The sequence below is a fragment of the Photinus pyralis genome, unplaced genomic scaffold, assembly GCF_008802855.1.
Source record: "Photinus pyralis isolate 1611_PpyrPB1 unplaced genomic scaffold, Ppyr1.3 Ppyr1.4_LG4, whole genome shotgun sequence".
In the NCBI taxonomy this organism is placed as follows: Eukaryota; Metazoa; Arthropoda; class Insecta; order Coleoptera; family Lampyridae; genus Photinus; species Photinus pyralis.
In genome coordinates this window covers 21,407,846-21,696,046 of record NW_022170511.1, presented here as the reverse complement: position 1 = coordinate 21,696,046, position 288,201 = coordinate 21,407,846, and the positions used below count along the sequence as shown (strand labels likewise).

At 36.0% G+C, this 288,201-nt stretch overlaps 15 protein-coding genes, 1 long non-coding RNA gene and 1 other non-coding gene across 23 annotated transcripts; 10 read left to right on the top strand and 7 right to left on the bottom strand.

Annotated features, from left to right (window-relative positions):
- Positions 1-54,627: 54,627 nt before the first annotated feature.
- LOC116170012 lies at positions 54,628-54,746 on the bottom strand. Its single transcript, XR_004145145.1, has one exon. It is a non-coding gene; the product is annotated as a 5S ribosomal RNA (ribosomal RNA).
- A 45,033-nt stretch (positions 54,747-99,779) lies between these two features.
- LOC116167875 lies at positions 99,780-101,389 on the bottom strand. Its single transcript, XM_031483473.1, has one exon. The coding sequence runs from the start codon at positions 101,309-101,311 to the stop codon at positions 100,082-100,084; it is 1,230 nt and encodes a 409-aa protein (XP_031339333.1). The 5' UTR covers positions 101,312-101,389; the 3' UTR covers positions 99,780-100,081.
- Positions 101,390-113,577: 12,188 nt separating this feature from the next.
- On the top strand, positions 113,578-115,900 carry LOC116169003 (prothoracicostatic peptide). The gene is made up of 3 exons (XM_031485034.1): positions 113,578-113,586; positions 114,127-114,282; positions 115,673-115,900. Exons 1-3 carry the CDS (start codon positions 113,578-113,580, stop codon positions 115,898-115,900), a joined length of 393 nt encoding a protein of 130 aa, XP_031340894.1.
- A 684-nt stretch (positions 115,901-116,584) lies between these two features.
- Positions 116,585-117,532, top strand: LOC116167890. The gene is made up of 2 exons (XR_004144667.1): positions 116,585-117,038; positions 117,096-117,532. It is a non-coding gene; the product is annotated as an uncharacterized LOC116167890 (long non-coding RNA).
- Positions 117,533-129,516: 11,984 nt separating this feature from the next.
- LOC116167823 (calpain-D-like) lies at positions 129,517-155,339 on the top strand. The gene is made up of 13 exons (XM_031483366.1): positions 129,517-129,857; positions 129,934-130,639; positions 137,750-138,177; positions 138,226-138,414; positions 145,713-145,801; positions 145,851-146,222; positions 148,106-148,507; positions 148,562-148,764; positions 148,818-149,020; positions 149,124-149,299; positions 149,347-149,627; positions 149,674-149,909; positions 154,475-155,339. The coding sequence occupies exons 1-13, from the start codon at positions 129,631-129,633 to the stop codon at positions 154,950-154,952; spliced, it is 3,990 nt and encodes a 1,329-aa protein (XP_031339226.1). The 5' UTR covers positions 129,517-129,630; the 3' UTR covers positions 154,953-155,339.
- A 3,732-nt stretch (positions 155,340-159,071) lies between these two features.
- On the bottom strand, positions 159,072-161,163 carry LOC116167824 (heat shock protein 70 A1-like). Its single transcript, XM_031483367.1, has one exon. The coding sequence runs from the start codon at positions 161,073-161,075 to the stop codon at positions 159,147-159,149; it is 1,929 nt and encodes a 642-aa protein (XP_031339227.1). The 5' UTR covers positions 161,076-161,163; the 3' UTR covers positions 159,072-159,146.
- Positions 161,164-162,028: 865 nt separating this feature from the next.
- LOC116167825 (heat shock protein 70 A1-like) lies at positions 162,029-164,109 on the top strand. The gene has a single exon (XM_031483368.1). It carries the CDS (start codon positions 162,118-162,120, stop codon positions 164,035-164,037), a length of 1,920 nt encoding a protein of 639 aa, XP_031339228.1. The 5' UTR covers positions 162,029-162,117; the 3' UTR covers positions 164,038-164,109.
- Positions 164,110-164,714: 605 nt separating this feature from the next.
- On the top strand, positions 164,715-167,803 carry LOC116167826 (zinc finger protein 99-like). 2 transcript variants are annotated; one of them, XM_031483370.1, is made up of 4 exons: positions 164,719-164,825; positions 164,886-165,469; positions 165,535-165,668; positions 165,724-167,803. In XM_031483370.1, exon 4 carries the CDS (start codon positions 165,854-165,856, stop codon positions 167,351-167,353), a length of 1,500 nt encoding a protein of 499 aa, XP_031339230.1. In that variant the 5' UTR covers positions 164,719-164,825; positions 164,886-165,469; positions 165,535-165,668; positions 165,724-165,853; the 3' UTR covers positions 167,354-167,803. The 2 variants fall into 2 exon arrangements, with proteins under 2 accessions (XP_031339229.1, XP_031339230.1); XM_031483369.1 differs by having other exon boundaries at positions 164,715-165,469.
- A 5,299-nt stretch (positions 167,804-173,102) lies between these two features.
- Positions 173,103-180,578, top strand: LOC116168558 (probable ATP-dependent RNA helicase DDX49). Its single transcript, XM_031484462.1, has 4 exons — positions 173,103-173,263; positions 173,324-174,029; positions 179,842-180,197; positions 180,247-180,578. The coding sequence occupies exons 1-4, from the start codon at positions 173,197-173,199 to the stop codon at positions 180,501-180,503; spliced, it is 1,386 nt and encodes a 461-aa protein (XP_031340322.1). The 5' UTR covers positions 173,103-173,196; the 3' UTR covers positions 180,504-180,578.
- Positions 180,579-182,487: 1,909 nt separating this feature from the next.
- On the bottom strand, positions 182,488-184,589 carry LOC116168642 (probable cytochrome P450 301a1, mitochondrial). Its single transcript, XM_031484574.1, has 5 exons — positions 184,420-184,589; positions 184,139-184,369; positions 183,533-184,090; positions 182,821-183,482; positions 182,488-182,766 (listed from the first exon to the last, which is right to left on the bottom strand). The coding sequence occupies exons 1-5, from the start codon at positions 184,541-184,543 to the stop codon at positions 182,656-182,658; spliced, it is 1,686 nt and encodes a 561-aa protein (XP_031340434.1). The 5' UTR covers positions 184,544-184,589; the 3' UTR covers positions 182,488-182,655.
- Positions 184,590-186,290: 1,701 nt separating this feature from the next.
- On the top strand, positions 186,291-187,761 carry LOC116168640 (THAP domain-containing protein 1 A-like). Its single transcript, XM_031484571.1, has 3 exons — positions 186,291-186,450; positions 186,677-186,863; positions 187,244-187,761. Exons 1-3 carry the CDS (start codon positions 186,308-186,310, stop codon positions 187,592-187,594), a joined length of 681 nt encoding a protein of 226 aa, XP_031340431.1. The 5' UTR covers positions 186,291-186,307; the 3' UTR covers positions 187,595-187,761.
- Positions 187,762-188,944: 1,183 nt separating this feature from the next.
- Positions 188,945-191,854, bottom strand: LOC116168638 (ankyrin-1-like). Of its 2 annotated transcripts, none has more exons than XM_031484569.1 (3): positions 191,695-191,854; positions 191,535-191,630; positions 188,945-191,483 (listed from the first exon to the last, which is right to left on the bottom strand). In XM_031484569.1, the coding sequence occupies exon 3, from the start codon at positions 191,443-191,445 to the stop codon at positions 189,328-189,330; it is 2,118 nt and encodes a 705-aa protein (XP_031340429.1). In that variant the 5' UTR covers positions 191,446-191,483; positions 191,535-191,630; positions 191,695-191,854; the 3' UTR covers positions 188,945-189,327. The 2 variants fall into 2 exon arrangements, with proteins under 2 accessions (XP_031340429.1, XP_031340430.1); XM_031484570.1 differs by having other exon boundaries at positions 188,945-191,419.
- A 4,399-nt stretch (positions 191,855-196,253) lies between these two features.
- LOC116169472 (general transcription factor IIH subunit 1) lies at positions 196,254-199,478 on the bottom strand. Of its 2 annotated transcripts, XM_031485576.1 has the most exons (9): positions 199,205-199,478; positions 198,976-199,148; positions 198,766-198,931; positions 198,513-198,714; positions 197,860-198,091; positions 197,581-197,811; positions 196,811-197,036; positions 196,586-196,761; positions 196,254-196,536 (listed from the first exon to the last, which is right to left on the bottom strand). In XM_031485576.1, the coding sequence occupies exons 1-9, from the start codon at positions 199,356-199,358 to the stop codon at positions 196,414-196,416; spliced, it is 1,683 nt and encodes a 560-aa protein (XP_031341436.1). In that variant the 5' UTR covers positions 199,359-199,478; the 3' UTR covers positions 196,254-196,413. The 2 variants fall into 2 exon arrangements, with proteins under 2 accessions (XP_031341436.1, XP_031341437.1); XM_031485577.1 differs by lacking the exon at positions 196,254-196,536 and having other exon boundaries at positions 196,600-196,778; positions 196,835-197,036.
- A 1,724-nt stretch (positions 199,479-201,202) lies between these two features.
- On the top strand, positions 201,203-203,111 carry LOC116168552 (KICSTOR complex protein C12orf66 homolog). Its single transcript, XM_031484458.1, has 8 exons — positions 201,203-201,338; positions 201,395-201,547; positions 201,596-201,738; positions 201,988-202,264; positions 202,314-202,495; positions 202,603-202,720; positions 202,768-202,866; positions 202,921-203,111. The coding sequence occupies exons 1-8, from the start codon at positions 201,258-201,260 to the stop codon at positions 203,089-203,091; spliced, it is 1,224 nt and encodes a 407-aa protein (XP_031340318.1). The 5' UTR covers positions 201,203-201,257; the 3' UTR covers positions 203,092-203,111.
- Positions 203,112-205,266: 2,155 nt separating this feature from the next.
- LOC116167921 (40S ribosomal protein S19-like) lies at positions 205,267-206,142 on the top strand. 2 transcript variants are annotated; one of them, XM_031483533.1, is made up of 3 exons: positions 205,267-205,413; positions 205,591-205,664; positions 205,712-206,142. In XM_031483533.1, the coding sequence occupies exons 2-3, from the start codon at positions 205,594-205,596 to the stop codon at positions 206,103-206,105; spliced, it is 465 nt and encodes a 154-aa protein (XP_031339393.1). In that variant the 5' UTR covers positions 205,267-205,413; positions 205,591-205,593; the 3' UTR covers positions 206,106-206,142. The 2 variants fall into 2 exon arrangements, with proteins under 2 accessions (XP_031339393.1, XP_031339394.1); XM_031483534.1 differs by having other exon boundaries at positions 205,336-205,401.
- Positions 206,143-206,173: 31 nt separating this feature from the next.
- Positions 206,174-234,780, bottom strand: LOC116167920 (kinesin-related protein 4). Of its 3 annotated transcripts, XM_031483531.1 has the most exons (8): positions 234,634-234,780; positions 234,387-234,498; positions 228,176-229,541; positions 227,811-228,127; positions 218,767-219,370; positions 213,717-214,062; positions 213,380-213,668; positions 206,174-206,316 (listed from the first exon to the last, which is right to left on the bottom strand). In XM_031483531.1, the coding sequence occupies exons 1-7, from the start codon at positions 234,701-234,703 to the stop codon at positions 213,394-213,396; spliced, it is 3,090 nt and encodes a 1,029-aa protein (XP_031339391.1). In that variant the 5' UTR covers positions 234,704-234,780; the 3' UTR covers positions 206,174-206,316; positions 213,380-213,393. The 3 variants fall into 3 exon arrangements, with proteins under 3 accessions (XP_031339391.1, XP_031339389.1, XP_031339392.1); XM_031483529.1 differs by lacking the exon at positions 206,174-206,316 and having other exon boundaries at positions 212,972-213,668; XM_031483532.1 differs by lacking the exons at positions 206,174-206,316; positions 213,380-213,668 and having other exon boundaries at positions 213,763-213,943; positions 213,997-214,062.
- Positions 234,781-282,158: 47,378 nt separating this feature from the next.
- LOC116169002 lies at positions 282,159-287,291 on the top strand. The gene has a single exon (XM_031485033.1). It carries the CDS (start codon positions 282,159-282,161, stop codon positions 287,289-287,291), a length of 5,133 nt encoding a protein of 1,710 aa, XP_031340893.1.
- Positions 287,292-288,201: the final 910 nt, after the last annotated feature.

The window sequence follows — 288,201 nt, the reverse complement described above, 5'->3', positions numbered from 1 at the left end:
CCCTATGTGCGAACTGTGAGGTTAATTTAACACTAGAGCACATACTTTGTAACTGTCCACGATACAAAGATATACGGGACAACTTCGGGATATGCCCGATATGGGAAAGTAACTTTAACAGCGATGAACGGGTGTCGAAGGGTGATAGGATTTTTCCAAAGTGTGGAAATGTTGCACAAACTGTGATATAATGGCTGTCTATTTAATTGTTATTTATTGTTGTCTGTCAGTTACCAACTTTGTCACATCGAAAATATTGTATTGTATGTGAGTCGACCTACCTGTATGTAATATTCTATTAGAACGAAGTCTGTGATATTTTGAGGAAATAGGCAAATGGCCATAGAAGCCGAAGCCTTAGGTGGGGTTTTAGTGGGTATACCCGAGTAAGGGAGAGCCCCACACTACTCCAGACCTTTCAACCTGGAGTGTGCATAAGGAGCATTTCCCCCCCTACCAAAAAAAAAAAAAAATATATATAATAACAGCCGTAATTTGTAAATTATTCTGCTGTGTTTACATTCAGAAAGTGCAGTTTTGTGAATTTGTAATCTTTTCTAAAATTTCTAACCAAGAAGTATTTAATATACTGGTGGCGATGGTTCGTGGTCGGTTCGGATAACGCAAATAGAAGATGCGGGCAGCGATGGTCGCATTTTGAAAATACTTAAAATATATCGCCAGCATATTAAATGCTTCTTGCTTAAAAATCGGCATTTTAGAAAAGATTACAATTCAAAAAACTGCACTTTCTGAATGTAAACACAGCAGAATAGTTTACAAATTACGGCTGTTATTATTTTATAATGCATCGTGTTTCATTTGTTTAAATTTCCAAGGCCTGCCTAAAAGTGTAGGGAGCTTTTCTTTCGCGCCATCGAAAAATACCGGAAATACGTAAAAAGTAAATTTAAGATACAAGTTAAACAATTTAATTAATTAATTAGTTAATCTCATTTTCCCAATATTTGAGGTTAGGAACGAAATTTCGAAAAACGGGTTTCATTGGCCTCTTTGGTAATTTGGCTACTTTTTCATAAAGAAAAAGTCATATCATTCCATTTGATTTTTTTAGGATTTTGGGTCATAGTGTGAAAACTAGCCCCTGGCGGAGATGGATTCAACTAAATTAACTATATTCTCATTGCCCAAGGAATGCTCTTTTCAACCATACCAAATTTATTAAAATCGGTCAAACGGTTAAGAAGTTAAAGCAGATTATTGCAAAAACAATTGAACGCCCCACACCATCTTTGTTTTTGAAATAACTGAGTCTTTGTTTTTACAAAAAAATGTTAGATAAACTGGTTCTCTTTAAAAATACGAAAAAAATTTTTTAGTTTATTATGCGAAATTTACAGAAAATGCAATTTTAAAATTTAAGGTGGCGGTTACGCCCTCTGTTGGTCATTTTTAGAACTTGAAAATGTTTTCCAGCGATTCTTCATGGCTGATTTACCCAATAACTTTTTTTTACCCCTAAGTCATATGACGAACGGTTCTCGAGATATGGCCGAGGGACAGCTTTATTTGGGTCACCCGGTACTTATCATAGGCATCGTGAATCCTTCTGCTTGCTTATTGGGCGTTCAACCTAGGACACAAGGTATATTATAAGTGAGATGATCGAGGGTTGAAACGTGAACTTTAAAAATTGACTCTTAGATGTCAAACATTGAGTTTTGAATTTGGACTCAGGCACATTCTGAATATTGGTGCTTGGCTCTTGAAGCTTTAATCTTGTAGTTTTGACCTTGACCAATCTTGGAGCTTGGATTTTGACGTGGACCTTGGTACTTAAATCATAAGTTAGTATCGTGAAGCTCAGGACGTAAACCTTATTTCTAGATTCTTAATACAGTTTGGGTTTTGATTCTTGATACTTCAAATGTAAAACTTGGAATTTCTATATACTGAAGTTGGTGTCTTGAAAGTTAAATCATGAAGTTTAATACTTGAAGATTCCACCTTGCGACTGGAATTTTGAATATCAAATATTGAAGTTTAGGGCTTTGAGCTTGAGTCTTGGACCTTGAAATTTAAACATTGTAGCGTTGGTATTGATGCTTGAAGTTTTAATTTTGTACTTTGAATCTTAAATTGAACCACTCACACTCACACTCAAAACTCATGAGTGAATTCTTAAGCATAAGTCATGAAGAATCATGAATTTTGAAGATTGAATCTTGTACAGGTATGATCCTTTAACGGCCAATCTCGCAATTGGTTCCGGAAAAAGTCTTGATTAAATTATCAAACACACACTATACAGAGTAAAATGAGCTGTAGAATCCAAAAAAGTAAAAATATACAGGGTGGACCGTTTAAATTTTGAAATGCATGCTCAATGTCAGAAATCGCAAATTTCCAAAATCTCAATGTCCCCAAATTCCCTAGGACCCGAAATTCATACCAAACTCCAAAAACCCCGTAATGCCAATTTTACAAACCTGCAGAATATCAAACTACTAACATTTTATAAATCTCGAATTCACAGAACACTAATCTCAAAATATTCCAATCCCAAAATCGCAAAATGCTAAAATCTTAAAATTGGAAAATCTTAAAATCATAACCCAAAATCTTAGAATATCGAAAACCTTAAAATTGCGAAATTCCCTTTGCTTCAAATTACAAAATGGTGCATTCCGAAGTTCCCATTTCCCAATATTCTAATTTCCCAAGGCATTCTAAATTCTCTCATCTCAAAATTTTTGAATTACAACAATTGCAAAATACAAAAAAGTGTAAATAAAGCTTCCAAGAACCGCATAACACCGCCCTATCACCCCCTATACCCCGCTGGAGAAACATAATTCTCGACCAACATTCTTTCTAGAGAATATGCTACAAAAGCAAATAGGTGTGTATTCCGTTTTAATAATACATGATCTGTCTTTCTCTTGGTCATAGTTTCATCAATTTGTGCGACTTTTTTTTTAATAACTTTGAATATAAGTATTTTAAAGACCTTATTTTTTGTCTACAAAAATTGTGCCAGGTTTTATTACAAAAAAAAACGGAGAAAAAAATGTCCAAGTAAACTAAATATTTTTTTTCTTTGGTAAAATCGTTATTTTCATTTCGTAACAGTTTTGGCAGTGTACATTAAGAAGTAGGTACAGTAAGAAAGTCAAAAACGTTTTTTTATATAATATCTGTTTTGAGTCCGGAAGCTGTTCTGCAACACCCTGTATATTTTAACGTCAATTTTTTGATTTTTCTTCCTGACCCAACCTACATTTTATTTATATTATATTACATCATATATTATGTTATATTTTTCAAAAATTTCAAGGGGCATGTTTCTACCGTCATTCCACTTCAAACATTTTTTACGTCACTTTTCGTTTTCGCTCTGTATTTCAGAAAAAAACGTATTAGCTAGATTGATTCCCTTTGTGGTATTAAAAGTTTCACACTCGGTTTCACAACAAAAATAGCAAACAGTCGCGAAAACCGCAAGTATCTATCTTTAAAAATAGCTGAGATACACTACGGTCTCAACCAAAATAGGACACACTGTACATATGATCTTGTGGGAGTGTTTTACAATCAAACCAAATACGTAATAAATGCTAATGTGAGATTGAACTGCATACAATGTACACAGAAATAAATTACAAAAACGACCTGAATTACAAACGAAATTGATTGCCGATTGAAAAGTTCGGGTAATTTTCAAAATAATGCAACTAATTTCAATCTCCGGAATACACAGGCCTAATGATATTTGACATGTATGTAATAGAGTTTTGGCAAGTACATAATATAGTATTACATATTGCATGAACACACGGCATATTATTCAAAAATTAAATTAAAATAATAATCGTAATTGGTCGATTATTAAATGCGTTCTATATTTAAAATCATGTCAAATATTTACTACTCTATCTAAATTGTGGTGCCTATCGTTTCCGATATGGTTTGCATAATTCTTTTTAAATTTTTATTTTAGTCACAATTGCAAATGATCTTTTGAATGAGGAGAAGGCTTTACTCTATATTCTCTAAATTACTTACACGATCAAAATGAATCAAACTCCACATTTTCTCGATACGGTTTTTGAAATAAAAGCAATGATTTATAAAGCAATTTTATCGAAATTTTTGTGGTAGGGTTCTCTAAACAAGTTGAATGTGCTAAACAAAACTCCGATTTGCTTATAAGCAAACAACAATCTTGCTAGAATTTTTTCTTGGGTGTTCCCAAATGTTCTAGAACAAACACGTCATATTTCCCGGAATGAATGCGTCACATCCACCTTAGTCTCTTATCACCGATGACTAATCTTTCAGGGCGCCTCGATGTCTATCGGGATTTCTAGACGGAATCAACTCATGCTATGTTACTACAGACTAATTCAAACAGCTATTCATTTCAGACATGGTGATGCTATACAAAAGTTAAAATACAAAATTGTTTGCTGTTCGATTGATTTGTACGTACGTGGTGTTCTATAAATGTGGTATGAGATCCAATTTCGTTATTTTAAATGTATATCCAATAATTGATCTTGCATTTAAGAGCACAAAATTTAGTTCCTGTGCATCAAGGCAATATGTTCTCGTACGAAACTGCCGAATGAATGAATATCTATATATATTCCCCTACCGACTTAAGCAAATGGAAGAGTCCAAAGTTTCTAGTATTCAGATATATCGTCTAAACGTCTTTTGCGGTCAGATAAAATTTGTAGCAGCCGTCGTGAAATCCTTACAGATCTTTGCGTTGTCTTCTAATTTCGAGCGGAGATTCCATTACAAACGGATTGCGCGGCACTGGGGGAATAAAAAGCGCTAACCGCGCAACTTTTCCGAATTTTCAATTGCGTCTGAATTTATCGAAAACGTCGACATTGTCACAAAGGCATTCTTTTCTGTTTTCTGTGGAAGCGACTTCGCGGAAAAATAAATACCCCCTCCCCGAAGTGTCCTAATTTGAAAATTTAAAACAGTTTTAATTAATTCGGTCGCGATCTTTTGTCGTTATGGAGATGCGATGCCAAAGGAGGAAGTTTTAACTCAAATTAAATTAGCTGCACATTGTGCGCATAAATCTTACGGTTTGGTTTCTATTTAATTATTCCCTTGTTTGTTCACTTTTGAGTTTTATTTTCGGGTTGCTAATTAATAGGTACAATTTTCATTCTTCCTTTTTTAATAAAACAGTTCCCAGTTGCGGTTTCGTTGTTTATTAAGTCTGATATTGAAACTCGATTGCAACGTGAGTATTTTCCCTCTAGGAATTATCATCATTGTATTCAAAATAAGGTATTAAGCACATATTATACAGGGCTTTTATTTCAAAACGATCCACCGATTGTAATTTATAGTTTTTATTTTTAAAAAAAGTTTTACTTTAATTTTAGTATTTATATCGCCCAACTACTCCTACTTTAAAAGTATAATCCTCGTCAAATTTGTACGGTTTGGCAATGAATTCATTTTAATTAACCAAAATAACGTTTTGATTGCTTGTTATATTTGGAAATCACCTACACAGTTATATGAATTATCCTAAAAAATAGTGATAGACCTTCTAATGACACAATCTTACCTTTTACTCACAAGCGGCACTTTCGAATTTGGGTAGCAGTCGGTGTTAAAACTGGTGGTTCTTTTTTACACAAATGGGAAAGGAAACTGAATAAAACTTAAATTTGTCCGTAAAATATATTACGCGGACAACCAGGCGATGTCAGAGAAACCTTCTACGGGACAAAAACCCTGGCATAGCCCACACAAATACACGAACTAAATTAACAAAGGTAACAAAAGCAAAAGAAAATCCGCAAAACGTTTCAAATTGTGGAACAATAAAAATCAGGTCACGAATTTCAAAACTCTAGGAACGTCATATTTTTTTCCAAAAATATCAACGTGCATCATTTCAGCTGGTTGTTGAACGTCGAAAGGGCAATCAACTTTAGTCCAATTTGTTCGCTGTTTGCCGATCCTGTTTTCTTGGTGGTAAAAATCGAACCACAGCCTTTTTGCCGAACACGAGTTTCTTTCAGATCTTCTCATGAACCACAGGCACCGTTCACCAGCCATTCCGTTGATTTCAAATCTTGAAGTTGCATTTACATGATCATTCCGACGACACCAGTTTGAAAACAAACGGAGAAGAAACAACTGAAAAATCGCCACGTTAGTAAACCACGCTCGGGGATGGCACCCAGATGTCGCCGACCCCACATCTCGTAGCCCGGTTTCTAAAGTTGTAAATTACACGGCCTTTAAAATGCCATCTTTGGGTCAAAACGGTGGTTCAAAATTTGTTTTGATTACGCCACTGGATCCTACGTAAAAATATATAAAATAGCCAATAGCGAGCTCTACTTTTTTCTGTTTTACATGGGTAATAAGATATGATAACATCCCAAAAGTCAAACTTTTTGTTTTCACCCTGTGTCTCAAAAACAAACGTGGCTAGGTTGATTCTATTTGTGGTATTAAAAGTTTCATAAAAAGTGGCATGGGGGCGTGAAAACCGCAAGTCTCTATCTTTAAAAGCAGCTGAGATACACAGCAGTCTCAAGCAAAATAGGACACACGGTACAATTACTGCTACTCAATAAGGACGACTGCGAAACATTTGAACAATATCGCTAGATGTTCACAAAATTCGAAGAAAATGAATAATTTTAAGAATTTGAAAGATCTGCTATAATTGAATTAAAAATCTTTAAACTGAAATATTAAAGAACTGGAAACATTTGGAGAATTTGAAGCATCTGAACATTCTGAATAACCGGAAGCGTATTAATAATTTTGACAGAATATTCGAAACAGTCCAAACAATATCAAGGGTCAATAATTTTAAGAATTTTACGAATTTAAATTTGAACGAAGAATTGGAGATTTTTTAGATCTAACTTTTTTATAAATTTTGTAAATGACTTACGATAGTACCGTTACGGAAATTTGTCCCTCCCTAGACTTTCATGAAAATTGACTTCAGACATTGATTCTTATTGGTAATTTCCAATATAAATTTCAAAATCACTAGATCAACTTTATGGCCACGATTTTCTGCAAATTTCCTTTAATTTGAATTCAAAGGTAATACACAGAATGATTTTTATGTACAATTTACCTATAAATAGTCACGATGAACCCATGAATTTGGAGGTTTTTTACTTTGAACTTTAAACGAGAAACTGTTTTTTTTTTATCAAATTCAATTTTCATGGGTACACGATAAAATACTTACATCACAAACGGCTTCCAATTAGCCTAACGGTCGATGTTTCCAAGAGATCATAGATCCAAATGTGTGTTTAACTTTAGTCAATCATAAATTATGAAGATTTTTTGGCATAAATAAATGGTTATTACTGTACCTCGTTGACGAATGATCTTGTAACTAATGCTGGTCGGAACGTCCTCCTTACAATGATACTGAAAAAATACATCCTGAAGCCGCATATTGAACCATTCCAGCGGTATAAAATCATTCAGCGAAATCAAAAGGTATAGGGTGTAGTTATTTTAGGATTAAATTAAATATTAAACTTATACTCATTTCTGAGTTACGTATGCCAACAATCAAGTTTAATCTCCTTTTGTTCACTAACGACGACACAGCTCAATTTTTTGTAGCGAAAAATAACCCAGTGCGGTTAATTAATCTGTCCTTGACCGAACACGACTCCAATTTATGCTGTGAAAGCGCGTGTATTTCATAAGGAATTTTTAACGTCCTTTGGTTGCAGAATAATTCCCTTTGTGGTGTAATAATAAATGACAAAGTCCATTAATCTCCTTCTAGATATCGATTCTACTGTACTTGCGTTCAATTTAATATGCGTTCGAATTTTATGTTATACCGGAAAAACAACAACGACTTTCGCTCCAGTGAACCAGTGAAATGACCTCATGCCGAATTCGCAGTTGTAATTAAATGACCCTAGATAACTGAATATGATCAAAATCCCCGACATCTCGTCTCTAGACATCGGGCATCCAAGAAAACAATGCTCCTTATCCTTAAACCTAAAACCTTAAAATATATAAAAGGGTAAATTTTCCATCTCATCGAATGCTCGCTTATTTATTCTTACAAATCCACTAGTCACTCAGAATTCCGACACCCTGTTCATGTTTTGTGATATCTAATGTATAACCCTCTTTAACCCTTGAAATCTCAAAAACTATAAAACTTTTGGTCAATTCTTGAGCTTTGAGCGACATTCTCTTTTTTTGGTGCTTCACTGAACCTGCCAGCTAAAAATATATCTCAATTTTATGTTATCAAATTGCTTTGAATAAAGCGTAAATAAGACGAAACATTTCCCTACACGCGGAAGTAATTTCGTTTGAAGTTAAGTAAAAACGATTTCATTTGCAAACTTAAGGAGAGAGACTTTTGAGATCGTAATTGCGATTTAGTAGCTCTGCCTTTCAAGCAACCTACTTTCTACATATTAGACGCGAAGTTCTTGATAAGTCAAACGTCTTTAAGGTGTAATTAAACTGAACTTTCTGAAGTGCGCAGACTTGGGCGAAAAAATATTAGATAAGTTTCGTCGGGTTTCAATTCCGTCCATTACAGCTAGTTTGCGTTCTACTGAAAGGTATATTAAGCCAATTAAGCTCTAATTTAATTACAGCCGGTTTCGGATTTTTTACATTAAATCGCTTTGCATTGGAATGGATTCGGAAGACCTTCGCGTGCCGTAAAGCTTTCCATTAAGGCTCTGCTGCAGTGAAAATTATCATTCAAATTTTCGAAAAAAACAAGTCGCATACGATGTGGAGACAATAAGTGATACTGGAAAAAATAAGTAAAAAAATCGAGGTAGCTTCATTCGGCCTTAAAAAATTTTTGTATGCTAAAGTAATCAAATCGTTCTTAGCGCATAACTTTGGATCCAGTAAAAATATTGGGGTCAAAATTTTGGAATAGACTTTCCTTAACTAACCACATGCCTCTGTGTCTCCAATTTTATAAAATTTTATCTGCGTTCCGAAAAATTGCTTTGCAAACTTTCGTGTAATTGCAGAATTTATTACCACACAGTAGTAAAGTAAAAAGCGAAACTCGACACGGTAAGGCATAGGCAATTGTAGAGAGAATGTTGGACAATTTTTCCTTTTATTAAATTTTTATAAACAAAGCAGATCTGAGCAAATTAATAAAATCAACACGCCCCTCAAGAAAACCCACCTCTAGTGTTGATAAAAGTATTCAATACAGCCAATCGGGGAATTTTAACGATAATTTATACCAACACCATTTTATATTTACATTAAAATTATATATTCGTATAACAGCATCAAATAGTTACTCTTAAATTGTAAATAAACACAATCTCAATTTCTAAAGATATTTTTTTATTTATATTTACCTACCTCACATTATCAATATAGATAATGCGGTGCGATTAAATGTATGACTATACCTATGGCACAGATTAAAATCTGCACCTATGGGTACTTTCATCCAACACAAATAAATAGACTTATAGAACAAATCTTTTCCTCATATGTACCTATAGTAATTCAACACTGTTGGCATGTAATGTAATCTAACAATTTACAATTGTTAATTAGGCACGTTGCTATAAAACTACGGGCCACCTTTTTTTAGCGCATTTTCGTAAAAATACAAAAATGTCTGGTCACTTTGTTCGCCAGTCTGTCCGTTTGTCTGTCCGCCCGCCCGTCTGTCTGTCTGCCCTTACGGCTGTATCGCTACTATATGATTATCTTAAGTTCTACTTTTTAGCGTTATTGTAAAAAAACCAACAAACCGTTTTTTACATGTTCCATAATTTTACACTTTTGCCGTTCATTAACTATCCTTGATATCGTTAAAATTTTGTATTGCTGTCTGTCGTCTGCAGTGGTCGAAGTGAGGCGGTATGCGGCGGTATGGCATACCGATAGATTTTTAGTTTTTGTGAAACATACCGGTAATAAATTTATCCACATAGGCATAACGGATAAAGTTTTTTCATGATAATATACGCATACATACAATACTAAGATTTTATCAGTTCAGCCATACCGGTAAAAAATATTTGCCACTTCGACCACTGGTCGTCTGTCTGTTGGTCTGTCTGTTGGTCTGTCTGTCTGTTCCTTTGTCTGTCCCTCTATCTGCCCGCGTGAACGATAACTTTGTTTAGAAATGTCCGATCGCTTTTACATCTCCATTAGTTATTACCTGAATTGCATGAAATTCAATATGGGCATAGCTTTAGCCCTATAATACGCAATGCCAAAAGTTAAGTCGAATCGATTCAAAATTCACAGTGCCATTTTCGCATCTCGACCATTTATAAACCGAATGGCAAACTTTATTATTTATAAAAGTATTTGAATGAAATGTGATAGGTACATAGGTACTTGGAGTAAATGAAAATCTAACGCCAATTTCAAAATTTGGTTTTGCGCATGCGCAGTGCCAATTTTTTTATTTATGGAATAATTTAAACGAAAATTGATATATAGGCACTTGGAATAAAGGAAAATCAAGCGCCAGTTTCAAAATTTGCTTTTTTAGGCTATCATCACAAAAACGTTGATTTTGTGGTCGCTTTTGCGGCCATAAAGTTTCACTTTATTGTACGCTTCTGTCAAACTTTACTTTATTGTACACATCTGTCAAACTGTACTTATTTGAAACTGATGTGTGAGAAACAGTAATCTGTTTGATACAAAGCGTCTATCTGGTCTAGCCCCATCAAGGATAGGGCCATCCACGTGTGTTTTTTTCATTTTCGGACTTGTAGGAATGTTTCACACTATTTTGCATAATCACAATGTTCACATTTAAAATTATAGTTTGACGTTTCAATCTTTGCTGCTTGCAGACCTTTTTGAAGTGTAGAACCAAAACATGAGGAAGATGTTATTGCTTACATTATTATACGAAGAATCACCAGCAATTAACTGAGAACACAAGTAGCTACCTATACCTACCATCAAAGTAGGTAATCAGGTTTCTAATAATTGTACAGCATGTTAACTATAAGGTCTTGGAAGCCACAGTTACGAAGGACCTATTGCATTTGACATTATTAAAATCTTGTGCAACGGAGGAAGTTGTGATTGTACTTTTACTCTCAAACGCCTGCTCTTATATCGTACCTATATGACTTAGGGTCGCAACGCTTGCAGCTTCCAAAATTTCATTTGGGGTATCTGAACTGTCGCTATCGCCCATTTTGATACGCACAAAACACACGCAAAGATGCTAATTATAATTACATATGACAGGAAATGCTTTGTTTTTAATTGTCTAAGATAACTATGATTTTCAGAAAAAATATGTTTATGAGCAAATTTTTGAATTCTTTTTTGATGATCGCCTAAAAAATGTTGTGTGCACCTTGGCCAAAAGTGATTTGTTAGGCCTCATCGGAATTGCGGCCTCGGCTACCGCCTCGGCCGCAAACAGCAGCTTCGGCCAAAAAAGATCACTTTTACGGCCTTGGTACACAAATAACTATTGCGCATGCGCAGTGTCAACTTTTTTATTTATGGAAGTATTTAAATGAAATTTGATACATAGGCCCTTGGAACGAAGGAAACTCTAACATTAGTTTCAAAATTTAGGTTTGCGCATGCGCAGTTCTAACTTTTTTATTTAGAAAAGCATTGAAATTAAATTCTTCTTATAAACAGAAATTGAAGTAGCACGTCAAAAATGGATTGCCCATGTGCAACGCTATCTTTCATATTATTGTTGCCGGATTTTTACGATTTTAACAGAAGTTGCATCTTACAAATTGGAAATGCGCTTTATGTAAATCGTTTACGATTACTTTTTAACTTGTTCGATATTTGGGTCGTTATGATGTCAAGACTTGCACCAAGGAAGGAATGTTTCTACGTTTATTACTAAAAAGTCATAGGTAATAAAAAATCAATTTTTTTCATGTAGGTACCATAATTTTACTCTTTTACCATTTATTGTAGGTACATAATATAAATTCGATATTCTAAGGCTACCAAATGCTTAGAAAATGAAATTGAAATGACGTGACGTGTCAAAGAATAAATTGTGCATGTGCAACTTTCTTATTTGTGGACGAATTTTTCTGAAATTTTAAAAGATCTATATATTGGCCCGTATGAATAAAAGTAAGCAAATGCTTATACTTGCAAAATTCATAGTAAATACTCGTAAGTGCTCCTTCACACTGGACGACTTAGCAGCGCTATAAGCAGAAGGACAGGACGCAGTGCAGCGCTGCTAAACCGCATGCTAAACAGACCAGCATGAAGGGGCAGTTACGAGTATTTACTTTGAATGTTGTAAGTATAAGCATTTGCTTACTTTTATTCATACGGGCCATTGTTCCTTATTTATTTATGTCCAAAAATTTTATATATTTGCATGTCCATGTTTATAGATTTTAATGTGTGTTTTTACTTTTTATAATTTGTAACCATTTGACACATTTTTGCGTACGTATTGCTATAATGTGTATATACATAGTGCACTTTTTGAGAATTAGCAAAACGTGCTATTGTTTGCGTTTTGTCCGTCCGTCCGTCGGGACCCACTTCTACCGTTTTGAACTACTTCTAGGGGAATGGTCCTAGAGTCCTGGAATTTTTTGCAGTAGGTATACCTTGAAGGTGTGTCAGACGACCATCAAATTTCGCTGTTTCACTCTGTTGTGACGTTACGAAACGTCCATGTAATGTGCCTTTCTTACTGGATAGTTTTATCCTTCATGGTACTCTAATGAATGGTCTCAACGAAAGGAATTAATTTCTACCAACTATAGCCCTCCTCGACTTCTTACCGTGATATCGGATTGTCGGAAGAGGGTACTCACAAAGGGAGATTGAGATGTCTGCAAGAAATATATCCATTGGTGATGTCAAAACAAAAGCTATTTCGGTTAAAAAAATGTGCTTTATCTGCACAAGAGTTGTGCACAATTTACACTTGTTTTCATTATTTGCAATTTAGATTGGATTTTTTTGTAGTAGGACATTCCTGTCCTTTGTTGTTCTGGGTGCATTTTGTTTCAAAATGTGGGCGGATTTTCCCGAAACTAAAAAATCAATTGGGTTACCTGTGCTATTTTTTTCGCAAAAAAGACTGCTAACGTGGAAATGAGCCTTTTATTGTAGACGATTCTGATAATAAAGTGGAGTTTTACCTGCGCATTGTTATTACATAAAATTCAGATGCCTATCAAACTTGCACCACGCAACGAATACCTTCTTTAGTTACTGAATGTGCAATCATTTATTTTTTTTATCGGTTACTTCTTGTGCAATTAGGTAGTCATTTCCAATAATTTGGGTTTGATGAGAAATTTAACCGTAAAAAGGTAAGATAAGGAGCTTCATATGTTCTATCTAACAAGTATTATTTAAAAAAACCTTTTTGTTGGAGGTATTTGCAGTTTTGGAGCTACGACTTTTTGATCTGGTCTCCTACGTGCCTGAAAAACGGTCACAACCTTTCTTTTATCCTCAGGAACATAACCAATTTTCAAAGCGACTGGACGTTTCTAAACAAAGTTATCGCGCACACAGACAGACGAACAGACAGGCAGCAATATAAAATTATAAATTATAAACGATCGCGACGATAGTTAATCTAAAACGACGACGGAATCTAAGACATTATGTAAAATTGCCGTAATTAGCAGATATCATTTATAGCGAAAAATTGGTTTATTTTCATATGGATAGCAAATGTTATCCTTATAGCAATGCCACTAAATACACAATATGCTTTTTTCGCTTCTTTAATATTTGTGCGTTACGCAATACACATCCAATAATTAATTTCGTTCAAGTAATGTAAGAATTTACATAAGTATAAAATATAAGTGTGGCCGAACTAAAAGCTAACCAAGGAAATATTCTTTATTTCGAATAGAATACGAGGAGATAAGATTAGCAGAGAATTGTAACGTTGAAATATCTGTGCAGTAAAATATCTGCCTTTGAGAGTGGGACAAATGGGTGGAGCTATAATTATTCGTATCTATATTTTAAAAGTAGCGACATCTGAGCGGACTCACTTGTCATAACTGGCGTATGCAGAACCTTAACGCCTGTATATCGAATTACCGCGAAATCGCATCTACAAGATTAGGCCATTGTAGGGCTGTCTCGTTTTAATTAATGGCACGTTACTGTGCGATTTACACCAAAACACAATAAAATAGAGAGCGGCATTTACGCGAATGTTTTGCTATGTTAGTAAATATGTTCTTGTCTAATACGTCGACGAGTACACAATGAAAATGTTTGCATTAACTTAGTCAAATGTCACATGTCTTCACTATTTTGTTAAATGTCACAGGACATTGTCGCCATTGACAAAACGGAGACATTCTAAAGTTTAATACAGGAATAGTTGAAAACGTTCTCACAAGCTGAGAATTGTTTTACATGAGCTTTGTATGAATCTGAACATTCGGGATTCCTTGTTCCATAGTAAATTGCATCCGTTTTTACATCATGGCCCGATCGTCAAAATATTGTTCTGATTTGTGTGGCAATTATGCACTGGAAAATGGAAATTTACATTTACAGGGATTAATTAGTAACCCCTCTTGTAGAAAATGAATTTTATTCTCTACGGCACTGGTAACAATTTTACTCTAACAATTAATTTTTTTGTAATGAAAAAAATATTACCACGGCTAGCTCAGCAATAACTATATTATCGATAACTCTTCAGTTTAAAGATCTCGTGATCACGTCCGAATCTAATTACTTAGTTACCTAGATTTTTGATAGTCGTGACTAATTAAATACCTGGTACAAAATTACACTCAAAATAGATTTACACGCCTCTGGATGCTAAATAAAATTTAACCCACATTACTGAACTTAAAATTCAATTTCACAATTAATGAGAATATCTTTGGTTTGGGTTCACTTATCTTCATAAAAAATACACAAATTGGTTCACGGGATAAATTCCCGTAAATCGACCTTTGGAAAGGTAGCAGCAAGTTGGAAAAATAACTTATTTATTAGTTCGAATTTAGTTTATTTAGTGAAAAGTTCCCCAGTATGGAAATGTCCAAAATTACCCTTATAACTTAGCCAACAAAAGCACGAATTAATTGACTTTAACTTTTTACCGGTTGCCATTTTTATTTATAATACTATTAGCACTCGTATAAACAAATTAGGTGCAAAACTTTCATTAATAAACTGATTTTTTAATGTAACTTGCCACCCAAAATATAGCGCAACGAAATGATTTGCACTTTGGAACCCCAACGCTTTCATGGCAACAATTTAATTAAACACAAATGTTCGCTTACGTATTAATACGGTAACGCTTCACAATATTCCCGGCTACTACGACGAAGCCACTTTATATTGGTTAACTCGTAATGGAGACTCGTAACTTATTTAAAATGCTCCCAGCAATAAATATTGTCGAACTTGCGGCTCAGTTTTCACTTGAAATTTTGCGACGAACTTTGTCGGAAAATTCAACGGTTGCTTTAAAGTAATTTTAAAAAAATTAAAAAAACGTTTTCGCTGTAAGGCATAAATATTTTTATAAATAAAGTCTGAGCATGCACACACCTGATACTTAAAATATGCGATATGTTTGCCTTTACGAGAAGAATCTGTGGTAAAAATTTAAAAAATATCTCTATACATAAGTGAGTTGTCGTTGCGCAGTTGCGCACGTTCGCATGCGATATGCTTGTCTTTACTACAAGCATCTGTTGTTAAAATTTCAAAGACATCTCCATAAATAAGCAAGTTGACATTGTGTAGTATGCGCATGCGCACATCTGATTTTTTACAATATGCAATGTGTTTGTCTTTACTAGCAGCATCTGTGGTTAAAATGTCGAAAATTATTTAGATAACTAAGAAAGTTGACATTGTGCAGTCTGCACGTGCGATGCGCACATCTGATTTTTACAATATGCGATATGCTTGACTTTACTAGAACCATCTGCGGATAAAATTTCAAAGAAATATCTCCATAAATAAGAAAGTTGATATTGCTACTATATCTTGAAAACTGTAGTAGTTATGCCTCGGACAGACGGACGGAGAAAGCGGACATAATAGCACCTTCCAACATGAGTTGGGTTGGAAAATGCGTTAAAAATGAATACGGGATTTAAAAAAACGAAATTTAATTAGATAGAGATAGAGATCGAAGATAGAGATCGGGGATAGAGATCGGAGATAGAGATCGGAGATAGAGATCGGAGATAGAGATCGGAGATAGAGATCGAAGATAGAGATCGGAGATAGAGATAGAGATCAGGGATAGAGATCAGGGATAGAGATCAGAGATAGACATCAGAGATAGAGATCAGAGATAGAGATCAGAGATAGAGACCAGAGATAGAGATCAGAGATAGAGAGATAGAGATAGAAAGGACCGTCATTAGAAACGGGATTTTTTCAGCATACAGCACATTGCAATTGAGTGGTTCTTGTCCGAATAAAGTAAAATGGGTTCTTGTCCTAGCTTCGTTTGCGAGTTTACCTACCTAATTATTACCGTGTAAATTTCTCCAGGCGCTTTCGAAAATACAAAGTTATAACTTAAATGAGTGACCTTGTTTTGTACTGCAGCTTCGATTCTAATTAATCTTTTTTATCAAGCTATAACATTTTACAAGTTCTGAAACGTATTTTAAAATATTCCTAAACTTAAAACCTAAAACTGACGAGTTTTATGTAGTACATATGCATGTTTCATATAGAACTTTTTGCTTAATATCGATGTGTTAATGGCGACAGGATTCATTAAACATTACCAATGTGACAGGTGAGGAGGTAGGAAAATAAAACAGGGAAAGTGTTATTGCCACTGGCATGACGGAATGGAACTTTGCGCTTCTAATTTTACGCTGTCGTCCGTAGTCGCAACAATATTCTCTATTTCGCAAATCAACTTTATTTAAGGTCGCACAATTTTAAGTTTTGGCGTTTAAAATTTCCACTATTGTTCCCATTCAACGTAATAGTTTCTAACCCCTTGAAATTGATGTCGCCAAAACTTTAATTCAGACTTTAAACCACACTCCACGGTAATATACAGGTGGTTGACTTACTTCGCTTGCGGTCAACGCCAATGTTCTTTTTCACAAATAAAACACCCTGATTTCACCGTAACATATATAGACATAACAGATATAAATTAAGACAGATGCACTTTCCAATGCGAAAGACAGACAGACAGACATTAATAGTTGCCTGATTTTAATCCTTGTCAATAGTTAACCTAGAGCCGAGTTCTAACAAGAAACAATAACCAGAATAATATGAATAATAATATATAAATTAAAAATCGAAGACCCGTTAGGTTAGAGCATACAAATTAAAGACGTTTGAAATTCACGTAGGTGGGCCGACGAACTACAACTGTTGCCATCTTTAACTACATCTACTAACTACAATTTATTACAATGAGAGAAGCTATAAAATTACCTCCCTGATTACTTTAGCAGTATTCGGTGATATCGTCTGTCTAAGATATTGTATCAAAGACACTCTGAACTGTTGTTATGTGGAAAGTCCACTTAGATACTAAAAGAACATGGTGGCAAAAGTAATGGTATCAACGCAATGATGGCAACATGAAAAGTATACGTGAATACGTCAATTTGTAATGGCACTTTATTACATAAAGAAACACATACTGAAACCTTTGTTAACTTCGCTTTCGTGTGTCTTTTTTGTATGCTGTATTACTGAAAAGAGAATGGGCCCGATTTGTTCGTTTGCAATAGACAGCAGTTTGATCATTTTGATTCAGTTTTTTTTAATAAAATGTGTATTATCTAGAAGTCGCGTGGAGCTGAAACTAAACGTAAGCTCCAAGCTGTTTATGTTTACCCGTTTTCATATAAAAAGATAATCCACGTTCTTTATGGCACTCAGATTTATATACACAAGGGATTTCGTTGCGGAGTAACAGCCATTTGTTGCGCTTCAATAAAATAACGGAAGCCGGTCAAATGTTTCGATAAAAACTGGGATCAAATCGTACCAAACTTCCGTTGTGAATTATTCAAAATCACGGAAGATTTCATTAACCGACCAACTTAGTAAAAAAAAAACGACAGACGACATGCTCCTTTTTGTGTCATGTGTATGTTGTTTGGTTGGACGCATGACTCCAGTATAGTTACATTTCTAGTTCACGACTTTCTATTATTAAAAACATAGGAAGTCCGGCGAACTCTCTAAGGACGCACATTGTTTGAAACTCGAATTTGATATGCATCAAAGGGAAAAGAAAATTACTATTATCAGATAGATATAGATTAAGTAATCATATAGATAGTTATAGGATAATCTAATATTTATAATTCTTGGAGGTGGGTTATCCACGGCCATTACTGAGGTCTTCTCCAACACTAATAATTCATACACAAATATCCTTTATTATTCCACGAAAATGCTACTTTCATAATACTGTTAATGGCTTCCATCCTGCGAAACGCTTTACTCGGGGAAATGTTTTCAATTTGTCGCGAACTGCATTAGTGTCGCGAACTATATTTTGTAAGGGATCTTCTTAAGGTTAAAAGTCCGAACACTGGAAATTTCTACTTGAAAAACGAGACATTGAAGCAATTTCGTTGTTATTTCTCGCGTGGTGATAATGAAAAACGAAGCCAAATCCTTTTGCGAAGTGAAAATTAAATTATAGCATTTATAACGAAAACTTTTTGGCTCTAATAAAATTTCCTCCCAAAGTAGTGGTAGGTACTTTTTTTCAATAATTGTGTCAACAAAAAGCAAAACTTATGAAACAATAAATGGGACAAAAAAACTATACTCGCTTGTAAGTGTGTTAGTTACAACGTATTATATAAGTTTTACAACCGCCTTAGAAAGCTTAATGTTGTGAATTGTATGTAAGGTAATACTGAGAAAAATATTTGTACTTTATTTTTTAAATCCAATGTAACCCCTATTAGTTTTAGTATTATTTTGTTCAAGCTAACACAATAGATGTTGTTTATAAAGTACTTAATAAAGTTTGTATAAAAATGGGTAAAAGATGAAACTTTCCAATGGTATAACTTTCAGTTCAAATAAAAAATAATTTATATCCGAAAAAATGTGGGAACCTTATTTTGTACACAATCCTCGTAGATACCGTTTTCAGTATACAGGGTGTTCTTAAATATGATGTCAATACGGAAGGGGCTAATTCTTGGGCTATTTTATGACTAAAAGTTCATACAAACATAGGTCCGCAAACAGTTCATTAGTGATCTACAGGGTGCTAAAATTTCAAGAATTTTTAATTTTTTATAAATCGTCCTGGCTTGACTTGGGTAATCTTAATTGGGCGAAAGCCTGTTGAGGGCCCATATAACAAGAGAGTGACAATAAATAAATCTCTTGTTTTTATTAGTTTTGATAGTTCGCATTTGATATTGTATCTGGTGTTTGCATATGATTATAGATTAAAGATTTAAATATTGTAAAGTGCACAGTGAAGTTTTAACAATCTGTAGATCAGTAACGAAGTGTTTGTGTAGTGTACCCATATTTATATGAACTTTTAGTCATAAAGTAAGCCAAAGAATTAGCACCTTCCGTATTTACATCATATTTAGAAACACCCTGTATATTGTACTAGAAATGAACACATTAAGTATAAATAATGTTCTAACCTCTTTTGAAAACCAATATAGGTACTCACCTACGTTGAGTACCTGTATCAGATGATCCCGAATCGATTCCTGTTGTCGCCAAGGACAAGAACTCCTTCATTCTGAACTACTAACATGAAAACGTATATTTTAGCTATCACTAGATATCAATAGAAAAACCAAGAAGAAGGGATGAAAAATACCATTTACTTTTTGTGAACTTGACCAAAAGATCAAAAGACAATGTGTGCAAAAAGTGAATATAACAAAATGATAGAATCTTCTAAACAATATTGTCTACGTAATTAATGTAGTGCAGTCACAGATAATACTCTAATGGGGTGAACTAAGAATGATGCTCTACGTTATAGATGTTTTAAATGGAGGTTTATAAAACTTGATACATAATTACCTATAGTCCTATACTCATTTCGTAATTAATTTCTATTCACTTTAAACACACCAAACCAAGCCTATTTAGAACCGAATATCCACATTGCACCGTTTTTATTCACAGAATTTCGAAGGAACACACAAAAAAAGTGTAAACTCCTATACCAAAGTATAGCAATTTAGCTCCAATATGGCGACCGGAACCAACGACCAAAGAAGGAGATACCCGGTTGCCGCCACTTTTCTAACTTGACTCACTGTACAGAGAGGTACAGTGACAATACAAGACAGTGGCGCCATTTTTTGTCTCATTTTTTGTCTCATTTTTTATTGGTTGATGAATCACGTGGTACGCGGCATCCATTTGTGGCAAACTTTCAAATTATTTACTTATGTCATGTCATGTTATGCCATGTCATGTAGCGGGTGTCCTATTTTGGTTGAGACTGCAGTGTATCTCAGTTGTTTTTAATGATAGAGATTTGCAGTTTTCGCGACACTGTGCTACTTTTTTGTGAAACTTTTAATACCGCAAACAGAATTACGTTTGTTTCGGAGATACAGGGGGAAAACAAAAAGTTTGACTTTTCTGGACGTTATCTTATCTTATTACCCATGTAAGATAGAAAAAAGGATAAACCCGATTTGTTTTAGATATATTTACGTAGAATCCATTGGAGTAGTAAAAAAATTGTTGTCTACCGTTTCTGAGATTTGACCCAAAGCTTGTATTTTTTAAATGCAACACCTTGTATATCATAACGTAAATTTTTTTTATTACATTGATGTATCAACCTATATTTTTCGAAATTTTAGCCATGAACCAAAAATAAAAACCTTATTTTCTATGGTTTTTAAATAGTAGGCTATGGATTTATGGAGATTTTGTTTTATTTATTGTATCCACGGTAACCGATACCAATCAATAAAAATGGTTGACGGACGACGGTAGAAACATGCCACTTCAAAATTTTGAAAAATATGATATAATATATAATTATCTACATAAATAACAAAATATAGGTACATATTGATACATCAATGTAACCAGAAAAACGAATGCAAAAAATTCACTGTTAGATATATAGGGTGTTTCATTTAAAAAATACCAACATTGGGCCAAATCTTAGATCTGGTAGTCCAAAATATTTTTTTAACTACGCCACTGGATTCTACGTAAAATTTAGCAAAATAAAGCGTTTTTACCTTTTTTTCTATCTTGCATGAGTAATAAGATATTATAGCTTCTATCAATATCATTAGTTATGCACGCGGTATACAGTACCTATAATCAAGATTTCTATGTATGATTTTGCCACAACATGGCGGACGGGCACTAAATGGAACATAAAAATTTAAAAACAAACGTTGCACAATGGCCCATATGAATAATAGGAAGCATATGCTTATATACTTGCAAAATTTAAAGTAAATACTCGTAAGAGCTCTTTACCAATTTAGGTAAGCAATTTTCCAGAAGAACTGGTCGAAAATTTTATTATTTGTTTTTTCACTCTAATTGTTTAAATAATGAAAATACAGAAAAATGTTAAAATCAAAAATTATAGCCCACGCATTTACCTACAAAATTTGTCTGAAAAGTTTTCTGATATCTTCATTAGTTTTTGAAATATACCAAATTTTCCTAATATAATATAATATAATATAATATAATATAATATTATGGATAGTGGACATTTTAAGCAGAGTGTATAAACACTTTGAAAAATTAATTGTCCTGATTTGTTATCAACCTTACAAACGTTTTATTTCGCAGGAAATTCAACCTGTCATCGATTATATGATCAGATCATGATCACCCAGTGTATAAACTGTAAATGTATGCAAAACCATTAAAAATTATGTGATTGAGAAAAATGGGGAATTATTTTAGAATTTATGTCCTATTCCCGCGCGGTTTCAGTCATAATTTTACTTTCTGATGGCTTCTTATGAATTTGTATTTTCATTCAACGATGCAATTATTTTCAAATTTCCAACTCGCGATACTACGCTCATATTTAAAATTGCTTTTTGTTTGTCTTGGGAAAACTTGTCCTACTATCGCAGATTGCTTAATAAATGGGATATTGGCATCGCTGCGCAATGCAAGTGTGAAAGGAAGCGGAAGCATGCTGAAATAATAATACCACGACGCGGTAGCAGTGTAGTAAGGAAATTGCAATTACAACAATTACATCGACAAATTTGGAATTGGTTTTTTTCGGTAATTGCATTTTAATACATTTTACAGTGGCCAATAGCCGCCCAATCCATCACTGACCGTTCATTCTCGCTTCGTTCTCAAGGAACGTCTCGAGGGGTTACGTGCAATATTGTTCGCAATACTGTACCCATACGACCATTCTTAACAATTATGTCTAAAAGTCTACAAATGCACGTTCATTTTTATTACCAGAGCAACACCCAGCGGAAATAATTCGCTTGCAGAGCAATTCTGTAATAACCATCAGTATATAGGGACGTACCTACAGGATATTGACGCTCAAAGAGTACAAATTTACAAAATAGGACAGTTATCTTAGCTTGGAACAAAGATCAATTTCTTTGCCATCTCTCTCTCTCTCTTTCTTTCTTGCTGTCTGTACCTACCTACCTAAGCAAACATTCCAATAAATGTTTTTGGTATATTTGTAAAGGTAAAGTACAATGTTTTCAGTGAAAACTTGCGTACTCTTATACGTGGATCGTAATTTGGCCTCGATTAAACACACAGCTGATCATGCACATGCGACACGTTTTATTCGACAAAAATCAATCATTAACGCTTTAAGAAAGAAAGGCACTCAGAGCCTGAGGACAAACCACCGCGCACATGCGATCGATTTAAATAAATTAAATTTAAAGAAAAATTTTAATTACCTTAAAGACGTTAGTAATCCGGACATAACCGCGATTTTCTTTAATTGGCGCACAAAACACAAACGCCAACCGATGCTACTTCGGAAACTTCACTCCCTTACTTTCGCTTGGTTCTTGATTTAAACGAAACTGGTATTGATATAATTTCAAATGTAAAAGTGGCTTTTTGGTGGTGGATAATTTCACTTTAATTGGTACTTATTCTTATAGAAAGGTTGCACTGATGTGATTACTGCACGATAGACACACACTCAGACTACTCTGTATTCCTGAGAAAACGCTTGAACTTGAACTAGAAAATTCACTTTTATAATGACGAATTAAAAATCCATTAGAACACAATATAGACTTTCTTTTGCAAGAACTTTACAAACGCACAGACTGACTGTCTGCCCACCAAAAAAACGCCCTGTTTAACGTCTGCTTCACCTATTAAAAAAATCTTCATATTTGAACCTACGTCTATATCGTTTTTTTCAACGTTCGCTTTTTGCCAACAGGAAAATTTCGAAAGAAAGGCCTCCGACGCACGGAAAATAAAATGTGCCTTCGGCAAAGTAACACCTGCGGTTACTTCAGCGAACACCTGCTTATATTCGAATTAATTAGTTTTTACCAAGCGAGAGTAACTATGACCCTCTTTGTATATTTGAACAGTAACGTGAGGCGATTGAACCAGAGAGTTTACGTGAAGGTCCTATCGTAGTGGTGCACACGATAAGGTTAGCACGAGTTTATAGTTTAGAGCAGCTGCCACCCTGTGGTGACACAAAATACAACAGCCAGTAGGAAACCGCTGGTCCTGTCACGTACTTGCTATCACTGCTACATGGGTGTTACATGTGAGTGCGGGAAGACTTTTGAGAGCCGAACGCAAGACGGGATTTAGATTAGATAAACACTTAACGCATTTATTTTCAGTCCCTTTTCTTAAATGTAGTCTCACATTAGCATAAATCAAAACAAACAAATTCAAGGCGAATATTTAAACCAAATTAAACGTCTAAAATTCTAATACAAATCAACATTGAGTTCAAATTCAAATGATATAATCGAAATTATGTTCAATCTAAATTAGCGACCACATTTAACCTTGAAAAAAATTAAAATTTATACAGGGTGACCCATCCTTTCTATAGGTGCTGATGCCGATAAAAACGTCCGTATGACGTAGTTTACATAACAATGTGTATAATTATATTATTGTACATACCAATAGTAGTATGACATACATTCACCCCTTATATTATATTATATATTATGCTTAAACTACAACAAAGTCGTGGAGTTCTGGGTAACGCTGCAAAGAAAATTTCTACAACTTTTACATCACACAGTTATCTACAAAAATATTAAAACATTATAATATGCCATATCATTGGAAATGGCACATAACTTCTCTATTTCTTCTGCGTGTTGTAAATGGGTAGTTACAAGCTCAGGGTTGCAATTGTCTGAACGTGGCTGGTAAGAAGTAGTGAAATTAACTTCAAGGAAAATGGACTTCACTTTTCTTTCACAGAAAGTGGTTATTTACTGTTTAAACGTCAAAATTCCGACCCGTCGAAATACTTAAAGGAAATCACACTTTACATTAGTTAAACACCGACTACAACTACCCTTTGAGTCGTCCAACCTTGGAATACACTGCCACTTTCGATTAGGTCTCATGGAATGGTACCGAATATGGTTAATGCTGAATTCTGGCTTATAATGATCGATGTTACGTAATCCAAATGTCAGATTTAATTTTCTGAATACGTATTATCTGTGTACGAAGTTGTTTACAGCAGATGAGTAACACTGACGTCACTTAACTGAACAGGTCGACATTACCGTTGTAAGCTGTGTCAGTATTAAATTCTCGCGTCTGACTTCCGCTATTGTTCGTATTACGCAATATTTTTAGCGCATTTTTTAAGAATTAAAAAAAATGTGCTATTGTTTGCGTTTTGTCCATCCGTCCGTCCGTCCGGACTCACTTCCACCGTTTTGAACTACTTCCAGGGGAATGGTCCTAGAGTCCTGGAATTTTTTGCAGTAGGTATCCTATACCTTGAATGTGTGCCAGACGGCCATTAAATTTCGCTGTCTAAAAGGGGGGCCCCCCCCCCGAATTATTTCCTGAGATGCTGTTTATGAAAGTAAAACGCCTTTAATGGTGCCAAGTTAAACTTTAGAAAATGGGGGGAGGGGGGTAAACACATGTTCTACCCTTCATGGTATTGTAATGAAAGGCATCATCGAAATAAATTGGTTTGTACAAACTATAACGTTCCCGTGCTCTTTTTCGAGATCAGTGAGCGACGGGGCCTGAGAGGGGGGGGGGGGGTTAAAAATTAATGTTATCTCTCATTGTATTCTAATTAAAGGTCTCAACGAAAGGAACCGTTTTCTACCAACTACTGCCCTTCTTTCTGTCCTCTTATCAAAGTGCGGGGTGGAGGGGGAGGGGGGAATGGAACTAGTTTTATCCTTGGTATGGTACTCTAATGAAAGGTCTCAACAAAAGGAATTAATTTCTACCAACCATAGCCCTCCTCCTCGGCCTCTTATCGTGATCGAGTATATTCCCTTATACCTCAAGAGCGGATTGTCGGAAGAAGGTACTCACAAAGGGCGATTGCAACGTCTGCAAGAAATATATCCATTGGTGATGTCAAAACAAACAAACAACAAAAGCTATTTCGGTTAAAAAAATGCCCTTTATCTGCACAAGATCTGTGCACAATTTATACTTGTTTAACTCGCAACCTTCATTTGATGGCCATTGAAGTTCATATTTACCACCTTACGCGTTTATTATTACTCCCAATGAAAATATCCTTTTGCAAACCGAAAAATTCTTCTTTAAATGAAAGTCTGTACTGGTTACACGCGCGATCTCTCAAATTTCATTTATCTTCTTTACCCGTCATGGGGGGGGGGGGGGGGGGGGGTGATAATTTTTTTTTTAAACCGTCATAATTTTTACATGCGACAACCAATTGGTCTGAGATTTTGCATACATGCCCTTAGTGGTGCCAAGGGCTTATGAAGATGGGGTCGGGGGCCACCACACGTTCTACCCATCATAATATTCTAATGACAGATCTCAACGAAATGAATTGGTTTGGAGAAACTATAACTTCCCCGCGCGACTTCTTTTGGAGCTTTTCTACTGAATTTTATAACACATAATTTAATTAATAATCCTCCTCCTCGACCCCTTATCGCGATCGAATATAACTTCTTCGATATGTTTCATCTTCTATATAAGAAGACTTTTTTTTAAATAGCTTTTTTTGGTCTGTTTTTTTTAATGAAATTCTTTGATCATAAAATGAGAGATGTACCTAATGTACCTAATCAAATTCCCCATTAATTAGGAAAATAACTGAGACGTAGGTAGCTTTTCCACCGCGGATAAATGAAATCTAATTAAATTTCTGCCACACGACATCTTTGGTAACATTCAAATGCATTCCGTATCTGTATAGGTATTAGAAATATTAGTTTGTAATTTGGGTAGCTTCAAGCAGTAATTGTACAATGGAGTTGCATTTATGTAATTGCTTCGTTTGTTCGTATAGATTAAATTGAGTACACTAATGGACAAACTTATTGTTTCTTTGGCCAATGGTCGGTGTATAAAGTTAGTACATAGCGTCCTCAATGTCTACGAGTGCATTTCAACCTCCTAAGTTCTAAAGGGTTATTCTCGACGTTATAATCCGGTCTACATTTACACTAATCTCACCTACCCTTTTAAATGAAACGAACTGTTTGTATTCGTTGTCAGTTGGGATCGCATAAACGACATTTTCACAGTATAGGTGATCCCCATAAATTACATCTTACATCACCCTTAATCCCACATAGCAAATTAGTACCGCGCGAAAAATTACATTACCGCAATAAACAATGTATTAGGGGCCGTTTTGCTTTACAACCCATTTCGTTTTAGAGTCTACGCCCTTTCATGATAATAAATGTGTACGGTTGGTATACCAAACATAATTAGTTCTAAATAATAATGTGCTACTTTTCCAAGTGTAATCGAAAACCAAAAAGGAGGCTTGTTTTAATCGTATACTGCTACAAAGCTTTTATTAGCGCCTAACCACTTTAAGCCCATTTTCCACGTTTAAAGTGAATATTTGCGACAAGGACATTTCGTAATTTGTAATTACGGTTACCCGCTTCCTAAGCTAATGATTCACTATGCACCGGGATTATTAAGCTTTCACCTTCAAAATTACTACATATTTTTTCCTTCGTAATGCTCTTCAAGAAAGCGAAACAGTAGAGGAAGATTTGAGACGCGTTTTTTCCTAGATACCTATGTGTGACATGTATCATTTTATAAGGTTAAACGGTAATAAAATCTCAGTTTAATACACAGAGAATGCAAAATGCAATGTTACGATCGTACGAAGTATGTACAGTGTATGACGGTTGATGGAGTTAGTGCTACGTTTCCTCAAACTAACTCAGGGTTAAACAATAAAATACAAGCTTGAGATCTGTCATAGCGGTAGTTCGTTTTGGCATCTGATTTTCGTCCTTCTTTGCACTTACCAATAGTTGAGCGCCACTCAATTTCTCAATTAACTTTCCCCGTATGAAATTGAGAAGATACGAGTGTAGTAATAACAGTAAAAATCAGTTTAGAAACCACAAGAAATACTGGATTATTCAAACAAATGGCAAAAATAAAAGTCGAACCGGAACTTGAACCCTAAAAGAAATCAAAGATAACCCTCTTCGTTGATGTTATAAAATGTACATAATTTTAAATAAGAGGACTAATTGTAACTGAAGCACCAATTTTATTTTCGATGGAAAAATTGTTATACACAAATTACAGCCGAACCTAAAGAAGTGTACACTTCAATTACGGAAAATGCAAATGGCGGTACTTACGATAAGACAGCAAAACGCAATTATATCCTCAGTATTGGAGTTTTTAGGTGAATCCGTCCTAACAATATTTCCGGAATCCCCAAACTATGAATCCAATCGCCAGACATTAATAAATATGGATGATGGATGGATTCCATACGTTCTAACTAACGCCTCAGTTGTTTGTTCAAACGAAGTGGACTTTGTTACGGCTCACAAAAGAAAGAGGGAAATGAAAGTGGACAATCTACAATCACTGTGCGGTAAACTTGCGTTGCTAAATTCCAATAATAGAGGGAGTCATATATTTAAAAGTTACGAGGATCTTTAAACAACTAAATATACCGTGAACAATAATAATGCTTTGTAAAGGAGAAAATAAGTCGTTACAAATGTTATACAATATACAGGGTGTCAAATTTGTTTACGCACCATAGATACTTCAATAATTCCTTTATATTGAAATATTTTACTCCCCTAATCAATCAGCAAAGTTGTAAATCAATTTTACCCGAAAACCATGGTTTGTACAACCAAACCAATTCATTTCGATTAGGCCTATCATTAGAATACAATGAAGACCTATTGGTTGTCGCATGTAAAAGTTATGAACGTTTCAGTTTCAAAAACTGCACTTCAGCAAATAATTCATGGGAGGACCCTCCCTTAAGACAACTAAATGACCGACTGGCATACCTTCAAGATATACTCTACAGGAACCTTTTCCTTAAAAGTAGTTCAACACGGCAGAAATGGGTCGAGACAGACGGATGAACGGACTGGCGGTCAAAACGCAAAGAATACCACATTTTTTATAATTTTTAAAAAATGCACTAAAATATAGGACATTCGGCGAAGATCAATCAAAAATTTTATTTTTTTTTAAGTACCTAAAAAAATTATGTGACAGTGGAAGCGTCTGTCACACAATTGAAAACCTAGCCGCCGCGCCGGCGCGTTAGGTTTCTTACTTTTCGAGTACCTCCAAAATCTGCAATAAAATATGTGGTGTTTCATTAAAAAAAATTTGATACGCCACTGGAATACAGCCCACCACTGGTGAGCAGAACTATTTTGGAAACATGACGACGGTAATTGTGCACAGCTTCGCTTCAAGATTTTTTTTATGCCTTTTATTGTAAAGAAATTATGATCCGAGGGGTCTTCTCTGTATAGTTAGTATTTACCTTAGACTATATGAAAGAAAGGAGACTCATAATATCCTATCAAGGGTAATGCTGCGCGTTGAAGCCTGGGATGGCCATATTTTCGGAGCCAAAGTTTGTTTAATTTTTCATTTTCATGATTATACGATCCTTAAGTCTCGAAATGTGCGATTAAAACCATTATTGGACAATCGTACATTGTAGTGCACGGAAGTGATAGCCAAAAAACACACGAAAGTACACTGAGTTTTTTTTAAATGCGAACATAGGAGTTTGTATGCAATATTGCAATGTAATTTTTCTATTAGTTACAATGAGAATTTTTTCTATTTCGGTGTCACAATGATGATTTTGTACAACTGTTTTCGGCCGAAAACAGTTGTACAAAGACAGTGATTATAGTCGTTTTTTTTGGTAACTCATTTCTTAAGTTGGCAGTTACTAGTTAGTACAAGTAGGTACTTCGTTGGGTACTTCCATGTTTGAACTTCAAAATGTCAGTCTTACTACGCTGCCAACCTAAAACTTAACGGCATAAAAAGTGTTCCCAACATAAAACATGTTAGTTCTAATGTTCCCTATAGTTTCTGATAATGATTTTTTTTAATTAAATTAAAGCACCGAAATAGAAAAAATAGTATGAAAAACGCGTGTTACAATGCTTTATTGTAATACTCCTATCTTGCGGACACTCGTGGCTACGCTTCGCGTCGCCACTCGTGCCACAAGATAGTCGTATTACAATAGGTCGCATTGTAACACATGTCTTTCAATATTCTATTGTGCAACTGTTTTCGGCAGTGTTTCAATGAGTTCCATTGTAACATTGTTTTTGGTAACTTTTCATCTCTAAGTTGGCAGTTCGCCAAGACGTCAACGTCAAATCATCAGATGTGAAATCAAATTACGTAAAATTTATGTGTTTTCCTTGATTTTTGGTACACGAAGAACTTAATACATTCCAAATCAGCAGTTTACACGTCCACCATAAATAAATTTATCTACGAATAAAAAATTACACATTCACGGAATTTAAAGTTTCCAAATGTCAGTGTTGGGTTTATCTACGCTGATGCCAGTTTAAAATTTGTCAACGTAAATGGTGTTGCCAACTTAAGACATATTAATTCTAAAGTTTCCTGTAGTTTTTCATAATTACTTTTTAATTAAATTAAAGCCCCGAAATAGATAAAATAGTATGAAAAACACGTGTTCCAATGCTTTATTGTAATACTCCTATCTTGTGAACACTCGTGGCTCCGCTTCGCTACGCCACTCGTGTCACAAGATAGTCGTATTACAATAAGTCGCATTGTAACACTTGTCTTTCAATATACTACCTATGTTCGATTAAAAAAAACACATCAATCTGAGGTGTGCGCGGTTCACATTCCCAAAACCCGCAACTTGTGTGACGATGAACGATGAACAGCAACTCTATAGTCTTTATGATGAAGAGCACTCGGTAAGATTTCTTTAAAGAAGCCATATGAGACCATAGCAACTTTAGAATAAATTTTTCTTAAACTTACGATAACTTGACCTCACAGGCCACGCATTGACACCACAACTCATTGTGAACCAACCTTCAATTATTTGTAGGTCATGTGCACCTGGTATTCTACTAATTTGATCTATTCAATACATAAATGAAGAAAATAAGAAAATGGTACAATAAATGTTCGAAGTGTCCTCCTTGACATTCTAAAGCAATAACCTAACCGATTTCGTAATTAAATTGGACGGCGGTATTTTTAAAAATGTGCCAGCTGTCAATTGTATCTACTACTCATTCGAACTACTCAATAGATTGATGTGTTTTTTTTAAAAATCGAAGGGAAATAACATTGCATGCAAAACTCATATGTTCCCATTTTAAAAAAAATTCACTGTAAGTATATCGTTTCACAGGTATAAATTATAGGTTAGTTTTCGGTGAAATAACAAACAATTAATGTGGGCTTCACTTTACGATCCTTATTATGTATCACTCCTCACAAGGTATTTAGAGTAGAGTACCAAATTTTAGATGTACATTAACACTAACCTCTAACCATGGTTAACTTCAAGAACGGCATGTATCCATGTATGCCTTTGTATGTAATTCATTTTTATCGTCGATTGCGTTACTTCATTTAGATCGAGAAGCCAGTTTACGTTTACTTAGCTTTTTTTGTCTTAAAATACTTAACTAGATTCTCGGTTTCATTTAAATTAATATGAATATAAAGTGACTGGAAGGAAATCAACTACTACTCATTATATCTGACAGCCACAATCGGATTACTAAATGAAAATTGTTTGATGTTCGGTCGGCGTGCAGTGACATACACCCTTTTAGCACCAAAACGATGACTTCGTGTATCAGGGAATCAGAACTACCAGTTGGTGTAGTATTTCATTAACTAACGCTACCGCTACGATGTGTCACGTACGTCCTGTACTAAAAGTGTGATGGCACCGTATTCTGTCGCCCTAATAATTGAAATGATCAATTTTTGTAGTAAGAACACAGAGAAACGTATTATAAAAAACAACCTCCCTTACCTCGTGCATTGAATATCCAACTCCTCTCAATGCCTCGTGCGTGTCTCAAAACTAAAATGATTTTCTAAGAAATTCTTGTATATAGTAGTAGTAGACGTAAATTGCTTCTCTAACGGTGTATGTTCTCCTAATATTAGAAATCGTCAGTTCGGTTTTAAAAGGACTTCAGTCGAGTGATTTTGACCATCATGCCACCGAAGTTTTAAAATTTGAAATGAAGGTGATTGTGCGGAGAATAAAATGATTACGTTAAATGAAAATGTATACCTAAAAGGAGCGAAAGTGATAACATTTGTTTGGTTGCGTGAAAATAATCTTTACTTAGTTAGGTACTTCATTACTCTATGGTTACATTTAATTTAATTATGTACATCAAATAAAGGAGAATGGTGTCAATCTGAATTTCAATGTGTCTGTTCGTACACGTTTATGATTTCCTGCTAGATAAGAGGTTAGTGGTCTACGATTTGTGTGTAGGGGAGCATGTTTAGACTAACCAAATTTTAGATGGCAAACGGTCTCCGGTCTCTATGATACGATTGAAATTCACACATTGACCCATACAACCTTCGGTATGATCGAAGCATACAACATAGGTAATATTTTGTGGCAAAGTTACATCTAAAATAGTGACATTTTTCATACATAACTACAGTATAGTTAGCGGTTTTAAGACCTAATAGCAAGTAACACAGACCATCAACGGCAAGAATCGTAGAGATAGTTCGTATCTCGTCTTGCATTTGGCGCGAATTTTAAAAACGCTATTTATCTGCATTCTTGGAGTGGCGCGTCCTGTATATATTTCAGATACAAGTGCACATTTTTTAAGCTCGCTTTGATACCTATTCACTGTTGCCGCATAGGGTTGGATGCTCGCATACTGGACATGATAAACTGTGTAACTCTGTGTAATGTTCTTTAGTACATATATGGGAACTAGTAATAAAATGGTTATATCACACTGCGCACCATAATGATGTATATATGATTTGCGGCAGTATTTACGTTCTAATATTCTGAGAGTCTTGAATAAATTCTTACAAACCGAATACGTTTTCTCTGCTCTTTTTAGCGTATTTTCTTCAAAGTGAAAAATCGCAATTGGCTGCACTTTGTCGTCCGTCGGTCCGTCCGTCCGTCCGGTCACACGTACTCCTTCTTTCTAAACCACTGAACCGATTTTGGCGATATAGGGCTCATTTGAAAGGGCTTGGTCCAAGGATGCCGTGCATATTTTTTGGTTTTGCGCATGCGTTGTGTCATAAATTGGGATTAACGCATGTGCAATACTAATTTATTTATGAAGATATTTAAATGAAACTTTATATGTAAACACTACGAATATAAGTAAAATTAACAGCGTTTTCAAAATGTTGTTTTGCGCATGCGCAATGCTAACTTTCTTATTTATGAAAGCATTTAAATGAAATTTTATACATAGGCATTTTGAATAAAGACAAATCTCTCATTTCTACTAACTTTACGATTGAGTTTCGTTGACTGAAAGCCCCACGCTTAGGAGTCCTCAAACCGGCACTGCAACCTCGACTAACCAACCCTATTATGCAAGTTGGCAACTCTAGAGAAAATAGTATAAACGGAGCCATCTAACTTGCATGTTAAAATTAAGGACGTTCCGCACCACATGCAAACCTCGGTACCCAACTCCTCGGAGTGGATGGCGCAAATAGTCCCCTACGTATTTTTGAGGTTTTTGTATGTGCTGAAATCAATGGAAATACACAAATCCAACGTCTCAAATCGACAATAAAAATCAGGTAATCGGATCCGATGCAGTTGAACAAGTTAATAAAACGAGATACATGTAGCATAAATCGAGTACAATAACAAAATGCAAAAGAGAAATATACAAATAAAACACAAGAACATCATAAATGCAAATGGAAAACACGATAAATAAATTTTAGTACAAAAGCGCATAAAAACACATCTATGATTCAATTTAGGCAAAACAACAACCCGCAAAATGATAAACTGCATGTATGTACACAAAAAAAACATCCAAAAAGGACATCGGCTACCATTAATTTCGCATGCACAGTACACGTAGGAATGCCAGCGGTAAGTATTCATGTAAAACTCGATAATCTCACATCCAGGCCCCACATACTAAACCGAAGAAATTTAATTAGAGGGGACTCCCTCTTCTTGTATCGCTAATAACCCAGAGATGCAATCCGCATGAGGTGAGGAAGTAACATATACACCGAAGAATCGGAAATGTATTAGGTACTCCCTCCACCGAGAAAACGATTAGTCGAACATACAGGGCAACATCATGCAAATACCAGACCTCTACGTAAATAAACACGATTCAGTTAACGGTGCACAACAAACAAAAGCTTGGAAAATAAATAAAATAAATAAAATAAATAAAATAAATAAAATAAATAAAATAAATAAAATAAATAAAATAAATAAAATAAATAAAATAAATAAAATAAATAAAACAAATAAAATAAATAAAATAAATAAAATAAATAAAATAAATAAAATAAATAAAATAAATTTTTAAATAAATAAAAAAATAAAAATTCTAATTCTAATTCCCTTCCATCCACCATTTTATTTTCATCTTTGTTTATCAATTGGGCTACTTCATCCAAATTCAAATTAGATGTTGCTGATCTCAAAATATTTGAATTGCTGCTTTATCTGCCCCCTATCAAATTAATTACGCCATAATCTATCGCAGACCACACCCATTATCTCAGAAATCAGGGTAATTTCCCGATTGCGGTCCAAATGAAATCTCATAATCCAGCATCAATTCTGAACATCAATTTAATTGAACTTGACTGACTCCTGGAATTAAATAAATCCACGAATAAAATCCAAGATGGCCGAAAAAGTGCCAGTGTTCTACTGTCAACATGTCTTGCATCGCACATGAGTCGAATTAGTTTTTTGTTTTTGTGCTACTTCATCATTATTGTTTCTTTTGTAGCTGCTGTTTTGCTTTTTATTTTATGTTGACTTTCAGAGATTAGAACAAAGTCAAATTCCAAATTTTGAGTGAAATCTGTCAATAGCTGCTAGGTATTTAGTTAGTTCTCTAATTGGATGATTTGATCCATTCTATGGAATATGTACCTATTCTCTGCATCAATTCCATCCATATAGCGATACGTAACAGTACTAGATAGATTTGTTTTCGTTAATTAATGTATCAAATGCCAAACTATGTAAATTATAAAATGCAGAGGATATCGCTTCTGATTAACTTTATAGGTCGATGCTATATGAACCGTAAACCAATTTATAATAGAGATAAAACTCTCATTCAGGGTTTAATTGACGTTTTCCTCTTTGGAAAACAATTGCAAATAATGTATCTCCTGAATTTTATTACCGGTAAGTGTACAACTTGTGTTGTGAAGCAGAATCATAAGGATATTGCATTTTAAAGCAATGTCGCTTTAGAATAGCCCGAATTCCTGCGAATGCTAATTTTATCCCTACTGTCTATTTACCATAAACACTTGAATTAGCGCACCGATGTCCTGCATTGCTTAATGTTACAAACGACGCCACATTTGTATAATTATGTAAACGGCCGCAGATAAAATAAATGGAGATTGAGCCGGAGATGATATTGAAAATGCATAACGCCTATTCTATTGAAGAAATGGAAACGTGCTTACGTACAAGATGGGAAATCGAATTACGATAACGATCTTAACACTGAATTTTATTTTCGTTTTTAACTCGGTTTTTAACTAATACAATTTGGACTTTATGGTGGATTTACCGTCTTTTTGGTAAAGGATTTATTAGTCGATTAGATCGCGCTTACTGTGCTAGATCCTTTTAGTCTATTTTGAAAGAAAAATTTTCCAATTAGAAAGAATTTGTGAAGACAAGCGAAAAAGGAAAGTCGTGACGACGACGTCGGTTATTTAAGATCAGTGCTGATAAAGTGAGCCTCTTAATTACACCGACTATCACTTACAATGTTAATGAAAATGTACTCACTTTGACAAAACATTAAATCTTCCTGATTGTTTCCGTGGGTCTTCTTTTACGGAATTAAGATAGACGGGTAATAGAGCTTACTCGTTTAGAAATTGTGCATTTATTGTACTTGCATGAAAAAATTTCAAACCTGACAGAACCCTGGGGAAACTTTTTGTGACTAACCCGTAACCGACACATTTAGCTAATTTATAAAAGTTTTGTACTACTAACTTTGTAAATCCATCTAATGAGAGCATTTTTTCGCAATTATGACTTATGGGATGGTCAAAAGTTACCGATAAATCTCATGAGAGTTTTTCGACATTTATTTTTAATTGCTGCAATAGGCTTTGCATATAAATATAAATCCCTTTTTGAATTAAAATGGAGATTTTATTGTGACGTGGAAATTTGTTATAAATCTGAAATTTTGAAGTTTGCTTGCCAAATTAAACACCATATTTCCGAAATTTGCCTTACACATAAACGAGACACGGACCCATTAATTTAGGCAATTAAAATTAATTGGGACATAAAAACACACGCAATAAAATTAATTCCAATGTCTCTTGAGGTTAAATCTCTTTAAGAACCCACAAATTTAGACTTGATAACTTTTAAAAGGTCAATGAATTCCTAATTCTTGATAAAGCATTATTTAATTTTATAGATCATGCATACTACAGTACCTCATAAACAGACTATTGTCGTAACTAATGTTGATAATACAATAATAACGCCGGAACCCTCCTTACATCGCCATGGTATCGAAGATTAAATAATTGAAACCTTCCGTCGGATAGTTTTTCTTCTATTAAACGATGTCTATATCGCAAGCAAAACGAATTTTTTATGTGTTGTAGTGTTAATGAGGTTTATGGGTGAAAAACTTAGGTACTTATTGCCTTTACAGAAAAAGAGAAAATTGTTTACGACGCCACATGATTTCCTTCTGTTTTTAGCGCATTTCCACAAAAATAAAAAAAAATGCGCTATTGTGGCCACTTTGTCCGTCCGCCCGTCCGTCCGTCCGTCCGTCCGTCCGTCCGCTAACTTTGCGACGCTACTAGTTTTTTATCGCTACTAGCTTTTTTATCTTAAGAGCTATTGTTCTACTTTTTTCGCTATTTGGTTCGTTATGGTGTCGAGTCTTGTACCAAGGAAGGAATTTTTTCTGTACCGCTTACAAAAAAAGTTATTGTAAAAAAAACAAAAAACCTTTTTTTACATGTTCCATAATTTTACACTTTTGCCGTTTATTAACGATCCTAGAGATCGTTTATAATTTTGCATTGCTATCTGTCGCTGCCGGTTGGTCTCTCCGTCTGTTCCTTTGTCTGTCTGTCCATCTATCTGTCCGTGTGAACGATAACTTTGTTTAGAAATGTTCGATCGCTTTTACATCTCCGTTAGTTATGAACTGAATTGCATGAAATTCAATATGGGCATAGATTTAGCCATATAATACGGCAATGCCAAAAGTTGGATCGAATCGATTCAAAATTCACAGTGCCCTTTTCGCATCTCGACCATTTATAAACCGAATTGCAAACTTTTTTACTTATAAAAGTATTTGAATGAAATTTAGGCACTTGAAATAAAGGAAAATCAAACGCCAATTTCAAAATTTGGTTTTGCGCATGCGCAGTGCCAACATTTTTATTTATGGAAGAATTTAAATGAAATGTGATACATAGGCACTTGGAATAAAGGAAAATCTAGCGCCAGTTTCAAATTTTTATTTTGCGCATGCGCCGTGCCAACTTTTTTATCTATGGAACTATTTAAGTGAAATTTGATACTTAGGCGCTTGGAACAAAGAAAAATCTTAGTTTATTAGTTAGTTATAGTAAATTAGTTTTAAAATTTAGGTTTGCGCATGCGCAGTTCCAACTTTCTTATTTAGAAAAGCATTGAAATGAAATTCTTCGCATAAACTGAAATTGAAGTAGCACGTCAACAATGGATTGCTCATGTGCAACGCTATATTTGTGGCCGGATTTTTACGATTTTAACAGAAGTTGCATCTTACAAATGGGAAATGAATGCAAGTGGAAATGCGCTTTATGTAAATCGTTTACGATTACTTTTTAACTTGTTTCTAATTGCACTGATACCACTGTAGAGGTACTTATTCCAAACGCGGAGTTCAAATTTCGCTCACGGTACAGTAATATAATACGAAACCACGACCAGATGTGTTTTACTTAAATCATCTTATCTAAATTGAATAAATGGCAAAAGCGATCCAATTAAAGAAATATTATGCAGTTTGAAACAATTCTAAAAGCCAAAACAACACTGAGATACAAATTCAAATAACAATAAGCCAACTTTATGCTTATAATACGTAGATAATCCTATAAATTTACACTTAATAAATTAAAATATATTGTCATATACAGGGTACCCCGTCACTAATTTTGGTGTTTAGACCGAAATAACGTCTACATGACGTTGTTTACACAACAATATATATCACGAAATGTATAGTGATTCTTCAAATACTCTTCAACGTTTGTTCAAAGTTTAGTTAGAGATTCTTCGAGTCCTTTTCGAGACGTCAACGTCAACATTTCGGAAGAATTTCTACAAATAACTCAGTTATGTCGAAAAGTCTTAGGAGTGCCCAACAAATTTTCTGAAAAAACTTCGAAAAGTTTCTGAAACGTCGTTGAATAATCTCTAAAGAACTTTTGACGGATCTCCTAATGGTCTCTCAAGAACTTCCGAAGTAGCTCAGAAGGGTTAACGATGAATCTGTGAGAAAGTTTACTGGAAAATCTGGTAATCAATAAACATTTTATCAATGATTTCTAAATTTTGTAATCTAAGAACGTACAACATTGCCATTCCCGAACTGGCATCCGCACTTAACGCCCTCTTGGTCAAATCCCAAGATCCAATTGCATTAAATACATAACTGTTCTTTAGTGGAGCACATGATGTACAGGGTGAGTCAACGATTGCGCGGAGTAACTTAATGCCTTGAAGATAAGATTTTTCGATAGAGTGCTTTTGTATTATGATATGGGTGAATATTCTCCACATTTTAAAAATATTTGGAATTATACAGGGTGCGCCCACAAAGTAGGCCGCCAAAATGGTACATTTTTTTAAATAGAACCCTCTGTATTTGAATGAATTTTTTAATTATACGTGTAATTGTACGTCTATTTTATTATATGGTAATATCCGAAAAACTAGTAGTTTTAAAGATAATTCGATTTGTAAGAAAAATTGGGCATTTGCAAGCGTCAGTGTATTGTGAAAATCATTACTTAAATTTTGATTCCAGGTTTTATATCTTTTATCCTGTGTTAAGTAAAAGTCAAATAAATACATCTACTGTGAAACATTTAAAAAATAACTTACAGAGTGTTTTTTTTTGTAGATCCAAAGTTACAAAACTTTATATTAAAAAATCTCACTTTTTTAAATGGAACACCCTGTATATTTTTCATCTTTTAGCTCCTCCAAAAACCTTCAACTTTTGATAATAATGTCCTATACCTATCTCTGCTAGTTTTCGAAATATCTTGGTTTTTCTGATTTTTATATTCTAATCTTAAATAAGTTATATGTAATTTACATAATAGTGAGATGTCCATGCAAAAAAGGCAATTTTTTTCTATCTCGTGCAAAACGAAAATCATATCGATTAATTTATTTTTCAAACAATTTATTTTAAGTCCAAAAACTGGAGAATAAGTAAAAACATTTGACTACAAAGCAAATTTAATTTAACTCCTAATATCATCCAGTTAGTGATATTAGTTTCATTTTTTTTCATATTCACCTCGTTATTATGTAAATTAGAACTTATTTCAGATTAAAATCGAAAAACTAGCAAAACCAAGATATTTAGTTTATGTTTTTACTATCAGATTTATTCTCCAGTTTTTAGACTTAAATGAATTATTCGAAAAATGAATTAATAAATATGATTTTAGCTTTGGACGAGGCAGATAAAAATTGCCTTTTTTTGCATGGTCACCACTATTATGTAAATTACACATAACTTATTTAAGATTAGAATATAAAAACCAGGAAAACAAAGATATTTCGAAAACTATCAGATAGGTATAGGACATTATTATCAAAAGTTGAAGGTTTTTGGAGGAACTAAAAGATGAAAAATATACAGGGTGTTCCATTTAAAAAACTGAGATTTTTTAATATGAAGTTTTGTAACTTTGGATCTACAAAAAAACACTCTGTAAGCTATTTTTTTAATGTTTGACAGTAGATGTATTTATTTGACTTTTACTTAACTTAGGATAAAAGATATAAAACCTGGAATCAAAATTTAAGTAATAATTTTGACAATATACTGACGCTTGCAAATGCCCAATTTTTCTTACAAATCGAATTATCTTTAAAACTACTAGTTTTTCGGATATTACCATATGATAAAATAGCCGTACAATTACAGGTAAAATTCAAAAATGCATTCAAATACAGCTATTTAAAAAAATGTACCATTTTGGCGCCCTACTTTGTGGGCGCACCATGTATAATTCCAAATATTTTTAAAATGTGGAGAAATTCAACCATATCATAATACAAAAGCACTCTATCGAAAAATCTTATCTTCAAGGCATTAAGTTACTCCGCGCAATCGTTGACTCACCCTGTACATTACTAAAGCGTAAAAATGGAGGTAGGTACATAGGTAGTATTAAATATGCCACACTAGAGGCGCAGTCGACCTCAAGACCAAAAGTTTTTCGGATAATCCGCACCTATTTAAAAACCCTCCGATGTTCTCTAACGAATCTACGCTCAATTTGCTATCGCTCGCGAGATGTTGGGTCCCAGTATTCACATCAATTAACTCGGAAGTCCAAACGACACAAACTCAGAACAACGTTCCTATACAGCGCCAGTTATTGTGCTGATAAAAGTTTGTGTTAGTGAAAATTTTTCCTTTAACTTTTACGGAACTAAAAGGCAAAAATACTAAACAAAAGCGACCGTTTTAAATGGTAACTTTTAAAGCACAAATAACCCACTAAAAATGGCGAATTTTATACGTGTTGTGCGTTTTGTCAACAACTGGCACAAACCTGGCACTAATCTCCGCACAAAATGTAAGTGTGTGTGTGTGTGCCGATGTAATAATTTCAGACACATGAGCATGATACCAAATTGTTAACGTGCCTACTCCTCGCAATTACTTCAATCTATACCCGACTGACTGAAATTCGCCAAAAATAATACCGTATGAAAATATTTCACTCAAATTTATGATAAGATATGGAATAAATGATCACTGACGAGTGAAAATTGCGTATTGAGTGACGATTATACAAATTTACACTCAGACGCATGTATTTTACGCTCTAACACATCCAGCGCTTTTGATCGTGTTAGAAATATTTTATCAATGATGGGCGATTAGGTACTGACTGATTTTTCCTGACAGAATTTCCGTTCTTTAGGCTTAGTTGGCTTTGACATAGATTGTTATTAATTGGTTACAGTTATCTGCTTAAGGATTCGGTTTAATTACTGGGTGTTGCAAATTACCTTCATCTCACGTATTTACCGTTAGTGGCTATCTAGCATAATTGCATCCAAACTAATGCTGTTTTCGAATTTATCTCAGTGATCTACTCTGCAAACTTCAATGCCAGTTTAGTGCAGTTCTTTATGCTGGCACGCCTCCGGTTTCGAATAATATTGAGTTTCTAATTTACTAACTTTCATAGCATCATTAGGTAATAGTTACGAATTTACGATGTCGTAATTATGAAGGAATGAATTTTGTTAGCTTCAAGCTGGTGCATACTTAAATCAAATCTACAGCTAATTTGCTACAATCTAAATGGCTTGATTAGTCTGCTGCTGAAGTTCTCCCCATAAAAATAGCCATTCATTTTTATTTCTCATTTCTTCTATTTCATATATGTATAACTCTCGCCAGGAAAGATTGCTGGTCACAGCACACCTTGTGTTGATCTGCAATCTATGTTTTTTTTTAAGATACGAGCGACTTCCGGAATAGGATCGTGCCAATGTTGAACGAAAAGTCGTTTTGTTCAACACTGACATCCCGGAAATCGCTCACATCTTTAGAAAAACATAGATTGTAGACCAAGATCAAGTATTCTGTGACCGGTAATCTGTCCTGGCGAGAGGTTTATATAAAATATAATACGTACCGCTTCATAACAATAATAATATGTTCCTTGACGACAACGTGGCACGGCTAAAATGTGTGGGCCTGGAGATAATACACGCGAATCGCGAGTATTGCGTTGGTTCCGTTACGATTTTTCTACGGGGCTATACATTACTTTAAAGTAGAAGTTCGTGACTGGTTGAAAGGCACGGCGAGAACTATCGAAGCCCTGAGATCGGAAACGAGCCTTCCAGTTTAGTCGGGGCCGTAACGAGTTTTTTAACGTGACAACATATCTAGCGAAGTAAGAAATCAAAATGGGAAATGCACTAAGCAGCCGTAATTGCGTGTAGGTCATCCGCTAACAATGCGGTTACGAGTATCAAGGGGGCAGGTATAACATTTTTTAAGATGGACTAGACGAATCACGGAGTTCTTAACAAATTTATATTTTAATAATTAATTTAATTTTTTAATATATATTTTGAACAATACTCCAACACTGTCAACTTCATATGCCACGAATACGAACTTCAACCTAGGGGAATTGACAACTCCCGCACTTACCGCTCTACCCCATATTTCCGAGCCGTCCAAAATTCAATTAGGGCAATGCTCTAGATCTGGCTCTTGCTTGCACTTGGCCACCGATGTACTTCAGAATCCCTTACATCTTTTCTGTCATTAGCCCTGTTTCTGTTTCAGGGTTCTTCAGATGTCTTTAAAGGAAGGACAACTGTCGATTGTGACCCCTAATATGTGAATTGAGCTTCTCCCTTTTAACCGCGGAGGGCATCTTTGGTTCTCTTTCTCTTAGTAAAACATCCTGGTTGGGATAGATGTCATTTAGTTCACCCAAATTCACCACGACAACCCGCTTGAGCAATTTCCCAAGGTTGCTTAACAGGATTACCGGTTTGAATGGGCATTTCTGTTTCTTTGGGATCGGGACCCCGGTTGCTTTCTTTCGACTCGTGAGGTACTCTCCCTCGATCATGACTAGCCCAAATACTCCAGAGAAAACGTTTAGTGAGTGCCTGATCGCTTGTACCACCAGTTCGGGTGGAATCCCTACAGTTTTCTTCTTGGGCATTTTCTGACCGCCTCCATCGCCTCGGCGTTAGTGATTGGTATAGGTGTTGAGATAATAGCAAAATAACTGCTTTTTACTCTAGATCATTAAATGCAGCTGGAAAAGAGGCTTTAAATATCTCCGCGGTGGCGGACAAAATTTCAGATATACTCAGGGATATACTTGAAGTGTAAAAAATTTGGTGTTTGAGACAGATTACAAACCCTTAGTGCCAATTTTACAAACGGAGAGCTTATAAGTAGAACACCGGCCTTTCGTCATCTTGGAGTTCGGGGCCGAGATCGTGGCTTTGGGACTTTTTCGGTTACGTCACAAAGTGGTGGCCTTGAGATTTCTCCGACCATGAACTTGGATAAGGGGAATTCCCGGTTGCGTAACTAAGTATTGACTTTGTTTATGGACCAAGGTCGTGGCCTTGTTTTTATGGTACACTATTATTGCAATTTATGAGATGAGTGCGAACAAAGCGTTCAGTAAATAAATGAGATGTATTGCAAAGCATAAGCTACTCTTAAAAAATGACAAATTATGCATTTCAAATTTACCATATCGCAAATTTGACCGACATCGGATGAATACGTTAGTACCTAGATAGCCAAAAGGAGTTTCTGCACATGGAATCTTGACCCAATCCTGATAGCAATTAACCATATTTCAAATTTTATTAAAATCGGATGAGTAATTTAGAAGGTAAGGTCAATTATTTGCTGCAGTTTCGTGGATTTAATTAGATTAACTGAGTATAAAAAAAGGCTGAAGTATTTATTTATTTTCTTTAGCTATCGATTTCGAGGGTTACCTCCCCATCATCAGACTTAGCTGAAAGGTATTTTACAGCCTGATGATGGGGAAGCAACCCCCAAAATCGATAGCTAAAGAAAAATATAAAGATACTTCCGCCTTGTTTTCTTTTTATACTCAATACTGACAGACTGATATTGAGACATACATGAATTATATTAATTTAACTGCTTTTTTTTAAATTAGGCTTTGATTTTGATCAAATTGGTAATGCTGCTGCGAGATTCAAAGGGGGAATAGAGAAAAGAGGGAGAGATAGATGCCAAATTGTAAAACCTAAGCTACTCTGAAAAAATGACAAATTATGCATTTTTAATTATACGAGTACAACGTGGTTTTTTCCAAACGTATTAGGAAAACAAAAGAACTTTGTATATATCAATCTCAAAATACACAAATGAGCGATAAAGAAGATGATTGTTATAGAATAGTTTCTTAACTTTATTACCAAAAATGTATGTAATAAAGTGTAGATACCCATAAATGCCTCGGGTATAGAAACAATCCGTCGGGACCTTGTGATGTAACCGGCCAAATCCCAAAGTCATGACCTTGACCCAAAAGTCAACGCCATGACTTGATTCAGGACCCAAGGTCATGACCTTGGGCCAATATTCAAGGTTGCGACTTTGTGACGCTACCGGAAAAATCCCAAGTCCATGACCGTATAACCTAACCGAAGAAATCCCAAGGTGGCCTTGGCCCCAAAATCCAAGATGCCGGCAGGTGCCTGTGTTCTACTGCGAGATAGTCTAAAACACGCATTTACGAAACAAATAATTGAATAATAATCGATGTCCAAAGTTCTAAGTGGTTTAGTGAAAACTTCTTAAGTCAGAAATTGGTATCCCAAAAAAGAATCCTACGTTTGAATTATGCCAAAGGACAGAGAAATTGTAATAATAACTAAATTTAAAGGACTGTTTCTACGTCTGGGTATTCCTGAAATAGTTCGACCTAATAATGGACCACAATTTGACACTCAATTTAATAAATTTGCGCAAGCGTATGATTTTACTCATATTACATATTAATTTGGAAACTTACAAGGTGGTTAAATCGTTGATTTAGGTTAAATATGGTTAAACGTCAAAAGTTTACTTTAAGGTTATGTTTTAGTATTGGTGCACCAGGCCTGTTGCGGCAAATGATTACTAACGTCATAATTTATTGAAGCGGCGCAGCAACTCAATATTGATCGCACTGTATAAGTAGTCCGTATTATCCTCAGAGCACTGGTTCGGTGGAACAACCGACCAGACCAAGCGACTGTTAAGAAAAAAAGGGATGAAATAGATTTAGCATTACTTGTTTACAGAACTACTGCTTTTGAATTGGGTTTCCCACCTGTCGAGCTGCTTATGTGAATGAAAATAAGAACGTTGGCACCCGAATGTGTCCAGTAATTTCAATAAGGTAGTGACATCTTTAGCCGTATTTTGAAAGAGAATAAAATCAAAAGAGGAAAGAACAAAATTATAAATCCAGGCACCGATCGAGGATTTCTCAGATTTAAAAATTGGCGATCCAATGTGCATATTTGACTTGAAATATATACATATATATGCATATACATACATTGTTGAAACTCACATCTGGAAATTTAGAAAAGTATGTTTGGATATTGTTGTAGTTTTCTAGCGTCAACGGGCGTGATGAAGAGAAAATCTAATGTAAGAAGAATCACCTCATGAATCTTTTCGAAAGAAGGACAATTTAAATAGAATATTTCCGACCTTTTTTAGTGTACGCAACAAGTTACTTATTCATCGAGACAGCATGGCATTGTTCGAAACACAATTTTCTAGGAATTGTTTCCACCCTTTGGAGCTCTTTGCCGTCACCTACGAATTTGATCATAAAATAACCGCATGTTCAACAATCAACACCTTTTGAAAGACTATGCTCCAGATGTGACTTTTAGATCGATTTCATATACCTTTAACTATTTAGTTTGTTTGATTAATTTTGTTTGTAAGTAAGCGTTTGAATTCAGAAAATCTATAAATTCAATGGATATACCCACGGGACTGAAGAGGTATTTCGCTTTCGCTGATGCTGTTTCTCGTAATTGTTATAAGTACCATTTGAATTGACATAATTTTTTGTTCGCGGCATACAAATGCCATTTTCGCTTTAACCACCATATGTGTGTAATGGATCTCCCGTTGTTTGAGCTTTTGTTAATGCTCTCCGCCGGGCGTTCAAGGTTAAATGTAATAGCTATTCGATAATGCCACATAACATGTGTTTCCATTTGGTAAGTTACTTGTATGCAGTTCAAAATGTAAAAATACTCGCTTGACAAGACTGCATCGGCTATGGATTTACATTTGCTTTATTTATTTATGCGACTGGCGACGTTTGTATAAAAATATATTCGCTGTGGGAATTAAATCAGATTGAGCGACTGTCGTCGTTAGAAGTTGCCATTCAATTTAGAAACATGAATGTCAATATTTTGTCAACCAATGCACACTGAAATCAATTTCGGTGATTGGTTTTGTAGTTTGTTTAGGTGAAATACGTACTTAACTTGTTGATCAAAGAAAAGTGATATCTACGTCTTGTATTCTCCCTCTTTATTTAAAGAATTCACATAGTGTTAGCTTATTCTTATATACCTAGTACACGATTATGTGTTGCTAATATTTTGAAAGGACGAAGACGACTGCTATTTCATTTTTGTTAACAGAAAAGGAGTGAAGATCAAATTATGTAATGTCCTACCTACTGCGATTATAATAATTATTGTAACTGTTAACAAATAGAAAATGCAATTATTGCATGTTTATTCAATTGTGGCAAATAGGTAATTGAATTCCATTACCGCATCACTACGCGGTTTAAATTGCAATTGTTCTATAGTTCATAGCCCGAATGTGTGAAAGGGTGTGTGTGTGTGTGTGAAGTAAGCCCTCTATTAGCCCAGTCAGAATAGGAAAAATAAAGGAACTAATTCCTGTACCTATTACCAGTTCCTTCGGAATGGTGTAAGGGACGTTTCCCTAATCAACGTAAAGTAAAGTCCCCCCGACTAACGGCTGTGCTAAAGGGGGGAAGGGAGCGAGAGTGACTCTGAAGGTCACATTTTATAGTTTTTTGCTTACACCGTGAAAAAAGTACGCTATAGCAAAAAATTTTGTACATAAAAATGAAAGCTTATTAAATTTGCTATAACTTTGAGTATATACACAATTATGAAAAAAACGCATCGTTTTTATGTTTTTGACTATCCAAGGTTGAATATTTTCATTATGTGGAGTAGATCTATATATATATCAGTCTAGTATATGACCAATACCTACATCATGATTTCCTTTGGTTTTTCCCTCTAAGAAACCTCATCGTAACTGCATAAAGGAGAGGTAGTACTCGTAATTCGAAAGTGGATCGTGCTTTATACAATGTGTAACAGATATTAACAGTACCTTCTAAGTGAATGTGTCGATGTTGTCTTCTTCATCGCCGTCCTAGAGGACCGGTGACTCTTTCACATCCACAAGTTGAAGTGCAGTTGATGCCCGTCTTACGACCCCCACATCTCGGGCCGCATCCAGTTCTAGTAGTTCAGCGGCAGAAGATGGAACTTAGGACATTGGCCGGTGCTGGCGGGTCGCTAGTCTTGATACCCTATCAGCATTCGATCCCCTCTTCTCATCTAACCCCATCGCTGTGGAGGGTAAATCCGGCTATGCGGATCGAGTTGGCTAGTACGGTCATGTGTATAATCCACATATTCAATTTTGGTGGATCAAAAACTTAAAAACGGTGGGTTTTTTAAGACAGTGTATAGAATCAAAGTTGTAGCAAATTTAATGAGCTTGTATTTATGAAACCAATTTTTTTCTAGGACGCACCGTTTTCGAATTGTAAGAAAAAACTATAACATGTGACCAACAAAACCACGGTCTCCCCCCTCGCCCCTCTAGCACACGCGGTAGTCGGGGGGACTATATTATATGTTGATCAGAGAACCTTCTGCTACACATTTCCGAAGGAATTAGTAATACATGATTTAGTTCCCCTATTTGCCATTTTTTGATCTATTCTTACTGGACTATATAGCAGGTACGCATTTGAAAAGAAACATTTTACCTGATTATTTGATCTGTATTGTGATAATCCACCCTTATGGTTAGGCAACACACCTTTACATCTGAAACAAAAATACGATATACTCTGTATATAACCAATCGACTGTTTTGCGCAGATGCCGAAGACTAGGGGATTTTCATAACGAAGCTAGGGGAAAAAAGAACGTGGCGGAAGGAATGAGATGGCGACGGGGTCGATGGAGGGCTTCTCGCTTTCCTGGGGTTTTCTTCTTGATTATTTAGTTTGGTGTGTTTTGAAGGTGTATTTACAGGTAGTAACCATTTTATTCTTTCATGTACTATCATTTTATTTCTTGTCACAATTTGATATTATTAACACAAGATTTACCTACACTTTGCTGATTTTGCATAAAATGCCGATATGTAAATATGGCGTACTCCATGCTTTTGTTTTTCTTAATCATGTTTATTGTTTGTTATACTGTGAAGGGGTGCGTTCAGAAATTACGCTCGGAGGACGGAGTGAAAAGAGCGTATACATTTTACTCCATTGGCGTTCAGAAAAAGAAAATAAACGCCCTTTTTACTCTACTTGATGCGTTCAGAAATTGATACAGGAGTAGTTAGAGCAACGCTCTAACTATACCTGAAAAAAGTGAGTACAAAAGGGTAATTCTGTCATTTGTATAATCTAATATAAATGTATGTTAGTTTGAGGTTAGGTCGCTTGACTGCATTTGTGAACAAGGAAAGCAATTTTTTACTGTAAATCTTAAGATGGATGATGGAAGTGAAGTAAATTAATAAAAATGTTAATAATAGACTTTTTAATGTATTTCATTCGTTTCATTAGGTATAAGTGCAATATAAATGTGGCCTGTGTGGTTGGGCAATCGATGCATATTGTGAAATTTATGTGGAGCACCAGTGTTTTTCTAATTATAACCCGGTAAACCAACAACCTGGTGGTGGATGAAAACTTTTTTATTCGTGGCGCTGCAGTTCTTGTGCGTAAGCTATACGAAAAGGGGGGTTCTCTTATTTGATGTTTCTATGTAGATAGATAGATAGATAGAACTTTATTGCTCTTGAAGTACAAAGTATACTTATAGCAACTGAGTGTATGAGTGGTTCACCCTGTCTCCGTGGAGTAGGTAGGTACCTAATACAGTTCGAGCGTCACACTGAACTGGTTCTAATGATGTGGATTGTAAAATAACGATTTGTAGTTATTATATAGTCCATCCGCTATTTTATTACTATTCCGACATGTAATTAGCCCCACTAAATGCAGCGTTAACTTTTTTTTACTTCACGTCGTCGATTTAATATAAATAATTTCTCAAACAAACTGCAACGCGTTATTGTTGACGTGCAGAATAAGAATGAACAAAGTAACCGCAACGGTTAAGCGATTCTAGCTCGTATCGCTTACGTTAAAGAATGTTTATTGAAGTGAATTTCACTTGCATGGCATGGCATCAAGTAGGCGTAAACAACATTGCTGTAAACAAAAAGTGGATGCAAGCGAAATTCAGTTCAATTAATATTATTTGACGTAAGCAATACGATCTAGAATCGATTAACCGTTTCGGAACCGTACTTCCGTTCATTCTTATTCTGCACGTCAACAATAGCGCGTTGCAGTTTGTTTAAGAGAATTAATTATATTAAATCGACGACGTGAAGTAAAAAAAGTTAACGCTGCATTCAGTGGGGTTAATTACATATCGGAACAGTAATAACAAATGGACTATACATAAAAAACGGTTATATTACGCGTAACTTACAAGAGGTCGGTTTTTTTATGAAATTTATGGCTTTTATGAAATTTACGTAACTTACGTTTTTTATTTAAAAAACCGCAATTTTTGTCAGGTTACATAAATGTAATACCTATTTGATACATTTTGATCGGTACTACCACAGACCATCAACGGTACTACCAACGTAAACGATTCACGAAAACATAAATTACTGGTAATTTTACTGTAAAATTACGCTTTTTTTTTAAATGGTAAGTTACATAAATTACATAAAATACCATAAAAAACATAAACAATTGGTAATTTTACACGTAATATTACGCACTTAAAAAAACGTGCCATTTTACTGATTCATAGTGTGGCATTACAAAGACGAAGCTGAGCTGTTATATAGTGAGGCATCAACTAAGACTACGTAAGCTCCCGCGAATCATGTAGATATTCGCCTGTACCGAACAAATGCAGCCCGCTTCCGTCGATACCGCCACGAGACCTGGTGCTACGCTAATCGTGTAGTTATTCGTCTGCAACCAGCAACTCTGATTTGTGCTTTCAGAATGTTTTCAAAATAAAATAACGGAGGAAATAATATTAAAAGTTAAATAAGTAACTAAAATTTTTTTTGCCAAACTTAATTAATTCTAATTAGGAATTAGTTGCGGCTCCGTTAACTTAGCACCACCATTTCAAATTTCTGACTAAAGACAGATTGCGCTAGAATCTCTATGGCTAGCGCCAGCTAGCGCCACTTTGAGTTCAGCTAGCGCCATTATAGATTTTGCAGAAAAGCCCTTGACTTTCGGGGGGGTGCTATGTTAACGCTAGCACCACCATTGCGTCCGATCACTTCCAAAAGCAAGCGCTGTGTTCGTCAGACCTAGCGCCAGCTAGCGCCACAAATTGTAAAGCTAGCGCCACCCCCCAATAGTGAGGGTAGCAATTTTTCCTAGCACCACCATTTTGTCTTTTTATGTAAAATTTTGACGTTTTGTGTTCTGCTGACCTAGCGCCAGCTAGCGCCACTTTGAGTTCAACTCGTGCCATTATAGGTTTTGCAAAAAAGCCTTTGACTTTCGGGGGGTGCTATATTAACGCTAGCACCACCATTGCGTACGATCATTTCCAAAAGCAAGCGCTGTGTTCGTCAGACCTAGCGCCACCCCCCAATAGGGTGAGGGGCAATTTTTCCTAGCACCACCATTTTGTCTTTTCGGGTAAAATTTTTACGTTTGGTGCTCTGCTGACCTAGCGCCGGCTAGCGCCACTTATTTTAGAGCTAGTTTTATAATTTTGCGGTGTCTGTCCGTTAGCACGATATCTCGATAACGAATTGACAGATTACGATGAAATGGATGGATTCTTTATCAAATTTGTAGATCGGAGTTGGTGAATTGGCAATATAGCCCAAAAAATAAGGAAGGTTCTTTTGACGTCTCTGTGAGTTATGAACCGAATTGTATGAAATTCAATATGCGTATAGCTTTAGCCATATAAAACGCAATTTCAAAAGTTGAGCCTAATCGATCAACATTCACAGTGCCCTTTTCGCATCTCGACCATTTACAAACTGGAATGAAAACTTTCTTATTTATGGAAGCATTTAAAAGAAATTTGATACATAGCAACTTGGAATAAAAGCAAATTTAACGCCAGTTTCAAAATTTGGTTTTGTGCATGATGTGCGGTGCCAATTTTCTTATTTATGGAAGCAATTAAATGAAATTTCATACATATACACTTTAAATAAAAGCAAAACTACCACCAAGTTCAAAATTTGGTTTTGCACATGCTGTAGCCAGGAGCTCGTTTTCTATATTTATTTACACGTCGATGCGAAAAGGGCACTGTGACTGTTGATAGATTAGACACAACTTTTGGAATTGCGTGTTATATAGCTACATATACGCATATTGAATTTCATGCAATTCGGTTCAAAACTCACGCAGATGTCAAAAGGGCCTTCCTTATTTTTTGCGCTATATTGCCAATTCACGAACTTCGATCTACAAATTTGATAAAGAATCCAACTACAACATTTCATCGTAATCGATCCATTCGTTATCGGGATATTGTGGTAACGGACAGACGGACAGACACCGCATCTGGGATGGTCAAACTCTTCACCATTTTTAAACCCGAATGTGCAAATCTGTCCCTCTTAGGATCGGAAATAATAAACAAATTATTTTAATTTGAAATCCTTTACTTTTTGGATTGATCATTCTGTTTAAAGTACAAAAGTTCCAATAAAAATACTAAAATTTGTATGTAAAGTAGCAAGATTGTAAATATGAACATCCCTTCATTTCAAAGTAAACAGACGGTGAGGTATGCAGGTACAAACTTACTTAAACCCTTTATGAATGCGCAAAAGTTGTAAATTATTTGTCACATCAAGGGTTTACAGGCGCGTCAATTGTGTAAAGTTTTGTATATCTGTATTGTTAAAAACAACACTTTAGATAGTAGTCGACGCGACGTACATAGGTATATAATTTATCGGGAGCAAATATACAAGAGCTTGATTTTTAATCGGATAATTTTATTCTTACACGAAAGTTTTGTTGCCACTGAAAAAACTCGAGACCAAAAGTGTGATAAAATCGCGACAGTTTTAGCTGGAGCGATTTTATTAATATTATCCTTTTCGAGAGTTTTTTCCAGGAGGCAACAAAATTTGAGTGAATTAAAAATAAAATTATCCTGACTTAAAATCAAGATCGAGTGTATTTTAGGAAGATTAATAAAAGACAGTAAATTTTACAACCACTACATATTTTACGCATTCCTACACGCATTTTTATCGCTGGTTAAAAGCTACGTGGCGTTTAATCACATTAAAAATCATCTGATTGGTTAGAATTTGAAACAATCACCAAGCTGATTGGTCGTATATTAATGGAGTGTATTAATCATATAAAATACATATGCCTTATGGTTATTATTTGCACATTACACATAAGTATATAAGAATCTGCTTCTTTGTTTTTTAGCAGAATTAACAAATAAATATGCTGGTTGATGTGAATACTTTCAAAAATATTCTAACGCTACCAAAGATATTCGAATACTATAAAAAGTATTTGAACACTTGTCACTCAAATACATTAAAAATTTAAAATAGTATACTAGATAAAAGCCTTAATAATACTTAAAAAATGTGAAGTTATACTTTGTATAGAGGCAACATGGAAGAACAGCGTTTTATGCATTGAATGTAGTCCCTTTCCCTGAGCGGAGGTTAGCTTTTTTTATATTTCTATTGTTATATACAAATTTAAGTAAAAGCGTATTATTGTTATTATATTATTATATAGGAGGTACCAGGACCTGTCTTATATCAGTTATACCCTTAAGAATACGTGTACCAGTTTTCAAAGCGATCGTACGTCGTGCACATGATACGTACACCTTTCTGAAATTAATTCTAGCGATTTTGAAACAGATCCTTTTTTGTCCGTCCGTCTGTCCGTGTGTATCAGGTCAAAAAGTTTGCTCGTTCGGTATTCATGTTGTATCGGATTTTTATATTTGATTTTGTGCTAACGGAACCTTCCCCTAAAAATTTCTAAATAGTTGTCAAATATTTGAATAACTTAAAAGTATTCAAATACTTGAAGTATTCGAATACTTCTCAAAGTATTCAAATACCTTGCGAAGTAGTATTCAAATACTTTGCTAAGCATTCGAATACTAAAAATTTGCAAAAGTATTTGAGTTACAAATACAAATACTGCTTCCATAAAAGTATTTCATTACAAAGTATTTGAATACTAAATCGAATACTGCCTAGCTCTGGTTATGAGTAGGTACGTTCGTTGAAATTTTCAAATTTTGCACTGCGCTGTGTTCTAAACGATTTAGCTCGCAATATTGTGGTAGTGAAATTAATACTGTGATTTACAAAAAGAATTGTGTAGTGAGTAGAGCACAAAACGGAAAAATTTCACAAGAAACCGTAATACCTTTTTTTTAAAATTAAAAATTCATAATAAATGATAATTTTCTTCCACGGGGATCGTAGTCCCCATTACACTGACTGGTCGCGTTATCTGCACGTTGTATGGCAATACTTAAATTTGTCGTAAGTAAGTGGTAGCTCGGGGTTCCCCAGTAATATTGGTAATGCGTTTTCCCAGGTTCCATTGTCTCTACTGCGAAAGGTATAAAAATGTGGTTCTGTTCTATAATTGAACTGTATTTCCTTATTTTTATACTTACCGCAGATTCAGCTACTGCACCACTCGTTTTACTCGAAAATGAATCCAAAATACTACTTGGGTGTGGCGCCAACTCCTAAGATTTTGACTCTATCTGGGAGATATGTCAGCAAAACACAAAATAGCAAAAATGTTGGGGATTGGGCGCCAGCTCTGCAATTTGTGGCGCTAGCTGGCGCTACGTTTAAAGAACACAGCGCAGCGCTTGCTGTTGGTAGTCATCGAACACAATGGTGGTGTTAGCGTTAATATAGCACCCCCAAAAGTTAAAGGCTCTTTGCAAAATCTATAATTGCACTAGGTTATCTTGAGCGCTAGGTCTACAAAACAGAATACATAAAATTTTTACCCGAAAAGACAAAATGGTGGTGCCCCCTCCCCCACACACTATTGGAGGGTGATGGAAGCTCTAAAATTGTGGCGCCAGCTGGCGCTAGGTCAGCAGAACACAAAACGTCACAATTTTACCCGAAAAAACAAAATGGTGGTGCTAGGAAAAAGTCTCCCCCGCACTATTGGGGGGTGGCGCTAGCTATAAAATTTGTGGCGCTAGCTGGCGCTAGGTTCGATGAACACAGCGCTTGCTTTTGGAAATGATCGGACGCAATGGTGGTGCTAGCGTTAACATAGCACCCCCCGAAAGTCAAGGACTTTTTTGCAAAGTCTATAATGGCACGAGCTGAATTCAAAGTGGCGCTAGCTGGCGCTAGGTCAACAGAACACAAAACGTCAAAATTTTACATGAAAAGACAAAATGGTGGTGCTAGGAAAAATTGCTCCCCTCACTATTGGGGGGTGGCGCTAGCTCTAAAATTTGTGGCGCTAGCTGGCGCTAGGTCTGACAAACACAGCGCTTGCTTTCGGAAGTGATCGGACGCAATGGTGGTGCTAGCGTTAACATAGCACCCCCCGAAAGTCAAGGGCTTTTCTGCAAAATCTATAATGGCGCTAGCTGAACTCAAAGTGGCGCTAGCTGGCGCTAGCCATAGAGATTCTAGCGCAATCTGTCTTTAGTCAGAAATTTGAAATGGTGGTGAGTTGCCTTGTGACATTAAATTAAATCTAAAATCAACAGACAAAATGAGCAAAAATTAAAAAAAAAAAAAGAGACAACGGCACGCGGTGTTCCCAAGCGGTCACCCATCCAAGTACTGACCGCGCCCGACGTTGCTTAACTTCGGTGATCGGACGAGAACCGGTGTTTTCAACGTGGTATGGCCGTTGTCGAGAATATTATCATTCTAAAGGAAACAAGTGGACATTAAAAAGAGAACACACGAAACGGCCGCTAACACCGCGAATTTAGCGATGTCAACGATGTCGTGCTTTTGAGCACTTTTTAAATGGTCGTTAAACGATTTTCACAAAGTGGCGGAAAAAGCGTCAAGATCGCAAAGGTAAAATGAGAAATAATATCCTACAATTTGCAAACGATTCAGCTAAATTGGTCAAGTTGCGGCGTTGTGCTTCTTTACTATTTCCCCAATTCTATTTCTCACTCAACGATTCGTCAGCTAGACTGGCATGTGGTTTTGAGTTGATAAAATCATATCATGTTAGGCTAGTTCTGCAGCGCGGCCCTCTTCTTTAGTTTAAAATTTTCGAAGCCCGAAGGGGTGCTTATAAAGAAATTATTTTTCGCGTTCCTCACTAGAGTACAGAGGAAAATCACATTTTCTTCACCCTTTTCAGTGACGAAACTAATAACACCTGTCAATGCTCAATGCCCAATGGACAAAATGAAACAAGTCGTCAATCCATTAAAAAGAGCGGCGCGGATGCCACAACGCTGTGTATATCGCGAAAATTAGTGTTTTGATATTAGTGTATCAGCAAGTGAAAGAGGTCGTAGCTGTATAATGCGACTACAACCAATCTAACTAATATCAATAAGAACAAAAGGCAAAAGTAAAGAAATAGATTTATCTTTCGTGTTATTAATATTATTACAATTTACAATAAATTAAATACGTAGTATCATTGAATAAGGATTATATTTTGTATAAAGGATTATTGAATGATGTTTTTGTTGTTGGATTAAAAGAAATACGATTTTCCGGGTTTTCGATAGCGTTTTGCAATTTTGTATTACATGGGAGGTACTTTTTATTCAGTATCAGTAAGTACTTGCTACCGCTATAACTTAGGTCGTCGGCTACTTTATAATATTGTATTGGATAACGTCAAACCTCAAACCTCTTATGCTTTCTGGCCTCCTGTTACGAAATCGTCAATTTCTGAAATATGTGGACATAAATGGAACCAACATGGTTGTAGTCGGATATACCGTTGACTGAAGGCTTACCTTCACCTTCACTCAAAGGCTACTACCAATTGCGCTACTAACATTAACAACGAAGAGTAATATTAATTATTATTATGTATTCTTTGCTGCGTTACCTACCCTTAAGTACCTAGCGTAGGATTTAATAGTGAGCACTTCATTTTTCAGGCTAGATATATCATTTTTATCACAACGGAACCAATTTCCCAAACCAGTTGTGATTGTCCGCAATGTAATGTCAAATGTGTACCTACCTAACTTGCACGATGACCACCCTGCAACCATTGTTTAAATAAGTATTTAAACCGTACTTCAAAAATGGAACTCGAATACCATTTATAGTTTCAAACTACCCTAATAATAAACTGCACGAGCGACAAAGTCACTTCCGGTTGACGAATATTGATGAAAATTAAATAATTTAATCGATATTGATATAACAGACACTGCTTCTTTGAAAATTGATCGAATTTCAAATGGTTATTTTATATTCAGAACTTTAGTCATATGTATTGTTTAAGTGTGGACGCCACAAACTTGTGTATATCCCGAAAATGAGTGTGCAGCTATTAGTATATCATAAAAGACGAGATGTTCTTTTAATAAAGACGTAAGTATTGTAGGTACTATTATTATACGAATTAAACGCATTGAATGACGAATGACAATAATTTCTTTTAAAACGTTTAGTGGTAAATGTACAAAGAACTGTCATTCTTGACGAGCGTCAGTTAGAAAGATATGGAAAACCTTTGAAAATTAAGCTAAACTGATAAGTCCTTTAAGGGTTTTGGCAGATGATGAATTGAACTAAAATATTTTCAAAATGGCGCCACTTCCGGAAATACCGGAAGTAGCCATCAACTTTGTTATTTTAAATAGGGGCCCCCTATTTTTTCTACATTTTCGGATTCTACGTCGAATTTGGAGTACAACGATACCCCCATAGTTGACCATTTGCTCCAAGGGCTTCGCCGATATTCAAGTCTTTGTGTCAAAAATTCAATTTGCAGGGGTAATTTTAAAAATTTATTATTCGAAAACGGTGAGAGATATTGCAAAACAATTTTCAATGCTTTATTAAGGAAAGATCGAATTTTCTTATGGTATGCGTAACAGTCTAAAAAAGTGAGATTACGTCACTTTTTCAAAGCTCTCAACTTTTAAACTTTTAAATATCCGTAACTCCATTTTTTCAAATGGCACCCCTCATTTTGTTCTACACCCTTGTTTTCCTTTTTCCCAGACCTTTAATTTGATGCAAAATGTCAAAAGCTGCTTCAAACGGTTTCCGAGATATTCCATGTTTTAGTTGCTTCTTGTGGAAAATTGATAAAAAAAATTAAGTCGCTTGATGTTATTCTTTTGTTTTTATTCGCAATTCGCAAATTACTACAACATTTCACGAATAACGGTATCTTTCAAACAAAAATACAAAAAAAGGAAGCCTGTGGTAGACTCTGAAGAACAGGAAATAACTGTACTGGTGTATTTTGCTGCAAATTCAACTACATCGCTTAATGATATCCAAAGAGAAATTGACATATCAGACACGAGTGCACAAAGAATGGCGCCACTTCCGCAAATACCGGAAGTAGCCATCAACTATGTTATTCAAACATACAAACGGACCTCCTATTTTTTTAATTTTTCGGATTCTACGTCGAATTTGGAGTACATTTTGAAAATATTTTATACTCTGTTTTTTAACTAGGAAGACGGATTTAAACGTTCCCGCAAAATTCCTTAGTTTCTATTGGCTCCCGCTGAGCCTGTTTTACACCCAGGTAAAATTGCTATTGACATGATTTAACTGTCAAATTTAATCGCGATTCTCGTCCGTAACTGTTGTACTTATTTTTGAGTTTTTGCGTGTTCCGACTCCATTTGCATAAATTTTAACAAAAAAAACAGTTCTTTTAAGAACAAAAGTTGATATTTCGCGTCCTAAGTATACTGGTATTAGTGATGGATTCAACTCCAAGTACCAGTAAAGCAAGCTTGTCTCCTTTGAAAAAACGTAATCGCTTAATAACTTGGGTCATTTTATCAGTCTTCGAGAAGCAGTTTATTATAAACAAATGTTGTCTGATATTCCGGATATGAATTTTGCTACCCTTGTGTTGAAGATTGCATCTACCACAGGTAACGTAAACGGAGTTGGACTGGGTCAAGCATAGAGTGACCCAGTGACCCGGTGACCCAGTTAGTTTACTGACCCAGTGACCCGGTGACCCAGTGACCCGGTGACCCAGTTGACCCGGTGACCCAGTTTGACCCGGTGACCGAGCTTGACCCGGTGACCCTGCTTGACCCAGTTTGACCCAGTGACCCAGCTTGACCCAGTTTGACCCGGTGACCCAGCTTGACCCAGCTTGACCCAGTGACCCAGCTTGACCCGGTGGCCCAGCTTGACCCAGTTTGACCCGGTGACCCAGCTTGACCCGGTGACCCAGCTTGACCCAGTGACCCATCTTGACCCAGCTTTACTCAGTGACCCGTCCTGACCCGGTAGCCCAGTAATTAAATTATTGTTAGATATCATCCAAAACAATTTCAAGTAACTTTTAATTTAAAAAAAAACTTCCTCAATAATATTCGGCAACAAGCACGTAGCCCAATTTCATTCAAGAGAACTAATACCTAAAAAAATCAAATGCATTTGTTTATACTATCGACACTAGTCAAGTAGTCAATGAAAGTATTTAGAGAAAAGATTTATTTGGATTAAGCTAACTAGTAGAAAAAATTAAATGTGAATGAACACCTGTAAGCAAACTGGTAAGCCCTGAAGCAAAGAAATAACATTATTCTAATACAATTCGGGACATGGAAAGTTTTTTACGACAGTATTAAAGCAAACATCACAGAAATGGCAGTTGTCAAGCAATCGAGTATTATTTTCAACAAACCAGCATTTCATTTATTGCATAATCTGTACACTTGAACCGAAGGCACTGACTTAACTGCGTTATTCAATCAAACTAGGTGACTGGGTCGAATTGGGTCCCCGGGTGAAATTGCGTCGCTGGGTCAAACTGGGTCACTGGGTCCTGGGTCACTGGGTCAAACTGGGTCACTGGGTCAAGTTGGGTCAAGTTGGGTCACTGGGTCAAACTGGGTCAACTGGGTCACTGGGTCTAACTGAAAAGAGTATGACGTGACCCAGCGACCCAGTGACCCAGTTTAATTTAGTGACCCAGGTGACCCAGTGACCCAGTCCAACTCTGAACGTAAATAATGATGTAGACATATATTTGGTTGTTAAAGTATGACACATACTAGGAGTTGCACGATCTACAGTATACCGGATAATTAAAGAATATCGAAGTACTGGGATTGTTACCCCTTCGAAACGTTCCGGTGGTCATAACGCTGTTGCAAATGTGAGCTCTGACGATTGGCCGAATTGCGTGCAACACGTTATTAAGGAAGAAAATAAAATGTGTAGATTGGATGGCCTAATGGATACACTTATAGAACCCTTAATTATTTCACTCGGATCGAAGGACAGTGACAGTTCTAGTGAACTCTCGGAAGACAGTGACTAAATCTCTTATACATAAAGCAGTGAACTGTGCTGTCTAATAATATGAGTATAATTCCATTGTTCTGAATTTGTTCATATACCTTAACATTTGTTGTAAATTGTAATGTGGATTGTGTAGTATTACAACTGATAAAGCATTTAAAACTACAATTCAAAATAATGTTTCAAAGGCCAAAAAATGTATGCAGGATGATTACCTATTATCAATGTATTACCTATTTATTATAATTCGCTTTTAAAAGTATGATGTATGCATAATATAAAGGAGTTCCTACCAAGTAATAACTCAAAACCATAAATAATGAAATCTATCCAAATGTGAAAGAAAATCACATCACGCAACCCACAATACATATCTGTATAAAATGAGTCTATTATTTTTGTTACTAGATTCTAGTGACATTTTCAGTGTAAATCAGGTTTTTAAATCCGTCTTCCTAGTTAAAAAACAGAGTATAGTTCAATTCATCATGTGCCAAAACCCTTAAAGAACTTATCAGTTTATCTTCATTTTCAAAAGTTTTCCATATCTTTCTAACGGACGCTCGTCAAGAATGACCCTGTATGTTAGGGTGGTCTTTAATAATGATAAAGTACAACGTCAACGCTAAACAACGCAACTCTATTTTATTTGATAAATGTGCAAATATTCGAACGGCCGACTGCGACTGGTTAAAACGAGGCCTAATACTATAGGTACATATAAATATATATCACAATAAAACGAAGAATTACGATTAAAATTACGTACATTACCTTTTGTTATGGTACAAATATTGCACAAAACAATTAAAGTTCGAACAAAATCAACTGGACTCTGCTGAACGCAGAAAGTAAAGTCAGAAGATCGATATGACAGTGCTATCTTTGTTAAAGAATCCGAATTTTCTGCGGTGCAATTCTTACATAATATAATAATAATAATAATATAAGATGAATGGCATTATAGAAATCCAAGTGATCAAATTAAGCGTAAGCGAAAAGACCGCCAAATATTTTTGAAGACTGACCCCTAAAATGAAGTTACGCCACTGACCGTATTAGCGCAGTTTCATTGAAAGGTCCACCTAATGTATGCGACCCAATATATTGCACGTACTTTCGACGGACGACAGCCATGGTCAAGTTGAAGACATTTACCCCGATTTGACTAAAGCGTTTGACAGCCGGCAGGATTGGCCACAAAATCATATTAAAGAAGTTGAACGAAATTGGCTTCTCTGATAATTTACTCAAATTCTTCAAATCTTACTTGAAAGTGCTCCAATATGTTGCTTGTCCAACTTTTCTTCCGTCTCCTGTACTTCCAGAGTTGCAGGCAAGAAACACCATGGATCTACATTCTACATCTTCAGTAAGCTCGTCATTATTAAGCGTCATTAATCGCATCGGCTGATAGTTTAAACAGTCCTGACCGTGACAATTACCGCAAACACTCAGTGTATTTGGTATCTGGTCTATTATTGTGAAGACTTTTGTCTTTGAGTAGTGGCATTTCTCAATATAATTTATGTGTGGTGTTTTCAAGTATTATCTGTGGAGTTGAAAAAATTTATCAATTAGCGATAAAGGGATACCAAATTATATTTTGAGCGGAAAATTCCAAACAAGAATTTCGCTGCTGTTTTTTTCAATCGCATCGTTAAGAAACTTTTTGTGTCAATTGGTGACAAAGTAACTTAATTTAAGACACTCATTGTGATAGACAAAAGAATTTTTTTTCGCACCAGTTAAAAACAAGTTAATCAAAGGTTGAGTAACACATTTGAGCAGCATCTTGTGCGATAAATAACATTTTGTGTACAACGGCATTCGACAAGGAATTTGAAGAAAATTAATTGATGCATTTACTCACAACAAAAACCTTAATTAATTCGGAAAATTTATTACCAACGTTTTATTTCTATGCATTAGTAATCAGGTAATCACGATCTCGGGTACTACTTTCGCGAAATTGAGGCGGGTTTTGTGTTTGGATTCGCAAAACAATATTATAGATATTTTTGTTTGGCATTCATCCCGAAGATAAAGTTACCGGGGAGGTGCAAAAAGTTTAGGTGTACTCTACAAGAGGATCTAGGTATTTCTATATTTCTCAGTGAAGCTATTTTTCCAAAGAGGAATAAGATCAATTCGTTACCAGAAGAGATTATTGCCTACGTCAATTACTGTAAGTTACTTTAACTTTTTTGATATGTATAATAGTGGTCGTTTCTTTTTACAAATTTGCATAAAAAAATTGGTTTGAAGTAATTTTATATTCCTAAGAAAACCGACCTGGGAGAATTATTTGCAGAAACAGATTTTGTATGGTATTTATTGATAAGAATGAGATCCAGGCAAAGGATATGTGGGTAAATTAAAAATTGATTGTCGTATTGGAATTTTTGCCAGTGACGTCACGTAGAGGTTCAATTTTATTTTATGCAAGTGAAACCTTGTAACATGTAGATATGATTTAAACCAAATACAGTGTTCTATAAAAAAAACTTTTTGATCACTCTCTTGTGATCGCACCCTGTGTAGGTAATCCAAAATATTTTTAAAATATATAGGCTATTAGGTATATCATCATACAAAACCACAATTTCGACAAATACTTCCTCCGGATCATAACAGTTAACTCACCCTGTACATTCGAGTAGGGAACATTTTTATTCTAGGCAGACGTTATCGACATCTTAATTAGCATAAAATAAACGAACGGGCAACTTCAATTGGTGTACCTACCTACCTACGTTACCTTTCAAATAATTTCGGAATTCGCCCTTTAAAAAGAAATACTTTGAATGAAACTGAAAACAAGTGGATTCCTTTCTGACCAAAACCGCTACGAACAATTTAAGGAAGAATCTGCTAAACGACAAACTTTAATTATAAAATGCGGTCTCTTTACACCATCCGCGATAGTATTGTAATTACTTGAGCAGGGCTGTCACTGAAAAATAACATGGGTTGTTCAAAGTGGTAATCAATTTTAACACTATCGATAACAAATCATTTTAATTAAATGGAACAAATTAAAACAGAAGAGAAAATTGGTCAACTGTAAACGATGAAAATGTAGATGTATTTTGGAGGTTTGGGAGCTCTTTTCGAAGTGTAGTATATCTACACGTAATATGAGATTTCTTATATTTTACATAAAAACGAAAGGACTTGCGTAAAAATAATGAGCAAAAAGGATGTATAGCACGAGTAATGTTTTACTTTTTTACGGCTTTCTTTTTATTACTTTTTAAAACGTAAGGCCCGTGTTCTGTGTTTTTTTTACAGTGGATGCATAAAATCGATATGTAGATATAATATCCGACCTTTCCACTTTATTGGTAATACAACGTGCTTTTTACAACATCCTCCGTTTTTTACTAATTTGCTGATGATTCGGAGTTTTTTTGTGTTTACACTTCAACATTTTATGTTACGATAATAATGCAAATCTTGAAAATCCCCCTATGAATCTTTTTGATAGAGGTATCACCTATTGCGTCTGCACTACGGAATTATTTGATCTTATATTGTAACGGTAGTCTTTATTATCCAAGTTAATCGATTTTGATTTATAATGGTACACTAAAACAGCATTAAACCGGCAAGCTCAAGCAATTTAAGGTATACAGGGTGGCCATTTGAAAACGAAACAGAGCCTATTTTGGGGACTTCAAAACATTTACGAAAAAATCCTCGGACCCGTCAATTTTTTATCCAAGGGGGAACCATTTTTTTGCTAGTTTCGCCCCCCTGGGGGCAAAGCCATAACGGGGGTGACAAGTGCCCCCAAAATTTTAAATCGAATGGGGGGTCGAGTGATACCTTATTTTGAAGGTATTTTTATGTAGATTATAACTCTTAAGATTTAAATCAATTTTATTTTAAGTGCTTAAAGCTAAACTCAATCAAGTAAATGTTGAAAATGTTGGCCTTCGACTTCCATACAATAATACAGGTTTTGTTCAAACCTTTCCCGTACTTTTTGCTCCTGGGGTGATTTGACGACATTCATCAATTATTCTTTGTCGCAAGTTGTCTAACGATGTTGGCTGACTAGCATACATTCTAGTTTTTAAATGCCCCCATAAAAAAAATCTAACGGACTTAAGTCCGGGGACTGAGGAGGCCATTCAATAGCTCCTCTTCTTCCAATCCATTGTCCTGGAAACGTTTGGTCCAAATATTGACGAACCCCTGCAGCATAGTGGGGTGGCGCACCATCTTGCTGAAATACTAGACGATTTTCCAAGTACTCGTTGTTATTTTCTAGTATCTCCACTAATGCTGGATGAATCGTATTTTCTAATAACTCCAGTACATCTCTCCTGTTAGATTGCGAGGTAAATAGAAGGGGCCTAGGATATGGTTACCAAAAATGCAGCCCAAACATTCAATTTTTCGGGATGTTGTGTATGCACCACACGAAATATTCTGGGATTTGAATCAGCCCAATAGAAAAAGGAGCATTTATTTCAACTCTTTCAGGAAGTGGATAAACCATTATCACTGTTCAATGTACCTATTTTGCAACTAAATAACTTTAAAGTGCTATTTGTCACTACTATGATTTGACAACAACAATTGACAATCACTATTAAACTTCAAAATGTTGCTATAATAACGCTCTAAACAATAACCAAAATTTAACTAATTCATTTACATTTTTTTTCATAAGAAAATGTTGACACGTTTTTATAACTTTTATTAGCCCCTGTATCGGCTAGGCAAATTAGTAGCGATTTAAAAGTTAAGGGTTATAATCCACATAAAAATACCTTCAAAATAAGGTATCACTCGACCCCCCATTCATTTAAAATTTTGGAGGCGGTTGTCACCCCCGCTAGCGCTTTGCCCTTAGGGGGGCGAAACTAGCAAAAAATGGTTCCCCCTTGAATCAAAAATTGACGGGTCCGAGGATTTTTTCGTAAATGTTTTGAGGTTCCCAAAATAGGCTCTGTTTCGTTTTCAAATGGCCACCCTGTATATCAACATACTAACATAATCTCACATTCCAAGCACAAAAAGAGTATTGCTGGACTGCCGAATTTGGGGATATCATTCGGTTTGAATAAGTACAATTAGTTGAATGGGTTACAGTAACACCCTCCGATTAAGTCGAGATTACATCCGGTAGATCCGTCCTTAAAAAAATTGAATTTTGACACCGGTCCCGTATTTTTCCGACATAATTAATTAAATAAGTTTTAATTTTCTAGCGTTATCCTAAAGACACGCCATCGAGCAGGTAAATCCCATCTTCCCTCGATGAAATCGCGGAATTTTATAAAAGGGAAAGCCGTTGTTTAGTGGGGATCTTTTTGTCGTTTTGTTTGTCGTAAGTAGGTTAATTTATCGAGCTAATTTTTGCGAAACTACTGCACCGTCATACTTAAATCAAACGATCTTTTCTGCTTTTGCATTTTTCTACTGCTTTGCTTTTGTTTTTTTGTTTGCCCTTTTGTTTTACTAGCCGCACATGTGACATTGCTAAATGTCTATAATGACCCCTGTAATCACTGACAGATTGACACTAATCAAAAGTTCTATATGAAAATTGAAATTTTATATTAAAATACTTAAATTTAATCCAAAACTCGAATTGAATCACTCGGCCCCAAAGGGGCCTCGTACGCATCTTTTCCAGACGCAAAAAAAGACCAAAAACTTCTAGTGGCGCGGAAACCACTCCCGTTCCGTCGTTTCTTGCTGCCGTTTCGCCGACTATCGCCGCCATCACCGTCTACATATTTTACTTGACATGAAGAATAAAGCCAATGTCTCCCCTTCCCTCAATTTTGAGAATGGGTAACGGAGAAGTGCGGTATTTGGAAGAAAACCGTTCTTTTCGTTCTTTCGTTGAGAAGGAATCGTGGAAGACAATTATAGTTTGTAGAAACCAATTACTTTCGATCAGGCCTTCATTAGAATACCATGAGGATAGAACGTGTGTTATTATATTTTCAAAAGTCTTACATGGCACCACTAGAGGCATGCTTATGCAAAAAATCTGAAACAAATAAACTGGCCGTTCAAAATGTTTCGTTTGCGAGCTATGGCCCCAAAAATCCTAAAGTTTGCAAATCAAACAGAAACATTTTATGCTGATCGAATGGAATGCTTTAAAGGATTTATGCAAGTATTTATAACAGGTATCCAGGTATATGGTGTAATACAGGCCCACCTACGATCATGAAATTAATAAAAATGGTTAGGGGCACCTTAATTAAGCGTTTTCAACAACAAAATTTGCGGAAGAAGCCCTAAGTTGTCCGTAACCTTAATAAAAAGTTAATTCGTAGTGGTTTATTATTGTTACGTTGGTAAAACTAACCTGATCAGTCTCAGAAAGTGGCAGCGTAAGTTTTGTAAGAAGTTGTGCTAACTTCTTCGTCTACTAAATCGAAATATGCTGGGTTTTACGTGTATATTTTAACAGTTAATGTACTATGTACAAGTAGTATAGGTTGTATAATACACAATAGAATTTTAGGTTTACATCGACTTACACAAAATGAACGACACTTTTATGTGGATGTACTTCAATAACACTTTTGAAAGCGCACACAGTCTAAACTATAACGCTTTAGAAAAGAAGAACGTCGGAGATAGGGTTACATTTTTCCTTTCCGACCACCTTTTACACTCGAGCGGGGAAGGGGCAGTTTTCGCATCTTCCAAGGGCCGCCTTTTTCGTATCAATCGCCGGTTAGCATCAACCATCTTGTATGATATAATATTACAAACACTTACATCAACATTTTCTAATATTTTTAACGTTTATTAAAATATCTGTAAAACATCTCGAGAAAAGTTAACACCACCCTTTAAGAAATTGAAGTTGGCACTCAGGAATATTACACTTTTTTTTAGTCGCGCGAACTATCGCGCTGCTGAATCGCAGATAAACTTTTATATTACATATGTCTTTCTTTATTTAATTTTAAGGACAGCCTAAATCTCCTGAACTCTGGGGGTTCTGCCAAATAAATTTGTTTTGAACAAAAAATTCTTCATATGGACTCCATGTTAAAAAAGGTGTTAAATTAGTTACAAAGAAGAGTAGGGATCATTACGGGATTTTTTAAGGAGGCATACGTTCTGGGGCTACGAGATCGTTTAGGTATTAGTTTTGTTTTCAACTCAAACGGAAGAACAATTCGGATCTGGGTTATCAGAGCCAGCAGTATGTAGTGATAAAGTATATTCGTCCTGATCAGAGCATCAAAAAATCAAGTAGTTATTGCGAGTGCGAGTAACAATAATTGATATGTGGCGTGAAAACTTGTAAATCTTTAACAGAGACTTGGACGTGGAAATTTCTTCTTTTACGGTGATACAAAAAATAACGTGCAAAACCTTAAAAAAATGTTAAAATTAAATTTGTTTTGAACAAAAAATTCTTCATATGGACTCCATGTTAAAAAAGGTGTTAAATTAGTTACAAAGAAGAGTAGGGATCATTACGGGATTTTTTAAGGAGGCATACGTTCTGGGGCTACGAGATCGTTTAGGTATTAGTTTTGTTTTCAACTCAAACGGAAGAACAATTCGGATCTGGGTTATCAGAGCCAGCAGTATGTAGTGATAAAGTATATTCGTCCTGATCAGAGCATCAAAAAATCAAGTAGTTATTGCGAGTGCGAGTAACAATAATTGATATGTGGCGTGAAAACTTGTAAATCTTTAACAGAGACTTGGACGTGGAAATTTCTTCTTTTACGGTGATACAAAAAATAACGTGCAAAACCTTAAAAAAATGTTAAAATTACCGATCCATAAATAAATGTATAACAATTACCATTCGAAAAAGTTACGTTCAGAACACAGCGATTCACCGAATAATACATTGAAGACGTTTCCCACCGGGAAGGTTTCAATCTACATCTCCGTTATTTTTTTCGACTTATTATCGTTGTAAGAAAGCTGCTCCGAGCTGGTTTCATATAAACACTATCTACTAAAGGACATTATTTTTACAAGGTATAGTGATATTCTTTTATTTATGTCGAATTAAGGGTTGAATACCTTTACGAAAAACTGTCGTAAAATACAATTAGCTAGTGAAAGTTAAAAATAAATCTGGATTGTAAGTGAACATAAGGTAAATAGCGGAGTAATATAGAACCACTTAAGGGCACCTATAAAAATCATTATGCGGGTCAATCTGTAATTGGGTGAAAACCTGTAAAGGGCCCAGAGCAAGAGGAACAATAAATACATAAATAAGTAAATAAATAAAAAATAAATAAATTAATAGATAAATAAATAAATTACATGTATTTTATCCTTGACATTGGAATTGTTGGAAATGATGTTATTCAACGACGACGACGACAATAGATAATTATGGATCTGTCGGTCCGTTCTTATTATTAATCTTCGCAATGGATAACTATTTCAACCGTGCTGAGGTTTAAAAGAAACGATAAATTTATCTGCAATTGATAGGTTATGATCATATATCCGACATACACAAGCTGTGGTAGCAATAAGGGATGACTTTTCCATTTCAAATGCGAAACTTGTTCCGGCAGCTCCGGAGCTCCCTACCTAGTATCTACAGACGCTGTAAAGGCGGTGAAATGTAGCAAACCGTTGAAATGTGCAGCATCCTGTGTTAGATAGGTAGGTAATCATCCGAATACTTACTTGCATTAATTAAAACCAAATTACACGGCACGTTAAAACTGTAAAAGTTCTCTAAAATCAGGAAGTCTATATTAGAGAAGTGTCTAAATTACAGGACATTGTTTTAACGAAATGGTACCTTGCTGACGAGATTCTACTAATTTTAATATTGAAGAATTTAAAGCTTCAGCGCGTTTTAATTAACTTAACATCAGGCAATTTTTCACTTACATTTAGAGAATTACACTTCTGTCGTACATAAATTTTCCTCTCGAACTTTTTTCAATTATTTCAAGCTTAAAACCAATTTTCGTACCAAAATGTCAACCCGCAATAGCAATTAATTCGCTTGAAACGTCAAATAAAGGCGACGAAAGAAAAGGGCAATGTACGACGACAAGTTAAACGTAATTTCTATTGATAAATAAATAATATCGATTAAATCAAGTTCAATCGCTTTATTTGTCCAATTTTAGTTAGTGAACTCGACTGCTTTCTCAAAGCAAATATTTATGGCATTACTTGTCGGAAGAAATCAAGATTTGGAATGAATTCATAGGTATTTATCGGCAGAAAATGGGTTGCCAGGATCCTTCTTTGCCCTTTCTTGTACGTTGAAGGCAAAAAAAATTTAATCATTTAGTTTTACCACGTGAATATGGACTATTGAAATGATGCGAAACAATCGTTCATTACTGCAATTTTTTTTTACATAGAAGTGTTGATACAAGAACTTCATGCATATACACTAGATATGATGACTCAAAGTTTCTTTCTATATAAGCTTAAGTAATGTGGGGAATACGAGAAACCTCGAGACCGCTCGTGTGGAATTTCACGATGTATGGGGCTGAAACTGTTAACCCCTACGTCGGTGTGGCACGTTTGATTTTACTTACTGATCGTTGTTAGTTGCTCCTTAGGTTATTAACTCGTTGTGTCAATCGTACCTTTTGTTTCTTCTGGCTATGTAAATATAACTGTTCTAGATTATATGGTTGATGCAGTAAATAATGTAGTATTGATATATCCAAAACTTCATTTGGGTAGAAAAATAAAAATTGGGAACGTTGTGTTCAGATAAAGCGCCAAATTTGAATATCCCATCAAGATCAAAATTGATACGTTACCTGAATTATTCCTTTAAATCAATAAACACTGTCAAATACAGGTAAGACATCGTCTGCTTTATTTATGATGCAAACGTCACAGGTTTCAATTTAACAAAATGAACCATTCCATGCAATTTTTTTTAATGAATTTAATACACAATTTGATCGAATCTACTAATGATAAATTTACCCCAAAGTTTTACGCGCAAACGATATTAACGGTTGGCCAGAGTAACGAAAACGCAATTCAACTTATTGGATACTTATAGAATGTAAAAAGAAACGTAGGTACGTTTATCTTGAACCAGCTGATGTGACGTCACACAGGAACATGCAGCTGAACATACATGAAGTGGAAAATAAGTAGTTCAACGCAATTTATCTGGATAGGCGTTGAAAATTGTTGCTACGCGTTGATAAATTGTTGATGTGTATGGAAAATCACTTATGGAACAATATTTATCACTTTTTCCACTAAATATTAATAATCGCCTTGCGTACATCAACGCATCTCTCTATCATAATGAATATGCGCAGTCGTTCACTCCGCATATCAATTTTTATAAATATGCAACAGTGGAAATAACAGTTTTTAAAATTTATTGAAGTGAGAGACGGTTAAACTTTACTTTTGTTCTGTTACATTATGCACCTTTTGTGAATTACAACTTATGAGTGCTTAAGTGTACGAGGTAAATTTATAACACTTCAGTAATACAACAAATGTAATGTACTTCATTAGGGCGTGTAATTTATTTACACAAGGTAGACGCATTTATTATTCTTAACAATGAGCGAAAGCTTAAGACAAAATCCACACAGGGCGTCTGGAAAACTTTTTAATACGTTTAATATTTTATAAGGCAAAAGCAACGGCTAAAGTTTCATAAATAAATTCAAAAGAAACCTTCGATGTGGCTTTGCAATATCTTGTAAGATGTCGTTTTGATTCAACATTTTCCTTTTATATGCATGCTATTTACGCGTATAAAAAGAATTGGAACAATCCATTTCAATTTCTATGAATACCCTCGGTGGACGGTAGCAATAGGATTGCTGTTCCAATTAACGATGACATTTGATACTTAGATAAACGACACAACAGGAGAACATAAAAACAAGAAGAAACGTTGCAGGAAACTAGGAATCCTGTTACAAACCTGGTTTGACTTTAAAAGTCGTCTTAAATATTATTATTTTAGGTAATTTTTAACATCACGTGAGTTACTTACACCACAATCTACACATTTGAACAGCTTACAAAGTCACGTCGATCTCGTAGGCATTAGATCACTAACACTCGAATTACTTCATTAGTGCTCACAATTGAATGCCCAAATTTGTTTGCAATATACGATCAAGCAACTTAAACTAATCATCATCGAAAATGAAGCTGATTGCAATTATCGCAGGGCCAGCTGGATGTGGAAAGTCTGTTTCATCTACTACCAACGGTTCCCTTTTGGACGGGATTGCGTTCGGGGTTACATTGCGGTCGCGCTTGTAGGGTTTGCGTTTCCGAATCACTGTTCACAGAGGGTAAATATAAGTGGAGAATCTGGAGCAAGAAAGGTAAGTGTGGAAAACGCTAAACGCACATTTTACATCTCATACTACAATTAACAATCCGAGGCTAACGTATTTTTTTTTATATTTCCAGTCGGTGTCTCTATATACGCTAACGGTTCCCGTCGCTTCAAATTTAAAATCAAAACATCTCATGCTCAAAGATATTGCTCAAAATCGTAATCATGAAATGCATTTTTTTGGGTGTCTGCCAGTTGGAAGATTCTTAGCTGGCATCCCTCCTGGTCCATTGCTTCTCTCTGCATCCCCACATAGCCTGTTCTCTGTACTGTTCTTCAAATCATCAATCCGTTTCCTTTTTCATCCTCCTCGCTTAACATTTTCTCGTATTTCACACAATCGAATGTCGTTTTTCCAGATCTACTAGATACCGGGTGACCCAATAAGACTGTTCCTCGGCCATATCTCGGGAACCGTTCGTCGTATGATGATATTGGGTAAGTCGGTTATGAAGAATCGCTGGAAAATATTTTCAAGTGCTAAAAATGACCACCAGAGGGCGTAACTGCCATCTTAAATTTCAAAATTGCGTTTTCTTTAAATTTTGCATAATAAACTAAACTTTTTTTTTCACATTTTCGTAAAACAATAAACTCATTTATTTCAAAAACAAAGATGGCGTGGGGTGTTCAATTGTTTTTGCAATAACCTGCTTTAACTTTTTAACCGTTTGGCCGATTGTAACAAATTTGGTATCGTTGAAAAGAGCATTCCTTGAGCAACAAGAATCATATAGTTAATTTAGTTGAATCCTTCTCCGCCATGAGGGCTAGTTTTGACACTATGATCCAAAATCCTAAAAAAATCAAATGGAATGATCTGAGTTTTTCTTTATGAAAAAGTAGCCAGATAACACCCAAAGAGGCCAGTGAAAACCGTTTTTCAAAATCTCGTTCCTAACCTCAAATATTGGGAAAATGAGATTAATTAATTAATTAATTAAAATGCTTAAATTGTATCTTATTTGCCGTATTTCGCGTATTTGTCGATGGCGCGAAAGAAAATGCAATTTTAAAATTTAAGATGGCAGTTACGCCCTCTGTTGGTCATTTTTAGAACTTGAAAATATTTTCCAGAGATTCTTCATGACAGATTTACCCAATAATTTTTTTTACCGCTAAGTCATATGACGAACGGTTCTCGAAATATGGCCGAGGAACAGTTTTATTGGGTCACCCGGTGCATACATACTTACAGGTCTTCCTCGTTCTATATCTTCCTCGATTTGTTTTTACTACTGCAATTGTATCTCTGGTTCCCAAACCCCCTCGGAATCCAAATTGATCTTCCCCATTAGCCCTTCCGTTATCCTCCTCAACCACCTATGTAACAAAATCTTAGCAGCGTGAGCTATAACACCGATGGTTCTGTCTTCTGTGTATTTCTTTGTTTCTTTCTTTTTCTGAAGCAATATCATAACGATCTCTTTTCATTTCAATTTCTATTGTCCTTCCTAAATATTCTTTATCCATCTCCCTTAATTTTTACCAGATCCCATTCCTTTACTCTTTTTAACCCTTTTCATTTTTATTTCCACCTCTGCGAACAAAAGAACATGATCACTATTAATATCTATACCTGGCAAACCACACCGATTATTTTAACTCATTTCTTCAATCATGATTAAATGACCCTGCTTTCGACAAGACAACCCGAACAAACTGTTGTCAAATTTCCACTAAACTCGATGAGGGCTGTATGGAAGGTTTTCCGAAATTATTGATTTCTACCACGGAATAGAGGTTCAGGTGCTCGTGTACCAGACAGATAATACTACCAAATGTTACCCGATTTTATTTGCTTTGTATACAATTTTATGTTTCTCGGCAAGTATGAAGTCGATAAGTGACGTTATTCCCACTCCTTTTTCGTTGGCTGTGCCCTTAATTTTCGGTCTACTACGAGCGAACGAAATGGTGGCAGTACTCAAGACCGATTGGCCACGGAAACGTAGACTGGCATTAAAGGTTGAAATGACCTACTGTTACAGAGGTAAAGTCTGATGCTCACTGACTCCTCGGACAACTGCTTCTTACAGAACCATAATTTAAGGTGCAATCCTGGCCTTGCCGATAGCTGCAGTACACTTTTTAGAACTACCCTAAACCAGCACGAATTTCTTTGAAACCCTCCAATTTATGTTCATGAAGTGATAAAATTAAATTATGAAGTCACAAGAGAAGCAAGCAAAAGAAAATAATAAATCCTTTCAGCTAATTTAATATAATTTACGTTATCTGCTCGCATATTTGGGCAGTTACAATAATTAACGTTATCCTAACGCATAATTTCGCAAGGGCTAAAGTTTGATTAATAATAATAAAGCACAACGCACAATTACGTCCTACTAACTTTAATTTAGGTGTATTATAGCAAGTTTGTAAAGAGCTACGTGCAAGTAATCATCAATACAATTCAACTGATCAATGCTTAATGAAAAGATATTACCCTAAGATTCAAACTTCATTAATGGCAGACGTTCTGCATATTTCTACTCGGAAACGTTATTGACTCACCGTCCGCTCGCTTTACAAGTTCATATATCCATTCCTTTAAGAAGCAATTAAACACTCGAAACGTAAATTTTTGTCGTCTTTATTGCGTCAGTCACCCAAATTATAAATTATTATAATGTATGGGTTTAGAAGCCGTAAACATGAAGATTGTTTTCTTAGAAAAACTGGTTTACATATATTCAAATGGGGGAGGTCATTATCTAAATATTCTAAGTAACACAAGCCAATTGAAAACAGAAACATTGCTTTTAGCATATTCACATTAATTGGAAAAGAGAGGCAACCCGTGAAACTAAACTAAGGTGTAAACTTGAACAAAGCAAATAATCTACAACATGATGGAAAGATCCCATCGACGGTACAGAAAACAAGAAATTGTATTAAGGGCGACACTCATCAAAATAGCAAAAAGTGCTGGATTAACAGAGAGGATTGCAAACCTTCCAATATTCGAACGGATTGAGGAGAATCGGTGCAGGGGTCGAACCTTTTACAGAAGGAAGCTAAGGCTCGCTTTAAAAACAACCCATCCATCGAATTTTCTGGCATTTTATAATTTGAGATACCCTGCAACGATGCAAAAAAGCATCCCTCGTCAGAGTGTCCCTTAAATGGTTTTCCACAAGCAAAAATAATACATCGCCTGACCGCGCGACACAACTTTTTCACAAAACCGCCTCCCATAAAACCCAACTAAAATAACTACTTACCTACTGTCAAAATCAGTAAAGCATTACCTGCAAAATCCAATTTATACACACTGGGTTGTCGTCGCTTAACTGTTTTCAACAGCTTTATTTTCAAATTCGAATTGGGTTCAACATAGAAAAATGTACACGAATACCGCTTAGTAGCGAACGTGAGCAAAAGTATGTCTAGGCATAAAAGGCGATAACTTGTACGTTTCGAAATAAGCGAGGAGAGGTTACGAGTTGTAAAGGGGGTTTTCGGTAGATTTTCAAAGAGTTAGCATGTGTGAAAATTTCGATTATTGGCAGCTAATTTCGCGAGCTGTTACGTACTATTTTAGGTGCACTAAAATTTTCGTTTGTGAAAGTTTATCTAGTGGCAACAATAACAGCTTTATTTAGAGTGAAAAAATCCTAAACAAGAAAGTTGCTGCTTATTTTTCAATCGCGTCATTAAGAACCGGTAACTGAAATCAGATTGATGACAAAGTGCGTGTTGCTTGCAAGCTTAATTTTATGTTAAAACGGAAGTTATCCTAATTCATAGCAAGGCCGTTTCTTTTCAAGTGATGAAAACCTACTCACATAAACAATTCCGAGCGGTAGGAGACATCAAAACTCATTGTGATTTTCGATCGGCTGCTTAAAAGCAAATTCCACAAAGTTGAACGACGTCATTGGACAGCGCCTTGTGCGATAAACAAAATTTTGTATACAACGGCATACGGTAGGGAATTTAAACACAATTAATTCATGCATTTGCCCGTAACAGAACGTGGTCAATAAATTTATTGAACAAAAATAATATCCACACAGCGTATTATTTCTGTGCATAATTACTATCTGGAGTGTTATTTTCATGAAATTAAAGCCGGTTCGCGATTCATACGAACTTCTCTCCTTCTAAACTTTGCGTTCATCGCTAAGATAACGTTACGTACAAAAGAGAATATTACCCACGTTAATAACTGTAAGTTATTTTAAATAATTCAAATCAAAATAATTTTGATATTCCTATAGGAATCGGCCCGTGAAAATAATTCGCTTGAAACAGATTTTGTATTGTATTTATTAATAAGAATCAAATCCAAACAAAGGATTCGGTTATTTTGTTTCATTGGTGGGAAAATTGCATTCAATTTCGGTGATACTATTCCTTTGGTTGGATTAAAATTTTGTTTAGCATTCAGAGGGGTTTGTATATTTTCAACTAATTTTATTTATGTGGTAAATATGAAATTTAGAAAAAGATCAAATTGCACTTTTTGTATTTCTTTTATGAACCAAACCAATATTTTAATTCAAGTACCTTGGAAAGGTTTTACTTAATTAAAATCAAATAAGTTCACATACTTATTTATTCGAGTTTAATCAAACCAGAGGTAAGAGGTAAAACTTCCGTAAAGTAAGGGGTATAGGAACATATGTCATTACTGAACTAGCCGTGGGTAAAATAAAAATTAAATGTTACAGTAAAATTTTTACCAGTGCCGTAGAAGTTCAATTTTGTTTTATTCAAGTAAGGTCTTTAACCTTTATAAATGTGACTAAGCCGTTACAGGGGTGCATCATGCGTAAGAATGGATTTTGGATTAGCGGACCTACCGCATGCAGTTAGATTCTGTAGTGATGGCCTTAAAACCAAAATACGAAGCTAACTAAAGAAACCCAACGACTGACTACATTAAATCTACTCTTTATTGTTACATTACAACTGCCTATGCTCTTAATCACCTACAAAATGAGAAAAATAACCGTACACTTAGCTATATACGTTTGAAACAGCAGTATTTTTCGACTCGATAATTGAAACGCCAAGGGCAACATTTTCAATCGTATACCTTTTATTTAAATTTGTGTTCTTTCGCTTTATTCGAAACGGGATTGTTTGCAGAAATACTCGAATCCTCGTAACTACGTAAAGCTACACTGTTAAAGAAGACGCACCAGATTACTTTTTATATTGCTGTTTGCGTACGTTTAATGCGTGTTTGCAGTACATTCACAAAAAAGAATTGACTACGAATTGTGAAAGCGTTTCATCGCTTTTATTGATTGTAGGTATGTACTGCACACATTCAAAAACGTTCCGCACTAAACTGCGACTGTGAATGAAATTTGAATAAATTATGCTAGAACTTGCGTCTTCTTCGGCTTTTTAACATGCTCGACATCGAAATTCGCAAGTTGTTCTCGAGCTGAATCAGCCGATTTTGCGGTTATTTGGAATAATTTACTCTTTAGACGGAATTACCCGAAATGTCTAACTCTTGCAGAGTATTTGAAACGCTTTCTTCTGAAAAATCAGGCTGACTTTTTCAAATTATCTGCAACTCGTTTTCTGGTGTTCGTTCATTTCAAGGCATATTTACAATACCACGTAGCAAATGCAAAACGATTGTTAGGTACGAAATAAGAGATACTGAAAATGGGATGTTTTACATAAAGCAAGCAAGACAGGGGGCCTTCTTAAAATCACAAAACCCTCAGTATGTCAAACGACGTTGTACAATACGATAAACAAAAAGCCAGTACGGCAACATTTATAAAGAGCTTAATGCGCCCATTTTTAACCGTAATGCAAGGGTATTATTACTTGTTTGTGAAAAGTCCTTTACAGCATTAACCTACGCAGTCATTATTCGAGGCTTTATGTGAAATCTTCCTAGTTTAACCAAGTTACACGACTTCATTTTCGTTAATGCTAAGTAATTTAAATTGCAGTGCTTCAAGCATGACAATCTACACATTATATTGTTTGTTAGACTTCTCCCCTTAATCATCTTTTATTTTCCTAAAAAGGAAAGGAATGTATACTACGTGCTACGTTTTAAATTAGTGTAAAAACACTCCAAAGTGTACATATTGTGTAAACTGCGTCTTTGGACGTTATTTCGACCGTAACACCGAAAATAATGACGAGAATGAGAATATTTCAATTTATTAAGTAAATCTGGGTATTTACAAAATAAACACAAAATTGGTTTGTTTTATTTGAATTTGTATTTCAATGTGTGTTTGTTTTTCTTTTGTTTGTAAATGCGTAGTGTTCGTTTTAATTTTATCGCTTTTGCAATATATTCAATTTAGATAGGATGCTTTAACTAAGACACATCTGGTCGTTTGCAATAAGAACTTTTATGGTTAGGCGAAATCTAATTAACGCACGTGTTTTGGTGCTGTTAACGAAAATGCAGGTATTTTGAAAAATTGCGCGTTTTATGTTGGAGAAGTCGAGACGTTTGGCGCGTTTTGTCGTGATTGGCGATTTATTTCTTCTTATCTAAGTTAACCAAACTGGTGTAAGAAGTTTAACGCATGTTGTCCGATTACGGAAAAAGTGTCGTCTAGTTGAAAAAGCAAGCAGTTGTAGTGGACAGCGAGGCCTTTTGTTAGGGTTTCCTTCTTATTAAAAGTTAAAAGTTTCTACCGTCCGAACAGCCACCGAAAATTTGTCATCTTATTCATCAAGCCAGTTTGTCTTCTAATTCTGTTATAAAGCAAAGTGAAGTTCAGAAGCTGTCAGCATTGTATTGCAAACCTTTTCGCCTGGATTATTAAGAAAAAACTAAGTAATTTAAACATTGAGATGTTTCATTGTGACGCGAGCTGGAAGTCTACGACAAAATGCAATGCAAATTTAAAGGTGGTTTTGTTTTGAGCTAGCTGGACAGGTGTTTCGTGGGTGGTGTAGTGACCGCATGCCATGGCACACAGCAATATTAAAAATTATCTCACAAGGATGTCCCTAACGCGGGGTAGAGTAGAAGCAAAAAAATTACTTGATCCCTACGGGTTGTAAGCAAGCAGCTAACTTAATTTATATTAAATTTATCTGAAACGATTATTTCCTTTTGCTTGCTTCTCTTCTATTTAACTTTATATGAAATTAAATTTTTATTACGCCATGAAGATAAATTGAAGTATCAAAGAGTTACCTGCAGGTCTTGATAAATCCTAAATTTTGGTTCAGATTATTTCATTGCAACCGTCAGTGAGGCCAAAATTTACTCTTAAACTTTGGTTCTATAAATCGCAGGCCATTTTATCCCCTAATACTGTTCGCATTTCGTTGTCAATCAATCCTGAGTACTGTCACTTATCCGTTCGCTCGTAGTACCGAAAGTAAAGTGGTTATACCGTCACCACACCCGGTTTCGCACTTACCTGGAAGCGTAAAATAGCATAAAAATCCAATAAAATCTGGCCAGAAGATGGAGGGTCGGTAATATCGTTAAGGGTGCTTCGGGACTCGAGTACTGAAAATGTAATCCCCATGTAATGGCTACTTTTGGTTTCTAACTTACCCATATTGAACTCCGAACGGAAATTTCTAGGAAATATTGGACTGATTTATAGGAGTATCCATACAAATTCAAATTTCACAATGCTTTTAAATGAGCTCAAACGGAATTTACAAACGAGTCTGCTACAACTCAGTCAATTCACAATTACCGATCCTTTTTAAACTTTTCGCCCAAGTTGAAATCAAAACGGTATTTATTTTGAATACAAAATCAAAGAAATTTCATTACCTTAAATACAGTTTTTTGTTATGGAATCGACTGCATTGTTGATTGGGACGTTCCTCTCAACGCTGAATACAGAACGAACCCCGGAAAGGAATGTTGCTTTAATTTTTTTTTGATATTTTGTTGCGTTCTGTTTTAAATGTAAAAAACCGGGACACAATGCAAACGTGTGTCCCAAATACAAGAAAGAGAGCGCGACGGTCGTGGGTGATGTCTGTCTCAACGTGTGAACACTGAAGATAAACGACCCAAGCAGAAAATGGTACAAGGACAGTGGTGCGACCTCTCACTTATGCCACGAACCGTATTTAAGTCAAAGCTCTTAAAAACAGTATTTATTTTGAATACAAAATCAAAGAAATTTTATTACCTTATTTACAATTTTTTATGGAATCGGCGTTTCCTTTTGGTGCAATTTCGGTACTACATTGTTGATTGGGACGTTTTTCTCAAGGCTGGCTACACAACGAACCCTGGATATCAGATAGGTTGGTTTAATTTTTTGATGTTTTGTTTTGATTTAAATGTAACAAGTCAGGACACAAAGCAATGCTCTATCCGAAAAACTCGAAAGAAAGCACGACCTTCGTGGATGATGGCTGTCTCAACGTGTCAACACTGAACATAAACGACCCGAGCAGAAAATGGCGCATGGACAGTGGTGCGACCTCTCACTTATGCCACGAACCGTATTTAAGTCAAAGCTCTTAAAGAAAACGGTAAATAAATTTCATTACCTTAATTATAGTTTTTTTATGGAATCGAAGTTTCCCTATGGTACAATTTCAGTACTGACTTTTCGCTTGAGATGCCCCCCCTCAAAGTTGGATAATACAGAACGAACCGTGGATATCAGGAGGGCATACTGCTTTAGTTTTTTGGATACTTTGCACAATTACTTCATATTAAATAATCGAATTGGCAATGAACAGTCTATTTATATCGTCTGCTTTCAACCAGTGGCAACTGCACACGCGATATATGTTTTTTTAGCCCACTACAAGTGAACCAAGTTCAGCCTCGCGGAATGAAAACTGGTCGAACTAGTCGTTGTAATTTATAATTGATTGAACTCGCAGGAAAAGGGCGCTTGTACTATTAGAACTTTTTTATTCAGTTACCTACACTTGTTTTGTAAAGAAAGTTTAGAGTGCCGATTTTTTACAATATCGTTTCTAAGTGAGGTTGCAGTTAATTCACCTACCGACGAAGCTTTGATTAATCCCTTTGTAACGTTTCTCTCCGACGGAAAATGAACTTCCGTGTGCGTAACTAATGCGATTTTTTTCTTAGTTTGATATGACGAATCGGCACGTTCTAGAATTTTGATTTAATAGTGTAAAATTCGAGAGTCATCAAGCTAAAATTGTCTAAATTAGTTACCTAAACGTATTTTCGTGAAGAGGACATTGTCCAGGTAAAGTTATTTTCATAGGATTCTTAAGTTGGTAACCACGTTTCTTTTTTTAGGTTATGCCACATGGTTTAAATTAATTACCTTTCTTTCTTCTACCTATACCGCAATCCGAAACCCATTTATTGGGTGTGTAAGTTTGAATTAATTGGGTTTTAGTCTGAAGTTTGTGTTTTTGTATTTAAATTGAATTTAACATTCTTTTCGATTCTTAATCTCATTTAAGTGATATTCTTACGCCATCTAGGTATTTTCTTTATAAACCCGTTTAGTTGAGATGTAGTTAGTTTAGTATTATAGGTTTCATTAACAATAGTTCTTTATTTTCGCCACTAGAGGTCGCGCTATGTACCTTTTTGCTCTTCACTCTATCCCTTCTTTATTTTTGATTTGCGCACAAGCTATATTTATTCCGTTCAGAGAAGATTCTGCATTTTCTTAATACTTCACGTATGTCTACCTGAAATGGTCTTATTTGTAGTGGATATTACCATATTTCTTTGCAGTTTGCCTCTAGTTCTGAAGTGTTGTGACTACTCCACTGAATACGCTTAGCGGATTTTTATTGGCAAGTAGCTATGAGGTATGTACAGATTCTTTTAAACGCGTAATTTTTTTAGGACTTTGTTTTCTTTCGCCTTCTTTCTCCGAAGCTGAATTGATTATTTTATTTAAAGTGTAACCTATAATGTTTGCATCATAAATGAAGCAGACTTTCATTTGGCAGTGTTTATTGATTTAAAGATATATCTGATGTAATGTATCGATTTTGATCTTGCTAGAATATTCAAATTGGCACACAAGTTCCGAAATATTACAGGGCGTTTCAAAAAGAATCATCCGATTTTAAAAACTTATTGCTATTCATCTATAAGTCCGATTTGATAGAACAATGTACTGTTAGTAAGAGGAAGCTCTCGAGTTTCGCGTGGTTTCCGCTAGGTAGCAGTAGCGCGCTTCTGTCAACGCCCAGCTCAGTTATTGTCAAAATGGCGTCTAAACAAATTATAAACCTACAAAATCGGATGATTCTTTTTGAAACGCCCTGTATTTAAGAGTCTACCCAAATTAAGTTTTAGGTATACCACATTATTCCTTTATTGCAAACAGGTTTTTGTATAAGGAAGGAAAAAAGGTACGTTCATGCAACGAGTTAATAACATAAGGAGCAACCACAAATCAACGAGTCACTAAGAAAAATCAAAATCATTGTCGCAACCAGTCAAACCTATACATATACATTGTGAAACATCACAATACATTTGGCAACTTTTCCTTAATCATATGAAACATTCGCCGATAAATTGCCCTCTGTTTATTGGGAAGCAAAGTCACAAGCAATTCAAAAAATTCAATGGCATAGCTGCCAATGAAAGTTGACAGGTCCGTCTGACAAGTGTACTGAACATGATACTGTTCACGATAATCACTATGACTCTGAATCTCTCATTATATACATATTTTGAATGAATTTAATTCCATTATTCAATTATCGACTGTCAAATCGGTATTGATGTACACAAACAACTGTTATCAATTATTGTCTTATCCAAACCCATTAACTTTTAATACACCTATCCATTTTATACAAAAATAACGTCTAACAAATAATTTTAAAGATAAAAATTAACACAAAAAAATATGTAAATTTTAACTAAGAAGAAGAATGGCAAGGGATATCATCATCAGAAGCATAAAATGACTATGTACTTTTCCAATAATTCCTCTTTATTGCCCAATAATGAAACGGTGACGTTAAGTGTAGCTACACGCTATATAATGTGCAACATTAAATTGATAGACAGATACGTATGGGCATTAGAATTAATTGCGGTATTACAATAAGTACCCATTCGTATATTTTAACGTAGTAATCAATACAATAAAACTGATATACGATTTCAGTCTATTTTACACACATATATGCGGCCGGATAACAGCAAATCCGGCGATATACTAAAATTAACTAATTGCAATCACAGAAACTGTGTTCACCTCATATATTACAATTATGGATTAAAAATACTGTGTGCATTTATACTGACTTTGTGACAAATTAAATCTCCATTACCTTCCCATTTCATAATTGTGAGTGGATGAACTCGTCGACTATATTATAATCACCATAACCTCAAAAAGCTCTTATAGTTATTACCGATGGATTTGGAGATATTTTGAGTGCCTAGATTTAGCGACCTGTCCAGTTTTTCAAATGACCAAACTTCTATTGTCTTTATTGTTACGGGCACAATTAGTTTCTTATTTCTTTCTGGTTCAACTACCAAAGCTATAAAGGACACTCGTGAGGCTGTAGTGGTGGAGGCCGCTCTTATGCGCCTTTTGGAATGCGTTTTATAGCCTAGCTTTCCCCGTTTCGTTTGAATTTCATTCTTTTTCTGATTTAAGGGAACAATATCAACTTCAAAGATAATGTCTAACAAAATTTAAGGAAATGCGTCATAAAAAACAAATTTGGATATTATTTTCAGCATTGTAATTCAAGAGGAATTAGCAACGCCCTCGAAACATGGATTGCTGTAGATTTCACTCTCGCGCGAGTTGTTAAAACTACAACTTCAATTCTAGGATCACGGAATAGAACTAATTTTGTATGTGGACTAACAGTTTCAATGAGCCAACTGTCACTAAAACCGACACGCGCACGTACCAACTCAATTGTTGAACCCATCTCAATTCAATATTTTAAAACGAGCCTATCAATTTTATCTTTAAAATTCCCTCTTCGGCTTTTTTCGGACGAACGGACGAAATTCACGAAGGTAAAAAGGTAATAGTTTTACGAAAAGCACTATAATAGTTATTTATGTATTAAGGGCATAAGAGTGATGTTTATATTTTCGAGGGCGACGAGTTAAAAATCGCCCGAGTTTTGTGAGTCGAAACATTACAGTGTTGCCGGCTGTAAAAACCGTCGCGACAGAGCATGAGAGGATCAATTTCCGCTATACTTTATCTACGTATAAACCAATGAATAAAGAATACCAGGAAGGAGCATTACTCAGGTTGTATACAAGAGAGGGTGGGACGGAAGTCGGCCATTTGCAAAAGCCACTTATGACTCATTTTTGTTGTGGTTTTTTAGTGACATAAAGTAATGGTTAGTTGTTGTGCTTGTGGTTGCTCCAAAACGGAAAAAAACAACAGTTTGGGAATTTCATTTCATGTGTAAGTATTGATACCAATATTATTTTTATATAGTACATGTAAATTAACAAATTTTTTATCGGAATGTAGTTTGAGGTTAGTTAAACAAAAGTCATAGGCGAAGTAGACACATGGAGGTTTAGATTGTTTTCGTGCAAAATTCTTTATAATTGTATCCTTCTCCAACTGTAAGGTAGGTACGCCACTGGAACAGGAAACTACTGTCCGCCATTTGCAAAAGCCATCGCGGTCTCATGTAAATTGTTCATATTCTCCTTCCTGGTATTTTTTATTCATTGGTATAAACCACCGAGTGAACACGTTAGTTACAATGGTTCCACTTCAGAACTTTCATTGGACGCATGTTTAATTAAAAATCTGGTAGGAGAGCGGAACTCTTACCAAAATTTTCGAAAAGAATCTATGCCAGTCGAGCGCTACTTCTTTCGATCGCATATAGGTTTCTAGCCGAATTTACATGTTGCGTATGCGAAAGATGTAATAGATCGCGTAAAAGAACATTATTAATTAAAAGCCGTATAAACGCATTCTGTGGGGAATCGTTGCCCTCACAACCGAAGACAGCGACGCCATTTTTGACTTTTAAATTCACTAAGAGTTACCAGCAGAACTAAAACTAGTAATACGTGCCTGGCTTATGCAGAAAGAGAACTTCAATGCGTCAAAGAGACGATCGGATGGCTACTATAGTTTTCAAATGCGAACCGTTTCTCCTTTCTGTGCATATTTGAATTAGGGTGTTCGCGTTTAAATACATTGTTATTACGAAAGCGTTTGGGTCCAAGGTACCAAACATTCCGTTGCGCCATATTTGTAGTGGAAAATTACATGGAGTACTTCAATCTTTAAAATCAAAGATGTAAGACCGCTTTAATTGTGTTGCCCAAAAGCATCGGCCATTATTAATTTGTGTTATTAAAACGCATTTAGTTACGGATAAAGAATAACGCAGGCCTGCCACCTGTTGAGTTGTTTAGTTAGGATTTGGGGCGCATTCAGCCAGAAGTTAATTTGACTGGGTATTTGCGTGTGAAGGCTTAAGGCGCCGATATGTTGTGCCATAAGACTAAATTAATGGGAAGTACGTGACAGTCTAGCTGACTCAAATGACCATTCTTTTTTGTGAGGTACGCGAAGATTGTACGGGATAATTTTTTTTGAGTTGATAAATTCAGGCTAAATCGTGGTAAATTACGCGGGGACTTGCTATCACACTAGCATCGAAGTGCAACAGTTCGAAACCACGGCGATTTTTTACATCGAATCGTTAGCGGATTGTTTACTCGTAAATCACTACTAAGAAATTGAATGTTTCTTGTGAAAGGAGGTCTAGGAGTTCGTCAGCAAAACGCGAATTTTAGTCAGAAGGATGGGGTGGAATTTGTGTGTCGTTTGTTTTCACAGAACCTCCACTCTCTGAAAAGGGAGAAGCTCCATGTTTTCGTGGAATATTAACGTCGTTTTACCTACAAGTAATTGAAACTAACGTAATTAGATCACGTTGTTCACAACAAGTATTCCCTCCGTGACTAGAGATAATTTGGAAAAGTACACTTTATTGCGGTATTATGAAATTTAAACTTGTTGAAACTTTGAAAGTTGCGGTCGCTTAACTTTTACCTAAAGCCCTTCCACATTTTATTTATTACTTCCAAATTCATAACGTAGGTACCTTCTAAAAAGTCACGTTTTATAGGTGTTTGACGAGAAATTTTGAGGTTCTTATGAGATATAAGAAAAGTGCCGACATTTTGTCGATTCTCAGTAAGATAACAGCTACGTATCGTGTTGAACAACCGCAATCAGAGGAAAATCTTGTGAGTGTATGTACAGTTCTGATAAGAGACACATCACCCCATCCGACTCGGTTATACACAAGCCATTTTTTAGTAGTAGAGTAAACGTTTCGGATAAGGTGTTTTATGTTGTTTTATTTTGACTTTAGTTATATCCAGCAAACTAGTCCTTGTCTTATTATGAGCCAGTAGGATTTACGGAATGTCCGGTTTTAAATAATGTGTCCAGATCACCAGGTAAATCATTGCAATTATTCCGAAATGTGTAACGTATGTATACAGGGTGTCTCAGCTAAAACGTGCAGCACCACTGAATAAATTTTCGGAAAATAACAAAAGAGAAATATTGTCATTAAAACTGACTAATTAAATTCTAAGGAAAGAAGCAGATCTTTCTAAATTCAAGTTTTTAAAATGAACCGATCATTATTTCTATACAAATCAAGAAAATCTACAGTACCTTACATTTAGCGATCTCTGAGCACGATGTTATCGGCCCTTTTTTCGGAATGGATAAGGTAACAGAACCTGAAATTTGTCTAGATGTTATTAAAATCTCGCTCGTCGTATGGAAATAATACACTTCTGTTTACCTATAGTCTGCTATCAAACCACCGTCTAGTCCCACAAAGTAAGTTATTATTAGCGGAAAAAAAAACAAATTGCAACTCCGAAACCAAATTTTTAATTAATCGAAACGCTACTCTAAATTTTGATTTAGGCACCGGAAAGGCCCTTTTGTAACTTTATAATTTTGTGATAGTTCTCAGTACAAATTTGCACATAGGATTATTTTACCGTAGGCGTTTATGAATTTTTTTCTTCTAGGTTATATCACCGAACACCCCTTTAATTAGTTTGCACACAAACCCTTCTGCGATAGCGTTATTACGTCCAATCTTTTTCTCGCAGATTTATTTTTTAAATGCTAATTTACGCGGTTTTTTTAATTGAATTAACTACAGCCCCTCGAATTTCTTGGGCTAAAAGACGATTTTCTTTGGCTTCAGCTTTACACGAGCTCACACGAGTGTTCTTTGCTCGCAATTAGCGCTCTTCAGTGGCCTAAAATGAATTCATAGCACCGAGGAGGGGGAAAGGGCTTCAGGTTATGGAATACCCATGGCCCTCTTCCGAAAACTGTCAGCAGAGACCCAAAGAGGCACACTTATTTTTCCATGGTGAACATGGAGTCTGGGAGGTATATAATTCCCTCCAAGGGAAAACAAGTATAAATTGGGCACAACCCTTGTGCAGATAAAGCGCATAGCTTTTGTTTTGACATCACCAATGGATATATTTCTTGCAGGCGTCTCAATCGCCCTTTGTGAGTACCCTCTTCCCGTTCTTGAGGTATAAGGGAGTATACCCGATCACGATAAGAGGTCGAAGAGGAGGGCTATGGTTGGTAGAAATTAATTCCTTTCGTTGAGACTTTTCATTAGAGTACCATGAAGGATAAAACTAGTTCCACTCCCACCCTCCCCCTCCACCCCGTACTTTGATAAGAGGACAGAAAGAAGGGCAGTATATAGTTGGTAAAAAACGGTTCCCTTCGTTGAGACCTTTAATTAAAATACAATGAGAGATTAAATTAATGTTTAACCCTTTAACCTTTAACCCCCTCAAACCCCGTCGCTCACTGAAGGGAAGAACATGTGTTCCCCCCCCCCCTTTCTAAAGTTTAACTTGGCACCACTAAAGGCATGCGTATGCCAACCAAATGGTTGTCGTATGTAAAAGTTATGCACGTTTTTCTTTCAAAAACAGCATCTCAGGAAATAATTCGTGGGGGGCCCCCCTTTCAGACGGCGAAATTTGATGGCCGTCTGGCACACCTTCAAGGTATACGCTACCTACTACAAAAAATTCCAGGACTCTAGGACCATTCCCCTAGAAGTAGTTCGAAACGGCAGAAGTGGATCCGGACGGAGATAACGCAAACCAATTCTTAAAAAATGCGATAAAAAAAGCAGTCCTTTTTTGGAAGTAGTACTTTTCGTAAAACCCTAGCCCAGCCGCCCCTAATCGAGAATCGGACCAGGAAGCTAGGAGTAGTTGATTTCAAATAACGTAATTTGTAAGTTCAACCATTGGTGTTGAGGGTAATTGTCCAATAGAGTCTTATGTTCAGATTTTTTATTATTGGTGCCCAAGATTTATCTTAGGTGTTAAACCAAATTAGTGTAATTGATTCTTTGGAATTTTTGGAAATATGATCCAGTTGTGCCCTGAGAAATTTGAAATAGGAAAATGGGTGTTTGAGCTAGCTAGGCAAAGGTCTTTTGTGGGTAGCGTAGTTACCGCACGCCATTGCACACAGAATTGTTTATTTGGCGCCCAACGTGGAGCCACAGTAGTATGGAAGACCGGACTTTATATTGTGAAATTTTACGCTGTTACGTAATTTGAATTCATCCCCGGAGAGCTCCCTTTAATAACTGGTTCTGATCACTCTTTAGGCAGTAACAGTTTTTGCTTCTCTGTTTTTTTACTTAAAAATCTGGCTGCTTCCGCCTTCAGACACACCTCAATGGAAAAAAGTTATACTAAATTAAAATTAAATCGTATATTGAAATTTGCATCAGCTTTCGATTTCCACCTTCCTCTAAAATCGACCCACATGCAGAATTTTGCTCTCGCTATTAAACGTGGTTTCCCACTTACTGGCTAAACGAAGAATCTCCTGCATTTTAAACGCATCCCTACCTAATATTTTAATTAACCAACGCCACAAAATTGAGCTTTATTAATAAAATCGGCCATTTTGAATCATTTACTGAATTAATAAATCAAATAATAAAAATTTAGTTAATAAAAAAAAAGAGTTTTATTAATAATGTACAGAATGAGTAAATAGATACTCTGTAACAAGGAGAAAAACAGACTTCATATACCTCGAGTAAACTAGTTTAATCTTTTTAAACGTATTGTTCCTCATCCCACTTTATCCTCGCGAAAGATGGTCTGTCCGAAAAATGCCAGATCGGTCCCGGCGATACACACGTAGTGGCAGAATATTGGCGTAAGAATGGAATTATTTCGCAAGTCCAATTTCGGAGACGTATAGCTCGAAGTTATAAGGACTTACAGCAGATTTTCGCATCTAAAGCACGAATTTGTAAAAGAATCCAAGGAATAAACGGGTTACATAAATTGATTGTGTTTATTTACTCAAATACCTAGTCTTGCGTATTCCCGTACCTACCACGAGACGGCCACATACTCAATATATTTCAAAGTAGCTTACTTTCCCAACTCCGTTATTCTTACTATCTGTAACTGTCCTTCGAAAGCCTTTCTAAATCCCATTTGCTTATCCGTAGCCCCTAGTGATACTGTTCACTTATTCTGGAAGTTTCTTTTTGTGATGCGGTTGCTGTTACACTGAATGCAACGTTTTCTAAGACCTAAAGGTTATGTGTGGGAAAACTTATGACAAAAGGTTTTTTTTATCAGCTTGGAATAATAATGTGGTTTTGAGAGTAAGCGTCAACAATCCCAAGTTTGAATTGCGTTTTGAGTTAATTTATTTTCTTTTTTAGCAGAGCGGTGTTAATGGAATTTAAATTTTTTGGAACAACTCAATTATGTGTTCTACCTATTACTCGCCAGCTTTCTCTCTACCAATTCTCTGATCTACATACATTTGCATATAACACGCCACGATTTAGAAACCGAGATGTTTGTAATTTATAGGCAGTTTGGGCTTTCGACGCGCGAACAGCATCAACTTTAATCCTATCGCATTACAGGTTGCGTTCGGAAATTATTACCTATTACACGCTCTTAACCCTGGAGAGTATTTCCTTTACAGTAACATTTATTTGGTAGGCTTTTCTACAAGCCATATAAAACAATATTGGATACACGCGCAACTAAGTAACACATGACTCAAGCAAGGGTTACAGAGCCTTATCTTCAATTAATTTATGGGTTCTATGGTCCTTTTACATTAAGAAATATCGAAAGTATAGAATAGATCACATTGATAAGTAACATTATTTTTCCGAAATCTACAACGAACAAACAAATTTCTGGTTAAAAATGTAATCATTTATCTATTTTATCTAATTTATTAAACTGAAAATCTTTTGCAAGTTCTGAAACGTAAGATTAAAAGAAAGTTAAAAAGTAATCGTAAACGATTTATAAAAAGCGCATTTCCACTTGCATTCATTTCCCATTTGTAAGATGCAACTTCTGTTAGAATCGTAAAAATCGGGCAAAAAATATGAAAGATAGCGTTGCACATGGGTAATCCATTTTTGACGTGCTACTTCAATTTGAGTTTATAAGAAGCATTTCATTTCAATGCTTTCATAAATAAGCAAAACCAAATTTTGAAACTGGCGTTAGATTTTCCTTTATTCCAAGTGCCTATGTATCAAATTTCATTCAAATACTTTTATACATAAAAAAGTTTGCAATTCGGTTTATAAATGGTCGAGATGCGAAAAGGGCACTGTGAATTTTGAATCGATTCGACTCAGCTTTTGGCATTTATTTTATTTTATTTTATTTTATTTTTATCCCTCTCTTGTTTTTGGGCCCTCAACAGGCATGCGCCCAATTACAGATCGAGTGACCCGCATAATACTATTTAGAGGTGCCTCTGCAGAAGGTCTTAAGTTGGTCTATACTACTCCGGTATTTACCTTACGAATTAGGAAAACTGCAGGAAAACCTAATGCATTGCGTATTATATGGCTAAAGCTATGCCCATATTGAATTTCATGCAATTCACTAACGGAGATGTAAAAGCGATCGGACATTTCTAAACAAAGTTATCGTTCACACGGACAGATAGAGGGACAGACAGACAAAGGAACAGACGGACAGACCAATAGACAGACGACAGACAGCAATACAAAATTATAAACGATAGATCGTTAATAAACGGCAAATGTGTAAAATTATAGAACATGTTAAAAACGGTTTGTTGGTTTTTTTACAATAACTTTTTTAGCAGTAAACGCAGAAAAAATTCCTTCCTTGGTATGCAAGCCTCGACACCATAACGAACCAAATAGCGAAAAAAGTAGAACAATAACTCTTAAGATAAAGAACTAGTAGCGTCTCAACGAATGAGCGGACGGACGGACGGACGGAGAAAGAAATGCGTTAAAAACACAATCAAGTTTTTATTGGCATTTGTTAAACATTTCCATTTGTATAACAAACTGGTGTCGTTTGAGGGGGGGAATCGTAAAATCGAGAGGTAAAAAGAGCTTTATTGAAAGTAAAAACCTGGAAGCCGATTTAACTCATTACAGACCGCTACAGAACCGAACGTCACATTAGATATCTTGGTTAGCGTCGAGTTTGTAAACTGAACGGAAACGGAAAATCAGATTGTGCATGCGCAATAGTTATTACATAATAAGTCATGAAAGTGGTCGTTTAGAGGCTTATTGAAAAGTACAAGGACGCGCATGCCTCCAAGTCAGGTGGACTCACTTTCATGACGTATTATGTATAAAATTTTACCTGAAACCGCAACATGTACATAACTTTTCCAAATTAAATTATTCATATGTGTGAAATTTTGATACCTAATCTCGCATGCTAAATCACTTTATTAATTGTTTCCATAGAGATTTCAAAATAATTAAATCAATTAGTGTCATTTTTAATTCAGTTTGCAGTTTATGCTTTGTACTTTTCAACTATACAGTTTTTATAACTAGGTACAAAAGCAGGTATCAGTGAAGAAGAGTACCTACGCAAGACGTTGTTATAATGTAGCCGAAGCTGCGGCCGCCGTAGTGCAATATTCGCTCCCCACAAGGTCAAGAAAGAGGTACGAAAAGGCGTACAAACCTTTTAATGACTGGCGCAAAACTAAAGGAATAATTACATACTTCCACACATATTCCATTAATTGTTAGTAATTAAAAAACCATTATCCTTTGTGTAGGTATATTAATAAAAATATCCACATAGTCTGCATTATAATAATCGAATCGTTGATTGAATAACTTATTCAATGAATGATCTAATTGTTATTTTGCATGTACTAGGACTGTAATGGTAGTCAGGCAAAAATATTACAGTACTAGTCAGGTAAAGATCAACTTTCTAATGTCAAAATAGCCCTGAAATTTAGATTTTCTTGACGGTTTCAGGTAAAACCTACATTGCCAATTCACGAACAGGAACATTTTTAGACAGACATTTTTTTCAGTACTCAAGACCTTTCATTATATGACGGCCACGGTGATAACGGCGTAGTCTAGTGACACGAATGCAAGAATACAGGTTCGGCTCACGGTCCCACCAGACCATCTTTGACGTTTTTGTTGTCTATGGCTGCGTATATTGAATTCAAAATTATCAGTTCTTTATGTACCTCCACACACAAAGATACCGTTGTATAAAATTTATGTAGTATGGACGATGTTTAATTTTTGTTTAAAAAACCGCATTTTAATGTGTTTATATTTTTTTATTGTTAAGAATTTGTGTGTTGTAGGATAAGGAACATTATTTCCGTAATTTGTGATAAGTTTATCTCATGTTTTTTCTCTTTTCGTCGATAAGAGTTTCTTATCGCTAACAATTAATTTCATTTGTGACATGTGTTACATTATTGAGATAAGAAAATTGTGCGTATTTTAGTAATAGAATTAGGAAATGGCATGGAAGAGAAGGAGAAGGAATTGGTTTAAGTAGAAGAGGGGCCCCATAATTCAATATTTCCTCGTCAGTAATGTGTCATTTTCCTGACTTTTATGTAAATCACTATTAATAACTACTATAATGAAAACACGCGAGTGTCAGCGACAAAAAAACCAAGCATGCAAGCACTTGATCGATACAGGTTAAAAAATATTAAATTACCTTGATACTGTCAATCATCCAAAAACCAGTCTTACAGTGCAATGTGCAATCCAATACTGCACAACTCACAAACACAATCACAACACATCAAACACAAAAATGGCGGCGTCACTTCGGTAACCCTAAAACAAGAGCCAAACCGGAAAATTTCCTAGCGGAAAAAAAGTAATTAGGCACAGTTAAAGTGGCGGTTTCTATGGAATACAATTTCGGGAAAACGTATGGAAAAGAATTCCCCCCCCCCCTCCCCCCATATAATTACCTTGAGAAATTAATACAGCGCAGTGGTAGAAAACAAAGTGAAAATGTAAAAAATGACGGTAAAAATGCGAAAGCAAAACGGTAAACAAAACGCCATAAGGATCGATACAGTACGGTTGCAAATATAATCGGCAAAAGACGTAACTTACGGCAAACAAAAAGGTAAAGGTTTACTTGCTTACAGTCAGTAAAACAGGGAAAAAATCCCCACAAAATCAAGTGTTTACCTTATAAAGAAATCTGAATTTTCTGGAGATGGAACAGGGAAAATCCAACTCGTCGCGTATTCAATACGAAATCGAAACAAATCAATTAGATTTTTAAATAATTACTCGGCTCCTGTTCGTGCTAAAATCCCCGGATATATGGCAATCGCTTTGTTAATTAATCGCGAACAATTTGACACCAAATCTCCTTGATCGGCGCTCCTTCACTGTAATTCATTTAATTAGTGCATGCCAAGTATACATATTCCAAAGGCTGCATGGGCGCTCATGAACTTGTTATTGACTTTATGTTAATTCCAAGTTTTCGGATACAGAGCCGGCTGGCGGTTATCTAATTTTTGCAGGCACGCCGCCAACAGATAACGAGCAAAACAACTCGCCTGGGAACTTGTTCTATCCTTGCTTTTACTTACTATGAGGACCTAAACGGCCTATAAACAATTAACGGCGCTGAAATCAAAAAAATATTAATTGTCCCTCATCTTCGTCATGACGAGAGCCTTCGGTGGTTACAAAAATAATTCCAACATGAACGGTCGTAGGCGGACTAATTAATTACGGTATCTCCATGGCACCGCGGAAAGTTCTCGAAGTTACGGTTTTTTATGAAACGAAGCCCAAACCAATCGTTACTATACAGGATGGTTCTCGCAAACGACATACTCAAATCATAAAGTCCAGGTGCTACGTTACACTTCCCACAAACTAATTGACTTGGAACAAACACTACTATAATTACTTCAATAAAACGTAAGGTAAAATGGGGTAACATTGACATAGGGGCAACATTGACATATTTTCAAATTTCAAATACTGATTTATTTTTCTATGTCATGTTGCATTATAGATTAAAGGCAAATGTCAATTTGCACTATTTATGCCAAACATTGACATATATGATATTTTCATAGGGGTCAATGTTTTCCTTCATTGATAGTTTACACCTAAAACAAATAAAAATCATAATTTTGTAATCAATAAATATTATCATATTATACCATGTGTATCATAAAGAGGATAGGAGTACCTTAAATTCTGCCGAAAAAGTAGGGCTTTAATTGCTTACCAAATGATAAAAAAAAATTAATTTCCAAGATATTTTTTTTTATTATTATTATCCCTCTCTTGTTTTGGGCCCTCAACAGGCATGCGCCCAATTACAGAGTGACCCGCATAATGCTATTTAGAGGTGCCTCTGCAGAAGGTCATATGTCAATGTTACCCCATTTTACCTTATCACATCTATTTCACGAAAAGGCAAAAACCACGACGACGGCAAACAATATAAAAGGCGAACGGAAAAAGACCACGGTCGTCGCAGGCCAACAGCAAAAGGTAACCCGCTATGGTAACATAACACTTCCTCTTCTACTTAAACCAATTCCTTCTCTTCCATCCCATTTCCTAATTCTATTACTAAAATACGCACAATTTGCTTATCTCAATACCATAACACCTGTTTACAAATGAAATTAATTCTTAGCGATAAGAAACTCTTATCTACGAAAAGAGAAAAAAAACATGAGATAAACTTCTCACAAATTACGGAAATAATGTTCCTTATCCTACAACACGCAAATTCTTAACAATTAATTAGACAAAATAAACATATTAAAATTCGGTTATTTAAACAAAATATTATTTATAGAAAATCGATCTGTCTTGGAGTAACAATATTTAGTTTTATATTTCCACCTTGTATATCGTTTGAGTTAGTTTTATGTAGTTATTTAGCTTTTCTAATACTTAACCCTTCATATATTATTTCTATCTTTTATATCTATTCTATGTTATAAATTTCATAGTTGTTTGACTCACTTACGCACTGCTCTTCACGTTTCATTTTTCTTATAATATGTATTAATGTATTTTTTTTTCTCTTTTGTTATAATGGTCAACCGTAAATAAATAAATAAATAAATAAACACAACAGTATCTTTGTTTGTGATGTAACATAAATAACCTATTTTGGTTCCAATATACCCAGCCATACATAACAAAAACGCCAAAAACAAAGACCGTGAGTCGAACCTGTATTCTTGCGGTTCGGTCGGACCACTAGATTCCGCCGTCATCGCCGTGGCCGTTAGTGAGTAGTGAAAACAAATGTTCTGTTTAAAAATGCTATAAATGAGAGTCCTCATTCATAACTCACCCATTTCAGAAAAATTTTCATCAGATTTTAAACGTAAATCAATTATTTGTACCGTACCAAAAACCTTTCTTCATTATAGCATTAGTGCTGTAATAAGATTCATTGCAGAATTAGTGTTGTAATCGCCATTCTTGTAGTACCCGAAATACAGTATCTTATCTATTTGTTATGATACACAAGCAGATAATGTATAACTTTTTCTAATTGCATAATTTCAGATTGAGTGCACATACACAATAACCTTTTCGGCAGAAAAAAATCGCTTGTAAACTTATTTATATTCATGTATCCTTATGCACTATGTAGAAAAGCTTTTTGCTGGCTATTGTTAAGCATAACATCATACACTACAATTTAAATGTGTAAATTAACTACGCGTTATTTACAAACGAATTTGAAAGTCTAATTCGTTTTGATGAGAAAATGGTTACATAAGATAAATTACGACCTACAGCTGTACAGATATAACCGTTTAAAAATACAAACAGCTCATATATAGATTAAGGCATTAAAGCTTCACAAGGAGATTTATTTCGCGGATTTACTTGATGCGCCACATTTTTAACTTTATAAGCCTTGCGAATCAAATTTCTATTCAAATTAAATCACCTAAAAGGTAATCATTTTGTCCAATGGGGCAAGTTATTATTCTATTGGTAGGCTACAAAGACTTCAAAGCAACTCTCAGTTCGAAATTTCAGACGAAAATGTGGTAAGCGTTGTATAAAAACGATTCAATAGATTCTGCTCATTTTCTTTGAAACTACTTCAAAGTTTACACATTGTAAGTGCCTAAGTAATAAGCTGCTTTTAATGCATGAAGCTTCCTTCCTTTATTAATTTCCGGATAGACACATCACAGAGAGGCTGCAATTTATTTATGTAATACCTTGATATAATTAAGATTTTGTAATTAACATCTCTTTAATATACTGATAGTATAAAAGTGTTCCATGAATGTGAATGGAGCGATATTGCAGTAATCTTCGACGAGTCGACCGCGGCAATTTTTTCCTTTACCAAACCGTCGAAGATGGGCTCCATCTCCTTTGCGTCTACCTTGTATGTCTTCATTCGTGACTGAATAAAGAGAGAATTCGCAGTTTTCAATTTGTCGTTTATTATTAATGGGGTTACTCTATCAGAAGCACTGCAACAAGACCGATATCAAGAAAATTTACATAAAGGTGGAATATACAGATAAAATAACCGAATAAACCAATTTTGATTTCGAAGACTAGTAAAAGCGAGAGAGGTCAGGCCAGCGTAACAACTACTAAGGTAATTGTTGTGTCTAAACACCAACAATAATAACGGCAGACCCTGTATATGACAATATTACAATTTATCAAGTGTAACACTGGGGGATTACTTACAAATAAGCACAACGTTGATTTATTTTACTTGAATTTGTGTCTCAGTGTTATTTTTCCGTTTAGAAGTGTTTGTAATTGCATCTCATTTTCTTGTTGAAAGTTTATCGCTTTTTTATAATAATAATAATAATAATAATAATAATGCTTTATTGCCCAACAGAATATCCAATTAAAGGACAAATCACAATATGAAGTTAATTACCTACATACAAAATACAAAAATATAAGATAAACATGTACGATGGTTTAAGTAAATTAGGAGAAGAAAAAAAAAGTAATTCGAAACATACAAAAATTCTTAATTAATAGTTAGTTGTGGTCGTTACATACTCAATGTTCGAATGATGTCCTTCCAGGATGAGTGAGTAATGTCACAGATTGAACTTATAGTATTGTAACTATAACAAATTGCATACATAGGAGACCTATACATGATGTTGCTATTTATTTGTGGGAGAGAAAAAGTATGACTTCTTCGAGTTGTCAATCTAGGCACATGCCAATTAATTTCATTTAGAAGTTTGGAACAGTCTATGTTGTTGTGCAGAATATCGTACAGGAATTTAATTGATGCGATGAAGCGCCTATGCTGAAGTGATGACAGTGCGAAATGGTCAAGGAGGTGTTCATGACTAAATCCTCTAGGGGGATAAATACCGTCCACTTTGAAACACACAAATTTCAAATATTTACGTTGCACTTGTTCTATAATATTTATGTGCTTCTTATAAAACGGATTCCATATTAATGAGCAGTATTCTAGCTTTGACCTCACAAAAGCGAAGTACAAAGCATTCAGAGCGCCCACATTTCTAAATGTGGAACAATTTCTAAACAAGAATCCTAGTACTTTCATGGCACTTTTTACAGTTGACGAAATATGGGTTTCAAATGACAATTTTGTGTCAAATGTAATTCCAAGGTCCTTTACTAATTCACATCTCACTAAATCCGTTGCAGCTAATTTATAGTTGAACAAAAGTGGATCCTTTTTTCGAGTGAATGATACAACTTTACATTTATTCACACTTATGTTATGTTTTGTAAATTGTTTATGTTATGTTTTGTAAATTGTTTATGTTATGTTTTGTAAATTGTTTATTTGGGTATTTAATTGTAAAACGTAAAATTGCGTGTTAAAATGACGGGCCATCTGGTCGTTTGCGATAAGTAAGAAATTATGTTATCGGACGAAATTTAATGAACGCACGTGTTCTTGTTAGAAGAGATAACGGAAATGTGGATTACTATGCACGCGTTAGTTCGGCGTAAGTGGGACGTGTTCCTTCGAAGCTGGCGTTATCAAGTCTACTTGTGATTGGCAGCTTTATTTTAAAAGTCATGTCAGGAAATTTTTTTATAGTGGAAGTGGTGTTTCGTTAAATACTGTAATCGACGAAAAAACGAGGCTGGTTCGCGAGGGTTGGAAAGTGTGTGCATTTCTCTACGTTATTTTTATTCGGGCAGTTCGCCCGATTTGATTAGTTGAAGGTATAGTTTTGTCAGTATTATAATAACACTTCGTTTTCAAAATATTCACTTCGACTTCACTTTGTCCAGGCGATTCATTTTGACTATGAGAGTACGTTCCTCCGACAAACCGTTTTCGAGATATTCGCTCTAAAAGTTTTCACATCACCAATGGATATATTTCTTCCAGATGATCCAATAGCTCTTTGTGAGTAACCTCTTCCGACAATCTGTTCTTGAGATATAAGGACTTACGTCCGATCACGATAAGGGACCGAGGAGGCGGAGTCTGGTTGGTAAAAATTAATTCTTGTCGTTGAGACCTTTCATTAGTGTACCAAGAAGAATAAAGCAATTCCATCTCTCCTAATGCCCTCTTTTTATAAGGGGCCAGAAAAAAGGTCGTAAGTTGGTAGAAAACAGTTCCTTTTGTTGGGACCTTTAATTACAATATCATGAAAGATAAAATTAGTTTTTACCTCCCTGTCATCTACTGATCTTGAAAAGGAGTCGCACTGGAGAGTTCAAGTAGTTCAACACCGCAGAAGTGGGCCGGACAGACGGACAAACGGACGAACAAAATCCAAACAATAGCACATTTTTTTATTACATTACCACGATGTAAGATACATTTTTTTAAAATTCGTTAAGCAGCTTGTGAGCAAGATTTGTTTATTGATTTTAATAGCCTTTATAGACATTTCATGCCTTAACGAGGATTCAAACATGAAATAATTTTTAATTTCTGATCGAATGACACCAATACCAAGTTAGTCTGTAAATGGTGTAGTTCCGGACCCTTTGTGGCTCAGACAGACAGACATCAAGACCGCAAAAGTTCACTTTTTATTTTTTGAAAGTGAAAGTGCACTAAAAATCAAAAATCAAAAAGAATCAAAAGCAACCTTTTTTTCATACGGTAGACACAACCACGACGTCCATAAAAAATCGTTTTGATCAACTCCAGAATCCGGAAGCGGGGCCCATATTTCTAAACGGGACACGCGTCCGCATGCATGCGAAAAATGACCCTTCCCCTCAACTATTTCGGAATGCGAACTCATTCTATGGAAGAAATGCAAATAAACATAATCAGTTTCCATAAGTGCTTGTTCACAATGGACATAAGCGTTACAAAAACATAACAGATACATAAAACATAATATTGACATAAGACATAATTTTACGCAGGTGGAGAAAGTGTTCACAGTGACCGTAAGATCATAATTATCTGCGTAGGCGCAAATCAAAACGTCAAGAACATAACAATATTATTTGTGGTGTATATGTGTGTGCCACTGAGATGGAAATTTCAACATTTTTATTGCTTTTACTGTTATGAAGACACAGAGACAAAGTTGTTACAAAACAAAAACGGCGTTGGTGGGTCAGACCTATAAATCGAGACCGAGAGAAAAGGGGAGAATTTAAGCTTGTCTAGAAATGAAGCTGCATGATGAAGAATATGGTTTTTTTCATACACCAGGATTATTCGATCACCTATTAACCTTATATCTTTTGTCCCCTTTATTAAACAATTAGGGTTTTAATCGCACCAAACTAATTCATAATTCGACGTCTATACGTTTTCCATGTCGTGTTGGATATAATCAAAAAACAACACACGAAGGACCAAACCACACCAAACTATGAAATAATGCGCCAAAAACTATGTACCAATTTAAAAATAACCAGATTATGCTGGCAGAAGAGATGTCATCGACGTTAGACGTAGTAACTGAAATGTCAAACCAACAGCTGCGTCTTTGTACCCAACAGAAATACACCTAATTCCACTAGATTTTTCATAAAACCTACGTAAAGTTGAAACCGACCCAACTTTATGTATTTTTTATGTACCGTTTCGGTAGGACATAAAACATACGCAAACATTTACAAAAAAATAAAAATTATGTAATCATTGTGAACACATACGTTGGTTTGCTACTATTCAACATTATGAATTATGTATCTGTTATGTTTTTGTTATGCTTATGTCCATTGTGAACAAGCACTACAGTTTAATAACGATTGAATGTGTGCCATAATGGTATAGTGGTATACTCCGCTTGACACCGAGAGGCCCGGGTTCGATTCTTTACATGAACAGTTTTTTTTTCACAAAAATGCGTATCCCAATTTAGCGAAATTGGTTATTTGTAGGTTTAAGATTGTCTTCTCAAATTTTTTTGAAAAGCAAAGTTGTACAAAAATGCTGCGGAGTTTTGCGAAGGCAAGACGCGTCTGATATTTACGAATATGTGAGCGGGACGTTGTCTAATCGCTACGAAGTTTTCCGGGTCTGCTAGTAATAAATGTTTTAAATAATATGCGCCTCTGTATTTTTAAAACCGGCTTGCCAAAAGTTCCACTTATTTAGGGTACAGCGCGACGGCGCAAATTTTAGTGCTTGGTTATAGTAACTTTTGCCTTAAGCCGGCCCTGTATCTTATTCACTCTTATTTCATTTTTATGCTACAGAAGAAACTAACACTTTTTGAAACATAAGAACCTACAATGTTGTTTGTAGTCCACAAAATGTTGCGTATAATGAATAGTTTTTGAGTTGTTTTGAAGAAAAGGCAATTTTACAGCTATGTTTTTTCAAAACTTGGCGCTTGTGGAAATCAAAATCGCGACATACCTACATCTCCGTTTGGTTTCAAAACAATTTTATTTTAATTTTACAAATTAATATCCTATTTATTCTTATGTTAGTTAATTTAATTAAATAATTCCCAGTGTGTGTTCTGAAACAACTTATACCTTAGTTCAAAAAATACTTAAATAACGAGAGCCATTTGCGTCAACTAAAAAAATATGTGCATTAGTCTTTCTCGTAGCCATAACAAACACATTTCCTTTGTAAGGTTATGTAACAAACTTTCAATTCAGTGGGGTGTCCTTTCGAAAATTACAATGCATCGAAAAACAAGATATAAATTTATATCCAAGACGCTCTTCCAAAAAATAGTATAATTTCGTGCATCCTCTGTAAGCAGCGTTCATACTGTTCAACTTCGGAGAGAAGATCGACTTCTGTATCATCCTCAATCGGCTGAGCGTCCTTCTGTTGCCCATATAATTGGCTTGTCGTCAACATTACATGAAGAAATTCCATTGTACCTCCCATCCGTCTGATTTCTTCCTGGAGTAGTTCTAAGGTGTACTGGTGCGTATCGCAATTTAGTTCCATAAGGACACTAATAAATGTGTTGTAGTATCCTCTAATAAACTCCCAATACGACTCTTTCAAGACCTCCATATTTACGCTCATTAGTAGCACAAAAACCAAATCTCTAGCTAACGATCCATACTCGAGCATGTTGAGACCGACAAATTTGTTTTCAACATGAATGTCGTTTTCAAATTTAGCCACCACGTTATCTAGATATAAATTGTTATGAATGATCGTCAAAAACTGTTCACTTTCCATTTGTAAATCCTTCGTGGAGAAATTAAGCAAATTATCTCCGATGGCTTTTACAACTCTGGGCAACAGCTCTTCACCTTCTGCACTAAGTCGTGCGGCTTTTATCGCAATATCCAGCAGTTCACTCTCCAACTTTTCCGACATATCTTGGTAAGTCCTCCGGTATTGTAAATGTGGTATGACTTGGCCGATGAATTTGTCGGCATTCACGGATTTGAACGCGATCGGCACGGCGTGAAATATGGCCAGATCTCGCAGAATATTATTAGTGGTTTCAAAATTGTAACCCGGACACTGCAGGTATGTTACTTGTTGACCTGGTTCTTCGACGTTTTCTATCAACAGAATAGCATCTTCGTCGTATGCGTCCGATTGGGAACTGCTGAAAACGCCGTGGAACTTTGGGAAAAAATCCAGAACTTTGCATCCGCCTTGATCTACAACAAATTGCTTTAACGCTGGTAGGATGTATTTGTAAAATGAAATTTCGACTTCCAGGACATTCGGAAACAGCTGACGAAAGTTGTCACATTTCGTGCAAGCCTTAACCATTACACTCACTGTCGCCAAAGTTTCCTTTCCGTTGATGCGCTGTGTAATTATCTCCGCGTTAGCAGTCACCAGTCCAATCTCTGGACCGCAATTTGCGCACGGATTTAAAGAATACCTGACCAGCCGATCACCTGGCGGAATCGCGCACTCCAAAAACTCCTCAAACTTCTTCCCTCCGCAGTTCTCCATAAAATCGAGATTTGTTACATTTTCCCTTTTCAATGAAATGTGTATGCCACCACTGACTACTAAGAAATAATGTAAAGGTGCCTTTGATTTATCTGAATGTTGATTAGTAACCACAATGCGATAATTGTATTTGTTTATTAATAGCTTAATTACAAAAATGGAGATAACAGCTCTATTTTGCTTTAACTAGTACACTCAAACTCTTTTGGAATTAGCCTCATTTTGTTATTAGTCCGTATACCAAGTTTAATGGAAATTGTCTGTGTACTTTTGAGTTACCGCTTCAGACGCACAGACGGACGCTAACTGTATATTATTCTGTAGTAGATTGTCACAAAGTTTCGAGTCAAATAGAATCGCACTGTTCTTTTTTATGCAGATCAGATCATTTTATCTATTTTAATCAGAAGCATTTTGAGCGAGTTGCTATCAAGAATTTAAAAAAATGAAGAGGAATGATTAAGTATCTACACGTATTAGCTTAGACAGTTTAATTCTAACTAATGAAATATCCAATTTACACTCAGGCGTAATATAAGATTGAAATCGATACGCTCATTAATTAATTCGGATAAGTAAAAGCAATTAAAGATTAGATTAACTTCCAATATGTACTTATCCGGAAGGAAGTCGACAGAAATTTGTATTTTTTTAAATAAAAATTGTGTTAACCTTTAATCGAAAACGTTAATTTGGGTGGCTGGTTAATGCTATAAACGCAAACGTTCCCGTATAGTTTTTATGGGGTAAATTAAACGGGTCAAATTTGCAATTTGAATCTACACCACAGTCATTTGCATCGACAATCGAGTTTTAAAAAATCTACTAACGACTTCCGTTTTTTCGTGTCATAAATTTTCCGTCAAAACTTCGGACAATTGATTAAAAGAAAGGGAAAGAGCAGCGAATGTTACCGAAATAGCATACGCAACACCTATTAGTCAAACATATAGATACAATTAGGCACTAATTTCAAAATTATTACAGTTTTAATCTCCCTAAATTCGCTCAAATACGTTCGTGCACCACCACCAGATAACCTCACATTTCGATGAAAATAAGTGAACTTTCTATTAAGATTATGGGAAAGTTAATTGTTGGAAACGCTTAATTAACGTATCCTTAAGTTTTTATTAGTCGTAGCTCGAGGTCCGTATTAACGCCTCCCTCGGAGTATTCCTTTGAATCGGTAAATCTCAAACAAATTTCTAGGAAAATGGAAGAGAATTATAAAAGGATGGAAGAAAATTGAGACAAAGTTCTAGTTTAAGAGGTGAATTTTCTAACGAAACGTAAAAAAGATTACGTAGCCGCCAGTTCCTATTATACAGGGTTACTTGCCCACGACTGGCCATCTCAGACATGCGAAAAACCAATTCAAATTCGCGCGTTTAAAACGGCCATTATTGTACGTATTTACCGTAATAGTTTCTAATTCGCAAGTCACCAAAACTTTAATTTACGTGTTTAAACTTTACACGTTTGTTTATATACTCTATATACTATAATACGCATAGTAGGTATTTAACTTCGCTACCGTATTAGTACAAAATTTCTCACTTATAATTGCACAAGAGGTTTGTATTTTACCGAGTGAATTTGGGTTGTTTAGGTAATGAAAATCTGTTTCCTAGCAATTAGACGCGAAAAACGTCAACTAATAAAAATGCGGCACCGAAGAAGATAAAATTGTGTACCTAATTGTAACATAATCGTTGTACAGGGGGTCGTATTTTCTATTTTGCATTATTAAACTACATTTAACAATGTTAAAACTGGAACCTACAATTGAATTCGTTGCCACAAATGTTTTATGTAAAATCAAAACAGATATTTCCTGTCTCCTGAATAGTGTGCAAATATAATCTGTTTGTCTACATACATGCCACAATATGAAAACGTATGTCACACTCTGATTAAGAAGTCAGTAGCAACATGTAAACTAAATTAGGTTTTTTACGTCATGACACTTGGGAATGTTATTCCACCATTTGGAATTTCAAGCTTTTCGAATTTATGCACAAACACTTTGTCCGTAAAAAATGTAAAATAATGTCAATATTTACTGGTGGAATGTCAATATATCGTATTTATGGTAGATACTAGACGAGTGTTTGGAAAAGAAATTAGTTGTAAATTTCACACGCAGAATAATAATTAATCACAACATTAACAATTTTTTTTCTTTTGCAGCAATAATGCGCTATGTGGTATCAGCAAGTGCAGGAAGTTTAGTATGGGCTGTCGTGTTCCTATTTTGTCTAAAGGACAGTTACATATTGGCAGCTTCCGAAGAAAGTCCTTTGAGTCAGAAGTCTGATGACGACCTAAATTCACAGGTAAATGCTTTTTATATCCTTTTAAGCGCACTTTGCACATTTTATTATTCTCACGTGACATTTTTCTTTAAATTTGCAATTATTAATTCTGTTGAACCTTTCCAGTATTATATTTAAGATCCAATGAGCCAGGGTAGAACAGTCGTCCGCGTATCAATTTGATTCTTTGTGAAGATGAAGTAAATGTAGGCGGGTGCAATTCGAAAATCGTCCCAGTGTGCGATCAATGGATCGATTCGGGTCGGCTAGTACAGCATGTATCTAACGTTTTTTTAATTTAGATATCTGGTATACGGAATGAAAATATTGACTATCAAAAAATGCATTGTCGCGAATATTCCAGAAATCCCAATAGACATCAAGGCGCCATCAAAGATTATTCATCGGCAATAAAGAACGGAGCCGGATGTGACGCAATTTTTCCGGGAAATATGTTTCGTTCTAGAACATTCGAGAACCTTCGGATGCAGTCGAGAATACTCGCGTTTGCAGCAAACCGAATTGCGTTTGAGGACAGTTCCAATTTCAACGCCGAAGTAATAAATAGTTCGCGCTGTTATAAATTGTGCATATGTGAGTGATCCATATCATTTTAACTGTTATAAATCAATTCATTTCAAGACCGTTAATTAATTGTAAATAGATAAATCACGTAATGAAATTTACGTTACAGTATTAAATGAAAGTAAGTCGATATACATTTCTTATTTTAGGATGCGCCGTTTGGGCCCAATAGCTTAATGTCGTAAACAGTTTTCGGTTTCACATAAGCCATTCCTTCGTGCTTATTTTGTGCTGTTACTTGCGGTTAATCTAAAATTTTGTGCTTATATAATAATGCTGACGCAATATACCATTTTGGTGACGGTTATGCAGGTGCAATGGAAGGTGTCAGAGCTATAATCATTAACAACTCATGCATAACTTAGTTCCAAAAATTTATATAACGATTTTCAAAAGACATCAGATGATAAAATTCTGAACAAAAACCCAATTTACCATCGAATCTGTTATGCAGAATTAACTAATTCCTCAAAATGAAAAGAGTAAATTTCAAAGTGCTGCATCACATCGATCCGTCCAAAGGGACAGGCCATGTCTCGTACTGCAAGAGCGTGTCACGGAAGGTTGACAAAAAAATGTGCATTTTTGCCAACGCAACAGGAAGGATGATCATCGGTTCCATTTAAGTGTAAACAAAAGATGCGGATCTACCATTGGTATAAAAGGGACGCCGATCTCAAGAATTTCGTTGGTTTCATTCTGGCCTCCTATAAAATAGCGAACGACACAGCGAGCCGGAGAGATCGGTTGCGTCCATGCTGTATGTTTTATTTATGAAGGTATTCAATGACATGTAGACAATGCGTAATGCTATTTACGAAAGCATTTAAAAAAAGTTTCATATGTAGACACTTTGAATAAAAGTAAAACTAATGCCCATTTCAAAATTTGTTCGTATTTGTATATGCTCCACTATCTTTCATTAAATATAGACTTCGACGATAGGCGGCTCATTTGAAAGAGAATGGGGTAAGGATCTCGTGCCTACCGGTATTTTTGCCGGTCCTAGCACTAATATTATTAGGAGGAAAATACGCTCTCGTCATTTATGTTTGCATAATGACCTTTTTAACTTGTTTTTATTTCAGATATTAATTCAAAACAAAATTTTCTTTCGATTGACATTACATTGTCCTATACCTAAAATTTAAAGTTCAAGTTATTTACATTTTCCTTAAAAAATATTTTTTATACAAATCATGATTGCCATGAACAAAACAAATAGAAATTGTAATGAATAACATCTGTCAAACCAAGCGTTAGCGTTCTTTTGAGATAATTTGAACTTAATTAGTTATGCGGATAATTAGAATCATTTTTCATAATAATGTGCAAACTCTTCACAAATTTAAAAGATCATTTTGTTTCAGTTTTTTCTGAAAAATTCGTTTCTTTTTAGCGTATTTTCCTCAAAGTGAAAAATCGCTATTGGCTGCACTTTGTCGTCCGTCCGTCCGTCACACTGAACCGATTGGGGCGATATAGGGCTCATTTGAAAGGGGTTGGTCCAAGGATTCCGTGCATATTTTTTGGTTTTGCGCATGCGCAGTGTCAAAAATTTGGTTTAACGCATGTGCTATGCTAACTTTTTTATTTATGAAGATATTTAAATGAAACTTTGTATTTGAACACTACGAATATAAGTAAAATTAACGACGTTTTCAAAATGTTGTATTGCGCAATGCCCTCTACCACTCATCACATTTACTAAAAAGACTCTATTCATAAAATCTGATTCCATGAAGAGAGCTCTTTCCAACAAAACGTATTATGTGAAAATCTGTTAACTTAAACCGAAGTTACATTCAATTCAGAGAGATGTTCCCCTTCCTACGCCCATTATACTTTATGAGCTAGTTTGTTGGGTATATTTTAGAAAAAATGTCATTTTTCTACTTAACTATGAATCGTACGCCCTCTGGCGGCGAAGCTAGAAACTTGAAAATAATTTCCAGCGATTTCTCTTGGCCCCTTTTGTTAACACCAAATCAGAGTCAACGACAATGCTACACGGAGTGCCCCAAGGGTCAGTACTAGGTCCTGTTCTCTTTTTAATCTATATCAACGACCTCGCTTGTTTCATGAGCTCACACTGCAATATAATGCTGTTCGCTGACGACACTTCTCTGTCAGGTAGCTGTAGATCTTTTGAAAAGGCAACTTCTCTTAGCAGGGAGGGGCAAACGAAGGCCACAGAATGGTTCAATGCAAATCAATTATGTCTAAATAAGAACAAGTCTTTAAATGTTACATTTTCACTGTGCAAGTTTGACGTATCCCTCACGTCACCGAAAATTAAGTTTCTGGGCGTACATCTTGACTATAAACTAGCATGGCATAATCATGGAGATGAATTTTCTAAAAAAATAAATTCGGGTATTTACCTGTTACGTGCGGCCTCGGGTAGTCTATCTGCAAAAATTCTTAAAACAATATACTTCTCGTTAATTCAGCCTCATATTTCCTATGGAATATTGGTATGGGGACATTCCAGTATAGCCAATCGTATTTTCGGGCTACAAAGGAGAGCCATTAGGATCATTAATAACCTTAAATATAGAGAGCAATGCAAAGACGCTTTTGCATTGCTCCGTATATTAACATAATCCTTGCTTGTATATACTGGAGTGCCTACTGTACATAAAAGCAAACATCGAACTTTTTGAGGTACCTACACTCTACGTGCCATAACTATCAGACCCGTAATAGGGATAACGTAAGTCTACTTTTTGTGAGGCTGGACAGGACTACATTTTTGTGTATAAAAACTATTATTGCATACATTTATACAACGTCCTACCTTCTCAAATTAAACAACTTAACTTATTCCAATTTAAAGTAAGCCTTAAACAGTACTTGACTGCATCAAGGAGTTTTTAACAAATGATTTTTCTGACTTCGGTGACACTGTTCTCTGTGATTAAGCTGTGATATATAGTAATTGTAACCTGTGATATTGTTCGTCTCTCATATTTTTTCTGTAATTGTTTTCGGTTGACGAGTGTTAAAAACTTTGAATGTTTTATTTACACAATATACGTTATTATTATTATGGTCGGTGTTTCTTGTGAGAGCTCAGGTCTAGCCTGGTTAACTAATCGCACGGATTAAAATCAAGTAACGATTAGTGTCTGTGTCTGTCTGGTGGGGTTATGTAGGGTCCTAAAAAAAAAAAAAAAAATCACACACGTACATTTAAATCTAGGGGTAGTATGTAATTCATACTTACCAACATACCTATTGATGGGCACAATAGCCAACACTATCAGGAAAGAGGAAAACAAAACAAACAAAAAAATCATTATAATAATTCCTGTAATTTTATTAAATGGAGTTTATTGTGTAAGTGTTTCTTTGGCTTGGGTTGAATACGACTGGGTTGTGATAACGTGGTGTGTTTGTGGGAAGAAGGAGTTTTGTGTTTTTTAACTGTGCTAGGACGTGTAACTTTATTGGGTGGACCTGTCTTTGTGGTACATGTTGCCTTACTTGTATTTATGGTGTTACTTTGTTCTTGAGGTTGTATTTGTGTTGTTGCTTGGGTTATTGGTGGAGACATTACAGTATTTTGTGAGCCTGTAGCCTGTTTTGTGTAGGACTGAAGTATCTGTTTTGTTATAAAAGTATTGTCGCAAATTGTGTATTTGTGTTTGGTGCAATAGTTTTATATCTGTAAGTCCTCTACCTCCTTCCGAACGAGGAAGGTAAAGTCGTATAGTAGAGGAGTGAGGGTGATGTATATGGTGTTTTGTTAATAGTGTACGTGTGTTTCTCTGTATTTGTTCTAAATCTGTATTTGTCCAACGTATAATCCCAAAAGAGTATGTAAGCACTGGTGTGGCATAAGTGTTAATAGCTTTGATTGTATTTCTACCGTGTAATTTTGTTTTAAGTATACTGCGTACTCTTTGTAGGTATTGTGTGATAAGTGTTTGTTTTATACTCGTATGTTTAATGTGTGTGTTTTGCTGAAAACCAAGATACTTATAAGTTTCATTCTCGTCCATGGAATTTATTAAATTACCCTGTTCTAGCTCATAATCTAAAAGTTGTCTTTTACCAGCTGTGATGTGTTGTGTTTTACATTTATCGATTCCAAAGTCCATTTGTATGTCACGTGAGAATGTTTCGGTGATGTGCAGAAGGTGATTAAGTTTTATGCTTGTGGAAGAGTATAATTTAAGATCGTCCATGTAAAACAGGTGTGTAATGTTGTGATGTATTTCGTGGTTGTGTTTAATATTGTACCCAAAGTTAGTAGTGTTTAACAAATATGAAAGTGGATTAAGAGCAAGACAAAACCAGAGCGGACTTAAAGAATCGCCTTGAAAAATTCCTCTTTTAATTTGTATTGGGTCGGTAATAAGTTTTGTGTCGTTTAGTGTAAGCGTTAACGTAGTGTTCCAACATGACATTATGTAATTGAGGAATTGTGTAATATTGTTGCTGACTTTGTATATTGAGAGTACTTGTTTAACCAAGAGTGTGGTACTGAATCGAATGCTTTTTTGTAATCAATGTATGCAGTGTGTATGTTTCGTTTGTTATGTCTGGATTGTTCAAGTAGTTGCTTACAGCCTCTGTAAGGAGCAACTCATTATAGACTCTGTTATACTTGAACAATCCAGACATAACAAACGAAACATACACACTGCATACATTGATTACAAAAAAGCATTCGATTCAGTACCACACTCTTGGTTAAACAAGTACTCTCAATATACAAAGTCAGCAACAATATTCCACAATTCCTCAATTACACCCTTTTTGTTCTTCGTATAGAATGTTGTTATCAGTACAGTGTTGGTATATTTTGTTTAAGGATTTTGTATATTGTAGGAAGGCATGTAATTGGTCTATATTTAGATGGGTCTTGCGTATTGTTGTCTTTTGGAAGCATGTAAGTGATACCTTGTGTAAAGAATGCAGGAGTGCGCTCTGGTGAATTAAGAAGTTCAGTAAATTGTTGTGCAATGTAAGAGTGAGTGTAGGTAAAATATTTCCACCAAAAGTTGTGAATGTTATCAATGCCTGGACTTTTCCAGTTATGTAAGTGATTAATAGTTTGAATGATGTCTGTTATAGTGATGTTTGTGTTATTCATAGGGGTAATGTATTCAGTGCGTGTGGTTTCTGTGGTAATCCACGGGGCGTGTGGATTGTGTTTAATGTCTTTGGTCCATAAGTCAGACCAGTATTGCTGGAGTGAGTGTAGAGATGGTGGAATGAGTTTTTCATTAGTGCTGTTTTGTGTTAGTGATCTGTAAAATAGTTTTTCGTTATGTTTAAATTGTGTGTTATGGCGCTTTCTATCTGCAGTTTCCCTATAGCGTTTTAGACGGTTTGTGTATATTGATAGTTTTTGTGTCAGTGTATCTCTATGTTCGTTATAGTTTGTATTTTGTTCTCGTGTGGTGTGATTGTTTAGTTTTGTAGTTATGTTTTGTACTTGTCGTGTTAGTTTTGAAGAACGAGTTCCTTGTATGTATTGTGTAATCCGACCCAAGTCACGTCTGATGTCATCGATGCGATTTATCAGGCGTTTTGCCCAGGCCGGGGGTGAGCGTTTTTTTGTTGTGTGCTGTTGTTTGTTTATTGCGATTCTTGCACCGTTACATCTAGAAACTGCAACCGCACCGCAATACACAACAAAGTGTAGTCGATGTAAGCTTGTGTTATCATTAATGTAATTTGGTAAAATGTGGTCATTTAATGTTTGTGAAAGTGTGCGTAATTTTGTAGTGTGACTTTGTTTAGGTATTCGTGGTCTTTGTGTTGGGTCAGTGTTTGAGAATTCTAACAATGCATTGTCGAATTCTTTTTGAAGGGATGTGAGTGTTTGGTTCGTGTGATTATTTGTATCTATCGATGGCTGCAGTGTCGCAAATGTCTGTATTTCAGAGTTGTTTAGAACGGATGTATTATCTTGTACGGCGAGTGTGTTGTTTGTGTTGAGTAGTGCTTCAATTTCGTGCCTGATTTGTTCCTGTGTGTCTAATGTAAGGAGTGTATTTTTAATAATAACTCTACGTTGGTCTGCAATGCGTTGTTCTGTTAAGTGTGCTAAATGTGGGTATTGTGTAATGAACGCGTGATATAGTTTACCTCTGTATGCTGTCCTGTCCGTTTCCATCTTCTTGATCTCCAGATACGTACCGAAAATGAAGCGATTCGTCCCTTCGTCCCATTTCATACGTCTTTTGGAGGTTTCCTTTGCGCTGGTCCCATCCACAAGCGGTTGAGAAGCAGGCACAAAGGTTTCTTCTTGGTGGTCCTCTTCAAGTGGTCGTTGTCGTCTTCGTGGTCTTCTTTCGGCTGTAAAGGTTTCGGGTATCCCGACGAGCGGCCGCCTGATCACCAACTCGTCACTATCGGCTCGCATGCTGCAACGCCCAGCGATAGCTCCAGACGTGCCCTGACGCTCCTCAGGTAGCGGCATTTTTCCGAGGCTTTGTTTAAACTCCATTTTCATGAGAATACGGGGTGACTAGGAACACGTGAAGGCGTCACTCTTCAAGATATTCGCGTAAGCAAATATCCACCTGCGTGTTGTGTATATGTAGGAGAGTCGGGAACATGGGCGTGGGAGTTGGAAAGTTAAGTGGGTAGGTAAGTACTAAAGGTGGTTGGATTTGTCACCTTTAGTGCCCATTGATCGCCTTTTACGATCTCTAGGGCGAGAGTGGGCCTATTCTATCCCCGAACCCACAGGGTTTATTATTATTATTATTATTATTATTATTATTATTAACAAAATTTTTTTCTCGAAGCTATGCAATTAACGGTTCCATAGATATGGCCTGTGACCATTGTTAATGGGACACCCTGTACATTTTTATAAGCGATCTTTTCTACTTTCCCATAAGGCTAATTGTCCCTTTAAAAGAAAGACCCTGTATTGAAATCTGTAGGAGTAGTTTAGACCTCGGGCGCACGCACGAACAGAGAAAGTGGCTACAATTAACAATAGCGTACCCATTATAGAATAATTGGACCAAATGTTTAAACGGATAATTTATTATTTGAGAAATGAGAAACTATCCAATCATCTATAGTAGCCGCCTCTAGGCGTGCATCATGGCACCATGGCTTGCATAGAGATTTTCTCGCCAATTTATACTAATGAGTAAAATGACAGACACTTTACAGAGCGAATCCTAAATATTTACAGTGCAATTTAGCCGTCGAAATTTTATCCATCAATTTGTGTGCGTATAGGTATTTATAGAGCTGATGGCTGCAAATTAAAACGTCAACAAGTCTTGTGAAAATTTCATTCAATCTGTATTTTGCATACTTTGATTGATTTGAGCCTATACATATCTAGATGAATATATTTGGGAAAAAAAGTCGAGTTTTGTCAAATTATTTATAAAATACATCAAACTCGGATGACAGCTTTATTTCGCATGTGTATAGTGTAAGTCTGTAAGTGTAACTCCCTGTACTAAAAATTGAGCTCTCCATTTTACATTCATTTCTACTTACACACCATTTTCATCTTGTCAATTTAGTAACTTCCACTTAAATCTCTCAATACGTTTACTAAATTTCTTCTACACAACTTTATTATACACATAGAGCCGCATAACAAATATCACGCACTCAAACCGTCACCCAGTTTAAACGTTGTCTCCCGTATTTAAAGAATCCACCACTTCCACCATAAAATAATCTCCTTCTTTATTAATTTTCATATAAACCGCCAATCACAATTAGACCTGAATAACGCCCTTCGACACAACGAGCTCCGCGTCCTCACTTACGCTGAGAAAATCAAAACCACACGTACATTAATTAAATTTCACCTAACAATAAAACTTCTTATTGCAAACGACCAAATATAACCTTTTCTTTATCACGCAAAAATCGACCAGATGTATCTTACTTCTAGCACGTTTTCTAAATTGAGTAATTTACAAAAGCGATAAAATTAAAACAAGCAATTACGTATCTACACGAATTTCTAAAAGGGAAAGCAAATACTGAAATACAAATTCAAACGAAACGATCTCACTTTGTGTTTATTCGTAAAAACCCACCAGATTTACTTTAAAAATTGAAATATTTCACATGAAAACAAATTCTAATGCGGTTATTTAAACATAAATCAAACATTGTCCAACTACGTAACTTAACACAACAATTACTTACCTCTGTTTTTTTCTATTTAATAGCCTAACGCTCGTTTTCAAGTGCACCGTTGCAAAGGCATTCGGGGTAGACCTTTTTCGTCTCAAGCACCCTAACAAACAATCCTACAATGTAGTCAACTACAGTTTAACATAACTACAACGACAGATAACTTGCCGATGAAGAGATGAGTTATTCTGAAATGGTAATCAGTGCATGCCTTTACAGTCAATTTTTTGTTTTTGATAAACTTACACTTATAAAACACACTGAACACAAAGGTTTATATAAGTACCTATGTAAAACAATTATAGAAATTTGTTTGTATTAAATTTAACGATCATCGATTGCATTTTAAAGTCCATCACGTAAATACCCTGTGGGTATTATCGTAACCTATTTGTAAACAAAAAGCGTTTTTACGTATTTGCCATTCAATTACCTGCGTTGAGGATTAATTAATTGTATTCATGATATTATAGCTAAGTGGATCGTTTATTGCCGAACTTTCTGGAGAAGAATTTAATCTGTGTATTGTATTGCCGTAAGGGGTGAGTTTAACGTAATTTGGCAGTTATTTTTATGTGCTGGGACGTGAGACACAGCCGCGAAGGGAATTGGTATAGTTTATCCAATTCGCGACTCAGATTAACAGTGAGACCTCTAGTGGCAGAACATTATAATTACTATTGGTGGGATAAAACCGCTTTTTTGTTTATTTACAAGGGCCAAAAGTAATCAATATTGTAGTTTTTACGGTTAACATCGTCTAACGCGTAACATTTCCAAAGTCTTTAATTGTGAACATTGCAATTACACAACAAAAAATAGGAAATATATACTTCATTCTTCGACACTCTCCGTTTTGAATAGCTTTCTATCACTGCTTTTAGTGTAATTACAGTGTAATTTATCGTTCGATTAAAGTGCCGCCTATTAACACACACAACCTTCTCAAACATTTAATTTGTGAACAATGTTATTGCGCTACTCACGATAAGCCAAACTTAAAGCGGCATATTCACGTTGAAAGATGTTACGTGCACATTAGGTATGATGATGAATTTTAAAACGTGCTTTCTTAAAGCACGACACATCGAAGAATACGTATCGTTTAAATTATGGTCAGTGTAATTGTGCCACGAATATTAAGGCAGTTTTACAGCATAATCAACGTAAGGGAATGTCGGCGAGTTGTAAAGTTGTACGAATGCGCCCAAAAATTACATGATGAATATCGTACGTGATTTTTATTTGTAATTACTAATTAGAAAGCTAAATTAATTGCGTGGTCAAGCCCTCGAGTGTGCAACTATCTTGTTTCCGCCGAATGATGTATCAAATTCACGAATACAAGATAATAAACCCTACGAGCCGTATAGTCGCATCAAATCCCTGATCGGTTTAGAAATTCTATCATAACCGCAACATTTCTTACGAACAACTAGACAGACAGACAAACAAAAAATGCGTTAATGTTAATTAGTTGATATATAGGCTTAGTAAAATAACGACTTTGAAATACATTTTTCAAGTTAGTGTGTTAAATAGGTACAGGTTCCTATTTGTTAAACAGAATGGCTAATGGAAAATAAGAAGCAACCATCAATTTTGGAACAGAATAAGAATAAATGTCAAATCAAAGACCTGTGTTTGGTCGTACTAGCGGTTCTGACACAAAAATGCTATAGGTTCCTACTACTAGAACAGCATGAAATCAAGCCTTCATTCATATATTAATTTGCTATTCCAAATTCGAATAACGATTGTCTTTTTCAGTTGGAATCGAGTATGTTGAAAAAAGACTGGAACAGAAATCTACACAGTTGGGGAAAGCGCGCATGGTCAAATTTGCAAGGAGGTTGGGGCAAAAGAGATTCCTCCTATCCCCTCTACTACCCTTACAACGATAAGCGCGCATGGCAAAATCTTCAGGTTTGTTTTATGACTTTTTTTAAATAATTAAGAGTAACTGCTCATGCAAGTGCTACCAATGTTACATTTGCATAATCCGCTATTAGATGAACAATTTCAAAGGTAATATTTTATCATTTTCATAATTCGCATTTGCACGTGTTTCCCGAAGCGCCACGCTTTTTATTTGAACGTGAAACGTTCTAGAATATTAATGGTTACAGTCATTCATTTCTGTATCGTTATCATTTTATTCATTTGTAAATTTAAAATTTTAGGGGCGGCACCGACTCCCATATTTATTATTTTCATTTTTTTCTTTCCTAAACAAGTTTCATGTGGAACGGACCTATTTATTTTATGAAAATGATATAATGATATGATATAAACTAATTTTTAAATGCTCTTTAAAAGCTGATTCTATTCGACCTCCACTAACATAGGAAATCGCCGGTCAATATGGGCGCTAATAAAAACTCAAATTTTACTAAATGAATGAGTATATTAAATAAAAAATATAATTTCCTCGATATTCTCCATAGAGAATCCCCTTCTCATGATTGAAATTCATTGGATTCGGTTGCGTAATAAACTAAATGCAATAAGCCCCTACGTGATCACTTTCACAACTCATATTTCGTTTTATAATTATTTTGGCCGAACTATGTTGAAAAACTATAGTATTAGCTTGACTTACCGTCGATCTCCGTTTGTTGAAAATTCCCCTAAGTTAAAGTTCGTATTTGTTGGTATATGTCGTTCGTCCTTTCCTTACGACAACTGACACATTTGGCTGCCGTTCCCATGTCGCAACTATGTTTAAAGTCCTACTGCTTTTATCTTTGTAGGTTTAAGGTTCCACTATTGTTCGTATTTAACGTAATAGCTTGTAAACCGTAAACTAGCCTTTGTGAGTGAACGTCACTAAAAATTTTAATTTTGCGTTTAAAACTTCCGCTATTGTTCTTACACGTAATCAAATTTGCTACCTTATCAGCACGAAACCTCTCCAAAATAGAAGAAGTTCTCACAAGACAAGTGTCACACCCAGGGTCACACCAATATATAAAACTATAAAACTGAACTGCGCTGGCGGGTCGACGCGAATTTGAATAACACAAAATCAAATCCACCCTGCGATCACACTTCAACGCGAATTTCTCTCTCACGATTCGGCGCGAATTGTAACGTAATAAAAAAAAACACCCCGCGGTCATTTGCAGGTGTTCGACTTAACTTTTTCGCACCGCTCAACGTTAATGCTCTCGCGGTTCGTTGCGAATTCGCGCACGATTCTCCCCGAACAAAAACACAACCGACAATACCGAACAAAAAGTTAGAAGTTTCTGATAACATTCTTGTAGAATTATATCACAGGCACTTAACCGTATTTCATTTTTTATTATTTTAGGGTGGTTGGGGAAAACGATACTCCTCAGATGACGAATACGCAGCTAAACTGGCAGCGCTTCTCGAACAGGAAGATCAAGAGCCTCAATATAACGAATTTGGAAATTTACCCGAAACCGACGCTAATGATGCCGAAAAGAGAGCCTGGAAAGGATTAAACGGTGGATGGGGAAAACGTTCGGATAGCTGGGGAAATTTTAGAGGTGAATACAAACTTATTTTTCTCTAATTTAGACGTAACTACTTATAAAGTGACTTCGTTTTAAACTAATCGACGATATGAATGTTTCTCACTTGTGTTTTTTAAGTTCGTTTCACAAAATACCACTCATTCAACAAAATCCGTCACTTTAGATCTGGTTACAGAAAGAGCAGTAGGAGGTATATAAAATATTACTCAAACGTACTGTACTAATAGGTTCATGGGGGAAACGTGATCCAGCCTGGACTAACTTAAAAGGAATTTGGGGAAAACGAAGCTTTCCTGACAGGATTGCTCAATAATTTCATGAAGGTACGTAAGGAGAAGAAAATATGACCTATATGAACGAAGCGAATTTTTGCAGGTAGAATATAGAATACTAATGCATCCAAACAATACATACTATTATTTATTATAGTTAAGTATTTAACTTCTTGTATTAAACACAACAATATTTAAGTACTACAATTAAGATTAAGATGTGTTAAGTATTTTTGGGAACATTTATAATTATCTATCTAATACTGTTGTAATTAATTCATGCTGGGAGAAATAAATCATCTGGCTGCTTGCATTGTATGTTTTTGTTTAATCCTCAAACTTATGAACTAATGGAATTCAAAGGCTTCAGTCCTGGGCATTAGTAGCCAAAGTCAATCTGCAGGTAGGTAGATAGTACTTTAGGTATGTAATCGTGCTGTTATTCTATTTTATCTACGACTATTAAATAACGCTCAAATAACGTCACTATATTTTAGGGAATTATGATATGCATTATTATCGGTTCCTCTAAAATCCTTATATACAACTACTTTATGTCACTATATATTTCTCATAATTGCATATGTATAAGTTCATAATTGCATATGTACTAAAAATAGAACCGCCCATCTCGTATGTACTACCTGTCAGTTTTGTTTTGAATTAAGCATTTCTTAGGTTAGAAATGAGAGATTTCGGGTTACGTACGCTTAACTTTGTAGGTTTATTTGAAAAAGAATTAATACAGGAACTTGATCCACCCCTATGACGAGATATGTGCGATATTTATAAAACGGGATGAAATAAACTTGTAAAATACCTGAAGTCATTGGCAAGTTCAGGCAACGTTACTTAACGACAGATCCCTTCGCTGATACAAATATTCTGCACGAGCATGAATAAGGTTTTCGTTTGTATTTAAAGTATCTATACCTTCATATTCACAAGGCATTATTTGTAGCATAATGGATTATCGGAAGCCCCATTTGAAGATTATGCTAGGTATAACCTATAAGTTTCAGCCTTTTACGAAGAGAAATATGTTTCGTACAACATATGTCGTATTGTCGAAATTGTGCCACGATACAAAACAATAACATATTGTAAACTCGTTGACAATAAAGGATACAAATTGTCGTAGCACTTAACCATAGTTTTGCATGATTGATTTTAAGAATTGATAATTCGTAACAGGTCTTACATACTAGGCATTGACCAAATTACTTAAATAGATGGCTACAATATGTACGTTAACTAATAAAAAACACCTCTTGCCCTTAAATTTGCAATAAAACTATGCTTTCATTGCTTAAACTTCGTTTCTAAAAGAGGAAGAAACTTCTTGGATGCAGGTCAGAGAAGCGTAACGAAGTCTTTGAAAAATTAGATTATGTATGCCGGTATGCGAAACAAAATATTGTATTCCATTTGGCAGCTGTGTAACAATTTCTGCAGGCATAATTGATACATCGGGATCGGATTTAGAGAATAGTTGTACATAGGTACATCACATAAATATCCACCTTACTTCCATAGGTTATGTCACAATCTAAAACAATGAAAAATGAATGACAACCATTTATATTAGCAATAATCTTACGTGTTGAATTAATGACTTCTGGGAACTTAAGATAAATTGCATATTTAGTTCGCCACTTAGGTACATTGCGATACATTGAATTAGATTTGAGGTTAAATACCGTCAACGAATGAACGAACGCAAAGCAAACCATAGGCGTACATTGCGCTACCGGTATGAAGTTGCTACGTTTCAAACTGATTCAGATGCCGCATTTTCTATTCAATTAAATAGTCGTAGATAAAATAGCGTATTTTACTTGCATATAAAGGCGATTATGACACTCGGAAAAATTACAACACTCGCCTTCGGCTCGTGTTGCAAACTTCACCTCGTGTCATAATCGCACACTTTATATGCTCGTATAATAATATACTATTGTTGCTTAGGTAAGTAAAGCAACACCCAATTTCACCTGATAGAATATCCGCAACCTATTCTTATACTGTGGTGACGTACCCCTATGGTTAAGCAACACACCGTACATTTGAAAGAATGGCAGTATGGAAAAAAAATACGAAACGCTCTGTTTATGCAACAACGCAGCGACGGACCTATGGGGGGGCAGGGGGGGGGGCTAGCTGCCCCTCCAATACTTAACTAGTTGGCAATTTTGACAAGAGTTGGTAATTTTCATTACCAGTTGGCGAATGCCGCGAAAGTAGGTAAATCGTAAATGTAATAAATCGACTATTGAAGGAATGAGGAATTGCGGCAAAATCTATAAAAAAAGGACTCTTTAATAGGAAAGTCACTTCCTTCTTCTTCAACACAAGGTTGGTATTTTGGTAATGCTTTTAATTAGTATTAGAGACCGTATATCGGTATATCCTACATTTTCTACGTGATTTATTAGACTTGGAAATACCACTTAATTTGAGTTGGAAATTTTTACAGTTGAGTTGGCAAAATGTCATGTCTGCCCCCCCAATTTTTTTGTCTAGGTCCGTCCCTGCAACAACGATGCAGGAATCAGAAACCAATTAATGTGGTTTTGCTTGTTTGATAATAGAACAAGAATACTGCTGGCATTTGGCACTTGTACTTTCCCTGTTAAATTAATTGAACTGGAACGATGCTTCTGATGTTTTTCACATACCTACCTATACATGCAATTTACCGTTTTACGAGTTGTTTTGCCTAAATTGAATTTGTATAATGTGTTTTTGTGCTAAATTGATTGTTCAAGTTTTTCACTTGTATTAATGATGCCTCTTGTGTCTCGTTCTTGTTGATTTACTGCATTTGACTTGATATCTAATTTTGATTGTACGATTTGAGATGTTTAATTTGTGTATTTCTCTTTTGCATTTTGTTCATATTTGTCGTAGGTATAGTCCAGTCAATAGAGACCTAAATAGGGGAGTTTAGTCAAAAATTTGGTGTCCAAGAGGTTATGACTGATTCTTATGTATTTTTTGGCGTAGATTCCGAATTTTTAATCTCCCACCAACCTTAGGGGGTGGGAACCCCCCCAAAAATGCAAAAAACTCCAAAATTTCGGCCCAAAATTCAGAATTTTGGAAAAATCTCGCTAAATTTAGATTTTTGGCCCAAAGTACCTTAGTTCAAAATTAAAGTACACAAAATTTGCCAGGAAAAGTGATATATACACTTTTGGTCTAGGACCAACGGGGGCGGAGATAAGAGGGGGGTCAAAAAAGGGTACTTTGTTGGAAAACGTGAAAAAAACGGAATTTCTCTGAATAACTCGCTAAATGTTGGTTTTAGAGAAAAAACGCGAAGGACCAAAATGAAAGTAGACAAAAAATTATTTCGGAAAGTGCACTTGTGCGGAGCCGAGGAAGGGGGGGGGGGGGGGGGCGGGCGCAAAACCGCTCTGCTTGGCGCCGCGACTCATTACGCTGGCTCAATTGCGTTGCGCATTTTGGCTCTCCTCCCTCCTTGTGTTTCTGTCTCCCCCCCCTCCCCCCCTCATTATTCATCCTCAAAGTCCTCGTGTGAGATCGAAGGGACTTCAGCGCATTTTTGTGTGGCAGATCAGTATTCTATTAGCCACTTTTTACTCAACCATGAATAAAAGATCTTGTCGAAGGATACCACATTCTCTTTGACGGTACCCACTTCCGACGTCCCGTTCACCCGCAATTCGCGTTTGAAGATTTTTCTCCACCATCAGTTAGATCTTGTCGGAAGCTACCACATTTCCTTTTTCGGTGCATACTTATATTACACCCACATTTTGGTGGATCTCGCTAAAAACCTTCCACAAGATAGTACTTAATTTTTGGGGGGCACTTCTCATTGCTCGAGCTTCTATTGGCGACACGAGAAAGAGAGACAGCCATTCGAGATTTACGAAACGTTAAAACGCGTGACAGAATTCGCAACGGAAGGTAAAAGGTGCCCGAAGTTGACTACCTCTCGAAGACGCGCGCGCGCGCCTTGCAAAAGGTCGTTAATTTCGCCCCTAGGCCAAAAAACAAAATTCCGAACGCAGGAGTTGTGCGCGTTTACAACATCTTTCCGACGACACCAATTTGAAAAGAATCGGACCAAAACTGTAGTAGAAGATAGGAAAAAACTGAAAAACCTTCACGTTAGTATACTACACTCGTGGATAACGCCCAGATGTCGCCAATCCCACATCATGTAGCCCTGTCCCCAAGGTTTACAAATTACACGGCCTTGTAGATACACGTACACCCGTTGCCTTTCTACAAGAGTTCTTCTACGCGCCCACATTTGCTGCCAGCCAGCCGACCAGCCAGCCAAAGTGAGATTAAAAGCTACTTTTTACAAAAGCTACTTTTACAAATATATTTGTAAAAAGTAGCTTTTAATCTCACTTTGGCTGGCTGGTTGGCTGGCTGGTCGGCTTACCTTCCGTTGCGAATTCTGTCACGCGTTTTAACGTGTCGTAAATCTCGAATGTCTGTCTCTCTTTCTCGTGTCGCCAATAGAAGCGAATTGCGGGTGAACGGGACGTCTGAAGTGGGTACCGTCAAAGGGAATGTGGTAGCCCCCGACACGATCTTACTGATGGTGGAGTTAAATCTTCAAACGCGAATTGCGGGTGAACGGGACATCGGAAGTGGGTACCGTCAAAGGGAATGTGGTATCCTTCGACAAGATCTTTTATTCATGGTTGAGTAAAAATTATCAAAGTCCTCGTGTGATATCGAAGGGACTTCAGCGCATTTTTGTGTGGCAGATCAGTGTTTTATTAGCCAATATTGACTCCACCATCAATAAGATCTTGCCGAAAGCTACCACGTTCACTTTGTCGGTACCATTTTCTCACTTACCGTGCACTCGCAATTCGCGTTTGAAGTTTTGACTCCACCATCAGTAAGATCTCGTCGGGGGTTACCACATTCCCTTTGTCGATACACAGTTCCGACCTTCTATTAGTGACACGAGAAAGAGAGACCGCGATTCGCGCTGTAAGAAACTTTTGGGCGCCCAAAGTCGACTACCCCTCGAAGCGCGCCGCGCAAAAGGTGGTTTATTTCGCCCCTAGGAAACAAAACAAAATTCCGCCACGCAGGAGTTGTGCGCGTTGACAAGATCTTCCCGACGACACCAATTTGAAAACAATCGGAGAAAAACTGTAGAAGAAGATAGATAAAAACTGAAAAATCTCCAGGTTAGTATAATACGCTCGGGGATGGCGTCCAGATGTCGTCGACTCCAAATCTTGTAGCCCCATCCCTAACGTTCTTAATTACACGGCCCCGATAGTTACATGTACACTCCTTGTCTTTTTACAAGCGTTTTTCTACGGGCGCGCATTTACTGCCAGCCAGCCAGCCAGCCAGGCAAAGTGAGATTAAAAGCTACTTTTTACAAAAAAAAATTTTTGCAAAAATGCGCTAAAAAGTGGCTAATAGAATACTGATCTGCCACACAAAAATGCGCTGAAGTCCCTTCGATCTCACACGAGGACTTTGATAATTTGTATAGCAAGCATATATGCAAGCGAACAAACTCAAAACGCACAGGCGCGCGAGCACGATATTACAGAAAATTTCGGTAAAAACAACAAACTTTTAACCGAAAAATAGTAAATAAGCACGGAGCAATATAGCGTGATGCGCACGACGCGACAACACAGACGCACTGAAGAGGGATCTTGAACTGGTTTCCAGAGGACACAAAAAGCATACAAACGACCAACAAGAGGGAGGGGGAAGCCAGAGGCCCCTTTCTAAAATAAGGACAAAGAAGCATCCGTTATGACCGGGACCGAGGCCGCCAGAGATGCCCGAAACTGCGCGTATAGCGCCTTATGCCAGTGCCGTCGCGCGGCGCCAGGAAGAGAGGTTTTGCGCTCGCCCCCTCCCCCTCCTCCCCCCCTTCATCGGCTCCGCACACGTGCACTTTCCGAAGTAATTTTTCGTCTACTTTCATTTTGGTCCTTTGAGTTTTTTCTCTAAAACCAACATTTAGCGAGTTATTCAGAGAAATTCCGTTTTTTTCACGTTTTCCAACAAAGTACCCTTTTTTGACCCCCCTCTTATCTCCGCCCCCGTTGGTCCTAGACCAAAAGTGTATATATCACTTTTCCTGCAAATTTTGTGTACTTTAATTTGGAACTAAGGTAAGGCCAAAAATCTAAATTTAGCGAGATTTTTCCAAAATTCTGAATTTTGGGCCGAAATTTTGGGGTTTTTTGCATTTTTGGGGGGGTTCCCACCCCCTAAGGTTGGTGGGAGATTAAAAATTCGGAATCTACGCCAAAAAATACATAAGAATCAGTCATAACCCCTTGGACACCAAATTTTTGACTAAACTTTTCTCTATTGACTGGACTAGTATATATTTTACTTGTTCTTGTCTTCTCTTACGCACAATATTCCGCAATTTTTTCAATTCCCTTCCCGATAATACCTCACGTCTCAACAGTCAACACATAAAATAACCGTCAGTATGACCAACGTTGGACCCATTCGTTTTCTACAGTTTAATGATTTTAGTACGTTACATTTTTAATACAATCTACTATATTTTTACAAATTAGGTCAATTTACCTTTTTACTTTCATTAAAATCAATTTCTATTTTGATTTTCTTCACAAGAAAAAACTTGGCGCCACATGTCAGCGTGCTAATTTTACTCCTACCAGCCATGCTGGTCCTGTCCGACGACTATTCGACAACTGCGTGCTTAAACGGGGGCCTCGTCCTGAGTCCCGACCTGGCTGTGGCTGAGAAAGAAGTCAGGGTGAAAGTGAAAGAAGTAATGGTATACACTGTGCCCAAAAGAAGGATGTCTATCATGGGGATCTTGGAAACCATAAAAGATACGATGATGATCAAATTAGGGGAAATTTTCTATGGTCTATATAAAAAAGGTAGGTAGTATCGAGTAGCATTTTTTATTACGAATACAAGGATGCACGGCTCACAAAAGAAATCAGAAGTTGAAAACTGTTGGTTTTAACACGATGGTGCACCCTCGCACAATCCCCTAGTCGACTGAGGATACGTATCGAACCAATATCCTGGAATATGGAAAATTTATCCGGTATTGTTATTCTCGCACGATTGGTGTTGTGGGCCGGTGCACCATCCTGTTGAAACCCACGGTTTCTAACTTTTGCTTTTTGCGTGTGCCCCACCTACCGTAACAGGGTTTCCCTATACCATTGAATAAAACTTAATTTTTTATTCAATGCCTATACAGAAATTTGAAAGAAAGCAGAAGCTAAATTTAAAATGAATGTAACCTTGATTGTACGAATGTCTATGTATTTTAGCATTGGGAGGAAATTATAATTGTTTCATTTATTATTAAAATTTCTCAAATAGTAAGAAACCCACAAAAAACTGTAATGGACTTGATTCTAGAATTCTTTATAATATAAAATATAAATGACAATTTTTTTAGTCGTTATGCCTTTTTTAAACTATTGACACTCTTAAAAACCCTGAAACCAAAATATGACGTTCGCAATTCCCCATGCAAACCTATATACCTACATTACGCTACTCTCTGACTTAAAACATTCAAATCAGTTGTTTGCAAGTACTCCAAAAGGTGGTCCCCGAGTTCCGTGCCCGTGCTGCCCCACGTAAACATGGTGTGCATTTCCATCACAGCCAACCACAAGAGGGAGCCCATCATTTCGACAGTACCTACTCTATCAACTCAGCCAGCTCTCTGGTAGATGGAGCCTTTTCCTAGTTGTACCTACGGGAGATAGGCTGAGCAGACCACTAAGTACCTGCTCCGTCCTGTGCCATCTTTTAGCTGAACTACGTGAGATCCCTGAAACAGAAATCAGCTATTGGATAAGACTCGATTCGTCTACCGACGTAAATGCAAGTCCTGAGGTTCAGTTGGCTGTCCCTCTTATAATAAAGATAGTCCTCCACCTGTCCCAGACCTCTTACGCATCTCCTGTAACCGCATGGTTCTTGTATTAGGCATACCCTGTCTGTTTTACATCAAGTTGACGCCCTTTGAAACAGGTCGTTCCCTTACTGTGGTACAAATTGCTCTGTAAAGAATGTTACTTCGTCCATCACTGATGTACTAGGTTTCCCCCTCCTCCTAGTGATGCCTACGCGACAGTTCCAACTCTGGAAGGTCGATAACGAAGAATTGAGCTCCCTCCGTTGCAATTGAACTGGGTCCCTCTGCTCCGGTGGACCCTTGCCTGGCGCAGTCGGAGCACTGTCTTTCGCCACAAATTTGACGCGTGCGCTTGACAGTTCTGCCGCTGGACTTTCCACTAGGATGCCTCATCGACACCAACTGCGAGGATATGCTCGTGTTGAAACCAGGATTTTGCCTCTGAATGCGCTACAAGATGACGTCCGGGTCATTCGAGAGCCCGTATAACACAGCCATCGCCTTGGTTAACCTAGGGTATTGTCTCGGCACTGTCAGGGCTTAATTAATTAATTAATTTATTTATTTATTTATTTATTTATTTGTTTATTTATTTATTTATTTATTTATTATCCCTCTCCTGTTCTGGGCTCTCAACAGGCTTACGTCCAATTACAGAGTGACCCTCATTATGATATTACAGGTGTCCTTGCACAAGTTCTATACCTACTACTCCGGTATTTACCTTACGGAATTAGAAAAACTGCATGAAAACCTAATTCGGAGAAGCCAGCAGAAAGCTCGAAACTGATCCAAGGTCAACTGGCCCTCGCATTCGGCCACAATTGCAGCCTGAGGATTCCACCGGAACCCTGCCAGTCGAGGAAATAAGGGCCTTCGCTCCATTTCGTCAAAGACTGCATTCAATGCAGGTCATTAATGCACTTCGACTGAGGCTCAGTGATGCCCAGCCCCGAGTGGACCATGGAACAATGGTCACCGTGAGCCCCGCCGCAGCGACTTGCCCACGGGCTGCCTCAAACCAGACCCTGGAGTGCTTCCCTCCGATCTGTGACGCTTGGTCTCTGATGTCGGGTTGCTCAGACACACGTTTAAGCTTTGGCGCAGGGCTCTCTTGGTTCCAGATTTTACCATCGAGCCGGTGCTTCGAGATTCCCACGAGTAGTGCGAAAATGCGAGTCGAAGGTCGCCCGCTATTCAAGGGGCAGCCTCCTCGGCACGATCGTTAACGCCTTGACGTAGGTGGGTGGTCCGCGACGACGACCTGCGTCGCTACCAATCTGGGTTTTGGCCCCGACGAGTCAAGTCACATTATAATCCATCACTACTCACACCGAAGCACAAGTCACTTTACGATTATTCAGCGTCTATGTTATCCGCCACCTGGGAACCTACCCGATGAGTGCCTCTACCGCACGGAATCCTCAAACGTCACGGTGGTTGAAAATCTTCTGCAGTGGCAGAAAGCTATACGTCGAAAATTCCGTTTCCAACAAATTAGAGATGCGAAGAAAGTCCAAGGGTATGGCGAAACAAGAGCTATTGCTGTTTTTGCACCTAAAAAGGTCACACCATCCGGATTTTACCAACAAGTCTCAATATACAGAGTGGCCCAATGAGAAGTATACAGAGGGCTTTTAGGGTATTAAATTTAGAAATTTCGAAAAATCCTTGAACACGTCAATTTTGTATTCGAGGGGGACAACTTTTGGAATACAAATCACGAACCCAAGTCTTCACTACGTACGAAGCTTAACCCCTAAAATTTTAAATGGAATCCTATGGCAACCGGCACATTATTTGAAAGTCAATTTAATCGTGATTACTAATCTGCTTTGCTTTTTAAATTCCATTGATTCGTTTCGAAGATAATTCGTATTTGAAATGGTTTTTTCTAAACCAAAACAAATGCGATCTAAGTCACCTTGTATTAAAATTTTATTTTGACGCTTCAATTTGTTTGTTAAACTTTAAGTGAACCTGTCAGTTCTCTGAAACGAATCAATAGAATTTAAAAAGCAAAGCAGATTAGTAATCACGATTAAATTGGATTTCAAATAATGTGCCATTTGCCATAGGATTCCATTTAAAATTTTAGGGGTTAAGCTCCCTACGTAGAGAGGTGAAGACTTGAATTCGTGATTTGTATTCCAAAAGTTGTCCCCCTCGAATACAAAATTGACGTGTTCGAGGATTTTTCGAAATTTCTAAATTTAATACCCTAAAAAGCCCTCTGTATACTTCTCGTTGGGCCACTCTGTATAATTCGAATATGGAAGACCAAGTAGGAACGGCTATTTCGATCCCTCAAAAAAAAACTTTAGAATTAATTTTAATGTTAACGTTTTAGTAATATAAAAGAGGAAAACATCAAATTATCATACACTAGTGGACAATGCGTAATTTTTTCCACTAAAATTGAATGACTTTTTTTATTGAGCAGTTTTAGATACAATCTTTTGTTGTATCTATTAGAAAATTTGAAACAGTGTTTCTACCAGGAAGCTGGACCGGGCCGAAAAAGTACCGGAAACCGTACCGAAACAGATTGTTTTTTTCAGAACCGAAACCGTAATTCCTTCCCTTAAAAAAACTACTGAGATCCGTAACCCATAATTTTGTTAACGATTTTTATGGCTGTTTTCGGTTCCGAACTTCACACTGCTAGAAGTTAAACTGGGTTTTTTGGAAACGCCTCATCCGAAAACGGTGGGCGATAATTTAGCCACTACCATTCTTAAAATATATTTGTTGAATATTTGGTTTTGACTTTTCTTAGTTACAACCACTTCTTTGTGCGAGTACGATTTGCGGAATAAGAAAAATGGGACTAATGTCATCCAAGAATGCTCATAAACATTTTATTTATGACAATACTATAACAATACATTTTCTGTTTGGGTCAGTCACTCTATGGTATAGGCTCCTCTCCTAGCCAAGTCCAATTGTAATTTTGAATTAAGTAAGCAGCTCGGTTTTGATATCCATTTTTCACTTGAAACCGAAGAAACCATTATTTAAAAAAAGGATTCAACACAATGATTAGATGTTTAGAACTAGAATCGTCATAAATATGAACCAGAACTGTATTTCCAATAGGTTCGGCCCGTTGGAGCCGAAAAAAATATGAAAACCGAAACCGCAATTATTTTTCAAACCGGAACCCGGACCGGAACCGTTATAAATATTTTTCCGATAAAAGTGCCAGAACCAGAACCGTTATTTTCAATAGGTCCAAACTGGTTTCTACACAACACGCAACCTTAGGAACCGAGATTTACATTTCACACGATGCCAACAAGACAAGCATACGATTTTTAGTAGGGGAATTTTTTGACATTCAGCTCTCAATCGGAAACGCGACTTTTAATCTGGCGCATATTCAATGCCACTGATTCTCGAAATCGATTGGTGAAGATTTGATGTCGCTGTCTCTTTTCGTTCTCGAATTACACGAAGAACAGACGGACAGACAGCCGGACATCACATAAAAGCACGAAGTTATAAAGGTAAAGTGTAAAGAATTCTACGACGGAAACCCTTCCAAGCAGCTAAAATGCAATCGCGTCAGATCAGAGGCGAACCGAGGTCTCAGGGGGTCCTGGGCTAATATTTGTAAGGAGCCCTCTACTTAATGAATTTCGGGTTATCGAAAAACATCTTCATTTCTATTTCTATTATTTCTTCAGAAAATGATTATTAAAATTACAGGTCTAAGGCAAACGCACTAAGTATAAATACAATGAAAAATATTGAAATACAGTAGGGTTCAAATTTCAAAAAGTACAGATTACACAGAAACAGTGAAGCTCGATCTGTACACAGTGGCAGGCGAAAAACCACTGACCTATTTTTAGAAATACCTTATATAGACCTGTATGAATTTCAACACGTTACGCGGTGCCTTGGGGTGAGTAGCGTAGAATATTACCTGCACGGTGACTACATGAAAATAGAATAATAGAGTTTTCAAGTGTTTTAGAGGAATGTTTTGAAAGAAATTTCCCTTATGTGATAGTTTTGCCCGTCCGTCTGTATCTCGTCTAACTCGAAAAGAAACAGCGCAAATCTAGCTTCTTCAATCAACTCCTACGAGTTCAAGGATCAGTGCTTTTGATTATGAGCCGCATTAAAAGTTGCGTTTCCGAATGTGAGCTAAGTATCAAAAAATTCCCCTACTGAAAACGTATACGATTCTTCGTATCTTGTTTTTCTTTTGGACCTCGGATTGCACGGAACGTCGGATTACCGCGACCTTACTGTAGTTATGAAATATATCATAAAAAGAAACTCTAACGTAGATGACATGACATGTACAAAATAATGCTCTAAGGGTTTCGCCTCGTAACTATGTAGGTACCTGTTACATTTACACCGACTATTGCCCGCCAAAGGGTATTTATAAAGTTTGAAAATCTAAAGGCCCTTGAACACGTTCGGCTAACTAGTTGTTGGCCCAAATAAGTTGGGCCAATGCCAACAACTACACGTTGGGCCAAGGCCAATTAGTTGGGCCAATGACTTGGTCACCAGGTGGTCATCGTTCAGTTGTCAGTTTTCATTGGCCATTTACTATTCTTTTTGAGTGTCCTGTAGAGTGTAGATTATGGATGTGGATGATGTGGAGACTTTAGCAGCCGCGGCAATTGATTTGTACACCGCTTTCAATTCATATAAAAAGGTGCACCAAACAAAGGTGATTTAAAAAAAATGGCTCAAAAGAAGGTGCTGGATGCTAAATAATACCTAATTGATAAATACATATTACCTAAGTTAAAAACGATATAAAAACACTGAAACCGCCGCATAGCATAACCTTTAAAAAAGACTGTTGAAAGCCAACGTGTGAACGCTGTTTGTGAGTCTTCTAAACGCGCCAAGATCCTTTGATGTGCGAATGAAAAACCGCCAACTTTCGGTTTGTAGAGTAACGCTGGCCGACAATCACCAACGTAGGCCAAGTCCGCCAAGTGGTCCTGTACACGTTGGCCCAACTAGTTGGCCGAACGTGTACAAGGGCCTTAAAGTTTAGCAGTTTAGCATCTTATTGTTTTTATTAATCCCTATTGTAGTGGTTGGCAGGCATGGGGCCCCCGCGACCCGCAGGGGCCCTGTGCTGCAGCCCTTATAGCCCCTGCCTAAATCCGCCCCTGCGTCAGATCCCTCAGTACGTTATTTATTGAATATGATCGCTGCTAATAATTGTTTGTACAACTTGAGGTAATAGCCAGTACCGACAGTAAGTTAGGTAATTATAGCTTCTGCTTCGCATATCACTTTAATGCTGTACTGAAATATAGGTAAATAAGTAGGTGCACAAATAGAAGGCAAATATTATAGGTAGGTATGCGGACTACGAGTAAAAAATAAGGTATGCAAAGTTTAAAATCGCCGCGAATACTTGACCTTTAAAATATGCCAGTCGGTGCCGCTGTGGTGACCGACGCAGGAGATAAATAAAGATCGCGCAATTTACGCATGCGTCGTTTTCGTTTATTATGGAAGAATGTTTTTAAAATATTCTGCATCAGCTGTTCGAAAATGGGGTTTATGAGTTAGGTTTCTTTTAAATGTTTATTGTGATCATGTATGGACCATGGGGACGATTGCATCAGTACTGCAATGGCATTGTAAGTCATGCAGTCTGATAAATCCGACCGAAAAAATAGAGTGCATTCGTTGCGGATCACAGCGGCAAAACAATATAAACAAAGAAGATGACATAACGGATTCCTTTTGCGAGAGATTTGGCGGAAGCACTAACTGTACAGTAATTCGAAGGCCTAAATCTATTCTTAAATACCGAAAGAATTTTTTCAAAAGGTAGGATTAATACAACAGCTGGCCTTCATTTCTGTAGATCAATACCCAATTGTAACCAATGCCTTTTCTGTTACAGCCAAATAGAAACACGCGACTGCTCCACATTAGTTAGACACTCTATTTACAATTCATTGTTAGTACATCAGGCAACCTTACACGATCCACCTGCCGAAAAATTAAATCTCAAGCGCTACCACAGTGTTCCCCTGTTGGTCTATACGTACACATGCAGAAATTGCAAAATCACGACGACTTGTTCCTCACTGATTTGCATAGCATGCGGTGCTGAAGAGAGTAAGATGAACGTTGCGCACTCGCCATGTAAAAACTGTTTGAGCTCGAAAAATTATTTGACCCCCGTCGAACATCCTCAGACGCTTAGAAATGGGAATCCCTATCGAAATTTGGAGACGACGTACGAGAACGTTCGACTGTGCAGCTGTCAGCAGAACAGAACCAATTTCGTTTCGTTATCGAATATAAAAAGTTTCAGCTGCGCGACCGCGCAACACACAAACTGTGATTCTATTATGGACGGCAATAACGCCTGCAACGTGAGAACTACATCGAGCGGTATTTGTTATAGTAGTGAAAATGAGAGCGTGCTGCCGCGCAAGGGTAAAAATTATTTGTGGAGCCGTAAAAGTTTACCGCCGGGCTTAACTTGGACGTGCAAAATGTGTACGCTATTAAACAATGCGGGCAGTGTTTTGTGTGAAGCTTGTGAATCTCCTTTTCAGCAAGATCTCAATAGCAATATTAGTCCTAGTGTCCTTATCAAGGTAACGCTTCTTTATTCTAAGGATTATTGATTTCTATTTATCTGGTTATTTTTATTTTGTTTTATTACATTTACAATTTTTATTGATCCCTATCTCTTCATTGTTTGAAAGTGTTCTATTATTCAGAAAAAATGTCTGATCAGTAACGCACCATCTAATCTACTTTTATTGTGGTGTGGGATTTTGGGCATATGGCATTCAAAAGGGCTATTAATAATTAAATATTGTCACCGACCTATTGCTATTTATAACAGACAAATTTTGTGGCTACAGTGGTTTTTCGTAATCGATTATTACCCTTTAATTTTGGAAACTACCTACTTTGGTTTGCACGGGCATGAGCACTCTGCTCTGTGAGAACCTCGTCAGTTTAGTAAAAAAATTGAAATATTCACACTTGTGTTCAGTTTGAAACGTACTTAAATCTGAAAGTACGAAACTAAAACACATTTTATGTTATTTTCTTATCCTAGGTACCTACCAACCCTCGTTCCATCCATATCAGTCAAATTGTGTGCAAGATGGATGCAGGAAGCAAATACATTATTAGTAAACTTATTGTACAATTATTTTTTTAGCGCATTTTTGAAAAAAATACGCTATTATATTCGTTATTGCTGGCAGGCCGGCTGTCCGCGTTAGATCTCCACAACTACAATAGCTAGAGACTTCAAATTTTCACTAAAAGCTTTCTGCTATAGTGTAGATGTGCAGGCACTAGTCTATTTTGAGTTAGATTACTTGTGAGATCGATAATTGAAGAAAATAATTGCGATATGGGTTTCGGAGGTGCTATAATTTTACGTTAGATAGCTCTACCAGTATAAAAACTTATTATTTACTTTGTGATTTGTTTTACAAAATGAAGACGTACCGTCAATTGAAATTAAATAAAGTTAATTATTTAACGCAGCCAAAATTACTCGCGAGATCGATAATTTTAAACTTCGCTAATAAAATACTGACCTGCATTACCAAAAATGCGCTTTAATCATGCATATGCTGATTTACAACTTGTTATTGTTCTAATAAAATATCACTTCATTTTTTCAAACACAAACACTTTTGGCTTTTTTGTTTAGTCGAAGTTGACTAAAAATTCTTGAAAATGTCTTGACCAAGGTCTTGACAATAACAAAGATAAAACACAAATTTTCTGACATTTGTTTGGTCCACCCTCGGGTCCACCTTAAAGTCTGAGTGCTAAGATCTCAAGCCCTTGGCTCGGCCCTTGGGCAAAATTCATTCCATTTTCATCCTCTTCCATTAATCTTCCCTGTATCTTATCAGACTTCCACCTTATTTCTCTCGTTATTTCCCAATTACTTTTTTGTTATTTAGATGCGAGTTTATTTTTTATTTTTATTTTTGTGATTGAATAAGTAACAGTAGATGTATTTATTTTGAAATTTACTCGGGAATCTATTATTAAAAAAATATACCCAACATCGAGCCCAACATTTACCTTTTATTTTTAACTTTTTTACACTTTAATGACATGCATGACCCATAAGTATTTCGGATTTTTACCATTAAACATTTTATGAACAAACTGGTTCAAATTCGCGGCTCACCATTGGGATCTGTGTAACCGAGTGTGTAACGCTGCGAGCGAGGCTGCGAGATACAGTGTGGGTTTAATAGGGGCAAAGTTGTCCCTTTGTGTGAGTAAAAAAACTCATTTGAACTTTTTGAAAAATCTTTGAAAATAACTGAAATACCACCGAAAAACTGAAAATGTCACAGTTCATTTTCACTAGCTTAAGCGGTCAGAAATAAACTGTTTCCGTTATAGCACTTTTTTAATATAATCTGAATCTGTTATCAGAATATTCATAACACTTACTTCTTATGGAAGCCATCGAGGACGCCATTTTGGATTTTTACGGAATCATTTTTCATAAATTTTTAAGAAACATTTCAAAATCAAATGTTTTACATTCATTTCTCAATAAAACATCTCATTCCGTTAAGATCCAATATGGTGTCCATAAAAAATTATTATTATTATTATTATTATTACTGTCCCAATGCTCAATGGACTTTACACTCGGCATACATTTAAAGCGAGATTTAAAGTAAAAAAAACAAGTAGAAGAACAAGAACATGAGACAAACAAATCTGCATAAGAAATTCTTCTATGGAGTAACATGCCTTTTAATTAGTACATTTTTTATAGTAATGATTTTTCAGTGGCAGTTTAATAATACCTATTTTGGGGTTGAAACTCATAGTAGGTGTAAGCGAGGTGTAAGTATACTGTTTGTATATTTTTACCTCTAACATCCTGCAATTACCCCCATGTGGGGATTCAATATCATTGTTTCGAACTCGGCTTCGAGTATTGTTTTGGCTGAGGTTTTGACACAATATTAAGATATGAAATAAACTGAAAAAGAGACAAACTAAAAGCTGAGAGAAAAAAAACAAAAGACAAAAAGAAGATAAAAAAAGACCAAAAAACAAAAAAAACTAAAAAAATTGTTGAATAGTGTATCCAAGATAAAAAATAAACAGCATGGCGAACTCGAAATTCATAAATGTGGGTTAAATTAGAAAAAAGTTGCGTATTTTAGGGCTTAGTAAAATGATGTTTTAAAAGTTCGGAAATTCCGATTAGTTCCGAAGATATTCGAAAAAAAACCAAATTAACCATCGTTCCTTTCGGTTCCTTTTTATTTATTTGTTCCCTCATTTTTACGATATCAAAAAACAAACAACACTCCCCCAGAGGAATTTTTTAAGCTCTCTCTTATGGTTTCCGATTTCCCCCTGCTGTTGATTCATATCTTGGACACACTGTATACATCTTTCGAAAAAGAATAATCTTTTCATTAAATTAGTGTATTGAATTTTCCTTATAGGTGAAAACAACAGACTATTCAACGATCATTAGAAAGAAAGTTTTGTAATAAACATTTTTTTGCATCTCTTTTAACTAAGGGTCATTCTGAAATTTTTTGATGTTCCCTCGTATTTCTTAAGCAAGCGAATATTTTCAAATTTTAATTTTATCATTTTACCATGTTAATTTTGACCTAAAAACAGCACCTTACGCCTATATTACTTTTTTGATAAATTGTTTTTATCATTGCTATGCAAGACCATAGAGGAAATTACTCTATGGCAAGACTAAGTACAAATCAAATACTGATTTAATCAAAGTGATCCGATAATTGTGAAGTTTTGCATAATGGACACAATTTCATATTCTAAAGAACTTTTCTTAATAACAGTTTGCTGTATTATTGACGGAAATGGTACTTGGTCTCAACATAAAATTGTTTTTTACTCAATTGTCACAGCCATCTTGGATTTTAAAAAGTAAACATGTGTTTGAAATTCTTTTCAGACAAAGCAGGCCAGGATCCCAAAACATCAAAACGAGGTTCAAAATGTTTTTATCAATTATACAGTGTGTTCCCGGATGGACTGAACAAGAGGGAAAAAATTTTTAATTTTAACATTACGCAAAAATGTCATTCTTTATAAAAATTTTTGCTTGCCTCAAAACCACCTATTCTGAAATAGAAATCTAGATATCCCTTTTAGCAGCTGAAAAATTACAAAAAACGCAAAATCTACAGCGGAAATTTTTCTAAGTTGCATGTTTTTGATTAAATCAGACTATCATTGTATCTTCCATGGCAAAAATGTTAATATATACAGGGTGTTACGTTAAAGGTTAAAATACCAACTTTCGGTCAAATTTCAGAAAAGGTGGTCCAAAATATTTTTGACCGCGGCACTGGATTCTATGTAAATCTAAAATAGGCAGTTTTCACTTTTTTTTCTATCTTACATGGGTAAGATGATGATGATACCCCAAAAAGTTCAACTTTTCGTTCCCTGTATCCCAGAAACAAGCGTAGCTAGATTGATTCTGTTTGTGATTTCACAAAGAAGTGGCGCAGGGTCGCGAAACCCGCAAATCTCTATCTTTAAAATAGCTGAGATACACTGCAGTCTCAACCAAAATAGTACACATCGTACAAAAAGATGAACGAAAACGATCGAGCGAAAAAGCAAGGACAAAAACGTCCACAACGCTTTCTGGTCTCCTTGAAACAGCGCACAAAATAACCATGAAACAGGACAACGATTACGATATTCGTGTCATAAGTCATAATACAGGGTGAACCAGAAAATAAATTGTGCCACTTTTGCAAATGGGGTTCGCCTCATAAAAGTTATTTGTCACATGGAATTTTTAATTTGTTAAACCAAAAGCGCAACGGATAAAAATTTTTTTTTTAATGGCAAAACATGTTTTTTGGTCACTTTTTTGATAGTGTTTTATTCCTTTTTCAAACATGTAAGAGTATTAATGGAATGACACACTCTATCAAATAAGTTGGTAAAAGGCGAGGTAAAAGGTATATCTTGTCATCATCTGTTGCGCTTTTGTTTTAAAAAAATTAAAAATTCCTTGCGAAGAGAAAAATACTATTTGGTTTATTTGAAATACTTTTCAATAAAGTGATATTTACAAAGGTACCTATATAGTTATATACGATATTCCATACTTTTTGGACACCCTGTATGTAAAAAGCTATTCGAAAGATACGTTTCTTCACTGCACCCCTCCCTTTCCCCATTGTAGAAGTGAAGTTACAAAACGTCGTAAAAGAAGTTTCCTTTGAAGCGTTGGACATTTACCAGGTGGATGTCGTCCTAGCGTAATTTTTTTGGTGGTCGGTGTTGGAAAAAGTAAAGGTGAAGAGATTAATTAACGTACACATTCACATTATTCCACTTTATTTTTACAAATCTCCTAAATTGACCTAAACCAAGAAATGAGCAAATACATAGTCGATTCATAGACCACATCTTATCATCATTTCCTAGATCGATGATTATTCACTCTTTTTGGTTTTCACGTTTGTAGTGCAGAAACGTACAGACTATAAGTTTATGAAGACGAGAAAATTGAGTAAGTACATACCCATTTTCGTTAACATACTTAACTGCTCAGTATAAGTGCTTGCATTATGATTCACACTTGGTAATTATCATGCTTGTCCCATTTTCAACACCTTAAGCGAGACCCAGGGCGAGACCTTAAGATTCTTTATAATGATTGTTAAGAATAATCTGCCTTTCTCAAAATAAGTATAAGGGGTCAGGTAAAAAAATTGTCGGACCTAACCTAATTTTTCCTGAAGGGAACATATTCAAAAAAGACCTAAATGTTTTTTAAAAAAAATAATTAAAAAAATTTCAAAAAGATTTTTTAATTTTTGTACATATTTTTTGGAATCTTTAGTGTTATGTTTTGCTATCTTTTTAAATTAAAATATGTGTTCCATGTAAAAAACTCAGGGTAGGAAATAACTTTTTTACCCGACTGTATACTCGTACCTACTTATTTTGAAACGGCACATTATTCAATCATTATAAACAAACTTTTATAATATTCATTTTTCAGAATATCTTTTAACTAAGAAAATATAGGATCACTCTGACATTTTACAATTTTTTAATCGATCTATCCTAAAATCATCATTGCTTTCGAGTATCAACTAGTATCTACAGCGTTAGCTGTTTTCTTTGAATGTGCCACATCACCTCCTTAAAATAAAATCACACAACCACCCTCAGTGGCGCACCCATAGGGGGGGTTTTCGGGGTTAACCCCCCCCCCCCCCGAAATTAAGCACTGATAGATTTTGATATAAATAAACCACGAACTAGCCTAAATCAAACAAAAAGGTGTAACGTTAATACGGAAAGTACCGAAACTTATTACCGGATTGCAATATATATTCCATTTTTGGATTCTTTTATAAGTAACCTAAAGGAAAGATTTTTAAAACACAAACAAATATTGACCGGATTTCAAAGCCTATTTCCCAAAGATCCGACCATTCTCTCCGAGGAAACCTTAACTGAATTCCAGTCTTTAGTATCATTTTATAAAGATGATTTGACAGGAACTATAGATGAGCTAGTTGCCGAACTTAGACTTTCGTATAGATTGCCAAATGAAGATCGACCCAGAGATGCCTTAAGTGCTTTACAACACGTTACAGACACCTTTACAAATATTATTACTTGCTATATTAGCTAAATTGCCTGTCTCTACTGCGGAAGGCGAACGTAGTTTTTCAACTTTGAGAAGTCTCAAAAATTATTTAAAAAATAGTTCTTCCGAAAACCGACTAAATGGCTTAACTTTTCTAAACATTTATAGAAACATGACCCCTTCTGTGGAAAATATTTTAGAGAAATTCGCACAGAAACCTAGAAAATTAAAACTTAGTTTAACTTAATATTTTTAGTCATAAATAATTTCTTTTATGTTCTGTTTTGTTTTTTTCGGACAAAGAGTAAGTGTAACTGTATAATCTTTTGTTTATTAAAAATATAATTGATGTTAACATTCTGGATTTACTAATTTCAATAACCCCCACTGAATTTTTTTTCTGGGTGCGCCACTGACCACCCTGTATAAAATATTTTTAAAAAAATGATCATTTGAACAATAGATTTTACCTCGGATTTTACTTTCACATTTTCGTTCTTCAACAATAAAAACCTAGGAATATCCGGAACCAACTTCGAAGAATTGCCATTTTTAGGAAATGGCCATTTTAAATTTTTTTTAGACATGTTTTAAAACTATTTTTTTTTCTCACCAACTTTAAAGCGTAGATCTCTACGTAGGTGGATCTTTCCCTAGGTTTTTGGATACGCCTTTTCCTATTTTCTAAACACTTGTGTAAAATTCCCGCTTCTCTAAACGTGCGTAATATATCTCCTTGTGTAGACATTTTAAAATTGTACAAACTTAATAATTAAAAAATTGCTGTTGACTTACGCTTTAATCGATTTTGGGATCTTGTGATTAAAATAGTACATGTTGTCATCGAACGGTTTCCTGGACAGAAAACTTAAACAAACTTTTTACATGTTAACGAAATAACGATACACATGCAAAATGCGCTTTTTTCGTTTAAATGGCCACTACCTATATTTGTTCGAAAAACGTCTCGTTTTGTCCATGAACTCCATATCCTGGGGAAACTAATTTGAATGTAAAATGCAATGTTGCTTGTTACTCATTGTACAGTGCTAGTCACCAGTTTTCAATTTTTGATTTTTTTCAGGTTGACAACTGGGCGGATAATGAAGCTCTTCGTCAACCAAACCCAATCATAACTCCCCATAGACCAACTTATAGACGTTCATTTTCTGATTTCCACAAACAGAACACAGGTATATTGAATATAAATAGACACAGTTTAGGAAGCGACGTTCTCGAAACTGCGACATTTCCCAAAGCCAGTACCTCCATGACCGACATACAGTCTTCACAAACGGTGGACATACCACATAATCGTAACACTTTGGCAAGTAAAAGTACCGGAGATATAGCTTCTAATGACTTAACGAATTGTAAAACCATCTATACGTACATAGGAATAGCGGAGCCGGAATCCACAATTAAAAAACAACATATTTACGAGAACCAGACTGTTATTAACGCGCAGAGTAAGCCCAAATATTTGTTTGATGCGCAGAAACCGGATGATGTGTAAGTGTGGTCTTATGTGGAAAACGTAATCCGATAAATGTTTTTTAGATTGCAAGAGGTGAAGGAATCCACGCTTACCCTAAATGTGAAGGAAAGGCGTTGGACTTGTCGACAGTGTTCGTACGCTTATAACGCCCTCTACGCTAACAATTGTGAAATTTGTAGTAGCCCTCGTTCGCAACCGTGTACCATTACTGTTACTGATGATACAAGTAGTTCATCCGATTCAATGCCGTTGTAAGTATAAATCAATGCTGACATTCAATTTAGAATCAAGGACACAAGTTAGTTCTCCTGCGTCAAAGATTTGTGAATCAAGTTTTCTATAGATTTTTAACACTTGCCACATGTTGCAGTGTTCAAGCATATGTCTGAGATGTAGTCACAAATCGATGATGCAGGGGCGCAGGTCCGTGAGTACAATTTTATTTGTATCATGAAAGATAGTAGTGTAGGTATATGAAAGAACATTGTTGCTTTGAAAAGTGACAACACTGCACTCAAAAGCTAAAATTATGAATGTTAATAGAGCAACCATCAAGATGTACTAACTTCACACTACAAAAACACGGAAATAAAGTCAGCCCGGCAACGTTTAAAAATGGCCAGCCGAATGACTATTCCCTCCAAAACTAAACAAGATCCCGCTTAAATTTGAAAAGTGGCACGTGATCAAACATCTAAGGCAGGGCTCCCTTACGTTAGTTGTAATCAACGATATGATCTGAAGCACAGTATAGGGAAGGAACGTAAAATAAAACACTGAAATTGGAAAAAGTTTGTTTAATAATTGTCGTGATTATTATTGATTGTAAATGCTCGGAAATTTAAGTCAAAATAAATTACATTGCAAAAATAAACTTTGAAAATGGTAGTTCACTGAATAAAAATAGTATTAGACTGGGAAAAAAAAGAAATTACCAAAAAAAAATACCAGCCGTCAAATTAATATTAAATTGTGTAGTAAAATTAATTGTTTGTAATGATGTGAATGTAACATAAAATTATAACAACACAAAAAGTAGCTTGCAGACTTCAAGAGGTAACATTTAGGTTCAAAACCAGTTTTGGGAATTATGGGTCAAGTAAGCAGGTACCAAGATTCTAAGAAACTTTTACTAAAAACAAGATATGTGGAAATTACGAATCGTAACTCATTTATCGCATATAGATTTTAAACTGAAGAGCTTTGATTAGCGTAATCCCGCTCCGGCAAGATAGGTAACCCGCCCCTGGTTTCGAGCCTACAATTGAATGTCGAAGAGAATCACGGAATTAGATGTTGTACTTCAAATGGTGACAGTTTTTACCACCCCCGTGACTGCTTCATTCACGGAGAAAATTGTTAGTTACAAACAACAACTCAACAACAACATACATCAAACGTCGGTAATTTCCACATATTAAAATAAAATGATTAAAACTTACATAAATGTTACTTCAGGGACAAGACCAAGTAATCAACCTCAATAAACATAAATTAAGCAAACATTACACCAAAAACGTAAACGATTACAAACAAAAGGATAACGGTATTAAACATGTAATTGTGCATTGTGGTTAAACCAAGTAAATTTCAAAAACAAAGATTGAAACACACAAAAAATATAAAAGGCAGCATACAAAACACAAATACGATATAAAGAAATGCAAAAATTACTACCTGCATTAAATAACAACAAACATTTATGGAGCGACGCGTTCACGACCGCCATTCAAGACAAGAGGCCAAACGTAACCCTCCTTCGTGCTTCCTAGATGGCGCAGGCAGCTTCTTCCCACCTAAAAATTGCATGGTTGCCAATTCTCAAAAATGTGTGCATCGTCGTAAGTTGTATATACAGGGTAGAACCTCTCAAACTAAAAATTATGATTTTTGGAAAAATTGAAACATGGCCGCCATCTTATAAATAAATTTAACAAAAATTGGTATTATTGTATTAGCGACTGCGGTCAATTTAATGAAGGTAGCGAACTTTTTCTAAGTTTTTTTGCAATAGTCAATTATGTTATTTCTTGCGACCGCCAAATTGGATTTATCAAATGCTGTTCAATCATCTACAGGTATGATGTTTAATAGCAGTTCTTATTCAATTTAATACCATCAACATGGTAGCAGAGCGTGGTTCTTTCTAAATATTCGTTGGTACGTCATTCAAAGGAAATCTTGGTTGCTAGCGTGGAATAGATAGCGCAGTGGATCGATAAAATCGGAATCAATTTTTTTTTTGACAAGAGACGACACGAAAAATGGAAATTCAAGGAATAGAAAAACTACGGGGTATTGAAAATTGGAGTATTTGGAAATTTGCTATAAGAAATTTATTACGAGGAAAAGTGGACGCGTATGAAGTTTGCATTGGGGAAATACTGAAGCCAGAGCAATTAGCTATTGAAGATAAGGACTTTAATCAGGCAGAATACGATGCAAAATTCAAGGCTTGGGACAGGGGAGATCGTGCAGCAAGTCAGATAATTATTAAATCTCTAGAATCAAAGGTTATGGCGTTGTTGGTTTCATGTGAAACGGCACGGGAAATTTGGCTCAAATTGCATTCTATTTTTGAGCAACAAACCAAACAAGCTGCGCATACTGTTCAAACTGAATTTTTCAATTTTAGTAAAAATCCTGCTGAAAATATGGTGACTCACATTGCTCGTTATGAGGAGCTGGTTCTGCGCATGCAGCAGCTGAATGTGAAACCGGACGAGTCTTCACTCGTAGTAAAGATGCTCGATTCTCTCTCAGATGACTACGAGGGCCTTCAACAAGCTTGGTGGGCGAGATCTGAACAACAGCAAACATTTGCGAATTTGGTTGAAGTGTTGACATCGGAAGAAAAACGTCGGCAGCAGAAAACAGGAAAACAGGAAGAGTTAGTCGCACTTTTTTCTAGTAAGGCCTACATAAAAAAGAAATATGCCAATAATGGTGGCAATAATTTTAATAAAATTAAATGCTACCGGTGCGGACGTGTGGGGCATATCCGGAAAAATTGCAAAAAGGGAAAAGAAGACAGTGAAGAAAAATCGAAAGACGAGGCTGAGGCTCTCAGCGCGGAAGATGGCGATGTTTGGATTGTTGATTCCGGAGCTACAGATCACATAACTCGTCATCGTGAGTGGTTTTTGTCTTATGAGCAGTTTGCAGTTCCCTTAAAAATTTATGTCGGCGACAAATCAACAATGGACGCTCTCGGAAAAGGAAGTATAAAATTTCAGGCTTATGTTGACAGAAAGAAAATAGAATGTCACATGGAAAATGTTCTTTTTGTGCCAGGGGCACGAAGAAATCTTTTTTCGGTCACGGCTGCGTTGGACAAGGGCATGAAGTTCAGATCTTCCAGCGAAAGATGTGAATTCACTAGGGATGGAGTTGTAAAAGCATACGGAGTTCGAATGGGTCAATTATTCAGGATGGTGATCCAAATAACATTTCCGAAAGATTATGTAAATGAGGTCAATCTAACGACGAAAATTACACTTCAAAATTGGCATGAAAAATTCGGACATCAGAACAAACAACATGTCAAGAAAATCTTGAAAAACCAGAAAATCGACTTCATCGAGGACGAAACGTTTTGCGGAGCTTGCGTGGAAGGAAAACAACACCGGAGTACTTTTGAATCACGAAATCAGCGTGCTACGACGACTGGAACAATTCTACATGTTGATTTGTGCGGACCAATGGAATGCACTTCGTTGGGTGGCGCTAAATATTTTGCGTGTTTTACTTGTGATTATTCAAGAATGCGATTTGTTTATTTCCTCAAGGAAAAATCAGAAACTGCTGGAAAAATTGTGGAGGTGTTACAAATCATAAAAACTTGGTAGATCGATGAAAACCATGCAGTGCGATGGCGGAAAAGAATTCGACAACAGCGAGGTTCGAAAAATATTGAAGTTGGACGGGGTGAATTTGGCGGTGTCAAATCCTTATACGCATGAACAAAATGGATGCGCTGAACGAACAAACAGAACAGTGGTTGATTTGGCTCGAACAATGCTTTTGGCTAAAAAATTGCCAAAATATTTGTGGGCGGAAGCGGTCAATACTGCTGTTTACATTTTGAATCGCAGTGGACCAAGCGGAGTTGAAAACAAATCTCCTTACGAACTTTTCACGGGGAAGAAGGTGAATTTAAATCGTTTCTATGTTTTTGGCACAGATTGTTTCGTGCACGTACCGAAAGAAAAGAAAAATAAATGGGACCCAAAAGGCAAACGAGGAATTTTTGTCGGATATTCTGACAACATTGACGGTTTTCGTATTTGGTATAAATCGGAAAATCGCATCGTTCGCAGTAAATGCGTTGTTTTTGAACCAGAACAGTCTGAAAAATTATTGGCATTATTTCCGGAGAAGACAAGAAGCGCAGATAGTCAAGGTCCCGAAACATTTCCAGGAGAAGATTTCATCGATCAAGGGAATTTGCAAGATCATGAAGAAGATTTTGTCGATCAAGAGACGAGCACACCAACTCAAGAAAAGGAATTGGAGTGTAAAGCATCGGAAGAAATCTTGGAAAAACGACATCTCAGAAATCGGAACGATCTCAAAGCACCAAACAGGTTGTTATATGCAATGCTTTCGGAAGTTGTTGAACCAAAAAGTTATAACGAGGCCATAAAATCGGCAGAAAAGCAGAATTGGGTGACCGCCATGAACGAAGAAATGGCATCATTAAAAGAAAATTCGACGTGGAAAATTGTTGAACTGCCGGAAAAGCGAAAAACTATTTCTAATCGCTGGGTATATCGTGTGAAACGGGATTCTTACGGGAATGTTTCGCGGTTTAAGGCACGTTTAGTTGTCAGAGGATTTAGTCAGCGAGAAGGTATTGATTATAATGAGACATTTAGTCCTGTGGCACGACTTGATTCAATTCGGATAGTTTTGAGTATTGCAGCGAAAGAAAAATTGAAGATTGCTCAATTTGACGTCAAGACTGCATTTTTATATGGAAAAATTGATGAAGAAATTTACATGGATCAACCTGAAGGTTATGAAGATGGAAGTCAGCGTGTTTGTAAATTGCAGAGGAGTCTTTATGGTTTAAAACAATCCCCAAGATGCTGGAACGAACGGTTCAAGGAGGTTTTAATTTCATTTGGTTTACAGGAGAGTACAGCTGACCATGTTTATTTTACCGTATTTCCAAAAATGAAAAACTGATAGTCGTTATTTATGTGGACGATGGATTGGTTGTTGCCACAACAAAAGAATCTATTAATAAATTCATTGGAAAACTCGAAGAAGAATTCAAAATGACAGCGGAGCCAGTCGGATGTTTTCTCAATATTCAAATTAATCAACATAACGATGGAACAATTTTCATTAATCAAAAACGGTACGTTGATGACATAATTGAAAAATTTAAAATGACAGAAGCAAATTCAGTTAGTACGCCAATTGAAAGATGTCAATTAACAGGGGAAGAAATGAAATTTGAATTGACAAAAGCCCCTTATCGAGAAGCAGTAGGGTGCTTAATGTATTTAGCAGTATCTACTCGTCCTGATATCACGTTTGCTGTAAATTATGTTTCACAGTTTCTGGAAGAACCAAGGGAACAGCACTGGACAATGGTAAAAAGGATCATTAAATACTTGAAGGGCACAGCTGAAATGGGAATTTATTACAAAGAAGTTGACACTCAAGTTAACGAATTAGAGTCATACAGCGACGCAGATTTTGCAAGTGACCCTCATACAAGACGGTCTGTCAGCGGTCTGGTTTTTAAATTTTGTGGAGGTGCTATCGTCTGGGCAAGCAGGAAGCAGAAAAGTGTTTCCTTATCTACCACAGAGGCAGAATATGTGGCTGCCAGCGAAGCAGCTAAAGACATTGTATGGTTAAATCGTCTTTTTGGGGAAATTGCACCATTAGAAAAAGTACCAACGCTTCGTGTAGATAGCATACGCGCAATAAAACTCGCTCGAAACCCAAGTTTCCACAAGAGATCGAAACATATTGATGTGCGGGCGCATTTTGTACGGGAACGAGTTCAAAATAAGGAGATGAACATAGTGCATGTTGCAAGTGAAGATCAAGTTGCGGATATTTTAACTAAGCTAATTCCAAAAATTCAATTTCAACATCTTAGAGAAAAATTGGGGATGTTTTCATTGTAACATAAATGAAAGTTTAAAGTTTGAGGGGAAGTGTTGTACTAAAATCTTTAAACTAAATAATTCATTTATGTTTGATCTAAGGTAGTAGTTTGTTGCTATATAAATAATTTTAGAGTTTGTCATTAGAAACTGATACAATAAAAAACGTTGTTCATATTGATGTTTAATAGCAGTTCTTATTCAATTTAATACCATCAATAAATGATAGGAAGCCTGAAATCAAAATTTAAGAAATAATTTGTATAATTGTATAATTCAACATATTTCTAAAATACACAAAAAATGTTCGACCATAATAGCACTCATGCAATCGCTGACTCACTCTATACAACATACACAAACAGAGTGGGACATTTAAATAATCTAAGTGCAAAACTAGACGAGTGTTTTTCCGCGGCAAAATCAGCGCAACGTTTTACATGCTGGAATGAGATACACGCGTTTATTTGGAATCAGGACCGTAGCTAGACCGAAAGTGAAGGTAGGACAAATGGATGGTAAGAGTGGGCAACTTTTCGCGCCGCAGACGACAATTATATGACATTTCAAGGTCAACGCGGTTTAAAAACAGTTATAAAATTGATTTACATGCATTTATTTATTACACTATGACAAATACTCAAATTTTAACAAATTCACGGCACACATGTGGACACAATGCACAATGTGGAACAAATGGGAAAATTTTCTTTTAATTGATTGTTGCATATTTTTATTTTAAAAGATCGGGCTAAATCCTTAAAAGGTCCTTGCCACCCCCTGGCTACAAGCCTGTATGAAATAAACTAGACGGGCGTTTTTTCCACGCTGCTCCGTTCTGGCTTCGCTAGCGTGAGCAGATTGATCACAGCGTAGCGATAAGATGTTGCAATGGTGCGGAAATTACGCTGCCTTGATTCCGCCGCCGAAGAAACGCCCGTCTAGTTTCGCACGAACAGTAGGTACACGATTTTTTTAAATAATTATGACGTTTAAGAAGTAACTTCTCGCAACAATTTGCCAGAAATTTCTTTTCGAAACGTTAATTAGCGTGAAAACATTATACATGCAAAAAACGCAAATAAATTTAAAGCGATTATAGTGGGCAGTTTTCAAATTTGATAAACATTTTGTACCGCCAATCTTATCTTGGTCAAAGTTACATTTCCTAACAAAGCAGAGCGATAACATTCCTTGTAATATTGAAACAAACATCACTTTTATTTTCATTGTTAAGTTAAATACTTCTATTGTAAGTTATATACATGTGTATTGTTTATTTTGTCACTGAAATGTTTGACCAAAACTTAAGATAGGTACAGATATGTCATTAAAACTCCACACCTGTTTATAAATTGCATTTATCATTATTAAGTGAAGTTTATGTGTCAGTAATGCTTCAACATCCTTCTAACTTCTAGATTTCATAAATGGGAAGACGCCGCCGGTATGCAGGTTCCCATTGCAACATTAGATCAAGAATTAGAAGACAATAACTCACCACTTTCAGGTTTACATTTTATACTAATTCCTCTTAGTGTTAATCCAGTCTGATTTAGGTGGCGAAGAGCAAACGTGGACATGTAAAAAATGCACTTTGGTAAATAGCGGATTTTCTTTAACGTGCGAAGCCTGCTGCGGATCCAAATTGCGTTCATTAACCGTAACAAACGACATGACGTTACGAAGAGGGGAGTTTTGGTCGTGCCCTAAGTGTACACTTAAAAATGCGCTGAGTTCATCTGCCTGTACTGCTTGCAAAACTACAAAACATACTTTAGATCGGCCGGCAACATCACGGAGTCCTTCCCCGAGACACGGCACGAAAAGGCAAAGCAATGCGGTCTATGCGAAAATAAATTACGAACAAAAACCCTCTCACAAGAAGAAAGAGTTACCGCCTAATTTAAATACCAGTACGATAGAACACAGTAAGTACTAATTACTACTTGATGTAGATTTTTACATACGGCAGGTTTAATAGTGGCAATAAATAGATTTAGTGTTGTGAATTATGCAGCGTGTCTCGTTTTTCTTTTAGCAGCTGGTTTTAACATTTTTCTGCTATTAGGGTAAGTTTGCTATACAGGGTGTTTTGTTGGGAGCTTTAGTTAAACGTTTCTGGGAAAGTGAAATGGGTAGGTTTTTGAAAATTTGGACTTAGGTTAGGAGTTACTCTTAGAAAACACAACCAAAAAAAAATTTATTCCTACAAAATAATGAAACTCTTTCAATCTTGCATCACCCAATTTGAAAAACTGTGCAATCCCAAAAAGAATTCAACTCCAATTCCTGAACTGGAAGAAACTCTCTGTTTGACCATAGTAACCATAAAACTGGATAGTAGCCCTCTGGTACTACCATGTGTAAGACTAATATTGTATAAACTCATGACAATCGAAAAATAAGCTGAATTGCTGTTGTTTAGTCTGGAAATTTTAACTTTGTAGATCGGTAAAAGGGCGTTTGCGAGCCTATGTATATAAAAACTTTTAGTCATAAAATAAGTCAAAAAAATAGTTCTTTCCATATTGACATCATATTTAGGAACACCCTGTACATACAGGGTTGTTGAGACCATCCGTCCACTCGTTTTATAACTCAAGGGCTAACAAATGGCCCAGGGATGTTACCCTCTCCATCGAATGACCTGAAAATGGAATTCCCCAATCTCCTCTTCATGGCCGGGGGAAGGCTCTGCGATCTGGACGTGACATATCTATTGGTGAAGCGAATATCTTGAAAAGGAGGTGTCCAGGACTCATAAATTACATATCTATTGGTGATGTCAAAACTTTCGGAGTGTCGGAAGAGGTACTCTCAAAGCGCAGAAGGTGGTCTAGATGTGACACATCTACTGCCGAGGTAAAAACTTAATTATGAATATCTCCAAAATGTTAGGGAAGGTACCTACAAGGGGAAAATGCAATCTTTCGCCACAAAAAAAGTTGGCAACTCTGTTGGGTTCAGCAGGATGGTGCACCGCCCCACAACATCCTAATCGTGTGAGAATATCTATCGGGCGAATTTCCTGGAAAATTTGTGCACAATTTATACTTGTTTATAAACATGAGCACTACCAAAATAAATATTAGTCTGTGAGTACAGCGCCACCTGTTACCACGACAAAAAAAATGTTTTTAGTATAGAGTGTTGAAATTTTGGTGTCTTGATAGGAGAAACTTTTTTAGCTATAGAAATATTCGGAACCAGTTTTTACATTCTTGGTCTACTTTTCCCATAAACTTTTTGCTTTAACTGGCAACCGTGCAATTTTAAAAAATGGCCTAATTTTGTTTTCCAAGGTATCTCACCTATTATTAAAAATATAGGAGAACACAAGGAATGGAACTTATTTATACTCGAATTTTGTTCAAGTAAATTCAAAAAGTTGAGCTTTTTTCAAATTAAACAATGCAGGATGTTCCAGATCTGGAGGGATTACGCATGCGCAAAATAGATTGTTTGATTGGAATTAGATTTACTTTAATTCGCAGGGCCTACATACAAAATATCATTTAAATATCTTAACAAATAAAAAAGTATCTTAATTTATAAAAAAAATTGGATAACGTAAAAGCAAAGTTGGGTTGCGCATGCGCAATTTTTTTGCAGAATTTCATTATTGCTAGTAGGGATTCCTAGAATGGAATTTTTAAAGTATCATCACCTACAAAATGGGATTGAAATCGCCATAAGAGTTACATTTTGTTCCTGCTAACAAAATGAATTGTTTTGTCCTCACTTACCTAGTTTGATTAGTTAAATTAAATTGTACACAAAATAAAAATCTCTACAGGAAAGCATATTTCAGGTATTACAAACTCGCACGAAGATTCTACTAACCATTTCAAATCCTGGCAATGCTTAATTTGCACATTTGAAAATGTAAAATCCCACATAATCTGTGATATGTGTTTGAATATGCGTGGAAGTATATCGGAAACGCCGCCAGAACAGCCGCTACGACTCACTCAAGAGGAATTGGCGAATAAGCATTGGCATTACATTGTCCGTTACTGCAAGCTTAAGAAACAAATTTATGTTGATGAAACATTCCCGCCTGCGCCGACTAGCTTGTATTATTGCCCGCAAGACAATACAGATACTCATTTAATTAAATGGAAACGATTACGCGATATTGTCGTTGACGACTGTGATAAAAACCTACCTTGGGCGGTCTTTAGGAAACCCCTACCCTCGGATATCTCTCAAGGTCATCTCTATAAAATTAGGCGAGTCACTAACCTAAACCTTCCAATGTTTGTAGGTGTCCTGGGCAACTGCTGGTTGCTGAGCGCACTCGCCGTTCTGGCCGAAAGGGAGGAGCTGATCCGAGCGGTCCTAATTACCCGCCAATTATGTCCTCAAGGTGTCTATCAAGTTAGGCTGTGCAAAGATGGTCATTGGACGACGGTGTTAATTGACGATTTCTTTCCGTGCGATAAAAGAGGCCACTTGTTTTATTCCCAAGTACTTGTACAATTACTTTAGTTTTACACGGTAGAACAGTTTATCCATTTCAGGCTAAAAGAAAACAATTATGGGTTCCGTTAATCGAAAAGGCGGTCGCCAAGATTCACGGTTGTTTTGAAGCTTTGGTTTCAGGTAGGGCAATCGAAGGTTTGGCCACTTTAACCGGAGCGCCGTGTGAAAGTATTCCATTGCAACCTTCTTCTATTCCTGCACCTGCTGAAGATGAACTGGATACTGATCTCATTTGGGCACAGTATGTATATTGAGGGTTACAATTTTTAAGCTGTTGTCTTCATGTTTACTGTCTTATTGGGATAAAAAATATCAGATTTTGATAGTTGAACATTCTTTTATAGGTTACTGTCCTCTCGTCAAGCTCTTTTTTTAATGGGCGCCTCGTGTGGAGGAGGAAACATGAAAATAGACGAAGATGAATACCAGCGGAGAGGATTACGTCCTCGACACGCCTATTCCTTGCTCGATGTAAGAAACGTTGGCGAACACAGGCTACTACAGTTACGAAATCCATGGGGTATGTAAAAGGTTCAACAATGCAGTCGTAATGTGTGACTAATTAAGGTCACTATGTGTGGACTGGTGATTGGTCGGATGATTCAGACAAGTGGACTCCCACCCTTAGGTCCGAATTGATTCCCGATGCAGCGAAAGATGGAACATTTTGGATTTCGTTTGGTGACGTTTTAAAGTATTTCGATTGCATTGATATTTGTAAGGCCAGGTGTGGATGGAACGAAATTAGACTGTCTGGGATACTGCCTCCGTTAGCCTCTCAACAACATCTTTCGTGCATTCTGTTATCGATTCTTGAGCCTACTGAGGTCGACTTTACACTGTTTCAGGTGAACTTGATCAAAGTAGCAGTCAATTACTAAAATTGTTGTTTAGGAAGGACAACGGAAATCTGAGAAATCGCAACGTTCGCAATTAGATTTGTGTGTTGTACTTTTTAAAGCACGCAGTAACCCTCCAAATATTGGTGCTTTAGTAGAGCACAGTAAACGACAAGTTCGCGGTTTTGTGGGCTGTAATAAAATGCTGGAAGCAGCCGAGTACATCTTAGTTCCGCTCGCCTTCAATCATTGGCACACTGGACTTGAAGACGCTGATGCTGCATATCCTCGGTAAAATTTCCAAAATTATTTTTATTATTATTATTATTAATCCTCGTTTCAATTATAAGTTTCTCATTGCTATGATGCATGGTCACGACTTTTGATGGGGGCAATATCACAAAAAAAACTTATACAATTACCTGTTGGTTAAATGGTCACTAAACCGCCCACATAAACACCTGTCCAGCTAAGTCGGTAAACAAATTTTTAATTAAGACCTGATATAATTTCGGGTACGAAATTTACGAAAATTTAATATGAAGACTCTTATCTGGGCCGTAATTTCTGCTCGATTATACACAAAACGAACCATTGGCAGATGAAACAAATTTATTCAACATCAATCAATCAAACCAGGTAAAAGAAAAAATGACACTCAGGGCCAGATAAAATACACCACGCAACAAGAGATCGATTAAACAAATTAAATTTAAATAAAGTTTTAATTATCTTAAGTTATATAATCCTTATCATCCGGTCATAATTGCGCTTTTCATTTTCTAAGATTTAATCACGAACTTATAAATTAAGATGGACTGCTGATCAAACAGTTGCATAGATGTAGAAATGGCCATGATGTGCACGTTTTAGTTATTTTCTAGGGGAATTTTCCTAGTGCTCAAGTTTTGAGACTATTGCAGCCTTGAAAAATGACATGTTAGAAAACGTGAGGTTTATGCTCGTTTATTAGTTGATTTGAATTTCGGGCCAAATGAGTGCATATCATGGCTGCCCCCATGTAGGTGTCATTTGTCAATTCAGCATTAGCAGTCCATCTTAATTTATAAGTTCGTGGATTTAATTTAAGTTGTCTGATACAACAAACGGTTTTTGTAGAAAAATTTAAGGGCGCGTTTCCTACTCTGATTCCCACCCCTCTCCGTCGGCACGCTCTTAAACAGTTTCCAACTTTCTTCTACACAACTTTACAATTAAACAAGACAGACCACTATCAAACCAGCAACGATTAACGCCCGTCTTCTCTATTTAAAAGCAATTCCCTTTCTTACTTCCCCGGCTCCTTCTTAACAAAACAAACGTGCTTCCAATTTAATTAGCTTACGCAGCAATAACGAATTTTTTTTATCGCAACGACCTGATTTGCAAGAGATCACTTTAACAAAACATTCACCTATTTAATTCCAGATGTTTAAATCTAGTCTTGTATCATAATAAAATTGAACAAATAAATATAATACAAGGTAGTTATTTAAACAAATTAACAACTAACAATTCTGATACAAAACAAAATTGACGTTGAATTCAAATGACTTCAATTTATAACCACTTCTAACGTCAAAAAATTGAAATTCAGGGTGGCTCATCAGGTGCTGATACCATGTAAAACGTCAGTAACAATATCAGGGGATGCCCAAAAATACGTACTACTTTTGTTTAAAAAAATTGCATGCCCTATGTATCATCCTCCAATAAGTAAAATTCCATGTGCGCACATGTATTTCAAACCAACTAGTTCTGCAATTTAATATGACAATTAATTTTTATTCTGTCCACGGCTAGCTCAGTAATAAAGATTTTTTATACCCTTGCGGAAGTTTGACCCTTTATCGCCTCTGAACATCTGAAATTCAAGATCTATTTGATTGAACTCAAATGAATACGCATGTGAACTTAGTTGATTGAATACTAACATCAAATTTCATGTTTCTTTCAAAGTTATTTGACTTAAAATACCAATTTGGCTAAAAAGAAATAATACAAAAAATGCAATACCTGTCTCGTGATCACGTATCAATGTTAAACTTGATCCTTATCTAAAATTCATCTTACCACATAATAAATTACTGATACATTCTCCTGTACAAAATATACACACATTTCTGAATGCTAAACAAAATGTTAATCCAACCAAAGGAATAGTATGTATGACTGGCATTAAATGCAATTTTCCAATCAATGAAACAATAGTTATTTACATAATAAGTCATGAAAGTGGTCGTTTACATGACGCAGAGGCTTATTGAAAAATACGAGTATCTCTTTAATGCCTCCAAGGCAGGTGGACTCACTTTCATGACATATTATGTATAAAATTTTACCTGAAACCGCAACATGTAGATAACTTTTCCAAATTAAATTATTCATGTGTGAAATTTTGATTCCTAATCACGCATGCTAAAATCACTTTATTTAATTGTTTCCATAGAGATTTCAAAATAATTAAAACAATCAGTGTCATTTTTAATGCAGTTTGCAGTTTATGCTTTGTGCTTTTCAACTATACAGTCTTTACAACTAGGTACAAAAGCAGGTATCAGTGAAGAGAGTACCTACGAGAGACGTTGTTATAATGTAGCCGAAGCTGCGGCCGCCGTAGTGCAATATTCGCTCCCCACAGAGTCAAGAAAGAGGTAGAAAAAGGCGTACGAACCTTTTAATGACTGGCGCAAAACTAAAGGAATAATTACTTCCGCACATATTCCATTAATTGTTAGTAATTAAAAACCATGATCCTTTGTGTGGGTATATTAATATTTAAAAATATCCACATAGTTTGCATTATAATTATCCAATCGTTGATTGAATAACTTATTCAATGAACGATCTAATTGTTATTTTGCATGTACTAGGACTGTAATGGGAGTCAGGCAAAAATATTACAGTACTAATCAGGTAAAGATCAACTTTCTAATGTCAAAATGGCCCTGAAATTTAGATTTTCTTGACGGTTTCAGGTAAAATAAACAAAATTGTTGGCGTCGATTCAATAAATACAATAATAATCAGTCTCATGCAAATAATTTTCACGAGTCGATTTCTTTAGGAATATTAACATTGCATATCCAAATTTCTAAAAATAACCGACCACTACTTTATACAATTAGTAGGTAAGTAAGGCCGATTCTAGCGCAGTTCTACCTTGAGATCTGCACAAGCGCCAAGTCCAAGCGTGGTTGTTATCTAAACTAAAAACTAATGTCACTGAAATTCAAACGGTGGGGTTGTTGTCCACCAAGTAGTAAGTAAACAAAGCCGATTGTAGCGCACCTTGACCTTGAAATCTGCGCATGCTCCAAGTTCAAAGTCATTCGATTCTGTTCTTATATTTGTCGACCAAAACAGGTCAGTTGAGCAGAAACGAGTCTGTATCAGAAATAGGCCAGTTAAACAGAGACACGTCTGTTCCTTAGAAACAGCTTTGTTGAATAGATATAGATCCTTTTAACAGAATATTTATTTAACCAACCTGTTTCCGTCGAAAAATATAAGAACCGAATCGAATGGCCTTGAACTCAAGGTCAAAATGCGCTAGAATCGGCCATGGTTACCTACCGTAATTGACGAGGATAATATTTTTTTTGCCTTTATTTTTGAGTGGGCGGGATTTCAGCCAAGGCTGCTATCCTCTTCTTGTAATAATTAATCTTATCTCTCCGTGGAAAATGCCGCTTTCTTTTAGAAACATGGAAACAGGTCGCTTCGATGGTACAGTTGACTGAATTCAAAACTTTACCATGAAAAATGTCCGTACGTATTGAGAATCTAAGCAAACCGGCTTCAATTTCGCGAAAAATAACGCTGGAGGTTCTTATTATGCACAGGAGTAAAATGTTCCGCCGTCGGGATATTAATTTTGTTGCGCCGATTAATTGTCTTTAAATTCCCAGCCGTATGCCGTTGCGCCGTATGCGCTATCCAATGATGTCACTCAAAATTTAGAAGCTTGCTCTTAACCAACCATAGCAGTTAGCAATCCGAAGAAAAACTTCTTTGCTTATCAATGAGTTTATTTAATCCCGTTTCTCGGTTCTCAGACTCGAAAATGTTCCTTCGCGTAAATTTTACCACTCGTAAATATTTGCTACGAATCAAGTTGGTAAAACGTTTTCTACTCGACTAATGCGTCTATTCTCCCACGTATAAAATAGTAAGTAACCTGCACTTTGTCACAAATCCGAATTTAGGAGCCCCCGCCACTGTATTTTACCCGAAGTAAAACTGCTAATTCTCTACAACCGCTCTGATCCATTTTACCCACCAATTTCACGTTTCAGTCCTCGAATTCCAACCGGAAATCTTCACTCGTACGCAAGGTTATTTCTCACAAGGCAGGTAAAAATGCCCTTGAAGTTAAACGTAAACCTTTATTTTTTACGTGAAATAAGCCAAGAATAATAATAATTAGTGTACCCAAATTGGTACATGCTCGCAAAAATCAGCTTTTCCGCTTCTTTTGCTTTGAATCTAGCCCGATAGAAAAACCGAAACGGGCCTCCTTTTCCGAGCGGAATGACCTTGACTGGCGCGCCCTGACAAACCAATAGAAAACACGCATTTCGGCGTTTTCAGCCGACTCAAATGGAATGAACGCAACTTTTAGGTCCGAAGCGATCGTGGCAACCGCATTCGCTTTATCCAATACGTTTCTTGTTATCGCGTCTTATCGCCAGAATGACCTTAGTTCAAGTTTACTATGAAGCGCTGCATGTGGAAATTTGCCTACCTATGTTTAACCAAATACAAATTTTTGAAAGGGCAAAGTGAATTCAACTACATTCGTAATATGAGTCAAATCGACAATGTTTAGTAAAATGTAATTTTTATGATTGTAGATATGTGCTCGCAATACACAGTTCGAAGAAGCTATTGGCAAACCAAGTTAGCCCCCCTTCGCACATTTTGGCCGACGCAATTATATCGCTGACATTGGCGAGAGGTCAACGCCACGAAGGAAGAGAAGGAATGACCGCATATTATCTAACGAAGGGATGGGCAGGTCTGGTGGTAATGGTTGAAAATCGACACGAGAACAAGTGGATTCACGTGAAATGTGACTGTCAGGAGAGTTATAACGTCGTCTCTACTCGCGGTAATTTAAAAACTGTTGATTCGGTACCACCTTTGCATAGGCAAGTGATAATAGTTCTTACGCAATTAGAGGGTAGCGGAGGGTTTTCTATAGCGCATCGTCTCACACACAGACTCGCAAATTCGCCCGGTCTATACGACTGGGGCGATCCAGGTATGTCGCACGATCCGGAATTAGATTATCAAACTGACGGATTGCATAGTCCGCGTTTAATGACGTGAAATTAGTATAATTTTTTAGTTGGTTTTTCAGGCGCGAATAGATTAAGTTGTTTTTCATGAGCGTTGGCCAAAAATTTACATTCCTTGTTACATTTCTTCTATTGTTGTTTTTGAATTGTATGATATTTAAGAAGCATTTAAGAGAGAGAGAAAGAGAGAGCTTTAGTAGATCTGCTTTCGGTACAGTCGTTTCAGTTTAATGCGCATTGTTAGTATTACGTTACATCCGTTTAGATTTGTTTCAGACACCTCTCATAATAAACCGAATCTTATAATCACCAAATTTTGTTCTCTATGTACACACATTCGAAATATTTCTATAATATAGCAATTACAATGTTTGTTTTTCAGAAGTGTATTTACAGAAATTAAATTGAAGTACATTTATTTTGAGTTCATTTTTGTAAAACCTCCACTGGATATTTTACTTTACATTCAGCAAAGATCTAGAATCATCATGTCGATCAATTCTGACACTTGATGTTTGAGTAAGAAATATTTACTGTTCATTTGTTTTAATGGTACACAATATGCTGAGTCAAGTTGGAACAAGGGTTGCAATCTACATACTTGATCTGCATCGTTATTGAATCATTCAGATTGTTTCACAAAAATTCAAGATGGCGGTTAGTGACATACTTTTGTTAACAAGATGCATTATTTGAATTTTACATGATTAAAAACAGTTATTTTTGACGTAAGAAAACATTCCAGATATATTTTACTATTTAACCCCACCAAATATTACCTAAACAATAAAATGGAATAAACAAACCAGCTGTCCTTATCACATTTTATTACCAAAACACATTTGTTCTCAGCTAAAATGTGTCTAATAAAGTGATTAACCATCTACTTCCCACTTATCAAACAGTATTACAGTACCCAACAAGGTACAGATTTGTACAGCAGGTTTTAAGGATACCTACCTATACTCAGTATTCAGTATAATAGTGTTGCCAAAGTACATCAAAATTAATGTAATATACTAATTATCGCAACATTCCCCTATTTAAACTTTTAACAAGAAAAGTGTCATCGCAAAGGTGTATTATCTACTCAAAATACTCATTTTCTGTGTATAACCTCAAAAAATGCTGTAGAAATCTGTAATTTCGTTGATACAGTTCCTTATTCGCGTTGTACACTGTATCCTACTTTGGTTAAGACTGCACTCAGTTGTTTTTAGAGATAAAGACTTTTTTGTGAAACTTTTAATACCCAAACAGAATGTTTCTGAGATACAGGATGAAAACGAAAAGTTTGATTTTTTGAGATGGTATCATATCTTATTACCCATGTAAGATAGAAAAAAGTAAAAACTGCCTATTTTAGATTTTTTACGTAGAATCCAGTGGCGTATTTTGGACAACAGTTTCTGAGAGTTGGTTTTTTAAATGCAACACCCTGTATATCTTAACGTCAATTGTTCATTATTTTTCCGGATTACGTAAATAGCTAAATTTTTTTAAGTTCAGCCATGAAAACGTTATTTGTTTACTGTTTGGAAATAGTAGGCCCTGGATTTTGTTTTGTTTATTGTATCCATGGTAACTGATACCAATTAAAAAATGACTGACGGTGGGAACATGTCATTTCAAAATTTTGAAAAATATGATATAATGTATTATACCAGGTGTCCGCGCAAAAACTTTAAATGGAATTTTATCCGGTGTTTTCAAAGGTTTCAATTTGAAATTTCGGAATAGCATTAAAGCCTTCAAATAATGACCTTGATAAGTTCATGACCAAAGCAAGTGACAAGACATATAGGAATATTCTAAATCAACTTCATGTACAATTCCATAAGGCTAAATTCGAGCGTCGTCAACTCTTCTCCTGACGAGGAAGTTCAAAGGTTGCTCACTGCCCGTGTCCAAGATCCTACCTTCCCATTTGATCTACTTTCCAAGGTCACCGGCATGTGCCAAACGACTTTATAACTTCACCTTGACCTATGTGGCACCGGAAAAAATAGGTAGTTGATCTTTGGTAGCCTTGAAAGTGGAAATACAAAAAATGGGGTCATTGGGTGCTGATAACCTTGAAAGCGAATGTTTTTGAGCATCACATTGGCTTACTTTCCAAGGTCACCGCAAGGTAGCAAACGGCTTTATATGACTATTCTCATTCGAGTGCTTCACTTGAATGTAGTGTAAACCCTGAACCAAGAATCAAGTAACTTGACCAATGTAAACGCGTCTTAATGTGAATTAACATGCACCTACAAACATTTATTTCCTTCCATAATATGAGGAAGTAAGCATTTCTGACTTGACTCTGGCTGCTCTGGAAATTCACAGACTTTTGAGATCTTTGATGAAAATCAAACTTTTTGTTTTATCTCAATGTAGGTTAACAATTGTGGCGCACTTCATGGTTAAGGGGATTAGACATTTTTCAAGATTGCTATTACCTTATACTGACCTACAACTGATGGAGGTGTGTCGTTTGATTTGCAGCTATAAATTAATTTAATCTTAAAACATAATTACCAAGTCCACTATCAGTGAGAATGATTATAAGAAATTTCTATTGAATCCTGAAGTGGCCGATACTGGATACAAATCATTGACTTGCTACCTTATATGTATACAGGGTGCTCATTAGGTGTGGAATATAGTATATATATCTCGGTAAATATCGAATGTATACAAAATGTTCTATATGAAAGTTGTTTAACATTTTATTTCCCATAATAAGCCAGCATTCAGTTGTTTTTATTTCAGAAAACAATTAAAGTTTTTTAAATGACAGTGCACTTTTTCATTAGGCTCATTCAATTGAGATTTTGTTCTCTGTTCGATGATATAGCATGTTAGTACTCATATTCAACAAAATTTATTATAATTAGATCAATAACATTAATCCAGACATTCAAATAAAACAAATGAACGTGTACGTTTCTTATTAAACCTTGAAGAATAAAGGGAAGTAGCAGTAAAATGGTTTTCATCGCAATGAATGTTCAAAATGTTCACATTAACTGCAAGACAATGGCATAATCTATCACAAAAAGCTTGAAATAAAAATTAATTACTTCTACATGGGTGCTAACATGTTACGTAATTGAAAAGAGAAAAATCTCTTATCATATGAGCCTCATGAAAGTGTGCATTGCTATTTAAAAAAATTCAATTGCTTTTCGTTACTCATTTGTTTTCTGAAATAAAAACTATGGAATGCTGTCTTATTATGGGAACTAGAATGTCAAACAACTTTCATATAGAAAAATTTTGTATACAGTCGATATTTACCGGGATATATACTATATTCCATACATAATGGGCACCCTGCATAGTCAAACGTCTATGGTTAATGATTGAAAATGAGTTGACACTCTAATTGGAGGGGGAATGAGCCGAATAAACAAGCACATCTTGTTTTCGCAACTAAGGTCATAAGCAGGTGGTACAAATGTTTATTTCATAAATGGTTCGTATATATAATAGTGAAACCACCAATACTGCCAGTTTAAATAAAAAACACATTTTGTCTAATTTTGACTTTTCAAGACTAACTCTTTACATATGATCGACTTTATGGATGCCTTAACCTTACCTTTTCATAATGGTTAGGAAATGAAAATATGCTCCAGTGGTTTGAATAAACCTACTAAATTACTAAATGCAATATCATTTATCAAAATTAGGCAAAATGTGCATACCTCATTATGAAATGGTATGTTACAAATTTGTTCGTTCACGCTTTACATCACACTCATTAAAGAAAATCTGTCAATTCAATAATAGTTATTATCACTTTTTTAATTCATTGCAAAGTTCAACTACCCAGATGTACTGCATATAGAATGTTTTAGCATGTTTTGAGATCAGCCCGTTTGTGTGTATAAGTTGGCATTACCTGCTAGTGTATAGGTTTCGTAACTGGTTAGCCTTTTTCAGGATCTGAATTGCATTGCCATTTGAGCTTTTCATTTTTTGTATATTCATAAGTAGTCAGTAACCAATTATTATTATTTTGTTGTCAAAATGTTTTACGAAATAAAGTCGAAGATTGTCTATATTGTGTATACCAGGTTTTATTTATTTACCTCGATGATTCTTAAATTCCCTTTGTGCCCACGTGTGAGCAGTAGGTACAATAAAAAATACTTCGTATATAATAAATAATTTATTTACAAGTCAGTCTTATGTACAAAATGAGATTGTAAAGCTACAAATTATAAGTACTTTAATCTACTTCTTCAATCGTTGGTCCTTGGCTGTTAAATCGCCCTGCTTGTTGCCCACAGTTTCCTGGCATAGGTCCACTTTGTTGGCTTCCATTTGCATATAACTTGGACATAATTGGACTACAAAGATTTGTTAGCTGTTTCTGTTGATCTTCGTACTCCTCTTTCTCTGCAAGTAAATTATTGTCCAGCCATTTTAAGCATCCGTCGCATGCACTCTCCACCGATTGTTTATCTTCTGCTGATAATTTGTCACCAACGTCACTAAGAGCTTGTTTTAAATTGAAAACGTAACCCTCCAGTTGATTGCGGGCTGAGATTCGGGCTCGTTGTTTTTCGTCTTCCTCTTTGTATTTCTCAGCATCCGCCACCATTTGGTCGATGTCTCTCTGCGATAGTCGGCCTTTGTCGTTCTTAATTGTTATTTGTTGCGACTTCCCGGAGCTGGTGTCTTTAGCTGACACGTTTAGTATGCCGTTAGCATCCATGTCGAAGGTAACTTCGATTTTGGGAACTCCTCGCGGTGCTGGTGGAATTCCGGACAAGTCAAAATTGCCAAGTAAATTGTTATCCTTTGTCATGGCTCTTTCGCCTTCGAATACTTGAACCGTAACTCCAGATTGATTATCGGAGTAAGTTGTGAATGTTTGCGTTTGCTTGCATGGGATGCGAGAGTTACGTTCGATGATTTTCGTCATGACACCGCCAGCAGTTTCGATGCCCATGGAAAGGGGAGTGACATCAACCAGTAGAACATCTTGAATTTTATCACTTGTATCACCGCTAAGGACGGCTGCTTGAACTGCTGCACCATAAGCCACAGCTTCATCTGGATTTATTGATAGATTCAACGGCTTGCCACAGAAATAATTTTGTAGTAGGGATTGAATCTTGGGAATTCGAGTTGAACCACCGACAAGTACCACGTCATGGATTGAGCCCTTGTCCATTTTTGCGTCTGCGAGCGCTTTCTCAACTGGCTGTAGGGTTCCACGGAATAAATCAGAGCACAATTCTTCAAAGCGAGCCCTGGAGATCTTCGTGTGGAAATCGATACCATCAAATAATGCGTCAATTTCTAAAGTTGCCTCGGTGCCGGATGACAATGTTCGTTTTGCTCTTTCTGCAGCTGTGCGGAGACGACGTAAAGCTCTGGGGTTGTTACGTATATCTTTCCTGAATTTTCTTTTAAATTCTTCTACGAAGTGGTCAACTAAACGATTGTCAAAGTCTTCTCCTCCAAGATGTGTGTCGCCAGCAGTAGATCTGACCTCGAACAAGGAGCCTTCGTCGATGGTGAGTATGGATACGTCAAATGTACCGCCGCCCAAATCAAAAATGAGAACGTTACGCTCACCTTTGAGGTTTTTATCCAGGCCATAAGCGAGAGCGGCGGCCGTGGGTTCGTTTATAATTCTCAATACATTTAATCCGGCAATAACCCCAGCATCTTTTGTAGCTTGCCTCTGGGAGTCGTTGAAATATGCCGGTACAGTAATAACGGCATCTTTGACTGACGCGCCCAAGTAAGCTTCAGCCGTTTCTCTCATTTTCGTGAGCACCATTGAACTTACTTCTTCTGGGGCGAATTTTTTAGTTTCGCCCTTAAAATGAATTTCCACTTTCGGTTTTCCTCCATCGCTTATCACCTTGAAAGGCCAATGCTTCATATCCTGTTGAATTTTTGGATCGTCGTATTTTCGGCCGATGAGTCTTTTCGCGTCGAAAATGGTGTTGTGGGGATTCATGGCAACTTGATTTTTGGCCGCATCCCCGATGAGCCTTTCCGTGTCGGTAAAGGCGACGTAACTTGGAGTTGTTCTGTTTCCTTGGTCGTTGGCGATGATTTCCACCTTTCCATTTTGCCACACGCCTACGCAGGAGTAGGTCGTGCCCAAATCAATTCCAATCGCTGGTACTTTAACCATTTCTTCTTCAAAATATCACGAATAACTTCTTATTCACACGTATATTCACAATAACGGCGCACAAATGTGTCGTTACTATGTTCCTTCGCTCAAGTTTTGAACTGTTATGAAGTTGCGCGCCTCGAAACGCTTATATATGCTGAGGCCGATTTATCCCGAGCGGTCTCGAACATTCTGGAACGTCTATAAATATGATTGATGAATACGAAACGCGCGCTTGCGAAATTGCAGGAATATTCTAGAAATGTAATGAATGATTGGATCGAATAAATTTTTCTTCTTATGATTTAACCCAGTTGTCAAAAGAACGGAATTTCTGCATTTAATAATAATGTTTCCTTAATTTAAATACAGTTTTTGTATTCTTGCCTTCGCATTTTGAAATCCGTATTTCCTAGAATATTCCATTTCTGTACTTTGCATTATGATTTAATTACAACGGAATGTAAATTTGTAAACCAATGTTTGGTAGTTTCGATAGCTCTTGAGATTAATTCAATTTGCAACAAAGAATAGATAACTGATGTAAATAAATGGTTGATAACAAAATAATCCCCATAAGCGATTTTGTATGGGCTTTTACCTTTTACGCCTAGTAGAAATTAAAATAGAATAATCTACGGCTAACGGGCTAATACATAATTACAGAAAAAGCGAATAAAAATTAGTCACAAGTTCCAGTGTTGATTCGAAGTTTTATTGTGCTAGAAAATTCGAACGCTCAAGAAGCAATGTCAATTTTTTAATGAATTGAGCATGGGCCCTAATCAGTTTATCATTCGAGGAATTACCCTTTCTCTTTCTAGAATTTCACTATTTTCCAGGCGCGCGTTTCGTATTCCACCAATTACATTTATAGGCGTTCCAGAATGTTCGAGACCGCTCGGGATAAATCGGCCTCAGCATATATAAGCGTTTCGAGGCGCGCAACTTCATAACAGTTCAAAACTTGAGCGAAGGAACATAGTAACGACACATTTGTGCGCCGTTATTGTGAATATACGTGTGAATAAGAAGTTATTCGTGATATTTTGAAGAAGAAATGGTTAAAGTACCAGCGATTGGAATTGATTTGGGCACGACCTACTCCTGCGTAGGCGTGTGGCAAAATGGAAAGGTGGAAATCATCGCCAACGACCAAGGAAACAGAACAACTCCAAGTTACGTCGCCTTCACCGACACGGAAAGGCTCATCGGCGATGCGGCCAAAAATCAAGTTGCCATGAATCCCCACAACACCATTTTCGACGCTAAAAGACTCATCGGCCGAAAATACGACGATCCAAAAATTCAACAGGATATGAAGCATTGGCCTTTCAAGGTGATAAGCGATGGGGGTAAGCCGAAAGTGGAAGTTAATTTTAAGGGCGAAACTAAAAAATTCGCCCCAGAAGAAGTAAGTTCAATGGTGCTCACGAAAATGAGAGAAACGGCTGAAGCTTACTTGGGCGCGTCAGTCAAAGATGCCGTTATTACTGTACCGGCATATTTCAACGACTCCCAGAGGCAAGCTACAAAAGATGCTGGGGTTATTGCCGGATTAAATGTATTGAGAATTATAAACGAACCCACGGCCGCCGCTCTCGCTTATGGCCTGGATAAAAACCTCAAAGGTGAGCGTAACGTTCTCATTTTTGATTTGGGCGGCGGTACATTTGACGTATCCATACTCACCATCGACGAAGGCTCCTTGTTCGAGGTCAGATCTACTGCTGGCGACACACATCTTGGAGGAGAAGACTTTGACAATCGTTTAGTTGACCACTTCGTAGAAGAATTTAAAAGAAAATTCAGGAAAGATATACGTAACAACCCCAGAGCTTTACGTCGTCTCCGCACAGCTGCAGAAAGAGCAAAACGAACATTGTCATCCGGCACCGAGGCAACTTTAGAAATTGACGCATTATTTGATGGTATCGATTTCCACACGAAGATCTCCAGGGCTCGCTTTGAAGAATTGTGCTCTGATTTATTCCGTGGAACCCTACAGCCAGTTGAGAAAGCGCTCGCAGACGCAAAAATGGACAAGGGCTCAATCCATGACGTGGTACTTGTCGGTGGTTCAACTCGAATTCCCAAGATTCAATCCCTACTACAAAATTATTTCTGTGGCAAGCCGTTGAATCTATCAATAAATCCAGATGAAGCTGTGGCTTATGGTGCAGCAGTTCAAGCAGCCGTCCTTAGCGGTGATACAAGTGATAAAATCCAAGACGTTCTGCTGGTAGATGTCACTCCCCTTTCCATGGGCATCGAAACTGCTGGCGGTGTCATGACGAAAATCATCGAACGTAACTCTCGCATCCCATGCAAGCAAACCCAAACATTCACAACTTACTCCGATAATCAATCTGGAGTTACGGTTCAAGTATTCGAAGGCGAAAGAGCCATGACAAAGGATAACAATTTACTTGGCAATTTTGACTTGTCCGGAATTCCACCAGCACCGCGAGGAGTTCCCAAAATCGAAGTTACCTTCGACATGGATGCTAACGGCATACTAAACGTGTCAGCTAAAGACACCAGCTCCGGGAAGTCGCAACAAATAACAATTAAGAACGACAAAGGCCGACTATCGCAGAGAGACATCGACCAAATGGTGGCGGATGCTGAGAAATACAAAGAGGAAGACGAAAAACAACGAGCCCGTATCTCAGCCCGCAATCAACTGGAGGGTTACGTTTTCAATTTAAAACAATCTCTTAGTGAAGTAGGTGATAAATTATCAGCAGAAGATAAAAAAGCAGTGGAGAGTGCATGTGACGGATGTTTAAAATGGCTAGACAATAATTTACTTGCCGAGAAAGAGGAGTACGAAGATCAACAGAAACAGCTTACAAATTTATGTAGCCCAATTATGTCCAAGTTATATGGACAACAAAATGGACCTATGCCAGGAAATTGTGGTCAACAAGCAGGACGATTTAACACGCAAGGCCCAACGATTGAAGAAGTTGATTAAAGCGGTGATATTTTAGTGCACCTACTTAACTGTGATTTATTTTGTACATATTTTATTAAGTCTGTAATAATAAATTATTTTCTTTTATTATAAAATGTGTTTTATTAGGTAAACAACATATTTATGAATTCAAAAATTATTCGGTACCATTAGTGTCAGCAGTTTTGCTTCATGAACTTTTAAGCCCGCTTGACATGGAGCAATAAAAATTGCAATTGCATGCAAGTTGCAAGAAAAATTGCGAAAGGCATGCGCAGTTCAAAGCCAGCTGATCAATTGCTGCAAGAGACTTGCATGCAATTTTTATAGGACCGGTGCTATTTTTCTTGCATGAATCGTGCAATTCTAGGGATAAATCTAGTTGTTTTTGTGGCACCAACCTAGTAAAATACAGCGGCGGCAACTGTGATGCTGAGAGACGCACTCATTACTTGTTTTTACTAATCTTATTTATTCTTGTAATTTTCATGTTTCTTCAAGCAATCAAAATTTAATTTTCATTTGAGGTTAACAACTTTGTTGACAAATCCATATGTTTCTTCTGTTGGCAGACATGTGGCAATTGAAATAGAATTGCACCATGTCAAATACCATGCAATGCTTATTGCATGCAAGGATTTGACCTTGCAATTTCTTTCTGCAAGTTCTTGCGCGTAGTATTGCTCCATGTCAAGCGGCCTTAAGGTTATAAATACTGAACCTCCTGTAATACCTGTGCATTAAGAACCTAGAAATATTATTAAAAGGGTTCCGGAATTCTTTGACAAACGGAAAGCTGCCAGCTGCCAGTATGTGGACATTTCCTTTGGAAAAGGCTACAGAGCTTAAAAATGAAAATGATGTTTTAGGGAAAAATAAGACACCGGTCAAATTTTTTGACGGAACTCACATCTTATTTAGTGCTTGACGGCCGGCAGAAGATGAACGTGTTTAAAACTGACCGAAGCAGGAGAATCATATGGTCTCGTTGATATCGCCTATCTCATCTACAAATCCAAAAGTAAGTGTAGAAACGATATAAACTACGTTAAGAGAATTGGAAGAAAAATGTGACCACGCGATGGATTGTTAGATGAAGCTGTTTCACTCAACGCTGGTACATCAGACGAAGGCTGTATTATATAACGATTTATATTTACTAAATTTTAAAATATAAAACTGAATATTTGTATTTCGCTAGTTAAAAGATTGAAACATCATGAAAGAACTGTAAACAATAGCATTGCTGCATGATCGTTTAAATCGTGGGATACCAGTGACGTATTCGCGCCTCGATTGCTATTGGTCGACAGTTACGAGGCAACCTGTAATATACCAACCTTGTGAACGGAGAGCTAATGAACTTACCTTAATACAGTAGCAAGTGAATTGCCAAAATGCTTGCCTGGAACCACCTATGATCAAAGGGAACCACAGCCGTCTATTGTCGAAGGTTTGCGAGACAGAAATGCGACAACGTTGCAATTTGTGGTTGCATGTATTTTTCTTTTTCAACAGGATGCTGATTTGATTTGCAGTCTACGTGTCTTGCTGCGTGATATGATTTTGCTTTTTTCGGGTCTCGGGTATTCCTGCTTACTGCTATCAGAACACATTCATATATGTATGAGGATGCTTATGGTTCGATTTTAGTGAGTTAGTTTAACATAAAATCATTTGTAGAGTTCACGCTTTTTTTACTCCTAGGGTTAAGTTGTATGGGATCATGTTCAATATCGCTCACATCATCAACAAAATTGGCTGAAGTTGTATTCTTTCAAAATCTTGAGTTACCCACAATCCAGAGACAACTCAGAAGAGGTTGTGATAACTTTCTATGATGTCTGCAATTCTTAAAATTGAACCTAATCAAGAAGAAGAAATAAGTGTGGTCATTGACGAAAATGTTTTTCTTCCCAACGATGTCTCCGCCATTATAAAGCAGGATGCTGACGGGCTGACCTTCAGTATGAATTATTTTAATGACTCTCATAGTTGGGAAGATGATCAATTGGTGCCCGAAGTTGAGTGTGTTGAACATAGAATTGACAAACGCTCACAGTGTTTGTCACATCCAACATCTAATGATTTTAAATGTAGCCAGTGTGACTATGGAACCAATATTCAATCCAGTTTTAAAACAGATATGATTGCGCACAACAATTTCAAGAAAGTGAAATGTGCGAAGTGTAATTATGTAACCAACAATAAAGTTAATTTTAAAGCACATTTATTAACACACGAGACTTCCAAGGATTTTAAATGTGCTCATTGTGATTTTTCGACAAATTTTAAATTCAGTTTGACTAGACATCTGTTAACACACAAGATTTCTAAGGCTTTAAAATGTGTCCACTGTAATTTTGCCACTAATTTTACGTCTGATTTGAGAAAACATTTGTTAAGAAGACACAAGACGTCAGAGGTTTTAAAATGTGTCCACTGCAATTTTGCGACCATTTTTAAATCTGATTTGAGAAGACATTTGTTAAGAAGGCACAAGGCTTCCAAGGCTATAAAATGTGTCCACTGCAATTTTACGACCAATTATAAGGCTAATTTGGGAAGACATTTTTTAAGAAGACACAACACTTTCAAGGCTTTGAAATGTGTCCACTGCAATTTCATGACCAATTATAAGCCTGATTTGAGAAAACATTTGTTAAGAAGACACAAGGTTACCAAGGTTTTTCAATGTGCCTGTTGTGATTTCACAACAAAGTTTAAATCCAAATTGATTAGGCATTTATTAACACACAAGATTTCCAAACATTTTAAATGTACCTGTTGTGATTTTGCAACAAATTTTAAATCTAGTTTGACTAGACATATGTTAACACACAAGACTTCTAAGGCTTTAAAATGTGCCCACTGTAATTTCGCGACCAATTTCAAATCTGATTTATTGAGACACTTTTTGTTAATGCACAAAACTTCAAACGATTTTAGATGTGCTCATTGTGATTTTGCAACCAATCTTAAATCCAGTTTGAGTAGACATCTGTTAACACACAAGTTAAAACACACTGCTTCAAAGAATTTTAAATGTGCTTGTTGCGATTTTGCAACAAATTTTAAAGCTAGTTTGACTAGACATCTGTTAACACACAAGACATCTAAGGCTTTAAAATGTGTCCACTGTAATTTCGCGACCAATTTTACGTCTGATTTGAGAAAACATTTGTTAAAAAGGCACAAGACTTCCAAGGCTTTTAAATGTGTCCACTGCAATTTCGAGACCATTTTAAAGTCTGATTTGAGAAGACATTTGTTAAGAAGACACAAGATTTCAAAGGTTTTTGAATGTGCCGATTGTGATTTCACAACAAATATTTAATCCAATTTGATTAGTCATCTGTTAACACACAAAACTTCTAAGGATTTAAAATGCGTCTATTGCGATTTCGCGACCAATTTTAAAGCCGATTTAATAAAACATTTTTTATTATTACACAAAACTTCCAAGGATTTTCGATGTGCTCATTGTGATTTTGCAACCAATGTTAAATCCAGTTTGACTAGGCACCTGTTAACACACAATGCTTCCGAGAATTTAATTGTGCCTGTTGTGATTTTGCAACAAATTTTAAATCCAGTTTGATTAGATATCTGTTAACACACGAAGACTTCTAAAGCTTTAAAATGTGTCCACTGTAATTTACGTCTGACTTGAGAAAACATTTGTTAAGAAGACACAAGTCTTCCAAAGTTTAATACACTTCAAAGATTTTAAATATCTCCATTGTAATTTTACAACCAATAATAAATCGTTTAAAACACATTTAAACATAGAAATTTTAAGAAATTCTAATTTATGTGTGATTACGCCAGCAGTTATAAAGAAAGCTCAGCTGTTAGGACGAGTGTTGGGACACAAGACTGCAGAGAATTTTAAATAATATACTCATTGAGAGTTCTCAACAAATTTTAAATCCTGTTTAGGCACAAAACTTGCAAGGATTTTTAAATGTTTCTACTGCGATTTCGCTACCAATTATAAATCTAATTTGAGAAGACATCTGTTAATGGTTAGCACACAAACTGATAAAATCACAAGTGGTGTGAAGTTTTATCAAGCACAATATGATGAACAAAGATAAAAGAAGCTTTAATTTTTAGTGATACCGATGAATGGGTGCATACCTTGAGATGTCTAGATCCCTTCAAATACCCTGTATATTTCAGCGTCGGATGCAACCAATCAAGTAGTTGGAGAGTGTGGACATGAGCCACCACCCTGGTTGATTTTTTAATTTTTTTAAATAATTTTATAACTTTGGCTAGATGGTTTGTTGTTCTATGGGCTAGATCATGATACAATAAGACAAGGTATGCCTATGCGTGATGTCATTGGGATAACTAGAGGCGCTTTCTTTCGGCTACTTCGCAATCATGATTTCGAGATCGTGATTCGTAGGATCACGTTTTACGAAAGAACGCGCGAATTTGAATCAAAGTTTGGTTAAGTTTACGTAGCGCACATTTGCATTCGAATTACGTATTTTTTGTTTGGATTATGAAAATAATTTAAATACAAGTGGAAGTACTTGCACGATTATGCTCCTCTTCAGTTACAAATATTGACTAATCTAACATTGGAGCAAAAATATCCTTGCATTTATAGGTTAGGAATTCGTGTCATAAAACTTTTATGTTCAGTTTGTTCACGATTAAATAGCAATCATGATTATAAGATCACACTTCGAAAGAACGTGATTTGACAATCCAAACGCGTTTGGATCACCCATATGTCTTTTATACATATATGGGATCACCGAAAGAAAGCGCTTTAGGCTCTACCGTTAAATAAAGTAATGGGGTTTGTGTAGTCCTTTGCGGATGTGATAAGATTTGTTCAGTTCATGTCAACTGCGTCAAGTTTCTCACATTAAACTTACAAAGTATCAATTATTGCATGTTATCAATACAAATATTTAAAGTTACAATAAAATATGTAAGTAAAAAAAGTAAAAATTATATTAGCGTTTTCAAATAAGGACGAGACATCTAGCGGCAATAAAAAAACTTAAAAGGTTGATTAAATTTCTGAAATAAGTATATTACGTGGTACGTTTAGCTTCTCTGTTGCCTTATATTTATATCTAAATGCATTCCGAGATGCATTCAGTATGATTACTCAACCAAATTAATTGAGTAATTGCAATGACACTTCTAATTCAAGTATGAAGCGTATGTCATTTTCAAACTTGGCGGTGATTCTTGTGACGCTGACGTCATTGAGATAAAAACGTCATCTGCGTTTAGATATAGCATTGACTATACACTATAGATAGACAAACGGACAAATAGCGAAAAATGGCAGCCGCTTTTACTGTAGCGAATATTTGCGTTAAATAGGCAACTTATTAAACACATTGCAATGCACGTACTAATGATGACGTCGAATGGGACGACATATGAACGCAAGGAAATCTATTACGTTTCATTATTTAATTTTTGATTCTGTACATTTTTGTTTGAACTACTCTTAATAGTATTACAAAGACCATTTACAAAATTTAAAGTTCTTAGCAACAATTTAACAGATATGGCCGATGCACAGCGTTTTTTTTCCTAATTTCAAAGGATTTGTGTAAAATTAATAGTTCCTTGGCGTCATTAAGGTTTGATGTGGTTTTCTAAGAAGCTGTTCACATCGTGTGCAATTAAACTTTTCGATCGCAAATTTGATCAACTCACTCTTCCAGTAATGTACGTAGTGTTACCAACTTCAATGTCCAAGATGGAGTTTTCTAATGACGACTGAAAAAATGCAGAAGATGAACATGATGGCGATTCTGAACATTTCGTCGAAACAAATAACACCCACTCGTTCTTGACGATAAAGTATACTAACTTTTTAGTTTAATTTGTTCGAACTATGCTGAATTATATCCTGTAGTGGATTTAGATGCCGAAATCCATTCTTTTAAGGTAGATATTGCGGGTCATACGATATTTTGCCTCCAGAAATTTGTGAGTTGCCGGAGACTTGTAGTATATAACTTTATGACAAACTCCTTTTCGTCTTGATGCCATGGAGGTTTATCTTTATGCAAAATTTGCGTTCTTACTAATCCGCGCTTGTCAATGTCAATACCTGTCACAGTCACTGTGCATGCACTTGTAGGTACAATAATTATTAATGACGTAATAACAACGAGAGTGGCGCTGCGACCATTTGGTGGCCCAGCTCCATACTAACATTTCCAGCTCCATTTGTGTTGCCATTTTTTAAGCCTACACCGTTTGTCTATAGTGTGTAAAGCTTAGACCATATAGGACATCGCCTGGGTATGTGAGTTTCAGGGTAAACGAGTCTGTCCGAAGTTGTCCGATGAGACACGATTTGAGACTGTCAACCTATAAATTAACAAACGTCAATTAATTAATCGCCTAGATATCCCAAAAAAAGCAAACTTATTCTTATTTGTGGACGTATAGCAAATAATGAAGAGCATTTAAAGCTTCCCGTACTACGCGGTTACTATAAAGCTGCTCTTTAAGCTATCCTACTGGTGTTTACACGACTTTAGTTTACCCTGAGATTCACATACCCACGACTACACTGCCCTCTATTCGTGACCATCCATTTTGTATTGAAAGCATAGGGCGAATAGCAGTCCATGTACTATATGGTCTAAGGTGTAAAGTCAATGGATATAGACATACCTTGTCTTATTGTACCATGGGCTAGATGTTTTGGTTTGGCGTCACTTGTGTTTTGTAGCGGAAATATTGCATATATTCATACAGTTTTTGCTTTGTTCTTGTGTTCGAGTTTATTCAGTCACTTTGATATCGGGTAATACATTTTATGTAATTTACAACATGCTAATTGTTAAATAATGTCCAGGTGCTTGTGGAAGTCTACGATATATCAGGTTTAACTCAGTTACATGGTGCACGGGTGTGTACCTATGTAGAACCTCGACTTCCGTGAAGTAGGGTATGCAATACCAGGTGTATTTAGGTTAGGGGAACTCGTAGCATTCACGAATATGTGTACCTTGTTGTACGTAACTAATATCTACGTACCGTGAGAGGGAGCTCATCAGACGCTAGAATAAAAATGTATTGTAGAGCTAAGGCATAAAAGAATCTGAAGGCCCACGAACCTTCAACTTTAGGGGCGTAGCATCCGTAACCGAGGACCGCCTTGCCCATGGGCGGCGACTCATTTTTTAATCTTCTTCAAGGGAGTGTTACGAGGCACAGGTAGTAGTTACGGAGGTCTGACTTTTATAACAATGTCATTATGTGGAAACAGCATAATTGGGAGCTCCACGACCACACTGTATATTATCATAACTGCCGATTGTTAAGTCACAACCATATATATGAGAGTCACAACATGAATAGATCAGACATGTTTTTACAAACTTTACACTACTCTGTTCGGTATATAATGGGCCGTATGAATAAAAGGAAGCAAATGCGTATACTTACAAAATTCAAAGTAAATACTCGTAACTGCCCCTTCATTATGGAATACATGGCCTAAAGGCCATGATGGAATAAGTAACTTAAGGTTAGAATCGTGAGTCACAACCATATATATATTATATATATGGTCACAACAATGCACATAGGTCATAGGCTGTTAATTGAATGCGTACGCTGTTGCCACAACATACATTTGCTGCCAGCTTCGTGAATAATGTCGGTAGGTACATTAGTCAAAGTCGACTATGGCTGTGCTTCTTAAGGTGGGTTCATAGCTCTTCGTTCATCCGTTGCGTTGATCCGTCAAACGCATAGTACATTTTGTTAAGGTTCATAGCAATCCGTCCACATTGTACATTTGCAACGTATAACCATAACCTAAATTTTATTTTGTACTATACCCTCTGTGATTTTCAGTATGTAAAAATGATACGAAAGTAAAAACACGTTGCTATCTGATTATTACTGTGAAGAACGAATAGGCGAATACTGTTAACGTACCAAACATAACCTCACTCTTGTTAAAAACGGACCAACGGAAACGTAAATGTTCAACTTCAACCAACTTTTCCGTCGTAAACGGACGACGTACGATTTAAAAATTTGCTGTCTTCTGATTGACTAACGGACAAACGGGAACGTATGAACGTAGAGCTATGAACTTACCTTTATCGTGGCCTGAGTTGAGGCACAGCCGTCTATAATTACAAGCCATGCTGAGAAGTTTGGCAACGTTGTTCGAAAGTCAATCGGTGGGCCGATTCAAGTTTTAATGGCGTCTTGTTTCTCTTGAAAAATGGCATTTTTCCTCTCTCCTGTGTTTCGCCTTGGTGGTTTTAATACAGAAGAAAGATACTTAGGCAGCTTACAATTGTACATATATTTTATTTATTTACAAAAATGGATAATAACATTTTTATTTGACTTTAAAATTCGGAACGCTGTAAATTGGTAAATGCATTATAATGTGTTTTCCATCGAGATCTATGAAATTGGTGAACTTCTGTCGAAAGAGGTCGAGGTAAAGTACACGCTTGAGCACTTAATTTCGGCAAAAGGACAGTAAATCGCTCTGCATCAGCGAGGTTTTATCAACGACCAGGTGTGATTCGGAGTGGCAGACTTTAAGCCAGTCGCTACTCCAGTGGGTCTAGGTACGAAGCTTTTAAAGGAGCACCGTAGACTTCAAATTCCCGTACCGTGAACTCCCGGGAATAAGTCGGACGGTTCCTTCAGAAAATCGACTTGACATGTCCGTGCTAGAATACCTGAAATACAAACTAATTGTGTTTTTTTACGATAAACACTTACCGTACTTACGTACCATGTAGTGTGTAGGTCATATTTGAGCTTGTACAGGTACTTTGAACAAATACAAGTGCTTGTAAAGGGTCCAGTAAGGAGTAGTCTGCTTTAGAGGTTATGACAACAAATCGATATATTTCGTTTAGCAACTTACCCGAATAATAATTTCTGTTGATTCCATACGGAGTAACACAAATTTACGCAATCTCGCTCTGTTAAAACAAGTAAATAGGAATATTACACCCAAAACACATATAAAATACACCTGAAATCTGACAAGTTGAATTAGGAAATCGGCCTACCATGCAGTGTTGCCATAATTCTCAGCACGGCTTGTAATTATCAGAGACATGGGTAATTATAGACGGTTGTGGTTGAGGTCTGGTTGAGTGAGGTTATGTTCTTTTTGTTTTAAATGTTCGTGGGGAAATGGATAAAAAATCATTTTCTGATTTAAATTTAAATCCCTGGATCATTCGGCAATGTGCAACTATCGGTAAGGAATACCCATTTATTTAAGTAATGCATCAACTCTTATTATCGCATAATTTTCCAGGTGTTAAAGATCCGACTCCCATTCAATATCATTGCATTCCCGAAATTTTAAAAAATAGAGATGTTATCGGTGCAGCGAAAACGGGCAGTGGGAAAACGTTAGCGTTTGCGCTTCCTATCTTACAACGATTATGTGAAGATCCATATGGCGTTTTTGCGTTGGTTCTCACGCCTACTAGAGAGTTAGCGTATCAAATAGCCGACCAGTTTGCCGTAATTGGAAAACCGATGAATTTAAAGCATTGCGTTATTGTCGGCGGTATGGATATGGTGGCACAAGGCCGAGAATTGGCGAAGAAACCTCACATTGTTTTGGCTACACCCGGCAGATTGGCCGATCATATAGACAGCGATGAGACCTTAAATTTTTCCAAAATAAAGTTTTTGGTTCTCGATGAAGCAGATCGTTTATTGGGTGGACATTTTGACGAACAAATCCGCACCATTTTTAAGGTTTTACCTAAAGCCAAACAAACGTTATTTTTTTCCGCAACTATTACCGAAACCTTGGAAAAATTAAAGGAAACAATTGGCACCGATCCATTTCTGTACGAAGCACCTGCGGACGTTGCGACAGTGGAGGAATTAGACCAACACTACGTTTTAACACCACAGGATGTACGTGATGCTTACCTAGTTGAGACCATTAGAACATTTCGGTCTAAAAATACTTCAGGGAATATAATGATCTTTACTGATACCTGCAAGTAAGCCTTTTATTTTTTTTTAGGTAATAGAACTTTTTGATTACAATTTGGCTTGGAGAGAGTTCTACAGATAATGTCTGTTTTCATATGGTAAAATATTGTTGTCCTGTGATGTCACAAATCTTGATGATTTACAAGATATGGATATGCCACAAACACCTTGACCATTCATTAGCGATAATACAATGATGAATGAGAACAAATTATCTCGCAAATTATATAAGATTTGGCATGTGTGGGGCTTAACAGCTATCATTTTAGTGCTTTATGCTGGTAAAATAATAGAGTAACCACCTGTTTTTTAATGGTAAAACTCGTACCTACCTGGGTAAAACAAACATAGCTGGTTTTTTAGAAACAAAATTTTGACCCACATCCAATAGGTATAATATTTTTCAGTTACCTTCTTAGACCATACAGTAGGATATCAATTGCTGCAATAGACTTTTTTTTATAGGAATGGCTATTTTCGTATGATAATTAATCCTATTTATGTAATTTGCATGCTTGAAGCAATCAAATTTTAATCTTTATTTGATGTTAGCAACTTTATTGACAAATCCATTTTAGGGGAATTTTTTTCTTTCGAAAAATTCCCCTAAAAATGGATTCTTTCGAAAAATTCCCCTAAAAATGGATTTTCATGCTTTCGAAAAATTCCCGTTATATGATGGTTGTGTCCGCCTGTCTCGAGAACAAAAAGAAATATCGATGTTAAATTTTCGCCAATCGATTTCTACGAGTTCAAGGATCAGCCAGATTAAAAGTCTGGTTTTCGAATGCAAGGTGGGTGGCCCCTACTGAAAATTGTATGCGATTCTTTGTAGGTATCTTGTTTCTTCTGTTGGCAGAGGTGCCAATTGAAATAGAATTGCAATGTTTACCTATTGCATACAATATTTCTTTCTGCAAGTTCGTTCGCGTTGTATTGCTCCTTGTCAAGCGGCCTTTAGTCCTTACACTATTGAAGGAAGGGACCCATAATACGCAATCAAGTGAAATTCTGCTGGTTGAAGCAAATTTTCGCATATTTTAGTGCAAAACTTTTTTACTTCTTTGTTTATGCCGTTCAGATGTTTGCATTTTCGACCGTGCGTGATTGTAATAAGCATATAAATTGACTTTATTGATATTTTTCAAAATGGTGCGGTACTGGTGCTGCTTTAATCCCACGAAAAAGGATTGTAGGCGGCCATGTTATTGGTGGCAAATAAAGCTAAAATTTGTTCAGTTTACAATGATGTTTTATGCCTCTGTCTTTCTTTCTCAAAGCTTTATAATCCTCGCTTTAATCCTATGCTTTGAATTCAAAATGGTTGGTCACAGATAAGGGGCACTGTAAGTAATTGTGGGTCGCGTACAATGACTGTATAAGGACCTACAAGTAAAAAAAAAAGAAGAGAGAATGTACCAGTGGTGGACGGAAGTCGCCATCATATTTACTTCCTTTGCGCTAGTCAGTTATGTTAACTTGACTTGATTTTATTACACCACTGGCAATGGTGACTCCTTTCTCCCAACTCTCATGACCTTTTTATCCATTTCGTCGTTTACCCTTTTAATACCCAGTTCTCTCCTTATTTTTTACTTGTAGATAAAGACAGTGGGTCATATGCTCCATGTCGGCCTTGTTTTTTCCAAATTTATCATTGGGTGTGTTCACCAGGCGTAGCGCTTCGGGAGCGCTGCAAAAATGTCTGGTAAACGACTCGCTGGTACCAGTGACGGACCTATGGGGGGGCAGGTTGCCCCTCCAATACTAGAGTTGGTAATTTTCATTACCAGTTGGCGAAGCCGCTAAAGTATCGTAAATGTAATAAATCGACTATTGAAGGAATGCGGAATTACGGCAAAATCTATAAAAAAGGACTCTTTAATAGGAACGTACGTCACTTCCTTCTTCTTCAACACAAGGTTGGTATTTTGGTAATGCTTTTAATTAGTATTAGAGACCGAATACTGATATCCTACATTTTCTACATGATTTATTAGACTACCCGTTTGAGTTGGAAATTTTTACAGTTGAGTTGGCAAAATGTCATGTCTGCCCCCCCAATTTTTTTGTCTAGGTCCGGCCCTGCAACTACCACTTTAAAGAAAGCGAGATCAGGATCGCTTTATAAGCGCTACTTTGAGCAGTAAGCGTACACTTGAAACGCTTAGTTTGGTTTTTTTACTATACCGTTCCTAACCTAACTTTCTTGTCTACTTTTTCCATCAATGGTAATTTTCAATTATGTCACATCCTCATTCATGGTGACGATAAGTATTTACAGATAAATAAAAAATTATGTTTAAAGTTACGAAGTACAAACAAAAACACATAATGGCAGATCATGATACATGCGCGCCTTTATCCCTCACCTTCCGCTGACTATAATACTCGCGCGTACAATAGTACCGCTACATTGGCGCTATGACCACAGCTTACTTACTATCCAGCTGCACAACTCTCTTGGCGGGAGCGGTTTGCGCCGATCTACGCGCGCAGCGCTTATGCCCCGCCTCTTGGGGTAAAAGACTGCATTGCCTGTTTGGCGTGCAATCAAGCCCAGTGTTGCCACGTTGGCCATTGTCCCGAATTCAATTCAATTAGGCAATAAAATGTATTAAACTCCTAACCCTAGTTTCATTGCAATATTACGTAATATTGTACAGCAAATTCTAAACGTTCACATTACAATACAGCTCAAAAATCACCTACTACGGTACTGTGAAACGACCGCGCGATGAAAATTCGTTTAATCCGGCTCCGACTTTTACCCCAAGCGCGAGAAAGAGGGCACCATTCCATCTCGCTTGGTTGTAGACCGCCAGATCAAAGGCGCCGCTCGAGAGTTGCGGAGCTGGATAGTAAGTAAGCTGTGCTATGACAGCAGTTGCCCGGTTGAACGCACAGACTGAGGTAATTAGTTAAAGCGATGATGGCTCTGTGTCCGTGTTCCGCTGTTTGGGGGGTGCAGCAGTGGTTTTTCTTACACAGAAATTGAGGATCTTTCGGGTGAGCTTTGGTTTTTTGAGGAGATCGATTATACTAGATGCATAGGTACGAGGCGTCGCTTATCATTCTGCTGCCACTGATATAGCCAATCAGGGGGGCTTGCAGCACTGCATTATAGGTAGGTACATATATGTATGTACGTATAGTCCTACCCCTCCCCTGTTTTGAGGAACAATCGAAACTTGGTAGTCTCATCACACTAGAAATCGGATTTTCATTTGATGTATTTGGGAAAATTGAAGGAACCGAATTAGCCTTTTACTTACGCGAAAAACGTTTCTGTTTTAATGTCCTTGTTTTTAAGGTTATAAACTGCATCACATTCATCACATTTTTTTTCAAAACAACTTCAGCGTCTCATTTTTAATTAATTATACAGGGTGTTTTTTTGGGAGCTTTAGTTAAACATTTCTGTTAAAGTAAAATAGGTAGGTTTTTGAAAATTCGAATCGATGTAAAATATTTTCAAAATGGTCGGACTTCTGGAAACACCGGAAGTAGATAGTCACTTCGTTATTTTAAATAGCAACCCCAATTTTTTATTGGGTTTTTGAATTCTACGTGAAATTTCAGTTCTTTTGATACCCATATGTCGATATCTGCCATTTATGGTTTTTAAGTTATTTTGACTTTAAGAAAAAAATGGCGGATGCAGATGGTACCTTGATAATTGATTAATTGAAAAAGGTTATAGTCATGGCAACCCATTTTTATCAGTGCATAGAGAATGAATAGGGCTTTCTTTTAGTCTACTTAAAAAAAAGTTAAGTTGCGTACAACCGCACCTATGGAGATCCAAATTTAAGAAACTTCAAAGACTAAAAACTCAGTTTTTTTAAATGGAATCATCATTTTCTTAATATTGCATGAGATAAAGAATCGAAATGGGCATATTTTAACAATACATGTTCCTATAGCTATCTTTAACAGTTTCTGACTTATTCCCATTTTATTGAATTGACACTATTTTTTTCGGATTTTCTTTTTAGTAGTCGGCCATGATTTTATAACAATTGAATTTTAAACAAATCTAGTGACACTAATCCGTCACCTACTGTTATAGGTTAACATAAGTTTTTCAAAAATCGAAAAATGACTCGCAGTGGTTTCACCTATTTTGGAATTTGTTATTTATGGTGAAATGAACAGAATCGCGGCACATGCTTGCCGTACATTCATTCGAACACTGGAACGAAATTGTACGAATTTTGGAAATGTTGTATCCCCGTTGAAGCACAAGTGATACAAAGCTCTACAAGAGAATATTTAAGAAAATGAATTGAATTGTAAATGCAAGATTAACAAAATAAATTCAATGTAAAAACTTCGTTGAAACATTTTTTGTATGGAATTGTTGCTAGAACAGATATCGCATTATCTCTCTGAATTTTCAGACTTATACGTTGTTTAAGAAATTCAGTTGAATGACTCTGTCTAGATTTCTCAAAAATTTTCCGTCCTATATCCTTAATACTAGATTAGAATCAATGATTGTAAGTATCCTTTCCTTGATTTGTTTAAAATTCGATTGTTATAAAATCATGGCCAACTCCTAAAATGAAAATGCGAAAAAAATGGCATCAATTCAATGAAATGGGAATAAATCAGAAAATGTTAAAGATAGCTATAGGAACATGTAATATCAAAATATTCCAATTTCGATTATCTATCTCATGGAATAGTAAGAACATGGTCATTCCATTTAAAAAAACTGAGTTTTTAGACTTTGAAGTTTCTTAAATTTGGATCTCCATAGGTGCGGTTGTATGCAACTTAACTTTTTTTAAGTACACTAAAAGAAAGCCCTATTCATTCTCTATGCACTGATAAAAATGGGTTGCCATGACTATAACCGTTTTCAAGTAATCAATTATCTAGGTACCATCTGCATCCGCCATTTTTTTCATAAAGTCAAAATAACTTAAAAACCATAGATGGCAGATATGGACATGTGGGTATCAAAAGAACCGAAATTTTACGTAGAATCCAAAAATGCAATAAAAAAAATAGGGATTGCCATTTAATATAACGAAGTTACGATCTACTTCCGGTGTTTCCGGAAGTGTGGCCATTTTGAAAATATTTTACATTCGGCCTTCAGAGTAACTCCTAAGTACAAATTTTAAAAAACCTACCTATTTTACTTTCCCAGAAACGTTTAACTAAAGCTCCCAAAAAAACACCCTGTATAAAAGTAACACAACTGAACTATAACAAAATTACATAAAATCACAATAAAACACTCAAATTAAATCTCGTAACATTGACGTGTGTCAAATTTCGTTTCACAAAACGCACACCTGCCCTGTGATGGCGCTGTAGATGTTGGTTTCATAAATTTGACTTTGCTAGCAATCCAGTTATTTTTTCATCCAAGGAACTATATAGTATTAGTATCGTGGGCTCTTAGACTATGACAGGTGGTCTGAAATTGTCAATTGAATTACTGTGACATCATATTTGAAAACTGTTTTTTGTTGCCCGAAACTTACCATGCAACCTATAACCTTCTGTAACCTCAGATTGATAAAACGACTAAACCTCTCGCCAGGAAAGATTGCCGGTCACGGAACACTTGATCCCGGTCTACAATCTATGTTCTTCTAAAGATGTGACCGACTTCCGGGATAGTATCGTGTCAATGTTGAACAAAAAGACTTTTCGTTCAACATTGGCACGATCTTATTCCGGAAGTCGCTCGCAACGTACGACAAACATAGATTGTAGATCAACACAAGGTGTGCTGTGACCGGCAATCTTTCCTGGCGAGAGTTATATGTATACCTATTGACAACATTTTAAATATTTTAGAAAATGCCAAATCTTGTCAATGACATTGAACGAAGTTGGTTTTGAAAATGTAGCCTTACATGCTATGATCTCCCAAAAGGAAAGACTCTCTGCTCTAGCAAGGTTTAAATCGAATACAGTCAAAATGCTAATTGCAACTGATGTTGCCAGTCGTGGTTTAGATATACCCTCTGTACAATTGGTAGTCAATCACAATGTACCAAAAATTCCAAAAGAATACATACATCGTGTTGGTCGGACGGCGAGAGCTGGAAAAGGTGGAATGGCAATAACATTAGTAACGCCTACTGATCTTAAATCACTTTATGCGATCGAAGAACGTATCAATACAAAACTTACAGAATTTAAAATCGATGGTGAGTACACAGATGGATAATTTTTATCATGATGATTTCGCTTTTTCAGATAGAGAAGTGGGAAAAATATTTACCCAAATTTCAGTTACTGAAAGTGAAGCACACATCAAGTTAGACGAAAAAGATTTCTACCAAAAGAAATTAATCAATTTGCGAAAGAAGTGGATTCTAGAAGGTTTGGATCCGGACGAAGAGGAAGCAAAACTGTTGAAGAAACGTAAATCCAAAAAAAAGAAACAGAAGAAGAAAGGAAATAAAGGTCATAATTTAAATAAAGTTAAAAAGTCTGTTGCTCCACAAATTTAATGTTATTTAATAAAAATGTATTTTATATTTATAACTCTTAAAATATATTTTTAACGTCCTCGTTATGACCTTCCATTTTTGTGTTTGGGTTTTCTAAGAATTTAATAAAACTAAGATTTTTGAGTTTCTTGTAACCTACACTGCCTGCTTAATAAACTGAATGGAATGGAAATTAAGACTAAATTTACGTCTTGTTCAAAATAGATTTTCCCAAACAAAACGTACTCTACGGTACTTTACAAGTAGTCTGCTTAGTTGGCTTATATGGCTCAATGAGATTTCCCTGACAATTATGTCGGAACAACCCTCTAGCTCAACATAAAACTTCCTGCGCTAATTTACAGGGTCTTTACCTAACTTAATTTGGTCATGTTTCAATTTGAAACTTTGTGATTCAAATAACACCCTTCGCCACTTCAATGCTAGAAGTGCGACTGACTTGCTGCTGTTTAATCACATCCGACTACACACAGCGCCCTTTGCGGTAGGGATATTCTTTCCCGCTTCCACACCTATAAATTTCCACCACGAAACATAATCTAATCAAAGAAAATGCGAGAACGGACTCCCGTTACAACCTTAGAGGTTTTGGAAGTGCCATTGCAAAACCAAAGTACCGTAAACAAACGCAATTGGATAACACCTGGAGGGAGTGTTGGGGGGGGCGGGGTATACTCGCCGTAGTATAACTAGACCAAGGATTGGTCTACGCGCGTGTAATATTAAGTTTTTTCGTATCTTTTCTCCTTCGCCCGCGACGAATTTGCAAAATTGTATGACTTCTGAAAATTAACCCCAAACGCGTGCTTTGAGCCTCCCTGCGCTGGGGGTGGCCCCACAATACAAAAAAATAAGAAAAAGTGCGTACCCTCATCCGCTACGGATTTTCAGAATAACACAAGGGTTAACCTTGTTCTTTATTTTTTTATCACCACTCTCGCCGGGAGGTAGACATGATTTTTTACGAGATTAGAAGCTACATATTATCGCTTGACCTTGTGTGTCGCTTTGGAAATAAAAATGTATTGCTAAATTTGTATTTTGTTAAACATAGGAAAATTTACACATGTACCGCTTCATAGCGAACATGAACGTAACTGTGTCTCAAATAAAAGGTGATAACAGCGTGTAAGTTACGGGACGAGGGAGAACTTGTCATCACTCTAATTCGGAGCGGGTAGGTACGTGTATTTACAAGTGATAAAATTACGCGAAGGAACATTTCCGTGTGGATTAAACTTTTCAAATATACCGTAGGAGCAAGTGCTTTGTGTAAAATTTGTATTAATAATATTAAGCAAATTTAAAATCCAAGGCGAAGTCTTCGCATAAAAAAAAACTTTTGTGTTTAACGGAATACGGCGGGAAAAAATTATATCTCGTTCACAGGAAAACCCAATTATGAAAGGGCACATTCAAACACTGGAACATTGGCATTTTATTCCATTACTTAATATTACGATTTTGATTTTTACTTTTGTGGAATTGAAACCGGTTCGCTTGAACTCGCAATACGTAGGTATCGACATGTTGGTCTGGCGTTCATCACGGAGTTAGTTGTACCACACAGAAGCGATTTCGAAAGAGTGCAGCATTTTCCAAGGAGAGATAAGAGGATTGTAACCTGAAAGGAATCTCATTCACGTTAATTACTGTAAGTTATTTTAAATTTTTTGCTTTATATAAAGTAATGGCCGGTTATTTTTTCGGAATTTGCATAATAATTTTGTTTGGAGTAATTTTAATGTTCCTGAAAGAATCGACCTATGAGAACCATTTGCATAACAAATTTTGTATTGTATTTATTTTTAAGAAACAAAGGATTTAGGGTATTTTGATTCATTAATTGAGATTTTGCATTTAATTTCAATGATACAATTTCTGCGGTTGGATTAAAATTTTGAGAAAGCGTTTATATTTTTAAACTCAAATGGAGATGACTACGCATTTCTTCGTACGAATCCAGTAGATTTGATGCAAGCGACCCTTGTAATTGTAATACAATCCAAAAAATTGGTTAAAGATGAAATAACTTATCCTCAGAGAATTGGAGAATAGTGCCCAATCAGGGAAACTACTATTTCGCCTGTGTGAATTTTATAAATGACATTGGTAACATACACACTACTATCAAAATGTGGATTCACTATAGCTAATTTCTATCAACAAATCTAAATTTTAGCGAATTTTTAGGCTCTGCTGTAACACGATATTTGTTTCGAATCTCTCCGTAGTGGTACTCAATTTGGAATTGATTCAGCAACTGTAACGTTATAGTAAATGTGAACGTTAATGAAATCATAAGGAAAGTTCACACCTTTAAAAACAGGACGATAACTTGCGTTTCTACTGAGCGGTATGGTAAACAAGGCATGATCCCATTGTCAAACGGAAGTACCACGTTGTCGGTATCCAATAGATCATCCTCGATCCAACGTTCTGGTCTAAATTCATTGGCATTTTCGAAATATTCCTCTCGCAGATTGCACATATGAGTAGCAGCCAGTATGTGCGTGCCTTTGGGTATCAGATAGTTACGCACTGAAATATCTTTGGAAAGTACGCGATTTAAGAATGGCATCGGTGGATTCAATCGTAAGCTCTCTCGAATACACGCCCTAGCATACTTCATTTTTGAAAAATCATGTATGTCTATTGATTTAAGTTCCTCGTAAAATTTTCGCTGCGATTTGGGATTTCGAGCAAGGTTATACATTAAAAAGGCAACTGTATGAGAAATGCCGTTCGCTCCTATTAACATCATGTCAAATAGCACAGTCAAAACATCTTCGATCAGCAAGCCCTCTTTTACAAAGAGAACTTGGGATATGGATAAACCTTCATTTTCTCTTTCCTTTTTCCTTTCAAGAGACTCTTGGGTCTTATAAATGTGTGTACGTAGCATACATCCTAATGCATCAAAATGTTCTATCAAACTGTTCCATGCAGGTGTGTCAAAAAATTTCCAAAGGTGAACACCTGAAAGTAATTCACAGATTAATCAGTGCCAAACAGAGTTTAATGGATACCAGACTCGCAACGTTTTACATCGTTATGTGCTTTGTTTAAAGTTTTTAGTATCTGTAGAGGTTCCGGAGCAGGACTTGTACCAGCAGCGTTTAAAAAACCCAACCGTTTGTTTACTACGGCGGACAATAAACATTCAAGACTCCATTTTTTAATTTCCTCATCGAAAGATGAGGGCACCTCATCTTGCCTATTACGAATATTCGAAATTCGAATAACAAACTCATCGCATATATCTTTCAAAGTTTCAATTTTGCCGGTGCCTGTGGAATCTTCCACAGTAGGACTGTCCCATTCATGGCCATTCCTCTGAATGAAGGAGTGGTTTTGTGCACATGAATAGCGATCTGCACATTTGTACTCGCGGTATTTGTTCAAGCAATCTAAGCACGAGCGCATCGGGTAACGCCCTTCACGTCTAAATACTTCCGCGGCATATTCTGCTCGAGTCACAACCACAATATCGCCACCAAAAGGACTGTGAAGGCGTACTATTGGTCCATACTGATCAAACCATTTTGAAAGAACCCATGCGCTCCTTCCGGAAGGTAGTTGGCTACCTGGTATGAGTGATATGAGCAAAATAATTATAGGCAAATTAATTTTACCAGCGGTTAACAAATACTGCACAATGGTACCTATTGCAGTAGTGTTCACAGCGGGGATAATCTTCCAAAATTTAGAAAGGTATCGTAAGGATATCGGGCCGGGGACAGAATCAAAAGACTGCGATCTATGTATCAAACCAGATCCATCAATTGATTGTTCCAACTTAAAGAACCGATCGAAATCCTTCGTGGTAATCACTTCCTGCGAGGTAGCGTGTGTGTTCAATGCTTCTATTGGAGGCGATATGTTATTTGGTATTCTAACAAGTGCACTTTCTTACCTGGAATGATTGGTCTTGGTTGTTGATGGGTGAGTGGCTCTGAAGGTAAAGGATTAGCTGAGGCGTATTTTTGAGCAAATCGTTTAACTAGGTTCACTTGTAATAACGTTGCCTTTGAGAGCATTTTTGTATGGGATACTATCAGAAATTGTCAACCTGGCGTTTTATAAAATGTTCCATAGCTAACTATTACAGCTCAACAATTTTATTTGGTAAGCTGGCCGTGTGGCACAGTTCAGTTAAAGCTGAACTGTGGTGCTAAGGGTCTTTAGTTCGAATCCGGGTTCGGGCATGAATATTTGTAAATGTACCTATAGTGGGTTGGGTTGGTACAGCAGCCTTGGCTGAAACCCCGCCCACTCAAAAATAAAGGCAAAATAAAATTAATAAAAATTAAGAAAATATGCGACTCATGTGAGAAAAAGGGATGGTTCGAAATATGTCAAATGGAACTTTCACTTGAGTACCAAAGCTACCTAGAGGAGGAACTCCTACTTTACTGTTTACTCAACTGGAAGTTATAAATTCGGCTGGTTATAACACTCATCTCGAGTATTTGCTCATACACTGCTAAAATGTGCTTATGGTAACAGGTAAGGGCTGTCAGCTGTGCCATTGTATATTTATTTAATATACAATGACTGTACCATTGAATAAGCACATTATTCAATGGCTGTACTGATGATGGACTCGTAGTAAGGTACAGCCATTGCCTTATTTAATGTCCTTTGAATATCTCATACCTGTCGCATAGGCGACCAGGATTCCATTTACTAATTAATTCCTTTATTTCGGTTTGTAAGTGTAAGTGTTTGTTTACAATGAACGTATACGTAAATACATATATGTATAAACGTAAATATTTCATAAACCGTACTCGTACATATTCGTTTTCGTTTCCGTAAATTTACTTCGCTATTTACAATAAACCAAATAGCATACTACATATAGTAGTATATTCTTTGACCGTACGTAACTTTGAACCATTTTCAAGTTTTGCGACTATGCGAAAGACTTACATATCGCTTACGTATACGTACGTAAAAATTACGTTCATTGTAAACACCTTTGTATGTTTCTATACAGTATACAGTTCAACTTTGCGAAATTTTTTAAGTTTTATGTATTTCTTACGTATACGTTCATTCTAAACAAGCACTAAGGAATGCTGTTAGGTGTTATTTATCCGCACACCTTTTTGCGAACGCGTGCAGCAAAATTTTCGATTTAATAGAACTTACGCACTTGTAACTTCTCATGGGATATTTATTAAGATTGATGAGTCTAAAATAAGGAAAGGTGATTTATTTGAAAATTATTATGAAGAAATTGATAGTTTTCGAGATATTGAAGAAAAACCGAACAAAAACGGATTTAAAATTCAAAATGGTAGCATTGTTGCGCACCCCACATGTGAGGTTTTTGGATATGGTCAAGAGGAAGGGGGGTTAAAGAACATGTTGGTCAAATTTCAAAATTATAAATTTTCTTATTTTCATTTGGCGATTTTGGTAGGTATATAGTAATAGATTGACTGGGATATAAAACCAATTTTGAGTAGCTCATTTTAGGGATTGGACGCGGCTAATAAATTACACTTTCCGACAGAGAGAGGAGTGAAAATGTGATAGAAAGATGCAAGGTAGAAAACATAAACGACTGAGTGCCACAGGAGGGTAGGACGTCCCCGAAAAAGGTGGAGCGTCAATTGACCCGCACAATAAGCAGAATGGTGAGAAGTTCTCACTGAGAACTAAACAGGCGTTTGTCGCCTAAACTAAAGAAGGAAGAAGAAGATTAATATCCGTCATACAACAAAGGTATCATGATTAATATCCATCTACAATAACTATGTGGATTTTTGATCCGCCACTGGAGAAATTCAAATATGACACCGCGTGCGGACCACGCATGCAACAATACAAACGGCTCGTCAACTTATAACGTTTCTATAATAGCTCAAAACATGGTTAGTTGTTTAGCCTGCGGAGTTTCGGATAAGGCTCGCAAAGCTGGAATTACATTTCACAGGTAAGCATTTTATTCCTTCAACACACAATATTGTATGTGAATAATTCAATATAACGTCGTTTCATGTAATGTAAACGATCGTGAATTATGGCAGCCATCTTTGTTTATGTTTTTTTATCAGTAGCGGCGCATTGTTCCTACATGAGGGGGTGCGAAAAATTATTTTGAAATATTTATTTTTATTGATAGTTTGTAAATGGGCATGGTAAACGTGTGTATTTTGTAGGTTTCCAAAAAACCCGAAGTTATATGCAGCATGGTTGATGTTTGTCAATAAAACAGAAGAGACAATGCCGAAGATTGCTGCTCTCTGTTCACAGCATTTCGAAGTGTCTGAATTTGACAAATCATCATTCAAAGTAATGTTAAGTCGAACAGCAGTGCCTTCTATAGAAGTAAAACGGCATAGATATGTAAGTACGGCCATAAAGTTGTTCTGTGATACATGATGCAATAAAAACAGAAATGGGACACCAACACACCGTTACGTATTAACTTTCTTGCCATAATGCTTCACAATTTATTTGTCCCTTTTGGTTTGATACTCTTAAACAGAACTGTAAAGGTTACTCTAAATAGATTCCAGTTTTTGGAATGTAGGATATGATTTTCAGGCAAAATTCCAAAGTTCAAATTTTCCATTCTTTAACCCTAAAAGCTTATTACTTTGTACCTACTTAATAGGGACAAGAAAGAAAAAAATCTGATACAATCGAGTGTTTTTCTTTGTAATTTATGTTTCTACTGTTCCATGCAATGTGTACATGATGTTTAGAAAGGGTATTTGTTTTAGGACAAAATTAAATCATCAGCACAACCAGTTCCCATTCCTGCAGCTTCTAGTTCAGGTATTCCAAGTAGTGGGAAACAAACAGAAGCTGTTGACCCTTTAGACATATGTCATGTGTCTATAGTTGAGCCTCAAGTTCTGGAGACATCTGAACTACCAAAAATTATACAAATCAAATCAACTGCAGGCGATACCCCGAAAACAGCTGAGCTGCAGCAACAGATTAGTCGACTAGCAATGATAAATGTTCGACAGGCTAAGCAAATAAGGCAACTACAGAAGAAAACATGGTTCCAGAAAAAGCGTATTGCCCAGTTAACTGCCGTAGTTAAGGAACTCCGTGCTAAACGCTGATACTTACTCGCTCGGAAGCACGCGGTAGTGGTTTAGAGCGTTTAGCCAACTGCATCCTGTTACAGTAGATAAATATTTGATGATCCAGTTGTCTGTTAGTGTATCGAATGCCTTAATTTGATGCTGATATTGTGAATATGAATTTACCTATAAATGAACATGCCTTTTTTCGTACTCCTACTCTTTATGTTCTGTTCAGGGAGTACTGGTTTCGTGATAACAAGATTAAGTTTAAGGTGTGACACTTGTCAATCAGCACCATAATGATCGACAAAATCTATTAGGTAGTTTTATTAACTATAAGGATAGAGGGGATTTGTCTTATCCTTCTAAAGGCATCATATACATTTGTATAGGAAATGCAAATGCGATTCGACAAATCCTCAAACTAAAAGACACTAAAGTCAATGGAGATAAATTGCGACGCATTTCCATGACATGAATGTTTTGAAGGCTATAAATTGTTAATTAAAACCACCCGCACGTTAGTAAGGGAGGTATTGCGTTGGGGTAAAAAATGACTCCCAATTTTCTTAAGGGAAATACACGTTTTGAAGCATCAGGTATCCAACTCAAACAAAATCTTGATGATGTCTATATCGGTTTATTTCTCGTTTCCGACTGAACTGCTGATCGATTGGTAAATTTGGTACACATTCATAGGCAGAACTGGGCAGAATCGCGCATGCGCAGGTACTGCTAGCCACAGCAAATTTTTTTCTATTGTGTAATTAATTATATTGTGCATCATACAATCATGTATACAGGGTGTTTTTTTTGGGAGTTTTAGTTAAACCGAGAGTTAAACGTTTCTGGGAAAGTGAAATAGGTTTTTGAAAGTTTGTACTTGTTACTCTGAACGCTGAATCGATATAAAATATTTTCAAAATGGTGGATAATTTCGTTGTTTTGCCTTAGTATAAAGTTAAACTGCATACGACCGCACCTTTGGAGATTTTAAAAAAATTTCCAAGACTAAAAACTCAGTTTTTTTAATGAAATGAAATTGAATAGGTTACTTATGATTTAAAAAAATATTTTCAAAAAGAGAAATGTTCCTTTGGCGCGCAATTCAATTTAAATTATGACACCCGCGTTGTTGAGATCTGCCCATTTTAACTCGTAGCCGGTTGTCCGCGCAGTACCTTTTTGGCGTTACAAACTTCAAAGTACCGACGCAAAGTAAAATGACTGCTTTTTGTATCTAGAGTATGCGTTGTTAGGCTGAAACCAAAAGTACAATTTTAAATAAAAAAGGACAGTTTTTTGTGTGGTAATATTGCGCCTGTAATACACTGAATACTGCTGCGTTACAAAGTAGCACTAGCTTTTTTATTTGGAAACTATTGCAATTATGTAAATTATATTATTAAAAGTGTAGTTATATACAGTTCATCCAAGTACATCTCATTTAGTTCAGGTATAAACCTACAACCTACAGGAATGTTGCACAACTTTATTGGAGCTCGTTCACTGTAGAGCCCATTATTGCATCTGTTGACCTACTTATAATAAACATACAATGGTACTACCTACAGTCCTCGGGGCAACTATGCCTACATAAAATCAAAGCTAATAGAAAGATGTGGAAGGATCTCTAATAAATAGAGAAAACAAATTTATTGAAACTTAACACACTAGATTTTTTGTAATAAAGCACATATATTATACAAAACTAACTAAGAATTCATAAGGATATAGATTGAATCACAAAGGCACGTCAGATTATGAGCTCACCACTCACCAGCACCAATGAAATTTTTCAAGTCCTTATTACTCAGATAACTAAATATTCTTTCTGTGCAGGGTAATGGTAAACTAGGAAGGTTTTTGCGTAAGAATTGAAAAATTCTATCACCTTGTTCAAGTAACCTTTTCCGTTCCAAACCTTTTCGGACACGATCTTGTAGCATGCTACAATATAATGGAAATTTTTTCCCTATATTATCAGGTTTTAAAACACTTGTAATGTGTTCGTTCCTTATGCATAATACTAATTGATTTATACCTTTTGATAATATATCATAAAATGTTATGTTTGTATTGTAAATTTTCTCACTCTTCATGGTCACAATTTCCTGCTCACAGTCATTTTCGAAGTTATCCATTTTGCCATACCACTGATACATGGCATCTAAATTCTCTCGGCTTACATACAAACCTGCAGTAGTCATTTTCACTATGTGGCATTGAAGAATATCACCAGTCAAGTCCAATGAATCATGCTCATAATCAATATCAAGGTCCCATTCATTAATAAGATTATAGTGAATTACATACACTTTAGTACAGTTAGCGGCGATTAGTGGTGTCTGATTATTTTTATTTATAACATTAATGTCTGCGCCATATTCTAAAAGAGTCAAAACAATTTCTTTACGTCCGTTCCTAGAAGCTACATGAAGTGCTATGCTGCCATCATGATCTCTGGAATTAACATCAGCTCCAAATTTTAACATAGTTTTAATAATTTCACAACATCTCTGAGCAGCAGCAAAATGCAGCAATGGTGTTAAGTTATTTCTGATCATACAATCCAAATGAGCACCATGTTCGAGTAGCACTTCTACAACATTTTTATGTCCCCCTTCAATTGCCTTATAAAGGGGAGTTAATCCATTTCTTTCTCTGGCATTGACATTAGCGCCTTTGTTTAGAAGCATTTCGGTAATTACTTTATTTCCTTGTTTAGCAGAAAGGTGAAGTGGGGATTTGTTCCATTGATTGGAACAATCAACATCTGCATTATGTTCTAAAAGAGCTTCAATGACCTGCACAAATTCTGATTGAACAGCAATGTGAAGAGGTGTGTTACCACATCTATTTTGAGCATTTACATTAGCACCCTGACTTAAAACCATTTTTGCAATTGCTCCCCTAGCATTATCAACAGCATCAGTAGAAAGCTCGTCAGTTTCCAAAGCTGTAAAATGCAATAGTGATTGTCCATCTTTATCAATAATGCTAGTATCAGAATTAGGTAAAAGCAGGTAAAAAATGTTTAAATCTGTGTTCCTAGCAGCGTAAAATATGGCAGTTCTTCCATGCATATCTTTATAATTAACATCAGCTCCATAATTTATCAATAAATTAACTACTCCCTCCACTTTACTTTCTGTCGCTCTATGTAAAGGTGTAAGTTTATTATATGTTAATTTGTCAACATCAGCACCATATTTTAAAAGCTGTTCAACAATTCCCAAATATCCTTCCGTAACAGCAGCATCTAGCAGTTCATAATCATTTACATTTTCACGTTCTATATAAAAACCATATTCAAGCAAATATTCAACAATCAAGCAACACCTCTCCCGCACTGCAACATGAAGAGCTGTCCTGTTACTTTTGCTGCGCACATCGGGACAAAATTCTAAAATTCGTCTGACAATTATGCAGTGTTTATTTGCAGCAGCAACATATAGTACGCTTCTACCATAACGATCTTCAATATTAACATCAGCCCCACGTTCCAGAAGCAACTTAACAAGATTCTCATGACCATTTTCAACAGCAATGTGAAGTGGAGTAGTGCCATCTACATTTTTAGCATTGATTTCAGCATGTCTGTCTAGAAGCATATCAACAATTTCTAAGTTGCCATTTCTAACAGCAAAATGAAGAGGTGTATCCGTCAGCGTATTTCGACTATTAACCATAACATTGCAACCATTTAGAAGTAATTTGGCAATCTCTGGTTGATCATTTTTAATAGCACCACGAAGAAAAACGTAACCTTCCGGCCATGCATTTGAAGCAGACTGACCATAAGCATCAATTAACCTTCTCACTCTTCCCATATCTCCATTACGAACTGCACAAATTAAACTGTAATTTATATTCATGTTAAACATTGAAGCTGCTATCCTGGTCAATGATGACAATTGGCATGCTGCACACAAAAATGGTAGGTACTTGCGATTTGTTAAGTCATGCAACTTACCATAATTAGGTAACCTATTTCAAAGTGGCAGTGAAGGCAATAAGGCTAGATATATCTGGGCCAATCTCTAAATGAAACCATTTCTCTTAATTTCTCCTATAAAAAAGAATGACCTTTTGTCATAGTAGCTTACATACGGAGGTGGGAAGTGGTTCATTACCTACGCCGAGGGCTTATGGTACATCATGGACAGGCGAGGTATCGTATAAGCGCGAGGCGTTGATTATGTCACAGACCATCAACGGGATTATGTTATGAACCACCGACCAGCGAGGTTGAGAGGTTTTTCACGTTAAGCTAAAACGCCTAAACTCCTTACAATAATGCGCATGCGAAAGAAATGTCAAAGTTGCAATATATGTTTAATGTAGGTTAGGGTATTGCATGGTATAATGGTTATTGTGAAAAATGCAATAAATTGTTTTTTCTACTCATATTAAATAACAGGTAGAATACTGATGCGTTTTTAATTGAGATAGTTATCTATTATTCAATATGTTTTCATTATTCAACTGTTGTCAGCCAATTGTATTCCGAGTTTGTCATTACTCTTCAGGTCAGATTGTAGGGTTGCCTTGGAAACATGTGTGTATCAAAAATCAAGATCTCGTATCGCGATAAATTCAGTTCAGAGCCATGTTTTGCTGCAGCGGTATAAGGCGGAATTCACACCAAAGCAATGGGCAACAGGCAATACGCTACATGCGATATACAATATCGTATCGTGCGTTTGTTCTCATCGAAGCAATATATTCATTCGATATACAAAATGTCCGTAGTGAACAACGTCGTAATTTCTTATTACATGTTACGACGAATACGATTAAAAGCAAACAAAAAGAAACGTCGATGTTGGGTGCGACCTTTTCATGTGAGAAGTATAGTTCATTCAGTGACTGTGGTTGCTATAGAACTGAGTTTGGACCCTGAAACATTTAAAAGTTTCTACAGGATGAATAAAGAGAATTTCTCAGTTTTGCTGAGACTTGTTTCTCCGATTATCTTCAAGAAAGATATGAATATTTTGCTTTTCTTCCTACATTTTCACGCAACAAGCAATTAGCAACACAACCTAAATATCGTTTGCAATACAAATCATCCGATTTCAGACCCTATTATTCAATACGATATCGCTGTCGTCTCGGTTTGAAATGTCTCAACCTACACAATGCATTTGTATACAGCATAATATGAGCAACTCGGATCTCGCATCGCTTATTGCCTATTGCTTTGGTGTGAATTCTACCTAAAACCCGAAAAGGACAGTATAAGCCCCATGTTCACAAACCGTAACCCAAGACATTTCAAATACCTACAAATCGTTCATAAACCGGACGGCTATTAGGGTGATAAAACTGTGACACTCCTACTGGCATAAGTAGGTATACAAATTTGCTTTCCTACCGCCTCCAATAAGGCCGTCACATAGCTGCATTGCTAGTGCACCACATCAAGGGACCAACACTCACCGCGAGCATGGAGGAATAGGCCATCAAGACCGGGCTGTATAAGACCATGCACCAAGTTGTTGGCGTACCTGAACCTCACATGTACACGTCCCTCTACATTAAATTTATTGTTTTACCTTAACATCCATTCACACTTCGCGCAGGTTGTCGCCCAATCAGAGTTGGACTGGGTCAAGCATAGAGTGACCCGGTGACCCAGTTAGTTTACTGACCCGGTGGACCCAGTTTGACCCAGCTTGACCCGGTGACCCAGCTTGACCCAGTGACCCAGCTTGACCCGGTGACCCAGCTTGACCCGGTGACCCATCTTTACTCAGTGACCCGTCCTGACCCGGTGGCCCAGTAATTAAATTATTGTTAGGTATCATCCAAAACAATTTCAAGTAACTTTTAATTTTAAAAAAAACTTCCTCAATAATATTCGGCAACAAGCATGTAGCCCAATTTCATTCAAGAAAACTAATACCTAAAAAAATCAAATGCATTTGTTTATAGTTTGTAGTCAAGTAGTCAATGAAAGTATTTAGAGAAAAGATTTATTTGGATTAAGCTAACTAGTAGAAAAAAATTAAATGTGAATGAACACCTGTAAGCAAACTGGTAAGCCCTGAAGCAAAGAAATAACATTATTCTAATACAATTCGATACATGGAAAGTTTTTTACGGCAGTATTAAAGCAAACATCACAGAATCGCTGGGTCAAACTGGGTCACTGGGTCAAGTTGGGTCTAACTGAAAAGAGTATGACGTGACCCAGTGACCCAGTTTAATTTAGTGACCCAGTTCAACTCTGCGCCCAATCTACTTATTCTCATTTGGCGACGACCTAAGCGAAGTTATTCTCATATATCTGAAGTACACGTGTACACGGACCCCAAATGTTTAGCTTGATGTCTGCGTGGTTCGTTTTTTTTGCGAACAGGATGTAACTAAAAAACGCGCACGAAATTTGGGGTGCATATGCTGGTATGGGAAGCGAAAACGTCTTATTTTGATCTGTAACCATCTTTATGGTTGTTAAGGGTTTCAAAAGTTTAAAAGAACCTTGATGGCTTGAAACATTTTTTTTCATTCTTTCGCATACACTGGTCAAAGTGGCTTTGTGAATTGACAAGAATAGTTATTTATGCATCAAGGCGATATTTATGCCGAGGGCGATAGAGCCCGAGGGATTGTAAGTCGCCCGAGGGTTAAATATTGAGTAATGCCTGAAGTGCATACAACATTTTATTTTTCATCGTTCCAAAGAGTCATGATTATTGTTTGCCCAACATTAAAGTGCTTCATATGAATCAAGTTGCATCTTTTTTATTACACAATATAACTCTATCAATTTGACAGGGCGTTTGAGGGCATAATGAGATGACAATCCATTATGCCCTTGGGCGTAATGGACTGCTTTATATATCACATATGACATATATAATTGACATATAATAGGCAAACGAAAAATAAACTATATTATTTTTCCAAGTTTGCATTTTTCTGGAAAGCACCAGAGCCGAAAATGGTTAATTACAAAAAAGATGTGTCTTGTTGAAATCTACAAAAGTCTAATACACTTTTTGTGTTAGATTCAAAATAAAGGCATCAGAGGGCATTATTTAAATATTACACAATGAGGAAAGATAATTGCAATGACTAGTAAAAGTAGCCGCCGGAAAGTCAAGTCAGGAGTTTACTTGACACCTAGCTTCTATACAAGAGCTATTATTCAATTGGGAGTGGTGTTCTTTTACGAGTCCCGCCCTAGTGGACTGTGTGGGTATTTTGATTATACATAAATACGGAGCTTTCAAAAACTAGCATTGAATTGAGAAAATCCTTAAAACTGGTGTTTTTTAAATGAAAACCCCATATTTTTATTTTTACGTAGACTCTAAAAATGAAATAGTATAGAGAATTATGCAAGTGCCTAAAAAAACTTTAAAAAAATCAAAATGTTCACCTAATTCAATAGTCCGGGAAATACAGACTGAAAATGGACCATTTCCAGCAAAACGAGAAGTAGTTCCAATTTTTTTTCATATCATGGGAGAATATCTAGTGGTTAAGAATCCAAGTTTTCGACCTCCCACCCCTTGAGCTTCCCCCGTACCACCCTTAAAACCAAAGAAATTTGGTTGGTTTTTTATTTTTTCAATCATATCTTTTTATAGGTTCACTTTATAAAAAAATGTTGCTATCTCAAATAGACTGTAAATTCTACACAATTGATATACCTACACTACTTTTTTGTGAAATGTTTATTAAAAACGATATAGAGCTTCAGAGTTGCTTATATTTTTAAGAATTGTAAAATTTGTATGTAGATGTTTTAACCAAATGTTATATTTTATCTCTATAATGAAGAATTTTATAAGAAAATATCTTGAACTTATCGTGGTATAAATTCCCCTACCCTGCACCCATACCAAAGGGGATGCATAATAATTCAACTTTCAACCCTTGCTAGTGGGGATATTTTAATCACTGTGAGATTGTTGTAGCGCTTTCTAATATATGTTTGAAACAAAAAAATTAAATATATGTAATAAGCGTTGTACTCTTTGACTAACTTATCAATCGCCACAAAAGCGTTGAAATATGTATTCCTACCGCCACGCGACGGGGGGGGGGGGGGATGAAGCTGAATTCAAGTGACAATTTTTTAATTTCAAACGTGTATTAGAAAGCTCTACAAACTCACAGTGATTCAAATATCACCACTAGCAAGGAGTGCAAGTTTCATTATTATGCATCCCCTTTGGTAAGGGTGCAATGTAGGGTGATTTATACACCATAAATTCAAGATATTTTCTCATAAAACTCTTAATTATAGAGATAAAGTATAACATTCGGATACAAATTTTAGAATTCTTAAAAATATAAGCAACTCTCAAGCTCTACATCTTTTTAAATAAACATTTCATAAAAAAAGTAGTGTATATCAGAATTGTGGTCTACAATTTCTGATAACAATATATTTTTCTAAAGTGAACCATTAAAAAGATATGATTGAAAAACTAAGAAACCAACCAAATTTCAGGGGTGGTACGGGGGAAGCACATGGGGTGGGAGGTCGAAAACTTGGATTCTTAACCACCAGATGACTGTCTATGACATGCAAAAGAAATTGGAACTACTTCTCATTTTGCAAGTTAAAACCCTCTATTCCCTGGACTACAAGAAAGGTTGATGTTAGTTTTATAAAATAGGAAGAAATCAGGTAGTCCAGCCGTTTTTCTTTATACCATATTATAACAACATAGAAATTTACGCATAACTATATTATACAACAAAACTCAAAAGAAGACAAAAAGTACACATTTCACGTATCTACACACCACATTCTGATGTTGCAAAAAACTAGATTTGTTGCCATTATGAGACAATAAAGGAACCACATCTCACTGCGTATTATAATACTACTACCTATGTAATGTTTTCATTTTCTGCCAATTATTAAATTTTTGATACGCAACATTAAGTAGCTGATTTAAGTGCTTCGTTAGGTGATACGACAATGGAGAGAGTTCACGAATTAACTTGTCCTAAAAAAGATCAATTCAATAGTAATTTGCAACAATCAGTTTCACCTACCTCAAACGGTTTAACTTTAGTACCATGAAACCTATGTAGCGCTTCGTGCATTTTAACAGCTTTCTGTTCTAACGTACTTGTTGTAGGTGGAAAACACTTCCAAAAATGATTCAATAGTTCTGATAAGGACAGATATAAATTTCTAACTTCTTTTTCTATATCAGACGGTACCAACTCTGCAACCCCATAGTTACTAAAATGAATGGATTCTAAAAATCAACGTACGGGCTAAGGACTGTTCCTGAAAACCTCTCATGAGTGCACCTCCAGGTGAAAGTTCACCCAACGCGCCTACAGCTGCGGCCGGACTAACTAAATTGGATGTCTGTTGCCGTCCACCTTGCCATTGCTTGCATTCGTTTAATATATTTCGATTTATCGACGAGGCGTCATTTACACTTAAATATTCGGCGTTCGATCCTGGCATTGGTCCATGCAAATATCGTTCTACCTAAACAAAAATGTAAAATGAGTCAATTCCAAACAGACGGCTGTGGCGTACCTAAGTTTGACCTTGACAGAAACTTGGACACCATTTCTACCCTAGATTAGTCATTACTATCCAACCAACGATGTTAGGCACATTAAAAAAAAACCAATGTTGGTTTCAACAGGATTTTTGGGCATTGTGAGCGGGTGCACCATCCTGTTGAAACCAACAGTTTCCGTTTTTTTTTGTGTGCTCTATTCATAATAAAGTGCTACTCAATCAGTATGTACTTTTTTTACGGACCACTACTCTTCTATTGTTTCTGAGATCCCCATGATAGATATCTTGATCATGGACACAGTGTATACTAATATTTTATATACAATTTAATTAAAAACTCAGACTGAGAAGACATCAAAATTTATTACTTCAGATAGGTTAATCTAGAGTTTTTAAGTAATTTAGGAATATGTTTAGTGATGTGGGGTAACACATACTCCATTGTCTTGTTTTCAAAGTCAAACCTACGCCTCAAGCGTCCATCTTTTAAAACACAATTATATACCTTTGATAAATTTAAAATGGACTTCGAAGCATTACTCGTGTCATTACTTGAATCTAAATCTTCGTATGTAATTTTTTCTTGTATCCTAATTTTTTTATTAACATGTGCGTCATCCGCGCTACTTATCCCGTTACTAATACTGTTGCTGGATACTTCCACACCTTTTACATTGCTCGGAGAAGAATCAGAGCTCTCCGGTTCTGGGTGTTTATTTTTAGAGGCTTTGAGCACCTACAAGCAGAATTTAAAATGACTTAATCGACGATCATCGAAATGTACCATAATCGAATGTTGATTAAAACGTTTGATCATTGCCTGGCTAACAGTCCCACTGCTACCAGGCGTCTTTTCAACTTCCATACCGTAACATTCGTCCAACGATTTATCTACAAATGTCGTTATATCGACTAACGGATCTTTTACACCGGTTTGAATGTCTTTCTTCATTTCTTGATCGTCCATTTTTCCGCATTCGGTAAAGAGATCTTTACTCTCGACATACTTTCGGTCCCTACAAAATAAAAAATTAGATATAACTCAATAAAATGGCTCTGGAGAAATCCTACAAAACAAGAACTGAGATATTTATAATAAGTCCCTAACTGATCACTGTCACAACTAATGTTACTTTTGGTTTTAAAATGATCTGGCCATAATCATGTAGGTAGATTGTAGAAGAATTAAAAATCTTATCTCTAAGGTGTCGACACAATTTTGGTACTTAAATGGGAGAAGCTTCTAAAACTGAAAATTTAATGAGACAACAAAAATCACTAGTTCATGATTGAGCCCGTTGTTTATGCTTTGGAATGGAGAACTTCATATATAGCATAGTTCAGAATTAACTGCTGTTATGAGCCATTTGTGAGATGTTCAACTATCTTTTTATTATATAATTTTCTCAATATTTTTGCATTTATTACAATGCCTACCTATGAAAATAATGTGACTGAAAGAATTTCGTCCAAAATTGCGCCTCCGACAATTTGGCAGGTACATGTTCAATATATTTCTTCTGCACCGCAGGATATGTTTTAAATATACACTCGATAATATCTGCAGTTATGTTATACTTGAGACCATTACAACCATCCGTTTGTGGCTTTATATCTGCTAAAAATGCTCCAGACACACCTTTAAAAAAACCAAATACGTAACAATTGTACAACAAGTGTAGGTTCGCACCTATAGCTTGCTGCTGCGTTTTTTGTGCTTGCGTATATTGCACAGCATGGTGAGTCCAAAACTCTTCAGACGTTACCACCTCTGTCATAACTAAGTCTTTGTAAAGCTGCAATAAGGTAGGATTGGTAGACAGCAATCGATTTTTCTCCTCCAATTCTTTATCGACCTAAACAAGCATTAACAACAAACTAATTGTAAAATTGCACATACTTTTCGTTTGAACTTTGGCAAAAGCGTTTGTAATAGTTCCTTTACTCGATCCCGATCTGCGGATTGTTCCTGGATACCACCTCTATTGATAAAATGAAAGGTAGAAGACACCCCACTATGCAAAACAACCTGCAATTGTACCTTCGCCTTGCCTTCTGGAGAAATCTTTTGTGCTACAACATACAAATGTGTAAGTATGCGCAAAAAAACATTTCAATTGTATGTGTACTTTTTATGTCCGAGTATAAATGGGAAATTGAAACCGTATCTCTGTTTTCCATCATCCATGCAATCCGCTGGTCCATTAAATATAATGTACCATCCCCTTTTTTATAACGAACATGAGGTACTTGCAATAAAATTTCTTCACTGGAGGTAGTCATACTTTTCACAATTAATTCGGTTTACAAATGAATACAAAACTTTAATCAACTTAAATTAAATGACTTTATTTACAAAAAAAGCATTCGGAAGTGAAGAATTCCAGTGTGACTACCTTAACGTCTACAAAGTGTCTAAATAACGGCCGAAGATAGTGTCAGTGTCTCCAGTTACACTAAGATCTAAAGGGGAAGGTCCCTAGACGTCGTCTAGTCACGGTCCGCTTTTTTTAAGAGGCCCGTGCGTCTAGTATGTATAAAAACTATAGTACTATATTAAGGAGCAGGCTCGTCTGCCATTTGGAGCCCACTGACAGTCCAAATATGTGCACATAAAAACTAAAGTGCCATACCATAAATACCTTATTCATTAATAAACGTTAAAAAAATTAATACTTTTTTTAAATGATAGACTGTATATAAAGAAAATGATTTTTTGATTTAGCTTTGCTGATTTTGCATCTTGTTCAGTTCATTAGAATCTTGGTAAAATTTAGCGTCTCTGCTTTCTGCATCCAGTCCGTATAGTTCTATTTCTTCTAAGGCATTGAGTTGCTTTGAAATCTATTTGAGCTGGCCATTCTTTGGATTATCAAATGATGGATTAGATTAACGTCAGATTGAAATTCAAAAGTGGCTTCGTCGCCCCTCGGATGGTTAATTTTTGTATATTGGAGATGTGATGCAGATTTTCTCCCCTACATTACCCTCCGTGAGCATTCATAAATAAAAATATCTAACAAGCCATGAATATTTTTGAAAAAACAAAGGGTATTTTGAATCAGGCACATATATTAATATTTTTCCTCATTTAACCTAATTCTTATCTCTTTCCGAAATCCCCGTATAAAAAAAGTGACTCTGTATAAAAATAGTTGTTTGGTTCTTCGGAAGCGGAACTTCGTTGTATCGGTTACTTAAAATTACCAAACGCGGTTTATAATCCGACTCTTTTTAGCACTATGCTTCAATTTATCGCGAGACCCACCGATCATGTACCTGGTGATTCAAAGATTGTGCAGAATTCTATTATGTCATTAGGGAAAGATTTGTCGAGATTGTGGTGTTGTACAATAATATGGTAGAATGTTCTGCATACGTTAAGAATATTTTGAATTATATAGGGTGCGATCACAAAGTATGGGACCATAGAGTTTCAGTTTTTTAAAAAGGGACACCTTGTTTTTAGTTTCAATTTGTATTTCTACAGGAAATTCTACTTCTTTTTTAGTATACGTAAAACCAACAAAAAGAAAATCGGATTTATAATAAAAAATCGCATTAGCAAGCTTTGTGTATCGTGAAAATTACTTCTTAAATTTTGATTTCACATCATTTATTTAGAATTTAGTTAACCCCACATACGTATGTAGTGTATCCATTATCCAATATTTATATCTATAGTGTATTTTCTGTACAGGCCTAAATTCTTTATTCGTATATCTCTCGTTTTACAGGGCGATGTATTTTAAAAATGCAACTTTTTAGGGCCGGTTGCACAAAGGCAGTTTAAACCTCGTTTAGATTAACGCAATGGATTAAGACATATGATTGGTTGAAATTTGACGTTTTATCAAATTTCAACCAATCTTAGACCATAATCCACTGGTTAATTCCAAGCGAGGTTAAACTGCTTTTGTACAACCGGCCCTTAGTCTTCTGCTTTTTGATCGCAATCTTTATAATTGAAAATATGTTTAAAATATGCAGAATATTATACCATATTATCATACAATAGCGCAATCTCGACAAATGCTTCCTTAGAACAGTAATAGAACTCCGTGCTTTCGTTAACTCACCCTGTACCATATTTTGTTCGCCACTTACGATCACGGTGCGTACCATAACCACCATGAACATAACCACAAAACATAAACATACTTAACCTGAAAATAAAAATAAATGGAAAAAGAAGATGAATTTCTGTTTAATTTCTTTACGCACATATCGCAGTTATGTTTTGATAAAGCAAAAGAACATATTGTAAGCATTAGCGTTTCCTGAGTAAGTTTGAAACATTCCCCAATAAATTTCTCCAGGAAAAAGAACGAGAAGGAGTTTCAAATGTTGGACCTCACTCCCCATCATGGACAATATTCTTAAACATCCTACCACAAATAATTCTAGCGGAAAAAAGTTACATCGAGATTGGATTTTTGCAAAATAAGCATAAGAGTTTCCTTCGGAAAGATGTTTGTGGGTATAAACTGATCTGCGTTCCTATTATGTATTACTTTTAGAACTCCTTGAGGTCTATTTATGAATCGTTGAAATCGGATATCAAACGACACGAAGAAAATTGTAATCAACACGATGAACACGTGATAAATTATTGTAAACGTTTGGCACAATTTTTAACAGCTCGCATTAATTTAATCGACTTGTATCCTTAACTGAGTTAACAAAAAAAGCTTGTTCAGTTGATTCTTTAAGTAGGCTACTGTCGGGAAGTTGACACCCGTTGTCTAAAACCGGGAGGGTTAAAAACCAAATACTTAAACAACAAGAGCTATAATTTTATTTTTTGATAGTGGCTGGCAGATGCACGGACCTGCCTTGTAAAGAGATCTAGGCAACATTTGACTTTCTAACTAGTTTTGAATAGTCTTAATATCTTCCTAAACTTTTACAGTTATGATAAAATACATATGACAGCTTCCAACAGATTTTTACAATACAGTGACTTCCTCGCACAAATAGAAGTTATAATTGACAAATATTCCCATTCGTTTACAGAAGTAGGTTTAACACCTATGAAAGCCATTTTTAGTTTGGAATGCGAAATATTACAACAACTTTTTAAAGCATTAACCGAACTGCAAAGATTGCAGTTCTTGCCGTCCTTAGCGTTAATTCATGGAGCACAAACTAGACTTTCCGCGTGGGAAAATAAAATGCAAAATCGAGAGGTATTATTACTGCCTTCAAGGAACAAGTTAACTTGGATTTTTTTTGTAGACATGGAAATTAGGTTTCTTAAAGAATAATCCGCTACCGCTCCTCTATCAGTGGCTAGTGCGATTTAAAGGTGCCGTCTTAAGTAAATTTAGTTTATATTTTCATGATACGTTGGCACAACAGACAACGCTAAGTGAAATGAAACAACTGTGCTCTAAATTGCAGAATGATTATTACCAAAGGTAAAAATGCAGGATGTTCTATTACTTTTCACTTAATTTTTTTTATCGCATGTAAATTATTCATATCCTGATTTATTTGCTTGTAATTTAATAACAGATTTTTTTAGGATGGTTCAATTTCAGAAGAAATACGATTCGAGCACAGTGTTGTTAATTTCAGATAATCAAGTATGTTGTGATACTAACCAATGCGACTGTTTTCCTGTGATTGTATCCTGCCCTCTGGTAAACATGAACTCAAAACTAACTGCTTGACTTTACTTCCATTTCAGAAAGCACCGCCACAACATGAAACCATACTGAAAATGATTGCAGATACATCCAGTGAATTGCTCAATAATGATAAAATAATTTACAAGTACAGTACGCAGGTAAATTTTTAAGTCTATAATGATAGTAGTTGATATTATTCTCTGATTTTTCAGGAACAATGCACGTACACTCTGTATGCAGTGGAGTTAAATATATACCTTGTAATGGTGTTTGAGAGTAAAAAGTCAGAGAAAGATGTTTATATATCAAATTTTGTATCAGAATTTTGTACTAATCTCAGATGCTCAAAAATTTTTGTTAGTCTGAAAAATTTGACAAAATAAATTTCAATTTTTGAGCAGAAGTGGGTGAAGTCTGTTATTTATTAGGCATACAATCACATAACCCGCATGTTTAATATACTTTACACGAGACTTTACGCACAAATAAACTAAACAAATATAGAAAACGAGCTCCTGATGGGTATGGCTATAGCATGTGCAAAACCAAATTTTAAACCTGATGTTAGTTTTGTTTTTATTTAAAGTATATATGTATAAAATTTCATTTAATTGCTTCCATAAATAAGAAAGTTGGCACTGTACATCCTACACAAAACCAAATTTGGAAAATGGCGCTACTTTTGTTTTTATTCCATGGGCTATGTATCAAATTAAATTTAAATCCTTCCATAAAGTTGGCACTGCGCATGCGCAAAACCAAATTTTGAAACTGGCGTTAAATTTGCTTTTATTCCAAGTGGCTATGTGTCAAATTTCATTTAAATCCTTCCATAAATAAGAAAGTTGGCACTGCGCATGCGTAAAGCGAAATTTTGAAACTAGCGTTAAATTTGGTTTTATTCCACGTGGCTGTATCAAAATTTATTTAAATGCCTCAATAAATAAGAAAGTTCGCACTGCCCATGCGCAAAACCAAATTTTGAAACTGGCGTTAAGTTTGGTTTTATTCCACGTGGCTATTAGGTATCAAAATTTATTTCAATGCCTCTATATATAAGACAGTTCGTACTGTGCATGCGCAAAACCAATTTTGAAACTGGCGTTAAATTTCCTTTTATTCCAAGTGGCTATGTATCAAATTTCATTTAAATCCTTCCATAAATAACAAAGTTGGCACTGCGCATGCGCAATGCGAAATTTTTAAACTGGCGTTAAATTTGGTTTCCACTTGGCTATGTATCAAAATTTATTTAAATGCCTCCATAAATGAGAAAGTTCGCACTGCCCATGCGCAATACCAAATTTTGAAACTGGCGTTAAATTTGATTTTATTCCAAGTGGCTTTGTATCAAATTTCCTTTAAATACCTTCATAAGTAAAAAAGTTTGCAATTCGGTTTATAAATGGTTGAGATGTGAAAAGGGCATTGTGAATGTTGATCGATTCGGCTCAATTTTTGGAAAGCGTTTTATATAGCTAAAGCTATACGCATATTGATATTCATGCAATTCGGTTCATAACTCACGGAGATGTCAAAAGGGCCTTCCTTATTTTTTGGACTATATTGCCAATTCAAGAACTCCGATCTACAAATTTGATAATGAATCCATCTACTAAATCTTATCGTAATTGGTTCATTCGTTTTTGAGATATCGTGCTAACAGACGGACAGACACCGCAAAATTATAAACTCGCTAGGAGCTCGTTAATAAATACAGCAAATAGATCCTTTCTATAATGGTATATTTTAGTCCAGCTTGTACCAAAATGATATACTTAAGTAAGTTGAATTGGTAGCACTCAACAATTTAGCAGGATGAAGGTTTTTCTTCTGTGGTTATTCTGTACTTTTGAATGCCGCATGTCAAGGCTCGCAACCAATCACACATGTTGGAATTTCGTAAACAAACTAGAACACCTAACCTATTTTATAGGTACTTGTTTGTTCTTTCATTGACACTGACAACATTTACCAGTGCAACGTCACAACTTTGTACTATGTTATGGATACAATTTGAGAATTGAGAAGTGCTGCTGAAAACCAAATATTAACCGATTGTGTTACAGTAGCATTACAACTCATAAAACTTGGTTTTATTATATCAATTTCGTCAGGGAAATTGTAAAACGTATACGGTCCATAGACATATGAGTATTATATGTCTATGATACGGTCATTGAATTTATGACTATCATACGGTATCGATTGGCGAGAGAATCAAAATGGTATTTTTGTAAGCCTTAAAAAAACTAAGTTCAATTTGTAAAAACGCCTAGAAATTTGACGAGTATACTTATACAGTTAAAAAAGGGTATATTGACAGCTGATTTTTGTGACAACGGTCATACACAATCGATTCCGTTATTTCGCACGCTTAATCCATTTATATTGACTTACTCTGTATAAGAAAAATTTTAGTATCACATTGCGATTTTTGTTTGAGCTTTTATGTTTCATCAGAGTCAGACCATTGCTTAAATCCTTTAATTTAAATAATGGTCAGACGTTTGACTTTAGAACTAGATTCCCAACTACGAAAGCACATATTTGATTGATTTGAATTATAAGAGGGGATTTTATTTTTCAATGTTGGCGCGCTTGTTTGTCAGTTTTTGGTAGTGCCGTAGTCCGACTTCTCTGCGTTTAACTTCAGTGGTGTCTTTTTGTATCGCCTTTTCTATTGTAAGCGAGTAAGTTTTCAAGTAAGTAATTCTCTAAATTGTTTTTGCATATATCTCGAATAGTTATAATGTAAAACATGTAGTATGTTCCATTTCTCTATTTGAAAATCACGCTTTGTTAATTAGGAACATAAGGAAGTGTCTAACCTCAAATTCCAATCACACGTGTGATATCCATCTTTCACATTTCTTTTTCAGAAAATGCCTTCCGTTACACTTAAAGATGTTGATCAGCATCAGTTCGTGAAAGCGTTTGCAGCTTTCTTAAAGAAGTAAGTGCAAAGCTTCACAAGAAGCAGCAATTCACTTTGCATTTTAGAACTGGTAAGCTGAGGATACCAGAATGGGTGGATCTAGTTAAGACGTCACGAGCGAAGGAATTGGCTCCATATGATCCCGATTGGTACTACATCCGCTGCGCAGCCTTAGTGCGTCACATTTACATTCGTTCACCAATTGGTGTTAAAACGGTAACCAAAATTTTTGGTAGCCGTAAACGCAATGGTACAATGCCCTCCCATTTCTGTCGATCCGGCGGTAGTGTCGCACGAAAAGCACTGCAAAGTTTAGAAGCGCTTAAGTTAATCGAAGTGTCTGCCGACGGTGGACGTAAATTGACTTCGCAGGGACGACGAGACTTGGATCGTATTGCTGCACAAGTGAAAGCTAAGGAGCGTAAAGTTAAGCAAACTGCTGCAATCCTCAGTTTGTAAACATTGAAAATTAAATAAAATTTAAGTTTTAAGTCTACGATTTTTATTTCATTTTTGTGCTTAACATCGTTAACAATAAAATGTGCTTACAAGTAAATGACTAGAACATAATGGACGGGAATTAAACACATTACGTAAGAAGTTCTACTAAAGTCTTATAGAGAGATAATAGAAGTTTCTATCAGCCTTTATCCTTCATGTGTTGTACAATCTAAAAACAAACTGCTACTACTATTTTCTTTTGGCACTGGCATATGTGTAAACTAGCAAATTGAGTGAGGCAGTTCGGAAAACTGCATAATCTATGACAACTTAAGTGTATGTGAGTTACTAGTACCTCCCCACCATAAAATATCACATAATAATGATTTTAGATTAATCCCTGCTTCGTCTTATTTTTTTAAAAGGCCGCCGTAACGTTTCTTTATAATAAAACTGCTCCAAAAATTTTCCTCCCTGCCTTTGTTTTTAATAAAATGACTAGCATTATTTGACGCATTCAATTGAGACATAATTAGAGATATGTTCGGAAAAACAATTTTACTTTCAAATCATGGCTCCATAAAATAGAGCTATTGTCTTATACAGATACTAATACTTTTAAAGCAGAGCAATTGAGGGTTAATAAATATTAACACTTGGGGTCGGTTTTATCCTAAAAGTTCGACCTCAGTTCAGCAGATTGCCTGAATGTGTTTTGAAGGATGTCCAATTTTCATTGGTGGCGACAACTTTAATGCTGTAGGTATAGAGGTTTAATTTTATACAGCATGTTCAAAATATTGCACCCTTAGCTTGAAGTTATTTTACTGTAGGCATCACAGTATTTTTACTATCTTAGTCTCATAGTCCAGTCAATTTGTACTTATGGTTACAAAAGGTCTGGTAGAAGATTTTATTTTTTCGATTTGTTTAAATAACAAAGAGAGAAAAATCTAAGTTTGCCAATGCGAATGAACTCAGGAGAAATTTCTGTGGTCAAAAATCTGCAAAGATGTTTGACTTTTTTCGGCTTTTCTGCAATAACTCGCTAACGGCAATAATTAGGTGAAATCATCTTTTATTCAAAATTGTAGTGTATAAAAGTACCTTTAATTTGATATTTCATTTGACCCCCCTAACATGTATAGTTTAGGTTAGTAGATACACTAATTTAAACTTTCGTGTTTTTAGTAATTTTTGAAAATTAACCATCTCGTTGGATTTAAAAATAAATTTACACAAATAGATTAGGTATATATATAGAAATAAGTACCTACATTTATTTATTTAATTTTTTTAATTTTTGATTGAGTCTGCTTTACCTTCCTTTCCAGGTTTTCGGATGAATATGTCTATTTTGACTGGACTATCACCCCCAAACACTAATCAGAGGTGGGTACTGCTCGCGAAAGCGCTCCATGCGGAAAGAGCGCTTGCGAGCACTTTTCGGAGCGGCCGCTTGGTGGTCGAGCGTGTACTTAAAGTGCTCGGCGCTCGAGCGCTTTTTTTTTCTGCCCACGAGCGGTTTTTTTCCGCTTGCAACCTCTTTTTTCGCTCGTGAGCGTTTTTAACCGCCCTCAAGCGCTGAAGGATTAAGCGCCACTCGCGAGCGTTTTTTCTACTCCCGAGTCGTTTTTTCCGCTCCCACGCGCTTTTTTCGCTCGAGCACGTTTAGGAGTGCTCGGAACTCGCAAGCGGTTTCGCTTTGAAAAACAACTCGATGCGCGCGAGCATTTTTGAGACGATTAAATCGCTCGTCGCTCGAGTGGTTTTTTAGAACGCTCCACCCAGCTCTGACACCAATGCACACAAAATAACAAATACACTGTGTCCAAGATAAGGATGTCTATCATGGTCCAAAACCATAGAAGATACAACGATGGTCAAAGTAGAGAAAAGATGCACAATTAAAGAGCTATTTACTTTGAAGAATACCAAAAAATTCCGATTACTTCCGAAGATATGCCAGAAAAGCAGGAATTTTGTGATTTCTTTTTAATTTTTTCTGATGTTATTTGATATAATAATAATAATAAAGTTTATTCGTGTAGTATTATCTGAAGATATTTACACATGTCAATTGTCAAGTAGAGAACTGAATATAAGTATACAAGTTTAAAAAGTCATTATGCAAACATAAATGACGAGAGCGTATTTTCCTCCTAATAATATTAATGCTAGGACCAGGAAAAAATACCGGTAGGCACGAGATCCTTACCCCATTCTCTTTCAAATGAGCCGCCTGTCGTCAAAGTCGATACAGTTTACTGAAAAATAGTGGAGCGTATACAACTATACATACTAATTTTGAAATGGGCATTAGTTTTACTTTTATTTGAAGTGGCTACATACGAAACTTTTTTTAAATGCTTTCGTAAATAGCACTGCGCATTGTCTACATTAGAAATTTCATTGAATACCTTCATAAATCCAACATACAGCATGCGTAAAGAGTAATTTTGAAACCGGTATTAGTTTTAGTTTCGCCTACATATGATATTTCGTTTAACTGCTACTGCTTTCATAAATAAGAAAGTTGCCATTGCGCATGCGCAAAACCAAATTTTAAAACTGGTGCTAGATTTGCTTTTATTCCAAGGGCCTATGTATTAAATTTAATTTAAATGCTTCAGTAAATAAGGAAGTTGGCGTTGCGTATGCGTAAAACCAAATTTTGCAACTGGTGTTAGATTTGTCTTTATGCCAAATGCCTGTGTATAAAATTGCATTTAATTAATTGCCTTCAGAAAAAAGAAACTTGGCATTGCGCATGCGCAAAACAACATTTTGAAAATGTGGTTAATTTTACTGTTTACTGTAATGTTTACATATAAAGTTTCATTTAAATATCTTCATAAATAAGAAGTTAGCCTCGAACATGCGTTAAACCAAATTTTTGACACGCGCATGCGCAAAACCAAAAAATATTGGTATGCACGGAATCCTTGGACCAAGCCGTTTCAAATGAGTCTTATATCGACCAATTCGGTTCAGTGGTGTAGAAGGAGTACGTGTGACGGACGTCAAAGTGGCAGCCAATAGCGATTTTTCACATTGAGAAAAATACGCTAAAAAAGTAGAAAACACATTTTCATTTCCCCTTTTTGAGCTCTACAAGACACTGTTAAAATTTTCAATGCAACGTATCGTTTCGGAGAAATCATTATCAAGTTTAATTTTTATATGGCCCGTAAAAAAAGTACTTACACACTGTCACACGATTAGGGCGTTGTGGGCGGATGCACCATCCTGATGAAACCCACAGTTTCCAACTTTTGTTTTTTTTTCTGTGTACTGTGCATCAGTCCTGCTACAAAACTGCCTTAAGAGGTGTGTGAAAAAACCTAAAGTTTAGTATATCTACCTGTAAGGTTTTCCATGTGATAATGATTTTTAAAATCAGTTTCTGAAAACTCGAAAAATTCTAAATGCAATTGTTGACTGGAAAACATATCGCCACATTTCTAGTTTTAAAGTTATGCGCCCATTATTTCAACTAAAAATCATGATAGTGCATGTGCTGGTATTGTTTAAATCCATTATCTTTAGAAAATAGTGCATGATTTCTGTCTCACCAAGAGTTTGTGAAATAAGCACTTAGACCACGAGAAAACTTCTTACAAGCAGAATTTTTGTTTATTTCCTTCAGGTATGCGTCAGGTTCCTATGATGATTTTAGAAAAAATTTGAAAATTAAAAATGAATGACCAAAAACCTATAAACCTCTCGCCAGGAAAGATTGCCGGTCACAGAAGACCTGATCCCGGTTTACAATCTGCGTTTTTCTAAAGATTTGAGCGACTTCCGGTATAGGATCCTGCCAATGTTGAACAAAAAGTCTTGTCGTTCAACATTGGTACAATCCTATTCCGGAAGTCGCTCGCATCTTAAAAAAAAACATAGATTGTAAATTGACACAAGGTGAATCTTTCATGGCGAGAGTTATATGTAAGAATATCAGTTAAATTTTCTAAGTTTCAAATGAAAGATTTTGTATACTGTAGTTCATTTGGAAAAAATGTTTGTTTTAGTTCCTTCTACTATACCTACCCTATTTATTGGTGCATTTTTTAAGAATTAAAAAAATGTCATATTGTTTACATTTTGTCCGTCTGTCTGTTTCGAAACTTCGGGAAGTCTCTTTTGGAGTACTGCTCCTTAACGCTTTCAAAGACAATCTACCTTCTAAATGTCAATTCTCTTTTGTAAAACATAAAATCCTGTTTTTTTCCTGTTCCCGTTCCCGTTGGAATTTCAGGAAGTGTTTTAGTAGATCAGAAACCTTCGCAGGCATACGTAATTGATACGTTTGACCGTCTATTTTTTCGCCTTTTGCCCGAAGCCAACGGTTTGGATTCTTCTAGAGCCGTAATAGATCTCGCTTTGGCGCCATTTATGAGTCATATTGCGATGTAAAATGACAGATAAAAGAAAAATTGTTTTTTTACATCTACTGTCTAACGAAAAGAGACAGCGATGTCAAACCTTCGCCAATCGATTTCTACAAGTTAAAGGATCAGTTTCTGAATACGAGCTGAGTGGCAAAAAATTCCCCCACTGAAATCGTATCTTGTTTATATGGATTATAATTTTGTAAACCAAACTCGACTTTGGAAAATTTGGTGATGGGATATATAATTTTAGTGGATGATATTATTATTCCAGTTACCAGAAGTGACCAAAAATTTCAAAATTTAAATGGTACAACCTGTATATATGTTTTTACATGTTGGAATTTTACAGACAATTTAACACCTGAAAGTTGTTCTATTATTGAATAAAATAGGCAAAATTTATTATCACCTAGATTAAAAAACAGAATGTAATTATGAACACAACATATCAGATAGAGAACAGTCTGTAGAATCAAAAAATGTAAAAATATACAGGGTGTACTATTTAAATTTCGAAATTTGCTGTCACTTCTATGATAGAAAAATACCATTTCAAACATTCAATTTGTGTTTACTTATACTACCCTCTTTCAGAACTCACGAGCCGCCACTGCAAGAGCCGTAGCAAATCTTAGGAAGAGATTGGTATGTACTGTGCTTATAGAATTAGGGAGGCGGGTAATTTGAACACATGTTGTAATGTTCAATCGTTATATAATTTATTCTTATGTATTATGTTCTAATTGAATTATTTTCCAAAGTACTCTTCACCAAAAGTGAAAAATTGTATTTTTAGGAAAAATGCGTTTCTGAACCACCACGTGCGATAGATCGTTGTAAATTGAAAAAATGTCAAAATCCAAAATGGCGCCCATAAGAAAAATAGGGTTGTCACGTGTTTCTCCGCCATCTTGAAAATTATTAAAAACAGGATCCCATTTTCGAATTCTCCATAAAAAAGTGTCTGAATGTTTTGGCTAAAAATATCTAGTACAATTAGTTTATTATGAAAAAATTGAAAACGAAAGTCAAAAATTATTTCGCGGTATTTTCAAAACTAGTCAATATATTCAACATTTCTTTTTAGATCGCCATTTTGCCCTCGTTTAACAAACTTTATATCTCTTAAAATAAGCGAGATCCCCATAGTGGCACCCGAAAAATGGACACCCTGTATAATAGTATAAGTACGCTGATATTTTTTCAATTTCCAAGTAGTTCACTCACCAATATACCATTGTTCCGCAACATGTTTCTATATTAAAGTCAATACTAGTGTTTTTGTGTTTCCAAGATGGTTGTATAAACAAGAAAATTTGCTGTGATGACTAGCACAGATACTACCCACACACCTGCGCGACTTTGACTACAAACTACCTCCCTTACTAATGTGAGGGTGTTTAGTTCCCATCTGCCTTTCTCTTCGAAAATCAAGATTTAAATTTGAATTTTAAGGTGATGGCATGGGAAATGGAAACGACAAAACAACTTTTATGAAAAAATCGGTGCAAAAACGTGACACGCTGGCAATCACAAAGACTTTGCGACATCGCCCACTTCATTAAATGTGAATGATACGACTGATACAGTGACAGTACCTGCAATACATCGTTCTCAGTTAGGTACTTTTTGTCCGAAATGCATGAAGTAGAAAATGTAGGTACATTCTACTATCTACAACATTGGCATGTGGTGAGAATTTGTATACTGTTGTCATATGTTACTTTTTCGTACTTCCGAGACTAAAGTGACAACTTCACTCCGTTATGACAAGTACTGAAGTGTCACTTTTTGTCCCGCCGGGATTAAATTTGGACGAAAATCCCGGAAGGATGAAATTACTAACAAGGCAATTTCAGTACGTTGTTTCACATTTTGTATGCGGCACTACTTCTTAAACGCATCGTACTGCTGCTCATATAGTTTTTTGGATTTCGGTGGTATCAATTCTTTACCTACTTTGGCTGCTTTTTATCAATATCAAATACACCCTACCACCAACATTATGACACTAGCAATGACAGTTTCCAAATTATTTTTGTTACCATAGCATAGGGATTGTCGTACCAACGCCAACGCAACGTTCCTATGGTAACTTGTTACGCAGCGATTTTTTGAAAGAACGCGTTCTCTAACTCCATACAGATTTTAGTGTTTCAGTTTAGGAAGTACGAAAAATATCGTATATACCTTGCGACTGAAGTAGTGGTCTTAATCCCTCAGGTAAATTATGGCCCTCCCTTCGGTCGGGCCATAAACTTTACCTTCGGGATTAAAAGTACTACTTCAGTCCCGCGGTATATAATATACAATTAAGCATAGTGTACTTGTCAACACTGCACCTGCTTTCAACATGTATCCTGACTTTATTTCTGTTCAATAGAAATATGCCAACTCTGTGTTTTTCAAAGCTTAAAATAGGTCATAACACAAAGTTCTCGAAATTCTGTTGAATGAATTTCAATTATACAAAAGAGCATGTAGAATCTGAATTGAACTTCCGAACATATCTATAGGTAACCCAGTTCATAATCAATATAGTACCTAACAAGTAATTTGGTAAACTTTCAATAACTAACAATGTTCAGATATAATTGAAGGGCTCAACAGGTTTATATATGATTTGCATAATATATTATATATGTATAGGTACTGTACAGCAAATGAATTTCTAGAGGCAATCTAATTTGCACAATGACAGAGATTGTAGGTATAAGGTTTGTCTATTATGAATCTAATTAAGCCTGCCTCTTAAAAAGGGCAAGGTTGTAATGCCCTAGATAACCGGTAATAATAATAACCAGCTATCTAGATTTCCATAGCAAGGAATGACATCTATTGAATAAGTTGGGAACAATTCTATCGATAGATATCTAACGAGAACAACAAAATTCTTACAACGTTTTAACCAGTTACAGAGTTGCTTGAGGCGCGGCACCATCTACAGCACTGTCAATGGTCGTTTGCCTCAACCATTGCCTCAGGTTTCGCGTCTTCTCAACCAAGGTCGTGGTCGCCCCCTGCGTATCGTGGGTTACCATTGTACTTTGAGCGTTGGCGAGCGCGATGTGCTGTCGATAATTTTGCAAGCGATCTGCAAGGGTGGGAATGGAAGGTGGAACCGGAGCAGCTCCGGCTAACAGCGGCCAGCCAAGGTCGGGGTATAACAACGGCAACGGAGGAAACACTACAAACCGTCAATGTACTGCTTGGTAGAATACAGAATGCAAATTACCTGTTGCGATACTACTGGCCTGATGCTGTTTGTTTAGTACGTCCCATATTTCCCTTATTTCCGAATTAAGATTTTCGAGACTTTGAATAATTTCGGATGACTCCTTAAATTGGGTAACTCTAAGAGCGGGCGAGTCGGCCGTCGCAAATTCGGTGGAGCTAATTCCGGAACTTGCGCTGTGCGACGATAAATCGCTAAGCGTCGCGTCTTCCCCCTTTTGCTGATCGCTAGTTATTGTAGCACGCTGTAAAGATTGCTCGAGGTGTCTAAGTCTTATTACCTTCTCTCCTAATAAACTCCTAGTGCGATGTAACGATACTTCCATATCGGTTAATTCTTTTTCTTCCTGAAAGCGTTTTCATTTATAAAGAGGGCGCTCTTACGGCACAATATATTTATATTTTGATAAGTCCATCCCAACAAAATTTTACAACATTCATGTCTACGAAAAATGTAGATATATATTGCCATCGTGTTATGCAGGGGTTTTGTTAAAGCATACAATATTCGCAATTTCGCTAGATATCATCAAATTGAACTAAAAACCTAAATGCTATTACAGCAGCTCTGTTATTGCCCCTTGTTACATTTGACTGATTGGAAGAAATGATATTCCCAAATATGTTAAGTAACGTACACAGTGGTTCAAATTCGTGGTACATCATTGGGATCTCCATAACGGTGAGGGATACAGTCTAGCTTAAATGGGGGCAAAGTTGCACCTTTTTTTGACTAAAAAAAAGTATTTAAAATTTTTGAAAAAGTTGAAAATAACAGATATCACTGAAAAATTGAAAAAGTCAAATTTCGTTTTCCTTTTCCCTTGCCTAAAAGGTCGGGACGGTACCCATTAGTGTCATCTATAGGCATTTCCTTTTCCGACCGTTAATGTGAGGAAAAATAAAAACGAAATTTAATATTTTTCAGTGATCTCGATTATTTCCAATGATTTTTCAAAAATTTCAAATGCGATTTTAGTCACAAAAAGGATCAATTTGACGCTCATTTAACCTACACTATATCTCTCACCGTTACAGAGATCCCAATGGTGGGCAACGAATTTGAACCACCCTGTACATAAGGATAAAAATATTTAAATAAGTGGCAGGTGATTACGATAGATCAACGGTGTTCACGTTGAATAGCAAAGCAAGACATAATTATAACTACAGTAATTTTGCACCTGAACAGGGCATCATACTGAGGGATTTTACTCTAACCACAATTTCAACATTCTGTATGTAATGCGACCTTAAACGTGAAATTTGTTGGTATAGATCCAGCAGTGCAAAGGAATATTAACAATGTCTTTATTATCTCAAAGTATCTCGAACATGACCAACGCTTGTAGGTAGTAAAGGTAGCTCATGAAATAAATGCTGCATATTACTTCCCCTTGATCTTTTTTAGGCAATGTTGACAAAAAGATTCCCGACAATTATTGTTGATGACAAGAATAAGTAAAAAAAAACAAATTGAATAAATAAGGTCCAGCTCCGATCGATTATATTCGAGGTCAATTTTGTTTAGTTAATCGCTTTGTTTATTTATTTTATTGTGTTTTAAAAGACTATATTTAAACATCTGAAAATAATTGCGTGGGATTTGCAAAAGTTTATCTCTTGTCGTTTGCGATAAGAGTCCTTATACTTAGTTTCATTAATTTAACTAGTTTCAAGATAAACTGAACACAGGTGGGATTATTGAAAAAACGACGCATTTAAGGAAATGGAAGCGGAAGTTAAAAAGGGAAATTGTTTTAAATAGGGGAGACGAACGTTGATCGTGACCAGTCGGTCAAGTTTTTTTGGTGGTGTATTTGGAAAGACAGTCTGTCATACTTAATTGTAAAGTTGTGTAGAAGACATTTCGGGTTTTTTTGGTTAAGCTTTTTAGTTGCGTTTTCACGTCTTTTAAGAGTTTTGTCAGAACCTGAGTTTAAATTGAGTTAGCTCGACAGATGCTTGTAGATGGTTTTGTGACGATTGCGCATTTTAGGAAGCACATTTTCCGCAGTGAGATCTACCAGCTTTGATAACCACCCGGTACATGAACGCACAGTATCAAAACGTGATATAAATTTGAGGCACTTCGTTACAGGTAATTGGTTTGATTTCTAGGGTCGTGTTTTAGCCGCCGATAAACAAATCAGCTGCTGAACATAATTGTTCCCGTAGAGATATCTTGTTTATATTCACTCATTGCTCGCGTGCGCGCCGCAACAATCCTTTGCGTCGCGTCCTGGCATACCTTGGCAACAACTATGCTCAGTTGGAGTCCTGTAGCTAACCTGTGCTTGCAAAAAGTTTAAGATTATTATTATCGAATCGCCCGCTCCTGGCGAAGTTTGTTCGGTGATACGGTTTTTGTAAGCAAAAAAAAATATCTGCTGCAGAAATTCAACGGCAGATTTTTTTCAGTTTACGGTGCTAATGCCATGTGTGAAGGGAAAGTGCGTAAATGGGTTAGAGACTTCAAACATAGCCGCGACAACGTCCATGACCCTTTAGTTTATTTCATTACTGCAAACGTTTAGCGATTGACCCGCAATGTAACAATGGGCAGTAATCGACTACCGAATTTGGAAATTTTAATCCGGCCAATTAAGTGAGTATAATTAAGCGTAGTTAATTAATTGTGTTGCAGCAAACTTCGTCCGATGAGATTGGGCCTAGTCTAAAAAGAAGCGCTCGTAATTAACTTACATTTCAAAATTTGTCCCCGATTTTTTCCGGAAGTCAAGGAACCTGGTAATTAAATAATTTTAATTTTTGGACGTTATCCACGTCCACATAAAAAGGCAAAATGAAATAAATAAAAGCCCTGGAAACAATGGTTACATTTCCCATACGTTCGAAATATACACCATTTACATCGAAGGCAACCTGCCCTGCCAAACAAACAATGTGGTTATCTATTCATATTATTTTTCTTTTTTGAAAGGCGACTTCCTTGACTAATCAAAACTGGATTCGGCATTTTCAAAAACACCGCCAATCACAATTAGATTTGATAACGTCAGCTCCGAAAGAACACGACCACACTTACGCCGAAATAACGCGCAATTCTTCGCGATATGAACACGTGCGTTAGTTAAATTCCGTCCGATAAAAACTCCTTATCGCAAATGACCAGATGTGTCCTACCTTTTAACACGCAATTTCACGTTTTACAATTAAACACGCAAATCTAAATAAACAATTTACAAAAGCAATAAAATTTAAACAAGAAAATAATACTCAATTACAAACAAAACAAAAGGGAACGTAGACACTGAGATAACACATTCAAGTACAATAAACCAACTCTGTGCTTCTTTCGTAAAATAATCCACCAGATTTACACTTAATAAATTAAAATATTGTCATATACAGGGTGTCATTATTTTTGGTGGTGACTGAATTAACGTCCACAGAACCTTTTAGCACCTATGACTACTCCAACTCGCGCTTGAAATATCTAGTGCATTGACTTTACAAACCCTAGTTTTTAAAAATCCAAGAATCCATTCTCTCCTTATTTTAAAAGATACAGAAAAATATACAGGATCATTTTGTATTGAATTTTTCCGTGTTTTAAGATAATAACGTCGATTTATCACTCCATTAAAATTTGACAGTCAGTAATTTCCCACTTATAATTCAAAAAATGTACTACAAAGTTTTACATTTATTATTTATGAGAGACCACCACATGTCATTCTTATTTCACCACCTAGTAAGTAAAGGGCCAGACAGTGAGGTGAACAATATACGATTTGTATCAGAGAGTAATAGCATGCAAGATTTATTCAATGTCACATATTATGCATTTGCATCAACGAAGAACGTAATGTCCATTCATTGTACCGAGAGTCTATTTATGAGTTATGACATTTTTGTGTATTTTCGTTTCAAGTTAGGTTTATATATTTTTGTTGTTGTGATTGATTTGGTGTTTTTATTTCCAAATGGTGCACATTTTAATTGAAACATAAGGATCAGTTGAAAAAGTACATATGGGTATGGTTTCTGATGGATAATACAGAGAGGCATACTTAAGGCCTTAGTTGTCACTGTTCCCGAATCAAAACGGCGTATTGTTAAAAATACGCGTGAGTGTGCGCGGCGCGTTGGCGTGCATATTGGGGACATCTTACGAAGAAAAATTATTTAGGTGAGCAGTTTGAGGAAGAGATGGCGTTTCAGAAGTGAAAGTTGGACATATGTATAACTAAAAGTTCTTTGCCCAGGGGTAAAGTCCTACCGACATTTAAAAAAATGAACAATGGCAACTTAACGGAACACTTTCATTTTAATGGCACAACAACTCAGTACAATTTAATCTAGCTATTTAACACAATGACATTTCTCGAAAAAAAGTCTTGGAGCCCCAGAGCCACTACAGTCATATCCTCCAGCACCTAATCAACATTGAGAATATTAATTCTCACAAAATGCACCATGCATTTGCAAGCCGTTTCGAAGTATCCTCCCCAAATCATTGATCTATAGGCGTATCCCCCAGACCGAACGTACTTGGCCTTTCAGCCATAGATGCATATACTATGTTAATCTATTATAACCAATTATACCAGACCGCCTAGTCTAAAACTACTAATTTGAAAATCAGGAGTCACGTAACTAAAAAATAGCCACATACATATAGTCTAGACTCTGTGTCGCAAAGCCTTTTCATTTTCACTTTGCAGAAAATATAGTTCCACACTCAAGGTTTGAAACAATTTTGGACTTCTATGAGTTCTTGAGATACAGATGTCTAACTAAGCTTTTAATAAAAACTTGTGTATATTAATTGTCAAATTTTGATCAGAGTAAAATTTTCTGTATGATGCTCTGTTTAGATCCTTTTAAACAAAAACTACCTACAAGTATCAAAACCTCACGGTTTTCAACTAAAAGATCGTCTAAAAGTCAATACCGAAAATCAAGTTTAACTGGTCTAGTATAAATCAGTGTAATTCAATAATTTTTTTATTAAAATAAATCGATATAAATACACATAACAATACAAACACTTACATATAAATTCATTTCAAGGCGATACTTACTTGATATAACTGCTGTAGTGTATGCCGCGCGGTTGGTCCATATTTCAACTTCAGTTCGTCCTGCCTCTGCTTAAAGTTAGACTTTTGCTTACGTAAACTTTCCTTCGCCCTACGAATGGAGTCTCTTTCCAAATGAATGCGATGTCTGAAAAATTCAAGTTCTGAGCTACCTTCGAACTTTTGACCGTCGGAAAACGGATATCGTAAATGATATGTGTCCCCTTGAGCGTTTTGCGGAAACTGATCTTCTAGGTCTTCTAGCTTTTGCAGTTGCTTTCGTAAGTTTTCTACGGGCGAGCAAGAGCGCTGATTTTCTCTAAATTTTATATTGTTATTAATGCGGGAGGCGGAAGAGCTTTTAATGCGGGAAAATAACTTTTTTCTATTTCTACCTGGATTCGTGTCTATATCGGAAGAGTCGTACTCTCTTTGCGAATCGTTACGATTAAACTTATCTTCAACTTTATAACTACGGTCGCTAGCGGATGTGTCTTGATCCTGAATAATCACTTGACGTATCTTAGCTTTGTGCTTACTTAAATCTGTCGATCTCGTGTGTTTCGGTGAGTGTTTTCTAATTGATGAAGGGGAGTGGGTAGGCGTCCTGAAATATCAATGAGTATCAGACATTTTCATTAATTTTCTAGCGTCATCATTGTATTTAAAATATTACGGTAGTGATACAAGAAATATTTGAAAACATTTTCATGTATAGACCAATCACCTCAACGACAAATTTGGAAAAAACAAGGCGGACATGGAGTATATGACCATCACTGTCTTTGTATACAGTCACTCTAGACTGCAACGCTAATTTATCATAAAAGCAAACTAAAGGTAGGTAATAATTATAGTAACCACCTAGAAAATACAAAGTAGTGACTTTGGTGGCAGATTGCGGAACTAATTTGAAAGTCATAAGGGTCCATGGTTGTGGGGCGTTCTGCTAGGTCAAACGAGAGTACAAAGTCCAAGGCCAAAGAACAAAGGATGTATTGATGTTGACGTTTGACTTCCTGAGGCAATAAATAGATAACAGGACCAGTAAAGGTTAAGTTACAAACCAAGTTTTTTGGAGAGTATAAAGGCAAAAACAATGTATAAACTTGTCCATATAGGTTTTACTACAGTGACTTTATAGACACAGTGGCGACAACAGGGTATCTCGTTTTTGATTGGTCGTTGGTTCCGGTTGCCATATTGGAGCTAAATTCCAAACTGGCCAATAGAAAGCCTCCAAAACGACGCGGTACATTCCGTGTACAATTATTAATTATACTGTTTTGACAGTGTCACCTGTAAGTGTCACGGTTTCACGTTACGAGTTTACACTTTGCTTCTTGTATTTGATTTATTTTACGTTTTCCGTCTCCAGTTTTATATAAACTCGAAGAATAAAACTAGTTCCACTCCCCCCTCCGCCCCGAGGACAGAAAGAAGGGCAGTAGTTGGTAGAAAACAGTTCCTTTCGTTGAGACATTTAATTAGAATACAATGAGAGATAACATTAATTTTTACCCCCCCCCCCCAGGCTCCGTCGCTCACTGATCTCGAAAAATAGTCGCACGGGAAAGTTAATAGTTTCTACAAATGATGAGATGAGACCTTTCATTAGAATACCATGAAGGGTAGAACATGTGTTTACTGTTTACCCCCCCCCCCCCCCATTTTCTACAGTTTAACTTGGCACCACTAAAGGCCTGCGTATGCAAAACCAATTGGTTGTCGTAGGTATGTAAAAGTTATGCACGTTTTACTTTCAAAAACAGAATCTCAGGACATAATTCGTGGGGAAGGGGGGAGCGCCTTTTAGACAGCGAAATTTGATGGCCGCACACCTTCAAGGTATAGGCTACCTACTGCAAAAAATTCCAGGACTCTAGGACCATTCCCCTAGAAGTAGTTCAAAACGGCAGAAGTGGGTCCGGACGGATGGACGGACAAAATGCAAACAATAGCACATTTTTTTTTAATTCTTAAAAAATGTGCTAAAAATATAGGTTGTGATACATCAAATCACGAAAAAGAATGAAAAACAATTGACCGTAAAATATACAAGGCGTTGCATTTAAAAAATATCAACTTTGGGTCAAGTCCGAGGTCAAATCTCAGGAAAGGTGGGCCAAAATAGGACACACTGTACATACAAGTTTATATAGATGAGGATATAGGATGGCTTTTGTAATCTTTTTTATTATCAAATAAATCACTTGTGACAAAAAACCACGCGTCCTTAACTGAAGCCGCAAACCACTCCAACACAATAGCCACTTCCTATGGCGTTTGATCTACATAACAGAAAAATTAAGCCAACAACACGACCCTTTGGTCTTAGACCATTTAATGAAACAGCAAACCTGTAATCAAAAACAATGGATTCTGTATGTATGCGTCGTAACGGAAATGTGACCTGGCGCCGGGAAGAATAGCATTCTCTGACTTTCGATTTGAATACAGAGTTTGGGATCGGAAGAGCTTTAGCGAAGTGTCAAACCTGCAATCTAAAACAATGGCCTCTTTGTATATCTTTCATTTGACCTATAAAGATGCAAATCAAGCCCGGACAACAATACCGGCATCGTATTTTTACCTTGGATGGCAGCATTTTGGGAAGATAGCGATTTTCGAAAACAATCACTTCTCTGTACTTATTATGAAATTGCATCAAACACCTTATATAAGCTAAACCATGCTCACATCAGCCAAACTTCTTAAGTTCGTTTGACCTTGCAGAATGACAAGATAAGCCCCAACAAGACTACACCCTTTGTATTGAGTTTCGATCCTGTTATACTTAAAATTGGTTCCGTAATCGGCCACCAAGGCGCGACATTCAAATTAGAATCAAGATACTGTAACTAATTTGCCGTTTGTAGCCGTTCCCGTAAAGATATTGTAATTATCTTTGCAGCTTGCAGCATTCAAAAGCTCTTTTCGATTGCAAGAGAAGGGAGAAAATTAATATTGTATGGTTTCAGCTCCGTTAATTAATGATTGGCCGATTTTAATCGCTCAATGATAATTTAAAGCTATAGACAGACACAGACAAGGTTGCTCGCTCACACGTAGATAAACCGTAAACGCGTAAAGTAACCTGTTGCTTGATCGCAAAAAAACCCCGACATGGGATAGGTAAAATAAATTTCGCAATTTCAGCCCGGCCATTTAAGTGAGTTAGTGCAGCGGAGAGAGCCGCGAAATCGTTCAAAAAATTTTTTCGGAGTAGAAAGAATTGGCACCCACACCATTTTGTTCAGAAATGTTTGAACCTTCAGAATCTCGCTTTACGACATTTTCCCGTGGTCCTGACAAAAGTTATAGGTCGCTAAAGTTGAACTTTACTAATTTTCGCGCGCGCGACTAGACCACCGAAAGTATTTATTTTCTCCGCAACTAAGCGATATACATCAATAATTCCTTTTGTAAAATGAAAGTACATTTATAGCAGAATCTTAAAGCATTCATATTTACCTACCGTGTTATGCACAGTTTTTAGAAAAATGACCGTCAACTTCCAAAATTCGTGTAGCAGATGAAAAGTGCGCACTTTGAACTCTCATAACTTTTTATTTCACGATATCGATTTCCAATATTATAGCTCATTCGATGCTCCAAAGCATTGTGATTATTTTATTTTCTATAACATTACCGTGAATTTTTCACTTATAATTGCACAAGAGGTTTGTATTTTACCGAGTAAATTTGGGTTGTTAAGGTAATGAAAATCTGTTGCCTAGCAATTAGACGAGAAAAACTGTCAACTAATAAAAATGCGACACCGAAGGTGGAGCATTTTTAGGTTGACAGTTTTTCGAGTTCAATTGCTAAATGGAAACATATTTGAATTGCAACAACCCAAATTTACTCGGTTTAAATACAAACCTCGAGTGTAATTCGGCAGGACAATTTAACGAACAAGAAATTCACCAACTAATCAATTATTGACAGACGTCAAACTAGTCATATGGGAAAGGATAATGCGATAATTGGTTCGAAAATGAATAGTGAAAAAACCACTAGTGCATTTGTCGCTGGAAAAGTTGCAGGTAACTTTTGCCGCTGTCAAAGTGACAATTGCACTGCGGCTTATGCGATTTTTTATACATGAGTTGAATTGTCATAATAAAAAAAGTTACGGTCATTTAAGTAAAAACCTACCGACCTCGCCGAGTCGGGAGTCGCGAGTGAGACGGAGAGGGAAGGATAGTCAGCAGCGTTCGCTAAACAAGGAGGGATGCGTAAGAGGTTCTACCTCGGGTTCTACTTTACTAAGAAATTTCTCTCCGAATACCAAAACTAGCTATTTTTAGCGTTTAGTTTACAAATGCATTCCGCCGAGTTGCATTGTAAAATCTCGAACAATTCATTAACTCCATCTATCTCAGTTCTTTGGTGAAATCTATAGGTACAAATAGGTACCTTTCCCTGTAAATTTTGCGGGTTACTCCACATTAGGTATCTCTTGTGCTGTACTGTTAGTATATTGCAAGATCAGCAGTGACAACGGTATGATTCTGTCCCAAAGATTCAGGCTTGTTTTTTGATTTCACTAGACGATGGTTAGGATGGTATTGTAGCTTGTTGGTGGGGAATTCAAAAATGGCATACATATATTGAATGCTAGATACCGGAACTTACTTAGGATTATCAGCATGTACTTAGGCTGTTAAAGTCAGTTATCTGGTGATAGGTAAACGAGGAATGTGGATTTCTTCTGCCGATGTATCTCGCTTTTGAAAAAGGACTGTGGCGTTGAATTTGTTTCGTCTGTCCACAGAATATGGCCTACTTATTCTTATTCTGTGACTGTTTCCTCATTGATGTCGAAGTTATTAATGTTCGCTGTGATAAAATTATCATTTTTTATTTGACAAATTTTTGTGAAATGTAGGTAGACACGCTTAGCAGAACATGTAATATTGACGTTTACTGTACTTGTTATGCCACTGTCGGAGAACATTTTCTGACCCGAAAGACCAATTTGCAAATGAGTGTAACTTTTGTTTGAAAAATGACCTTAAGAAAAACCGTTCAACAATTTTGTTCCGTAGGTACCTACGCAACAAACTTCGTGGAATTTTGTCAATTTTCGTTGTCCGGCCAAGAATTGCAGTGGAATTATTTTTTTCGAATTTTCAAAAACTAATTTCAGATTCGTGATTTTTATATTCAAGAACCACCAGATACCAAATTTCGTCGAAATCAACATTTTTTCGCACCTCTATTGAGGGGTGTGCCCTTTTGTGGTAGGAATTTTGGAAAATTATTTGCAAAATCGGAAAGGGCATACAGCAAAACCTATTCAAATACTTACCACCAGCATCTGTAACTGTTGCTGAGAAAAAAATTAAAGGAGAAATGGAAACTTTACCACTTTTTTGAGGATGGCTCCTAAACGAATATATGGAGTTAACGAATTGTTGAGATTTTACAATGCAACCCGGCGGAATGCATTTGTAAACGGCCTAAATAGCTAGTTTTGGTATTCGGAGAGAAATTTCTTAGTAAAGTAGAACCTCTTACGCATCGCTCCTTGTTGCGCGAACGCTGCTGACTATGCTTCTCTCTCCGTCTCACTCGCGACTCCCGACTCGGCGAGGTGGGTAGGTTTTTACTTAAATGACCGTAACTTTTTTATTATGAAACATTCACGGTAATGTTATAGAAAATAAAATAATCACAATGCTTTGGAGCATCGAATGAGCTATAAATATTGGAAATTGATATCGTGAAATAAAAAGTTATGAGAGTTCAAAGTGCGCACTTTTCATCTGCTACACGAATTTTGGAAGTTGACGGTCATTTTTCTAAAAACTGTGCATAACAAGGTAGGTAAATATGAATGCTTTAGATTCTGCTATAAATGTACTTTCATTTTACAAAAGCAATTATTGATGTATACCTACTACCTACCTATCGCTTAGTTGCTGAGAAAATAAATACTTTCGGTGGCCTTGTCGCGCGCGCGAAAATGAGAAAAGTTCAACTTTAGCGGCCTATAACTTTTGTCAGGACCACGGGAAAATGTCGTAAAGCGAGATTCTGAAGGTTCAAACATTTCTGAACAAAATGGTGTGGGTCCCAATTCTTTCTACTCCGAAAAAAAAAACTACCTCAAATAAGCGAGTTAACGCCGGCTCTCCGCTGCACTAAGTATAATTAACCTTACACTTGAATTCGCGAAAGGTGAGCCCTGACTCCTGAGTCCGTTATTTGGCACATATCGGCCTAATTACGTTAATAGAATAATAACTATAACCGCACTGCTTAATTTTAAAGGCAAGCGTTTCGCACCTTTCTTTCCGTTAATTATAAAAGGGGATTTCGTTTCGTTTTCCAATAGATACCGTTAATTATTTTGTGCTTCCGTTCCCGAATGAAAATTGGTTCCGTCTCCGTGTGCTGTAATTTTGTTTTTTTTATCTCCTGGTGGCGCTCAAGATCACCATACCGTAAAGTCACTAGATATAGAAAGTACCGCAATCATCCGCCATTTTTGGGCAAATTTGCTGCCAACTTAAAAAAATTGACAAATAAAATCTGACTAGCTGTCATTTTTTTATAACCTAACTTCATAGTACTGTCATGTTTTATAAAAATATATACAGATATCTCCAAACAGGTGGAACAATCCCTAACATTAAAGTTACTAGAATGTGGTAACTTCCGCCATTTTTGGGCAAAAATCATGCGTTCTCTCTCTAACACACGAGCCCAATGGATTGCGGTACTTTCTATATTTAGTGACTTTACCATACCGTTCTGACGACTACTGCAGTTTGCACCGTTTGGAGTAAAATTAATGCATATACCTGTCAATTCTTTATGCATTTGTCTAATTCAACTTTTTTTGCTTGATGTAATTGAACAGTTTAATTTCGCAGTGTAAAAAATGTTTGAGCCTGCGCAAAGACATTTCAACTTTGTTATTTGTGTTGAAATTAGGTCTGCGCATGCGCCAACACTGTGAAGCACTGCGCGGTACCTTCTGAAAACAAAGAAAAAATCACTTTAATAATCCAAAGGCGTATTAACAGCAAAGGAAAGAATTAACTGTTGTTGACAATTTTTTAATGACCTTTGTTATCAAAAGAGATATTAAGGCTTTTTGCATTTTAATGTTTATTGCACATTTTTTGACATTTAGAATTAGTTTTCCATAATTATGTCAAAAGTTGCTTTTGAAAATTAGGCTGAAGTACCCTACATAAGTGCAACACACGAAAGGTTTACCAGTTGTTTCATTTGTTCAATAAATATCCCAAAGTATCATGTAAAAAATGGTTAAATATCGGCCTCTGTCGAAAGTATCAAATATACTAACAGAGAGTTGTACCCATTGTTATGTGGAGAATGTTGGTAGACCGAATGGTCCGCAACTAACTAAACTGTAGATTCAAAAAAGCAATACAAATTGTGTAGTACTACCGTAACCTTTTAAATACAACGGTATTATGTCGGATATTTACATGCTCTTTTATTATTACAGCAAATGCCATTGGGAAACATCTTACTTCCACTTTATTAACCATTGTTTATTACTAATTTCCCCCAAAATATATTAGGTAAATGATGAAGTTGTATCAAATTGTTTGAGCATCTCTTCCTTAATTTACTTTGTGTAGAATTTTAGATGTTCAAAGTGATGTAACTCACAACCAGACTCAAACCCAACTTAATAAAAAATATAATGTACTTATTGTTAAGTAGAATGTCTACACAGGGTAAACTACAAGAAAAATGGACAACAAGAAAACACTTAAGTGTACAAAAAAAGTGAAATTAACATTATACTAACTAGTAAGTATTGTAACGAATTTTCTAGCGCGAAATCAAGGCGCCAGCAAGTCAGCAAAGGATTACTCACCGGCGATAAGAGATGAAAGCGGATGTGGCGCACTCTTTTCAAGAAATACGAAATGGTGATTCGAGAATTCCCTAAAGGTTTTGGTTTGCTACTTATAAGCAAATTGAATTGTGTTTAGTATATGTCCCAACATTGATGACGAAGCGATAAATACTGAAATTTGGGCCCATATTACAAATTTACATGTTATAAATTTGAGTAGAAGTAATTGATAAATAATTAATTTTCATAAATCAATCTATTGTTGTGTATATTGCATTGGGGTGTCGTTTTTCTAGGTGGAAACAATGCCGAAGATGAGAGCGAGCCACCTTGCAGTGAAAAAATACGTGTTGTAAACGTAATTCGGTCGGAATATCGGAAATGGTAGTCGGGACATCCTGCATATTGCGTAATTCACGTTATTTCATAAGACCTGAGAATTTTTTATTTCAACTAGACACAAAATGGGAAAAATTTGTTGAATTTTCATTTTCAATGTTAGTTTCTTATTGCGAATTTAGTCGGTAATTGATTAATTCATTTAATTCCATTTCTTGTATTTAGTTTGTATGATAAGTTTAAAACGCATAAATAAGGGAACATTTAATTGTAATGTTAAAAGTTTGATCTGGCCAGCTGATGTTAGTAAAAAAGTGATTACTGGAAAAATATTAATTGGGCTTGCGATAAACAATGCCACGTACGAAATAAGCAACGCAGGTGTCAATCAGTTCGGGCGATGGTGCGGAATTTCGAGTGTCGTCTGAGAACAACGGTGTTGAATTTATTAGTAGAAGTGGTTTTTTTTCTTAAATAGCAAGAATTAAGAATAGACAAGGCCGTCTCGCGTTATTTTGAAAGAGAGCGTAATTCTTAATAATTAATTGTATATAAATAAATCACGTAATTAATTTTACGTTACAGTATCATAGCATTCAAAAATTGTCCTGCATCAAGTTGCATAGGAAGGACAACAAATCCAGTAGTACAGAGCGCATTCCAGTATAAGATGGAAGCGCATCCTTCTCTTCTAGAAAAACAAAAAGAATAAAAATAGCATAAAAATTGATCTAGGAAGAGATGGAAATACAATTCATATAGATAAAGTGAAATGCTTCACAGCGCGATTAATGCAACAATAGCAATTAAAATTAGAATGTGATTTGTGTACTGTTAGTGTACGTACTGTGATTACCTTTCCTTTTTACCAGACGGACTTCGCTCAGTTTCAGATCCAGTCGTGGTAGTCGTCGTGGTAGCAGTCAGGTTCTGCTCCCTCTTCCTGTTACGCTTCTCAATGGACAACTTAACCTCAGTCTTCAGTTTCAAGTACTTATCCTTTAAACATCGATACTTATCCTCTAAGAGCCTCTTTTCGCAACGCACTTTCTCGTACAACCGCTCGTCTTCGGGATCCCTATCCGTACGAGTTTTTTCGATTTCGGTATCCCGCGAAACCTTATTTCTCAAGTCGGATATCTGCTTTTGATGCTCTCGCCGAATAATATCCTCCTAAAAAGTATCAAAAATGAAAATGTATCTCGCCAAAATTATACTTGCCTCGGCCTTAAAGTCTTGTTGCAGTTCGTTAATTATCGCCGAGTGATTTTGTTGCATCTGATCGACGATTGCCTTGTGCGAGACGATCAAGTCGTCCTTATTTTTTTCCAACTTTTCATCTAACTCTCGTTCCAGTAAGACTAATTTTTCGCCATATTTCTTCTCTAAGTCCTCCTGCTGAGACAGAATTCGCATTTTTACGGTTTCTTCCCAATTTTGATTCATAGATTCGTAGTGTGCTGTAATTTCAGCCTTCCGTTGTTCAAATTGTGACTTCAACCTCGTCTTTTCCTCAGCTAGCGTTCCGTTCAATCGATTCTCCATTTCTTTTCTTAAACTATCGAGCTGCTCTTTAATAATGGCTTCATGTTTCGTCTTTTCTTCGACTAGCACTTTGTCTCGCTCTAATTTTTGAGATTTAAATAATTCGTTTCTATACACTTGAATGTCTTTTTGAGCTTCTTCGTCTAACGAATTGAAGTTATTGAGGACACCATTTATGCTTGCCTCATTGCGTATTTCAATATCTGCAGCAGAGTTCTCCTCGGAGTCGGAGCTTAGCAAAACCTCTGGGTTAAGTGACAAATCATTCTTTAGTTCGGAGGGATCCGGCTTAACTAGTTTCAGAACTCTTGTGTTAAGAGGTTGCACAGGAACTACAGTAAATCGAGACTTATTTGTAATTTTAACGTTAATAATATCGTCATTGTTATCTTCTTTATTACTATCTTCTGATGAAAAGTCCAAATTAGGTTCCACATTGAACCGTACACTTTTTCTATCATCATCTTCTTTCTCTACTTTGTCAAGAGCCAATTTGTCTATGTCGCCATTTTTGGAATTCTCACGTAAAATACCGCGTGGTTGATACAGGTTTTCCGGTTTACTTAAACTTGGCGAAAGCTCCGCTGGTTTCTTTGTGTTTGACTTTAAGAACATCGCACCTCCACCACTTACAGTGAGACCAGCCTTATCGATCTTCTTCGGATGATCGTTGAGTTTCTCGTCAAAACTAGTAAATAAGCTGAAACTATTTTTACGATTCGCCGTAGTCGGCCTCTCCTCAGATTTTTGCTTGCACAACTTTAAATCAATGTCCGAGAGCTTCGGTCTTAGCTTAAGTGGGGACAACTTGACGTCTTTTCTAGGGTAAGCGTACTGAGGCAACGGGGGCGGTTCTTCGTAACTTGGTAAATCGTCTCGAGTGTAGGTGCCATCTTCTGTCGGTTCCCCTAAGCTAAGCGATTGACTTTCGGTTCTCGCTTTAATTACTAAGCCGCGATATATATTGTCTAAAGGATGCTCCCATTGAGTTCTACCCACCATAGGATTATGGTAGTAATATGCCTTCCTCTTATCGTCATAGCTGGAAAAAAAATCATTTTAAACACTTGTAGGCTGCTAAATTACGTTTAATAGTTCTATCAGTGTAAGTGAATGATATAAAACTTTTTCTTTTCGATGATTTTATCCGGAGGCCGGCTGAAGTTACGTCATTGTGTGTTAAAATGTGGGCACATCTGGTCGTTTGCGATAAGAGTTTTTATTTTTCGGAGGTAAGTTAATTAACGCACGCGTTTTTATCGCCGTTAGAAGAGATAACGGGACATACAGTCAACGTTGTGCGCATTATTTGCGGCGTAAGTGAGGGCGCGTTATCTAATTCTGATTGGCGCTTTATTTCTAAAATACCGGAAGAAGGAAAGTATTCTATGATGGAGGTGATGTTTCGTTAAATACTGCAAGCAGGAGGCTGCAGGCTGCAGACCGACTGGAGACGCATGTTCATCATTTTTTTTATACTTACTTCTGTACAGAAAAAGTCAACTGAAGTTTTTACAAACTTGTGGAAAGTTTAACACCTGTTGTCTGTATTCGGAAAAAGTTGGTTGAACTAAAAGAAGCATATTATGTTATCAAAAATCTCTAAACCTTCCCCATATAGTTTTATTCGTTGAAGTTTTTAAAAATAACAGCGACTATAGTTTCGGCGTACTGCCATCATCAGGCGATGTAAAAGCCTGATGATGGCAGTACGCCGAAATTATAGTCGCTGTTATTTTTAAAAACTTCAACGAATAAAACTATATGGGGAAGGTTTAGAGATTTTTGATAACATAATATATTTCAACCCCCATTTCGAGGAACGATGGATCCAACTCAAAAAAAAAAAAAAAACTAAAAGAAGCAATTTTAGTGCAACGTGAGGCTTGCTACTGACGTTCTTTTGTTTAAAAATTATAAGTTTATACCGTTCGCACAGCCACCGATAATTTTTTTCATCATATTCAACAACCCAGTTCGCTTATGATCAAGTTTGTGTGAAAGAAAAGTGATGTTCAGAAGCTGTCAGCGTTTGTGAAGTATAAGTGCCCTTGCTTTTCGAAAACCGTTGAAATACTAGATTATTAAGATTTTCTTATTTCATTTATCGACCGTCTGAGTACGGGGTAGTATACAGGGTGGTGACTTGCGTAACGCATCATAGGGATTTCAATGTAATATTCATAACATGCGTTTATTGGCTCCCCAAATTATTTTAGAGCAAAAATGTATTAAGGTTTTTTGTATAAAAATTTCAATCAACCGTATTAGTTTTAATTTTTTGCATAATAAAGACGGAAAATTGGGAAAATAAAACCCGCTTCTTTTTCAATTATCTGTGATGCCATGGAATTTTATAATACAAAACTACGCCAATATCCGTCATGCCGTGGAAAATTACTACTATACTATAAAACAAATCAAATTCTATCAGAAAGTATTATATTTAGAACAGCGAATTGAACATAAAGAAAGACCAAATTACTAAAAACGGTTTCCTAATATAACAATTTACAAATAAATGTTCGAATAAGTCACCATTAACTGCAAGACAATAACCAAGTCGATCATAATATCCATTTCGAACTGCTGTTAATTGATAACTGGATATTTTTTCTACAAAAAACGTTAATAGGTACAGGGTGTAAATCGAAAAGTGGAACATAGGCGTTTAACATGGGAAATTACTTTTTCTTTGCGCAAACGTTTCCTAATTATTTTACGCAAAAATACTTCAAATAAAAGTTATAGAGCTATAAATTCTGCATCTAAATCATGTGAAACGATTATTCTGCCTCTTCTTGTACGCGAAAAAATTAATTATAAAGATTCTGTTTTCACGAGTTTTTAGTCTAAGTCTAAGTAGCCATGGACTATGTTTTTCTTTTATCATAGTCCATGGCTACTTAGACTAAAAACTCGTGAAAACAGAATCTTTATAATTAACGTTTTCGCGTACAAGAGGTAGAATAATCGTTTCACATGATTTAGATGCAGAATTTATATCTCTATAACTTTTATTTGAAGTATTTTTGCGTAAAATAATTAGGAAACGTTTGCACAAAGAAAAAGTAATTTCCCATGTTAAAAGCCTATGTTCCATTTTTCGATTTACACCCTGTACATTTTTGCTGTAAAATAATTTGGGGAGCCAATAATCGCACGTTATGAATTTTACATTGAAATCCCTATGATGCATTACGGAAGTCACCACCCAGTATAAAAACAAGCTTTGTAAGCTTCTATTTTATTTCAGGAATTTTGTTTTAATTTTCATTTTGTGTTTTAGAATACATTTTTGTCATTGCTATTCGAACCCATTGCACGACCAGGAGAGAGTTTTCATGTCAGATTTTCCTTCTCGTGTCCAACATTTATTTCAGCTGTTGATAAAAATTATTGTAACAAATTATTATTAGGAATTTTCGGAAGTTGATCCAGGCCACCGAGTCTTCTAAAACCTTAATTTAGCTCAATATTCGGATTCAGAAATGGACAAGGAGAAAGTTTCCATTTTGATTTGTTTGAGCTAGCTGGGCAGGTGTCTTGTGGGTGGTGTAGTTGACCGAATACCATTGCACACAGCAATATAATAGCACAAGACAGGAAGCAGAATGTTACGAAAGGTTTTTTAGAAACTAACAAGTACAAGCTGTCCTAAAACTAGTTGTCCAAGAAAACTACTACCTACAAAAAGTCCAGCAAAGACTGAATTAAAGTTTCAAACATTAAAATCGTTATGAAAAAAAAACAAAGGGCAGCTGGAATGGGTTCAAATATAAAGCTTACTCCAAGTGTGCTTGCCATCAAATTTTGATAAACAAAAAATAGAAAAATATGTCATTGTATATGCTAAAATGCGTTAGTGAACATCCAAGAAAAACACTCATATTCTGACATATGAAGTTACAGTTTATTTATTTATTTATTTATTTATTATCCCTCTCTTGTTATGGGCCCTCAACAGGCTTGCGCCCAATTACAGAGTGACCAGCATAATGCTTTTTTTTAGAGGTGCCACAGTTGCAAATTATAAGTTGCTCTCCTCTAATAAATATAAATGTAGTACCCCCTATTCTACGCCTCTGAAGTCTGAACCACAACAGTTTAAAGACTAAAAACCACGCTATTAACTATGCGCGAATCCGTAATCCGTCATTCTTCTTTTTTGTGCTGTATTTTGTTGTTCTGCGTTTTGTGTTTATTTTTAGCGCATTTTCCAACTCATGTCGGAAAGCAATGTTAAGGGCACTTGTCCGTCCGTTCGAGGACTTACCTACACCTACAGGTTTCAAGATATTTAGTTCGTCTTTTTTGCATTCGGTAGCTTATAGCTCTGGTACCTCAACAAAAAGCTCTTAACGATGTGCGCATGTGCAGAATATGCAATGTCACCTTTCTTATTTATAGATATTTTTTTGAAATTTTTACCACAAATGCTTCTAGTAAAGACAAGCATATCGCATATTGCAAAAATCAAATGTGCACATGCGCAAACGGTGCAATGTCAAGTTTCTTATTTCTAGAGATATTTCTTTGAAATTTTAAGCAAATATTCTTCCTGTAAAGGCAAACATATCGCATATTTTAAACATTAGGTGTACGCATGCGCAGAGTGCGCAATGCTAAGTCCTTATTTAAGAGAATATTTATGCTTTAACTTATTTTCCTTTGTACACATCAATAGTCCATTTCATGACCTTTCGGAAACCATCTTTCAGCAGAGTGCCTCAGCCCGGGTAAACAATTTTAGAAATATTTTACAAGATTAGAAAATGTCCCAAAACGTAAGGTAAGCCTGATACTTTCATCCTTTTAGGTATTTTAAATTGGTCCTGAAGTCCCATGGAAGTCTTATGAAACTCATGCACTCTCACTGAAGTGGAGCTCGTTGAATTTTTTGAAGACTGTTGAAGCCTATGGGAAGTCTATTGAAACTTCAATGAAGTTTGTTGAAGTATATGTGGTTTTTGGACCACTGCACCATGGATTATTCAGTAATTCAGTAACAGAGCAATCATTTTTTGTAGTGGACAACATAGCGGCTGTTGTAAATAATAGTCTGCCTAACTAAAATTAGTTTATTAAAGTTGCCCCTCTCAATTCCAGTCTAAATCTCAATACCTTCACATTTGCAGACAAATGAACAATGAATGCATTTGTTTTGGAGGTCTTAACTTTCCTAGAATCTGTCAGTTTTTGTACTGTGACTAAAACAGTGTAAATGTGAGGCTTTATAACTATAAATTTACCATCAATGATATATTGATCTGAAAGTTTGCCTATTGTAAGCAGGCTATAGTGACAAGATTGCTACCTCTCTATAAAGCACAATTTTTTGTTTGTAGGTATGTTTGTGGTAGACAATAGCACGCATACAATAGCACCCTGTAAGTTGTAAACGCAAAGATGTTTATCTCATGAAGTGTTCAAATTTCAGATTTATGAATTTCATGTAATTTCGCTTTTCTTTTTATTTTAATGTTAGGGATAGGGATAATAACATATTATAGTTGTACCTGGAGTTGTACGAATGACTTTTAAATACTTACAACATTTAATAGGGGAGGTTCTTTTCATTTCAGTTGAACTTATCTCATAGACAACTTCCTATTGGAATTCATTTTGTTGCCATGGAAATTGTCAGATAGACTAAACTGAACCAAACCAATCCTACCCATAAGGTGCATACCTGGGCATTTTCCCTTCTAATTCACTATTTAACTGTGGGTAGGTATATACTGATTTTGCCATAAAGTTGTACCTACCTACTGTAGGCTCCCATCCACAATTTAAAAATAACATGCACAATGAAAGTGATTGAAACTTTTTGCAGGTAATAAATACATATATGATGACATGCTAATAAGCTCAACTCATGACATACCAGGGTTTCCAACCAGAAGGTAAGGGTTTCATAAGCCCTTCAGCAGCCAAAGGCAGCAATTGAGGTTCCAAATCAGGATCAATACCAATTTTTGCAGCATAATCCCTTATTTCTAAAATAACACATTGAATTTATAATACTGAAAATACAAGTACCTATACAGAATAGTACATAAAGAAGATGAATAGCTTTTGCACAACAAACAGAAAAAAAATTCAATACAATCCAGGTCTAAAATAATATATACCTGCAACAGAAGCTTGACTAGAATCGTCGAATATCTCTTCACATATCACAGGTTGTGTTGTGGAAGTCATTATCTTCCATAAAATTTAAATGGACCTACTTAAAACGTTATCATCGTAATTCACCGACATCAAAATGTCAATATCAGCTGAATATGACAAGGAGTTAAAACAAAACAAAAAGTTCAAATTGATTAACGCCATCTATTATTAGCCAACGCAGTTAACCAAAAGAAAGCTCTGTAAAGTTCAGTGTTGTGGAGGGTACTAAAATTTCTAGAATCTAGTGGATCTTATACAATCAACCTGACTTAAACATAACAGATGGAGCTTACGTACAGTCCTTCATATTTGCAACGGAATAAGAGCTCTGTATATGAAAATAGAATATGTATTATCTTGGTATTATCGGGTGCGTTCACCAGAACCAACTGTTTGCAAACCGTTTGCGCTTTTTATATAAGCATATTTACTGAACGCATTGCTAGTTGTCAAACTGTTTGCAAGCGGTCGCCATTTTTTTAATCATAATTTAAACTGGCTAATCACAAACATGTTGATCGGGCACGCGCATTTGTCCTAAGCGCGCAATTTGCCTGGAAACCAAACCACACGTCAAATTTAATTTGAGTGAATTTAGAGAAAATCGTTTTGTATTTGTGGTAAATGGATGGGTATGGATAAATACCGAGAGCAATGATAAACGCTATTCAGGACGATTTTGTATATTACAAACATTAACGGATAAAACGTACATACATTCTGCCATTACATTATTGCAAGTGTCTCTTGTCCCAAACTCGCTTATTGCCAACCTAACACTACCCCCTCACAATTCTATTTCGAACTATAAATCTAACTTATCTGGCTTTCTAATATTACGCTTTGGTCGTGTACTTGCAGTAACAATTCCTTGATCGATATTGTCTAATACTTCGTCTTGAATCGTGTGGCTTCTCTCATCCAAATTTGATGTCGTCTTATTTTCTTCCATCGTCTTCGGTACATACCCTATCCTTTTAGTTTTTGATTTTCCTTTGTCTCCTGTGCTCCTTGAATGTTTTTCTACTTGTATTATCTGGTCCCGATGTCTTCTGTGCGTTGTCCCGGTTTCCGGAATTTCACATTCATATATTACCTCGCCGATCTTCTTTGTTATCGATGCTCTAATCCATTTTTGTTCTTTGGGATTTCTATAATCTCTTATATAAACTTGTGCCCCCACCAAACATTGCTTCTTGTCTGTTACTTGGCCTTCCAGTTCGATGTTATTATTTGATCTAATCCTATCAAACTTCATTCGTAGTTTCCTTCCAAACATCTTTTGGGCTGGTGATTCTCCTGTTGTGCTATGCATTGCATTCCTATACCACAACAGATATCTTGATATCAGTGTTTCTATGGATGCACTTCTGCATTTGGGATCCTTTAATGCTTTATTCAAACTTGCTTTAAAGGTTTTTACTGTGTTTTCAGCTGCTCCATTGCTGTTCGGATGGTAAGGTGGTGTAAAAACATGTTTAATGCCGTTATTTTCGCAAAAGGTTTTCATCTCCGATGATGTGAACTGTCTTCCATTGTCTGATACGATTGTTTTAGGAATTCCATAGCGAGCGAATGTTTCCCTTAATTTTTCAATTGTAATTTTTGTATTAATTGTATTTAACTGAAATATTTCAGGCCATTTACTGAAAGAATCAATTATGATTAAAAAATATTTATCCTTAAACGGTCCTGCAAAGTCTAAATGTATTCGCTCAAAAACTTCATTTGTTTTTGGCCATGGTTTTACTAATTTCTGTGGTTCTGGTCTATTCACCAAACAAGCATCACATGATAATATCAAATTTTCAATTTCTTTATTCATTGTGCTCCACCAAAAATATGATCTAGCTATACTCTTGGTTTTATTAATTCCTAAATGAGTGGAATGTAATTCCTCAAGTATACTTTTTCGTAATATTTCAGGAATCACTATTCTATATCCTAACATGATAATGTTCTCTTCTACAGTTAATTCATTCCTTTTGTCAAAATACGGTTTTAATACAACATCGTCTTTATTTAAATATTTAGGCCACCCCCTCATTATAAAGTTATATACTTGCTTTAGTACTGTATCATTTTGAGTTTCTTGTTGAATTTGACTTAAGTTTGCTAATTTTTCAGTTTCAATAAAATTGAGCTGAGGGTGTACATCTAGATTTTCTACAAAATTTACTACTAATGGCATTCTAGATAATGCATCAGCACTAGAATTTTGTGTTCCCTTTATGTACTTAATTTTATAATCGTAATTACTAATATATATACCCCATCTCTGTAATCGACTTGCTGCTAACGCAGGCATATCTTTATTTTCCCCAAATAATGATACAAGCGGCTTATGATCGGTAAGCAACGTAAATGAATGTCCTAGCAAATATTGAGAAAATTTTTTAATTCCATAATAAATAGCTAAAGCTTCCTTATCTAACATTGAATATCCTTGCTCAGCTTTCGATAAAATTCTTGAAGTGAATGCTATTGGTCTTTCCATTCCCTGTTCGTCAATATGTGACAAAACCGCACCAATGCCATACATAGAAGCATCGCAAGCTAACTGAAGTGGTAACTTTGGATTGAAATGTATCAGTACATTATCTGAACTAATAGCATCCTTTGCTTTCTCCATTGCCTCCTCGCAACTTTTGTTCCAACGAAACTTTTCATCTTTACGCAATAGTTCATACAACGGTTTTAGAATATTTGCCAAATTTTTTATGAATCGGCCATAATAATTGACCATACCTATAAAAGCTTTTAATTGAGTGACATTTTCAGGCCTATTTACATTTTTAATTGCTTGAATTTTCGCATTATCTTTGTGTAACCCCTCTCGATCAATAACGTAACCTAGATAATTAATTTTACTTTTAAAAAATTCACATTTATCTAGCTTTACTTTGATACCAGAAGCGGCTAACTTAACTAAAACTGCTTCTAAATTTTGCAAATGTTCTTGGCGAGTACTACCTGTTATAATAATGTCATCAATAAAACAACACTCCTTTTAACCCTTTTAAGATAGTATCAATTTCTTTTTGAAAAATTGCACATGCCGTTTTCACCCCAAATGGTAATCGTTCAACTAAATAAACTCCTTTGTGAGTACTCCACGCTAATAGTGATTTTGTCTGATCATCCACTATGAGCTGATTATATGCTTGGCTTAAATCTAATTTGGTAAATTCTACACCTCCTTGTAATGCTACAAATATATCTTCAATTAAAGGTATTGGGTAATTGAAGTTATCTAAAAACTTATTTACAGTTATTTTGTAATTAGCACATAAACGAATTGAATTATCTTTCTTAATAATTGGAACTAGTGGTGTTCCCCAATTATTTGTTTCGACTTTTGTAATTACGCCAATTTTCTCTAATCTATCAAGTTCTTGCTCAACTTTGGCCTTGTATGCAAATGGAATATTATAAGGTTTGCAAAATATTGGTTTTGTATTAACTGGAACGGTAATAGAAACTTTACTTTTGGAAAATTTTCCTAACTCGTCACGAAAAATGATTTCATATTTATCTAACAAAGCGTTCAAGCTCTTAGAATTCCCTACCATGTTAATACTATAAACATTATTGTTTTTCGATTCCACTAACTTAATTCCTAATCTACTTATCAGATCTCGACCCAATAATGGTGGACCATTACTATTTACAATTAACAAAGTTGTCATAAAATTGTTATTTTGATAACATAGGTTTACCCTTATCGATCCTAATGGAATAATCATTTTCCCATCATAACATTGTAAACTAGTATTACATCTTCTTAATGGAATCATAGACAATTTTTCCTTATAAATACCTTCGGGCAAAATGGACACACTAGCCCCCGTATCTACCTCAAAACAAAATTTAATGTTCTCTATTTCTAGCTGAATACTAAATAAACTTTGCCTATCTACAATGTCTTTATCGCTCAATTTAAATAGATTGTACAATGCCTCTGGAAAATCGTCTGTTTCAACAACTTCTTCATCGTTAACTTGTAAAAAATGTTGCTTTTTTATATTAATTGCACATACTTTACTAATATGCCCAAACTTTGAACAGTTAGTACACTTATATCGTTTATATTTACAAAATTTATAATTATGATTTGTCTCACCACAAGCGTAGCACCTCGTATTAGCCCCTGGCTGGAATTTACTTGAAGATTTTTGAATCGGTTGAAAACTCCTTGACGGCACCTCTCGTTTCTGTTGTCCAGATTTCCCCTGCAACTGTGAAGATTTTCTTCGCCCCACAAAATGAATGTTGTCTCTCTCTTTCAGCGTCACCTCCAAACTTTGTGCTAAAACTTTGAGTGCTTCCAAATCTTTCTTGGTTGGATCTTCTTCACAAATACGACTTAAAATTCTGCCTGGCAACATTCCCGTGACAAATTTGTCTTTGAGGATGTCTTCCAAATGATGAAAATTGCAATTTGAAGCTAAGCTTTTAATTCGTAAATACCAATCGTTGATAGTTTCTCCGTCCTCTTGCTTTGCACTATAGAATTCAATCCTCTCTTTAAATACTGCTACCGCTGGAGTAAAATGCTGTCTTAACAATTGACAAAGCTCCGCATATGTCTTCTCCTTTGGCAAAACTGGGCTGCATAAATCTCGCAAAATTCGGTACGTTGATGTTCCAATTAACGTGATGAGTGTCGCTGTGCAATATGGTGCATGTGTAATCTGGTTCGCCTCAAAAAATTGATCCAAACGCTCTTTATATAACTCCCAATCTTCCTTTGGATTGTATTCTGCCATCGAGCCTACAATTGGTCTGTGTCCCATGACTGCGTCAGTAACTACAACGTTTTGTGCACCGGCTGGCATCTTTCCACCAAGTTGTAACGAACGTAACCCAAAAAAATATGTATTAGAAAAATTAGAGCACGCGTCCAATTAGGTTATGTTGAAAAAAAATATCGACCTTTTCTTTTAACCAATTATCCTTTCCAATTATCTTTAATCCAATTATCCTCGTCGCCAATTGTGGTAAATGGATGGGTATGGATAAATACCGAGAGCAATGATAAACGCTATTCAGGACGATTTTGTATATTACAAACATTAACGGATAAAACGTACATACATTCTGCCATTACATTATTGCAAGTGTCTCTTGTCCCAAACTCGCTTATTGCCAACCTAACAGTATTCTTTTTGTACATTTCAATAAAAATATGGCATCCTTTCTAGGTACAGTTTAAACACATCCTGCTATATACGAGATGAATTGAATTAAATGCATATTCACAGGATTCTTGAGTAAATATTTTTTATCCATAAATTGTACCTGCTTTATGAGAAGTTTTTATTTTCAGATTGTTACATTTAATAAATTTAGTAAACTCACCACATAAGTATAGTCATTTTAAGGAAAGATTTAAGATTTGTATAGGTGAAAAACGGATAGTTATAGTGTTGCAAGGCAGGGTTTGGTGGACAGCAATCTACTATAGGAGACGAGCAAATCGGTCGTGCCGTTTTGGAGCCTTCATAAACCGCATATGAAGGGGTCAGTACAAGTCCCAATGAAATCGAGAGCACTCAGCCAGTATACGAATAATGTACTCTAATTAGATTCGAAGAGAAGTTTGGTGTGAAACGATTTCACTACAAAGTTATTACTCGCCGAGTATTTAAAGTTTGACTTTCGAGTTCCAAAAAGGAAAAGAAAAAATATTTGGTCAGAAATATAAGACGTGTTTCAAGGAAAAGGGCATGAAGACTTGGATCGGAAATTTCGGGATAATTATGAAACCCTTGTCGACAGTAAAAAGAAAACTGGTCGTGTGAGGCTGAAGTAATACTGTTAAAATATCTTCCTTTTTGTCTGGCAACTTTGTCGTGGGTAGTGTACGTTCGCAGTTTCTTGCGTTTTTACGAATTAACAGCGCTATTTATTGGTAGGAATCAAATGACACAAAAAGTAAAAATGACTTCCATAAGAAAAAACAAAGCTGATGATGGTTAACTGGAGATGAAACGTCAGACTAAAAATTTAAAACTAGCATCTTGTATACGGAAAAAAGTGGTCACAATTATGTGACGTATATTTTGAAATATCTTTTTATATAACTTAGGTAACAAATAAAAACGATTTTGTAAAATGTCATTTTTTCTCTGGATATCTCCGAAAGTAGTCGGAATTTTTTCAGTTTCAAAACGACATTTTGTTAAGTATCAAACTACTCAACTTTGCCAAATTATTCCTACCTCTATTTCTTACAGTTCCCGAGATCCCCCATGGTGGTCCTTAAATTTGAATCAGCCTGTATACAAGGAATGCTCCCATCTTCATTCATAATTAAATTATTCGATTTTACTCTTACAACTTTAAAGCGCATTGTGTGCAATGTGCAATTATACAATTTATGGTCGTGATATATTGGTACTAGCATAGAGTAAATACAATTCTATGGTACTAGTAATTTATTCCATTTCGCGCATAAACCTATATGCCGATGGTGTAAATAAATATGCATGCCTTACAAACATGTTTGTGATTTTCAGCGAGTTTAAATTGCGATTCAAAAAATGGCGTCCCCTTGCAAACAGTTTAACAACTAGCAACGCGTTCAGTAAACGTACTTATCTAAAAAGCGCAAACGGTTTGCAAACAATTCGATCTGGCAAACGCACCCTATCGTTCACCAGCACCTAAACAGTTTGTGTTTGCAAACGTAATCAAAGCGCAAAGACGTTTGGTTCTGGTGAACGCACCCAATTACAATTATGGGCATATAACAAACCCGTACCATTGTTTAAATACTTTTAAACAATGCTCGTACCTACCTTTTTTAACAATACAACATTCGCATAATATACTCTTGACTTACGTTTTTTAGGGGAACTTCTCGAAAGAAATTCCTCTTATGTGTACGAGCATAGTGTAAGGAATTACACTAAGGTACGAGTTTTGTCCATCCGTCTGTCTGTTATCATTTGTCTCTGGGTTTCTGGTTTAACTCAAGAACGATATGAGACAACATAGCTTTAGCCATATCATTGTTCAGATTTATTATTCAAAGCCATATAATACCCAATTCCAAAAGATTGAGCCGAATCGATTCAAAATTCACAGTGCCCTTTTCGCATCTCGACCATTTATAAACCGAATTGCACACTTTTTTATTTATAAAAGTATTTGAATGACATTTTGATACATAGGCATTTGGAATAAATGAAAATCTAACGCAAGTTTCAAAATTTGTTTTTGCGCATGCGCAGTGCCAACTTTTTTATTTATGGAGGAATTTAACCGAAATTTGATACATAGGCACTTGGAATTATAAAGGAAAATCAAACGCCAGTTTCAAAATTTGGTTTTGCGCATGCGCAGTGCCAACTTTGTTTATGTATGGAAGCATTTAAATAAAATTTGATACAGAGGCGCTTGGAACAAAGGAAAATCTAACGTTAGTTTAAAAATGTAGACTTGCGCATGCGCAGTTCCAACTTTCTTATTTAGAAAAGCATTGAAATGAAATTCTTCTTATAAACTGAAATTGAAGTAGCACGTCAAAAATGGATTGTACATGCGCAACGCTATCTTTCATATTTGTGGCCGGATTTTTACGATTTTAACAGAAGTTGCATTTTACAAATGGGAAATGAATGCAAGTGGAAATGCGCTTTATGTAAATCGTTTACGATTACTTTTTAACTTGTTTATTTTCGGCCTAACTAGAATCGAAAGAAACCGTACAAAGCTTTAAACACATACATTTTAAAAATCCAGATACAACTTACTGAACGATTTTTAAGACCTTTGCAGCTGTAACTGTTTGCCCCAGCCTGTGTGGCGCAGTGGTGTCGAAGCTCGACTGTGGTACTAAGAGTCCCTGGTTCGAATCGGGGTCGGGCATATGGATGTAAATGTATACATAGTGGGTTGGGTTGGTAGAGCAGCCTTGGTTGAAAAATAAGGAGATGTGCAAAAACAATTGAGTACCTACTATTAAGTAAGTACCGTATCGACAGTATCCGCGACTTTTACTTAACCTACCGATCATGGCCGAGTACGGTACAATCGTCACTTGATGCGACACCGTTATCTTTTGGTCTTGAACGAAACTTGTAACTTTGTACCCATATACGAAAACATAAACATTTCCAATGTTAAATATTATTTGCGCATAATCGACGGCTTCAGACGCGTTTAAGTCTAGGCTGTCGTCCGTATTCGTAACGAAGTTTATGTCTCGCTATTCAACTTTCGTTTTTATCTCTGTGGGTTAAAATTTCCACTGTCATTGCATTTCTGTTGTGTGTATGTACGTGACCAACGTGCGCATGGTTCTTCTAACCACGTACGTACCTACTGTTAGTTATATGTGTTATATTATGGTTATATATACATAACCATAGAGTAAATAATATATTATTTACTCTATGACATAACATATGACTCGTGTAGCGCAGTTCAGTTAAAGCTGAACTGTGAGGCTAAAAAGGTCCCTGGTTCGAATCCGGGTTCGGGCATGGATATTTGTAAATGTATAGTGGGTTGGGTTGGTACAGCAGCCTTGGCTGAAACCCCGCCCACTCAAAAATAAAGGCAAAATAAAAATTAAATAAAAATTTCAAAGAAATATCTTCATAAACAAAACTGCGCATACGCCCGTCTAATGTTCACAAGATGAGATATGTTTACCTTTAATAGAAGCATCTGTGATTAAAATTTCAAAAATATATCTCGATAAATAAGATAGTTAGTACTGTGCATTCTGCGTATGCGCACATAAATCTGATGTGTACAATATGCGATACAGTGCCACCATGCTCAGAAAAGCCCCGGAAAATATGCGAAGTAATTTTGAAATAATTCAGGCTGGCCAATAGAAAGTCTGCAAAACGACGCGATACATTCCGCGCCATAATTATTAATTATTCCGTTTTGACAGTTGACGCTTTACGTTATTTTAGTTTACACTTTGCTTCTTGTATTTGCTTTATTTTACGTTTTCCGTCTCCAGTTTTATACAAACTCGTCTTTTTCAAGACGCATATAGCTTGAATCTACGATCTGATAAGGTATGTAATTCCCTTAAAGTGTTTTTAAATTTTGCATTGGAATGTACGGTCTAAATTTCTAGCGCCCTCGGACACGCCCTGTCAGGGACTTTCTGAGCATGGTGCCACTGTACGTTTGCTTTTACTAAAAGCGTCATTAGTTAAAATTTCAAAATATTTCCGTAAATAAGAAATTTGGCAATGCGCAGGCGCACATCTGATTTTTACTGTAGGCGATATGTTTGGCTTTACTAGAACTATCTGTGGTTAAAATTTCAACAAAATAAATTAATAAATAAGAAAGTTAATATTGCGCAGTTTGCGCATGCGGACATTAATCGTCAAGATATTTCTTGGATCAAGTGCCAGAGCTATAAGCTATCGAATTCGAAAAAAATCGAACTCATATCTTGACGGACAGACATACGGAGAAAGTGGCTGCAATAGCGTACCTAAGTTCCTTGGAAAATGCGCCAAAAACAAAAAATACCGTTTATTTAAAAATCAGGGAAAATTCAAATTACTTGTTTTTTAGCGCATTTTCCATCGAAGTTGGGTGCGATATTGCAGCCACTTTCTCTGTCCGTCCGTCTGTCCGAGGTCTTAACTACTCCTACAGTTTTCAAGATATTAAGTTCGTTCTTTTTGCATTCGGTAGCGTATAGCTCTAGCATCTGAGCAAGGAAAATCTTGACAATTAAACTGCGCATGCGCAGACTGTGCAATGTCAACTTCCTTATTTATTAATGTATTTTGTTGAAATTTGAACCACAGATACTTCTGGTGAAGGCAAATATATCGCATATAGTAAAAATCAGTTGTGCGCATGCGCAGACTGCGCAATGGCAACTTTATTATTTATGGACATATTGCTTTCACATTTTAACCAAAATTGCATTTAGTGGAAGCAAACGTATTGCATATTGTAAACATCAGATTAATCCGCGTATGCGCGGGATGCGCAATATCAATTGTTATTTATCGAGATAAATAAACGTTTCTAGTAAAAACAAACATCGCATACCTATAGCATAAATTAAATGTGCTCGTGCGCGAACTGCGCAACGCCAACTTTTTTGTTTATGGAGATATTTCTTTGAAATTTTAACCATATAAGTATGCCTCCAGTAAAGAAAATCACAGCGCACATACCTATGGCCTTTTGGGAAGTACTGATTATTAATGTTTTCATTTTTACTTGTTTTATATTACCCCCACACCCTCTCAAATTTGCACAACCCATACTGACGTAAAAATCTTAAATTAAAATACGCAACTTGTGATACCTCCATGTAAAGCTTATTAAACATACTTTTCTGGTTATTTTGAACATTTATTTACTTTTATGGTCAGTGAATAGCATGTTTAATTTTACGAGATAAACATGAAGAACCAGTACCAATTGAATTTATAACTTCAACAATGCCAATACCATATGTATAACAGAGCGGCGGCTATTTTGTTTTTTGAGTAAGTACTGTCTATCATCCAAATACTGATTTTCCATGTATTCCATTGTTTAAATACTGTAGTGTACTTAACTCTCAGGTTCTACGCTAACTTCACACTACAGGAACACGGAAATAAAGTCAACCCGGCAACGTTTAAAGATGGCCACCCGAATGACTATTCCCTCCAAAACTAAACGAGATCCCGCTTAAATTTGAAAAGTGGCACGTGATCAAACATCTAAGGCAGGGCCCCCTTACGTTAGTAGTAGACAACGCTTTGACCTGAGGCACAGTAGGGGAGGAACGTAAAATAAAACACTGAAATTGTGAATAGTTTGTTTAATAATGATCGCAATTATTAAGATTGTGAAAGCTGGGAAATTTAAGTCGAAATAAATTACATTGCAACAATAAACTTTGGAAATTTTAGTTCACCGAATCAAAATAGAAAAGGCTGGGAAAAAAGAACTTACCAACAAAAAAAACAGCCGTCAAATTAATATCAAATTGGGTTGTAAAATTAATTGCTTGTAATGATGTGAACGCGTAACATAAAATTAAACATCACAAAAAGTAGCAGGTAAACTTCAAGAGGTAACATGTAGGTTAAAAACAAGTTTTGGGAATTATGGGTCAGGTAAGCAGGTACCAACATTCTAAGAAAGGGTGAAATACACAGGATGTGACTCATCTTTGGTGCAATAAGTCCTTTTGTTAAAAGCAAGATGGAAAATTACATGGCAAATTTAACTAAAAACAAGATATGTGGAAATTATTGAATCGCCGCTCATTTATCGCACATAGATTCTAAACTGAAGAGCTTTGATTAGCGTAATCTCGCCCCCCGCAAGATAGGTAGCCCCTCGTTCGGGGTTTCGAGCCTACAGTTGAAAGTCGAAGACAATCACAGAATTAGGTGTCGTAGCTCAATTTTGACTACAGTTTTTACCCGTCAGCGGAAAAAAAATCCAATGAAAAAAAAACAACGGAAAAAAAATCCAGGAAAAAACAACCACGGAAAAAAAATCCTACGGAACAAAAATCCACCGGAAGTATAATCCATAGAATAATAATCCATGGAAACATAATCCATGGAAAAATAATCCATGGAAAATTAATCTATGGAAAAAGTACAGGATTTACCATCCAAGGAAAAAACGGAAAAACATCTACGGAAAAATCTGTATGAGAAAAAGGGAAGTACCTAAACCTGTGATAGCGTTACGTAAAAAAAAACACAATAAATGCAAAATATAATAAGTTTTAATAACAACTAGGGCCAGGGCGTACTGTTGACAATACAAAATATGTATAAAGAAATGAAGTATAATAGTTTCAATGAACTATGTAAATCGAATAGTATGACCTACGGCTAAAATGAAATCTTCCATAGTTCGGGCCCCGTCTCTGTATTCTACGCAAAGGGTGTTTAGTCGTCTCTGCAAGTTTTCAGTTGTGGTGCATTTTAGTATATTAGTATTAATTTAGTCAGTTTAGTGTAATGTGTAATAATTGAACTATACAGGGTGATTCAAATTCAAAGGCCACCATGGGGATCTCGGGAACTGTAAGAGATAGGTAGAGGTAGTTTACATTTGACAAAGTTACCCTTGATGGTAACATCATCTATTTTTAATAAGAAATAACGTTAATTCGTAAAAACGCAAGAAACTACTTACGTACGTTACTTAAGACAAAGGCAAAAAAGATATTTTACAAGCATTTGAAGAATGCAAGTAAGAGGATGAAGAAAAGAATGCATTAACCCATCGTTAAGTAACAATCCTGATAATTGCCTACAATATAATTTAGAAAATTAAGCCAGAAAAGAACACTGTTCCTTTAATTTAATATACATTCTTTTTTCCTGACTGTTTTTTCCTGGATTTTGTTTCCGCTGACTTTTTTTTACCTGGCTTATTTTTCCGCTGGTTTTTTTTTCCGTGCCTCTTTTTTCCTGGATTTTTTTCCGTAGTTTTTTTTCATTGGATTTTTTTTCCTAGATTCGTTTTTACCACCCCCGTGACTGCTTCATTCACGGAGAAAATTGTCAGTTACAAACAACAAGTCAGTACATACATCAAACGAATCGGTAATTTCCACATATTAAAATAAAATGATTAAGACTTATATGAATGTTACTTCACGGACAAGACCAAGTAATCAACATCAATAAACATAAATTAAGCAAGCATTACACCAAAAACGTAAACAATTACAAACAATAGCAAAACGGTATTTAACATGTCATTCTGCTTTGCGGTTAAATCAAGTAAATTTCAAAATCAACGATTGAAACACAAAAAATATAAAATCATACAAAACACAAATACCATATAAAGAAATGCAAAAATTACTACCTGCATTAAATAACACAAAATGATAACAAACATTTATGGAGCGACGATGAAGTGTTAGTACGAGTGTCTGTTGAACGCCTGCCCTTTTTCTTCCAGCGTTATTGTTTAATTTCTTTTATGCTTGCCAAATAAATTTGTTATTATCAATTCATTAGCTGTGTGTTTAACTGAACCCATTGTGCGAGCCAGATAGAGTTTTCATGTCAGATTTTTCTTTTCGTTCCCAACAATTATGTCAGGTGTTAATCAAAATTTTATTTAGTTAAATCTTTGGAATTGTCGAGGTTTGATCGATGTCACCGTGTCTCCGAATTTCAAGTCAGTATTGGGATTTTTCTTTATAAAAGAAGCCGGATATGTACGAGGAAAATAATTGAAAATTTCACCTTGATTAATTGTGAAGTGGCTGGACAGGTGTTATATGGGTGGCTTACTGGCCGTTCGCCATTGCACATAGAAATATGTTTAAATTACATTGAATGGTTAATATGTTTAAACAAATATTATTTGTTCTAGGAAAAAAACATTTCATATTAGGTAGGTAATTTAACCGAACGGCTTTTGTCGGAACACGCTGTAAACAATGTAGAATTTTTGGTGTTTGTAGCTACAGCCCTAAGAGATTACGAAAGTAGTGACAGAGTTTTATCGGCAAAAATCTGAACGTTTTTCGAAAACTTATTATTAACTAACCGAAACGTTGCTCGACGTGTTTATGCAATAACATATCGAACGACATTTTTGGGATTGTTTCCCATTTAATAAAAATGCCCTTTTAATAGAGCACTCAGAGCAGCGTTGCTTATTTAAAATCATGAAGCAAAATAAAAAATCGCAAAATGCCGGTCTGAAGTATCTATAAATCTCGAAAAATTTAATAACGCGTCCACTTCGCGTCTTTTTTGGGCCGAGGGAAAACTGCATGCAGTGATATAAACATTCTATATGTAACATATAAACAGGGTACCTATTTGTCGAGCGAGCGAGGGGAGAGTGGCGTGAAGAGCGAAACGGTTGAAGCTGTAAGGACCTTATTGATCCCAAAGTTCTCCTCTACTGCGAGGACTTCCACACCCGTGAAGTTCGGTTTGAAAACCCGGTCATGGCTCATATCGCGGTTTTTCCGATCACAAGCGATTTTCAGTCATTGCTAAAATATACCGCGAACATGTAGTGGCAAAATGGCAACATCTAGTGATGGTAAATTAATTATTTGGAAAATGGGACAGAAAAAGCGTTTGAAATGGTGGAAGTTTAATTGGAAACCTGTGCATTGGGACTTTTATACACAAAGTCTACACGTTTTTAGTAGTACCTGAGATTAATAATTTGCCCCGCCCGTATCTTTTCGGTTATTAATTTAAAATTATTACTATCGCGAAAAAGTTTCAAGTGTTATTTTAATACAAATTAAGTTTAACCGTAGAAATACGCACAATACTAAACGTATCTTAATCGAAAAACGTGTAACTTATTGTGATATAACTTGAAATTGTTTGTACTTCTAATTCGTGTATAAAAAGTACGTATAAATTGCATACATATTGACTTAAGAACCATTTTAATGGTGTCCATTCTAATGCTACACAGATTTGACCTACTTTGTCAAAATATTCATTGATAAAAACCGAAAATATGTAGTACTGTTCCAAATCTGCGCTAAGCGAATTTAGACAGTTTTTAATCATTGCTCCTGCACTATTTTGCCAAACGTAGAGAAAATCGCGTAGGTAACCTGTTGAAATTTATGAATTCCAAATTCACGTACATTTGCAGAATACTGTTATCCTAAATCATGGTGGATTTAGGAGGATATGTGATAATACTGGTGGAAACCAAAGATAAAAAGATCAAACTTTATGGTAAGTCCTTCCAAGGGCTATTATAGTGGAATTCTAATTGTATTTTTCTCTCGTAAAGGTTCGCCTGCAGATAAGGACAATTTGGAGGTTGGGGATGAAATATTAGAAGTTAATGGAAAGTCGTTGGAAGATGCGACCCATACCGAAGTAATAAGCCATATACATCAGGTATTCTATTTTGATTTGCGATTATTTACATCCTCACTATCACGTATTCTTCTCAGTGTATCCGCTCAAGAACAATATGTTTACGGGTGAAAAGGAGAAGCGGAGCAAGATTGGGTGAGTGAACCTTTATTGTTTTACTTCCTATTCACTTTTAAATTAATTATCAAGTAGATAAGGTTCTCCTTTGATTATTTTCTTAGCCCCCGATGCCATTCTCACGGAAAAAAATCAGCCCCTAGTAGTTATTTTACAGTACATTGTGAATTTGAATTAAATCCGTAAGCCATTCCGTATTTAATTCTCGAAGTTTATCTTTATTGGCTATCATTTTGGAGAAGGTAGGTAATACGTCAAACTGCCTATCTTAATCAAATATCGTTGTTTGATGCGCTCTTATTGAAGAAGGAACTGTCGGATTTTACAGCCTTTGCCTTTTCTTACAATGGGTAATAAGTTAATGCGTTCATTTTGATTGTCCGAGATCAAGAAGATGAAGATTAATGAAGAGGTTATATTTGAAATATAGTTTTTCCGCTTTAACATCTTAAAATTAAATCAAATATGTTTTGATACTTTTTTATTTTATAGCAGATGTGTCTCTTTAACGGTAAGGGTAGATAAAGTGAAACAAATCGTTGTTCATTCCAATGACATATGTCATTCTTATTAAAAATGGGACGCAAGCACAAAATAAAATGAAGTTCAGAACAGAATACAATATTGTTTCCATGGAAATGCCGGGTGAACTTAAGCTTTCTATTTTGGACGTCTAAATTATTATTTTATAATGATTTCTATGACTTCTGCTATAAAATAACGTATAATTTAAATGCGTGATATAGTACTCATTACCTACACCCGTGCGTAAAGAAAAAAATTAGAATAGATCATGTGTACCAGGTGACACAATAAGACTGTTCCTCGGCCATATCTCGGGAACCGTTCGTCGTATGACTTAGGGGTAAAAAAAATTATTGGGTAAATCGGTTATGAAGAATCGCTGGAATGTATTTTCAAGTTCTAAAAATGACCACCAGAGGGCGTAACTTCCATCTTAAATTTTAAAATTGCATTTTCTTTCAATTTCGCATAATAAACTAAACATTCTTTTTTCACATTTTTGAACAGAACCTGTTCATCTATCATTTTCGTAAAAACAAAAACTTAGTTATTTCAAAAACAAAGATAGCGTGGGACGTTCAATTGTTTTTGCAATAACCTGCTTTAACTTCTTAACCGTTTGACCGATTGTATGAGATAGTGGAGTAGAAGAGTTTGCAATTAGCCTCAGTGAAACGTTAACTGTTTATTAATAAAGATACAAAACTTGGGTAACTGTCAATCTATATTAATTGTGACAACTCTTACTCACTTGATTTACAATTTACAATGTGTCTCGCTATCCACATTCCAACAGATTGTAACAAATTTGGTATCGTTGAAAAGAGCAGATAGTTAAACTGGTTCTCTTTAAAAATGTGAAAAAAATGTGTTTAGTTTATTATGCGAAATTTAAAGAAAATGCAATTTTAAAATTTAAGATGGCAGTTACGCCCTCTGCTGGCCATTTTTAGAACTTGAAAATATTTTCCAGGGATTCTTCATAACCGATTTACCCAATCATTTTTTACCCCTAAGTCATACGACGAACGGTTCCCGACATATGGCCGAGGAACTGTCTTATTGGGTCACCCGGCACCTTCCTTTTCATTGATTTTTATCTTATCTCGCCACTTAGTGACTCCTAAAACTATACATAAAGGACTGTATCTAGGAACTTTACCACAGAAGTACTAGAAAAAATATTTTTCAGCGATTCTTCATGACCGATTTACCCAATAATTTTTTTACCCCTAAGTCATATTGTATGACGAACGGTTCTCGAGATATGGCCGAGGAACAGTCTTGTTGGGTCACCCGGTAGGTTTGGAAGTGACAATTATTTACAAATGTCAAAACTGTCAACAGACGTCGTTTTGGGTTTTGCCTCATTTTCATTTCGAAATTCACGGAGGTCGTAGAAAAAGTATGGTAGTACGTAAACGGGTGGTGATTTCATTGAATTTATGATTTGCGTATTACAGGTTCGTAAAATTGCCGCACTCTGTCGGTGTCGCTTCGCGATATCGTGCGCAATTTTTCAACTCACCTGTTAGTAATACCACAGATTTATAGTAGGTATATTTAAATCTGATTAAATAGTATATTTAAATCTATGGTAATACGCACTATAAGAACCTTATGATGTAAGGATCAACCTTTCTCAGCTAATTTACTTAAAGAATGCCAAGAATAACACAAAAATTGTCATGTACATATACAAATAGAAACACAGTGAAAACACTTGTAGGTAAGTTTTAAGAAACATTGACTTTAATTTGTGAAAACGCACAGAATTTTTCGAAAAGTTTTCAACACAGTGTCAGAGACCGGCGTTTTTAATTAATTTTGTTTATGGAACACTGACTTTTAAATGTCGTTCACTCTTTATTTACGCTAGACGGGCGAGATGATGAATTGAATGATTTATATCCCAAAGTTTATGGTGTCAAAAGGATGAGTACCTATGCGTAAAATAAAGTAAAAATGTTATCGTAAAATTATAACACAAGCGCATTATTTATCACGTCGACATCGATTTTACGACCACAATTCAATTTGCTTGTATAGCAAACAATAAACCTTCCAGAGAAATCTCCAAAGCACATCATATTTTTCAGAAAGAATGTGTCACATCCACTTATTATCCTTATCGTCCGTGACTAATCCTTTATAGACTCGATGGCGCCTTAATATCGTTCTAGAACATTCGCTACACTGCCCCCCTCTTAAAAATGTTGTGTCTCACAACACGGACGTCGGTTGTATCGGAGATACAGTTCTAGGTGACTCTCGTTCTATCACGGTATTTGGATGGCGGTATGTGCATCTTCCATTTTCAAAGAAAAAAACAATTAACATTAGACGAATCACTATTATGTTGTCCAAATACGCAAGGCGCGTCCGGCAGGAGACCTGTTCCACTACTCTCTCAAACGTTTAGCTTCCGTAGCATGTCGGCCTGCTTCGATTTTAGTTTCCATTCCCATAGCCCAGAGGTGTCCAAACTTTTGTATCGTTTGATCTACTCTACACCAGTAAGATCCTTTGAGATCTACCAGCTACTTCTACTATGAAAAAAGGTTTTTGTTGGGATGATTTGCTATACCACCCGCACATCTTCGTATGTGCGATTCTGCCCTTTTATATCTAAGAATAAGTGTACAAAATTTTGTTCCAATCGGTTCAGCCGTTTAGCCGGAAATGAGAGTACAGACGGACCGACACAGACTAACATTATCGAGATTTTGTTTGATTCGGATTTCTGGTGCCTCAAAACGTGTATTTCCGTCAAAAAAGTGGGGGGGGGGGTCACTTTTTACCCCAATGCAATATGTATTTACTAACGTGTGGGTGGTAAAAAAAGTCTTCTTTTTACTATTTATCAAAATGGTAGGTTTTTGGTCGCTTGGGCGCACTCTTTTTAAGTTAAGCGTAAGCTGATGAGATGATCGACTCGGAAGATCGCCGCGATCGACCGGTAGATCGCGATCGACGGTTTGGCCACTGGCCAGCTCTGTGTTGACCAGCTTTCATCAACTTCCGCAAAGGATAATTAAATGGCGTTCTAAATATTATTCCAATAAAGAATGCCCTACCTACTGTACTGGCCCAACTACACAGGGTGTTCCTAAATATTAGGTAGATACGGAAAGGGACAATTCCTTTTTTTATAACTAGAAGTCCGCAAACGCTTCTTCGCCGATCTACAGGGATGATTTGATTTCACAAAAACCATCTACATCAGAATATTTAATTATATATCTATTCATAGACCGCATTGTTATGACTTAAGCAAACTATTTGGAACATTTGACCCAAATTAAAATTTTATAAAGATGATACCCCCTATCAAGGGAGGAAGTGAGAAACTCTTAAAACTGCATTTTTTGTTCCACACTGTATATACAACCTACGACTTTTATTGATTTTAAATCTTTTTCATTTTTTGTGAAAATATTTGCTTTTTATAACATAATTTATCAATTTTGATTATTCTTTTAAACATGTGGAAATTATTGTTTGGAGTTTGATGTATGTATGGGCTTGTTGTTTGTAAATTAACACTTTTCACTCTGAAGGGACGATCACGGGGGTGAGAAATAACTGTAACCACATTTCGTTACAACACCTAATGCCAGGACTGTTCTCGAATCGCAACTATAGGCTGGGAAATTTCCCCACGAGAGCCCATTGTTACCCGTCTGAGGGATCAGACTCTGCTAACACAAACACTCTGCCGTAGTTTTCAATGTTGAATTTGCCCATCAAGGCCAAGTTTTCCATCTTGCTTCTAACAGAAGGATTTTATTGCACCAAAGCCCAGCTACCTTGTTTTATACCTGCCTGTACCGCAACCAGTTCTATGCAACTTGCTTGAAACCTGTTTTTACAGCATATTTATTATTTATTTATTTATTTATTGTCCTATAATATAATATTGTAATTTATATTTATCATCCTTTATTATCAACCATTTAATGAAACTTGCACAGTGACTCACCCGAAATTAAAACAACTGGTCAAAATGCAAATACTGCAGATTATAGCGTTGTTTACAACTAACGTAAGGCAGCCTTGCTTTAGAGTTTAGATTTCAAATTTAAGCGGGATCTTGTAAGCTTGTGGAGCAAATTAATAGCCATTTTTAAACGTTATTTTAAACGGTTGATTTTATTTCCGTGTTCTTGTAGTGTGAAACGTATAACTGGGACAGGAATCGGACGGGTCCAAAAAGCGGCGGCAGTCACTTTGGAAAACTAAAACATAATTACGGCAAATTCCCTAGCGGGAATGAAAGCAACAAAACACCAATGGGCGGAATCGGCAGAATCGGCCGAAAAGCAAATCCAGGAAAGCGAACAATTAATGTACTTACGGCAAGCAAAATGGCAAAAAATATTATTTCATAGTGTGATTTCTATTTGTCTAAACATCAATTTCGAGTAGGAATAAACCGGAATTCCCGCCTCGTACGCTTATACCTTCGATACGTTCAAACAAATTAAAACCGTTTTTAACTAATTACACCATTCCCGGATATCGCAAAATATGGGGCCGTTGTCAAACTTCAAATTTTTTAAGAGCGCACCTAGCAGATGTAATCTCGACTTCATCGGAGGTTGTTATCTGTAACCTGCCAGGGAGCGTTCAGCGGCTGTAAAAACACATTAAATATTAAATATTCACTACGAAACTTGCGTTCTCGGCGGTTAGTTAGTTGGGTGGCAATCCCTAGGCACAGACGTTTTCATATTGCATCAACAGCCGTCTGTGTAACCTAACGACCGTGGTGGTATGACTGCCGGAACGGTCAGCTTTACATACCCTGCGAAGCACGATACTGAGCAGATGTTCTGTACCACTAAACACTGGTGCATGTTGTGGGGTTCGAACTCACCATCTGTGAGGTTAGAGTCCGGGTCTTAAACCGTTACACCAAACAATTAAACAAAATTAAAACGCAAAGCTCCCTCCTGGTCTCCTACAGTACATATGTAAACTACGGTTTCTTAGTAACTAGCGCTCAACTTAAAATGCTTACCGGATGTTCTACAAAGCTGGTCGATTCCTCAAATAGACGGTGTGGTCATAACTACGGGTATGAATTTCAAGGCGGAAAACTAGTAACTTCCTTACAACTGTACAGTGTTATTAATAATTAATTGTTTTACATGAAAATAATTGGTTGGGTTGGGTTGGTAGAGCAGCCTCGACCTTAACCCCGCTCACTCAAATAATTAAAGACAAAAAATAAAATTAAATTAAATTAAATAAACTGAAATAAAATAAAATAAAATAAAATAAAATAAAATAAAATAAAATAAAATAAAATAAAATAAAATAAAATAAAATAAAATAAAATAAAATAAAATAAAATACTTAACATAAAATAACAAACTGCTGCTGGCGTGGTGGTTCATATGAGCAACCAATGATCATCCACCCATTTCCAACGCCCAAGTTTTGGACTTTGGTTCATAATGTTTAAAGCAACGAAGTTTTTTTTACCTAATTTTTCAGGTAAAAATGTGCTGGTAAAAATTTCTTCTGCGTTTCCGAGTCATAGTCGATCTAATAAAGTTCTCTTTATAGCAATCAGAGCACTTTTTCTCATATTTTTTCTTTAAGCGATTAGAGTAAGGATAGACCAAAAGTTAGTAGCCTTTTATGCTGCATTTTGGGTCAATTTCAAATAGTCAAGTATAATTAAATATTCTGATGCAGACACCTACGACAATGGAAAAATGAAGGGGATCTATTTGTATATTTTTAGTCAAAAATTGTTGCAATAGAATTCCCTTGTGGCTGGTCATCTTTTTGAGAAAAATATCGTCAAATAAATCACCCTCAAAGCCAAGGCCTCATAGATAATACACCTAATTGATAGATTTTATGCTCTACAAAAAAGGCAACCACGCCTTTTTTTATAATGGGTGGCTCACTCTCCCCTGCCAGAGAGGGCGAATGGTTTCTCTTCGAAAAATGTTTGTTTTGGTCCAAGTCATCAAACGCCCTATAATCGCATTTTTCGACTTCGACTAAAAGAACAAATGAGAATGTGAAGAATGTGGCAAAGCTGAAGAATCTGAAACGACAATATCCGGAGAAATGAAAGATTTTAAAAGAAACCGAAGAATTCCATTTTTGTCTTTTTTTGCACAATAAATAATCTATTTATTCATGCAGACATACACGGATGTTTACCTGTCTGCCACTGTGCCTTTCGTCAACGTAATGCCATGCTTATTAAATGCTAATCCGTATTCAATACGACATAATTCTATTGTTTCATGTTAGGTAGGTATTAGGTAAGGTACCGACTGAGATTGACTCATTCTATGGAATATTGATTCTAGGAACCGTCACTGATGCAAGCGTGAGTTACCGCATTTCCTAGAAAGTTACTTTTATTTTTTATTTGATCGCAGGACCATTTTTGATTGTTTAGTCCCGTAGGAATTGCATTACAACAGGGGAACAGTGAGACTTAAATCGCTGAACTGTGTACAGATGGCGAGGCAATCACGCAAAAGCTTTCGTACCACGATTTCAAATACCGGTTTCCTTCACAATCCCACTTGCGTAATTTAATTTTTTCCAAATCAACTTTTAATTAAATTTCCACTTCGTATAGAATCGTTTGTAATCGGAAATGACGTCAGGTGAATAGTTTACCTGTCGGACGACCCCCCATCAAACCGTGTCCGCGAAACAAGTGAACGTTGGTCGTGGTTTTAATCGCGTTTATAAATAACATTTTTTTTTAATTTTTTTGTGTTAGGGTGATTGTGTGTTCTTAATTTTCTGAGTGATAGTGGTCTTCCTTTAGGAAACTCATTTGGATTATATTACTTTAAAGTTGCGCACTAATAGGATTATTTACATATTGGATTTGCTTTGAGGTAGGTATGGGAAATTTTCACATTCCAATAATTATTGTAAATACGATAATTAATATTTACTAAAGAGAGAAGTTTACCTTAGGTAAATTTTCCACATACTTTCATCATCGCATGACTGTTCGTCTTTGCACGCGTTAATTAAATATTTATCACAAATTAGGAAATGTTTACTTTTAGAATAGCTACTTTATTTGATTGTTGATTGGCGATATTTTCGCATTCCTATTTCGCGCTCGACGATTACAAGGTTGCACCTACGTACCTTTCATAGTTTTACAAAATTACAACAGCGAAAAAGTGCAGCTCGTCGTCCAAAGTCTTCTTTCGGGTCTGGTAAACGCGGAATTTAAATTAAAGTAGACGTCCCCCTTTTTTGCGACCTCCTTATAGGGCGATCGAAATTGAAGTTAACCAAACTGGTTATATTCATACATGAAATTAATGTTTCAGTTACCATTAAAGGATCGAGTAAAAACTACGCAATATTTTGGCTTTAAAGATAATAGAAAAAAGTTAATCCTCTTCTTTGCATGTATTAGAAACAGGTTATTTAAATGTTTGTAGTATTTTGTAAGTTATACGATTTTTAACCTACATACCAATTCGTTTCGCATAAGCTATTGCATATGTTAGCATTTAACGTGATCTGAATGATTTCGTCTATACATTTATTATTTATTTATTATTACCTTCTATATCTTTTATTTATTTTTTGTCTTCCGGTTCTCAAGGCAATTAACGTCTAGAAATCAACGAATATAGTGAAAGACCACTTCGCTTATTTATTTTATTAAGTTTGAGTAAGACTTGTTTTCCTGGATTTTAAAAACTGAAATGAAACAGAGCTATTATCGATAGCAAGCAATAACTAAGCCCTTCTCTCAGGTAATTGCAATTTGTATGAGTCGAGTCCAAATGAGACAGGAGACACGGTCTGTGTTGAATGAGAACGATGTTTGAACTTTCAACAAATCCTTGCACCATAAATGGGCTGTTGCGTTACAAATGCGATGCATTAGCACTGTTATCTGCGTAAGTAAACACAAAATTAATGAGCGTAACGGAAGCCGTATTTTCGCTACGATAGGGGTTGAGGCGATTTATCCCATTGGGTTGGTTCCGTTTCATATTTTCTAGTCGGCACAGTTTCCAGATAGGGATAGTAGATTTCGATTGGTTAGAGACCGCGGCGGAGAGTTGTCAGTTTGGACACGCACAGACGGGTTTCTAATTCCATTTCGGCCGGTGTACTAGAACTAGAAAAAGAGAAACAGTCAAGAAGCAGAGCGACGCGGTGCGCCTCAAGCCACTCTTCTGAATAATAGCGTCATAACATGCTCGTACTACGATCAAAGGAGATGTGCGAGAATTTTAGATGGGAATTAACAAAACAATTGAGCACTATTAAGTAAGTACCGTATCGACAGTATCCTAGACTTTTCTTCTCCTACCGATCACGGTCGGGTATGGTGCAATCATCACTTGATGCGACACCGTTGTCTTTTCTGCTTGAACGAAACTCGTAACTTTACCTATGCCCATATACTAAACCATTTCTCAAAAAAGCAAGTAATGAATATTCTTTTAGGAAGTATAAGGTAAGATTATTTTTCGATCGAGCTAGTCCTCGAGTTAGTTGGTGCAACCCATACTTTAGACAAGGTAATTAAACTAAAGTGTCCCTGTGATGTATCAGAGTATTAAAAAAAATAAGGTTGATGTTGGTATCTAAAAATCGAAACATCACATCGAAAGAATAAAATTACTAAAAAGCTCTGGGTTTTTTCTTAATATTCCAGTCATAAAAATAAAAACGAAAATGTAAAAATTCAAAAATCTGTTTGAAATTTTTTTGTATTTTTTTTAATCATTTGAACCTTTTTCTAAATTAGGTATGTAATCTTTTTTGAATTTTTTTGGATCACTTGAATCTTTTTTTAATATTATCCCTGGTGTGTTCGGGGGTGTGTTATTTTTTGAAGAGAGAATTTAACATGCTTTTTTATATTAAAATATATAGGGTGTTCTATTTAAAAAAATGAAGTTAGGTCCGATAGCTTGTTTACCTGGTTCCTTATATGTACTTATTTTAAAACGGCAGATTAATTATTGAACCGTCATTATAAAGAAACCGATAAAGAAACTTTTGTCATAATGATTTTAGTCCCTTTTTCGACAACTACGGAGAATTCGGTTGAAATGTGTACCTAGTCAAAAATCGAATACGTTTGGTATGGGGGGGGGGGGGGGAGCAATAATTAAATAATTAAGATTATATAAACCAAATTTCGCACGCCTTTATAACATTCATCGAGACATTCATACATTATCGACCCCGCCAATTTCATTTTGCCTCAGATTTTTTTCGCAACTGACCTTTCTGATGCGTTTTTTGCGTCTGTGGAACAACATGTTATGACAAGGTATAGCGTCAAAAATATCCAGGAGTTTTTTCGTAAATGAGCTTTACTTCCACAAAAATTAAATACAAATTATGTACCAGTTTATTACTTGTTTTCTCAAGGAAATTTCAAGTTCTTTTTAAATGTAAATATACGTTTACCTTTTTTACGAAAGAAATTGGTCAATACATTAAACAAGTAGGTATAAATTGTACACAAATCTTGTGCAAATTTTTTAAACCGAAATAGCTTTGTAAATAATTGTGTTATAAGTCCGGTTACAAGGCAGTACCATGCTACAGTTATCGATGTTTACCTTCTTGCTAGACTAGACGATTAATGGGGAGGAGGATCTTTTCACAAAAACATTTAAAGGCCGTCTGCCATACATTCAAAATCTACGTTATATAATGCAAGAAGAAAATAAACCTGAAATAAATTATTGGAAAACTGAGTTTTTAGTCCGAATTTGAAACGCTTCAGTCTAAATACGTCATATGTCATATGTGGTGCTAGCAGCTGATTGGTTCGGCTTATTTCGTCACAGAGCCCGCCACAATCATCTAGTTTTGAATAAACCCCCGATACAGCACATTTTTAGTATTTTTTTTCTAATCGGCCAGTATTTTCAAAACTTTTACTGTCTAAAAAATTGTTGTTTCAGGTAGATACACGGAATTCAACTAAACCCCTATTAAGTTTTTACAGTAGATGTGTCTCGTCCAGACGGTTCATTTTGCCTGTGTGAGTACTCTCCGACAAACCGTTTTCGAGATATCCGCTTTTAAAGTTTTGACATCACCAATGGATATATTTCATCCAGACGTCCCAATTGCCTTTTGTGAGTACCCTCCTCCGACAATCCGCTTTTGAGATATAAGAAAGTATAACCGATCACGATAAGGGGATGAGGAGGAGGAATATGGTTGGTAGAAATTAATTTCTTTCATCGAAATCTTTCATTAGAGAATAAATGAAGAATAAAGGCAGCGCCTTCTGCCTCCCACTCACTTTTGTAACGGGCGGGACTAAAGACGAAGGGTAGAGAAGGTAGTTGGTCGAAAATAGTTCCTTTGTATGAGACTTTTAATTAGAGTACCATGAAAGATAAAACCAATTTCTCCTCCCATCACCTAGAGATCGCGAAAAGGAATCATTAGAATACCATGAAGGGTATAACGGCCCCCCCCCCTCCCCAATTTTAAAAACTTTTACATGGCACCAGCGTATGCAAAATCGGAGACAAATGCGCTCGTTACTTTCAGAAACAGCGCTACAAATCTGTGCATAACCAGTAATGGATCTGTGTATAACACTTTGGTTCGAACACCTACAGAAATGTGTACAGGGTGTCCCATTTTCGACTCTTTTAGAGGGTTAAATGAAATTGGTATAGAATTGGAATTACATGAATTGCCGATGTTTGTAAAGCCCCATTCACATAGGTGGTAGTGCAGTGCTGTTGCGGTGCGGTGCCTTTGTATAAAAGTTTGAAATACGCATACCCATATGACAATTCACAATGACATGTGCAGTGCAGACGACTTGCAGCCACGTGCCGAAAGTATGTAAACTTCAAACTTTCTGCACTGCACCGCACACTACGGTAGCAAGCACCAAATGGCAATCTATCACAGCTAATTACATAAGCTCTTCATAGTGTTTGCGCGGGTTGTGCATTTAATTTTAATTGTTTGATTGATGGATTTTGACGATTTGCTGCTGCTATTGTTGTTTGTTGTTCATAATTTTGTAGAATAAAATAATCCGCACGCGCACCGTTTTTGCGGTGATTGTGAATGCAGATGTCAAAATGACAGCACCGTCCCACACCCGCACCGCACACCAAGATAACGGCACCGCACTACCACCTATCTGAATAGGGCTTAATGTGTGTATGGAATTATATGGAAATGTGGAGTACATGAAATGAAGGGAAATTGAAGCGTACAGGGGGTTCCATTTGCTACACTTGTATAGGGTATCTCCTTAATTGTTATCAAAAAGTAATATAGACATTGAAAATGTATACTCGAGGGAAAATAAAAAAAAACTGTGAATTTCAGAATGACTATATTTTCTTAGTTAAAAGAGATATAATATAATAATATAATTACAAATGTCGAATATAGAAAAATGTTTCATACAAAACTCTCTTTATAATTATTGCTGTATAATCTGTGATTTTTAAGATACGTATACGGGGTCAAGTAAAAAAGTTATCACACCTTTCTTGAATGGAACACCGTGTATATTTTAATCTAAAAAGATAGTATATTAAATTCATAAGTGATTCAAAAAGAGTAAAAAAGCGTTTAAAAATTAATAAAAGGTTCAAATGATTAAAAAAAATGTAAATAAATTTTTGAATTGTTTTAAAATCTTTTTTAAATCCTTTTGAACCAATATAAAATTTTTTTGAAATTTTTAGTGTTGTATTTTCGAACGAGAATTTTAATATAGTAGCTTAAGATTAAAATATACAGGGTGTTCTATAAAAAAAATTGGACAACTTTTTTACATGACCTCGTATGCTTACTTTGAAAACGACACATTATGAAACAATCACGAGAACAATCATTACAAAAAAACTTTTGTAATAAACATTTTTCTGTATCTCTTTTAACTAAGAAAATATAGGTTCATTCTGAGATTGGCACTTTTTTATTTTCCCCCGTATCTCTTAAGCGAGCGAATAGAGTTTCAAATTTTGATATTACCATTTTGATTCCAAAAGAGCACATGACGCCTGTATTTCCTTTTTGATAGCACCAACAATTACGGAGATACCCTCTAAAAGTGTCGAAAATGGGACACCCTGTACAATTTCAATTTCCCATAATAATAATAATGACATCCAAAATTCTAGCTAGACACGACCGTTTTTTATAGACATTTAACATGTAGGGCAAAAAAGTGTCTTTGCGCTGGTACACTCCAATCGCACAATCGTAAACGTAGTAAAAAAAAAATGTTTGGACCACCTTCTGAGATTTGACCAAAAGTTCGTATTTTTTAAATGCACCCTGTAAATATCAACGTCAATTGTTTGCATTCTTTTTCCTGATTACATATTGATGTAATGATGCATAAATATAAACATACGTTATGTTTGAATGTTTGTACCTAAGTATATGTGTTTCTAATTGCGCTTTGGCACTTCGAACGTATGTCTTAGTTTACTTAATAATTATTGATTTTTTTTCCTCTTTTTGCAATTTTTATGAAACTCAATTGTTTTGACGCGTCCTATTTTTTGGTGAATAGTTTAATTGTACTCAATGTGGCTGAAGTGAGATCGAGTGACGAGTACTCTCTAATAAAAAGCAGTCGAACTGGCAAAGCGTCTGCAGCTTCTATAGTTGTTTTCTTGTTGTTTGTTTGTGTGTCAGTCACGAACTTGTCACTCTCTATATGCGCGCAAACCAATAGGGAACGCCCGTAGATTCACCCCTCTACGTCTACGGCCACGAAATAAAAATTTCTTTTATCTTTTTAGTGACTGAATATTTCGCTGAATATAGAATACTTAAAAAGCGAGAAAAAGTCAAAAATAAAGAAATTTAAAAAAAAAACGTAAAAAAACTCAAAAATAAAATTTTTGTTCGGATCCTTTCAAATTTTATTATTTAGTTCAGATTCTGTCTTCTGTTGAAATGTGTTTTTATTTAATTTAAAAAGGTTTATTTCCCATTTGAAAGAATGCGCTAAATGGCGGTAAGTTTGAAACGTTTTTCCAGCATGCTTCTCCTCCTTGTTATGTTTAAAATTAATTAATTATCAATAACTCAAGAACTCGCTCAAGAACTTTATGGTGGACCGCATCAGAACTCTAATTACCATTTTATAAATGAGGAGCTAACGTATTAAAGCATTTGAGAGAATTATCTTTACGGCATTTACAAATTCCCACAGCATGAGTAACGACCCCAGATTACCTCATAAAACTATGCAAAATTAAATTAATGACATTGGCGAGATCTGGGAGATAACGCATTTAAATAAATAACAGTTAACTTGCGACATCCTTTCTATTTCATTATTTCGCTCCCTACAAACTCGGATACTTTTTTTAGCGCACGATGGGAAAATTCTATACGTAAACCGATTTTGTATAAGAGTGAGAGTAATTAATTCACTCGTAAATGTGAAAGGGGTTCGGTTCGTGATCTCGGAATGTGTGTTGTATGACGATGTTATGTGGTGGTGGTTATACTAGAGGAATTTCTTAATTAAAAGTAGGTAATTGTATGGCTCATTTTCCGGGTGCTGGTTTCTGTCCGAGAGAGAAAGAGAGAGAGAGCACGTACAAAGGCGATTTCGTTCCAATAAAAATGAGAAAGTTTTGTTTAATTGTTCGAGATATTTCATGGTCAATCGTTTCCATTACGGGGTGTCTGAGAGAGGTTGTCAATTAATTGCACGAACATGGCCCTTTCGAACCGATTGTGAGGAAGTATGCCATTGATGTCGATTGGGTAACTATTGAGTTTTACGATCCATTGAACTGGTCGTTTTTTTGGTTCATTGATCGCAAGTCTTTAAGTAAACTGTCTTAACAAATCACAGTAAACTATTTACAAGCGAGTTTTAGCGAATTTAATCCATGGCTCCTTTGAGTTTTATGTTCACTAAACTAGCGATTTCGAATGCGAATCTGACGTAATTCTCCTGCAATGTAAATTTCTAAATCTGCGGATAATCCAATTAAATTTTGCTGAATTTTTCAGAATTTTTGTATGTTCATATAGCTTTAACATTTCTTGGAATTTCAGCATTCCGTTTAACTGTTTCAATTTCCTTCAATTTTTATGAATTTGCATTTTTCTGTCCCACTTGCGCAAATTTTTTCACTCTTTAAATATTGGAATTTTTGTACGTTTTTTTAATTCTTTTCCTTAAATTTTTCAAAAATCTATAATTTTTTTTCAAATTTTAATTTTGGTGTAAACCTAATCGTTCAACGATGTTGAATAAAGTTTTTGCATTGGAGTAGTAAGAACACGTCAGCGAGGAGACAAATTTTGAATTTTTGTGAAGGTAACTTCACTTGGTGAATTGTTTAAAATTTTTCCTAAAATGAAAATTAAAAATTAAAAAAACATTTTCGTCAAAAGTACACAGAAGATGAACCTCGAGATGAACTAAAAGGCAAAAATAAAATATTCGTTAAAAAATGTTGGGATATTTTCAATATTCTTATTTCTCAATCTATTCATAAGACCTCAACACAAAAAACTAACAAACTTCTAAAAAGTAATATAGGCTTCATGCGAAGCTTCATGTGCTCTTTTTGGGCAATATTAAAATGGCAAAATAAAAATTTGAAAACATTCACTCGCTTAAGAGATACGGGGGAAAATTTAAAAAAATGTCAACGTCGGAATGACTATATTTTCCTAAATAAAATAGACCAAGAAAAATGTTTCATACAAAACTTTTTTTTTATAATGATTGTTGAATCCGCGGTTTTCCAAATAAGTGTACGCGTTATCAGACTTCATTTTTTAAATGGAACACCCTGTATATTTGTCTAAAAAGATAGTATAATAATAATTTTTTCTCGAATTTTTTTTTAATGTAGCATGCCAGTGATGAAAAAAGGTTCAAGTGATTCAAAAATGATTCATAAAGATTAAAATAGCGTTAAAAATTTGAGAAAAAAGGATCAAATGATTAAAAAAAAATAAAATGATTCTTGAAATGTTAAATTTTTTTTAAATCTTTTTGAATCAATATAAATTTTTTTTAAAATTTGTTTAATGTTTTTTCACAAGAGAATTTAATGTGCTACCTTTTTAGATTAAAATATACAGGGCGTTCCATTTAAAAAATCCGACAACTTTTTTACATGCCCCCGTATACTTACTTTGAAAACGGCACATTATGCAACAACCATTAAAAAGGAACTTTTGTATCATTTTTCTGTCTCTTTTAACTATGAAAATTAAGGGTCTTTCTGAAATTTAAATTTTCTTAATTTTCCCTAGTATCTCTTAAGTGAGGAAATATTTGCAAAGTTTGAGTTCCCGAGATGCGCATTGTGGGCCTCGAATTTGAATCAGCCTGTATAATGTGCCCAGGATGAACTTTTTTTATGAAGGGAATGTCAGGTTTGAAACGGGAAAAAGACACACAAAATGGGTGTTCTTGACCACAGGGTCCCGACTGCTATATTATTCATAAAATCCAACAAAAATTGGTTTATTCAATTCAATTCAAATGGATACCAAAACTAAGTTGACCGTCATTAAATTGTAACTGAATGTTATTCGTCATTATTAACGAAATGTTATCGACCTTTATTTTTATCCTGATTATTTCTCCGTTACTTCAAGTAATTGCTTGTAAAAGGTGTTTAATTATACTTAAAATTACACGCGTTTGCACAGTAAATTTTTGCGATAATGATAGCGAATGTTTCATGCATGTAATCGAATGCGCTATTAATAAAATCGCAAACAAACGTGACTAATAACGTAATAAGTGTAGTGTAAAATTTAAACGAAGGATCGCTTCCACGCAATAAACTAAATCGTAAAAAATGAAAAACTTTAAAGTGTTTCGGATTTAGAGCGACGTATATAAAGTTTCCCCTAAAATTCGCACAGCTTTTATACAAACTAACTTAAATTTGGAAGCTGCAATAAATGTCCGGCTTCGGGACAAGTTACACGATGTGCTTTGTCGCTTGAATGAACTTCAAAAATCCTTACGAAATACTTAATATTATTCAAAGGAACACGATCACCTGATTTACTCATAATAGGTTTAACAAACTCTTTAATTCTTTTTCCACTATATGAATAATATGCGCGCGATATCTTAATTTTCGTAAGAAAACACCATAAAAGTCCGTTAGCGGTAGGTACCTCTTAATTTGTTTGTTGGATCACACATTTCTTAATGGTTCTAAATTAAGTTTGATCAATGGTGTTTAACATTGAAAGAATCTACCAATGAAGATGTTTTAAGTCTTTGTCGTTGGGACTCACACTTTTTAGGGGAATTTTTCGAAAGAAAAAAAATCCTCTTATGTGATGTCCGTCTGTTCCTTGTTTAACTCGAGGACGAAAAGAGACAGCGATGTCAAACCTTCGCCAATCGATATCTACGAGTTCAATAATCAGTACTATTGAATACGAGCCGTAAGAGCCGGATCAAAAGTCTGGTTTCGGTAGACGAGCGGAATGACAAAAAACTCCCCTACTGAAAATCGTATACGATTTCGTCGAATCTTGTTATAATAAGGTTTTGGAGTTAAACCTAAAATCAGGCCTAAAATATAAAGACTTTTGCAGTTCTAGTCGCAGTTCGGGATCATGCAACTGTATTTTGAGAAAAAGTGTACTTTTAACACAGTGTGTACTTCATCCCCCATATTTTCAAAATTGATTACTTAATCGCCGGAACTCTTTCAAAGAACTCGATAACTTTCTGGGAGGAGAAAAATACCATGTACCATAAGTAGGTGACAGGTTTGGCTAATAGAATAAATTGTATCATGCTACTTACTGCTACTACTTTGTAAAAGGTACCATTAGACACTTTCATTATTATTAGTCATATCAATGGAGAAATCTATTGTGTATTTAATCAGTTCGAACCTACACATAATGCGGTTGCTGAACCGTTTCTCCATGCCCTGCCTGCAAGTATATGGAAAGTTAAATTCCTTTAAATCCTTACGCAAGTCATGCGACAGTCTACCATATTTGTATACAGAGCTTCTAAGAATTTTCTTTCGTCATTGTCCCAACGCCTTTACGTGAGTACTATTATGTATCCAGTTCTTCGCCGTTGAGCTGAAGTCAAGGCGAACCGGAAGATCAGACTATTGATTCTGTACAAGTTTTTGTCTTTGTCGTGAATCTAAAATTTGTTAAAAAAGAACGGTATTCTTATTACTAAGGAATGTAGATTGGTAACATTGATGTGGGTATGCGATAATGCCGACGGAATTAATTCTCGTAAAGAGAACCGATTGAAAACGATTTGTCTTGGGAATAGTCTGTCAAAAGTGTTAAATATTGTAAGCCTACGCTTTTGAATGTTTTTAGAACGAATAGAAAATCAGTTCCAGTTTAGTGATAGATTTAATTATTGCTTTGATGCCAAACTTCAACTCATGTTTTATTAATTTATCGCCTATCGGAGTAAAATGTTTAGTCCGCTCACTTTAAAAACTAAATTGTCAAAGTCGATGGGGTCGATTTTAATGAAATTTAAAGTACGGAGGGCATTTGCGGTATCGAATCTTTTTTATAAAAAAGTATAAATCAGTATCATCCTCCAACAATTGTTCTTGAGATTATGATTATCGATTATGTATATCCGATCACGATAAGAAGTAGGAACTGTGGTTGGTAGAAATTAATTCCTTTCGTTGAGACCTTTCATTAGAGTACCATGAAGGATAAAACCAGTTCCACTCCCACCCCCCCCTCCACCCATACCCTCTCAGACTCGGAAAGTAGGTCATTTTGTACAAACCAATTAATTTCGGCGAGACCTTTCAATAAAATACCTTGAAGGGCATAAAGTGTGTTAACCCCCTCCCTCCATTTTCATAAATTTTGCTTGGCACCGCTAAAGCTATGGTTATGCAAATTATGAGACTAGTTGGTTCTCGCATGTAAAAGTTGCACGTTTTACATTCAAAAACAGCATGAAATAATTCATGCCCCCCATCCCCTTGAGACAGCGACATTTGATGGCCACCTCACACACCTTCGGGGTATAGGCTACATATTCAAGGACTGTAGGACCATTCCTAAGTGGGTCCGGACGGACGGACAAAACACAAATAGCACATTTCTTTAATTCTTAAAAAATGCGTTAAAAAGAACAAAGTAGGCGCGTGTCTTGACCATATATAGATATTTTTCAGCGAAATTTCATACATTTTAGGCACCATTCTTACTGAGTCCAATGTATTGTAATTGGAAATAGCAGAGAAGCAAACACATTGCAACGCAACTGTGATTGGGCGAAACAGGTTTATTTTTTCTGTAAGATGAAGGAAATAATCACCTTAAGTTAAGTAAGTTCGTATATATTATGCGACAACATCCTTTATATATGTGAATTAACCAATATTCTGCACCCGATAAAGATACGGAATGCCACTCGGTTTTAATGTGTTGTAACGGGCGTTGTTTTAATGTGTTGTAACGGGCGTTACTTGTGATTCAATTTAAAATTAATTATTTTTTGACATTTGTACAGGGTGAGTCAACGATGGCGCGGAGTAATTTAATGCCTTGAAGATAAGATTATTCGATAGAGTGCTTTTGTATTATGATATGGTTGAATATTCTCCACATTTTAAAAATATTTGGAATTATAGAAGGTGCACCCACAAAGTAGGGCGCCCATATGGTACATTTTTTAAATAGAACCCCCTGTATTTGAATGCATTTTTGAATTCTACGTGTAATTGTACGTCTTTTTTATTATATGGTTAATATCCGAAAAACTAGTAGTTTTAAAGATAATTCGATTTTTAAGAAAAATTGGGCATTTGCAAGCGTCAGTATATTGTAAAAATTATTACTTAAATTTTGATTCCAGGTTTTATATCTTTTACCCTGGGTTAAGTAAAAGTCAAATACATCTACTATGAAACATTGAAAATATTGCTTACAGGGTGTTTTTTTGATAGGTCCAAAGTTGCAGAACTTCATATTAAAAATCTCACTTTTTTTAAATGGAACACCCTGTATATTTTTCTGTCATCATTTAGCTCCTCCAAAAACCTTCAACTTTTGATAATAGGTAATGTCCAACACCTATCTCTGATAGTTTTCGAAATATCTGGGTTTTCCTGGGTTTTATATTGTAATCTTAAATAAGTTATATGTAATTTACATAATAGTGAGGTGGTCATGCAAAAAAAAGGTGATTTTTATCTATCTCGTCCAAAACGAAAATCATATCGATTAATTTATTTTTCAAACAATTAATTTTAAGTCCAAAAATTGGAGAATAAGTAAAAACATTTGACTACAAAGCACCCTGTATAATTCCAAATATTTTTAAAATGTGGAGAATATTCAACCATATCATAATACAAAAGCACTCTATCGAAAAATTTTATCTTCAAGGCATTAAATTACTCCGCGCAATCGTTTACTCACCCTGTACATATCAAGCAGCGAATCGTAACACAAAGAACTGGTTGGGGTACCAGCAGGTAGAAAATAAGGCAGCTGTATAAGTTTTTTCGTTTTATGTACACTATACACTAGTAAGCCCACTTACGTATTGTCCCATAATTGGATTATTTAATCTGTCGGACAAATAAAGGCTTGTTATTATTATTAAAAAATAAGTGACTCATCTTTGGTGCAATAAAACCCTTTTGTTAAAAGCAAAATGGAAAGTTACATTGCCTTGAAAGGCAAAATCAACGCTTAAACTACGGAAATTAGTGAATCGCAACTCATATCTCACAATGATTCTAAACCAAAGAGTTTTTGTGTTAGTAGAGTCCCACCCCTCAAACAGGTAACAATGGGTCCTCGTTTGGGATTTACCAGTCTATAGTTGAGATTCGAGATCGATTGCAGTATTGGGTGTCGTAACTAATTTGGCTACAATTTTTTACTACTCTTGTGACCGCTTCATTTACGACGGAAATATTAGTTTACAAACATCAAGTGCATACACACATCAAACAATTCGATAATTGACACATATTGTGAGGTAATCTAAATTTATAAATTTAATTTCATGTCAAGACCATGCAACCAAAACGTAATCGTACATTCAGCACACATTTACAGCCAGAGGGGTTTGGGTAGTGTTTGTCATAAAACAGACGTAAGTCGTCAAGTTTGCGTTGGTTCCCATGCGGTTTTTCTGTATGACAATGATTATTAGATAAGAATGATAGGTTGCGATCGGTGGAGAAGCTCGGCGGAAGGGTGCGATCGGTGGAGAAGCTCGGCGGAAGGGTTGTGGGCGCTGACGGAAGCCGGTTCTAAACGGCAACGATAAGAAAGAAAAACAGTGGAGAAGAACGGCCGCCTGAGTGCACATCAGGTTGTCTAGAAAAATTAGATAGCGAAAGAATTAAACGTTGAGCCGCGCATATTTCAATGAACTTTAATCTCTCTGGATTATCTGTCACCTTTGACCTGAGAAAAGCTGAAGCCTCATACAGCAAGTACATATATATCTTCTATTCAATCTGGGACGATAACGTACTAAAATGTCAACATTTATCGAAATTTTACCATTTCCCGTAAAGAAAGAACTTCACATACCAACAAATACGAAGCTTGACCTAGGGGGATTTTTAACAAAGACGCCATCATTTTTCGAACTATATATGGAAGTGCGCGAGCAACGCACCATTGATGATGGCATTGAAAAAAACGTGCGTGATGCGTCCAAATTTTCAATGACCACTTTGAAACTCTTTATCTTGATGTCAAGAAGTCTAGTTTAAATATGGAACAATGCGACTACGTACATCATTATTACGATTACGCTTTTCACTTGTTTTCCTTTTTCAACCCAAGAAATAGCAACAGCATTTCATTCCGCGTGGCTTCATGGCGATTAGCGCATCTTCGCTTTTGATATATCTTCTAAAATAACAGGAAATGGTAGACAAAGATTGAGTGAGGATCGCTATTGTTTCTGAACGCTTAAATTTTCCTTATTTTCTGTCGGATATCAACAAATTCATTATAAACTGAACGGATGCGTTTTAAAAAAAAACGTTAAAACAGTTGCTAAACAAAAATTCAATACAAAATTGTAGCTTGCGAACCTTTTCGAGTAAAAAGTAGATACCTACCTACCCATTGGGCGTTATTGAACATTTTTACTGCTAGGTACCAGTTTTTCACTCTTAATTTTAATTAACAGCCTTGTAAATTACACCGGACTCGTTACATCCTTCCTCTCAAAGGTATTATTTAGAAATTACGCGCATATTACCTTGGGTAATCAACATTAAAAGGCAATCAACTGAGATTTAAGGAAACGTGCCACGATCGTATATAAACGTAGGTAAAATACCAACGTTTAACGATGAAGCATTCTTCAGGGTGCAATTATTTGAAATTAATGGAGTTTTTTTGTTTGTTTGTATGCAAAAGTTTGACGTAGACTGATACTATCGGTCGAGAAATTTCTATGGCTTTCCAAACTTTCAACTCGTACGGTATGTGAAAAGAGTTTCGAAACTAAATAGAAAAGCACTGCAGTTTCAGGTAGTAGTTGGTTGTTAAGGTAACGAGGGGTAATTATATTGTGCATTAGCTTATAAACTGCAAATTGTTTTAATATATAATTTCCAGTTCGTGGTTTACTGTTGGAATTTGACCCACATATTACTTATGTCTTTCGTAATTATCTACTATGGCTGGTTTTGAAGTGGACTGATAATAACTTAGTCATGCATAATAGTTTCATTCGATTACGTTATAAAGTCTCACTTTACTCGCCCGCAACTGCAAATTTCTTATCCTATTTTACAGCTATTTTACGTTTTAATTCCACAAAGGTATTTTTGAGATTATTTTATAGAAAATAATTGGTGTTATGCAAAACTTTTCACTGATGAGCCATCCGACACTATACCAAACTAAAAATTTTACCAAGAATACCAAATGCATTTCTGACAAAGGTTGTAAGGGTAGATTGTATTCTTTCAACTTGAAACACCATTAAAGAAGTTTGAAGGTAGCATGCTTAAGGTTTCCGGTCGTTTCCATGGAAATAATACTGTTTTCTGTTCTGAACTTAATTTTATTTCGTGCTGAACGTCCTCTTTTTAATAATAATGACAGATATCATTAGAATGCACCATCACTTGTATTACTTTATCTACCCTTGCCGTTAAAGTGAACGCTTGATCTACCCTTACTGTTAAAAGAGTTAGCCTACTCTTTCAAAGTTCTTAAAATGTCAATTTAACGTCTGCTACAAAATAAATACTAAAAGTACTAAACAGATAAATCAATTTAGTACATAACACTTCTACGGTTCAATTTAGGCAAAACAAAACAACATGTAAAACGATAAATTGCATATACATAAAAAAACCACTTTAAAATGACATCTCTCAATTCCAGCATCGGCTTCCATTAATTTTAAAATTAAAAAGTACAGGTGAAAACGCAAGCAGTCCTCATGTTAATGTCGATTGTCACAAAGATAACCACTTACTAAACAGAATAAAAGTTAATTAGAGGACCCCCCTTCTCGTATTGATAAGACACAAGGTCTGCAATATACACGAGATAAGGAAGCAACATGATACAGCGAAAAATCGGAACTTCTTTCACGATGTAAATGGTTATTTGTCGCATGCTGGGCAACGGGACAATGGTAATATACTTCCACGCGAATACATAAATAAATACTTAATAAAACAATATAAATGCATAATCACTTGAACAAACAAACAAAATAAAAGCTTGGAACACACCATGCATCAATAAACATCAGAATTTTATGCAAAAAGTAAATAATAGATAACAAATTGTGTCACCCTCGAAGTCATTGGAATCTAGTGCCCGCACCCAACGCTAACCTTCTGCTAAGCTTCGTCGCGAAAATTCTGTCACAGCTTAGTAAGTAAGCTGTGATTCTGTTTCGTCGGCATCTGTGCAGACACTTGCAGATGTGTTCCACACTGACTCCCTGTACTGCGCAAACGCAAGGGCGCTAAAATTTGAATTTGCTTTAGCGTGCCACCGTTTGTTTTGTTTATAATACCAGTTCCTGCTTACTTCTATATTACAAACCAAATATCGCTGTATTTTCGGAAAGAATATGTTCTTCTTCTCGAATTAAAGCCTTCGGTCACTACTGTGAATTCCAGTTAAATACATTATAGCGCCAACTTGAAAGCAAACCTCTACTTTAGCTATCAGTCATGATCCTTGTAGTCTGGTTTTTTGTGATTTGTTCAGCATCGGACTCTCTCTTTACCATTACTTTTACCATAGGTCAATGTTGGTCTGTAACGTTATTGCTGTAAGTAAATTAACTATTACAGTACTTACCGAAGCAGTTTCCTAATATCGCTTTTGGCATATTCTATGACCATGCACTCCAAATGTAGATAACAACAAAATTCATCTTGATAACATGGCATTTTCATATACCTACTACATATAATAGGTAAGCAGGTAAGCTAAATTATCTTCAATTATAACGTTTGCCGGTTATGTGTATATTATTTACCCCTTACACACTTGACAGCTGTACACAAATTCAAATTTTAGCGCGCTTGCGTTTGCGCAGTACAGGGAGTCAGTGTGGAACACATCTACAAGTCTGTGTTTGTATGCAGAGCCGTATTTTCTTTCCATTTCTGATGTAAGCTGTGTTGCCTAACCGTAGGGGTATGTCACCACAAGTTCAACGTAAAAACCCTCTATAAGTCTATAGCCTTCTTATTACAACTCCAGTCCTATACAAACAAGTTCATTTGTGTTTGCCACCTTCAAAAGTAAAATCCTTTCGACACCCCCCCCCCCCCGCCCCGGATTCTAACTACAATCACACAATTTTACAAATCAGTCCGACATTTTCGAATTCCCTCTGGACATCTACGTGTGTACAGAGGTCCGGAGTTTTGGGAATGATGGCACACTTGCCACTTTGTGTACCTAAGTGCATTGGAAAGATAGTAATATCGATATGTGATACCTAGAATAATAGTCAGCTCATTGGTCATTTTTGTTCAAATTAACACTTACCTTACGAGTCGAAATAGGCCGAGAGATAACGACAGCTTAATAAGCTTAAAGCTTTAGTTTGTTGTGCTGTCAAGATTTGAAAAATTTCATAAATAGTTATTTACATAAAAGTCCGGAAAATGTTACATTATTGGCGAGGAATATTGAAGTGCGAGGCATGAAAAAAAATGTGCTATTGTTTGCGTTTTGTCCGTCCGTCCGTTCCTTTCGGACCCACTTCTGCCGTTTCGAACTACTTCTAGGGGAATGGTCCTAGAGTCCTGGAATTGTTACCAGTAGGTAGCCTATACCTTGAAGGTGTGCCAGACGGCTATCAAATGTCGCTGTCTAAAAGCCCCCCCTCCCCCCCACGAATTATTTCCTGAGATGCTGTTTTTGAAAGTACGTGCATAACTATAACATACAATAACCAATTGGTCTCAGATTTTGCATACGCATGCCTTTAGTGGTGCCAAGTTAAACTTTAGAAAATTGGGAGGGGGGGGTATCACATGTTTTCGAGATTAGTGAGCAACGGGGCTTGGGGGGGGGGGGGTTAAAATTAATTTTATCACTCATTGTATTCTAATTAAAGGTCTCAATGAAAGGAACCGTTTTCTACCAACTACTGCCCTTCTTTCTGTTCTCTTATCAAAGTACGGGGGGGATGGGGGACTAGCTTTATCCTTCATGGTACTTTAATGAAAGGTCTCAACGAAAGGAATTAATTTCTACCAACCATAGCCCTCCTCCTCGACTTCTTATCGTGATCGGGTATATTCCCTTATACCTCAAGAACGGATTGTCGGAAGAGGGTACTCACAAAGAGCGATTGAGACGTCTGCAAGAAATATATCCATTGGTGATGTCAAAACAAAAGCTATTTCGGTTTAAAAAAATGCGCTTTATCTGCACAAGAGTTATGCACAATTTATACTTCTTTAATGTTATTTGGGTGGCAAAACGTAAAACTTCAAGAAACTAGACATCTCCAACTCAATTCCAATGGTTGTAGATTACTTTCTCGTTTTTGGCAACTGATTGCAGTACGACTTTATTTCTATAATTTGTATAAAACATCCAATTTGTGGTAGGAACAGAGAAGAAAGGAATAATAAGACACAGCATCACCACAGATAAATTTGGGTATTTTATCTGTGGCATCACTATTTCGCCATAACTTATTATATCGTTGCAAGAACGAATTTGGAAACCCCTTGTATTGGCAGATAGTTTTACCCAATTGTCATCATGTATAATTCAGGTAGGTCTCGTAAATAATACATGAATTTAATATTATAAGCCTAATTATGCAAATAAAGGTGCGTCCCGCCGTGTAACTGTGGAATATTTGCGGATTTATAAATATATTTACATAGAAATAGATGTTCAAAATGCCTAAAAAAAGTATTCGGAAGGATGTATGGTCTGATATCTTATAAATCTCATTTTATAGGTCAACGAACATCACATATGCCGCCAGGAACTTTTTTATACATTTTGCAAACTATATTACGTTTTGGTGCGATTTAATAATGAATGGATTTGCTTTGCAAAGCAAAGCTTAAAAAGTGTTGAATTTGGCGAAAGCTATAATCCTCCCCAGGGGAGGAGTTTTAAAAATGTTATAAATGCAAAACGGTTTTACAGGATAAGAACTTGGCTGCAATCTTAACGAAGTACAAAAGTCGCTTTTGCCTTGTTTAACATCAAAGGCTAAGGCGATAATGGACGATTTCACTTTGTAATTCCTCTATGAATATAAATCAATAGTATTAAAATTATTACATCGAATTACCAACTTTAAAAATCCGAATGAATCAGTCTGTATATGTTACTACGAGTATTTACCATCATCCTGTGTTGGCGGTTCAGGTGGGCGAGAACAATCTACCCGGCTCTAGATACAAAAAAAGCAACAGGAGATTCTAAAAATTATTAATGCTGGGCCTGTACAAATATTCTTCCAAGAAAATATATTACATCATTTTCGTTTAATTTGTTAGTGTTATCACGGGATTTCAGGTATCCAGTGGAGGAACAGGAATGTATAACAGTCAACAATACAGCAATACTAGTTTCTTTTTGAAAACGATTAAAAGCGCACAAATAGAAATAAACTTGTAACAAATATAGCAAACGAGCTCCTGGCTGCATCGTGGTTGGATATCCATTAAACCAAGAATCCTCTACAGTATACCAACCCCAATGCAGCTCTGTTTGTATGGTTTCCTACATACTTATTATGTTCTACCGATTAAAGATACTATGTAAACATACCTAATTCATTTGTTATACAGCGATGGCGTGTACGCAAACCAAGGAAAATCCTACTATACCGACTTAACATACTCCGTTCTCCAAATATTCGCCTTTGAAGTTTGGACTCCACCATCAGTAAGATCTTGTAGGGGGCTACCACATTCACTTTTTCGGTACTCACTTCTGATCAAACATTAAGCAGTTAGTTCCTTGACCATTGTAGGTATAACTGAAAACAGGATTGGAAAAATTCGAAACCGTTCGCGAGTTATCATATATAGAGATAATTATATTGTACACGGACGAACGGACAGACAGAAAGTCCTGGGTTGCGGAAAATTTAAGCAGTTCTTCCTTGGGTGATGATAAACAAAATAAATAAGAAAGTTGGCATTGCGCAATCTACTATTTTTTCAACACGCGATATGTTTAGGCTTCACGAGAAGCATCTGTGTTCAAACTAGAAGCATCTATGGTTTACATTTCATTCATAAATAAAGAGTTGACACTATAGACTGGGCATACGCACACCTAATGTTTACAATATGAGATACAAGCATCTGTGATTAAAATTTCAAAAAGATATCCGGATAAGTAGGGCAGTTGATATTGCGCATTTGCACATGCGCACATTAATCTGAGGTTTACAATATCCGATACGTTCGCTTTTACTAAAAGCATCTTTGCTTAAAATTTCAAATAAATGTGTGCATAAATAAGAAAGTTGGCATTGCGCAGTCTGCGCATGCGCACATCTAATTTTTACTATATTCGATATGTTTGTCTTTACTAAAAGTCTATGTGGTTCAAATTTCAACAAAATATTTTATTAATAAGAAAGTTTTTTTAGTTGAGACTGCAGTGTATTTCAGCGAGACTTGCGGCTTTCGAAACCTTGTGCAACTTTTTTGGGAAACTTAATACCAGAAACAGAATCAAACCAGCGACCTACGTTTGTTTCTGAGGTACAGGGTGAAAACGAAATCCTTGCCCTGTTGGGATGTCATCAAATCTTACTACCCGTATAAGATAGTATTGTGATTGTTTGTCTTGATTGGTGGAAAAGGTTTGAGTCACGAGATGGGGATCAATCAAAAAAGTAAAGTAGTGGGAAACGAGAGAATTCGCGTGAAGAACCGTGAAAGAGTCGATCACCTGTAATTCACCGTGGAGTGGATTTTATTTTTGTTCGAAGTTTGCGTTCTGTCGCGAGCGAAGAGAAGTTAGTCACCTGTAATTTATTGCAGGGTGACAGTAGTTTATGTTATGCGAATTCGTGTCGAGCTACCAGGGTGGTACTATATTGATGGGACGATAATCGAGAGTCCTTATTACTTGAGACAAAAATTGCGATCGCCGACAGCAGCATTTTGGGGACGTGTAAACACGGTAAAAGTTTTAAATGTGAAGTTTTGGCTACCTTAAAATTCAAGGGATAAGTTGCGTTAAAAACACACAATAGCGGAAGTTTTAAAATCGCGAAACTAAATTGTGGCGTGTGAAAGAGAAGAACGCAGCATAACAGCTGTTCGTGGAGAGTGGTGACGCTGTGACGATGTAAGAGAGTGCGTATGCGCTCTCTCCATCTGATAGAAGCAGGCACAAAAATATCAGTAGACTCTTGGCTTTTTAGGCAACCCATTTTCAATGTGTTTCATTACATATTAAGAATGCTAAAAAATGTATTTCACTCGGATGAGCGAAGGTTGACCTTATGCGGGATGTACTATTGTCTATTATTATGCCACTTGTAATATTTTGTGGGAGATATTTTGACAGTTGACTAAAATTTAGAAGAATATTTACGAAACTACTCAAAAGACTTTAGGTTATTACGGAAACTTTTAGAGCATTTCCATAAAAATAAAAAAAAATTCGCTATTGTGGCCACTGTCTGTCCGTCCGTCCGTCCACTCGTTCGTTGAGACGCTACTAGTTCTTTGTCTTAAGAGCTATTGTTCTACTTTTTTCGCAATTTGGTTCGTTATGGTGTCGAGGCTTGCACCAAGGAAGGAATTTTTTCTGCGTTTATTGCTAAAAAAGTTATTGTAAAAAAACCAAAAAACCGTTTTTTACATTTTCCATAATTTTACACTTTTGCCGTTTATTAACGATCCTAGAGATCGTTTATAATTTGGTATTGCTGTTTGTCGTCTGTCTGTTGGTCTGTCCGTCTGTTCTTTTGTCTGTCTGTCCATTTATCTGTCCGTGTGAACGATAATTTTGTTTAGAAATGTCTCCGTTAGTTATGAACTTAATTGCATGAAATATGTGCATAGCTTTAGCCATATAACACGCATTGCCAACAGTTGAGTCGAATCGATTCAAAATTCACAGTGCCCTTTTCGTATCTCGACCATTTATAAACTGAATTGCAAACTTTTTTATTTATAAAAGTATTTGAATGAAATTTGATACATAAGCACTTGGAATAAAGGAAAATCTAACGCCAGTTTCAAAATTTTATTTTGCGCATGCGCAGTGCCAACTTTTTTATCTATGGAAGCATTTAAATGAAATTTGATATTTAGGCGCTTGGAACAAAGGAAAATCTAACATTAGTTTCAAAATTTAGGTTTGCGCATGCGCAGTTCCAACTTTCTTATTTAGAAAAGCATTGAAATGAAATCCTTCTTATAAACTAAAATCGAGACTAAAATTGAAGTAGCACGTCAAAAATGTATTGCTGGCCGGATTGCATGAATGCATGTGGAAATGCGCTTTTTGCAAATCGTTTACGACTACTTTTTAACTTGTTTATTTTATCACAAGAGTAACGAAGTAGAAGCCTCTTTAAGTAATCTTTTGGTTTCACCTTGAAGAGTTCTTGTACCGATATTGAGAATGCTTTTAAAAACCTCAACATTTTTCGGAAAAGCTTCCTAGAACCTCTTTTGAAGGCCTGCTGCACAAAAACAAAATACTCCATTGTTAGCTCGGAATTATTTTTGAGTGTTAAATGCAGTTGATGCGCTGCATAGTGCGTGTTGAATCTCGATTCTTGACAGCAGGATTAGGATCAAATAGGTTTGTATAAGTCACTTGGAACTGTCTTAAAAACATACAATATTTTTAAAATTTCTTCTTTGAATGATTTTGGAAACTATTTTTTTTTTAACTTTTGTGAAATTTGATTGGAAACGTCAACTTCACAGAAGTTTTACCACAACCCTTATATAATTTACAATTTTCCTCAAATTGAAATCTATACCAACGAATGCCCAAGATTACTACAGAATATCATGTTCTTATAGCATCTTTAAGAAACTTTTCAACAATTTTCCTTAGGTACATCTTGGGATTTAATAGGAATCGTTTTTCAATTCTCAAATTCTTTGGAAGCACTTTAATCTTTATAGGTAGTTGTTAAGAAAAATGAATAAGAAAGAAAATAGAAGCCAATAGCATTTTTCATTTTTGCGTTTTAGTGTTAATTTTACTAATTGCATGAAAGTAGTTAGTTAGACAAACTCTTCACGTATTCTTATTGTAGATTACTTTTCTTTTTCCGTTACTGAGAAAAGCTTCTAATTTGTACGGGTTTGACTGATTGCCGTCACGAAACTCTTTACTTTTGCCAACTGACGAGATAATGAAAATATTATGCAACTCGTTTGTAAAAGTGTCGTAATTAAAACAAATCTTGTACTCGATCATTTCTCAATGTTGGAATAAACATCTTGAACTGATCATCCCCTTTTAGTTTAATTTCTGCAATTTTCTCGTTTCATAACTAGCAGTTACGTAAGCGCGTCTTTTGTGTGCACCGATGAATCAAACTGGAGCAATTATCTTATTATCGATTAATGCACTTCAGAATGTATTGAAATGCATTTTTCCCTCTTGTGTGGGTGGAACGAATTTTATCTTCGAAGCGCGTGAAGACACTTATAGCATTATATATAGGTGCCACTTGCAAAGAAAAGGCGATTTTAGCTCGCGGCAATGCGTCGGAAAGTACTTTTCTCTAGCGATAAGGAAACATTTTACAAAAGGCGAATATAAAATAAACCTGATAAGAAGCTGCCACTCGAGGTCGGTGTTCCCAATTATTACCTTCTGCTGTTGCAAACGAAATGTTTTCACCAAGGCAACGGAAATGCCAAGATCTGATTCGTACGAAAATTGGCAGATATTTGCACTAGTGATCGTTTAATAGGAAATGAACTGTAAATATCGCATTGTTTACGGATTAAAAACGCGTATAGCGTGACACAGGAATCGAAACGTTCGAGGAAATTTCTCGACATGAAAAGTTACCTACTTGCGGCTGTTTATCGCTACCAATTAAAAAGTCGAGTCAGCAGGAATTCGATTTGTTTTGTCAATGATGGCATTTTGTAGAGAATTGTAGAGAAAAAAAGTAAAATGGACCAAAATATTTAGATAAATCAATCGATTTCGGCATTCCTCTACAGCCTTCTAAAACTGAGTACTGACTACTAGCTTTATTGAAACATCCAGTATCCACAATGTTACTACGATATTATAAGAGGTTACTTTCTATTTTACTTGGTCTTAAATGCGCAATAGAGAAATACGAAAATCCGCTTGTGTTCACACATTTGAAAACTTAAAATTTATAACTCGGTTAGAAGATTCTAGGTACTTAATATTTATTCTAAATGGGAAACTCATTACCTTCTTCTAACTGAGTTCATACATGACTATTGATTGTACTGGAAAATTTCAAAACGGAACAGGTTAAAAAACGAAGTCTTTAAAGGCAATTTTTAATTACTGCTTCAACCTCAAAATTGAAACCGCTCAAAATCCATAAAGTAAAACGATCCGTATCGAATACAAAAGGAAATATGCATTTTACCTCAATCATATAGCGTCCACCCTGGGAAAACTGAATCACCCACTGTTGAGAATTTCTTAGTATTTTCACAAAAAGACCTTTTAGTTGTTGAGAATTTCCTAGTATTTTTATTTAGAAAGAGACCTTCTTGGTATTTCGACAAGGCCTAACGGTAGTTTTAAGATTCCAGGACAAGTATCCCTAAATGAAGCAGACTCGGTTTCGAACTGCTGAACAGTAAGCACCTTCTTGTTCACCTCAATGTATATTTTCTTGTTAATTAAATGTCGTAAATTGTTATTACGCTACCTATTTGTTTTATTTTGGTTAGACGCCGCAAAGTTCTACAAATCAATGTAAAGTACATTATTTTTTTTGGTGATAGCCGCAAATTATCACAGTGGGATTGTGGACCCCACGAGTTCAGTAAATTGCCACTGCAAAGGTAATTACCACACAACATTTGGTCCTTCGAGCCGGATATACATATGCGTGTGCGCGTATTAATCAAAATCGCGTATTCCGTGCATTAAGTGAAGTTCAACTTACAATACAAGAAAAAATCTACAAGATCGAAAAGTTAAGCCGTCTACTTGGTCTCATCCGCAAGCTGCCGTTGCCTCTTGGTCCTTCCAGGTAAAATTCCTTTCATTAGTTCCTTTATGTAAATTTCGCCGAACTTCAGAGATTGCATTAGTGCTAAACTTGTATTTTTAAATACGGGTACTTCGAAAATATTTCGTAACAATAGAGTTCTTAAAATTTCTCGTTTACAGTAACTCTTGTTAACAAATCTGCATACCGGCTTCCATCAGGTCCTTTTTCTTTAATATTTTACGATTTAAATTTCGTTGTGTTACAATTATTTTATTGTCTGTTGGTCGCCGCTATTCTAGTTAAATTTAAATTAGCGTATTGTGAAAATATTGTGTTCTATTTCATTATGGCTGACGAATTAAAGAAAGCCAGGGGTCAAATTAAATCTAAGCTTACGCGATTTCAAACATTTATTTCAAAACTTAATAACGATACGGTTACCGAGGAAGATGCAATTGAGCTCCAAGATAGATTGGAGGCTATAACGCCCTTGATGAAGGAATACGATGAGACTCATAGTAAAATGATTAATTTGGTCTCTGATGTGAGCGACGACGAATGTCACCACGCACAATTTGAATCTGCTTATTTTAAAGCGACTTCATTCGCGAAATTGCTGCTCAACAAAGCAAAAGTTGAACGCATTTCAATATCTCCGTCGTGCAATTCCGATGCGAGAAGCGTTAACAGTTCTTCCCACAAGAACCCATTTTTTAATCTGCCTAAGATATCAATTCCTAAATTCTGTGGTGATTTAGAAAACTGGATAGAGTTCAGGGAAATTTTTAACAGCCTCATTCATTCAAATGAGGAGCTAAACGACGTTCAACGACTACACTATTTGAAGTCAAGCCTTACTGGCGACGCAAGCCAGGTAATCAAATCGCTACAATTTTCCGCCGGCAACTATCAAGTTGCTTGGAAAGCAATCTGTGCTAGGTATGATCAGCCTCGCATGCTAATACGCAATCATTTAAGATCTATACTAGATTTAGAATCCTGTGTCAAGGAGGCGTCTCCCGCATTAAGAAAGATCTCTGATGCATTATTCAAACACGTCACCGCTTTACGCTCGCTAGCCTCCGACGCCCAATTATTTGAAACTACCATCATATATATAATGTCTCACAAACTAGATTCTACCACATTACGCCAATGGGAAAGAAACCAAAATGATGCTGGTACCGCAATACCGAACTTTGACGAGTTCAAAACTTTCTTAACAAACACTGCAAACTTGCTAGATAGCTTGCAATCCAAATCGGATTCGAAATCTACCCCTACGCCAGTATACGCCAAAGGAAAACCTCAAATGTCAAAATCCTTTGTGATGAATTCTCCAATATGCATATTATGCAAAGACTCCCATACACTCAATTCTTGTGAGCATTTTCTAAAATTTTCTCCATCTCAAAGAATTGCCAAAGTTAAAGAATTAAAACTATGTTTGAATTGTCTGTACAAGGGTCATATGATAACTCAGTGTACTTCTAAATACAGCTGTCGCACCTGCAAGGGGCGGCATCATTCCCTGCTGCACCTAAGCTCTGGTCCTGCTAGCCAAGAGGCGCCTACTGGGCGGAAAATAGAGTCCAATCCTTCTAGTAGCAATAACGATGAACCAAGTCAAAGTATTGCTGCATTTTGCACGAACACCATTCAAGTTCTTCTACCAACCGCTTCAGCTCAAATTCTTGATTCTACTGGAGCGGCACACACAATTCGTGTTTTATTAGATTCTGGTTCGCAGTCTAATTTCATTCGCGCTAGCATTTGTCAGAAATTGAAGCTGAACGTCGAAAATGCTAACGTTACGGTGTCAGGTTTAAGTAAATTATCCTCCACTATTCGATCAAAATGTCGTGTAATTTTACGATCTCAATATTCGGGTTTTCAAGAGGACGTTTCTTGTTTGATTCTTGAAGAGATCACTGGCACAATGCCTAGTTTCCGCTTTAACTGCAACATCAAACTGCCAAAACACATCAAATTGTCTGATCCATCATTCAATACTCCCGGAAATATTGATATGTTAATCGGATCGCCTCTATTCTTTTCTTTATTATGCGCGGGTCAAATAAGGTTAGGCCCAAACATGCCCATTCTACAAAAAACCCAACTGGGTTGGGTAATTTCTGGCCCTATAGGTGCCATCCCTTCTACCAAATCGCAATGCAATTTGAGTGTATTAAACGATCTTCCTGAACAGTTAGCCAAATTCTGGGAATTAGAAAGCTATCCCTCTGACAAGGTACATTCAGCTGAGGAGACGGAATGCGAGACCCACTTTACGAAAACCGTCTCACGAGATGAAGACGGAAGATTTATTGTCGACATTCCTTTTAAGGCTCCTCTCGACACCCTAGGAGAATCATACAATAAGGCTCAAAGACAATTTTTCGCTTTGGAGAGGCGTCTTCAAATGAATCCCATCATTTTGGAGCGCTATACTGCCTTTATGGAGGAATACCAAAATCTAGGCCACATGTCACTTTCAAATGCATCCTTTAGAGGCATTTCGTATTATCTTCCCCACCATGGAGTGATGAAGGACTCAAGCTTTACCACCAAGCTTCGAGTGGTATTCAATGGTTCCTCATCGACTACGTCGGGACGGTCTATCAATGATTTTCAAATGGTTGGCCCAACCATACAACAGGACCTCTTTTCTATATTGGTGAGATTTCGAAAATATACTTACGGGATTTCCGCTGATATTGAAAAGATGTACCGACAAGTTCTAGTAAACCCAGATCAGAGACCCCTGCAACGCATTTTGTGGAGACCTGTTCCCTCAGAGCCGCTTTTGTCCTATGACTTGAACACCGTTACGTACGGTACAGCATCTGCTTCATTTCTCGCCATCCGATGTTTATATCAAATTGGAATAGACATCGAAAAATTCGATTCCAAAACGTCAAGCATCATCAAGTCCGACTTCTATGTCGATGACCTCTTAACTGGCGCCGATGATCTTTTTGAAGCCCAAGTACTCGCCTCTAAAGTCTCACATGCCCTTCGTGAAGGCTGCTTTCCGATTCGTAAGTGGATTTCCAACGATCCAAGGGTACTGGCTCACTTACCCGAGGAGGACATCCATCCAGGCTTACTGGAACTGGGATCCCATGATCATACTATCACTCTGGGACTAATTTGGAATTTTCAAACCGATAGTTTTACCTTCACCATCTCACCAGCTCCCATAAGTAAGATAACCAAGCGTACTATTCTTTCTCAAATTGCTCAAATGTTTGACCCGCTTGGCCTTCTCAGTCCATGCACCGTTAGTGCTAAAATACTCTTACAACAATTTTGGCTGGAGAAATTAGGATGGGATGATCCGGAGCCACAGCCGATTTTATTGAAGTGGTCCTCTTATAGGAGCGAATTAACAGAGCTTAGTGAACTCCAAATACCCAGGCACTCCATATGCGTTCGATCAACTAACATTCAACTGCATGGATTCTGTGATGCCTCTATCAGCGCATATGGCGCGTGCATCTACCTCAGATCTGTTGATCAAAGTAATAAAATTCATATAAGTTTGTTATGTGCCAAATCGAAAGTGGCGCCCCTAAAGCCCCTTACCATTCCCAAACTAGAACTCAGCGCTGTCCTGTTAGCTAAACTTGTTGAACAGGTAATTAATTCGCTAAATATGAGAGTATCCGCCACGTACCTTTGGTCAGATTCTACAATAGTGTTAGGATGGGTAAAAACCAGCCCTAATCTATTGAAAACCTTTATATGCAATCGAGTCGCTGATATACAGGAGCGTACTTCTTCCGCAATCTGGAGACACGTTCCCACCAAATGCAATCCTGCTGACTTGCTATCCAGGGGAGTCACGCCAAAATCTTTAAAGTCCACTCAATTATGGTGGAATGGGCCCGACTGGCTCGCAAGCTGTGAATCATCATGGCCAAAACCACCTGATTCACTCCCACACCTACCTGAGTTCAAGCTTCAAACTCACTCGCTTATTACTACAACATCATTTAATCTAATCGACAAATTTTCCGATATATCTCGATTGGAAAGAGTTGTTGCATTTCTGTTGCGATTTATTAATAATTGTCGCGTGGTCATGAAAAATCGCATCACTGGCCCTCTAACAGTACTCGAAATTCGAGCCGCTCTTTTATGCCTGATAAAAATATCTCAGATCGAATCCTTTGGTGAAGATCTGAATCAGCTACGACGAAATCGCCCCCTGAAGCGGTCCTCCTCTATAATAAGTCTGAATCCATTTTTGGATTCAGAAGGTATCCTGCGCGTTGGTGGCAGACTTCGCAAATCAAATTATCAATTTGATAAGATTCACCCTATTGTACTCTCGGGAAAACATCGATTGGCCAAACTACTCACTCTCCGAGAGCACTTGAGATTGTTACACGCTGGCCCACAGCTTCTTCTGTATTCCCTTAGGGACCAATTTTGGATTATCTCTGGAAGAAGTCTAACTAAGCAGACGGTACACAAATGCATGAAGTGTTTCAGATTCTCTCCCAAACTGGTAAAACCCATCATGGCCGATTTACCTCCTTCTCGTGTACAAGCTGCACCTCCATTCTCCACCGTTGGCGTAGATTATGGAGGTCCTTTCCTCATTAAAAACCACAAGGGCCGAGGTGCCAAAACCTCTAAGAGCTATTTATGCCTTTTCATCTGCTTTGTGACCAAAGCAGTTCATTTGGAACTGGTGACTAGTCTAACAGCGGAGTCTTTCATAATGACATTCAGGCGGTTTGCTTCCCGCCGAGGAAAACCGTCTCACGTGTATTCCGACAACGGAACCAATTTTGTTGGATCCAATTCGCTACTGAAAGATTTGAGCTTATTTTTAAAGAGTAACGGCGATCACATCAATAAAACGTTTGCTGTTGAAGGCACCACCTGGCACTTTATTCCTGCCCATAGTCCTCATTTTGGAGGCCTGTGGGAGGCCGGTATAAAATCCGTAAAATCACACTTAAGGAGAGTATTAGGTACATCCTTACTCACGTATGAAGAGTTTAGTACTTTGCTATCTCAAATTGAAGCGACTATCAACTCCCGTCCGCTTTCTCCCTTATCAAGCGACCCCAATGACTTCCAACCCCTCATGCCGGCACATTTTTTGATTGGAAGACCACTGACCTCACTGCCAGATCCAGACGTCAGCAGTATACCGATTCCACGTCTCAAAGCATTTGAGCTAGTTCAACAACTTCATCAACGCCTGTGGAAGAGATGGAGTAAAGAATATGTAAGCGAGCTACAGCAGCGCACGAAATGGCGATCTCATCTGTCCGACCTCAAAAATGGCACCTTGGTGCTCTTGAAAGAAGATAACCAGCCACCTCTACATTGGAAGCTGGGTCTTGTTGTAGCTGTTCATCCCGGTGCAGACGGAGTAGCGCGAGTTGCATCTGTGAAAACTATAAATGGAGTGGTGAAACGTTCTTTTGCAAAAATTTGTCCTCTGCCAATCGTATAGTTAATTATAATGAAGTGCAAATGATTAATTATTTGTGCAGTGATGATAGTTTTTTCTTGTTCTTGAAAATTGTTAGTTGTTAAGAAACCATGATGTACACTCTAGATTCAATTTGTATTCAGTTTTCATTGTTATATTGTTAGGTTAAGTAAATGCAGTATATTATTGAAAGCCTTCTTTCAAGGCCGGGGGCATGTTGAGAATTTCTTAGTATTTTCACAAAAGACCTTTTAGTTGTTGAGAATTTCCTAGTATTTTTATTTAGAAGAGACCTTCTTGGTATTTCGACAAGGCCTAACGGTAGTTTTAAGATTCCAGGGACAAGTATCCCTAAATGAAGCAGAGTCGGTTTCGAACTGCTGAACAGTAAGCACCTTCTTGTTCACCTCAATGTATATATTTCTTGTTAATTAAATGTCGTAAATTGTTATTACTCTACCTATTTGTTTTATTTTGGTTAGACGCCGCAAAGTTCTACAAATCAATGTAAAGTACATTATTTTTTTGGTGATAGCCGCAAATTATCACAGTGGGATTGTGGACCCCACGAGTTCAGTAAATTGCCACTGCAAAGGTAATTACCACACAACATTTGGTCCTTCGAGCCGGATATACATATGCGTGTGCGCGTATTAATCAAAATCGCGTATTCCGTGCATTAAGTGAAGTTCAACTTACAATACAAGAAAAAATCTACAAGATCGAAAAGTTAAGCCGTCTACTTGGTCTCATCCGCAAGCTGCCGTTGCCTCTTGGTCCTTCCAGGTAAAATTCCTTTCATTAGTTCCTTTATGTAAATTTCGCCGAACTTCAGAGATTGCATTAGTGCTAAACTTGTATTTTTAAATACGGGTACTTCGAAAATATTTCGTAACAATAGAGTTCTTAAAATTTCTCGTTTACAGTAACT

Bases quoted from the DNA above. Each gene is read 5' to 3' on its own strand.
- LOC116167875 (XM_031483473.1), bottom strand. From the start codon at position 101,311: ATGGAGAACTGCGGAGGGAAGAAGTTTGAGGAGTTTTTGGAGTGCGCG.
- LOC116169003 (XM_031485034.1), top strand. The intron at 114,283-115,672 runs GTTTGTTTTATG...TTATTATTTTAG, and splicing joins GCGCATGGCAAAATCTTCAG to GGTGGTTGGGGAAAACGATA.
- LOC116167823 (XM_031483366.1), top strand. From the start codon at position 129,631: ATGGGGACGATTGCATCAGTACTGCAATGGCATTGTAAGTCATGCAGT. The intron at 145,802-145,850 runs GTTTACATTTTA...AGTCTGATTTAG, and splicing joins CAATAACTCACCACTTTCAG to GTGGCGAAGAGCAAACGTGG. The intron at 149,628-149,673 runs GTGAACTTGATC...ATTGTTGTTTAG, and splicing joins TCGACTTTACACTGTTTCAG to GAAGGACAACGGAAATCTGA.
- LOC116167824 (XM_031483367.1), bottom strand. From the start codon at position 161,075: ATGGTTAAAGTACCAGCGATTGGAATTGATTTGGGCACGACCTACTCC.
- LOC116167825 (XM_031483368.1), top strand. From the start codon at position 162,118: ATGGTTAAAGTACCAGCGATTGGAATTGATTTGGGCACGACCTACTCC.
- LOC116167826 (XM_031483369.1), top strand. From the start codon at position 165,854: ATGATGTCTGCAATTCTTAAAATTGAACCTAATCAAGAAGAAGAAATA.
- LOC116168558 (XM_031484462.1), top strand. From the start codon at position 173,197: ATGGATAAAAAATCATTTTCTGATTTAAATTTAAATCCCTGGATCATT. The intron at 173,264-173,323 runs GTAAGGAATACC...ATAATTTTCCAG, and splicing joins TCGGCAATGTGCAACTATCG to GTGTTAAAGATCCGACTCCC. The intron at 174,030-179,841 runs GTAAGCCTTTTA...TAAATATTTTAG, and splicing joins ATCTTTACTGATACCTGCAA to AAAATGCCAAATCTTGTCAA.
- LOC116168642 (XM_031484574.1), bottom strand. From the start codon at position 184,543: ATGCTCTCAAAGGCAACGTTATTACAAGTGAACCTAGTTAAACGATTT. The intron at 184,091-184,138 runs GTAAAATTAATT...CACTCATACCAG, and splicing joins GCAGTATTTGTTAACCGCTG to GTAGCCAACTACCTTCCGGA. The intron at 182,767-182,820 runs GTGTGAACTTTC...ATAACGTTACAG, and splicing joins TTATCGTCCTGTTTTTAAAG to TTGCTGAATCAATTCCAAAT.
- LOC116168640 (XM_031484571.1), top strand. From the start codon at position 186,308: ATGACACCGCGTGCGGACCACGCATGCAACAATACAAACGGCTCGTCA. The intron at 186,451-186,676 runs GTAAGCATTTTA...TGTATTTTGTAG, and splicing joins GCTGGAATTACATTTCACAG to GTTTCCAAAAAACCCGAAGT. The intron at 186,864-187,243 runs GTAAGTACGGCC...TATTTGTTTTAG, and splicing joins AAGTAAAACGGCATAGATAT to GACAAAATTAAATCATCAGC.
- LOC116168638 (XM_031484569.1), bottom strand. From the start codon at position 191,445: ATGTTTAACATGAATATAAATTACAGTTTAATTTGTGCAGTTCGTAAT.
- LOC116169472 (XM_031485576.1), bottom strand. From the start codon at position 199,358: ATGACTACCTCCAGTGAAGAAATTTTATTGCAAGTACCTCATGTTCGT. The intron at 198,932-198,975 runs GTATGTGCAATT...ATGCTTGTTTAG, and splicing joins TGCCAAAGTTCAAACGAAAA to GTCGATAAAGAATTGGAGGA. The intron at 196,762-196,810 runs GTACGTTGATTT...ATGGGGTTGCAG, and splicing joins TCAGGAACAGTCCTTAGCCC to AGTTGGTACCGTCTGATATA.
- LOC116168552 (XM_031484458.1), top strand. From the start codon at position 201,258: ATGGAAAAAGAAGATGAATTTCTGTTTAATTTCTTTACGCACATATCG. The intron at 201,339-201,394 runs GTAAGCATTAGC...AAATTTCTCCAG, and splicing joins ATAAAGCAAAAGAACATATT to GAAAAAGAACGAGAAGGAGT. The intron at 202,867-202,920 runs GTAAATTTTTAA...CTGATTTTTCAG, and splicing joins TTTACAAGTACAGTACGCAG to GAACAATGCACGTACACTCT.
- LOC116167921 (XM_031483533.1), top strand. From the start codon at position 205,594: ATGCCTTCCGTTACACTTAAAGATGTTGATCAGCATCAGTTCGTGAAA. The intron at 205,665-205,711 runs GTAAGTGCAAAG...TTTGCATTTTAG, and splicing joins TTTGCAGCTTTCTTAAAGAA to AACTGGTAAGCTGAGGATAC.
- LOC116167920 (XM_031483531.1), bottom strand. From the start codon at position 234,703: ATGACTTCCACAACACAACCTGTGATATGTGAAGAGATATTCGACGAT. The intron at 229,542-234,386 runs GTATGTCATGAG...TTTTTTTTCCAG, and splicing joins CCTTCTGGTTGGAAACCCTG to CTATGACGATAAGAGGAAGG. The intron at 228,128-228,175 runs GCAAGTATAATT...GATACTTTTTAG, and splicing joins AACAAGACTTTAAGGCCGAG to GAGGATATTATTCGGCGAGA.
- LOC116169002 (XM_031485033.1), top strand. From the start codon at position 282,159: ATGGCTGACGAATTAAAGAAAGCCAGGGGTCAAATTAAATCTAAGCTT.